Source organism: Coturnix japonica, chromosome 9 (assembly GCF_001577835.2).
Source record: "Coturnix japonica isolate 7356 chromosome 9, Coturnix japonica 2.1, whole genome shotgun sequence".
In the NCBI taxonomy this organism is placed as follows: domain Eukaryota; kingdom Metazoa; phylum Chordata; class Aves; order Galliformes; family Phasianidae; genus Coturnix; species Coturnix japonica.
In genome coordinates this window covers 20,046,420-20,293,164 of record NC_029524.1, presented here as the reverse complement: position 1 = coordinate 20,293,164, position 246,745 = coordinate 20,046,420, and the positions used below count along the sequence as shown (strand labels likewise).

General features: G+C 46.7%; 7 protein-coding genes and 1 long non-coding RNA gene across 31 annotated transcripts in view; 5 read left to right on the top strand and 3 right to left on the bottom strand.

Moving 5' to 3' along the window:
• The first annotated feature begins 3,727 nt into the window (after nucleotides 1-3,727).
• On the top strand, nucleotides 3,728-51,060 carry LEKR1 (leucine, glutamate and lysine rich 1). Of its 6 annotated transcripts, none has more exons than XM_032446595.1 (16): nucleotides 15,145-15,516; nucleotides 16,349-16,563; nucleotides 20,891-21,010; nucleotides 21,560-21,735; nucleotides 23,320-23,505; nucleotides 34,949-35,030; nucleotides 36,570-36,647; nucleotides 36,925-37,128; nucleotides 38,809-38,902; nucleotides 41,432-41,584; nucleotides 42,332-42,631; nucleotides 44,563-45,388; nucleotides 45,885-45,954; nucleotides 46,035-46,138; nucleotides 49,247-49,485; nucleotides 50,819-51,060. In XM_032446595.1, the coding sequence occupies exons 1-12, from the start codon at nucleotides 15,400-15,402 to the stop codon at nucleotides 44,899-44,901; spliced, it is 2,064 nt and encodes a 687-aa protein (XP_032302486.1). In that variant the 5' UTR covers nucleotides 15,145-15,399; the 3' UTR covers nucleotides 44,902-45,388; nucleotides 45,885-45,954; nucleotides 46,035-46,138; nucleotides 49,247-49,485; nucleotides 50,819-51,060. The 6 variants fall into 6 exon arrangements, with proteins under 6 accessions (XP_032302488.1, XP_032302487.1, XP_032302489.1 ...); XM_032446594.1 differs by adding an exon at nucleotides 47,871-47,955 and having other exon boundaries at nucleotides 44,563-45,954; XM_032446597.1 differs by lacking the exon at nucleotides 15,145-15,516 and adding an exon at nucleotides 3,728-5,035 and having other exon boundaries at nucleotides 44,563-45,954.
• A 1,801-nt stretch (nucleotides 51,061-52,861) lies between these two features.
• On the bottom strand, nucleotides 52,862-64,685 carry CCNL1 (cyclin L1). The gene is made up of 11 exons (XM_015872117.2): nucleotides 64,362-64,685; nucleotides 64,174-64,248; nucleotides 63,984-64,093; nucleotides 58,245-58,365; nucleotides 57,779-57,843; nucleotides 56,337-56,436; nucleotides 56,116-56,220; nucleotides 55,712-55,853; nucleotides 54,361-54,472; nucleotides 54,122-54,220; nucleotides 52,862-53,658 (listed from the first exon to the last, which is right to left on the bottom strand). Exons 1-11 carry the CDS (start codon nucleotides 64,659-64,661, stop codon nucleotides 53,310-53,312), a joined length of 1,578 nt encoding a protein of 525 aa, XP_015727603.1. The 5' UTR covers nucleotides 64,662-64,685; the 3' UTR covers nucleotides 52,862-53,309.
• A 9,920-nt stretch (nucleotides 64,686-74,605) lies between these two features.
• Nucleotides 74,606-123,872, bottom strand: VEPH1 (ventricular zone expressed PH domain containing 1). 11 transcript variants are annotated; one of them, XM_015872208.2, is made up of 15 exons: nucleotides 123,538-123,862; nucleotides 121,400-121,513; nucleotides 117,868-118,163; nucleotides 116,793-117,008; nucleotides 113,818-113,992; nucleotides 103,767-103,933; nucleotides 102,073-102,282; nucleotides 97,483-97,703; nucleotides 92,898-93,107; nucleotides 91,780-92,174; nucleotides 88,947-89,086; nucleotides 87,284-87,418; nucleotides 83,057-83,174; nucleotides 78,222-78,358; nucleotides 74,606-75,315 (listed from the first exon to the last, which is right to left on the bottom strand). In XM_015872208.2, exons 3-15 carry the CDS (start codon nucleotides 118,003-118,005, stop codon nucleotides 75,079-75,081), a joined length of 2,499 nt encoding a protein of 832 aa, XP_015727694.1. In that variant the 5' UTR covers nucleotides 118,006-118,163; nucleotides 121,400-121,513; nucleotides 123,538-123,862; the 3' UTR covers nucleotides 74,606-75,078. The 11 variants fall into 11 exon arrangements, 9 of the variants coding, with proteins under 9 accessions (XP_015727694.1, XP_015727693.1, XP_015727698.1 ...); XM_015872207.2 differs by having other exon boundaries at nucleotides 121,400-121,455; XM_015872212.2 differs by having other exon boundaries at nucleotides 118,149-118,163; nucleotides 121,400-121,455.
• Nucleotides 106,189-111,638, top strand: PTX3 (pentraxin 3). Its single transcript, XM_015872220.2, has 3 exons — nucleotides 106,189-106,616; nucleotides 106,967-107,506; nucleotides 110,310-111,638. The coding sequence occupies exons 1-3, from the start codon at nucleotides 106,469-106,471 to the stop codon at nucleotides 110,921-110,923; spliced, it is 1,302 nt and encodes a 433-aa protein (XP_015727706.1). The 5' UTR covers nucleotides 106,189-106,468; the 3' UTR covers nucleotides 110,924-111,638.
• Nucleotides 123,873-130,408: 6,536 nt separating the features above from the next.
• On the top strand, nucleotides 130,409-146,450 carry SLC66A1L (solute carrier family 66 member 1 like). 5 transcript variants are annotated; one of them, XM_015872241.2, is made up of 10 exons: nucleotides 130,409-130,520; nucleotides 132,060-132,187; nucleotides 133,006-133,092; nucleotides 133,216-133,354; nucleotides 134,578-134,707; nucleotides 135,463-135,550; nucleotides 136,265-136,389; nucleotides 137,249-137,344; nucleotides 138,259-138,444; nucleotides 142,928-143,126. In XM_015872241.2, the coding sequence occupies exons 3-10, from the start codon at nucleotides 133,014-133,016 to the stop codon at nucleotides 143,027-143,029; spliced, it is 945 nt and encodes a 314-aa protein (XP_015727727.1). In that variant the 5' UTR covers nucleotides 130,409-130,520; nucleotides 132,060-132,187; nucleotides 133,006-133,013; the 3' UTR covers nucleotides 143,030-143,126. The 5 variants fall into 5 exon arrangements, 4 of the variants coding, with proteins under 4 accessions (XP_015727727.1, XP_015727723.1, XP_015727726.1 ...); XM_015872237.2 differs by having other exon boundaries at nucleotides 133,006-133,354; XM_015872240.2 differs by lacking the exons at nucleotides 130,409-130,520; nucleotides 132,060-132,187 and having other exon boundaries at nucleotides 132,221-133,092.
• Nucleotides 146,451-185,391: 38,941 nt separating this feature from the next.
• LOC107318437 lies at nucleotides 185,392-194,942 on the top strand. The gene is made up of 3 exons (XR_001557354.1): nucleotides 185,392-185,515; nucleotides 188,621-188,715; nucleotides 191,216-194,942. It is a non-coding gene; the product is annotated as an uncharacterized LOC107318437 (long non-coding RNA).
• Nucleotides 194,943-211,142: 16,200 nt separating this feature from the next.
• SHOX2 (short stature homeobox 2) lies at nucleotides 211,143-215,742 on the bottom strand. Its single transcript, XM_015872070.2, has 5 exons — nucleotides 215,121-215,742; nucleotides 214,243-214,451; nucleotides 212,297-212,354; nucleotides 212,114-212,202; nucleotides 211,143-211,569 (listed from the first exon to the last, which is right to left on the bottom strand). The coding sequence occupies exons 1-5, from the start codon at nucleotides 215,377-215,379 to the stop codon at nucleotides 211,318-211,320; spliced, it is 867 nt and encodes a 288-aa protein (XP_015727556.1). The 5' UTR covers nucleotides 215,380-215,742; the 3' UTR covers nucleotides 211,143-211,317.
• Nucleotides 215,743-216,527: 785 nt separating this feature from the next.
• The window catches only part of RSRC1 (arginine and serine rich coiled-coil 1), a 98,183-nt gene continuing 67,965 nt past the window's right edge, over nucleotides 216,528-246,745 (top strand). For 2 of the 5 annotated variants that reach the window (XM_015872093.1, XM_015872092.2), the window contains exons 1-4: nucleotides 216,528-216,660; nucleotides 220,294-220,488; nucleotides 222,631-222,756; nucleotides 243,239-243,409. In XM_015872093.1, the coding sequence (XP_015727579.1) occupies nucleotides 216,557-216,660; nucleotides 220,294-220,488; nucleotides 222,631-222,756; nucleotides 243,239-243,409 (596 nt within the window). In that variant the 5' untranslated portion in view covers nucleotides 216,528-216,556. The remainder of the gene's footprint in view (nucleotides 216,661-220,293; nucleotides 220,489-222,630; nucleotides 222,757-243,238; nucleotides 243,410-246,745) is intronic. The other 3 variants (XM_015872094.2, XM_015872095.2, XM_015872096.2) reach the window with 3 other exon arrangements.

Sequence of the window (246,745 nt, the reverse complement as noted above, 5' to 3'; positions counted from 1 at the left end):
ATGAATTGGTGTGTCCATATATAACTGGACCTCTGGAAAAACCATCTGAGGTGCTCTGCCAGCAGCTGTGCACATATCCCACCGCATGGTCCCAACCTTCCATCACACACTGTGACTTCCTTAGTTACTGTTTCCAAGGGAAAAGCACCAGCAGTTGTCATAAACTTTGCTTTCCCAGCTGCCAAAGAGGGGATGGCAAGGGATCCATGTACAGGGGAGCCCCAAGAAGGTCTCTGTAGGGTCACAGAGCTGCTGGGGCTGCTCATCTCCAGAGAAAGACTGTGAGTCTCCATCCCATGACAAAATGAACTGGTATTTTTAAGGACAACCTTGAGATCCTGCAGCCTGACGTCACTTCTCTGCTCTATGGGTGCTGGGTTTTCCCACGTTACGATAGAATAACACTAGATGTGTTTCCTGTGTGGCCTCCCAGTGCCGGAGGATGCAGTTTGAACGCTCCCTTTCCTCCCCTGCAGCCCCATCTTCCAAAGCTTCTCTGCTCTTTTCTGTTCCTCCACAGAACATTTTCCATTCTTAAATTGATTATTTGCCATTTAAATGTTTCTGTATGAAGATTTGTGCTCCTCCAATGAGACACGTCGGTAAGAAGTTGAGCTTTAGAAGCCATGCTGTCTTGATGATGCATCTCTGAATGGCCATTATTTTCTCCTGGCTCTCACTCCAAGTAGCCACTTATCTCTGCCTGTGTCTCTGCTTCATACTGGAGCTCCTTTAGCACCTTGATACAGCCGCCTTTGGTGGAGCACACATCTGTCACAAGGCAAGGAAGCTGCCATCAGGGAGGCTGAAACCAAATGAAGGATGCAGGGCTCTGGGTCCCACTCCAGCTCTGCCACAGGGTGAGTGGCCTGACAGTCCCATCCATCCACCTCGTGCAGCCTGAGCAGGGAGAGGCTCTGTGCAAACAGTGTGCAATTAAATTCTCTGGGTCAAAGCGAATTCCACACCACTCACGTCCTGTTGCTGCCTGGCTGCTCTCTTCCTCCCAGCCAGGAAGGCATTATGTGGCGAGGATTACGTGAAGCAAATTTTAGCTTCTATTTTTAAGAGTCCTGAAAGGCGATACCTCGATGTTAGTCATTGCTGTCCTCAAAATAAACGGCACGGCAGCTCCGGGCACTTTGACATTCATGGGAAGCTGGAGCGGGCGCAGTGTAGATGTGCAGATGTGCTGCGGCAGCAGGGCCAGCGGGGCACGACCCCGGTGCTCGGGGACGAGCTCGGCAGCAGCTCCGTGCTCCTCGGGGAGGGCTCTGCAGACACCCCGCGGTGCTGCTGTCTCTGAGCGAGCTGGGAATGCGAGGCGGCCCCAGCCATGCGTGCTGGAAATGAGCACGGAGCGCCAGGCAGCAGCCGGCGAGCAGATGATGACAGACCTACATTTGTGTCGTGAGCCGATCCCTGCAGGCGGACGGAGCCACGGCGAATGCTCCCGCTGCACCGCCCCGCAGTGTGGCAGCGCCCAGGGATGTGCGTGTGAAGAAGCAGGTCACGGGCAGCAGCGGCAGAGCACGGAGGCACAAATGCAGCAGAGCGGTGGGGCTGTCCTCGCTTTGCCTCTCCGTGGCTCCGCCGGCGGTGATGTCTCCGGGGGCTCCCCGGTGTAACGCTGATTTCTGTGAGCTCCCATACAGGGTTCCTGCCTGGAGGGGCGGTTTGGCTGAAGGAGGAGGGCATCCCTTGGCAGCCAGCAGCCCCTGCCCTACCTCTGGGGGTCATGCTGGGGGTGAGGATTAGCTCTGCCTCAATTCATTGCTGCCTTCTAACACTGCAGACCATGTGGGCAGCAAGTGCCTTGAGCTGCCAGAGGAAGATTCAATTATTTCCCAGATACGGAGAAAGTCAGGAGTTTGGGGCAGATTATGTGTGTTCTTGCCCCCCTATGTCCTGGCCGTGATTTACCAGCAGACCATATTTCCATAAGCAGACTTGTATAGGAGACAAGTCTGGTTGATGCTACTTCTGTCCCAGCCCTGCACTTCCCTCCAGGGCACCTGCCTGCAGGATTTCCTCTGCCGTCAGGCTCTGACCTGGAGCTGCCTCTCACTCCAGGCCTTACTCACTTCCAGCCCCAGCCCTGCTTCCTGCTGTGGAGGCTGCACACTGCTGTGAAAGCCACAGGCGAGCCAGTGGTGAGCAAGCAGCCCCATCCCGCTGCCGTGTGCACACCACTGCCCCGACACGGCCTCACCTCCTTTTAGTGCCTGCAACACCCTGGTGAGGAGCAGCAATACGTGCTAGCAGATGAGTTGCACAAGACAGGAGCTGAGTCACTGTCCCAGAGTGTCTGATGAATAGGAATTGAATGCAGACCTCGCACGGCCAAGGACTGTACTCATGACTACCAGAAACCCTCTTCTTGTAATGGGAAAAGAAGTTGTTTCAGTAGAGCTGTCTCTCAATGCACAAGAACCCCCTGTGTTGCTGTCTTTTCTCCTAGCTCGCTCACTCCCATCCTGCCCGCTCGGGGGACATCTCACTGCTTCCACTCACTGCTAGCAGAGGGTCCCCATCTGTAAAGCAAACAAGAGCCAGGACTCGGCACTGACATGGAACCCTCCGCCCTCCGGCACCTTGATAACACAACAGGTCTTTCAGCAAACAGGTTTATAGAACAGGCCCGGTGCAGACAAACAGCCACTGCAGGGCCGTGGTGCAGCCGTGCTGGGGCTGCATTCTTTTGGGGCAGGGACTGGCTCTTATCACGTTTTCAGAGCACCAGGCGCTGTGGACCTTAATCCTGCTGGGGCCTCAAGGCGTGACAGCTGCATAAATATTTAATGTGCCTTTACTGGTGGGGTGGGGAATGTCACTCCTATCCCCGATGGGAAGTGCTGATCCTCTGTGCGTGTGACTGTGCTGTTACTGTACTTTAAGATACAACGCTGAGTATCTACCACAGTATCTGCTGAGGTACAGCAGAGTGTACTCAAACGTGTGTTGCACAAAGAGCGAACAGCAGCATGGGAGCACTTTGATTCTGCAGGCTTCAGTCCCAGTCGGGCACACAGAGCACTGCAGTGCTCCCCAGCCCCACATGTTCCATGCTGGGGAACCTTTGGAGCCCTGCTGCCATGGCTCACTCACAGCAGACAGTAGCACACACCTATGGCAAGCAGCTGGTGCCTTTGGCTAGAGAGGGCTTCCTGCACACCTTGCAAAACTAAATCACAGCCTTTTCTCCCATATTTGGAGAAAAATTCCATCAGTAAAAGGTCAGGAAGCTTATATTTGTATGTGTTTTTCTTCTCTGTAAGAATGAAAAACATTGTGAAAGGAGCTCTTAAGCTGGAGGATGTGAGATTTGCTCTTCTCTGCAGCTTTCCTGTGGCTAAGGACATGACTAATCCCCTGTGACAGCCCTGTGCTTGCAGCCTGCTGCTCTTACTGGTGCATCAGGGACTCTGGCACGTTCCACCACAGCAAATGGCTGTACCTTGCTATCTGCACCAATACCTCTGGCAAGTCATAGTGTCACAGCATGTCCATGTAGCTCAAAGCTGTGGCTACAGTTCACTGGTGCAAGGATACTGGTGAAATATTATGTAAACAGGAAGAAAATATGCCTGTTCCCTTAGTGACTCCATAGTGACAGGCAAATGCTGTCCAATTTCACAATTATCTCCCTCCTCTTGACGGTGTAGTTCTGTGGTTCTGCTTGCTCTCTCCTGCTGTCAGGTGAGTGAGACAAGCTGGCTGCAGCCCCGCACAGCACTCAGCCCACAACATGGGCAGCCCCTGCTCTCCTGACCCCCACTGCTCCCCACAGACAGCTGCTAGGCAGCTCAAACACATCCTGTGAGCACCGAGTGCTGGCAAACAGCTGGCCATTAGCTTGACGTGAGCCTTATCTGGGAGGGAAGTGGTGCAGAAATCCAAACAGAAGTCATCCCACGGGCTGGCACTCTCTTGGAGCTTGGCAGAAGGACACGCTGCTGGTGGAAGGCTGCATCCCAAACCCTCCTGGCACCAGATATGCTCTTAGCAGGGCTACAAACGCTCCTTTGTGCGTAGTCCTGATAACACACTTCAGGCTCCACTCGCGCTCCCAAGCATCTCAACAGTTTCTGGGCCTTTTACTGACCACTGTGCCAAATCCTTCAAGATGGGTGACAAAGAAACCTAAAGCAAATGTTTTGTCTAAAATTTCCAGTCTTAAACCACTTGAGATAATTGCAAGTAGTAAACAGATTATGTAAATCATGACCTGCTGACAGATAATTCACAGAAACAACAGCTAAAGGGATGGAACAAATCACAGTGCTGGGCAGGTCACCGTGCTCTTCTAAGTGCTGTAGGAGACCTGAAGCAACTATGCTGCAGCTTTCTGTGTTGGCTTCTGTTCCAGGTCACTCATAAACCGGTTTGCATGATGCTGGCGATGCCTGCCACGGCTCATTTGTGTACAGCAGCTCTCCTGAGCTGTCAGCTCAGCCAGCAGCACAGCAGCCGTGCAGTGCAGGTCACCTCCCATGGCCACAGGCTGTGAGTGCAGGGCTGGCTGTGCTCTCTTGGCCATCAGCTCCCCCAGCACCTTCCTACAGGTTACAGGAAAAAGAAACAAAAGATCGTTTGTAGTTCTGTAATGTTACCTGCAGTTGAGGCAACAGAATGGCAGGAGCCTGCTTTGGGTTCTTGATCTCATTTAAGGTCTATGAATGTAAGAGGCCAGGCTCTAAAACAGAGCAGGAAAATTCTTATTGTTTCATGTCTCACCCGAGGTTCACACAGAAAGGCCTAAGGATGTGGCTGGGTGTTATAGCAGTGCTGTAGCTATGGCATGCCCTCAGCATACACTTGGGGCTATCTCTTTGTGGGGCATAAATTTAAATTGTCGGGCCGTGCCATGGAAATGCAACATTTGCATTTTCCTATCAGGATGTGCCAGGACGTTACAGTGCAATCACACATCATGAGGTAATAAGGTGAAGAGGGAAGGAGCAGCCTAATCTGCTGCAAATGACTTGCTGTTATTTAGCATTTCGAAAGGGCACACACAGCACCGGGACACCAGGTAGGGACTGAGAGCAGCTCCCGCAGTTTCAGCAGCAGATTCCCTCTTGCAATTTCTGTTCTTGAAACCCTGCCTGTCCCCAGTAATCCTCCTTCCTATCAACGATCCCATTTGCTTAATCGCTGGGGGACTGCGGTGTTTTTGCATGCTGGATCTCAGAATGATGGACGTGGGCGGACCGGACTTGCCTCCCACATTCAAGTCAATGTCACCATTCTTTGGCATTCCCATTGCTCTGAACATCCAGGCTTCCCGTGGCTGCTTTTTCCCTTCTCTGTTTCACAGACACTCTGCAGTTTCCTCATCATGGCATGAGATACATCTCTTCCAGTAGCTCACAAAGGCTGCAAGTAACATCTGTCTCGTTTCATCCGTTCTCACATTCGTTCTGCGGGGAGGGCTGTGTGTGCAAGTGCAGTTTGCATTTTGGCAGGATTTTCTTTCTTTTTCTTTCTTTCTTTCTTACTTTTTTTTAAAGCCAACAGTATAAACGGTCTCCTCCCTGCAGACTGTGTGTTTAAATGAGGAGAAAGCAGATCGGGCTGCCTGCAGACAGGGGGAGGGGAAAGATTTATGGTGCTTCTGAGTTCCCGTGGGAGTTTCCTAGCGGGCCCCTGGGAATCTGCTGAGCCCCGCAGAGATGAACCTCGCCCAGATGCGAAGGTCCCGTTTCACGGGAGGAGCCGTCACAAGCGCCACCATCGTCGCTGTCGCAGAGCTCTGGGTGATCCTGCAGATACGCTGCCTTAACAAACACAACCTTGAACCCAGCAGCCATCTCCCCGGCTCCTGCTTGCTCATTTCCTCCCCTGAGCACGTCCCGTGGCTGGCCGTGCCTCGTGCCTTTCGTGCCTGTTCCCAACCTGCTGGCTGCTCAACAGCCTCCGTGCTCCCTTTTTCGTTCTCACTTCAGCCTTGTATCTGGGACGCTTTTCCTGGCATCCTTCCCAAGTTCTCTCGTTGCCAGCTCGGAGTCAGTACGAGCTTCTTGTCTTCCCTTTCAAATCCTTTTCTATCACGGCAAATAAACCAACTGTCCTCTGCACATACACCACCGATATTATCCCTGACAGATCTTCACTCCTGGCACTCAGCTGCTGCTTAATCATACACATTCCTCCTCTGATTCACCTCATGTGCTCTTGCAGCCAGCAGCTCGGCTTTGATTTGGCAGTGTCACAACGGGAGCGCTGGGATGCCCTCCCTCATTATCCGGTTCTCGCCCCGCGTGCCCCGTCATTAGCACGCTCCTATTTCACTCAGCTATTTGGGCTGGCAACGAGCCACCTCCTGCATCCCCTGCCTCTGCCTTTCCGCCCCGTTGCCGATGCCCCGCTCCTTTGTGCTCCCCCCGATCTGATCACTGTCACGCCGCTTTGCAGAGCTATTGCTCCTATTGCTTTGCGCAGGATGACCTGCCCGCCCTTGATCCCCAGGTAGCCCTCAGATCCCCCCCGCAAACATCCTTCCACTCTCCCAGGACGATCTCGTTCTTGTGACATTGGGAAGGTGAGGGGGCGGGGAGGGAGCAAAGCGACCGAACCTGGCCAACAGTACGACTCGAAAACAGGAACTAACACGATGTGCACGCAGCCCCACAAATAACCTCGCTGCCGTACGCAGCACAAACCCTGTCCTTCCCCTGACCCCTCCCCTGCACGTCTCCTGCCATCTCTCCTCGCTCCGTCCGCCCGCTGCTCTCACAGCCCCGTGCCTGCAGCCCCCCGGGGGGGGGGGGTTCCTAGTGCTTTCCACGCACGGAAGGGCAGCCTGGAACAGCAGGGCCAGTATAAAAAACACGCTATTTTCTTTTAACCTGGAATGATACTGCAGACCAGGGTTCAGCCCTGCGCTCCGTGGCTGCTCCCGTGTTGTGTGAGGGAGGGTGTTTGTGTTTATTAGCCCTTTCCCCCTGGCGTGGACTTTGCTCCTCCGGGTTGGGATTTGCAAGCGGCGGGAGGCTTTCCACGTGTGTTTGAGGAGGTACAAAGCCTGCAGGAAAACAATGGAAATAGCTGGCTTATGACCGCTGCGTGTCACGCACTCGTTTCTCGCCTGTCGGTTTGTCCTTGGAGCTGCTCACGCCGCCTGGCAGCCGCTCAGGAGCGGTCGCAGTGGTTGGGGCTGGCACGCACGTCGGCCGGCAGCTGCGCCGTGCAGGGAGCGGGGCCAGCTCCTGCCCCGTGGGTGCTGAGATCCCCCACGGCCCCGCTGCACACACGGCACCGCTTAAAGCAGGGAATAAAGCTCAGAGATGTTTCCCCTCAGGACCCCCAGATCTTGAGTGCAGCAAGGACAGCCCTGAGCTGAAAGCTCGGACCCTTCAGCCCCCATGTCAGTCCCCTCTGCAACCCCCTCACATCCATCCCTGCTGACCCACACCAGCCCCCATTCCAGCCTCCCCAACCCCACGACTGACCCCGTATCTCTGCCTGCCCCACACTCGTCCCCCTCCAATCCCTCCATGCCATGTCAATCTCAGCCCCCATATCGCCTCCCCCGCATCCCGTCGGTCCGTCCCTCGGATCCGCACGGCATCCCCCGGCCCGTTGCCGTGCATGGCGGTGCACTGAGCGCTGCGTGCCGCTCTCCCATCCTCCGCTGGGCGCTGATCTCATCGCTTCCCCGCGCGGTTCGGTCGGACATCGCGTGCGAGCCGGCTCCCCGCCCCCCCGGCAGCACGCAGGGCCGACAGCTGCTGCGAAGGCGCCGATCAAAGCGCTCCCGCCGCGATACCTCCAGCCTCATCGAGTGCTTTACGCCTTTACTTTCTTCCTCCCGACCTTCGCACATCTGTTCGCTCTGCGTGCGACCCCGCCATTAGCGCCTCACCCCGCGGGCACTGACGGGCAGGGCACACAAAGCGCCTTATCCCGAGCGGAGCGGGGACACGGGACGGGATTAACGGAGCCCAGCGAACGGCACGGAACGGGCAGCGGGCACGGGGGGGAACAGGACAGGGGGCGGCGGGGGGAGAGCGGGCGGGGGTCGGAAGCAGCGTGGAGGGGGTGCTGGGTCCGATTGGAGACGGGCCGAGCGGATGGTTCGGCTGCGGACATGGAGCCGGACCGGGAGCGGGGGAACACGGACAGACGGGGCGGGGGGCGAGGGAGAGCCGGCATCAGGGACTGGGGGGGGCGGTAACAGGGGGGTCAGGTTAATGACGTCACTGCGGGGTAGATGTAACTGGGGGCCTCAAATGACGTCACTGTAGGGGGCTCAGACAAATGACGTCACAGCCGTGCTGACGTCACCGAGCGCGTTCCCCGCCGCTGTCACGTGACGCACGCTCGGCACGCACGCGCCGTTGCCGTGGTGACGGAGGAAGCCGTTGCCGCCGGGCAATGGCCGCCCCCAGCGCCCGCACATCGCTGGGCCTCGGGCTGTGGCTCCGTGCGGCCCCGTGTGCCCTCACAGCCCCGTGTGCCCTCACAGCCCCGTGTGCCCTCACAGCCCTGCCCTCCTTCCATTGCCTCCTTCCATCTCCCTTCTCCCCGCCACCCCCCAGCCGGGGGGATTCCTAAGGGCGCCGGGCCTTCCCCGTGCACAGCGCTGACCGTGTGAGCTCCGCTCCCCGCCCCGCCCGGCCATGCAGCGGCACGGCCCCGTGCACGCCCTGCCCGACGAGATCCGGAAGGTACGAACGGGAACGACCAGCAAACCGTGCGGGGTTGGGGCTGCAGGGATGTTGTGCTGCTGTATTGACACCACACAACGTGGTCCTGGCTTGGGGCAGGATGGGGTGATGTATTACATGTGATTTGATAGCTGTGCTGTACAGGAACACAGTCACTGTGTTGCTGTTGCTGCCAGGTGAGGCTCCGGTTCTATCCCACGTCCTGTGCCATCAGTTTGGGATGGCCACGTGTTCCAGGGGATCACAAATGCAATTAGGAATGGAACGTTCCATCTGATCCCTTCTTTGTGTCTTATCACTATGTGTGAGGGTGTTCTTCTGTTTGGGAGACTGGATACTGCCAAAGTCTGAAAGTGTATCTAATAATCAACAATTCACCTGAGCATTTTCTATGCTTAGGCCAACAGAGCCTGGATAAATTCATCCTGGAATAGTCAAGAATGCTATTGAGACAGTTTGTGAACCATCAGTGATGATATCAGAGAACTCAGACATTGGGTAAGATATGCAAAGCAAGAGAAGGAGAGTGCTTAGGCAAGGGATGAACCTGGGGAACTTACAGAGCACCAACAGCTTTCTTGGCAGCAGGAACGATGGCAGATGCTTTTGTTTATTTAGAAATGACTTTGCAAGTGTCAGCAGGATGAGCTGGGTAGGAAAAATCAGTGCAAGCTTCTCCACCAAACAAATGTGCCAAGGGAAGGGGTGAGGCTGAGTGGAGGATTGCTCTGCATCCAGTGCTGCTCTGTGCTTTCCCATGACTTACGCTGTAGCTGGTGGCACTTCAGCCCCGTCTTTCTCTTGGATTGGTTCCTGATTTCCTTCTCCATCAGAGTGCTGTGTGTGTGCTGACATGAGGAGGAGGCAGATCTGAGAGCAGGCACAAACTGGGCAGGAAGAGGGTGACCTTATTTCATCCAGTGGGATTGTCAGTGTTGGCTACTTTTTGTTGAGCTTGGGTTTTAGCTTACAGTAAGGAACACACCGGTGCCAATCTAGGAGGGACTGTGAGGGATTGCTTTGTCTGCAGCATTAAGAATATCTTAGTAAGAACAGGACATAATTAGAACAAATGGGTCAGGTGCATTAGTACAAAATATACAGTATCTGATTAATCTTCCTTGACACTTTCCATACCTAACACTGAGGTGTCAGTTGTAGGTCGTAAGCAGAATAATGTTATCAAAGTTATGTTCTTATACAGAAAACAAATATTCAGGAAGGTGTTAATAGAGGGATTTGTGTGTGAAATCTGGCCTCAGTTATCTTCTCATCAGAGCTGCTGAGGTGTTGGTTCTGAACTGCAGACTTTAAGAAGAATAACACTACTGATGGGAACTTGAAAGAGCAAAAGTGGTAAAGAGCTTAAAAGCTCCATTCTTCTGGTTAAGGGGCAGTAAAACCAGATTTGCTTATTATAGAAGATGCTTGAGGGCACAGTAACGGTATTCAGATGTGTAGGAGGGCAGTGGCTGTTTTCCATCTCCAGATACAAATTAATCTTCTCTTCACTGTTCTAGACTTGCTTTGGTTGAGTGAGAGGAACTCCAGATTTGGGGTAGTGAGCACAGGAGCAGCTCACCCAGGGAAGGTGTGGAATTGTTCCTGTGGTGCTGAGGAGGGCAATTAAAGCCAGCTTTTGCTTTGGAGTGCAGCACGGGGAGCTCTTCTGTGGTGTACTGTTATCAAAAACACCTCTGTGCAGAAGGTACATTGATGCTTCTAAACAGGAACACGAGTATTCTCAAGTTCCTGTCCCATCCCACCCAGTCACCTCAACATGAGATACATGAGCTCTAAGGCAATGACAGGCCAAGATTTCGGGATCAGTTAAGAGCTGTGGTTTTACACATCCTTTGCTCCTGCTCGGTTTCATCACTCAGTTGGTTTGTGTTGTAGTTGCAGGATAGTTACAAGATAGGGGCTTGGTTACAAGTCACCCCCACAGTTTCCTGTATGGGTATTTTCTGCCTTTTACATACACATTCTTATTCCCTTCACATTCTCTGCTTCTTAGATCTTACTGCATCTCTTTTGGGATCTCTCTTTCAGTTTACTCCTAGCATAAGTAGGCTTTGTGCCAGCTGTAGATCACTGTGCCAAACAGAGCACATGCTCCCAACGTGTAGCTGAGTGGCCAGTGGAACATACGTACCCAGAGGGAGTAAGTGAAGTGTTGTAATTTCTGCTGCAGAATCTGGAATGCTCAAGGCTGGGTGCTGCTTTGGGTTGGCTTGTTCAGCTGTGTGCTCATGAGGTTGTAGTGCTCAGAGCAGATCAGAGTAAGGGATACAGAGCTGTCATTGTTCCTCTCTTCCATGCTGTGGATGCGTGGAGCTTTGTGAGCTGTGTGTCAATGGTTAGAGCAGCAATATGACTGCCTCCAACACAACGCCCTTCTGGAGGCTGTGGGGCTGAGGGGTAGGGATACAGCCTATCCTGCACACAGCCCAGCTGCCAGAGCCTGCCTGGGAGGAAGATCTGGTACAGTAAAGCCATGGATGTCATAGCAGAAGCTGAAATAAATGGACTGCAGGCTGGGCCCAGCAGGTGTTGTGCCATACACAATGCAAGATGAGTGCTAAATGGGGGGAAAAAACCCAGCAGGTAAGTGAGCATCAACATGTCCTTTCAATGTGAGTAGATGGGAAGATACAGTTTTTGTCAGTTTTTTCATCTCAGTGAAGTGGGAAGCAAAACTGCAGCCACCTACAGAAGAGGGTCAAGTGACGCCCTGAGTCATCAAAGTAGCAAACAAAGCTACATCTCATTTTATATTTTACTTGGCAAATAGGTGATCCTTACTTAATACGAATAACAAAATTAATTGGGCACGAGATATCCTTAAGTATTAGTAGTTCTCATCCTGGGAGCTTAAGAAAGTGAGCAAAACAGGAGCTTCGAAGCTACGTTGTGCATCAGTACAGGATGTTCCATGGTATTTGACTATCCACAAAACATCATGTGCATTGCTAGCAGCAAATGCTTACTGATTACACTGGCCACATGTGCTATAGATTGGGTGCATTATGGTGTCTTTATGAGCACATTATGCTATCCTTTCCTTACTTTTCCTGGCTTTGTTTGAATCTGGGGTTATTTTTCTTTCCATAGGTTCTTATGCAGTTCCAGCTGTGTTAATTAGCTGAAGAGTCAAATCTGTCCATTGAGACTGACTTTGTAGATGTGGTACACAGTGTAGTTATGTGTGTAATACTTGAAGCAGCGTTGATATCAACAGTTTGGAAGCAGCAGTGTTCCTGTTCACGCCCCCTGGATGAGCACAGTGACATGATGTGAATGTTCTCAGTGACTGTAATGTGCTTTGGAAAAGTCAGAAATTTTCTGCTTATTTTTGGTACGAGCCCATGTATTGCAATGTGAAGAGATTACAGAAGCCGTTGCCTCATGAGCAGTGTGGCCTACACGGCACGGTGGGCATGTGGTAGGTGTTAGCAGTGCTCGTGTGAGGCTCTGCTGTTACTTCTGGTGCTGTATGCTCTTTATGATTCATTAGTCTGCTTTAAACGCAAGCAGGAAACCATTAAAACTACCTGAAATATGAGTATTATTTCCTGTTGTGGCAAACTAATTATCTCGGGGCATATTTTGAATGAAATATTTGGGACTGGGGCATTCTGTTTTTACTGCAATTTTTAGTGGTATTCATATGGATTCAAGGCAAGTACTGTGGCTTTTATTTTGCATCTGCTGCTTTTATGGATGTTGAGTAAATAATTATGTATGTAGCATGGCTTAGCATTGAACCTGTGGTGGTTTAGCATTGCAACCCAGAACGCTTTCGGACCTGGTGCTGGTTGCAAACTGCTCACGGAAAACTGTGTTTTGTCTTTAAAGAAGTGAAACTTTTGCAGGGACTCTTAGAATCCTTCCATGAAACAATAAATGAAGTTCTGTTTTCTGGAGTTTTGTGTATTGTTCTGGTACAGAGGTAGCTTGGACAAATGCAGTGTTGTGTTGGTTTTGTTTCCTATTGGGCCAGTTCTTGGTTCAGCAGCCTCAGTTTGGGGGGGCAATTAGTGCAGCATTGTGTCATGGAGGGGCTCGGAGTGCTGCCATTCCCCAAAGCTCTGCCTCCCTGCACTGCAGGTAGGTATGTGTGGTATATCTGTGCTGCTGGCTCTGTGCTTTCGTGTCACTGGGTATTCCAAACCTCTTAAAGAATCTCCCTGGCTGAGGACATAAGGTCTCACTTTAGGAGTCATGGCTGTCTCTCAGTTTCCCATTACCGGCTGTTTCCAGCACCATATTCCATATTCCAGCACCATATTGGCCCATATTCTGGACACCTTAATGCCCAGGTGCTGCTGAGTCCCTGAGGAGACTACTTTTCCTTTAATGAGAACTTAGGTCTGTGTGATTGCTATCAGTGGAATTGGAAATACAAGCAGAAGAGAGCACGGTGCCCAACTCCACACCCCTGTAGCTCTTTGGTCAAGCAGAAATGATGTAAATTCCCATCCCTCTATTTCAGAAGCTTGAAAAGAAGCTTGTTATTCAGAGGGCTAAAAATGGGCCAGACCGCCAGTCTTTTTTTCCCCTTATAACTTATGCTGTCCGTATGCTCACAGCGTTGAGTCAGACAGATGTGACTACCCATCTCACTGCTCCTGGGAGCTGAGATCCATGTAACCATGGAGTAACAGGAGTTCTTCCAAAGCTGAACACAGCTCTGGGTCGGAACTGCTCCCACAGTTGCTGTAGTGGAACAGCTGCTGGAGTAGCGTGGCTCCGAGTGCTGCCTCGTGATGTGGTTTGTTCTGGACGTAGCTCTCGTCCTTTATAGCATCTGGCGTAACGTATGTCAGAGCTGTAGCTCAGAACCTTCCTCGTTCAGACACTTTGTCCTCAGCGAGTTTCTTTGTTTCTCTTTTTGTTGTCAGCACACAGTACTGTGATTTGCTAAATCAAATATCAGGGTTGTTTTTAGTATCCCTGTTATCTTTTGATGTCCTGTTTGCCCTGAGTATCCCTGTTCTGGGTGGCCAAACCCACAGTATTAAATTACCTTCAATCAGATTATTAACAAATGGAGTTCTTTTTCAGTTCGCTGCTTATCCTCACAGTCCCTTTTCTGGTCACAGCTCTCATCTTTTCATTTTCTGTTCTTTCCAAACTGGATTTTTTTTTTTTTCCCCTCTTATCTCAAATGCAAACAGGAAAAAGATAATGATAACAGTCCCTTGGTCAAATGTAAATAGGGAAATATGGAATCAGAAAGCACAGATCTCTTAGTGGTTACTCAGTGATAATCCCCTCCCGGAAGAGGCAGCTCTGTAAGCAAAAGAACTCACGAGTTTCCTGTGTGCTTGTGCACAGTGGCTGATGAGCCTTGGTGCCTTGGGTACCAGGGACAGTCTTGAGTGGGATCTTCTGTGTAGACCTGCATAAGGCATTATCCTGCATACATTGCCTGCCCAGGGCTGAGCCGTGCTCCAGAGCAATCCTTAGTAAAGGAACCTGTTGAGTCCTTGGTGCCCACCTGGCACCTGTAGAGCCCCAGTACTTGTGCCCTTGGTGCCGAGATTAGCGATAAATGACCAAACATCCCAGTTCACAAATGACTGAAGGATGACAACAAAGAATTACATGCACAAACAAAGCAATGTTATTTCTCTTGGAAATTGTGCAAACCCTAAATCCATTTTGTTTGTAAGTCACTTTGAAAGCATGCTAATGCTTTCTGACTTCAGCCTTTGGAGCAGTGGAGCTGTAAGATGGCTTTGTCATTATGTTGGAGGATGAGATCAGCACCTGCAGCACAGCAGTGTTCCTCTGTACTTCAGGAGATGCTTCAGGTGCCAGCGAGGAGAGCTCTGCTTTGATGGTGGCAGTGAAAACTAAGGAGAGCTCAGTGAGCCGGTGCTGTGGTGGTGCTTTTCAGCCCTGGTACCCAGTGAAATTTCTATAGCTGTTTGTTTGAAAGGCAGCGGTGCTGCAGGAGAGCACGATGTTCTTTGGGGGATAAGAGCCCCCTCTCTGTCCTCCTTATAACAGCTCATTTTGTCCTTTTTCAATAGAGTAATTTTAGTGCTTTGGAACCTAACGATGTTTATCCCAAGTAACAGTTTCATATTTCCAAGCACAGTTTGCAGCTGCCAGGAAAAACAATCTTGAGTTTTCAGTTCATTCAGAGCAACTGGAACGAGGGTGTTTTAAACAGTGGCAGAACGTAGGAACTGGAAGATAAAGTTTGGTCTGGCGATTCCAGGGCAGCCTGAAATACCATTTTCCTCATGCTGTATTGAAATCGTGGGGTGATGGATCTTCTCATAGTTAGTTTCTAAGAGCTGTTTTCCTGCCTCTAAGTGTTTCTTATTTCCATTTATCCCAATGTTCCAAAATGTCCTTATTTTAATTTTCTAGAGCATGAGGAATTATTGTATTTTACTTATTTAACTTAAGCTGTTTGCACTCTTTCATTTTTTTTATTATTATTTTTTTAATTTTTACTTTTTTTAGGCATTTTGTTAGAATTGTAACCGTTAATTGCACGATAGGTTGAAGGATGCTTTAAAAGCTCATTAGAAAAACAACTACAGCTCTGGCTGCTGTCAGTTTCCAACTGCCATACTTCAAAGCTCGCCCATAGCTTTCTGCTGCTTGGAATTTGTCCCTTTAGCAGGGCAATGAGTGTCCCCTGCTCCAGTTGTATTTCTGACCGTTTCCTCACAAATGCACATGAGCAGTGATCCAAGAACAGGGCATGTTCCAGGATGGCAGAATGAGAGTGACCCGGGCTGGAAGGAGCCTGAGGAGATCCCTTGGCACAACCTTTGGTCGCAAAGGGAGCCAGAAGGGAATGGGATCCTGCCCTGTGCTGGTGAGTGGTGCTTACGTGTCCCATGTGCAGTGTCAGGCTGCTGCGTGGCTCTGGCTGGCGTAGTCAGTCTGTATTCCTTTCTTGGGCAAGCTTGGTCCTGTGGCACTGTAAGCTGAGTGGTTTTGCTTTTTGTTTCCTGGAAATGAAAGTGATTGAAATACACAGGGATGACTGATGCTCTGAGTAACAGGAGTGTATCAGATTCTGATGGTCTGCCTGGACATTTTTGTGATGTGTCACTTACTGCAAAGCTCAGTGATTTTATCGCTTACAAAAGCCTGTTTCCTACTTAATAAATGGCGTTTTAATTAATGTCTTTATGTACTCTATCAATTATGAATATTTCACACCTAGCAAACTACTTATACTTTCCATCATTCTCAAGTGCCATTTGCTCTATATCACAATGACAGGGCTCTTACTTGGGTTATTTTTGTATAGATGACTGAATTACATCACTACTCACTTTTCCTTTTGCCTTCTCAGCTGGGTGTGAGTTGACAATAAACAGTAACATTTTCTGGCTCATGCAATCAGAGATTTCATTTAAAATGTAATTTTGTAAATCACAGAATACTTAATCTTATTTATAATTAATATATTAAACATAGCTCTGAAATATTTCAGTGTAGAGTTCTGGTGGGAGTTCCTACATAGTAAACTGCATAGTTGATTATCCTGTGAAGATTCCCATAAGCAGCAGTACAGGTATGGTTACAGCAATAATGCAGTCTGATCATACATGTTCCAAAGTTTTGTGGAGTCACTCTGGTTTTGTCACTGCATTCAACTTGTTTCTTGCATAGGCTCTAACAATTTCCTTTCTTCTTAGATGTCTCGGGATCAGACGGTGTGTAAATACTGCGGCGTCAGCTATTTGATACTTCATGAATTTAAGGTGATGGAAGAAAAAATAAAAGCAATGGAAAAGGAGATCAAGTTTTATGAGGGAAGTATAGAACGGGAAAAAGGACTTCAGGAAGAATTGCAGTCTCTCTACCAAGACCTTGAACGCTGCCGAGCTGATGGGGAATCTAAAACAGAAAGGTCAGAGCACATTGTCCGGTGTGATGTTTTTTCCTAATGTCTGTGTATTAGGTCATGTCATTCCAAAGAATAGAAAATACAAGTAAGTTTTATCTTTTTTTAGCAGGTGTAACAAATATACTGTAATATTGAAATCACATCTTGTGGCATTCTCTAGACATGAGTTTTGAATTCTATAGTAGTTTAAAAACAGTCAGTGTACTTAAAGGAAAAGAAAGGCTGGAAGGCAGTTTGGGGGTATTTCCTCCCCGCTGCACCATTCCAAGTGGAAATGATCAACTGTTGCATCTTATTGTTTTGTCATAAAAATATTTGTAATACCTCTGAAGAAATCCCACAGCCCTGCGAGTTTCACCGCTCTGAAGTTTGCACTTACTGTCTCATAGTAACACTAAAAATCAGCGTTTGTACCCTGGGAAGCTCACAGTTCACTGTCTGTGTGATGATACAGAAAAGCAAGTGATGGTGCAGAATAGCAAAGCAGTTCTGAATGTCTTGGGTGCTGCCCTGGCTGTGCTCTTCTGAAGTAGGAGCCGGCAAACACTTAGTGCTGTTTCACTGTTGCAAAGGTCCTCCCAGTTCAAAGGGGCCTTTTGTAGTCTCCAGAACTCCAGTGCTGCAAAATGTCTGTGTGTTCAAGTAGAACAGCAGACTGAATAGTATGTGCAGAGGAAGGAGAAACTTGTTGGTAATTCCTTGCTCATCTGAATCACACTGCCAGAAGCTCATGTATGGGTAAGTCCTTCTGATTCGAAGGGCTCCCATTCCTTGTGTGACTGACTCACAGCTGGCTGCAATGGATCTAGGCCTGAAAATACAGAGCATTTGGGGAATTAAGGTGCTCTCCCAGGAGACTGGGAACCCTGGGGGGAGAAACAGTTATGGATTGTCTGTACCACTTACTTTTTTGCTTTGTTTTATTAATCATTCAAATACTCTGACAGTTAAACATAGCTCTTAGTAGATTCTATTTAGGACAGCATTTGGTAACGTAGCAAATAAAACATTCATTTGAACACACAAGTTCACACAAGCTTGAATAAAACATATATTTTGTGGCTCACCCAGCTCGTACTGTATTTCAACACTTTTTCATTCGGGCTGAACCTGCCTCCCCCACCCTCAAATTGTCAGTGTTTCTTTGGTTTGACGGCATGTTGCTCCTTGTTCCTCCCAGGGCTCTGGGTGGCAATTGTAGCAGCAGCAGCACTCTGTGTGTTAGCAGGTAGGTGACAGCATGTTCCTGATGAGGACCGTTTGCCAGAGGAGGAGCTGCATTCTCCTTTAGCTGACTTTTTGTAGCAAAGCCGGAAGAGTTAATGAAATTTTTATCTCTGCATTTTTTCCCCCTAAGGCTTGACTTGATTTAAAACCTGCTGAAATGGAGTACTTTCAGTAGGCTTTCATTCAGATCATAAATCAACTTTTGTGGCTTGTTAAGTCAGCTGTCTAAATATTCCTTATCTTCTTTGTACCGTCCCAGGTCTCTGTTGTTACCTTGGGCCGTTGGCACAAACTAACTACTTGGTGTATTATCTTCTTCCTGGTTCTTGTTGACAAATTGTTCTTCCCAAACTGCAAGTTTTTATCAGAAACCAAATACAGCCTTTTTCATCTCTGGTAGACCAAGAGATTTAATCTTTCTTGTTAGATGCAGGCGGTTTCACTTTTATATTCCTTTCCGGTTACTGTATTGCTATTGTCTGTACCTGTGGTTAACCTTGAAAGCTGCCTGGGAACTTGTGGAACTTGGTCACCTGCCTTCTTGGGACTTGGTCAGAAGAAGGGGAACTGTCATGGGGTTACCACCCTAAGCTGCTGGAGGTTCAGGTGTGCTGGAATTGAGCCCCTCTGCATGGGAGCCCTGCGCTCCCCCTCGGGCTGAGGTTACTGACTTCACTGCATGTGGGTACCCTCTATGTATAGTCTGATCACTTTTCTAACTACCACTATAAAATATATAAACTAGGCTTAAAAAGATGATAGTGCTGAGCAACATGAATGTGAGAAGAAGCAAAAACATGTTATGATGGTTAGGCCTGAAGAAGTGTAGGTATCACAGAGTGAGACTTGTCTGAGATCCCTCATAACTGTATTCCTGAAAACCTTTTGTACAAACCAAGCTGAAGGAGTTAACTGTTGGTTGTTAGCATGCCTTAACATCAGTTCTTTTCTATGCAGTAATCAAATTGCTCATAACTGTAACCTCAATTTTCAATCTTTTGATTCAGGTACCTCTACTCCCTTAGAAGAAGTGATCCCGGAGTTATGTTGTGAGGGTGGAGATTCAATAGATTGTAATTAATGGAGCTGAAATTGGTAGCCAGATAGGTAGCACTGGGAAATAAAATACTGGGTTTCTTCAGAGGTGGATCTTGAGCTGCTTGTGATGAGGCAGCCATCCTTCTGTCGTTGTTTGCCAGGCTGCTCCACTGTTTTACCTTTGCTTGAATGCAGATAATCCAGACTGTCTTCACAATACACTTTATTTCTCTTGAGTTAATAGAGATAGCAATTAGTGCAAGATCACTATGTTCTCATACTTCTCTTTTAATTAAGTCATTGAATAATCTACTGAACTCTTTCCTTTGTGCTAAATATCACCAAAATAATGTGCTTATTTTGTCCTCCTTATGGGGATGAGGGTAAACAGAGTGCGAGTGTCTCGCCTTGTCTGCCTGTTCTCTGTGTGTGAATGATGAAACAATGTAGGTAATGTCATGTTGAACTCTGAGAGTGCAATTCCATGCTAACCTCATTAAATCAAATCTTTGGAATGGAAAGAGAAAGAAAATGTCTGTTCCTACTTGTAAGTTGCATTTTAAAACTGAGATACAAAGACATTTACAGGTAGGTAGGGGAAATGTTTCCTAGGAAAGTAATGCCAAAATTAAAAATATCTGTATATATGTTTTCCTTTCGGTGATCACAGTTGGGCCCCAACAGCTTGCTTCTTAAGCACCAGATGTTCAGTTATGGATTTGGCAGAGCTCTGCAGACCCAGGTTTCTCTAGCAGAACTGCTGTTTGTTACATTTGCATTTTCATGCAGATGCATTATAGATGATCCATCTGATAACATTAGCTAACGCACATGAATATTAAGGCTTAACTTCTTGCTACAAATCATTCTTGTTTTCTCTGTATTTCTAAAATTGAAGAAAATGTTAGTGTAATACCTCTGCCATCCTTTGGTTATGTGAAATACTTGTGGATTCAAGTGTTTATTTACTAGTGACAGTGAGTCACTCATAGACAAATAGATCATTTATTTACTTGACTTGCACGAGTTGGCTCAGCTGTCTGTTAGTTCTGTGCACTTCCATTCATTTCATTACAATTGTGGGAATAGCTCAGGAGCTGTTGAACAAACAATGTTTTCAATGTAGATAGTTACACTGCTATAGCTGTGCTTGAAAGATAAACAGATCAGAATCACTGCTATGTTGGGAATGGTCAAAAGGTGATTTTTTTTTTTTTTTAGAGGCCAAAAGAAAAGTGCAGTTGAGCTACCAGCCCCTGTGGACATTGTGGCAATAATGGGTTGTGGCCTGTGTGTGCAGCAGGGCTGTGGTGCAATGGAAAGCTCCCCAGTGCACCCCATGGGCCATCCTCCTCATGCAGGCAGGTGCTAGTAGAAAAGAAGTGTTGGGTTTCTTGTCCCATGTGTCATCATGGGGCCATTTTGTTTCAAAAGAGATGTACAGTACTTAAAGCAAGTCACATGAGGACACGGGGAGGTTGCTCTATGATTATCAAATAATGATTATGAAAAAGCCACATGCCAGTGTTAGCAAATGCTCTCAGCAGCCATCCACAGCAGGCATCTCTGCACATTTCCAGGGTGTTGCATGAGATGTGCCCAGTGGAACACGTGCTCTGCTGGCCCCAGATTGGAGCCGGGCTGTGCTCTGTGCTGGTCTGACTGGCAAGAGCTGAGGCTGAGAAAGCCCATAGGCAGGGAAAGCCCCATCTCTCTCAGCACGCTGCGCTATCTGATCAGCTGTCTGCTTTCAGTCCTACTTCTTTGAGGTGGGACGCAGTGCAGACCCTCTTCTCAGCTGGGTGCTGCAGCAGCACTGAGATAATGGGGTCTGGGCACTTCGTACCATACATCTCCTAATCTCATGTGCATGAGTGTAATTGAAGCATAGATGGAACAAATTTTGATTTGTATTTTTAATAGGGTCCTGATAACACTCTCCCTGCATTCTCTCCACTTTAAGGTTGATATATCAACCTGAAAGAGACAGATATCATTGCTGGAAAGACTTCAGTATATTTTTGTTTTAAAGTTGGGTAATAAATCACTTTATTTACATTTATAGAATAACAAGTCTAACAATGGAGTTAAAAAACAAACAAGATGAACTAAAAAACGTGAAAGAAGATTTGCGGTATTTCCAGGAAGAAAAGGAAGCTGCCCATAAGCAATCCCAGGTGCTCAGGTGAGAGCCTAGAAAGCTTTGCTTTTTGCAGTGCCTCTGGTATGTGGTCAGCTGAAAAGATTTTTGAGGTAGGAGGAATGCTGTGAATGAGAAGTGTTTGGAACCATCCCCTGGGTTTGCCTTATTCATGATATATGAGGTTCTGTAGTGTCAGCAGGGGTAACCTGAACATGTGGTTGCTGATATCCTTAGCAGCTTTTTCACAACTTAAAAAGCATTAATTATCACTTAGAAGGAAGTGGGCACATCTTTCAATACAGTGGGGATACAGTGTGCCTTACAGTTTTTTTGGTGAGAGTTCAGCATGAGCCTAGAGATGTAGTTCTTTAAGCGCTGGCTCTGATTTCTTAATAAAAGTAACTGTTTCATTTTTACATGTAAGTTTAAATTCAATGTTTAGAAGAATATTGATTTTATAGTAAACTTCTTCCAGTGTATTTCATACTGAATTGTAACCCAATATGCTATAAAGTATCATGTAACAGAAAAGTAGTTATCAGGCTTACAAGTAAGATATTTTCTCATAGCTGCTATTTTTCTGACTTGCAGAAGTACATTGGAACACCATTGCTCAACTCTGAGCAGGGCTGTCTGTCTGTTTCCTTTCATCAGAAGAGAACTAGAAAGTATTAAAGAAGTTGTGTCCAGTAACCTAGAGAGCTGGGCTGCCCTGAAAGAAGACATTTTTCAACAAATAAGAACTGTTAGCAAAGAAGCTTTGACAGGTAAATTATGATGTTGTGTGCTGACAGGCAGTGAGTTTGAAATCTCAGAGTTATGCTTGAATAACACTTCTGCTCTGCCTCAGCTGGGAGAGGAGTTTTGCTGGGAAAACAATGCAGTAGTGTAATGGCAAATGGCACCATCCAAAGGATCCAAAGAAGCTGTGTGTTGGCTCTTGCAACTTTAATGTCTTTGGTCATACTTTGCATGTTCGTACTCGAATCCTCACGGGTTATTTTAGTGTGTATCAGTTGATAAACCAGTATTTGGTCTGGTGTATAATTGTATCAGGTTTATAAAGTTGCAAAGCTGACATCACCCAGCTGATCAGGAGGGTCCTGTCTGCAGAGCCAGCACAAAGAAATCGCTCTGTGGCATCCCTTGTTGTAGCAACAATCAAGGGAAATGTCAGTGTCTTGCACTTTGATTCATGACTTCATCTCCTAATTAGACTGAGCACAGAAAGTATTGTGCGTTCCTAAGAATTCCTCTCTTCCTGTGTTCTCTGTGTTCTTTCTAGCTAATCAGGAGAGTATGTACATGCCTTTCTGCAGACATATTCAGGTTCAAGGAGTTTCATAACATTGCTAAGCTTCTTTTCTAAAGTATTTGCTTTGTTTGCTGGAACTGTATATGTGGAAGCTGTCTATTGGAGCAGAAGTACAGCCTTTCAGGTTCTTTTAATTATTTGTGCTACTATGGGTGCTAGTTATTGTCAGCTGCTTTCAACACATCCCACTAAGAGCAGCGCCACACTCTGAATATTATACACATCCTTAGATCTGGCTTTCTGAAGTAAGGTAGTCACACACCTTTATTTCAGCCTCTGAGCGATGTTCAGAAGCCTTTGTCCTCTGTTTTATGAGTTAACATGTTGTGACATGTGAACATATGATGGCTTTATTTTGTCTTACTGTAATTTGCAATAAGATTTTCAGAGCCTGTTTTCTCTAAGAAACTTCAAGGGGAGAAATGTTACATGAATTGCTACTCCTTATGCCCAGACCAGTTGCCTTAGTTTGAAAAAGAAATTATAAAACCCACTGTGTATGTATGCCTTTAAATCTTGGTTACTTAATGGCAAGTAAACACGGGTATAGAAACTTAAAACTTTTTGCCATTTACACTGTTTAGTCTAACAATAAATTGATGTGAGTGTGGAGTAGGGCTACAGACTACTTGAGTCCTGAAGCTGTAAATCATGTGTGGAGCAAGGGAAGGTGATGATATTGCCCTCTATCAGGACATAAACATGCTTGTGAAGGTATTTGTCAAGATACAGTTAGGAAGACAATACAGGGACAAGCTGCTTACCCTTTCCAAATGTCAGTGAAGCCTCCAGAAGGGGCAGTCTCCAAATAAAGATTCTGCTCCCTCAGCTTCCTTAAACGAGAGCAAGGAAGGGTGGACCCTGTGGCTGCACCTTCTGGTTGCTCACGTGCATTGCTTGCACCTGTAATGCAGCTTCTCACCTGCTACTCAGTCACTGGTTCAGGACCTGACCTAGCAATCATCATACATCAGGTGAGATGCTTTTTAATGAAGAAGGTATATTTGACAACAGCTTATGTGATTTTTCTCCTCAGAAATACCCAAACTGAATCAAAAGTTAGCAAAATCCCAGAGGGAAAATGAGTGCCTTCAGGAAAAGGTAAAACATCTGACTCTGGTGGCTGATACAGTTGAGCTGAAAAATCAACAGCTTCAAACTTCTCTTCAGCAAGTGAGTGAGCTACAAAGCAGATGCCATGAGCTACAGAAGGAAACATTAGGTAAGAGAATTTTGAGATTCTAAGCAAATAAAATGAAATGTGAAGTTCTGACCATTGCTGTGACTGCACTCAGCAGCTGAATTCAGGCTCTAATAAAGCATTGTTAGTATCTCTCGAATCTGGATTCTTTAGAAAGCAGCACTGTATTTGTGGTGCTGACTCAGAGGTGTTTTAGGGTATTTGGAACGTATAGAGGTTGTGCTGTTCCGGGCATGGCTTTGAGCCATCAAACTGGCGCTGTGATTACCATGCCCCCTTATGCACAGGATGTTATTTCAGATCTAAAGCAGTGGGTCTCAGTGCTAGTCATGATGAAGGAATTTCACTGATCCTTCAGTAGCAGTGATAATATCAAATGTAAGACTGAGGAGTGGAAGACTGCAGTGACTGTGGAAGACTCATCCAATGAATTATCGACCCAGACCACCAAGGGCATGTTTTATTTCTGTCACAGTGTAACAGTGCTGTTAGGAAAGCTCCAGCAGAGGTGGATTTGAATGCCAGATATGAGCAGATAATTTTACAGCCTTCACCTTATTGCCTTTTTGTGGTACAGGCTCTCGCTGTACTGGAGATTGCTCAAGCAGGCAGAATCAGTCAGAAGACAGTCAAGGTGACTGGCTCAAAACCAGCACCAGAGTTGCAGATCCTGCAATTATTTATTGCAGTTAATCAAGCTTTCTCTGCTAGGAGGGTAGTGTTTATAGAAGGAAAGTTTGTTTGATCTTTTTCTTGTGCCATTCAAAGAAAGCGTCCTGAAGTTCTATAATTTAGCAACCTGGATGTTCCACTGGAAATGCTGATAAATTGCAGTTATTTGCAAGCTATTTGAAGGTAGTTGTCCCAGGCTCTCTGAACAGATCCCATGCAGCAGTGCTTAGGTACCTGGCTGTGACTTGGTTGCACAGTGTTGAGTTTTGATTGTATTCTTACTCCTTTTGCCCCAATACCTGACTTTCTTCTGTTATATCACCAGAAAAATAACTTTTGTTCCTTCTCAGGTGCACTCTGCCATTCCCTTTGTGTTGAAATGCCTTTTTTCACACATAGTAAGAAACTTGTGGGTGGCACAAGTTAAATTTCCATCGCTGCTGTGCAGCCTGTTGCGGTTCCTTCCTTAAGCAAGCACTGACAGCAGTTGTGCTTGTAGTGTTGAGGACTGAAGATGTTTCCTATTGTGGGGAGTCACATTCAGTAAATCTCAGCTGGTGTTGCTCTTTGGGTGAAGTGGCTGTGTGTGTGCATGTGAGAGTTTCAGTGATCTCAGTGGTAGTTCACATGCATTCTTGGGAGCTGGAATGTTGGCACTCGCTGCTGCTAAAGTCTAAAGTCCAGTAGTTTGGTGTCCTGTCCTCCCTGCTGAAAGATGGCACAGTTCAAAGGACAGTGCAGGAGCTCCAGTAACAATTACAGGACAGTCTGTCTTCCTTACATGTCTCATCCTGATCTAGAACATCCTCAGACCTAATAAGACAGTCTGTTAAGCCTTGAAATACGTGGCTTAATATCCTTACAATAAGATGTTTGTATCACCACATTTATACTGATATGAGAACGACCCAGTGATACAACTGGAGTGCCCTTTTCAGTTTTGTAAAGCTGTTTCCTTCAGAGATTCCTGTAAGTAATTAGCTTCATAGCTTGCTTAGGTAACATTGCAAAGATACATTTTCTGCCTTACTTTCCCTCATTTTTAAACTCTGTGCAGAACTGCTTTGTTTTATGTTAGAGGATGTGGTGCTTGCATGGTGCTACAGCCTGGATTCTCAAAACCCAGATATGGTCCCTTAAGTTTCTACTCTGCATTGGAACATCACTCCAAGCAGAGATAATTACTTTCTAGCTTTTTATGCATAGCATTGTGCACTGACTGTAGTATATAACAGTGCCACATCCTGAGCAGGTTCAGACTAGTTCGTGCATAGCATAGCAACTTTTGTGCTGAAAAAAAAAGAGGATCTTTGAGCTTACAGAGAAGCTTCTGATCTAGAAGCCCAGCTCTGCTCTTTGGATCTTCCCCATGTGTTACTGTACAAGTCTACCAAGATTGCTCAGCATTTCCAATTAAAAGAGCGTAGTTTTCAATGGCTTTGAACATTGCCAGTCTTTGTTAATCAATGATTTTTTTTTCCAATTAAAACAGATGTAGCTTTCACAAGAGTAAGACGGGTGGGAAAGTTATTGGATTTCATGTTTTATTGTGCAAACTTTGAAAAACCCATGAACTTTCTGTTCTCTGAGAAAGGACTTTGGGACCGAGAGCTTTAACAGTGTTCTTGACATAGAGGACCAAGTTAAACTGATGTCCAAGCCTCTGGAAACATTAAATACCCATTTGTTACTGTGGTGGCTGAGCTCTGTTTGATGTTCTGGCTGCAGAGCACTGGGTTGAGGAGTGCTTTCCCATGCACTGTTTGTTCAAGTGCCCCTGTGGCTGTCTGTAAATAAGCTCACACTGAGCAGAGAGATGTGAGCCTTGAGTAGCTGGAGTTTTTTTCATCCTGTGTGTGGGGGGGACGGACAGAAAAGCAGTATGCCATGGGTAATATAGGGCTCATGGAGGACGTGGGAGCTGTGTACTGAAAGATAACTCTGAGTAAGACAGCTGTGCTGCGTGGTAGCTGGGAGGAGGGTGCTCACAGCTATGTGTGTTGAGAAAGCCAACACATGGGTGGCTGTGGGCAGCGTCCTCCTCTGTACTGCAGGCACAGTGCTGCCCTTGGGCATCATGCTGGGCAAGGAGGGGATGGCTGCCAAACGCTGTTTCCCTTCTTCCTCTGGCCTGGCTCCAGCTGATCCTTGTGGTTGGCAGTGTTCTGTTGCACTGTGTATCCTTAGCTGAGCAACAGCTCTCATGTCCTTCTCAGAGGCTTCAGAGTTCAGTCTGTATTCCTCTTTTGCCCATGAGTCCAGGAGGGCAGTTGTGCTGCTCATGGAATTTGGCATTAATATTGGCAGCTCCAGATCTCTGAGTTTGACAAGAAACAAACTGGGACTGATGGAACTGAATTACTGTTTGTCGCTTTGGTGTAACATAACTGAAAGTGAAGACATGACCTTTGAAAGAAAAAAGCCTGAAACACTGGAGTATTCTGGAAAGATTTTATCCATGTTTATTAAAGCTTTTCCCCTGTTAGCATTGACAGGAGACGGAACCGTGAGCTGACATCTGTGGTTCTGCCATTTAAAAAAATCCAACTGCTGTTTTGGTGTTGTTTGTTTGTTGATGTGCATTCCAAAGGAATATTTTGGAAGCTGTGTTTCTGTTTATCTGGTGATGGGCAGCATCGTGCTGCTCAGAGCTGCTGCCTCTCCCAGGAAGGGCACCGTCCTGCAGCCTCTCCTGCTCACTCTGTTTTTAAAGATGTTTCCAAACATGAAGGGTTTAAAAAAAAAAAAAGACAGCAGACGTAATGGGTTCACTCCAAAGTTATCTCAGAGGTTGGTGTGACTGGATCCTCCAGCATCTCGGCAGCATAATGCTGAGCACAAGGGTCACTGTGACCGCTGCTCAGAATGCTGCGCTGTTCCGCTCGCTGCTTGTTGTCTCCCTGTGTCAGGTTTTGTTTTCAAACTGCGTATAGTGCAAGTTTGAAGTAGCAGACGTTTTGTGGTGAAAACATAAATAATGTTGGAGTATGGAGTTCAGAGAGCAGCAGGACTCTGAAGAATCCTATTGCAGTGCTAAAATCTCAGCAATGGAAATCAGTGCATTATGTGAGGCATTCTTTTTTACTACTAACAAAAATGTATCAATTGCTTCATAATAAATCCACTATCAGTAGGAAATAAAATGTGGATATCCAGAAGTTTCCAAGGCAAGGAGCCTCCTTGCTCACACATTTTTTTTCTGTCCTTCCTGAATTGAGCACAAATCCACCCGCAGGCAGAGATCTGTCCCTATGGAACACACTATAAGGTAGGGATGATAAAGCTGGATAACTCACAATGGTGAAATTCAATTTGCTTTTTTGAAACAGAGAACATGATTTTGATTATGAAACACCCATCAAACATAACATCTCTCACAAATCAACATAAATCAATAGGAATAAGCAGCACATTTTTATTGCCACACTTGATCTTAGTGAGAGTTAATTCTGGTTTGTAGGTGTGTGCTGCGTGAAGTCAGTGTGTCAGAAATCAGTCAGATCTACAATGTCTGAGTCTCCTGGTTTTCTTTTTTTCTCCTCTTTCTTCCTTTTCTCCGCAGATGATTGATGCTGATATTCTGGATTTGGCTCAGTACTGAAGTAGTTCAGTGCTCCAAACAAACAAAAAGAGCCACACAGAAAGCCAACCCACCAGGACACGTTGTTTGCATGTTTCAAAAGGATTCTCATTTCTACAAACAACACTTAGAAAATTCTTGGCTCGTCTATTTTTGATAAATCTTAAAATATTGCCTATTTCAGATGGTGCAAGAACTGAAACCAGCCCCGAGTTTCTCCCATTGTTTCGTGGTTCTTGTGACCCTTATGAAAATGACCTGAGTGAGTTACGTTTTGCTGGAGGAGTGATTTGATTTCTGATTTCACACCGCTTTTCAGAGTCACGGTGCTTCGGTGGTTAGTGAGAGACAACAGGTCTTGAAAAATGCTGAGCTCTGAGCAAAGCCTGGTGAGCGACTGTCTAATCAAATACACTTAAAAACACCCCAAAACCCAGTAATGTGTTGTGATAGCGTTGTGGATGGAAGCACTGTAGGAACTGCAATAGCACATGCTCCTCAAAGATAGGCACTAATATCCCTGCTTTCACTTTTATTACCAGCCAAATCCTTTTCTTGCCTTGATCACCATTACAGAATAATTCTTCACTGAGTCGTGGCAGTCTTTCTCTGGCTCCCCTCATAGATGCAGATTTACCTCTGTATGGATTTAAATTGCCGGCTGTGCACGTGTAATCTGTCTCCCAAGGCTTTTGAAGCTCCTGCTTCGTGGTCTATTTAAGTTACTAAATATAAGCTTAGCAGTGGTCTGCTGACATAATAAGACTAATGAGCGCTGATATAAAAGTGCAGGCAGCTGTAGGAGTAGCCGGGAAGCTGAAGCGCGGAACGTTAGCACACTTCATAGAAAGAAGGAGCAGTATTTTCATGTGCATGAAGTGTCTCTAATGGCACTTTTAAGACCGCTTTGAAAATCCAAACAGAGAATGGTTTCCTGTAGTTTTAGGGAGGCTGCAGTTCAAGTATCCACTATTCATGCTGCAAGTACTGTTGAAATATTTTGCTATTAATTCCAGCTGCGATGCTAAGAATTTGAAGGGTGTGAGCTGGGGAATGCAGATTGGTGTTTGAAGAGACTGACAAATGGGTTAGCCCAAGCAATGGCTCATTAGTGCTTTTCAGCAGTCTCTTGAAATGGAAGAGGAAATACGTGAAAGTGATGGAGGGAACAGCATCCTTGTTCTCTTCAGTTATGCGCTGGGGCAGCGCTGTGCTGGAGTGTGATTTCCTTACAGGAGGAGGGTCCCTCTTCACTTCTGCTTTTGGAAAAGCAGGAATCTTTGCTAAAGGAAATAATCATATTTTATCTGCTCAGACTAAGCTCTGAGACAAAAAAAATTCTATCTCCCAGGAAGTTATGGGAGAACAACGTTTGCTTACCTCCAGGTTTCCTGGCCAATAGGTGAGTGATGGTATTTTGACTCAGTTTTAGCACACAGGAGAAGAAGGTCTGCAGGAAAAATTCTGTCTTGCATCCCAATAACTTTGGCTTTGAAAAGGCAGGAATATATGCAGAAAGCTCAGGCTTAAGGGCTGTATGTCTCTCTGACTCCACAAGTCATCAGTTAATTTGGACAGCAGGGAGCAGGAGTTGTTGAGATAGCATTGCTTCTGGAAGCAAGCACATGTTAAGGTATTGTAAAAGTTCCTTCTCCTTCTTTCTCTATTCTTGTTTTATGTGCCATTGTGAAAGAACTAACGTGCTAGTTCAGAGCAGAGGTGCAGAAGGCCCAGACCTGGCAGTGAACAGCAACATGTGCTTAGGGGAGATAAGAGCTTGGCACATCCTCCCTGTTCCTGGCAGCTCTCTGTGCTTTAGAGCCATCCTGGTGGTACTGCTCAAGTCTCCAGAAGGGACATCAATGCATGTGGCTGGGGCCTGGCCCTGGGATGCTTCCAGGCAGGTCTGTGCTTATGTCTCAAATAGAAAGGAGTACTTCCTTGTGTATGTAAAAATAGTTTATCCTGGAGAATGCAGTACATGACATATTCTAAATAAAAGCAAATAGTTCTGTTCTGTGCAGGAAAGGACTTTGGGTGTTTAGCTGACTTCTTTGGTCTCCTTGAAAAATATCAAGAGATGCAAATTAGTCTGACAAGTATTATCATAGAATCATAAAGGTTGGAAAAGACCTCTAAGATCATCAAGTTCAACCATGCACCCATCACAACCATCTCCCTCAGTACCACATCTCCATGGTTCTGGAAGAAGCTCCATCACTGCCAGGGCAGCTGTTTGTAAGTGCCTGAGGGGAAATACAATGATGGTGGTGGGTCAGTGCTGTTCTGGGAGGGGGAAAGTGGTAAGACAAGGACTGCTGGCCATAGCTGGGAGCTTTGGGCTGGTCATCAAGAGGAGCTTTTCCAGCAGAACATGATACAGCACGGGCAGAGGCTGCCCTGAGGGTGGGGGAGCTCTGCAGGAGCCAGCAGAACAACCCAGGTGAGCTCATCTGCTTGGTGGTAGTGCTGCTGAGCTGGGCAGCTGCCAGGGGCCCCTACAGCTGATCTGGGAGGCTGTGCATGGCTGAGTCACTGTGAGAGCCTCCTGAAGTTTGATGAGATCAAAACCACTTCAATCTGAGATTGTTGTGCAAGTAGCTGCCTCTACCTGCCCCTGTGCTGGGACGTGTGTGGGTATTTCTGGTCAGTGCTCTTTCAGGGCAGCATGTGGGGCCTACGCAGCCCTCCCACTTCTGAGGGTGCTTGGAGGGGGCTGCCCCAGCAGGGCTTGCTCATCAGTGACCAGGTAGTGAGTCAGAGCGTGTTGTCCTCGAAGCAGAACACCTCCCAGTTTTTTCCCCAGTGCATGCTTAAATGAAGGGAAAATGAAACTGCTTTCTCCCTGCATTGATTTCAGTTGTGCTAAAAGCCAGTAAATGCGTTTGTTTGATATCTCTAACCAGGTAGTGGGAAGTGGCCCACATTTCTGAAATTGGGAGCAAAGAAACTTTGTTGGCATGCTTGTATTTTCAGCAAGGCACAGTCATTTCAGACCCGAGACTCGGTGATACGGGGTAGATTCATACCGTGACCACAGCTAAGCTGAGCAGTTTCTGTGCACAGCTGAGCTGGTCCTGCTAAGGCAGAAGGGTCTCCAGCAATGACTGGGGTCCACACGGCTTCAGTGGCAGTATGAGTTTGAGCTGTGCTGGTGAAATTCTCCAGAAACTGTTACTTACTGGCAGGTAGTCTTCATTTTGTGTATGTGGACAAAGCACTGAGCTTTTGTTTAGCTGAGACCAAAGTTTTCAGGGGGTTTCTGTGGTTTTTTTTTGGTTTTTTTTTTGCTGTTGTTTTTTGGTGGGATTTGCAGGAAGAGTAGAAAATCACATAACTTCACCATGCGTGCTTCTGAACTGATATCACTGCGGATCTGTTACAAATTATCTGGAAAATTGATGGCTTTAGAGTGGCTGCTTACCCAATGTGAGCGCAGTTCACAGCGGGGTGGGGTGGGTTTGTTTTGTTGTTGTTGTTTTGTTTTTTTTTCCACTGAAAACTTTGCCCGTTGTTGCTATTTACAAAGCAGAAACTGGAACCTTCCCTGAGCACCGTGACATTGGCAGGGCATCTGGAAGGACCACAGACTGGGTGGCTGAGTTCCTGAAAGCCATTTCCTGGTATGCTTGCTGCTCTCAGCACTGTGCACTGCATGTATGGGAATTCACACGGCTAGGAGGAAATGATGACCAGCTGTGGTTCTTCAGAATGCCTTTTCTTTGTGCATCCTCTGTGCTGTGCCTCCTGGAGAGTGTGATAGTGCTGAAACACAAAGGTGTGGGGGTGGTACCTCTTAGCCATGGTTTGGCACTCCTTGAAGGCAGGACAGCCTTAACTGTTCTTAAAATGAATGGATTAAGGACACTAAGGACAATCGAACTATCCTCTAAGGTTTTACCTCCTATCCAGTAAAAGCCATCTTTTCTTGTTTGCTGCCTGAAACAAGCTGCCCAGTGTCTGGAATGTGGTGAGAGTATACCTAGGAATTATAGCTACAAACTACTACTGGAGCTATGAAAAATTACTCTAGGAAGAATGTTAATGTCCATGGTAAGTTATAATAAAGATTGGTATAATATAATAAATAAAACTGAATGGGAGCAATAAGAGCAGTATAGAGATGTATTTGGACTGGAGAGTGTTTGGATGAGGAGCTTTGACATGCGGTTTAGTGGCTTGTGGTAGCAATGGTGATGGGAGGACGGTTGGATTGGATGATCTCATATGTCCTTTCCTACCTTGTGATTCTATGATTCTATGCTTTTAAAAATGTGATGGTACTTAAAACTTTAAAACAAGTTTCAGTTACAAAGCATTTTTACTGCTGTTCTCACTGGTTCCCCCAGTTCAGCTGTGGCCCTCAAACCTGGTAGAGTCTGTGCTATGGAGGCGCTGTGGCTGTAGGTCCAGTCCCTCAGACTTTGTGCTGTGCAGCTCCTGTTGACTTTGGTGGGAGCTTTCTCTTGAGAAGTCTTGCAGAATCCAGCTGTATAATTGAATCCATCTACTCCCTCGTGTAAAGCTGCCATCCAATGCTCAGTCATTACAAAAAACTTCTCAAAACAAACTGAGTACAAGAAGAAACAGCTGAAAGACCACCCGAAGTACTAGAACCAAATGAAGCATTAGCCCTTTTCCTCAACTTGCATCCACCCTCTCACATCTAGAAAGAAAGGGCAAAATAGACCTAGTTGTTTATAATTGCCAGACATCTTCTATAATTACAGACTTAGAAGAAAATATTATTAAACTCAGATCTATGAAAAGCTGGTTGTAGCAGCCAGTCCCGTGCAAAGGGCTCTCCTCGCCTTGTTGACCCACTGCCATTCGATCTTTACTTAATCTGCTTTAACAAAGCAGTCACAGTGCAGCAGAGCTTGTTGTTGTGGGTTTTAGATTGCTCCCACATGTTCTGTCTCACATCTGCTTAGTGTTTGAAGCCAATCTTTCCCCTTTTTCTGTAGGCATTCAGAGCCGTTTATTTCATAAGCTAATGTCGAGATGAATGACAGGAAATTAAAGTTGAATTATGTCGCTTTGGAAAAGTGTACAGAACAATACATGACAGAAGAATGCTTCATTGAAGACACAAAAGTAAATGAAAGTAACTGCAGTTGGTCTGATCTATCCTTGGTGTTCTTGGCCATGACTTCCCGTTCCCAGAGAAGGGGAAGGTGCCAGCTCTGAGCAGAAACACCTCGGCCTGGCCTGGTGAGTGCTGTGCAGCTTCCTGATGCAGATAGCAGAGCTCAGACAACTGTGGGTTTGTCATGGAGACCTTTGAAACCGACCTAGAGGAAGTTTTGACAGGAACACTCAAACACACACAGATCTTAAATAGTTGTAAGTTGTCAGTGATTTGTCTCCTTTGGTGCTGCTTGGCAGCAAGCTTGGATGCTCCACAGCTCTTTATTGGGGAACAGAGGGAAAACGTGGCTGACCTTCTGGGCAGACAGCTGGGACAGCAGGAGAGCGTAGAGAGGTTATAAACTGTTGGTTCCAAGTGCTTCTGCCGAGCAGTTATGCCATACTTGCTGTTTGTTGTGGTCCTGTTCCCTTCCCATCATGTCAGCTGTGCTTGAGCAAAGCACCAGCAGCTTGTGTCAGAGGATGAATTCCTTTCTAATGCCTGGAAAGCCACTGGTTGTTTTAACTCATAGTACAAGAAAGCACACAACCGCAATGTATTAGGAAGGTGGTGGAGTGCAGATGAAAAGTGTTGAAGCAAGTCTCAGCTGAATGATTTGCAGCAGTTTCATCTGCTGTAAAACAGGATTGCTGCCTCTGAGCACAGTGGCCAAGTAAGTGATGTTTGAGGGATGCCTTCAGAAAGGTGCCTGACTGTCCTCTTCACCTCGAGCCACCCCCTGCTGGGCTGTAGCTGTGCTTTATGGTGTGAACGTGCTCTGTGTGTGCTGCTGCTGGGAGCAGAGCTTTGGTAGCATGCGTACAGTGTTCTGAGAACTTTTGGCTTCCCCTCAGCCAACTGTGTGCCTGTACAAGTAGAGCTGCACAAGTTCCTGCTCCTCTCTGTGCTGTGCCTGTACAGAACCTGCTCTGCTCTACAGAAATGGGGCAGAGAATGGGCTGCAGAGGTGATGAGTGCTGTTTGGAGCACAGTGCAAACAGAGTTCAGCTTAACTTTTGCCAGCCCTTGGCTTGATTTATTGGTGAGGCTTAATTTAACTGTTGCCAGACCTTTTCACTTTCCACTTCTTTTTCAATACTGTTGGGGGAAGCAGACCTCACCACAAAGGTGAAACCATCTTCATATATCATGAGGAGGGTCAGTCTCCATGGGTTTCTGAGACTTCCTTATAGTCTGAGTGCCAAGATAGTGTGGTCTCAAGTAGGAATGTACCAAACTGCTCCTTTGGATTCTGTAAGCTTCTGAAAGCCTAACGTGAATGGTAGGTACAATCCAGTTGATGAATAGTGAGGGTTTAATATGAATTAATTCCTGCTTATTTAGTTTATGAAATGAGAAAAAGAAGTTCTGAGGTGCATGGGGTTTGACAGAAGTGTGAAGGTTGGTAATAGCTTATAGAAGGGCCATGTACTAGAGCAGCATTGCTGAGTGTGGGAAACCTCCCATGCCCATTGGATGCATCGAGATCCTTTGCTCTGCTGACAGTTTTATGAGGAATGCCAAAGAAGTGGGATGGCAGTGATTCACCTGGAAATGCTCCATCAACACCCTGCCCTGCTCCCAGCCCTCTCAAATACATCACTTGAATAACGGATGCCAGAAAATATTAGAAAGCCAACAGAGTAAGGTATTTCTAGGAAGCCCTGACTTTGAGAGAAGTTTTACCTTCTGTGTGACTGTGCAATAAGTTTGTGAATACCTATGGTGTGAATAACATCCATGTGAAAAGACAGTAAGTATTCACTCCATTCAAACATAAGGAACTTATTTCACATGAGTCAAGTAGGCATTGCAACAGAATATTCATACAGGAGGGACCTTGAGCTGGTTTTTTGTAATTATGGTATTTTTAATAGCAGCACTGTGGACTTTAGGCAAAAATATCAGTATATTTAGATTATTTTTTTAAATATTTTGTTGGGAAATCAAGTGTCACAAATGACAAAGCTGCTTTGTGAGGGGGGTGGCTGGAGGTGCTGAGCCCCTGCATGGCAGCTGGGAGCTGTGGGATGCAGTGTGCATTGCAGGGAGTGCCATAAACCTCGTGTTTTTGGTTTCAGATTTAACTAATCAAGTAGAGACCGCTGAACACAAGCTGCAGAAGGTAACAGCTGAGATGGATCACTACAGGAAGCTGCTAATGTAAGGTTTCTGTTTGCTTGTTTTGCCACTGTGCATAGCACTGTTTTCAAAGAGAACTGTACCACTGTCAGGTACAACACTGTCAGGGTGGTTTGTGAAGGTTTTGACCAGCAGAAGATGCGTGTTTTATTAATCATCCTGTATTGCTAACCAACTGAGTGAATGTGTCTGCCTGTGGAAGCAGGGCTTGCCTTCCCCATGGTGCAGCAAAGACGGGGGTTACAGCTCAATGTGACTCTTCATTTAATACTAAGCGTGGGATAAATTGTGTGAAACCCACACAACTTCTGGACTGTAAATGTGAATTTACCGCTAGTATTCCCCATGCACTGGTATGTTAATACGGTTTGTAATTTTACTGTGTTGCATGGTTAAAATACAAATCCTAATTAATATAGAATGAAGAAAATGCCATCAAAACCTTGCCAGGGCCCTGAAGAGGGTCCTCGCTGCAGAACTGGTGGTCTCAGAGCATGGCAAGCAACAGTGCCTGCAGCAGTGCCCACATTCTGCTGCTGCCCCAGGCGATGGGAGGGCATCGTAAGGCTGAGGAAATAAGGAAAAAAGAGGCAACTCTTGTTAATGCTGTTGTGGCACAGAGCATTCTGCTCCCATCACACTGCCCCGAGCAGCAGCTTGGGAGCCCAGGGTCCCCTCCAACACAGCTGGTCTGTGCTTTGGCTGCACGTGAGGCTTGGTGGGAGCTGTCAGCACTTTTAAAGGCTGTGGGATTGGGGCTGAGTGCTTTCCTGCATTGCAGGTCCACAGTGCAATTCAGAAATAAAATCACTCTGTGTAGTACAGCAGTGAAAATAAATGTTAGTTTCAAATATGAAGCTGGAGGGCAATGCAAAAGTGCAACCAACCTCGAGACCAAATATTGTCTGTTGTTTTCTATGTTTTCCTGAAATTCTAAGGAGGATGTATCTTTCATGATACATACTTTCTGTTTTCAGTTCCTATATTCAGAGGGACTGATCAAAACATGGTTGCAAATATTTGGAATGCTTAGCAACAAAGTATTTTAATGGTAATACAAGTACTGAGCATGAAAAAAAGACTTCATGAACAGAGTTAAATAAACAGCGCAGCATTTCTCAATGTAATATTAAAATTTCAATGTAATATGGGTGCAATGTAATAAAATAACATATTCTGTATTTGTTTAAGTTTAAATAGGAGGCTTAACCATGATTGTTAATCGGTGAAGCGATGACAAAATTACAGGAAACATTCACATTTTCCAGACCTCTATCATATTAAATTGTTGTTCCTTTGTATTCATAGCCCACTTAAAACATTGGTTGGTGTTGCAAGATCACACTTTCTTGTTTGCAGCAATTAAATTTGTGTGATCCTGGGTTAGGCTGAGTTTACACTGCGAGTAGCAAGAAATAATGGAGTGTTTTATTTATCTGTCTTTTAACTAAAACAGAAAGTGCAGGTCAGGTATTGGGTTAATAAATGGTGTTTGGGTTATGGTGTGGGTAAAGGCTGTCAAACCTTTGGATAAATACAGTTCTTTTTTAATTTTCTTAGGGTGAAGTCAGCAGAACTTGACGTGTGTCAAAGTGAACTGAAAAAAATGAAAAATGAGAATGGAATTTCTGAGTCAAGGTAAATGCTGAGGTTATATTTTATTGTATAAATGCATTTATGAGCAAGGAGAGCGCAAGTTTTATTTATGGCTTTAATGCAGCTGTTATACGTTCTTTTTTTTCTTTCTGTTTTCATTTTCTTTTTTTGTGTAAAAGTCACTAGATTTAACTTCATGAAGAACATATACTTTTTTTTTTGTCTGGTATTTCCTTTTCCAGGTACAATTTACTTCCATCTTTTAGTTTCTGTTTGTGAATGAGGATAACTGTGGTGTTGCTTTTCATTTCTTCTGTAGACTTGCGAAAGAGCTCAAGGAAAAGGAAGAATCTCTACTGATTTGCCAGCAAGTTTGCAAACGTTTGCAGGAAGAGGTGGCTGAGAAGGAGAGGAGAGAAGGAGATCTGAGAAGAAGAGCCAGTCAGTCAGAAAGTGAACTGGAAACACTTAAAGCTCTTCTCACACAGACAGAGGAAGAAGTGGTGATGTTGAAGCAAGAAAGGTAACCAGAGCTGAGTCACTACAGATAATTGCTGTGTATGTTCAGCCCAAGTTTTCTTCTTGGAAATCTGTAAATATAGAGTGTTCCTTCTCTGCCAGATCCTCAGCTCTCTGACTGGTACTGGAGCTTGGCTCTGGCAGTGGGCAGACTGGGAGAGAGGCGCCATGCCCAGCTGTGGCCTGCCCTTGCCCTCAGTCATTGCCTGCACCTACAGGCAGAACTCTGACAGCCTTGACAGCACTGAGCCCCTGTCCTGGGACTCTGGAATTCATTGGATGGACTTTTAAAATCATAGCAGTATAGACAAAAAGCTGAATAGAACAAAATGTGCCTTCAAGGAGGGGGAAAAAAAGGGGAAGAAAAACCCAACACACCAAACCTCTGCTATGCAACCCAGGGCAACCCAGCTCAAGCTTAATCAAAACACCTATTTATTGCTGCTGTTATAGCTGCTATTTGTTATATGAGGCTTGTAGAGAAAAAGCCCTGAAGAGTTTAAATTCCTGTAACTTACGTTATTAGCAACTTGCAAACAGTAACAATGCTATAAATATTACAATACGCCAGGTTTTTGGATGTGATCTAGTATTCAGTGAAATGTGTGGACAACACCCCACCAGTCTAATCTTATTCCAAAGGTTCTCAGCTATCAACACAGCTAACCTTTTCCCTATAATTATTTTTCAGATGTGGAAAATGAAGCACTGAGCTACTGAGGCTCATTGTTTCCTGGAATGGTATCTGAGTGCCTTTCTTTTAGACTTCTCAACTTATCAACCTAAATCCACAGTATTTTTATTTGCTTTGAGTATAATCTACGTATGCAGTTTATCCCTAACGTTCACAGGCTTGTCTTTGCTGTTTGAAAGCGTCCTGCTAATACATTTTTAGTTACTGATATATTAACTTATCTTTCATTGGCAAAATAAAGTGCTGCCTCCTGCTTAAAATGTGGCAGTATATTATTTGTTTTGACGTGGGAAAATATATTTGGAGTAGTGGCTTTCAGAGAAGATAAGGATTTTCTTAGATAGTGATGGTACACCAGGAGGCATTAAGCTATTTTTATACCTAAGAGTTTGAATATGCTCTGTATGTGGGTCGTGCATGAAAAGATATTACAAGTTAATTTAAGAATATTTTCCTTCTGCTTGAACCTCAGCTACGTGACTTGTTCCAGTTGGTACATTGCTGATAATGTAAGTTAGAAGAATTTGAACTCCCTAGGGCTTTTGCTCTACAAGCCTCACATGACAAACAGTAACTACAACAATAGCAACCACTTGGTGGTTTTAATTCTGAGGCTATTACAGCTTTAAAAATTAATTGTAGTAATACTGTGAGATGGTTAACTACAGCAGTTTGTTTGGAGTATCATAGAATTATTCGGTGTTCTTAATTTGACTTGAAAATATAAAGAATAGTTGAGGTTTGCATGTATGTATACAGAAGAATGATTAACTGCAGTATTTTCTTCAACATATAACATTCATTAAATGTGTGACAGCAGTATGCAAATGCTAAGTAGTGATTATTGCTGTGCCTTTGGGCTTACTGCACAGAATACTAAACAAAGAGGAAAAGAGGAGCCCTTGCCACAAAGGACTTAATTGCAAGAAAATGGCATGCCACCAATCTGGGCAGAGCACATATTTACATACAAGTTTTTGTGGTTTCTAGGGAGTTAATGCTGATTTCTCATCAGAACAGAACAGAACAGCTGCAGGAAACATTAAGGCAGAAGATGCGGAATGAAGATAACTGGAGGGAGAAGGTAATGCTGGATGTGTAGCTGGCACAATTTCAGTTTCTTTTTTTCAGTCCTAGTCATCTGTCATGAACCTGCACAGTCAGCCGGATACCTCCCTCCTTAAATGCAAACATGTCAATAGGTTCTTTCTGCACAATGAGTGATCTGTCTACATGGGCTGGAACTGAATGTAAGAAATATTTAGTGTAAGCATTTGTGGTCTTTGGGGATGGTCAGGTTTGGTCCAGACTTTCCAACTGTTGGGTATTTGTGAAGAGCCCATGTCAGATGGCAGATGCTGAGATCCCAGGTGCAAACTCCCAGGGATGAACGTGGACAGCCCACCCCAGCTGTGTGCCACAGCCACATGGAGACCTTGATCTGCAGGAGAGCATGTTGCTGCGGATTTCTGTCCAGACCAATCTGCTTAGAAATATACATATGGAAGGTGCTTCACGGTTTTACTAAACCGAGCATGTGCACTGTTGATGTAGTAGAGAGAATTCAGAACTTTCCTGCTTGCTGGCAAGTTGAACCAAAACTGAAGGTGGCTATTTGTAAAACAGATCTATGTGTTAGGACGAGAGGTGGTAGCCTCAAGTCACATTGGGGAGGCTCAGGTTTGGCGTTAGGATATGAGATGTTTAAGAAACATGGACATGCTGCCCTTGTAGACATGGGCTAGTCGGCATGATGGGAATGGCTTGATTGGAATTGATGGTCTTGGAGGTCAATTCCAACTGTGATGATTCTATGAAATAACAAGCTGATGAGAAAGATGTCCTTTACTTTGCTTACCTTCCCTTCAAATCAGAGCGACAGATCAGGAGTGCAAGGTCTAAATGACTCTTGATATGTGTCCTCTTTCTGGAAGTGTTTCACAAGCCTAACCTTGTCTTCAGTGGGTATTACTGTGTTCTGCATGCCTGAATTGTCCTCTAATGTGTGTGCTTGGGTTAGAGGTCTTCTGTCAAAAAATATTCTCCACTGATTTAAAAAATACCTACGTGTGGTCACAGTGTGTGATGGCAGATGGTTTCCCAGCTGTGTGCAGAGCTCCGTGCTAACCTGGCTGCAGTGTCATGGTGTCACAGTGGGATGGATCAGCTGCTCACCACAGGCAGCTGTGAGTGTGTTGGCTTTGGGGTAACCTGCCACCTTTCCAAAAAAGCAATAGAAGAAATTGGAAAAGATTGCAAAGGAAAAATGCAGTGTTGAACAACTTCCAACATTTCTGCTTTAAGCCTTATTTAATTGGTGGCTAAAATTAATGTCTTTTTTGTGTGTGTGTGTGCGTGCAGAATGTAATACGTGTCTGAAAGCTTTATTTAGTCTCAAGAAAATTTTTGGACTACCAGCAATTAAGATCTGTTACATCTCTTTAAAAAGCGCTTACCTTCTCTGTGGCAGGATATAATTTTAGAATGAGGTCACGCTGTCTGCATAATCACAACGTATTGTTCAACTTGACATTAGTACAAGATAAAGGCTGCTGCTGGTGGGAGAGAGCAATTACATCTTTGGTATCACAGCCATTAAGATGCATTGAATGCCAAGTGCTCTAAAGATGTTTTCGTCAGTCAGAAGTCAGAGATGTGGCAGATATCGTTCCGTGGGTCAGGGTGCCATTGCACAAAGTTTAGGGTGTTCCGCTTTTGTATTTTAAATGTAGAAGAACTTTGAATTGTAATGGATAAAAAAATATCTTTTATGAAAAACAGGCAAATTGATGTAAACATGTGAGAGATTTTTATAAGTGATGAATGAGGAGCCCATAAGTAGCTTTAAAGCAATTAGTAGTCGTTATGCTTTCTCTGCAGATCAGCTGCCATTTGTTTCCCTGTTGTGGTTATCAGCTGTGCTGGATTCAAGCATTAAGTATGAAAAGCGTTTGTGTACGTTTCCAAATGAGTCCATTTTTTATACTGCATGTATTTTTCTACTGTTAGTAATTAAGTAGCCTCCGACATATGGCCTGCTTTGGTAGCAATATGTGCTATTATATATATCACAAGTAAATTTTTCTGCGGTTAGAATCCAAACTCCCATACCTGGTGATGTAGAAGATACATCTGTATGTATTGTAACAACAGCAGTCTGAGGGTCTCACAAATGCAGATTTGTAAGCCAAGTCTCGGTGGGGGATTTGAGTCTGTGCTCAGGGCCCAGAATTGTGTGTATTTTGATGTTAAAAATAATGACAATATCTTTTATCTTTTTATCTTTTTTATCTTTTCCCCAAGAAGGGTTAAGGGAATTTGTTACACTTTTGATCGTAATTGGTGTAGGAAATAAGGTGATTATCATTAAGCTCATTCTGAGCTTTTAATAATTTTAAGTAATTAGGACAGCTCTGTGCTTGTCTAACATGCCTTTTGTATTCCTTCCACGCACTACAATTAAGTCCATTAGAATTCAGCTTGCAGAAATATAATGTTGGCATTCAGTCTTTGGATGTGGGGACGTTCCTCGGGTGGGCTCCTTCCCCACCTTCTGGTGCTCCCAGTGGGTTCTCTGGGAGGGGCTGCATGGCAACAGGCACTTGTTCTCTAGGTGGAGATTGATCTGGCCAAAGGTGAAGCGCGGCACAAAGAAGCAATTCTCAAAGTCAAAGAAGAAGCCAGAGTAGAACTAGACACTGAAAGACAAAAGCAGCAAGAATTAATCACAAAATATCAGAGAGATCATGAAGAGCTCCAGAAGAAGGTGTGTAACACTCGAGGGAAATGGTGTGCGGCAGTAGATGATGTCAACCTTTGGAAAACAGTATGTGAAGGAAAGAAATCTCCATGTGCAGTCCTGCATCTTGAAGATGCAGTAATTGTTCCCAATCTCAGTCTATAGCATACAGCTGAAATTTTGGAAAACTGAGCAGGTTAATATGTAACAAATGTAGTTGTGCAAGTTCTTGCTTTCCTCCGCTTTTGTCTCTCTATCGTTTATCTACATCCCCAGACTGCAATTGCTAATTATTATTAAACTAATGGGGTCAGATTTGAAAGCCTTTGGGCTGCTTGAGACCACGGCGGGTTGTCACAGAGCCATCTGCATTGCTTCATCCCTTCCCATCAACCCATCACCGCTGTGTTAAGGTCCGGTTAGCAGCTCCCCTCCTCTACATGGCTTGTTGCATCCCATAATTTGCCATTCCCATTACCCAGCTCTAGAGTTTTTGAAGTTTTACTTAGAAATTGAAAATGGTGCCTATAGCCTCAGCTTTTGGGTTTCAAAAGATTTGATGTGGAGAAGTCAAAGAAATGTGGTGAGATGGGATCGCTAAGTTTATTACATCATACTGTTTTTAATGAGCTGGAAATAACAATTTATAACAGTTTTTGTCTCTGAAGACTTCTGTGCTTGGATTTGTGATTTTTCCTGAGGCTATTTGTTTGATACTTCATTCTGTCTAAGGATAAACACTGAATTTATACTAATCCAATATTTGTCATGCAGATACCTGAATTAATATCCAGTGCCACCGACAGCTTACGGATGGAGGCAGAAATTCTTGAGAAGAAGCTACAAGATGTTCAAACCAAACTTGCAAAGAAAGATGAAGAGAAAGAAAAAGAAATTCAGAGCCTTAAAAGGCTGATTACTGAACTTGAATTTCAGCTGAAGGTGGAACAGAACAATAACAAATCATTACTGGATAATATGAGGAAAGAAATTAAACACAAGTCAGATGAACTGGAAGAATTAGCCCAGGAGAGGACGCGGCTGATGCACAGTTTGAGTCAAGTGCAAGAGGAGGTAGGAATGTGGCCAAGGAGCCTTCCATGCTCTTCTTGCTTTGAGACACATGATTGCTAGAATCATTCAATGAGTGCTCAGACCTTGGTCCATACTCTTCTAAGAAAGGAAAAATCTTTAACTTTAGAATCATGGAGTCACAGAATGGCCTGGGCTGCAAAGGCCCACAGTGCTCATCCAGCTCCAACCCCCTGCTGTGTGCAGGGTCACCAACCAGCAGCCCAGGCTGCCCAGAGCCACATCCAGCCTGGCCTTGAATGCCTGCAGGGATGGGGCATCCACAGCCTCCTTGGGCAACCTGTTCTAGTGCATCACCACCCTCTGGGGGAAAAACTTCCTCCTAAGATCCAACCTGAACCTCCTCTGTGTTGGTTTAAAACCATTCCCCCTTGTCCTATCACTATCCACCCTTGTAAGCAGCTGCTCCCCCTCATGTTTATATGCTCCCTTCAAGTATTGGAAAGCCACAATGAGGTCCAGTATTTCCAAAAGCAAGAAAAATCTTCATGCATAGGAATGAGTGTGGACTCAGCCCCGTACTGTGTGGTGTGTGGGGCAGGGATTGCTCTTCTGTGGTGGGAGCGTGTTGCCTGCATCATACTGTGCTTGTGGGCCTTTGTCCCACCTGTCACCAGTAAACCCACTGTCTGTAGCACAGGAATGTATAAAAATGAATCACTATATGAAGAGAAATGTGACTGCTAGATATTCTTACCACAAACATTTGCTGAATGCTTGGAATATAATAGGAAGGGTGGGGAGAGGGCCATACTGCTGCATGAGAAACATGAAAACAGTGAAGTCAGGGGCTGCAGATAAGATTAGACTGGAATGTCCAAAGTAATTAGTGGCAGGCAAAGAAATGGATAAACTTTGAAAATGCAACTTCAAAATGAGTGAAGTCCTGGTTTGGTAGCGCTGTGTTGGTGGCATGACAGCGGTGTTGGCAGCTGCTCCGTCCTGTAGCTGGGGGATGGCTCACAGAGTGAGCACTCTGAGTGTTGATCCAAATCTTCCTTCTGTGCCCTTAATGATGTGGTGCATTTCAGGTACTTGTTTGTTCTCTCCTGAGGGTGGTTCCTGGTCAGACTCTGTGCACAGCTCAGGCTTTCAGCACTAGAGGCTTATTCTAAATGTTTGTGCAGGTGCTGAGGCCAGGAATATTCTCTGTGTTGCTCATTGTGCTCCATGTCACAGACTGTCCTGGCTGCTCACCTTCCATTGCCCTGTTCCTTTCAGTCAGCAGCAACTTCTTCCTTAGCAGAGCAAAATGAGGAAAGTGGCCGCTTTCTGTTTGCATCAGTGCTGTCACTGTTCTGACTTGTATGAACTGACTTAGTCACGTTGCTCTTTGATGTTCATTGACTTTTGATTTCAACTGGAAACCAGAAAAGTCATTGTCACAAGGAAGTTCTATGTAATATACCAACCTGGGGGCTTGTGTAACACTTACCTGTTCAAGGAGCGCTGCTGGTCGCTTATCATTTTGGTGCTGGTAATCACAGTGAAAAGTTTGTGAAAAATACTAGGTGGATAATGGTTTATCTCAGTCATCTGGGAAGGCACCAAAAAGGCAGTTCACCATGCTGAAATACTGGCAGCATCTTATTGCAGTGAAGTGGCAGAGCAGTGCTTGGACTCTGCACCTTGCTGCTTCCTGCCTTCCCTGTGCTGGAGGGTGGGCAGGAGACCAGGCGCAGCTCCTCTGACTTACCTCATATTTTCCACTGTCTCCTGAGAGGAGGATGTGTGTGTAAATGCCAGTGTGTGTCATCAGAGCAACTCCCGGGGAAAACAAAGTGCAAGGGAGCACTGCAGGCTTTCCGTGCATCAATGCCCTCCAGGCGCCCTGCCTTCAACCAGTGGAATTTATCAGGCGTGTGTTTTCACTGATGGCGTTTTGTAGAGCGAGGGTTTGTTTCTGTTTGCAGAACACTCTTCTCCAGGAAACGGTGCGCAGAGAGTGCGAGGAACGCTACGAGCTGACCGCGGCTTTGACTCAAGCCAGGGAACAAGTACTGCAACTCAGAAAGCTCAGTGGAAACTTGCCGTTATCGCCGCGTTCCCCGGCTCAGGGCAGCGTAACCTCCCTGCGAGCTGATTACGGACACGGCAGCCGCCCCGGCCGAGGGAGGGCCGTCCATCCCTCCGGGCACGTCGGTGTCCCCCGAGCTGTGCAGGCACCCGCTGTCAGACCCTGCAGTGTCACTTTGCCGGCTCTCAGAGGCCGGGACACCACGGGCAGGAGGCGGCAGCGGAGCCAGCTCTGACACGTGGGGAAGCTCTGCAGTGTGTCAGCCACGGAACTGCTGGCCCTGGGCATCGGGTGGTGCCTGATGAACTTGATGCGTTTCTGCAGCTGAGAATTAAGTTACATTCTGATATATTTTTGATGCAATAATGTTTATTTGTCCGTTGCATATGAATGTAATTAAGTGCTATCCAAGATGGGAAAAGTGAGAATGAAAAAATAACTGCCTCCCTAAAAGGTGCACGTATTCAAGAAGTGTAATTAAAACAATTGCCAACTTCAAATGCTGCTCTCTCTAAAGCACCTCGCTGGAATCTCCCCATTCTGTGTGCTGTCCCTTGTAATATCATTGTGTGCTTCTGGTGTCAAAATGAATTTGCTTGGATAGAACCAGGTCTGTGCTATTATTTCATGGAGCAAAGTGCCCCCAGTGCCTGGACAGCCACCCCAGAGACTGCAGCCATCTTCCCCACAGTGCCAGCATGGACCCGAGCTACTCAGTGGGGGTAAGTTGGAAGGGAGCACCCTGGGGGTTGTCAGAGCACATGAACAGGACAACTGAGGTTGTCTGCCCCTGGTTGGGTTTTAGGACTGGGCTCTCTCTACATGTGGAAACATGGAGCTGCTGCTTTGCAGGATGCTTGTTAGCACAAATATGTTTGTATCTGCACCATGAAGCTTGGCTATAGTATTTCTGAGTGATGAGATAGCCCTGTGTGTGAAGTGACTACAGAAGTCCATGTCTTTAGTACTGGATTAAGTTAGAAATGCTTTGCTGAATGCAGTGGCACAGCAGGGAATGCAGGTCACATAATAAAATCAGTGGGAGAAGTGAGCACAGTAGATTGAGCATCTTGGGCTGGATTTTAAGGTGCACTTTGCCTTACTCAGCTTCTGTTCCCACTGAACCTTTACTGACCATTTCCATTACTGAACCTTAACTGATCTCGGTGGTAGCAGAGTGCATCCAAAAGCTCAGAAATCCCCTATTCTCAAATTCAGAAAGCAGCAAGAATTCAGAGGCAGCAAACAATCCTACACAGAGCGGAGATACTGGGAAGCAAAGTCACAGGTAAGTGGCTTTGGTCACTTATTTATGTTTTGTTTTTTTCCTTAAAGACAAGAATGATTCATTTTACTGTTGTTGTTTAGGAGAATTCCTGACTTCTTTGAGCCTGAAAGCTGTTACTCAGTTACCCACCTGCGGCCTTCCTGTGCTGAGGTAGCAGACCTTCATTGAGGCAGCTCTTAAAATGGTGAGTTCCGGAGCACCATTGTGTTGATTTTAAGTAGAACTCTTAGGTGAACCTCAGTTTTATTTTACAGACTTAGAGAACATTTAAATTGTGCAGCCCATTCATTATTGCTTTACTTGCTCAGACCACTATGGAACAGACGTGAGGGTGAACCTTGTGACAGTTGGTGTAATCGAGAGTTTAATGCTGGATTTTTTGTATTGAAGAAGCAGGGGGCATTTACCTGCCTCCTGCAGGGGTGCACGCAGTGATGCCTCTGTACTTAAAGCAGAGAGCAGAGCTGGGCTAGCAGCCACCCTGGCTCTGTTCCTGTGCACAGAATGCCCAGCTCTGCATGGTGCTGGCCCATCTTGCCTGGCTCCTGGCTGCTGGTTGTGTCCTGCAGCAGCTCTCTAAGGAAGGGCTGTATGTTCATAAATTATGGGAAAGGAGCAGCATGAGAAATAAAGAGAGCAGTCACAGGAATAATGTTTGTAGCATGAGGGAGAGCGTAAATCATGGACCCCTGCTGAGTCAGGGGCTGAGATTTCCCTCATTTCCGTAGCTCGCAGAAACCCAGAGCTCGTGCTGCTGAGCAATAAACAAAGTGTATTAATATTAGGAAGCCTTGGTCACCAGCTTTTACCAACAAATAATTTCACAAAGTCAAGGAAATTTTACAAAGCATTTCTTGTAATGGGGCGAAGCACAGCAGCAGAGTGCCAAGGAGAGGGCAGGCAGCCGATCCCATCCCCACCTTTCAGGAAATGCAGCTTCCTGGAGGCGGCGCATTTTGGAGAAGCTGTGTCATTTATGAATGGGTTTTTCTTATACTGGACCTTGCCCTCTAGGACTCACGGCACAGGGGAATACTGGAAACCACAGAGTTGGAACAAATCAGCCTCTGTGGCTCCTGAGCTGCCTGCAGGAAGCAGCCATCCCTTCACTCCTCAAGGCTGCAGGAAAGTGGCCTGTGGCTGTGAGTTGGCCTCATGCAAAGGCTGCTCCATCGCTCTTGGCAGAGCTGGTGTTGTTGCCTGGTTTAGAGTGGAGTTCTGAATCTTTCCATAAAGCACTGACTGTGTTAGCAGCTGCCATGTTGTATAGCAGGATAAATGTCCAGGGTGTGCAGCAGGGTTGGGAGCAGAGCTCAGAGCAGGCGGTCTTTCGTTTAAAGAAGTGGTTGTGCTGTGAGAGATTCTTCTCTTTAAGTTCTTGTTTTGGCTCCTGGTGTTTTATAGCTCCCTATAAAGCCTGCAGCGTGCTGCAGAAAGCACTGCCCACCCTTAATGCAAAAGAAAGTGTGAGAATGAGATCAGGGAAATTTCCTGCCTCCAAAAAAAGCTGCATGTCTTCATTTCCATTTGATTAAACATTTATTTACAGAATGAAAAGTTGGTGTTGGGTCATGTCTTTAATTGCTGTTGTTATTTGAGTTTATTCCCCTAATGAAAGGGCGAACTCTGTATGCAGCTGTAGTGGCGTGAAGCAATGGAACCAAACACGCTTAGCACTTATGTGGCTTTTTTCATCCTCAAAGCATAGTACAGAATTAATTTGGATAGGATAATAAAAAGGATGTTGTAAAAGATTAATGCTGAAGAGGTTTTAACACCGGAAATACAATTTGTGTGATGGAAAATACGGGCATCTGGCATTGCACTGTGAACTGCTCCCAGATAATGAAAAGAAACCGCTTCCAAGCAAGTGTGGCCAGATCCAGCAGGGTGTTTCTGCTCCTCTCTATCTCCAGAGACACCTCCTATCTCCTGACAGGAGCCAGCCACAAACCTTCCTGCAGTTTTCCATCTGGAACCTTGAATTGCTGCTGAGTTAAGGTCAGTGCCAGGATGTGGCTGTGCTGCTCCCCACTAAGCCAAGGGATGATGGCTGGGGAGCCCACAGAAGTAACACTTATTTCTGTGACACGTGGCTGGATCTCACTGTAGCCGTGCAGCTAAACCCAGCCCAGTTCTGTCAGTGCTTCACTGGCAAAAGCAAACGTGTGTTTAGAAGTTAACTCACAATACACAGATCACAGCAGCTGGTTGTGATTTACTTTACTCTAACTTAGGCAGACAGTCCTTCACAATGTGCTTCACGTGGAAGAGTTAGGAAAGCACTAAGGACTTAAAAAAGAAAATCTGCTTTCAGGCAGTACTAAGATACAATTTGCACTGCAGACACTGCTTATTGCTCTAGGAAGTCCCTGGTGTGAGCTCCAGAGCTTTTGTCCAGAGACAGAAGAGGAGCTTGGGGTGAGCAATGCGTGCTGCAATGGGGTGAGCAATGTGTGCTGTGCTGGGTTTGCTGGGAAATGATGCTGTTGTCAGGCTCTGTAAGCAGTGGTTGTGTTGTATGCATTGCCTTTGTTCTTTGCCTTCATACTGAAGGTCCTCACCATACCTCCCTCTATGTGTCAGGCTTTGTGCTGTTGCCTTGTCACACCGTGTGCTTTGCTCCTTGCACTACAGGCCGCAGTAAGCGACAGGTTGAAATCCAGCCCTGCTCTATGTGCAGGGCAGCTTTCAAACAGGGCAAATGCTGAGCAGCAGAAGCTGTTCATCTGATCCCTGTGCAGCACTTGGTCTGCTTGTGAAATAGGGATCGTGAACAAACAGGCGTATTGATCAGATGTCTGCTCTGTGCTCTCTGCCGTGCACCCAACAGAATCTGGAACTGAACGATGTGTTGGTGCAGGAGCTGTTCTGGGCACGGTGCCTGTCCCACGGCAGGAGGAAATGACTCAGGTGTGAGCATCCACTCCGAGCTGCAGCGCAGCCCCAGCTGAGCTGTCACCTCTTGTGTCACAGCATTGCTGGCACCTCTTCCCTCCTGTGCTGCACTTATGTGTTGATCAGGTTGTGGAGCACTGCCGGCTGCTTTGGAAGCCATGTTTGTTTCGGTATCTCCCCAGAATCCATTAATTTCTGAATGTCAGGAACTTCAGTGATGACATGGATTCATTTTAGCCTGTAAAACCCGTTGTTGCTGGTTCCTCAATCCCATAAATTTACAGGAACTGCTTCCTTTAGACAAACCTGTTATTTCCAAATGTTCTGTGTTTCAGGTTTCCTGTTTGCACAGACTGGATGCTCATTTCTTAGGGCTGGGTTTTTTCCTTTTCAGTTCTGACAAGGATACGGACCGGCAGCAGTGATGGTTTGGAATCCCAGCAGAAGCACAGCTGCGCGCAGCAGACCCGGGACATTTCACTTTCCATTCCTTGCTGCCTGCAGCCCTGCAGGGTGCGGTAGCTGTGTGCTGCTCTGAGCCTTCCAAGGAGCTCATCAATGGGAGCATCAGGAGCCATTAGGGTGCATGCAAAGAAACCATCTGCCATCTGAGGCCAGCAGCGCGTGTGAAAGGTCTGTAATGATGCAAACAACCTCTGGGCAAAGTACAAAAGGAGATAATGAAGCATATAGTGACAAGGTGGGGCAGGTGTGCTCTTCTAAGGGGATTCTTTGGGATGATTGTGGAAGCATCTTGCTCTCAGCACAACTACAACCATGGCCAACTTGAGGGCTGGCTCCTTTTGTAGCCACTATGGGAACAGAACCTGATGGAAAATGGGAATCAGTGCGATACAGCTCCGGGCTTTGCACCCAGCAGGATGCGTCACTGCTGAGTCACCAGTTGCCCCTTAGCAGCATTCATGTGTGCAGCCCAGCCCTGCTTGCTGCTGACATGGAGCCAGAGGGAGCTGGAGCTGGAGCTGGAGCTGGAGCTGGAGCTGGAGCTGGAGCTGTCTGTGCTTTAGAATCACAGAATCATTCTGGTTGGAAAAGACCAGAGATCCCCAACCCCGGCCCACCCCACCACGCAGGGTGCCCACGTCCCTCAGTGCCACATTGCCGTGGTTCTGGAGCATGGCACAGTCCTGATGGGGTGGGGTGTCTCAGTCTCGGTGGGTGTCAAGCACTTGTGATTAGCAGCAGCCACTGCTCCTGCAGTGAATGAGCGCTACAGCAATAAGCAGCAGCACTGAGGAACAGTGCAGGGTGGTCCCCTCTGGAGACGTGGGGTGGTGACATTTAACAGGGGAAAGTTTCAGCACAGCACAAAGGAAAATGTCCTGACGCTGTGCTGGGGATGAGGGGAGCCCCTCGGCCTGAGTCATGGGGGTGGGCAGGAAAGAGCCGTGGAACATGAGCAGCCAGGAGCAGCTGCTGGCAGCAGCCTGGGGCCTGTGTGGGATTTTCCAGCTCCCAGTTTGTGTGAAGTGGAAAGAGATGAGTTGTGCTTAACACTGCTTTCCTATAACGAGTGGTACCTGGAGGAGGACTGGGGGCTGCCTCTGCCTCTGCTCACAGTAATGCCAGGCTGAGCTGCTGAGCTGCTGAGCGCTGCCTGTTGTGAGTCGTTGGCTCTGATGGGAATCCATTTAGCATCCATTTCTGCAGCTGTTTCCTGTGTGCGGAGCTGTGTGAGCTGTCAGTGTTCCAGGTTACCAGGACGGGGTGGTCACTTTAATCCTCGTGAGGTTCTGAACAAAGAACCACACGTGTGATTTGGGGGAAAATACCCAAAAAAAGGATCATCTCCAACCCCTGAGAAGTGCACAGAGAGGTCGGAGGGGGAGGATTTATGGCTGCTGTGGTGTAACCAAGTAGCAGCATTGCCTCACTGCGGTTATGGATTGCCGGCTGCCAACTCCATGATGTGTGCTGATGTCTTAGTTGGGTTTTGTTGTTGCAGATCCCTTCTATGTTTAGCAGCAGCACCTCCTCGCAGGGTTACGAGGCAGCTGCTGGAGCTCAGAGGAGGCTGTAATTCATACGCTGGAGCCACACGGGGACGGCTGGGCTTTAATTCCTGTGCTGTAAAGGAAAAGAAGCAAAAGTTGCATCCAAAGGGCCCACAGAAAGTTGGAGGGTGAGGAGATCCGTCATGGAAGGAAGCACTGCTGCACCCGGGGATGGACACAGCGCACACAGCAGGTACACAGCTGCCATGTGGGACCATGTGCCTGGTGCTTACAGTGAGATGCTTCTTCAACCACCATCTTTGCTTTGTTTAGTTGCCGTGGAATTACTTGCAACCCTTCCCTTGCTACATCACATGAGCAGCTGCTGCTGTTTCATCCTGTCATACCATGTGTATGTCACTCATTGCTTTACCCCATCGTCCTCTTCTCAGCCTGGTTACTGTGCTGGGGATCCAGGCCGAGCTCTGCCTCCTGCACAGAGCCCACCTGTGTCCTGCTGCTGGGCAGGGAAAGGGTCCCACACCTGGGTTTGGGTGCCATGTTTGGATTTGTTATTGGCATCCCCCTTCATCTGCCTTTCCTGGTGCCTTTCCTGGTACCTCAGCTGTGTGTGGTTTCAGAGATACAGCCACTGTTGGGAGCTGCTCTGAAGCCCCTCATGCAGGACAGCTCTATTGCCAGCACTGCTGTGCTCAGGGCAGTGCTGTGAGGGGAACCCACGTGAGTGTGTGCAGAACAACAGCCACCCCGAGCTGTGTCGTGTCAGTTCGTGTAACCTGACAGATCTCAAATAAGAACCACATGTTAGAGATAATATCTTTGTTGCTTGCAGTTTCCTTAATGGCAAACTACTGTGCTCTAATCCCAGTGTCCAGTGCAGTGATGAACTCCCCACAGATGGGAACTGGAAATAGAATGGGGGATTTTCCTTTGGGTAATGACGGCCTTCCCAGCACTTGGGAGCCACAGTGCAGGAGGGGCAGCTGGGGGCTGGGAGCAGCCACAGGGGGCTCCTGCAGCCCCGGCACAGGGTGAATCCTGCGGGGCTTCAAGTGACCCCCGGGTTGTGCAGCGCTGTGCCTTGTACCTTGTGCCTTGTACCTTGTGCCTTGTGCCTTGCAGCAGTGCCTGTGGTGCTGCGTGCTGTGTGTGCACGGGCTGCTCACGTCTGCTTTGCAACACTTCCACCTACAGAATGAAGCCCAGCACGGCAGCGGAGCAGCTGGTGGCACTGGGAGCAGCTCAGCCTCAACGAGAGGTTTCGTTTCCTGGGACAAACTCGGTGCGTTTTCGCAGTTATTTTCCTCCCATTGGACCATCATCGTGTTCTCATGCGGTGCTGCTGGTTCGCAGCCAGGCAGGAGCTGGGGGAGCTGCTTCCTTCACAGCAGTGTTTTTTCCTCAGCAGGGCGCAGCCAACAGAGCGATAATGCAACGTGAGTCGGGTATGGGCTGGGAGAGCAGCGTGACCCATGGGAACGTCCTGTGGAAAGCAATAAAGAATTCGGAGGGACGGACAGAGACGGGCAGAGCGCAGGTTCAGGCTGAGCAGCTCCACGCGCTCAGTGCTGCTCACAGCAGCGTCTGCACTGCCCAGTTCTTACTGCAGCTCCCCATGCTCAGCTGGACGCTGGCAGCTCACGTGTGAGCTCCTCCCACTGGCCCCATGCAGCACCCCCATCTGCTGGGCCCCAACCTGGTCTCTTGCTCTGCACTGAGCTGACTGCACAGCTTTATCCTCCTGTGGCACTTTGCTGTTGGAACAGTTCCTTGCCCGGAGCACCGTGTGCTTCCTGCTCCCCCCGGCTGCCATCTGCCACCCGGCATTAAACCAACGTGGGGCTGCTGCCGCCCATCTGCTCACCGTGCAGCAGCTCCTGCACCCGGGGCTGCAATGGCTGCAAGTACCACGGAGACACAGGGAGGGCGCAGAAGTGGTAGCGCCTCCCTACAAGACACAGACTTGTCCCTGTGCTGTTACCCAGCGCCCCATTGCATCTAGCAGTGAAGGAAGTTACTTTAGTAGCTCCTCGTTTGACAGCTGACGGGCAGTAGAAAAAGCCTTATATTTTATTTCTTGTAAAAATCTTTTAACACATGCAGACTAAAACCAGTGTAAGAAAGTATCCACCATCGTTTAAACAAATAACTATACTTAAATATAAGTGTCTGCAATTGACTTGTATAAAAATAAGGTACATTTCGCCTTTGTACAGAACTCCATTCTCCAGTTCTCGGATCAATAAACAACACACAACTCTAACACACGAGTCAACCTGATCGCTGTTCTGTCTGATACTGCTAAGGTATTATGTGCAAAAGTTGGTAACAGTTCTTTCCCAAAAGAAAAACTCCCTCTGTGTCTTAGAAAAATCAGATCTGGACTTTAAATTAATCACATCCTCCTCGATTCCCTCGCTTTCACTGAGTCCATTCGCTGTGTTATATACAGGCTCCAGCAGAGCCCAGCCCGGTCCCAGCTCAGCGCCGGTGTCTGCTGTGCCCCGAGCGGCTGCTGCTGTGATGTTTCCCTTTGTGGGATCTCTCGAAGGAGCGGGACCGCTCGCGCCTGTCCCTGTGGTGCCCCCTGTCGTGCCGGTGTTTCTTGGCAGCGTCAGAATGATCCCTGGATTTGCTTTGAGAACGTGACCGGGATTTTTTCCTCTTGTGGCCGTGTCTGTTCGCACTCTTCAGCTCCTCCCGGCTGTGTTTGGCCTTCAGGTGCGGGGAGCCGTGGTTGTGGTGCCTGCGGGGGCTGCCGCTGTGACTGCGGGATCTGCTCCTGGACCGCGAGCTGTACGTCCCGGACAGACTGCGCCTGTTGTTGTAGCTGACAGAGAAGCAACAGAGTGTTAACAGCTCCTGTTCACACACACACACCATCATGTTTTCCTGTTTAGAAGCTTCCAGGTTACTGGGAGGAATCAGTGACCGCTGGCAATGGTGGCATTATCAGCACACCACAGGGTGACACCTTTTGCAATTGTACCTTGTCACAAACCCTGCCCTCAGCATCAGGTTAGAGGGAAAAAAGGCCGTAACCAAAGCTGCAGCACTGGGGGAACACCTTATTGACACCAAAGTTGCGGTTTCCACCCCAAATGCCAGCATGAAGGCTAACAGCAGATCACACCACCAGATCTGCCACCAGCCAACACTGCCCCATCCACTGCCTGCACAGCTCCCCTCCCACCCCACAAAATACAGGACACAATGACAGAAGGTCAAACCCCCCATCAAAAAAGAACCACGACAAAACAAAACCCAACAACCACAAACAAACCAGCACTTACTGCCGCCGGGGGGTGTGAGATCGAGACCGGGACTTTGTCCTCGACCTGGACCGACTCGCACTGCGGCTGCTCCGACTTCTCTTGCTTTCTTTCCTCATGCTGGAAGGGGGAAGAAAGCAGCAGGGTTAGCAGGGTTAGCAGGGTTATCCCTCTGAGGTGTTCATGGCTTCTGTTACACAGCTTAGAGCTGGTTCAGATGAAGAGAGCAAAGTCTCTTTGAACAGGAGTTTCCCACCTACCCGTTGTAAGGGCTCTTTGAAGCCTGCTGCCGTTCTTCCGGCTCTTTTTTAATGGTTTTGGTGTTCAGAGGTACTGGACTCTTCTCTTCAGTTTTCACTTCTCGTGGAGAAGCTGCAGATTTAAATTCAAGATTAGAAGTTTTCCTTGGACTTTGGCACAAGCACATCGTATCTCAATTCATGTGCACTGTTTGTACAAAGGGCAAACAGAACTGCAGAGCTGCTGTTGATCATCCCTGCTGGTGTTTAAGGGCAGACGTGGCACTGAGGGACACCACGCAGTGGGTTACGCAGGTGGGAGGCGGATGGTTGGACTGTGAGATCTTAGAGGCCTTTTCCAGCCTTCATCATCACACAGTTCTGTGTCCTCCCTCAGCACAGCACGGGGCTGGATGTGCCCATGGGCAGACATGGACACTCATGTCCAGCTGTTAGCACAAAACAAGACTGCACAGCAAAGGTACGGATCTGAGCTTTAGGCGCTCTGTACAAATGTAACAAATACAAGAACAAAACCTGAGTTCACTCAATAAGGGCTCATTTCCTGACAGAATACAGGAAGGCAAAGCTCTGCCAGCAGCTGTCCCTGAGCTGTCAGGATGCTGCTGCCCTGCTGCAGGCCCTGCCTTCCCTCAAGTGCTTCTGAGCCAAACTGTGCCTTCCCAAACACAAGGAAGCCCTTTTGGTTCCCAGGGAGAAATTCACACTTGCCAACTCGATGCCGTTTGGTTTTCAAGAGAAACAAGTAATTGTGCTTTCTCAGAACACGCTCTCAAGCTCCTAATAGTGCTGTGGGAGGAGGGCATTGAGAGCTGAGACCAGACAGCACTGTCTGCTCTTTGCACACTGAGCTCAGGCAGCTTCACCCACTGACTGGAGATCCACCCTGCAGGTTTTCACTCACTACAGCACTATGGCTGTGACTTCCCCTTCTGCTTCCTGACCACGGCCTGCCCTAAAGGCCCTGCAGAAAGGCAGAGTGCAGAAACACCTGCTACAAAAGGAGCCCTGAGCCCCTCAGGACCCCACAACATCAAATCCAGAGCGTCTCTGTAACACAGCAATGCAACATACCCAGCCTGGACACTGCTGCAACCTGCAGGGAACACACCATTAGTGCGTCCCCATCCCCCCTGCGGAAGTGCAGATGACAGGGAGAGCAGAGCAGCTTTACTTCCCCTGATTTGCTATTTCACTTCTCAGTGACTGTGGACAAATTTATTTTGTTTCTTAGCTCTGTGATAAAGTCTGCGTTGCCCTGCAGCTCAACCAGCAAACTACATTTAAACCCATCAGTTTGACAGTACTCCAATAGCGTCATGCAAGTTCCTGTACAAGAGAAGCAGCTTACATGGTTTGGATGCAGGAGAAAAGCCACCCAGTGTGGAAAGTGCTGGAGTTCCATCCGGATTTAAGCCTTTTGCCTTCAGTTTGGCTTCCTGCAGTGCCATTTTCCTTTTTTCCACTTCTTTATCCAGTAACTCGTAATTGGGCTATTAAAGTAACAAGAGGCACAAAGCTGTTTTTTCCATCCCACTCCTCCAAAACACGGATCTTGTAACCGCCTGCCCAGCAACGCGACTCACTGCTGAGCTCCTGCCATCCCATCTCAGCCCCCCCAGAGAGCAGCAGCGGCACAGCACAGCCCTTACAGCTGCACCTACATGGAGATGTGCCCCAGCATCCCCACACAGCTGAGACAGCTGATGTGACAACAAAACCCGCCCCAGAGCAAACACATCCTGAGGGTGGTACCTTCTTTCTGGTGTAGAGCTTCAGAGTGGTGAGGCAGATCTCCTGGATCTCCTCCTCCGTAGTGCCAAAGAGCAGGAACCAGTGCGGGCGGGTGGGTAAGGGAATCTGAAAACAACAAACCTTAATTGGAGATCATGGATCACAGCACAGACACTCTCACTATCTTCTTGACACTGAGCTTCTAGCAATAGAAGTCCATAGAAAGGCAGAACAGCACTCACCTGCAGAGCTCTAGCAGCAAGATAAATGCAAGCACATGCTATAGTCTCTGGCTGAAAGCGAACAAACACGTTTGTTCGCAGGCTGTCATTCATGTAATTCCTAAAAGACAGAATTCAGGCAGGGTTGGATCTCAGGTCTGCATCTTTAGGACAACAATACTGGAGACTCAATTGACTTTATTATTTTTTCTGTTATTCTATTAAATACTTTTGCGCTCTTTAGTTACTACGTAGTTCTTTGGGAAGAACTACAGTTCTTACTTCTATGAAAGAAGTCTGCACCATTCCCATTGCTCTGAAAAGCCAATGCAAGTAGCGCTGTGTAACAGCTTCCTGTCAGTTACACTGCACCGTGAAGTGTCCACTGAGCAGCAAACCAGCAAGTACTTCTCATCCTGCAGCTGTTTGCTTCAAACACCAAAGTTCTCACGTTTCCAAATCAATCTGCTCAAGACTCAAACATGAAAATACAGCATGTTTTGAACCTACCATTTTCCAGAGGCTAGATGCAACCGATACGGTTCACAGAACATTGCGTTTAAAGCTTTATGTGTGCTTTGATTAACATCAATTTCATCCCAAAGGAAAAGCATCCAATTCGCTCGCTGTGTTTAAAACCTTCATGTTAAAAAAGAGCTACAAGTCAGCACCAGATCTCCTACTTCTCTAGGCTACCTCTGTTCCAGCATGGAGCACTGCCACGCACTACATGCCAAGAGATACGTTTAAACAGCAGAGATCTCCATGACTTTTAAAGTTTCTGAGCTATGGGAGAGAAACGAACAGCAGTCAGCAAGTATTGGCTGTACAGAACAGTGCCCATACGGATACTAAGTGAACATGCTTCATGCACTAATTTATTATGGAAAACAAAAAACCAACCCTTGAGTCTAGCCAAGTGTTACAGCTACTCAGTTTATGTTGGCAGACGATCTCCCCAATGTGTCCATGGGCCCTTTAAATAAACTGCAGTATACAGTAGCTAGGCAACAAATACATTTAGAAACATTTTGAACAGGTACTTCTCAAAGCAAATATACAAATCCTTTTGACACCCAGACAGAACTAGAAGATGTTGCCCGATGGATATGGACCACTTCAGTGAATCTCGGATGAGAGCTTGCACTGGGTTGGCTGGAGAGAAGGGCAGCCAAACAGGCCATCCCCAGGTCATGGGCTGAGGTGCGAGGGCAGAGCTCTATGACTTACCATCAGGGACTACCCTTTAATTAAAGAGTAGAAAAAAGAACAAAGTTAAATTGAGTTCTCCATTACAGAGTGGAATCAAGCCATGAAAATAGTAAGCAGAAACAAGCACTATCGTGTTTTGGAAGTAAATAGTTATATAATGACTTACATCTCATTGCTTTGCATATGGATCATCAGGCTTATTATTTCTGCTACTATTTTCCTGGCTAGAAAGAGAACAGAAAGTAACTTACCAGGCTGTCTGTACCAGGGTTTGATTACGTTCACACTCTAAGACTTGTAAATACATCACAATGATCTGAGGGCAAAGAAAGAGAAAAAAAGACTCAGTTTTAACAAATGAAGCAACAGTAAATAAATAAATACTGACAGCCAAACAGCAAGACATGGTGGGCTCCTCCTTTTCTAGCTACGCACTCTATGCCCACAGCATCAGCAGCCTCGTTCAGGCACTGCTCTGCTCCTGGTCTGTGGCTTTCAAAACCAACCACCTGCAGCGTTGCCCAGGGAGGTCACTGCTACCACAGGTCAGTACAGCTACTTGCATGAGCACTCATGCAAAAGCACAACTGACAACAGCTACGGAATAAGCAGATGAAGTCTGATTGTTTTTACATCTGCGCCTGTTGTCTCATAGCCCACGGTGACACCTTCAGGGCAGGACACTCTTTACAAGTTACATTATCACTGATTACTCACCTTATGTGGATGCTTGACATGAACACAAAATCCCAACTCCTTCAGTACCCTCCTTTCTGCTTTGATTACTTGATTTTTGGTGTTTATGTAGTTCTGATCAAGCATCAGGGGGCTTGGAGTCCTATAGTTTGCAAGAAATAAAATCAAAACTGTTTTGCATATCCAAAAAATAGCAACAACTCTGTTTTCCCTTCCAACCAACTAATGGCAACAGAAAACGATTTTCAACTCCTGCAAGCAAGTTTAAGCATTAATCTTGTGCTGTCCAAGTTTAGATAGACTAGTTTAGTTCCTGCGTTTGACTGCCTATGGATTACATGGATTACAAAGATCCTTCCCTACTGTGCACACAAAACACAGCCCCAGCTGCTGGAATAGAGTCACCTTTTCAGCAAAGAACTCAGAGAACCTTTGTTTTGCACAATGGAGGTGGGGAGAAAGAGCACGATGCTGTTACCTCTGCCAGAACAGAAGCCAGAACAGCTTTCAGAAGGGTTTTACTGATGTTAATGTAGCAAGCGTGTGCTTTGGAAGCTGCAGTTTCATGTGCCCCAGAAGATAACGTTACTGAGATCTTGACAGAAAGAGCCCTACTGTGATGTACAACAAGTCTAATACAGCAAAGCATTTAGACTTTAAAACTGTGGTTCTGCACACTGCAGACATCCATCAGTGACTGTACAGCAAGGCAAAATTCCAAAGTCTGGTACCATCAATTCAACCCCCGACTCCTTCCAAATCCAAAACCTCAACTCTTCAAAGCTTTTTGGCTTTTTTGTTCCAACTGCAACAACCCACTGTGTGGTTCAGGCACAAGCATCGTGCCCGTTGGTCTCCCTTCATCTGTGCTGGGGCTCCAGCTGTCATCACTCCCCACACTGCACCCACTGCCTCAAAGGAAGATCCTTCCCCACTCATCCCATGTGCCTCCTGGTGCACAAGCATCGTGTTGCAGCTGCTCACACTCCAGTAATCCACAGCTGCTTACCCCACAGCTCTAGTTCACTCCAAGTACCAGTGACACACTTACGCTACCCTGAATAGGAAACAGCACAGCAAAGATTCAAAATATTTCACGTTTCATTACTGAATTGTCTTTCCTGAGTCAGTGCAAGTTCCACGGGTTCATCACGCGGCTTTTTCCCCAGTGAGAGTGGAAACAACACTCAGAACCTCCCTATGGTCCCATCCCATAAAGGAAGGGTCAGTGGAATTACAAGGGTAACCACAGGGCTGCCCAGCTGCAGCAAACCTGGCTGTGAGGTGGGTGCACTTTCTGCAGCCGCCTGGAAGGATGACTGCAGCCTTTGGTCAAAGGATACAAGCAGCCATGCACTGCACTAACACAAACACCGTGCTGGATCTCCATGCACCTGAAGCATGAGCTCCCCCAGCCCTTGCCAAGGGGCCCAGGAACGGCTCCCAGCAGCTCTGTGGTACCAGGGTCAGCAGCTCAAGCAGAAGCACTGCTGCTGTCAGCATCCTCCACCCCGTGTAAAGGCACTGTGCTCATTAACTCTCACTCAGGGAGTTCCTGAGGTTTGTCATATTTCACATGTAACGCCAAAAATGCCATTTTTCACAAGGTAACTGGAGAAGAAGGACTTAAGTTTAAGGTGACCAGTCCCATGGAGCAGTCAGGACATCATCAGCAAACACGGCAAGTGCAGTTTGAATATAATGCTCTGGAGTGGGAGGGCTGCTTGAAAGAACCAGCTACGGGTTCAAGCAGCTGAAGCCAATTCACTTCCAACTGCTGAGTTTTATAACAGCATTACTTGATATAGTTTTATCTAAGAGATCACTGACGTAACAGGATCTGAATGGCTGCACTGAGAGCAGAAACAAGTCTAGGTTCCTTGGCAGAATGTTTCAGAGCAGTCAATTCTAGAGGAAACACCTTGAGCAGCTGATACACAGCTCTGATATGCAGCTACCTGGGGTCATGTCACACCCTGCAGTGGGATCACTGCCTTCCAAATGAGCCTGCTCTCTCTAAAAGCCATTTCTAGAAGTCATAAAACAAAAGCAGTAAGCTAACAGTGCAAGAGGAAAGGCTGCCAGCCTTCCTGCATGTGAAGCTTTGCTGTCATTCTGCAGGGCTAAAGCATTGCTGCAGACTCTGTATGTGTTTGACAGCTGAGTGATAGGAACTCAACATCACCGTACAGCTGGAATTGTGCTTTACTCTGTGTGCCCTCAGTTACCTGCTCTGTCACCTATGAGACAAGTTCCAGAGATCTACAGACCTCAGGAGGCCATAAAGTATCAGTTTATCCAGGAAGTATTTCCAGAAGTGGACAAACAGCCTTTTATCTCCTTCAGAACAGTGATCTGCATATGACTGTGCTGCATCTCACTGCAGGCAGCACTTACGTTCCCCACTGGGTAAGATTTACCAGCTTAGCACTTTTGCCAGCAGCTCCACAGTGTGGGGATGTCATTATTTAGGAGCTGGGGACTTCAGAGATTTCCCTGTGCAAAACTTTTTATCATTCCAACTGAAAGGCAAGGAGAGGAACTGGATGCTGCATCTGCTGCTCTTACTACTCAGAACTGGTAAGTAATCAGTTCTGGGCCCACACACCATGTCAGGGAAATGATTTAAAAGCTTCTATAGAAAACTAAGCTTCAAACCCCACACAGCAAAGCAGTATTACGATTTCCTACTTCCAGTCCCTTGTTACAAACCAGAAGCAGCACTGCAGGACGACTTCATACTTATGAGCAGCACACAGTGCCCGTCCTGGTAAATCACTCCAACAGCCACAAAACTTAATCTGGATTTAGAGACTCTGAAGATAAGCACGCTGTAATGCATTCCCAACAGAATAAATTAAACATGCTTGTTTAAAATCCCTCTGGCAAACAGGATCTGCGTGCTTGACAGAGCTACAGCTTCATCAGATGCAGCACTAATGTTTGATACCTGTGCAACACACAGTAAGTAGGAGGAAAAGGACCACGTGTGTGCTTTGTGTTTGAAATGCAACACGTCCTTCTATCAGTGCAGTGTGACATCAGCATCTCATTTCAAAGAGCAGCACATCTCTCTTATGGCAGCCAATTCCAGAAGAAAGAGAGTTGTACGTTTGTCCCCAGCATTGTAAATACAGGCACTGCAGGTTCATGGAACAGTTAAGAACAGCACTGAATTAACGCAGCCACCTGAGCACAAGTGTGGGACTGTGGGACGGCTGCAATGGAAGCGAGGAACAGCCAACCAACATCTCACAGCAACACTTGTGAGGTTACAAATGACAGCAGTCACATTCGGTTGAAGCCTCATAAAGACTTTCTGCAGCTTTCAGGCACATTTAAGATATATAAAAACCAACTTCAAACTACATTGTGCATATTAAACATGAGTTATGCTTGTCTGAGAACAGAGATATTTCAGCACAAAAGCAGTATGTTCATAATACGACTTTTCTTCATGCACACAAACATTTCACATGCAATACTACATGACATATGCTTGTGAGAGATCCCAAAGACAGCGTGCTTGTCCTCAACACTTCTAGCTTACAGAGCACTTAGAGCTTTTTCTTATTTCCCAGCATTAGAAATACGACCTCGCAGTAACTCAGTTGACTACATGACTTACAAAAGGAAATCCCAATGCCATTCCCATTCCCACAAACACACACATAAGGACCACTTGCACATCATTTACATACATAGCTTTACGAATTTAAAGACTTCTGCTTCCCCCTGTGATGGAGGCATGTTTGACTACAACTCAAACTGCACTTACACAGATCCACAAGGTGGACCTAAGAACCCAAAACTGTTTAAGAAAGCAAGTCTATCAAATGTCATGTGTGGGTTAAGAGCTTCAATTAATGGAAAAACTCAACTACAGGCAGAAAGAAAGTACAGCAGCCTGACCATTCATCTCAGCTCTGGGTTGGGTGTGAGAAACTAACTACAGTCTAAGTGTTAGCTTCAGATAAAAGAGGATTAAGCTAGTATTCTAAAAACCTGGACAGCAAAGAAAAAAGCTTATAACAAGGTACAGGAGTTCTTCCAAATGGTTCACCATCGGCCAACCTGTTAGTCCCCCGATTCCAGTGACCTATTCTCAGAGCACTGGCTTCTCCTTGGGGATTTTCGATACTTCACTCACTGTTGCCATGACGAAAGCTTCATCTTTATGTACCACTCCACATCACCCAGGCTTTGGTAAATGTAGCTGGTCGCTGTATAGTCGGTTGCAAGGGAAAAAAGAGTTGAAGTTAATAACGTGTACAGATCATGTACTTGTCAACTTGTACAAAGTACAGAAAAACGTTTACATCCTGTTTAAAAAGAAAAAGCAAGCCTGGATGTCAGACTTGGGCATTTTAAGATTGGTTGCATGCAGATTCACTCAGAATCTCAGACCAACAAAACCCATTTTTGCAGACAATAACGGGGCAGAAGTGCGTGACTTCATGACATGATGCATTTAAGTCACCATGTAACATGTGTAAGTGACATTCTGCTTTGGAACAGGCTGGCTGGAAAGACTTCAGTTCACAGGTTAAGTTCATCCTTTGGTCCTTTGTATCATCCTCTGATCCTTTGTATAGCACAAAACCTTTGTATTCTCCTTACTAAAATGTAAAAGGCACTGCAATACAACTAACCAGGCTTGTGCATCCAGATCAAGGCCAAAACATTAGGAATCACTCCATCAGCTTCAACAATCCAAAAGCCAGACTCCCTCGTCATAAAGGAGAACAACACACAATCCACATTCTGCATAACTTCACAAACTCCCTCTGGGCCATCAGGGACAACAACGCAGATGGAAATGGGGGAGAAAAACCCCACCACAAAACTAAGGGCCATGGGAACTTTAACAGTGAATCACTCTTTTATCTGAAGCTAACTCCAAAGACACGAGCACAGGGCAGTGAGAGAAGTTTTAGATGCCACAGAATCACAACCAGGATAAATGTCCCAAGGAACTGCTGGCTTCTCCCTAAGGGATTTCTACTCCCTCCAGAAGGTAACACAGGGCTCAGTGTGAACTCCTGCATTAACCTGGTGATACAAAGCCATATGTGAGAGTGTGAATTTAAAAACCTGGCTGAGAACTATCCCTACCTTTCGAGCTACAGATTGCCTTAAGTAATCACACTCTAGAAATAAAGGCACTTCACCACAGCTGAAGTCTCCCACCTCAGTCTCTAACTCTGCTACACGACACATTTAAGGAAACTGTGTGTTTAATGGGATCTCTTCTTCCCTTTCCCCCTTCCTTTTCCCTCTTTAACACATGATCTGCTTTCCACATGAAAACAGACATGAATTCCCACACAAAAAAGCAGAATTAGGCACTCACAACTGAAAACAGCTCCGCAGCCACAGATCCGCACATGGATCAGGTGAGCTTACACTCCATCAAGCACACGGTACCATAAAAGGCCACAAGCCTCACTTTTTGCCATTAGAGATACCTCCAGCTTCCAAGGCTCAACTGCACTTCCTCCTTGTAGAGGTGCTGTCATTACAGCTGTACACTCTGTAAACCAGGCCACGCTCTTAGATCCCTTCCAAAAATCACCATTTCTACAAAATACCATCGCTATCACTCCAAGCTCAGCCTCCCCTTCTGCAAACAGCCACCCGGCTGCCAGCACAACCAGGGGGAAGGCACCAGGAGATGTGAGGTGTGTGTGCTGAGCGGCTCGTGGTGTTAATGCTGCCACGGACAGTGTGAGGGCGCGGCGGGGCGGCAGCCGGCCTTACCTCTTGGCTCTGAGCTGCCTCAGGTGGTGGAACACGTTGATCACGTCCCGGATCCGCCGCGGCGCCTCTTCGATCTTAGACGCGAGGTTGATGCAGGCCATGGCCACGATCTGCGGGGAAGGCCCGGCTCCGTCAGACCCGTCGCAAAGCCCGATACAACGCGCCCAGCGCCGCCCCCGGCCCCGCTCACCTCGAAGCTGTGTTTGACGAAGGACTTGGAGTAGAAGAAGCGGTGGAACAGCACCTGCCCCGTCGCCATCGCCACCTGTGAGGGCACAGAGGAGGAGGCGGCCCGTCAGCGCGCGCGCCCGCCGCCATTTTGTGCCGGGCTCCGCCGCCGCCCCCCGGCACAATGGCGGCCCCCGGCCCCGCTCCCACCTGCGGCAGCCGCAGCAGGATCCCGGCCGCCTGGATCAGCTCGCAGCCCAGGATGCGCAGGTCGGTCTCGCACTGCAGGTCCAGGCCGTCCTGCATGGAAGGGGTGGGCGAGAGGCGCTCCTCGGGGATCAGCGAGTGGTCGATGGTCAGGGACACCTCCGAGTACAGCCGGTCTCCGATCAGGATCCCCGGGGCGGCGGGGGGCGGCGGGGGAGGCGGCGGGACGGCGGACGGTGCGACGGGAACCGGGACGGCGGTGACGGGAGGGGGAGGCGGGTGCGCGGCGGCGGAAGCCATCATGGCGGCCGGACCGAGCCGCGGCCACGCTCCGACTGGCGCCGCACGGCGCTGTGACGCAGCACTGAGCGGCAGCGCCAGGACACAAGGGAAAAAAGAGTCCGGCCGCCCCGCCCTGAGCGGGACAAGGCACGGAGCAGAGCTCAGAGCTCAGAGCACACAGCACGGCCGGGACCGGCGGCACCGGGACTGTGCGGGACCGGACCGAGCGGAGCTGCGAGGGAGCGGCCGCTCCGACCCCGTGAGGCCGCGGTGTGTGTGCGCTCAGTCAGCCCCGATTAAATCCTGCTAATAGCGGGGAGGAACCGCTCCGGGACGGCACAGCGCGGCCTGCGTCCTGCACAACGCGGGTTCGCCCGTTATGTCCAACGGCCGTTCCAGCTGCACCGACCCCGCAGGCACAGCGCTGCTCTCGGCCCTTTGGGGCAGCACCACGCGGCTCTGTCGCAATCCCGGTGCCGGGATGTCCCTCCTGTCGCGTCGCTTCCCGGAATGGCCGAATCACCACGTATCACTGCGCGTATCACTATGTCGTATCACTGAGCCGTATCACTCCGTACCGAATCACTGCGCCGCGCGGCCGGAACTACCTCCACGAGGACGGACCGCCAGCCCCGCCCCGCCGGGCAGCTCTGCAATCCGATTGGCTCTCTCGGCTTGATTGACAGCGCCCGGTGTCGTCAGCCGGTCGCCATGTTGTTTGTGGGGCCGTGTCCCCGTGTGGCCCCGCAGGTCGGCCCGGCACCGCGTCACCGGGATATGGGGGCACGAGGAGGGCGATGCGGGGCACAAAGCGGGGCTCAAAGCGGGGCTGGGGGCTTCGGCGGCTCCTTGTCCCGTGGGCAGGGCCCGGTCAGCGGGCGGTGGGGCCGGGTTCACAGGGCCGGGCCTGCAGCGCTGTCCATAACAGCAGCTGTGAGCCGCCCCGCAGCTCAGCCGAGAGGTGGGAAAGGAGTAATGAAATGAATGAGGGTGTCAATGGGCTGAGGTGCACGAGGCCTGGTGGCAGCACGAGGCGTGCAGCAGCTGGGTGAGGCGCTGGGCGCTGTGTCACGGCCAGGGCGAGGCTTTACAAACAAGGCTCGGAGTCCACAGTTCACAGGGCTTGTTTGTCAGCCTTCCCTTGGGTTTGTATTGGGGGTTTGGCAGCCAGTCTGTAACTATCACTGGCATAGCGCCTTTTCAGAAGCGTTTTCTTGCTTTTCCCTTTTTGCCCAGTGCTGGGCGGTGCTGCAGCCTGTGGCTCAGCAGGGCTTTGCTCAGCTGGCAGGGTTCTGTACCCACCCTATTTCCTGGCCCTTTCACAACTTCCTTCCCCTGAGCCGCACACTGTGCAGGCACTGAGATTTTAGACACAATTTTACATAGAGTTAAGAGGCCCCTCCGCCAACCTGGAGGCTTGGAGGTCTTTTAGAAACCTCCAACAGCCAAAACCTCCAACAGCCCTCTCTGGTGCATTGCACAGCCACTAAACACGCGATGCTTGTGCTAAGCATCTCTGCTATGGCAAAAGCAAATAACAGGTCACTAAAGCACTGCACAATAAAGAAATACTAAAGAGTTGGGTAAAGAAGCCCCATGTTCGTGTTGGTTCTCATTGGGGCGTATATTTTTCAGTTCAGTAAAGTTGAGCAATGCGTTGTTTCATGGTAACCAGTTCTTTACCTTCCATCTTCATTTTGTTGTTCTCAGTGCATTCCTCGTCTCTTGCAGGTGAAGCCACAGCTGGTGTCGAGCTGAAAGTCATTAAAGATAGAAATCAGTGAGCCTTTCCTACCATCTGAGCGTGGGCTGGTGGACAGTAGCTTGGTGCATTCTCAAATTGGACATCATTCTTCATGTCCTTTGGATTCCAACCTGTGTTCCAGCACATTCAAAACTCACGCTTGTTTCTCTCATTGAGTCGCATCAAGACAAAGCAAGTGGAATTTATCAGACCTTTCCATCACCAGACAGCGCCGTGCAGGCAGCAGACATTCAGATGCAGGTCAGAGAGCACGTTTCATCTGCATGCACGGTGTGTGACCGAAGCGAACTGCTTTGAGAACTGGCATTGAAATACCAACCCTGGCAGTTAATGCACCAGCCTTTGAACCGCAGCAGGCAGCTTCAGAGGAAGGGCAGGGCTGGCGGCAGCGCCATCGCTGCTGTTTGCTCATACAGCTCTCAGTGCTCTCTGGACTCACCGTCCTCCCAGCAAAGACACAGGAGCCAAGTTGGCTCTGAGAAACAGTTTCTGTTGCACCCGGCTCTGACTCAGCCCCCTCCAAGGGCCAGCAGTGCCACCTACCAGCTCTTGCAGTGGGGAAATGAGCAGTGAGGCTGGGTGTTATCCACACCGAGTGATCATGGCGTGCTCTTAAGAAGCAAATGCTCTGCACGTGTGCTGGCACACACATCTGCCTCAGCTCCATCCTGGGAGCATTACAGTCACTGACAGCGTTTCCATCTGGAAGAAAGAAAACTGGGATAACATCACAGAATCACAGAATGACCCGGGTTGGAAGGGACCTCAAGGATCATGTAGTTCCAACCCCCTGCCTGGCAGGGCCACCAAACATACACATTTACTAGATCAGGTTGCCCAGGGCCCCGTCCAACCTGGCCTTGAACACCTCCAAGGACGGGGCATCCACAACCTCCCTGGGCAGCCTGTTCCAGGGCCTAACCACTCTCCTAGTGAAGAACTTCCCCCTAACATCCAACCTAAATTTTCCCTCTTTCAACTTAAAACCATTTCCCCGTGTCCTGCTAATGTCGAAAGGAAGAAAGTGACATAGAGCCTGGGAGAGGTGCCCTGAGCTCACAGCATGGCCCTGTGCTTTGGTGGCAGGCTCTTGCACCCGGTGCCATTTGTTCTTTACACCACGCACCTCTCCAGAGCCGATGCTCCATGTGTGGATGTGCTTCTCACAGCTTCTCACCACTGAGCAATCTGCAGCTGCAGGCATGAGAGCTAAAAGGCAAAGGGTCAGAGCTCCAACCTGGAACAAATCACAGCGAGCCTCTAGCATGGAGTGTGAGCAGGAATGAGCGACAGGGGAGATGGAAAAGAACAGGCTGTGTCCTGCCAGGCAGACCTCAGCGAGACAGATTTTGCTCTCGTTCAGCCAGGAGATTTGTCACTGCAAGGACAGGCCTGAATTATTTTTGGTGGATGCATCATGAGTCTGCAGCTTTAAAGGACAGTGAAAGAAAGATCAGCTTGTCGGGTGAGGGCTTATCCTGTCCTCTCACAGCATATGCAGCTCTGAGAAGCCGCCTGCAGGCTGAGCCCAGCGGAGCATTTCTCAATAAAACACATTGGAGTTTGAACAAGATTGTCTTGGTTTTTATCAGCTCATCTTTGCAGCGGGGGCAGTGCGGCACCTAGCGGGGTAGCGCCGCACTGCTGAGCACGGCCAGCCGGGGAAAGGGAACCGAGAGCTAATACATGGGCAGGGTGTTTTGTTTTACTGATAAGCAACAGATACCACCTCTGATTGATCACGAGGTGCTTGCAAATCAAAGGAGCTGCCAACAACAAGCTGCGTGTCCCTGCGGCGCTGAGAACACCGACACAAATGCAAGCAGGGTGCTCAGTGGGGTAAGGGATATAGCATACCAACAGTCATGACTATTTCCACTATTGATGAGCTAGAAACAAGGGAAGGTCTTCAAGTCCCATTAGCAGGTTGTTTGAGAGTTACACTCCTATTCCAGAATGGACACGGATGAGGGTTTCTGCTGTTACAGTTCCCTCATACCATACAGTAAGGCAGTACAGTATATATCATAAATACAGTAAGGCAGAGTCAGGATTATACTCCATATAATTCACTTTACCAGCACAGAGGAACAATCCTCTTATTTCTGGAACAGACTACGGGCTGAACTACAAGATCCCTAAAGATACTCAAAACCTCATTTAGGTTCTGGGAAGACCCACAGTGCCACTGGTTAATATTCCCTAAATGGGTTAAAAAAAATAAAGCAAACCAACTGACCAACAATACAGATTTTGGCAACTGCTCACTTACCATTCACTTAGTACTACCTGGGTATGAAATTCAAGCAAGGAACCCCCTCCAGAGCTATCATTCCTCAGCCCACAGTGCTAGCTAGTACACACACAGCAGTGCAGGACCCGGGGCCAGGAGTGTCTCATGCTCTTTCCCAAAGTTCAGGCCAAGAACACTAAAGAACATCTTGCTGAAGATGAGCTTTATGATGGACCCTTTTACCCAGCAGGAGGCAGCACTTTGTTACAAAAAACACAACCAAAACCCCACAACCAAAATCAGGAGCGTTTTGCTGCTCACACAGCCTGTCTCAGCAGCTGTGCAAAGCCCGTCTGCTTTTAGCTTCAAATATAAGCCTGTTATCATCAGGGCTGGGAAAAAAGGCTTTTCGACTTCATTCTGAAACAGAACAGAGCTCATGCTGGCTCTATGCTGCCTCAAAAAGCACCAGATTCTTTGCTGCAGTGTTAAGGTGTAATCAATAGAAGCAATCAGCAGAGCCAGTTAACTTCTTCTAAGGGTCTTTGTGTACACTATTATATATATATTTAAAAGTAAGGGATACTTCATGCAGCTGCTGGTCAGGGCACCCCAAGCACAACCCCCCATTTCAGTACAGCCTCAGTGCCCCCAGCAGCCCACCTCCACCATGGTGTGTTTTCAAAGAGCCCAGGAGCCACACAGGCCATGCAGCTCCCTCTAGGTGACCCCCCCATCTTTCAGCCCACAGACCCTTCCCAGCCTGGGTTTGACAGCCTGCTGTTGAGGGCAGCTTTACCTGTTGGACATTTCCAGCTTTTAAGCCCACACAGAGGTTCATTTTCCAGAATATCACATAAGGAGAATCAACAACCACAAACAGAACCACCTCCCCCAACCTATTGCCTGTGCTCCAGCTGCAGGTTTGATAGCTCAGCCAGCTGCAGCTCATTAACCAGATCCCTCCATTGGCTCAAGCACTCACTCCTTGTACCTACCCTGAGTCAGGCTGCTCCTGGAGAGCTGAGAAAGGCTACTTTGCTCTGTCATTAACTGGAAATGTCAGGAAAGTTGTGGCAAAGTCCATCTGATCTCTCTGCAATGCTGCTTGTTTTTTTTTTTTCCCTAACCAAGTCACGATTTGGGATGTAGCTATGATTAATGGGGAGTGCATTGCATTAGTTCATGTGTCAGGCCAAATGAATGGTGTCCCCAGTGGGCCATCCCTGGCCTGACACATCTCGAGCAGCCCGTTAACATTCAGCAGGCTGCTGAATCCCTCTGGTGAACAAGGGGCATTCCTGGCACTTTGGGACTTCCCATCAAGATGTGTTTGTTAATCCAAATGGGCAGAGCCAAAACAGCAGGCACACAGCTGGGTCTATCCTAAAATGAATGGCTCCTGTGGGAAATGCATGCACCCACAGCGCTGGCACTCTGTGCAGCAGGCCCTTGCTGCACTGTCTGCACTGGTGTGTGGGAATAACATGAAGATCTATGGCAGCTCTTCCTTCCTGCCTTGCCCTCTCCCTGCTGTATTTCACAGAATCACAGATCTAAAGTTCACATTTGTGCCTGTTGCACCTTGTCCCATTGCTGGGCAGAGCTGAAAAGAGCCTGACCCCACACACTTGGCCCCTGCTCTTTGTATACTTACAGGTATTGATATGATCCATTTCTCATCCTTCTCTTCCCCAGGTAGAACAGCACCAGTGCTCTCAGCGTTTCCCCATCAGGAGGTGCTCCAGGCACCTCTGCAACCCTCCAATGGACTCTCTGCAGCAGCTCCCTGCCTGCCTTGAATCAGGGAGCTCAGAACTGGGCTCAGTGTCCCATATATGACCACATCAGAGGAGAGCAAAGGGGAGAAGTCAGTGCCCTCACAGCCATCCTGCCTGCTGCTGATGCCTTCTGAATGTTCACACCTGTCCTTGAGAGCCTCCCCATTAACTGAATGGGGTGCGGATGTCTGTCTCCACCAGCAGCTCTGCTGTCACCAGCCCACTGTTCCCAAAACAAATCAGTGACCTCTGCCTGCACATCAGTGCATCCAGGTGCTCGCCTCTCTGCTGCCTCCATTAATCACAGTGCAGTCTCCTAGGTGGGAAGGCAGGGGCTAAACTTTTAAAAGAACAAATGAAAAGAGGAGTGTAATAAAGAAAGCAACAAATACAGGTCATGTTGTGTAGATAGTAGAGCTGCAGATGTAAAGGGAGGGAGCTGTGAGAGCTTAAGAAGCCCTTTGTCTCCTTTGGGATGAGAGAAAATACTTATTTGGTTCCTTTTTTCTCAGGCTTGTGCTCCGTATGGCTATTACAGCAGGTGGTATGGGGCTCCGTGCTGCTCATTCTGTCTGAAGGAGCCAGAAGAATGGATGAAAGAAAGTCCTGGGAGCCTTTTGATGAACCCAGAGGTCACTTCCAACCCAGTTCATCCCGGGAGTCTCTCATTGCATGAATTCATTGCATTGCAATGCTTAGCCACAACTTTCAGGTTAAAGGGTTGGGCAACATCCTGCTGTTAAACACAGCATCCTCCCCATCCCAACAGCTTTATGGGCTTTAGAGCTCGATACCAACACTGATATCTGACACGTGGCTTTTATTTCCCCTTTCATCACAGTACGTACAACAAGCTGTGGATAAAAGCATCGTGTTCCCCACCATCCTTCCTGTTCCATTGCAATGCCTGTGTTGGAGGTGACTGAAGGTGTGGGGAGCTAACAGGGAACAGAAGGGGAGCCCAAACTGAGCTCAGCTTGCTGAAGAAGGCGGCTACTTTTCACTTGTGCTCTCCTTAGTGATTAAATGGGCCGGGATACAACCAGATGTGATGCACTCAACACAGCTGAAACCATTTGCAAAAATAGCTCTGAGTGCTCAGCTTCCATTCAGTTCACTGCTTTTTGTTTGGCCAAAAAGAAAAGCTCTCTGGAGGGCTGCAAGGTGTTTACCAACCCTCTGATGAATTCCGGCTGGAGTAACTTCACACAAGACAAATGATCCTCCCTGGCCAACATTTACTGTCGCCTTTTTCCTGCCTGTAAACTTCAGTTGCTCTGCTGGGAAGCAGAAGAGGCCAATGGCCCATGAGACAAAGTGAGCAGTTTCAAGTCGATTATCCACAAAGGTTACGAGGCGGCTGCAGCTGCTCTGCAGAGATCCCTCAGTGATTCCTCCCACACACCTGTGCTTGGTCACCCAGGTGCCTTTGGCTGATGCAATGAGGTGAAGCCACGGTCCTGAGGACCCTCCTGGTTCTCCCACACAGAGGGCAGGAAGGTGCTCCCCAGTGTTGTGTCATTGCCTCATGGAGTGTCCTGAGCTCCAGCCTCAGCATGAACCCAGCAGTGCTCCTGCGTGGTGCTCAGTGAGCTCTGCTGAAGGCACAGCACTCAGCTCTGCTGCTTGGGAGCAATCCCGGTGGGAGGATGGTGGGGTGCCTGATTGCAGGTGGTGTCCCATGTCCTACACAGCCCTGGTCCGTGGTCCCAGTCCCATCCGAAGAGCAACCAGGCTGATTGCTGGAGGGCTGCTGGAGAACAGGATGCTCACACAGCTTCACTTCTCAATTAACATCCCGTCTTCCCAAAGCAGGTCTTCTGAGCTCTGCCCAGGTTCAGCAACCTACATCCTATCCCTAACCCTGACCCCAACCCGAGTGCTCCAGCCCAGGACTCAGTGTGGCTGGGGCAGTGTCAGACCTCAGGCACAGCCACGGACAGCTGGAAAAACATCTTCTGCTGTTGCCTGAGCACCACCTGCACCAAAGCGAAGGATCGTCACACTCACGCTCTTCAAAGGGAAAACAACAGCACTCATCATGAGTGTTTTCACTTGGGCTGGAGTCCCAACGCACAACCAACGTCAGGACTTTGGTTATGGATCCGCGCGGCGCCTTGTGACACATGGCCTCCTACTGCCATGTGCTCTTGGACAGTCACCCCATCAGATACACGTGTGTACCCACTGACAAGTGTTACCTGCTTATTCAAAGTTATCCTGTCACAGCAAAGCACAAAACAAAGAGCCCTCTCACAGACACTCACAGTTTTTCCACACGCGACTGCCAGGAACCAGCAAATGGGTTTTTTTGCTCATGACCTGGAGATGTTTTGGTGCTCCTGTTACTGAGCTGTGCGTGGGGACGTTGCTGTGAGCTCCAGGCTGAACCCTGGAGGGCTCCCAGATGGGTGTTTTGTTTTTCACTCTCTTGGAAGGGAGCTGGATGTGCTCCTTTCTGGTAACAAAAGGCATTGTTTGATTTGTGATGCCTCCGACCCCCCCATTCCAATTTCCTCATGCTTTGCCCACAGAACACATGGGATGTGTGCCTCCATGTGATTCCCCTACTGGGGAAGAGGCAGAAGAAGTGGAGGGCAAAGGTAGAGGGGAGAGAGCAGGAGGCAAGAGCTGGCCCGGAACCAACAGCTATCGCTTAATGAAATGGCACTTCTGTCCTGAAACACCGTGATCTCAGATGTACTGGAAGCCAGCATTACCTTTGGAGTGCCTTGTGTCCACAGAAGGTGGAGAGGGCACTGAGAATCACAGAACCATTATGACTGGAAAAGACCTGTGAGGTGCTCAGACTTTGTCCTCAAAGTACTGGTTGTCAGCACTGGGATGGGCTGGCTGAGCTGGCAGCAGCGGGCAGGTGTGGGGGTCCCTGCGGGGTCAGAAAAGCTGGAAGATCTGAGGGTGAGTGAAAGGTCCAGCCTGTCCCACTTGTACCCACAGCACTGTGTGCAGTGCCCACACACTCACCCCCCATTTAATTCTGCTCCTTTCGGACATGCTGGAGGACTTGTTTGAGGAGACAGGGGCGAATCGTGGGGTAAACTTCCCCTGGAAATGCTCCCAGGGCTGCGCTCAGCTCTTTATCCCTATCCCCACCCCTGGGCCCATTCCCCATCCCTATCCCCACCCCTGGGCCCATTCCCCATCCCTATCCCTGCCTCTGTCCCCATTTCTGTCTTCCTATCCCCATCCCTGTCCCCACCCCAGGATGGCTCCTACTGGGGACATCGCTCAGCCAGGAAGCGAGGAGTGCCCCAAGCTCCGAGCACAGCACTACTCCAATTTAGAAACTCCAATGCACGTCATTTTAAAAAAAGAAACAGGAAGAACTATTTATATATTTGCTCAAGAAAAACATTTACCACAGTGCAATTTGCATTTCTGGTTTTTCATATTTATTTTTAAATCTCCCAGCTCCCATCATAGCTGGGTTGATGATTTCTGTGTTTCTCCACTTAGGAGGCTGACTAGGATAAGCTGCCAGCCGAATTTCTCTTTCATTTTATTCCAGGTTTTAATTTAAGACAGGAGAAGTGTGGCGAAGCTTCTTATTCTGTGTAATCATTTGCTGGCACAAAGCAGGGCGCTAATGACCCTAATGGGTCCCATTGCTCCAATGAGTCTCAGGGCAGAGCGTGGGTAGGTGGCCGTGGTGATGAGCCACAGCCTGGCCAGTGACAGCCGCAGCCCAACAGGTGACTGTGGTTCTTCTACGTGACCCAGTCACAGCCCGGCCTGTGTCTGTGTTCTGCACTTGGACATGGAGATCTGTTGGCAGTGCAATAGGTTCTGATCATTGAGATACCGTTCTCAAGGCTTTAGTCAAACTGGAAAATGTCACATTTTCTATCTATCCCGTCTTGGCCTCCAGGTTCGTTTTTTCATCCACAGATTTCCCACTCATTTTTCCCCACCTTTCCTCTTTTGCTGTCAGTTTCTTTTTTTTCTGTGCCATTTCCTCCACTCTGGAATCATTTGAGAGTAACAAACCCCAAAATAAACAACAAAACAACCCACCCCATCAGCTCTGATCTGGAAACGAGCCATTTTTGGAGCCATTTTGAAAGCTCACAGTGAAGGCAAGTAATTAAGAAAAAAAGAAAGGAAAACAATTGTTCAAATAAATTAGGTTTGGTTACAGATGGGGGCAAAGCAGGAGAAGGAAGCAAGAAACCAAAACACTTCAATATTTAAGTTTATTTTTCTGCACTGTGAAGTCTTTAAAATCGCCCCATCTCTGACCTGAAGGAGCAGCAGCTGTGATTTTTATTCGTAGGGGCAGGAAAAAGGTGAGGGGCGCTGGGGTTAAATAAGGAGCAGGATGATTGTTTTGCAGATGGAGGAGTGCAGGAGCTCCAGCAGTGCCAAGGCCATGGATGCCCAAGCTGTAGGACTGGACCCAGGCTGCTTTGCAGCCACATCTCCCAGCTTGGAGGCAATCAGGCTGAAGGAAAAGCTGTGCTTTGCACATGGACATGGCAGCCACGTCTCTACCTGCACACAGATGGCGGCACGTGGCTCCTTTGGCAGCATTACAGCCAATGTGTGGCCACCCCACAGCCTCTCATGTCCCAGCAGCTGCCCACCACCACGGGCAGCCCACAGAGGGTGCAGAGCAGTGGGGTGCTCAGCACTGCAGCCCTACAGGTACGTGGTGGTCTCTCTGCTCTCCCTCTCCTTAGCCTGTGCAACGGCGACATTGATGCACTGCAGCCACTCCTCTGTGCTCTTCTCATCCTTGGCCTTGAAGACGTAGCTCTTGCTGTCGGTGAAGATCTCGAAGGCCCGGGGCAGGCTGCGGTCCCGGCGCTTCTTGGCCACCACTTTGACGCTCTGCACCTTGCTGAGCTCAATGGGGCAGTCGTCGGGGTCGTCTTTCTGAAACACAGGGTGGGGAAGGCAAACAGAACCAAGTTGACACACTGGGGCTCCCACCAAAAGGGGAGCAGCCACTCCTTGTGCTGGTTTGGAAAACAGAAGAGAGATTTCCTGCAGTGGAAGCCACGGCAGTTTTCAATGGGGAATGAAGAGCACAGCACAGCTCGGTCGTGCTGTGGTTTGAAAACATACAGCAGAACATCTGTGAAACCTCAGCATCACTGTAAGAGTGGGGATGGGATGCAGGGAGCAGCAGAGATGGCTGCAAAGTCACAGAAGTTTCCTGTGGGAGATGTGTGAGCTCACCAAACAGACACGAGCTGCGGTCTCCAGATGAGACATGTGAGCCCCAATCCCCCAACGCTGTATGTTTCTCCTGTTGAGATTCTGAGACTTTTTAGCAAGAGGAGTAAGGCAGGTTTTCCAAAAGCTTTCTGCTCCAACCACGCGGATCCCCCATGCATAGACACAACACCAACACCACTTCAGGTTCTGTGGTTGCCCAAGGAGGCTGTGGATGCCCCATCCCTGCAGGCATTCAAGGCCAGGCTGGATGTGGCTCTGGGCAGCCTGGGCTGCTGGTTGGTGACCCTGCACACAGCAGGGGGTTGGAGCTGGATGAGCACTGTGGGCCTTTGCAGCCCAGGCCATTCTACGATTCTAAGACAGCAGTAAGCAGCTCTGCACTGAAACTGAACCCACGTTAAACAGAGAATTTCATTGCAGCAAATGCAAAACAACAACAAGCTCAGGGGGAAAACTTTGCACCTTGTGAGCCAGACCTGCCAACAAGCATTGAGAAAAACCACAATGCTCCCATGGTGGGATGTTGTGCACACACTGCTAAAAGCTGCTCAAGGCAGCTGAATGTACCCAAGGCACATTTCTGTGAATACTGTTTACCACAATTTTCCAGGACTGTGGGATGTGGCTCATTTTGAACCTCTTCTGTTTTGGTTTTCTCCTGCCCCCCTTCACCCGCTGGCAATCCCATTGCTTACTCAGAGCAAAGAGCATCTGCGTGGGTACTTCTGCAGAGGGAAGGTTTGTGGTGGGAAAGAGGCACTCACATCCAGCTGGCTGCCCAGCTGTGCCTCCTCTGGGCTGCTTTAGGCTTCCAGGCCAGCAGTGTGACGGTCCCAGCACCCATCCCTGTGCAGCAGTGCCAGATCTGCTGCTCTGTTGGAGCAGAGCTGTCCTGCCCAGCCCTGTGATGAGCACCAGATGGGGCAGAACCCCTCTCCTTTCTAAATGCAGAGCTATTTACCAGCCCTCATTGCTGCAGTGCTGTCGGTGCCTCCTGCTGCTCACCACCCCAATACTGCATCCCGCTGTCTGTTCCCAGTCCAATGCTGGGCAGACTTTGTGGCACTGGGAGCAAACTTGTGCCTTCCCAACAGATGCAGACACGGAGCAAGACAGGGCACAATGCACAACCGGGCCACCCCCCTCTGCTGGTGTGTGCAGCATTCAACCCCAGGCCTGCATGCAGCGCAGGGCATGGGGGGCCCCCGGACTGCAGCCCAGGCAATGGTTAACATCTCATTTCTCTAATTTAAGCAAAAAAATGTAGTGGTAACAGGATATAAACAGGCAGCTGGAGGACTGATTGCCCAGGCACAACCACTGCAGTCCCTGGGGGCTGGACGCCAGCCTGCTCCTCCAGGAGCCAGATACTTGTGTGCAGCTCCAGAGGAAACAAGGAAGCTTGGAGTCTGACAGCTATGAAAGGGAAGTTAACCTATATGAGTTCTGCCATTTAGCAAACTCTGCTGTCTGACAATATCCTCATGCTAACCAGGAAAGCACTGAAAGCACAGTGCCAGGGGCGACTGCTCCACGCCAATAGCATCCCAGGGGAATCAAGGTGTTCAGTGTGACTTTTGCCTACCTTATTTGCACAGCTAATTAAATCCATTCCGTTAAACACATTTCCTTCAGCTAATCACCACGCTAAAGAAATGACAACTTCTCTGGCGCTGCAAAAAGTGAACCTCAGCCAGTCCTGAGCAGAAGCCGAGGCATGGTATGGATTGAAATGTCTTCAAAATCTCAATTCATCAGAAGGCACCAGAAAGTAAAGAAAAGGCTGTTCTGTTTGCAAGGCCCAGTGCCCTCCTGCCGCAGTCCTCGGAGGAAGGGGCTCAGGAAGCCATTTCAGAGGCTTAAAGAGCTTTGCTGGGTTTCTGTAATGAAAAAGATTATTTACCAGAAATATTAAGGCTTGGCTGCAGCTGGAGGATGCTGCTATTTTTGGATTACCAAAGAGAGTGCTGTTGCAACAAAAATAAAAGGTCTGCTCTGCGCCATGTTTGATAATCCTCGTTGTGAACAGCTGAGGATAGTTAGTTTCTACTAATGGGCAAGTAAGAGCTAATGAGGACTGGATTTAATTACCTGCTCATCCATGACCAGCAATGAACTTGTCTCTGAGTCACACTGGTGTCAATTCCAAATGATTTCACAGAAATTTCAGTAGAGTTGCCCTGAATTTAGATGAGGGCAGAAGTGAAAGACAACACTCAGTTCCTATGGGAGAGGAGTACTTTGGCATCACCTTGCCTTAAACAAACCTGTACTTCCTGCACAAACAACGCCGGTTATGGGAACACTCTGCAAGGGGGAAAATATATTTATCTAAGCAGAGTTTATTGAAATGGTGTTCATGCAGAGTAATAATTGCTAGGCAGGATGGACAGCCAGGTTTACGTTACCATTCCATTGGTGATGGAAGCACCCTGGAGTCAGCTGGGATAGAACTGGGATAGATGCTGGGAGCAAAGGCTCAGCTGGAGGTGGCTGGGTGGAGCATGAGGTCCATGGCAAAAGCCACGTGGTGGAACCCCCGGGAATGGTGATGCAGGGGAGATAAACACAGGAGGTGAGCTGATGTGCTCCGTACTCACAGATTTTCCTTTCCGAAAGAGCAGCTGGTTGCCAGCGAGGGTGAAGTAGCGAGTTTTCCACCTCTTGATGAACTTCCAGCGGACCTGCTTCTCCTTCAGCTTGCCTTCCATCAGCGGCTGCCCGTCCTGGTTCACCTCTGGGGGGGAGATCACAGAGCAGAGGTTCTCTCTGCCTCTTTCAGGCAGGGCAGGCTCTGTTGCAGTGCTGAATATCCACAGTTTGGCAGTCAGCTCTGCCTGCGTTCCTCCTGACCCCGGCGCCCAGCCTTAGTCATGCATTGCCTGGGAGGCCTGGCAGGCTGCAGTTCTTCCTTCTGTCCCTTGTTCATCACATACTTATCCTCAGCATTACGCCTCCCAATTGTTCCTCAGCCCTGAAAGAATTTATTACTCTGTGCAACTGGAAGCCAGCACTTATGTTGTCTATATGGCTTCACGCCACGCTGCAGAGTTCAGCACAGAGCTCTGCTCCTGCTCTGCAGTGCTGTGGGCAGGTTACCTCGCTCCCCACTCACTGCTGTGTGCCCACCAGCATGGCTCACCTGTACTTCCTGCTGCACACCCACATCTTCCATAGAATCATGAAATCACAGGTTGGAAAAGACCTTTAAGATCATTGAGTCCAACCACAACCCAACCATACTACCCTAACTCTAACAACCCTCTGCAAAATCATGTCCCTGAGCAACACATCCAGATGGTTTTTAAACACACCCAGGGATGGTGACTCAATCACCTCCCCGGGCAGACCATTCCAGTGCTTAACAACCCTTTCTGTAAAGAAGCTTTTCCTGATATCCAACCTAAACCTCCCGTGGACCTTTTGCAGAAAAATTCATTTACTTATAATCAAACAACACCACAACCTTTCTGCTTCCCTGAGGGGCAACAGTAAAAACAGCACCTGTGCAATGCATGGGTGAATGCCATCTGTATGGAGCATGTGTTAAATGAAAGATGGGGTAGCTCTGCCCAGGTCAGTGAGGAGGAAGAGAGGGAGAGACACAACAGCTTCTGCCCACCACCAACTGCACTGCGGTGCTCCTACAGCTGGAGCAGAAGGCGGTGACAGATGCAGCAGGTTTAGATCAGGAATGTGGTTTTTTTCCCCAGCACTGTTTACATTGGCAGTAACACACGCTTTGGGGGTCTTCAGTGTGTACTGCTTCAATTTCCTCATGAAAGACCTTAAATATTTCTGTCTGTGGAAGGAGATACACTGAATGAAAATGGGGGTGGCCAAGATTCAGCCAGAACAGGGAACCGTGCCCATGATTTCTGTGATAAAGAGGGGTCTTTCTGCACTCCTCACAGTCCCGTACCTCCATCTTTCCCATCATTTGCCACTCATGTGGGCAGCCTCTTGATGGAGGGCATCTTTTTTCTAAATGACCACTTTAAATGACTCACTACATGCATAGTAACTTTCAGACCTTGATGTCAGACATATAAAGATCTGGATGGAGCTATAGAAAGATTTGATATGGAAAGACAGTTGCTCAATGGTTAGGCCTTGTGAAGCAGTACTGATTCCAGGGCAGTAGGAACACGTTTTAAGCCAAACTAAGAAGCTTTAAGGCACAAAATGTTTGGGCACTGAGATGGCTGGTGGTCAGGAAAGCAACATGGGAAATGAAGTTAACATGCAATTTTGGCCTAAACTGGATTTTCATGGCCAAAGTCTTTCACAAACAGGATTTACTAAAGAAATGCTGGTCTGTCTTTAAGCACTCGGGGCTGGAACCAATGATAACAGAGCACTTCTCGCCTACATCCACTAAGAGGTCCATGGGGAATTCTGATGTCAGCTTCCAAAGTCGTCATAATGAAGCAGATGCCAGTATGTCTGAGGGTCTGATTAGAAGAGAAAGATTTATGAAAGATAAGAACTAAGCTCTTTTCCAATATTTTTTTTTTCTAAGTCATTTTGCTTGTTTTGATTGTAGTTAACTTCATGGTGAGGCAGAATAATTCAGCAGGGAGGGAGCTGAAGGGGCTGGTCATCCCACCTCCTGCTTACAGCCAAACTGGGTGACCATCCAGCCTATGGGTCTGAAAGCACCGTGTGGTGGTTTATTGACATTCTGTGAGATCTTTCACTCAAAGAAAGGAGCTGAAGGTCCCAAAATGCTGTATCTATTATGTATTTTTCATTATGGTTTTTTTTTCTTCACCAAAGAACAACCAAAAGGCTAAAAATACTAAAAATAGTACCCTAAAACTAAAAACAATGCCTTTTTTTTTCTACTACAATATCCATTGCTTCTTAAACCATCTCAGTGGAGTGAGACTAATCAATTCAACTCCAAATAATACCCATGGATGTAAGCGTCCACCATGATGTAAGCTGGAATTATTTCCCATTGCTTGTACCTTGCTTTCTTTGCGGAATCACGGTGTGCCAGGCTCCGAGTTGTTTGGGCACTGAATACAAGTAACAAGAACAAAACAACCCTTCCAAGATGAACTCAAGAAGAAAGCAAAGCATTAAATCTTCTTGATGATACGAAGCCATCCACAAAAATTCAGTCCCACCGTGAATGATCTCAATGATAATAAGCCCCTCTTAACTTGAGAGAATGGAATGCGTGGGTGGCAGGCAGAAGATAAACGCAATTAACCTAAGGGAATATGGATCAGCTCTCCTTCATTAATCATCGCATTTGGTTTTGTTGAAAACCTGGAAAGGACACGTTACTGAACGCCACTTTTTATGACTTTCAAGCAAGCGGGGATATTTCGGTTCACCAGATAATCACCACTGCTTGCAAAAGATAAATGTATCCCAAAGTTAACGCGGTGCGGGCTCCTCTGAGCGAATTGCTTTTTTAAGGAGGAATTTATCAAAAGCCCTCCGTTTTACCCGAATCATTGCCCATGGGCACCATGTCTCCTCTGCAGCCCATGGGGATTACTGCGATTTCTTTGTAAGCTTCCAGAACAAGGCATGCACTGCAATTCCCTCGCAGGCTATCAAGTGGTTTTACTGAATTTTTGGTGTGTAAAGGCTTGTGAGCCAACTGTCAGCGCAGGAGGTTATGTTGAAATGCAGCTCTTAAAAGCCAGCTTTTCCCAATGAGAGGCACGCAGTGCTGACTAACGCTTCTAATGCCTTACATCCACACTTGGGTGGTTATTGTTTAAAAAAAATAATAATAAATAAAAATAGAAAATGGTGCAGTCTGGTTTTCCCAGCTCTGGGACAGCAGCAGAGCCAGCGTGCGTACGTGGATGTGGGCAGATGAGTCGGGCTTGCAGGAATGCTCCCTCCCTCCTGGGCTCAGGGGTAGCAGGAACAACTCAGGATGATTTAGCAGCACTTCTGGAAGAGTGGTTGCCGAAGTAGTGCTTTCAAGTGAGAAGAATGCATGTGAAATGGTCAGACTTTCTCTGTGCTGATTGCTGCACTGGGTTCACCCACTGCATTGCTGAAGCACAACTGCATCTGCAAACAGCAACACGGAGCACAGAGAGATCCAGGCTTCAGGGCATAATCCTTCCCTAAGTCCCCAGGATAAATGGCATCTTGCAACACGGTATCCAAAAAATGTCACAAAAACCCAACATTAGCAGAAAACAAAAGGAAATAATGGAAAAAGAATTTGCCTCTGAATTCCTTCTTGAAGGACTTGGTTTCTAAACAGCATTGCTGAGAGGCAGGAATGACTTTCTTGTCTTTCAAAAGTAGCTGGGATTTCAAAAGCGTCTGTCCCACCGTGGAACAGGATAAAAGATGTGTTGCAGCCTTTACATTTCTCTCTCACTCCAGGAGACGTTGGAGCCCTTTTTTCTGTCACGTCTCATAAACCCCCAATGACCCCTGAGTGTCTCCCACTCTGGCACCGCTCTTCCCATAGCTCCACGTCCCCATTTCAGGAACGTTTACCTGCAGGTTTTCATCCACTAAGCACTATCTTCCTCCCTCTCCTGCACCGAGCTGTTCATTCACTTGGACTTCTCAGTGCATTAAGAACTGAGGAGCGAGCTCTAATAAGCACTGAGGTTTTAAACAAGATGGACTCATTTTCCTTGTGACTTGACAAACATCTCATTCCGATGCAATGGACAAAGCACAGCAAGGCAGCTGGACCAAGGTGTAGTTTCAGCTCAGAGCACGACTTCTGTGGTAGACAGATCCCATATGAGAGCTACAGAAGGAGGAAGATTGGGGAATGCCCCATGGAATGAGGGCAGCTGCCCAAGCAGGTAGCTGAGGAAGCAAGCTATTCTAAGCTTGGCCAAATTAGTTGTAATTCTTGTCCAGAACTGTGCATGCAGTCAAGTTGTGGCAAAACTCCTGCAAGGAAAAGGCCATCCTGCACCAGATTTTTTTACACAGGACGAAGTTCATTTCCTCTCACCTTGTTTTCTAATGCAGTTGAAGTATCACGGCTGTCCCTAAGCACTGCCTCGCTCTTAAGATGTGCACTACAGACACAGTGATGCTGAAGGAAGTGTAGCAGTCACCCTGGACACGCTCCCTGGGATGCCCTGACAGAGGAAATGGGTTGGGTGCAATATCAGTGCTGATGTTGCCCTGGTGATGGCACTTGGGATGCAGCCAAGCAGAGCTGTAGCTGTGTGCTACAGAACAGGCACAGAGCCCTGCCCTTCCCCAAGCACCAGCAATCATGCAGAATTGTGGGTTTACATTCCAAATCTCACCAGGAAGGCTGAGATGAGTTTCGTGGAGAGTCCCAATAACAGATAACATCTCTGCTATGCTGGTCAGTTAACTTTCCTTTTGCACAACCACCACCACCAGCAGCGCTCCTGCACAGTGAAAACCACATTTCTCTGCACCCCTGGCTGCAGCCTGCCCGCAGAGCACTCACCTGTTGCCTTCTCAGGGTTGTTGCACATGAAGCACTGCCAGGCTCCCGCTTCCTCGCTGTAGCCAAACAAATCAAAGAACCTCACTTCTTCCAGGTGCATCTGCACGTGGTCCAGATCCTGGGCCAATAAGGAGAGAAACCAAACCAAACCAAACCCCCTTACACTTTGGGACCCCACATCACAGCAGGAGCTGACAAGTGCCCCCTCTCACTTGTCTCATGCTGGCAAATGGCCTGCCCAGGTGATGCTGAGCAGGGCATCTCCCTCTGCCATTGGCAGCACCCACTGTAACAGCTCTCTGGAAGCACACCATGGGGCTGAGTGCTTTCCACCTTCCTTCCACCAGAGCCCACAGCTGAGCCCCTCCTTCCCTCCAGCTCTCAGCATTCTCCAGGACCCCCGGGGCAGTGGTCCCACAGGCTGGAGACCTCCTCCTGTCTGACAGCAGGTCAGATTTGTTCTGTGGGTTCCCAGTGCAGCAAGGGGGAGAGGCTGCTCTTTATCTGTTCTCTTTTTTTGTTATTGTTTATAAGGAGAGATGTTCTGAAAACACCCCCCAGAAAGAAGCACTGATAATAATGTTTTAAAATGTCATTGTGAATGTTTCCAGAAATGAAGCAACAACAGGATGGATTTATCCTGCACAAAACACATCCAGGTACACGCGATGCTGTCCTTCCATTGAGAGCAGCCAGGAAATGAGGGCTGGGCCACAAAGCCAATGTGATGCCTGAGTTGATGAAAGGCCTGCAGAAAGCTCAGCTGCAGCTCCCAACAACAACCACACTGCTCCCTGTGCAGAAGGAGCAGTCAGGAAGGCTCAGAAAACACTCCTGTTTGTTCCCTCAGGACCATCACTGGTCTGCAGCACAGCCCAAGGAAAACAGGAATTCATGCAGTAGATGGGAACAAAACCCTGTGCTGCCAGGGGTATGGGCTCACCCCACTGAGCAAAGAAGTGCTGTGCCATTCTCACCTTTTCTATCTTCTGGGGCAGGAAGGGCTGCTTGCCCTGCCCCACGGCACTGCACAACACAGCACTGTATGGTTGCATTGCTCTGTCTGCATTGCTGAGGTGCTTACTGCCCCCTGAAAAGGAACTGCATGCAGTCCAGGAGTGTGTCTGGCTACTGTGCTGTGCAATGGGAGAGGTGCATGGCCTCCCCCAGCCTTCCTCCCACACACCTGGGGGCTTTGAGGTGGACAAAGCACACGGGGCACTGCTCCCAGTGAGTTTGTGCAGAACACTGTGAGGATGGAGCTGAACAAGCCCAGGATCCTGCGGGAAACCTTCCAGTGTCTGCAATGAGCCATGTGAAAGGCAAATGTCGGGGAAATAGTGAGACAGCTGTTGCCCTTTTCCACTCTGTATTCCTTTTATGCTGAAACAAGGAGCTGATTTTGGGAGACGAAGCAGGGGGAAAATGCCTCATTGGAGAGGAAAGATGCATCTCATCCTGCCTTCCATCACCTGGGAGACATCAGTGACCACACTGTGAGAGCACAGCACCTCATTCTGCTGCACAGAGGGAGGCAGCAGACAAAAAGCAGGGAAGGACAGAGCCAGCAGCGGCTTAAAAATGTGAACTGTTCTCCTGCAAAGCTGCTCAGCAAGAGGCACTGAGAGGGAACCTCATGGCTGCTCTGATACACCATGAGGCAACACAACGCGTTCTGCACAGCTGCAACCAGAACAGCCTTCATAGTCTTCTATAGAGAGCAGTGAGGCAATGGAATGGAGATCTGTAGGGATGCACATCTGGAAGCACTTTACTCCCGGCACGTTTTGAGCTGTGTTGAATCAATATTTTTTGTGGCACAATCCCATTGTCGATTTGGATTTGAGACAGCGCTGCCCAGCAATGCGGGCATTCTCACTGTAAGGCATCTGCTGCAATTCCTTGCACACACAGGCCGGCCCAGTTCCGAATTCTGACAGCGAGGTGAAGCTGGAAATACTGCTCAGAGTTTACATTGGGATAAATCACTGATGCAGTAGCTTTTCCTCCTGGTTTGCAACACTCTTTTGAATATGCATCAAGGAAATGTCTGCATTGATTTATAGTGGAGTGGAGGTCACAGTATTGGCTTTACTGGGCGCCTGCTGGCTGCCGGCCTGCAGAGTTCCCCTGCATGCTCCCACATCAGCAGCAGCATCCCCAGTTCTGGCACGGACATTCAGACAGCGCTGTAACACGGGGTGCAAGAATTGGGTAGAGAACACGGTGTTCATTCTGCAGCGGATTCCAAACGTCATCAAGAGATTTCAAAACATCTTAAGGGAAAACATCCAGAAATCTGCTCTCTGTGCTACTGGAAGAGGAGTAAGATGAACAGCAGCAATCGTTTTGTCCATCAAACTTCACTCAGTTGCTCAACAGAAACGTCATGGGACCCAAATTCAGATTCTATGTCACATGCAAAACAAAAATGGAGGATGTAGGTGCAGCATCACGCTGCAGGGAGCACTGCTGCAGCCATTCCCCTCTCAGATGCATCCCATCTGCCCAACAGTTCTCCATATCAGGAGCGCTTCCCATAGCCCACATCTGCCGGAGCTCCCTCTGCCCATCCACACCTCATTCATTTCGTGAGTGAAGATCATTACCTCCTTTTCCAGCCCCACGACTTCAGGAACTGGGAGATATTCTTCCTGTTGGGTAGTGCCGGGAGTTCCCCTAACAGGCTGAACGCCTCTCTGACAGCAGCAGGATTGTGCAACTGTCGCGCTGGGGACTGATCACATCTCGAGGCATTTTTCATAATGGGAGCACACAGTGCACTACACCTAACCTAATGAAAGCACGCTCATTTCCAAGCCCTGTATGCACCCCAAACCCTTCCGTGCTCCACCAGCTCTGACCTGACAGATGTCATGGACCCGAGTTAAATGGCACTGTGCAGCAGAGACTTCCATAATGCCTCTGGATGCCTCCAGACGGGATTTCCAAGCAGATAACAGACCAGGTGGGGACTCTGCTGGGCCTATGTCCAAGTGGCCCATAAGCTGTGACCCGCTGCTCTCACACTGCGGCAGCAGCTCCCTGCTCTGTGCAGTGCAAGCTTGGGGGATCAGGTGTTTCAAATGAAAGTCCTGTTTTTTAAACCGCCCAAAACTTTTGTAAATTAATCTCATTCATGTTTATGCCTCCAGTGTCCTGAGAAACAGTGCTTTAAAACCATGTTTGACAGTGCATTTCATCCGATTTCACTGGATGGAGATGTTTAGGATGAATAGATACTTGTTTCACAATCCTATAGTGTCCTTTTCCAGGAAGCACGGTTAATAGCTTTGAAATGGCATTCCCTGAAATCCTGGAGACAGTAAACAGCTTTGAAAGAGTAATCTTTTAAACTGGTGGGGGTAACCAATGGTGCATGTGCAAATGATCGTCTTCATAGAAGCCAAGTCTGTGTTCAAGGAGGCAGATTTCCCAGCGGCTGCCAAATGTCCCATAATGGCAGCTAATTTGAATCCAGAGTTTTAAACTGTGAGCAAGAAAAAATCCATATGCAGCATCACTGGTTCTCATCGCTTTGGGAACAATCCACACAAAGTGCTTAGGAGGGGCTGCAGAACAAGCCTGGAGACCCTTCAAAGCATGGAACAAAACAACACTGCAGACCCTCGCAGAGGCTGAAAACAGTGTCTGTGGGGTGTTTCCCTGCCCCATGAGCTGAGTGTTGCCTGTACAACAGCAGCCAGAAATATGCCCTAGGAATCATCATATGCTCAGCCAGCAGGAGGTGATGTGAGCAAAAGCCTGGTACAGAAGCCCACCGGGCAGCCTCAATATACAGCTCCTGGCCAACACTGCTATGGCTTGTGGGCAAGTGCTGCACCGAAAGAAGAGTTCACATGTTGATCAGTTTTTGAGTAACCCAGTAGATGGAAGCAATTGTCACTGGCACCCAGATTGGGTCTCAGCCCTAATTTCGAAGGACTTAGAATCATAAGATCATCTGGCCCAACCATCTACCATCCGTCTATCAGCAGTGTTTCCCACTAAACCACGTTCCTCGGTACGACATCTATACATCCCTTGAACACTCCCAGGGATGGTGACTCCACCACCTCCCCGGGCTTCCTAATCTGCAGAACTTCTGATGGATGGAAGGGAAAAAAGGAAAGGAAAAGGGCTTATTTTTCACAATTGGAGCACAGCAAACACTCGTTAGAGCTATTTTAAAAGCTTTTTTTCCTCTCGGATGTGAAGCATACTTACCTTTTGGTGTGGGAACGTAGACTGGATCATGGCAGTTTCAAAACTGTGTGTCCCTTTGAGCTGCGTCTTCTCCCACAGGGCCTTGAGGACTTGCACTGGACTACTCTGCATTGACAGAGGTTCTGCAAACAGGCCCTGAAAAAGAATGTTGGAAACTGCATTTTGAGCATTTTTGGCTCAGCCATTAACCAAGAGCTTCTTGTTCTTTTTCATACAATGGCAGCCATGCAGGGAAAAGGCAACCAGTTCATTTCTCTTTGAGGAGTTATGATGGACCTACATGCACACAACTGGATGAATGCCCACAGGTTTCACCTGCCTCTGGGGCTCTGCACTGAGCAGACAGGGGGACAAAAGCTGTCAGGTTGGGTGCTGTCACCCCCAAGGCCACCTGCACCAATGGACTGGGATGCGACCTAATGCTGCCTTGGAATACTCTGATGTTGCAGTGCTGTTCGCTTCTTCACCACACAAACTGCATACAAAGCCAACATTAAAAGAGTGGCTAAGAGGGCTTAGCATTATTTCTCTAGTATATCTACGATGTGATCTTGTAAACAGAAAATGCATTTGCATGCTGGAGCCAAGTTAAGAGTGCCCAAGCAAATCCAATGTTCCATGCTTCTAGTGCAGGATTGCACAACACGTGCAGCCCAGCTGGATTGCTCTGCCCGAGTCAGAGCTGAGAAACAAAGCGCCTGGGGCTGCCGCTGGGCACGAGGAGCCTGCAGCCTGTTAGCTGGGGCTTATAGCAACTGAGGAGATGTCAGGGGAGTGATGGGCACAATGTGACACCACACACCAGTGGGGGAAGCCAACCCCAAGTCCTACAGCAGTACATGTTGATTTTAATGACCAAATCCAAGAGCACCTCCTATGTCAGATACCCCTGTTCTCATTTTCTTCCTCTTGTTAGTTATCACTCTACTGTCTGACAGTCAGCTCTGCACTGAAATGCACTGCCCTTCCCTCTGACTGAGAGCTGCCCAGCTGAGAAAGCAGCAGTACATGAGTTTCACCACTTCCATCTGAGGGGTTTGAAACACGATATGGCTACCCATTAAAATTTCTGAATTTCAATAAAAAGCAGAGCCTTGAAATTGAGGGGCTGCCTTGGAGACCTGAGAGAAAAACTATTTCTTGCTTCTACTGTTGCAGAGTCCAGCAGAACAAACTGTGTCTGGCAATCAATGAACAGAGACACGGTGACCAGCATGGAAATCTGCAGATCAGCCACACTTCTGTATTATTTTTTCCATCCATTTCTGTGCTCATTTCTAGGAACAAACAGAGGGAGGAATGACCTGACCTGCCAGCTTCACAGCATCACTCACCGTATGAGCTCCACGTTCCAGATAAACCCTTTGTATTTCCAAGGGTGCAGTAGGGTGGGGTGAATGGCAATGGTCAACTCTATGTAGGTTAAACAACATGGATCCAGTTGGCTTACAATAAGTTCATCTTGAATAGTCTAATAATTAATAGAAATCCTTTCAAACTCCAAACCACTTCAGTCTGCTATGATTTACCCTCAGAGGTGAGCAATCACCCGAGTCATGAAAGCTCACCCAGCGGGTTAGGAGCACATTCCGGCAGATTAACCCTTAAAACATTGCTCCAAGCACAACGCCAGAGATGTGCCCCACCATTGCCCTGCACACACCTGCTGGAAGAGGAACATGATGTGGATCCACAGTGGAGCCTGCGGGCTGAGCAGTGTGAAGCTGGATTTGCTGTAGAGGCAGTAGTGGCCCTTCAGGGGACAGCTGAAGAACAGCTTTGCTACACAGCTTCTCATGGTATCTAAAAGTAAATAGAAAGAATATGAAAGTCAGCTGCATACCAGAGCTGTAGCTGCCCCTAAGTGGGCACTGCCATGCGTGGGGATGGCTCTGGTGCACACAGTTAAAGAACATGAGCATGAGTGTGTCAGCTGAGCTGCTGTTGTTGCTCCCTCCAGCTTTCTAGGTACAGGTAGGTAACCACTGCCTCTGGGAACAATCCATGCACTATTCGAGTTACAGTGGTAATCTTGTGCTATTAAGTGAAGTCTGTTAATAGGAGAGGAACTATATTTATCAGCTTCCCATCCGGAATCAAACCCAGCCATAGACACAGAACTGTCTAAGCGTTCATAGCAGTTCTGTGGGATAACATCCCCACTGCTATATCTCTGGCACAGCAGAGCAGAGCCCTGGCAGCACCCAATGTCCCATGGCCCCACCAGGGCCACAGCTGCTCCCAATCAGTGCAGAAGCACCGGGCTGCAGCGGAGGCGCACGCTGCAGGGGAGCTGTGAGCTTTTCCATCACCTCCATCGTCTGGTACCAATTACCCCTCGGCACAACAGAATGCTTAACAACAACCAGATTCAGGACCAGTGGGCTGCAACCTGCTTCCCTGCTGCCTCCTCCTTTATCAGTTCTCTGTCTCTAACCCACAGAACATGTGTGCCTGTGGTTCCTCCTGCAGAGCAACATGGAGCCTGGAGCAGAACACTATACTGAGGGGCTAAGATGCTGTTCATTGAATTCAGCTTCAGTGACAAGAACTGGATAAAGCATTGGGTCTCCCTGGTCTCTGCTCTTCTGAGGCAGAGAGATGCCTGGCTGAAAGGCTCTCAGCCAGGAATTTACCTAATCACCTGTGAAAGCAGGTGCCCTTTCAGTATAATTAATGCACTGTAGCAATCAGTTCTGCCATGAAATTACATGCAGCTAATTACGCGTCAAGAGGCACCTATTTTGTATAGGTTGAGTTTGCTTCCTGACAACTTCATTACATCTTCTCCCATACACATATTAGACAGTGAGCCACCACTCCCAGTTTATCTTGTCACCTGTGATTTACAGAGCCCTGCCAGCTGGCTCTTTCTGGACTGTGCAGTCCCAGGTCAGTTCAGCCTCCTACATTTTAGGGGCTCTGGTGATCCTCACACCCCTCCTACCAGTCTGCTCCATCATTCAGGATTCAGACTGTAATTGATGTAGACAATCACTCAACGATGTCATCATGACATATCTGGTTTTCTTCATCATTCTTCTTTGCTCCATTTGCTTTCCAGCCCGCAGAGAACATTCAGTTACAACATATCTGGAAAACCTTCAATACCTCCCAACTCTTGGAAGTGAGTGCCCTTGGTACTAGTGTCCCATACCTGGCAGGGGCTCCAAACACTAATTCTGTGCCTTTCCAAAAGCACACGAGCATCTCCTGCCCAAGGCAGCATGTCCCAGACAATGCTCTGGGGGATGGCATCCAGGCTGAGCACTGAGGAACTCACCATGGTGGCAGACAGGTTGGACACCTCCTGCACTAGAAGCACAAGCACAGCTCTGAATCCTGCTGAAGTGAACAGCATTTGGCCTGTCATTAATTATCACTGCTCTGAACTGCCTATGTTGTCTATTTTCTCTCTGTGATACACTACATTTCCAATTCAACAAGTTCCTACATGGCCAACATTAGCCAAGTGCATACTTAGAAACATGTTAATATTTTCTAAACATTTTACTTAGAAAGTGAAGCAGATACATTTGAATGAGCCTCTATTGCGTGCGGAGATCATACAAGCCCATTATCTGCCAGGTTTTTGATGGAGTGGTTTGTGTAATATCTGAAATATGAACAAAGCTGTCCCCTGTGTGAGGAGCCAGACATTTCTTTGAGCATATTTAGAATGAGTCACATAAATCTCCCATTCTGCACATGTGCCCCTACTCAAGGAATTTCCCCAAGAATGCTAGATGTGGATTTCCAGGAAATTACAAGAGTTGGAATGGATTTTGAAATAGTCACATGCTTGGAACATATCATAATAGGTACTTCAGAAAGGAAATGGAGCCATGTATTTAAAAATATTGATTAACACAAGGTTGCAGCCTTCATCGCTTCCAGACACATTTCTCCCTCATATATTTTCCTTGTGACTCTGTGAAGCAAAAACTTCATCCATAACAAGAACAGCTTCAAGTAGCAGACCTGACATTTTTGCCCATCTTTAGAAATTCCTGCAGAAATGTGAGCTTTTATAATAAATAGTTGGGTCTCTTTTATGAGCGGAGACTTGTTAACTTACTGACCATAGAAAAAAAGTAAGCAAACAGCGGGTATGATGTTTGATGGAAGTTAAAATGTCACCTTCTGATTTGATGTAAGGGACTTGAAGTTAATTCAAGTTAATTAATTAATTAATGTGCTTGTTCAGTTGTGTGCTACTCATAGACTCATTGAATGGTTTGGGTTGAAAGGGATCTTTTAGATCACCCACTTCCAACCCCTGCTATAGGCAGGGATGCCTCCCAGTAGACCAGGTTGCTCACAGCCCCATCCAGCCTGGCCTTGAATGCTTCCAGGGAGGGGTCACCCACAACCTCTCTGGGCAACCTGTTCCACTGCAGCCCTGCTCCTGTTTTATTTGCTACCCACTTGCCCAGATCCTGTGATGACACTGTTGTGTTAAAGCTGCTGTAACCAGAAAGGCTCAGGCCTCTTACCTTCAATAACACAATGGTCAGGGACAGGAATCCTCCTCCCCATCTCCATGACATATGCTTTCACTTTACCCAGGTTTTCCTTCAAGTGCAGGTAGAGCTTGTCATGGCACTCTGCAGGACCCTTCCCCACCTCCATGCTTCCTTCCTGGGCCTCTCCTCCAGCAGGTGCTGAAGAACCTTCCAGTTCTGTGCAGTCGATACTCTGGTGTGAAACCAAGGAATTTCCCAGTTGCATTTCTTCAGCATCAACACTAAAAGGCAACTTGTCATTTTCTTGGCTGATGTAGATCTCAGTGAAGGAGATCTCAGCAGTTACGTCCCCATTCTCCTCATCTTGCCCACTGTCTGCATTCACTCCCTTCATGCGGACTGCATGCAAAGCCAGGCTCTTGGACCTGCAATGCAAGTAGGGAAAAGTGCTTTGGAATGGGGGTACAGCAGAGCACAGTGTGGTGAGCAGTGAGAAAGGACTCATTTGGACATGTGCTCTTCTGAGTTAGCCCTGTGCAGCCAGCTCTGAGAGCAGAGCACAAGGCCAGCTTAGCCAAGGAAAATACCTTCCACAAATACGTATTTCAAAAGCAAATGCAAGACAGTTTTAATAGGCAAATGAAACCAAGTCCTAACAACATCTGCATGCCATAGAAGGAGCCAATTAACCTATCTGTGAGAAACTTATAACCCCAGCACTGCAGCATATGCTTTATTGATCACGTCATAAAGATGCCATCCAACTGCAATTTAACTGAGCCAAACCTGAACCACGACTCAGCGTTACCCGCATCCACACACCAAGCACAGAACTAAGGTCTCCATTAGAACAAAGAGGCTGGAAGGGAAGTGCCTGAAAGCAGGCACAGGGCTGATGCCTGCCCATATCTTCCTCCCCACAGTCATCTGTGAACATTTTCCATCCTCCCTGCTATTTCAGAGTGCAGAACAGATTCAATAAATAACTTGGAATCTTTTTGACAGCCTTTAAATTCATGGATATGAAGTTGGTTCAGATTCCTTACAATGCCCACAGGTATCACAGATCCATTTCTCAATATTTGGATAACGTTTCATTACAAAACTGATATTCCTGAAAACCACTCATGCATTTAATAGAACCATACCTGTTAAATCTCATATCCTTCCTTTCCTCTTTAGAAACCTGGCCTAAGCTGTATCTTCTCACTGAGCCAGGGGTACTGGTGTCAATATTTATTTTTCCTTCAAAAGCCTGAATTTTCACTTGAAGTTTTTCATCCTCTTCATTGCCATTCACAACAGATTTTAGATTGCCCAGTGGTACAGGGGATTCCGTGTCCATATCGTTTTCAGTCCTGGGGAAGCAGAAAGCAGAGGTTAAACTCCAGTACACTTTGCTCATCATGATGCTGACTCTGTGTTTCCAGCACTGACCCACATTACATGCCTGGGGAAATAACTTTGTTTCAGCAGAGGTTTGCCTTGGGGTTGATTAAGCATTTTCAGAAACATCTTCCAGACCAACATCTCTGTCAGATGGATCAGAAATACTGAGCATCTCTGACAACGTTGGATTAGAAACTGCATGCGCTGTATCTGTACAAGCAGAAAACCTCTTTTCCTGATAGTCCCACTGGGAAAAGTTTTTCAGCTGAACTTAAACTATTCTTCCAAGCTTGCTAAACACTGACTTCTGACATTATTTTCCTAAACCAAAAGCAGAGTTAATTGCAAGGTTTATAGGAGGCTGTGGTTTTAACAATTTGACGAAAGCACATGCAGTTGGTACTAACTTAATGTACTCTGAGTAAGAAAAACATGTTTTGGAACTCAGCACATGGAAAGAAATGGAATCAGAAGTTCTCAGTATCTCTACCCGGAGCACTGAAATAAGCTGGTGTTGCTTCTGGTCCCCCAGGCTTCCTTCTCCACCTTAGGAGCAAACATCCCTATGGCTCAATCCATGAAACACGGATATAGAAAAGCCACAAATGAGGATTTTAACACAGCATCTTCAAAGCAATTGCATCTCAATAAGTCATGCGCACAGCTGGGAAGCCCCTTAACAAGTCCCAAACACTGCAAATCAGCAGTTGTGGAAAGAAAGCACATTTGAAGACAACTGCAAGTACTGCATCACAGAACGCACTATTTGTTTTGATAAAGGCAGCTCGGGGTATCTCTCAGGGGACTCAGCAAGATTTGTCCTGTTTGGTTTTTAATTCAGGCAAAAACACATTAACACTGCAGAGCATTTGTGAAAGAAGTATTCTAATAAGGAATTGAGGTATGACCTCTGTTAAGAAATCCTTCTGTAGACACGGGACAGGATTGGGAGTTGGATTTGATGACCTTTTAAGGTCCCTTCCAACTCAACCAGTCCTACGACTCTCAGATTTAATTCATTTGAAATCTGCCCCCCCCCAGCAGCTCTCTCAACGTTGCTCTCGCTGTTGTTGCTGAGCCCTAAGGAAAGCTTCTTGCACACACATGTGTGCATATACAGCCCCGAGTGGGGATGGATGAGCTGATGGCTTTGTGAACAATGGAGCCAAGCCAGCAGGCCTTGATGGTGGCTGGAAGTAAGAGTGGACTTCCATACCAGCACCTCTCTTCTACTGACAGGACAAGAGGGAATGGTTTTAAACTGATAAAGGGGAGGTTCAGGTTGGATCTTAGGAGGAAGTTTTTCCCCCAGAGGGTGGTGATGCACTGGAACAGGCTGCCCAAGGAGGCTGTGGATGCCCCATCCCTGCAGGCATCCAAGGCCAGGCTGGATGTGGCTCTGGGCAGCCTGGGCTGCTGGTTGGTGACCCTGCACACAGCAGGGGGGTGGAAACTAGATGATCCATTGTGATCCTATGATTCATAAATGATTCTGTGGTTGTTTTCCAGCATTCTCCAGTGGAGCCCTGATGGCTTTGCAAAGGAAACACAAGAGAACACATCCGCTAAAGAGAGACACCAACAAAGCAATAGGTTAATAAATACAGAGCTCAGCACCAGACCTTGCACCCCACCTCGGCTCTGACCTGGCTGATACCAAGATCTCCAGCAAACACTTGCTCTCTTGCAGATACTGGCTCTGCACCCAGGAAGCCAAAAGCTCCTCAGGGGAAGTGTGCAGCACAGCCCCTGCCCTGTGCCCAACGGGATGCTGGCAGCCCTTCCTGCTGGCCTCCCCTTGCAGCAACAGTAAAATAAACTATTGTTTGAAATCTTGGCAAAAGGCATTCGGTACATTGCTGAGGTTCCTGGAGTGGGATCAGCTTACACCAAAGCTCAGACTGGTTTCAAGAGGAAAAGGATGCACAGACTTACTGTGGGTCACAAGGACCTTGCTTGCAAAACCCTCAACGCTGCTGTGCTCCTCATTGTTTCACTGCTGTCAGGCTCTCTGTAGACAACTTTATAAAGCCATCTAACTCAGCAAGCAGAGTAATATATTAATTTAAAGAGCATTTATCCAGACTGCCACCAATATCAGCATCACCCATCCTGCGCTTAAAGTGGGCAGAAGAGTGCCCACAAATAGAAATTACTGAAAATATACCGGGATGGGATGGATTCCAGATGCGGCTCTGCTGGGAAGCAGTGTGGATGAATGGAGCGCAGGTCCTTATAATACATGTATGGACAGCTCTGAAGGCATGGTTGGATGGCATGCGACTGGCAAGGAGAGGCTGCAGCTCAGAGCCTGCCTCCACTCATGGGGAGCAACCTATCAGGAGCTTCCAAATATTGCCCGAAACCAATTACTCTGCAGAAAATGAAAGGCAAATGAAGGGTAAATGAAAGCCATGTGCTGGAGGTATTCTCTCCTCAAGGAAGGAAAGGTACCTCCAGCTGCTATTAACCTGAGCAGCTCTGCTGCCATCTCTTACCCCCCAGTCCCTACCCAGAATGATGGCTTGAAAACACTAATTTTTCTTCCTGCCTTTTCCTGCCTACTTTTAATTGACTGTGCTGCACTTGTTGGTTGGATCTGCCCATTAAGACTCTGTATGTGTTCTTCAAAAGCCCCTCTGAGATTGAACAACTTGCAGTAGAGCATCACATGGTTTTAATTACACTTTCCACTAAATGCATGTAAAATTCCCAGTGTCAAACAACTCCAAGCGAGCCATCATTCCAAAGAAATCAGTTTCTTCTTATATAAACACATGACTCTGGAAGGAATGGTTGCAATCCAGCCACACATTTTAAAACCTCTATATTCCTTCCACAGCACAACTGCTCTGGATTGCTGCTCCTTGAAGCACTGCAGCAGTAATGGCAGCATCCCTGCAGCCAGCACAGACTGCCATGTCAGCCTCTGGGTCGTTCTCACTGAACATTAGCACAAATCAGAAGCAGAGCTGTGTAAATCAGTGGAGATCCCTCATTTTAGCCTTAGTTTGCTGCTCAGTACTTGCTCCTGTCTGTGTTAGCTGATGCTATGCTCGATATAGGCCTGAAATTGTGTTTTAATTTCCTTCCACTGCAGACACAGCTCTGCCCTCCCCTCTCCCCACCCCCAGTTCCACACACAGTGCAGCATTTTGCATCAGTATCCAAACACACACACATACACACACTAGGCAGCTTCTACTCTTCAGCAAATCAAGCCCTTAACAAAGGGGTGTATTATGGGGAAAGGGGTCAATAACATTTTAACAAAAACCTTTTCCTGTGCTTTGGATAAACAATAGGTGCAAAAGATAAGAAGGCATAGGAAAACCACGGCATTTTAGTAAATAATGTATTTTTTCTGCTATAAACTAAGCGGCCAGTGCTGGGCAGCAGGCATAATCCTTGTGCCTTGCATGTTTCTCCCAGCCCTGCAAAACGAGTGGCTCCAGCAGGGCTCCTCTCCCCTCTCATTTCTAACTCTCCAGGATACCAATTAGTTGTTTCTCAGATGACCTCCATGTTTTGGCTCCGGCCCTACGTCTGTCTCCAAGGCTGTCCTTCATGGTTATGAGTTTTCTGACATCTGTTATGTTTTATATCACAGCATTACTATCCCCTTTGTGCCCTCTTGACCCACGTCAGTATACACAATGCCAACGATAAGTCTCTCCCTAATTAAAAGTGACTGCTACCAGATATCTAAGTAACACCTACATCCTTATGTGACAAACGCAGCATCGCTCCCTGTGCTTTAATCTTAGCACAGAGATGTGGAGAAGCTGATTGCTACAACAGTTGGGTACAAGTTCAGGATATTTACTCAGAGCTCCTTAGCAAACCCATGTCACAGAACTGTGCCAGCCATTGTTCTTCTCAGCCTCAGTGGTTATCTTCCAGAGTAAACCCAATGATAGTTACACAGCCTGACTTCACTGGTTTATTTTTAATGGAAGCTTTGCAGATTGCCCGTGTCTGCTGATCTGGGACAGAGCTTGCTTTCCGTGCTTTTGGAAGTGCTCAGACTTGAACAGCTTCTTTGTTCCCCATTGCCAAAGACACAGCTGCTGCTGTGTGATGTGCAGGGCACCTGGCATTGCAGGAACCTGGGGATCATCCTTACAGCCTTGAGTTGCTTCTACAAGCAAAGGTACCGTCCATTAGGTGTAAGGGTGAGCTTGCACACAGACCTGACCATATAACCAATGCAATCTAACAGCGGAATGAGCATAAACTACAACAAACCACAAGGAATACTGAGATCAATTTGGAAATAGCAACATAGCAGCTCCCAGGAGCTCCCAGTGCCTCACACAGCCCTGTCACACCCACCCGCTCTACCTGGCTGATGCTGTGCTGCTGCTCTCCAGCTGTCTCACCAGGAGCTTGGCTATGGCAGTGAAGCTGTTGCTCATACGGTAGATGTCTCTGCTCTGGGTGCCCAAGATGCCAGAGAACATGTCGGTGAGACTCTTAATTTCCAGCAAAAGGATGTGGTGAAAAGAGTGCTCCATGTTGGCCAGCTGGTTCACCAAATACATCAGGCACTTCCTGGCTTGCTCCTGACAACATAAGGAGACAAAAAGAAACAACTCTAAACAAACGAATTCAATGTTTGCTCAAGCAAAGTGGGTTGTGTGCACATTAGGCACACATGGGCATGTGTGCATCCCGCTGATGAAAGCACTCTCATTAGGGAATGGTGGTACGCCATGAGGCCAAAGGCAGGCACACACTGTGCTTGTGTGCACCCAGCTCAGTGGGGAGCAGACCCTGCAGACTATGGTGCACAGCTTGTGGCTGGTTCCATCTTTGTGTCTTTGTAGTGGCCCCATTGCATGAATGGGCTTGTGTCCTGGTTGCTGCCTTGCCCTCTGCAGCAGCAGTCACTCTAGGGCGACCAGGCAGTTACAGCCAGCACCACACGTGCCCCCAGCTGTTATGAGCGTATAGCCAGGAGCCAATACCTCTTTTTCCAGTCCACAAACATGTCTTCTGATCATGACTTCCCTTCTGGGTTCACCGGGTCTTGCTGCAAGTAGCATTTCCCCCAGCACCAGCCTTCAGCATCACTCCCAGCCCCAGCATGGCTCATTGATTCAGTGTTCTGGGGACAACCGCAGCACAGCCAGGTGTGGGGCTGATGGCAAGGGGTCTGAGCACCTTGTACATCACAGTGGTTCTCCTTGCACTGCATTGCAATGTTTAGATGAGACCAGCGCTGTAGCAAAGAGGAGTTTAACACAAGATCCCATTATAAGATCTCACTGGTGGTGAGCTGCTGCCTGGCAGCCCTATCAGTCATGCCACACATTGCAGTCTGATATGCCCTCTGTAGCCAAAGCTCTGCTGAGCAGTTTACCCACAAGACCACATCCCCTGACAATTAGGATGAAAGTGGCTGCTTCAGATCCTAATCTAAAAAAGCACAGATATTTTCTAACAAGGATACCTTATCTCTACTTGGCAAGCGAACATGAATCCAATTCCAACTATTTCTGTGTGCACATGTGCAAATTCTCATACTAAAACACAAACCCTGGAGGTAAAGAAATGCATAGAGGTTTCTGTGTTTTATTATAATTGTCCTAAGCAGTTTGGGTTCCACAGTCCTGAGAACACCTGAGTGGAAGAAGCAGCAGAGGGAGAAGCCAGTAGCTTAGCAGTTCACGTTGGATCCTCTGGTGGAACAGCAGGGCATGGGGCAAACCCCTTCCAACCCAGCAGATCCTTACAGGAACTGAGAAGCTTTGCTGTTAGAACCTGTGCCAAAATGCAAGCAAAGGCACTTTAGGAATATAAAGGGTTCTCATCTTCTTACCAAGCAGTAGCAGCTAAGGAAGGGAAGCAGTACATCACGTGCAGCCTCCCTACACTGCAGGGCAAGAGCACTATTGCCTCGGATTTCAGAAGAAACTCCAAATTCTTCTGGGATCATGTAACAGGGGAGAAAACACCACTGAAGGTTGGGTTCCAAGAGCAGCAGGACCATAAAAGCACACGGGACACCTTGGCAGGGCATCACCTGAGAGCTGTGAGTAAGACACGTTGTGAGAAGAAGTCAACTTGCTCCAAACCAAAGGTGAATGGCTGCCCTAAGTCGTGGCACAGAGGAACAGTGCAGCAGTCAGAAGAGCTACTGCCCTTCAGCCCCATGCAGAACCAATGCAGGTACTGCGGGCTGGGCTGGGAGCTGCGGCGGAGCCTTTTTCTCAATGGCGCGAAGGAGGCTGGATGTTAGATAAATATTCCCTAGCTTATTTGGAAGACATTCCTCCCTCCTAGAGATAAACACGGGCTCAATTAACATTTAAAACACATTTCTGTTTCGTAAACAAACTGTGCAGCAGACGTAACTGGAAGAGAAGTTCTGAGCGTTGCCGTGTCGCTTTGATCCAGCTGGAGCTCCTCCAGCCTGCTGCAACGCTGCTGCTCGCCTGGAGCGAGCTGAAAGAACAATAAACCCCGCCAGTCATGTCATGTGTAACTGTTAAACAAAACAGAGTCACGGCAAAACAGCTCGACATGAAAGCCGTTATTATCTCCGCCGCAATTTTTTATCCAAAGGGAAAAAAAAAGCAAAGCAGAAAGCCTCTTTGGACATACAGAACCCATTGTTGTTGGAGCTGTGGGTGTTTTCTGTTTTCGTGTGTTTTATCACAGATATCTCTCACGTTTTCTGGCTCTCCATCTGCTGGGAGGTGAGGATCCAAACCATTTGGTGAGGTGTGGCCGAGCACTCTGCTGTACCTGAGATCCGGGCTGGGGATCCTACCGAAGAGATGACAGGGATGGCAGAAGGAGCTTCAGTTTCCAGTTGATTCAAAACATGCACTTATGGGAAGAAAGAAGCTGAAATACTCAGCTGCGCCCTGAGGTGGGGTTTTACTTTGCACAAATGTATGGCCAAAGAACAGGGTCTGATTTCAGCTTCACCCACCGGACCCTCTGCTCATGTTTGAGGCCTATACTCTAAAGGGCCAACCCTCAGTCCTCGCCACTTCTTTCCGCCAAGTGAAACTTCCAGTGAAATCAAATATTAACAAATAAAATTCCAGCCCTAGCCTTCCCATTTCATTTCTCACTCACTTTGCTTGGCTGGGAAGGGAATGCAGGTGGGGGCTCATGTCTGTAGCCCCGGCACTGGGAAGGAGGAAGAGAGCATCAGGGGTGTTCCAAAAGGTACTTCCATGCTGCCTGGCGTAGGGAACAGCCCTCTGGGACTGCTCTGTTGCTCTCACGCCCTGCTGGACCCAACCTACATAAGCTATCTGGCAGCAGTGATGCCTGGAACCCAGCAGTTCCACTTAAGTCAGAGTAGAACTTCAATACTTCCTTGTGGTGCACTCATTTTTATCAGCTGAACCTTTAAGGCCGGTCCAGCTTTTGTGATGCCAGATGTGTTTCTGCTTATCTAATTGCAGGCTGAGTGCCTGTGCTGCAGTGAGCAATGCCCAGTGTATCAGTGAATTCAGTCCCAAAAGCTTTTTACCCTTCCTTTAAGGCACCCAGTCTGCACAGCAGTGCCCAGAGACAGTTATCCCATGCATGTTTGGCCACGGGAAGCTACGTGCAACTGTGCCAAGCAAGGGATTAAAATAGGAGAGAAGTACTGAATGCAGAAAGAAACATGGCCTTCTGCAGCCCTTTGTGCCTTCAAAACCTTGAAGAGAGTGACTGAGCCCAATCTCTATACACAGGACTGTGTTCTCCAGACTCTATGAAGACAAACTCCCATTGATTTGGTGCAAGGATTACAAAGTCCAGGCGTATGATGGGATTCAGCTCTGCAGAAATTAATTATCCAGATCACTGCGTGGGAGACATCAGTGTCACACTTCACAAATGGTCCAGTTTACTACTTACTACTTGTTTTCTGCCTGTGTAGCCAAGTTTTATCACAGCTATAAAAATCTGACTTATTTAACAAAAACCGTGATTTCAGAGCATTAGTTTTGCCTTCATAGAACTGATTGGAAGCAGAAGGAAAACATCTATTACTAGCAGTGAAAGGGAGTAAGCATGTAACTGGGATTGGAAACCCAAATCCCATTATGAATCAGGGTATGCCAGATATAAGCCAGGCCAACATAGTGCCCTTGCAACACCCAATTATTTGGACTTTGGGCCCAGGCTGCACAGCAGTGCTGACCATTATCCAAGGCTGTTTGCAGCACATGGCTCTGGTGAACACCACTTCCATGTCCACACTTCACACTTAGGATGGAAGCAAGAAGTTCACTGCAAATTCATACCTCTGTCCTAAAGGTCATGAAACAACTTTTAGGGGTTTGCCACTGTACATCATTGTACAGCACAGGGTTCCCATGAGGTCAAACCCCAAACAGAGTTAAAGTGAAGATGTTCCTATGATGAGGTTGAGCCCAGCACCGCTGCTGGGCGCTTCCATTATACAGACATTTGTCAGAAGTATTCAATTAACTCTGGCTACAAATCCAAAATAGCTGGATTACATGATATTAGGAAGTTCATATTTCATCACATGCTTACAACGTTCCTGAAGGCTATATGCATTTAAAATTCAATATTGTACCAAGGGGCTGCAAAATATTTCTTTCCCTTTCCTTTGCCTTTCATTTCTCTTACTGTAGGTACTGCAATCTGAGCTAAGCTGCTGAGATAACGGCAGTCATGTGCATTTATCAAATAGGAGCTTTAGCCACCCTATAAAAGACAGCAGAAATAGAACGTATTTACACAGAGGACAGACACAGTGTCAGTTAGGAGAGCTACTTGCTCTCCTAGCAATGATGATATTACACTCCAGACACACGGCCATCTTGCAAACCATGGAGGCATTTCTGGTGTGATGCTCTGGTTACTCCAGAATACTTAGTATGAAGTTTAACAAAAGAAGCGAACAAACAAGAAAACACACGTGCTGAACCAACCTTTAGTTTTCCAGCTTACCTCATCAACACGTCCAACAGCCCCAAAGATCTTTGCCGTTTGCCCAATCAAATGTGGGAAACTCTCACCAATTTCTTTTAGCTCTGGAAGAAACGCAGCCAAGGCTGCTGGGTCATAGCCAGACACTTCTGTCAGTACGTTTAGGACAATGTCACTATGGTTGGGGTCTCTTACAAGCCCCAGTAAACACGGAATACACTCTTTCAGCACCTATTTAAGAAAAAAAAAGAAGAAAGCATTGAATATATTTGTGAATGGTGAATACATACAACCAAAAGAGGTACTGTACGTTGGAGGGATGGAAACAGGCTGTCAGACTTTGATTCAGTGGAATAGCTTTTCACCCTCGCTGACCTCTGCACGCAGCTATTTGCTGAGGTCAACAGAAGTTCAGCTCAACATATGGAAGAAGGGTGAGCTGTAGCCTTGAAATATTACAGTTATGCATATGTAAGTAAGAAAATCCTCCATTGTTTAAAAAAAAGGAAAAAAAACAACAACACAAACCCCAACCCCTCAGCCCCCTCACCAAACATTTCCCTGCTTTAGGCCTTGTTCTATACTTAAAGGATTAAAACAGCATAGGTCTTAGCTATCCCTATCCATACAGTAAATTAAAGTGCTGGTAAAAAAAATGCTTTGTGTCCTCCAGGAACTAAACAACATGACAAGGTTAATAGTGAGCTAAAAATAAAGGCTGAACAGAAAACGCTGCGGGCGAGCTGGCATTCCTTGTAACAACACAATTTTCAAGAGGCTGAAGGTCTAGACCTTAAAACATCTCACAAGCAGCACGGAGCACGTTCAACTGCCTACTGAAGGATTCTCTCACACCTACATGACTAGATGTCTACATGTGTACAAACACACCTCTGAGTCAGGGAAACTGATGGATGTGTGTAAATGTGTTTCAAAACAGACTGATGAGACCTTCCAGCAACTTCCCAGGGCACAAAAATGGGTTCCACGCATTCCCTTGTGCATCTCTCGGCTCAGACACCAACGTCCCAGCAGGGCAGCAGCTCCTATGCCCCCAGCCAGGACACACAGTGACCTCAGACACACCGGCTCCAGCAAAGCCCCACTATGGCCACATGGGGCTCTTTGGTCTCCTGCTTCCAAAGGCAGCTCTATTTCATCTGTGACAGAGCATTATGATAAAGTTTCCTCAGCTATCTGGAGGAAGGTATTAACCGCTGCCGATTCTTCTTTTAGAAAGGTTTTATAGATTTATCTTTGTCTTATTCAAATGAGCTGGGTGCTGTCAACGTTGCGCCATTTTGAGAGCCTGATATGTGTTGCCTTAATTAATCTCCAGCTCGCTCTTAATCAGTTCCTAACTTGTTCTAGCTTTTCTTGATCTGTTCACACAGTTCTACTAGAAACGTAGCGAAGGTAATTACAACTCAAATGACAGAGGTAGAGCCAGAAAAGTAGAACACAGTCCTGGTTTATAACAGCAACAACTGCCGGACCACAAAGTTTATGTTCTCTTTATGACTGGAATTTGGAATGGAATTAAAGAATGGAATTAAGGAAACTCTATGGCAAACCACAGGAAAGCACCGTTGTGCACAGTGTGGGACTCCAACTGAGATAGCCACCAGCAGTCAGACCTCACCGGGTCACCTGAAAGACATAAACCCCCCAAAAGGAGGTGCAACACCGAGCAGCTCATTCACACACAGCCTTACCCTGAGCTCTTTCCTCCGTGCCATGAGCTGGAGCAGCCTCAGGAGGTGATGCTGCTCGGCTGGCTGCAGGTGGCCCATCAGTGCCAGCAGCTCAGGCAGGTGGTGCGCCATCGGCTGTGGCTGCTTCTCATATAGGGCAGGAAGGACACGCAGCAGCAGTGAGTTCCCTGCCAACAAAGCAGAGGAGAGCATGGTGCATTACTGCACAACAGTGCTGCATGGCTGGGGAGCAGCCTGGACCATCTGCATCCATCTGGAGACAGCAGCTTTTAAAGGTCATCAGCACAAACCAAGGAGGTTGTGGAATTCACTAGAGGAATCACAGAATGGCCTGGGTTGAAAAGGACCGCAATGTTCATCCAGTTCCAACCCCCTGCTGTGTGCAGGGTCACCAACCAGCAGCCCAGGCTGCCCAGAGCCACATCCAGCCTGGCCTTGAATGCCTGCAGGGATGGGGCATCCACAGCCTCCTTGGGCAACCTGTTCCAGTGCGTCACCACCCTCTGAGTTTCTGAGGAAATTGTGGATCGGGCCAACAAGCCGTGCACATGGCCCAGATAGAGCAAATCACAGCAGGTATAACAACGTATGCGTATCAAGTTATTTCCTATTCATTGTAATTCTCATCCCCAAAGCAATACCAGGAGAGGGCTGCTTACAAGCTCTCAGATTTGGATCATAGTCCATTGAGTCCTACACTCAACACTTGTGATTTAAATGGATTTAAAAAGCAAAAAACCAAAAAAGGCTAGAAAGCACATAAAAGCTGTATTTCTCCTTCACTGAGATTCAGACTTTCAAATTAAATAAGCAGCATATGGAAAGAATAATTGGTTATTAAGAGAGCTAAATGTGCACGACAGTAAATTTGAACATAAATAGTTAAGGATGCCATTTCCAGGAATAGAAAGGAGCCAGAAAAAGTCAACTGCAGACAGACTCAGATATGCAGAGCCCTCTCTCACACATTTTCTTAAGATGTCTGACCATAATTCAGTTTGAAGCCCCGGCTCATACCAAAATATATAACTTCACATTGCTGTACATGCCTGCCTCAATATATTTAAGTCTCACTTGAATAACATATGGAAAACATCTGCCCATTGCAATGTAGTATGGCTTCTTTTTGTGCATGCTTGTGAGTCCTTAAGGTCTCCTTGAATTTGGTTTCCAACAGGAACTAGCACTCTGGCCTGCTGCTTTTTCTCCCACTTAAACCCAAGCTCTGCAATTTTGCAAGAGAAGCAGCTCAGTTCCCAGGTGGGACCTATGTTTCAGACCTGACCGCACCACACTCGTGCCAGATATATGAAGAGCAACCCAAGCCTTGCAACACCACCTCTGAGCCAAGTAACTGAAATGCAATTCATTGCAGGCTCCAAAAGGATCCGGAGGTAGAGCCCTTCAGGAGTGCTCAGCCCTGGGACCACCTCTGCACTGCTCAGCAGCTCTCTGCATCTGACCCCCAAAGCATTTGTTCTGCTCCTAGAGCTGCTGGCTTCTCCCAGACCCCTGCATACAACTACTACAGCACTTAAGGGCAAGCTCCAGCCCTACCTCTGTCCCCAGGGCCATGGGGAATTCCTGCCCTGTTCCAGGAATGGAGCACAAAGCCAGCTGCAAATGAAGGAGATTTATTGATGGTTACCCCAGGCAGGTCAGTGAGCAGCTCAGTTCTGGCTGCTCTACCCACACCTTTGTGCCTGTCCCTCCCCGGTGCTACAGGTGAGACTGCACAATAGTTAAGGGGCACGAGAACTACTGCCTAACCATGGGATCAGTGCTTCTGTGTCACAGAGGTTCTTTTGAAGGTGCCTCTTTAATTTGTATATTCATCAAGGATTTTATTTTTTTCTTTTAATTAACCAGGAAAAGTAACCCAAACTAACCAAAAGTAACCCAAACTAACCAAAAGTAACCAGCAAAGCACCAATTCACCTGAAGTTCAAATCAACGTTTTCTGGATTCTCATCTGAGTCTGAAATTGGACAACCTGACTGTTAATAGACACAATTCCAATCCTGCAGCTGCTAACCTGTAGGCTTCAGAAGGAAGAAACTAGACAGAATACATTACCTGCAAGGACACAAAGCTGCTATTGCTAATTTGGGCTAGAAAAGTAAAAACCAAACAAGCTGTCTTTATTTTACAAGTTCTCCTTTCGAGCTCAAACTACTAGCAGAGGAGAAGATTCCAAATTAAAATCCCCCCAAAGCCACAGTATGTGGGTTACACCAGACACACGCATCCAAACCAGCTCCAGGTAGACACGTTTTCCTGCCAGCCCCCTCCGGAGCCGCAGCACATACCAGCAGCCAATGGAGTTTGCACAAAGAACACAGAACAGCCCAAGTGATGCGGCTCAGGCAGCAATCCCTGTCCCTGCTCCCAGCCCAGCATGTTGTGTATTTCTGGAACTCTGCTCCAGGGGAAGCAGCAGCGTGCGGAGCAGCTCTCCCCGACCCCCCCTCCTGCAGACCTGGGGGCTGACATTGAGCAAGCTGCACGCCCCCTGCTCCTCACTGCCAAAACCAACAACCAGAAGTGCTCCTATTACAGCGCTGGCACTCGCAGCGCTCATTCATTCAAGCTGAGACACTCGGAGCATTTATTAGGGGCTGCCCCGTGGCTCCTCGCAGTCCCCGCTGCAGTCCCACTCCAGCCCAGCCCCAGCCCGGCTATTTGCAGGAAGCAGCTGCAGAATGCTGCCTGGAGGAGTGCTTTCTCTGCTCATGCTGTTCTGTGTTTTCAGGGCTTCTGCTTCCGTGCTGGATGAAGATGACGACTACGATCTCATGTATGTGAATCTGGACAACGAAATTGAAGGTCCGGTCCTGGGCACTGAGGAATGTGAGTAGATACAGTCTACATTTCTGTTAAGCGCAGCACTGCGTTCTTTGTTGCTCAGCTCTTGTAACAGCCACAAGCATTATTTTAAGAGGAACCATGTGCTTGTAGCAGTAGGTTATTGCAGACGGCAATGCTCCGGTACTGGGATGGCGCTCCACAGTTTGCTGTGCACTACTTTTCTGTTTCCCTGCAGCAGACACCACTTGGTTTTAGGATTGCTGCACTGAGCACTGCTTTGCCTTCTGCTTTGAGACAGACACAAACGCAGGGGCAGGCTGAAGCCTTGCACAGAGGCAGGTTTTGGGAAACACACCTTCTGTTTAAACTTAAATCCGTGCCTTGCCTTCCAGCTGCCTCGTGTGACTGCCAGCGGGAGCACACGGAGTGGGACAAGCTCTTCATCATGCTGGAGAACTCACAGATGAAGGAGAACATGATGCTGCAGGCGCTGGAGGATGGGCTGAAGGAGGACGTGCAGGCAATCAGAGCAGAGTTGAGCCAACTCTCCGCTGGCCTCGCTGGCACCTTCAGCTCCGCGGTGCAGCAGCTCACCTCCCACGCCTTGGCCCAGCTGGAGCAGGCACTGCAGAGGAACAGAGACCAACCTGAGGATGCTGAGAGGCTCTGTGAGTTCAAGCAGGACAAGGTTCTGGAGCAGGTCCTGCAGCTGAGCCACAACGTGTCCACCAGGCTGGGCCAGCTGGAGAGCTCCTGGCTGAGATGGGCAGAGGGGGAGGCCCAAGAAACAGCTTTCCAGTTCCAGCAGGACAAGCTTGGCCCCAGCAGAGAGGACAACCTTCTCTTGAACACCTTATGGAAAGAGCTGCAGCAGACCAGAGCCGAACTGAAGGCATCTCAGAAGTGGGCTGCCCAGCACCTACTGCCAGCAGGTGAGTGCAGCGTGGGGCGTTTCCCAGAGGGTTCTTTGGGGGCACAAGCAAATGTCCTGTGAATGCTTTCCTCCTCGTAAGTCCCCAAAGCAGCCTTGTGGGCAGCCCTGAGGCTCTGAGCAGGCTGTAGATACAGGGAAGCAACTCAGCAGGCATTCTCGAGAAAGCAGTTCTGAGCTTCCCAAACATGGGATCAAAGAAAGATTTAATCAAAACCCTCACACAGGGCAAAGCAGCCACCCAGCCACCAACCCACCTCCAGCAGCTCTCCTAGATCCAAACAGCTGCCAAAGAGCAGCAAACATATTTCATGCAAAAAAAAAACTAGCCTTCCCTTCTACCTCCCCAGGTGGTGCACCCCCCACTCACTGAGCTCTCCTGTCCCCCTGCAGCATATTCCTGCTCCTTCCTCAGCCTCCTCCCCAGCTGAGAGGGCACTGCAGCAGGGCACAGACCAGCTGCCGACAGCCTGATACCCCTCCATTTACTTTTTTTCCTTCTGGATTATCAGTGTGCAAGTGAGGTGCCCATAGAACAATGAACTCACTGCTCAGATTTCCTTGGGGTCCTTGTGCTCTGTAACAAGACTCCCCACAGCAGCAATAGAGCAGGGTAATGCAGAGCAGAGCCCCAGCTGCAGAAAGCATGGGCACATACTGTTGTGTGCCCAGCAGAACTGTGCAGCTCTGCCAGCCTGGTGACTATGGCTGCGTATTTTCTCAGTGCGCCCACATCTTAAATAACTACACTGTACCACAAATAAAACTGCCCGTAGATTGAAAAACTAAGAAAATCCCCACAAACCTACACTCATATGGTCTTGCACGTGTGCCAACAGGAAGGAGGCATGCAGCCCCACCAGCACCGTCAGCGACCACTTAGCAATGCCATCAGCTCTCACACAGCTGAGCAAGAACTCAAAGCTGTATTTTAATGGGGAACATGAATTCAGTGTTATGCTTTCCCCCCTTTATTTGCTGCAGCATTTTAGTAAACTTGCATGTCCTGGGAGCAGACCTTCCAGCACATCCCTTACCCCCATCCCAAGCACATGGATCTTGCCTTCCAAAAGGCATGAGCTCATTCCTTATCTCCCCGCATAGCACAGCCAGCCTTGCACCATTTACTGTGCCCTGTAGGAGAGTCAAATCTTGATCAGCATTAGAGACCTCAGCCTCAGCACTGGAAACTCAGAGTATTTCCTCCAGTTGCAACATGATTTTATAGAGAGCATTCTTACTTTTTAATTCAAAATATACCTTTTAAGTAATTCCAGTGTATCTCTCTGCCTGGAATTTCTTTTTCAAGGGAATTTTTTGCAACTGACTTTAATCTTGAACTGCTGCCAGACGTGTCTTGAGGGATTTCCTAATCACACTTTTTGTTCTTCAGTGAGGCTGGATTTAATTTTGTTTAGCCCCTGATAACAAAGCCAGAAAGCCTGCTAACTAAAAGCTGCTTGGTGAAAGCATTCCTTCACAGCATCTTAAGGAGCATCCCCAGCAGCTGCCTCTCAGGTCTCCCAGAAAAAGAGAATCCCTAAACTATATGGGTTGGAAGGGACCTCTGCAGCCCCCAGAGCAGGTCTCCTGCAGGAGGTTATGCAGGAAAGCATCCAGGTGGGTTCTGAACCCTCCTCTGCAGATCCCACCACTTCCCTGGGCAGCCTGTCCAGGGTCCTGTCACCCTCATGGGGAAGGAGTTCTTTCTCATGTTCAGGTGGGACTTCCCACATTCCAAAATCTGCCCAGGGTTTGAAGGAAGTGGTCTGAAATAACACAGCAGCACAGCCCTGGAGGACACAGAGAGGCCTTCATTCACTAAAGCGGAAGTTTCCACACATTTAGACATTCCACATGCTTTAGCTGAGGAGGAAATGAGATGGCTGAATTGTGGGAGGGGGCTGCTTTTTCCCTATGTAACTTACAACATCCACTTGTATGTAAGGACCAGGGAACAGCACGTAGGACACCAAGGATATCTTGCACTCAGTAATCATCAGATACTTTTCTAAGCTTTGTGAACTCCTGAGAGCAGCTTCAATTATCTAGTTTCTATTACAACATATGCTTAATTGACAATGGGAGAGGAACTGCCTTACAAACATCCATATTGTCAGTGCTTAACCAGCAGTTCCTGATGGCCCTACAGACAGGGTCACAAAAGAGAGTCCTAAAAGAACCAAAGCTCAGCACACTTCTGCCAGCACTCCCTGCTCCTGCACAGCACTGCTCCAGGCTTGGCTCCAGGTGGGCTCCTGCCACAGCACACTGCATTTCACAGAATGGATGCACTCAGCCCTGCTGCTCAGAAGCTGTTGGTGGCATCCAGCCCTGCAGGATGCTCTGCAGCTGCTTCTGACACAGAGATTCAGCAGCTCCATGCTGCTGTCCCAGGAACACCACAGTATCTCAGACTTCCAGAGAGACAGAGCAGCAAATGCATCCCTCACAGACTGCAGGGCTCCCCAGTGCAGAGGGAATGCACCAGGACAGGCAGGCAGCAAACCCTAAGAATGGTGTGTACAAGGCAGGAACGCGCTTTTGTGGAGAAGGAAAAGCTGAGCCTTGCTCAAGCAGCACAACTTGCCCCTAGGCTCACTGCCATAAGAACAGCACAGCAAATTCATCCATCAGATCTGACAGCTTCTTCAAAGCATCCTGCAGGTGGGTTCCTCCATCGCATGGGATGAGCTGAGCTCACAGCCCTCTGAAAAGTCCAAAGTGAGTGTGAGCCAAGAGTCCTACCTGTGCATGTACCAATGACTTGTACTTAATGTCATCTTCCTAATTAACTCTTTCAGGCTACGAAACAGCAATCCTGTTCCCAATGCGCTCCAGAAAGATCTTTGGGAGCATTCATCCAACAGCTGCGATGACCCTCACCTCATTCACTGTTTGTGTCTGGGTCAAAGCAACAGAGGTTTTGGACAAAACCATAGTCTTCTCCTATGGAACAAAACTCAACCCCTATGAGATTCAGCTGTACCTCAGCCATCAGTCTGCAGTGCTCGCTGTAGGTAATGCCCAGCACAAGGTGACTGCCAGGGACGTGGTGGTAACCGGGAGGTGGATCCATCTGTGTGGCAGCTGGAGCTCAGATAACGGGACCGCATCGCTGTGGGTGGATGGAGCGCTCACGGCCACTGCTGTGGGCATTGCTGACACTCACATTGTTCCTGATGGAGGAATTCTGCAGATCGGCCAAGAGAAGAACGGCTGCTGCATTGGAGGAGGGTTTGATGAAGCTTTGGCCTTCTCAGGAAAGTTAACAGGGTTGAACCTGTGGGACAGAGTGCTCAGCACTGAGGAGATAGCAGCGCAGGGCGGAGAGGATGCATGCAGCTCCCGGGGCAACATTGTGGGCTGGGGAGTCACGGAGATTCTGCCATATGGAGGAGCTCAGTATATGTCTTAAGCCCCAGTAAGGCAGTTTCTGAAGCAGAGCACATTTTGTTAAGAGCAGAACACCAGTGTACGTACAAGGAACAGAGCTGAAGAAGCCTGTATCTATCCAGCTCCCAAGGCAGATTAGCACCACAAATTTATGCAGTGAGATGCTGTGGGGGTGGGATTTGATCTCCGCCTGCTGTTCTGGCAAAACACTGAAAATACCACATCCAGACTTGACATTGGATAAGCCATTCCTGAGGTCAGATGACCACCATCTCTCTAACTTATGCTGAAAGCTGAGTGCAACTGTGGGCACTGCAGTGCTGCTCTGAGCTCCTGCCCAGCCCTGCCAATGCCAAGCAGGGGCTGCACACCTCCCAGCCTTCCCTGGCCATTGCTACTCAGCCTCTGGCATGAGCCGCACAGGGGAAGCCCATCAGCCAAGAAGCGTGTTGTTTATTAAGTGTTGTTAGTAATCTGTAGGCTACAAATAGAACTAGCTTCTTGTTTAAAGCATTTGTAGTGCCACCGACTGACCCGACATATAGGAGTAATATTCACCATCATAATCTGATGTTACGTTTCGAGAAAGTGCGGTTGTATTATATTGTAAATTGACTTTGTGATAATTTTATTGAGATTATTTTTGTAAAGTTGTTTTGTAAATATACTTTACTAAATGAAGGCCTTCCGTGGTTTTCATCGACCAAAGCTCTAAATAAATAGGAAACTGAATTTTTTTCCATGTTTTTAAGTGCTCCATTTGAATTGCCAATAGAAAAGAAACACATATCAAGTCTGATAGAGCTGGAGAGCCCCTTGGAGGGCTGTAGGCCAACACCAGCCAGCAGCAGCTCCTAACACTGCACTCTGAGCAGCTTCTTGACACTTGTTGCCTCACTCATTGCTGAATACAGCGCTGCTAGTAAACCCTTCCTTCCACAGTGCATCAGTAGTAAAAAATAAAAGTGATGATGATGCCATTTCCACTTTACTATGCCATTCGGGGGGTTGTGCTCTGTGGCTAAAGCTACATGTTCTGCTTCAGCATTCCAGCCATGCTGTACGTTTAAGGCAAAATAAATGCTCAGAGAGCTGCAATTTCCACCACAATAGAAGTGTATCTGAACACTCAGCAATGAGCACAACAGAAAGTCCTTACAAAATAAGGCCTGCAAATAACCTATATTATGGGATAGTGAAAGGTTACTTCTGTTCATCTGCTGACTTCAGAGGAAAACTCAAATTCCCAGCATTGTGCAAGCACAGAAAGCCTCTCAAACCCTCCTTCCATACGCTGCCCTCCATTAAGTGAAAACAAATGTCCCTGGGATGTAGCAGAACCAGCAAAATCCTTACAGATTACCAGCAGTGGTTCCTGGCTGCTTTTCTTGTCATTCCTCATACCTGGGATGCTTTGGTTTTTGGGAAGCCTTTTGCTATCTCCGCACTGCTCTGGCCCATTACCAAACACAACCCAGTCATTCCCACTGACTCAGCTGGAACGCTTTACAACCACTATTGCTTTACAGCCACTGCAAACCAGCACAGATTCCCCCATCAGCCAGCAACCCTTCACCCCACGCCAGCAGCAACCCCCATCAGCACCCATCCCCTCCTCCCCCAGCTGAGCTGTGTCTGTAACAGACCATTTGCCTGACTGGAAAACACAAAAGTATCTGGGAGAGCATTTTGCCAGCATTACCACAGCACAGTGCCCTCCTGCAACCTGCAGCTCCCCTCTCTGATGTCCACAGCAACATCTGCTGGTGGAATATCATACATGCAGGAAGACCAACAGTCAGCTGTGGATGTTTGCTACTCCTCTCCATTTATGACTATACCGTAAAACTCATCACACTCCATGTTTCTATTCATCCCCAGTGCTAACAGACAACATAAGCATCTAAATACTAATGCCACAGATCCTAAAAGAATCATTACTACAAACCCACAAAGCCACAGGGACATCCTGCTCTGGGGCCAGTCAGTTTGTGCTCTCCCACAGCTCATACTTATTGATCACATTTGGCCTTAAACCAATTAGACTAATTTGTAGCATCTTAAGCACCAAATTTCTTTCCAGCTCAGGGTTTCCCTCCAAATAATAATAATAATAAAATAACTACTCCCTTTTTTGTATGTATAATAATGTTCAAGATTAATTTTGCACAGAATTACCCAGCAATGTTTGTGTAATAATTAGGCAGCTGTTGGCACTTCTTGCTATTACCTGTGCTTGGAAAAACAAACCGATTTTGCTACTGCAGCAGCACCGTATTGCAACCATGAAATTGACAACATTGGCCAATTTGGAACTCCTTTTTTAGAGCTCTGAATATTTATGGTTCCTTTTTAAAGCACAGAAGTCAAATGCAAAGAGTTTAGCAGCAGAACCACCTGAAGCTACTAATGCAGGTGAGACTGCATCAGCACCACAAGGCTTTTATATCTGACATCTGACATAGGGTGGGATCCATTTCATCTTCATTCCTATTTTCAAGTATTGCCATTGACACTAATAGAAAGGATAGGAGCCCAGTAACTGCAGCCTCCTATCACAGCTCGTTACTTGCACTCCATTAGCACAGTGCACTAACAGCTATAGATAGATTTCCTGCCCTGGGGGTCACCCAATCTACAACGAATCTTCCATGGTTCAAAGGGTTCATTAAGTTCACGTGTTCTCAAGAAATCTTCCTTGATATATTCTGTTAATTTAGATTGTGTCTGATATACTTAATCACATGTTTATGAATGTTTGCATGTTCCATACACGCATGTCACAGGGTGGGCTCGGTGATCTACTATTAAATGTGGAGGTTGGTGGCCCTGCCTATGGTGGGGGTTGGGGTTGGGTTGGAGCTTCATGATCCTTGAGGTCCCTTCCAACCCTATAGGTTGGATCAATGCTCATACCTTGAAGGACACTTTTGACAATGGCATCTGTGTGATCAGCCAGCAGCTCTGCTTCAGCAATGGCAGCCAGGGAGAGGTAACTTGACATGTTCCTGCACAGCTCCTTATTGCCCCGCTGAAGGAACTTCACTGCCACGGGGACAGCCAAGGCCATCACCGAAGGACGGCTGTAATTCTGCAAAAACATGAAGAAGCTCTGAAAAACAAGTGGCTGAAATAAGACATCTCCTGCTGATAGGAATTGGAAAATAAAGATCAGAACATCGGGGAGGGGGGACAGAAAAAGCAAAACAAGGGGTCAAGAAAGCTTATGCTTTGGTGACAGCACTGACAGCAGGCTTCAAAGAAACAGCAAGGAAGGAAATCTAAAACCACTGCAGCAGGAGATGATTGTACACACATTTCTGTATTTTGCAAGGGCAGAAAACATGATATTTAGTACACTACTCACACATCAGCAACATTCTGACCAATGCATTTTTGTGTTTAGTGCCATCAGAGAAGACAGCAGAAGCCACATCCGCTATCTGAGCAGTACAGGTTGCTTTCACCCCAACGTACAGTAAACCCCTTGGAGCAGTTCTTCCTGCTGGGACCCCACTCATGCTGCTCACTGTGCCAGCAGAGCCCAGCCAGGCAGCCAGCCCTGCAGAGTACTGAGAGCTCAGCTTCCTTCCTTCTACCCTTTGTCCTCCCCTACCCTGTCCCCTTTCCCAGCTCTCCAACCCCGGCTGGGGCAAACTGACCATATCCAACTTCTCTGAACACCAGGGTCAACAAAAATTGTTCTATGTGTTGCACTGAAGGAAGCTGTCTGCTGGCCTCGCAGTGGTGTGGTGGAAGTCGACCTCTCCTCCCATGTAATTATTGATAGGACAAAAGCATCAAGCTGTGCCAGGGGAGGGTCAGGTTGGATATTAGGAGATGTCTCTTCTCCCAAATATTGGTCAGGAGCAGTGGGGACACTGTGTCTGGAGGTGTTCAAGAAATGTTTAGATGTTGTACTGAGGGATATAGTCTGGTGGGGAAATATTAGCAGTAGGTGTGCTGTTACACTGGATGCTCTTGGAGGTCTTTTCCAGCCTGAATGATTTTATGAGAACGGTGTCAGGCTTCGGTAGTCCCAGGGCTACCTGCACATGTACCTGGGTTGTGAGATCATAGTGTGGAAGGATTTTTTGCAGCACACATCTACTGCCCAATAATCTCCTGTACATAACCACCCTTGAAGCAAGCAGGACATATTTGTTTACGTGCATTTGAGGACCTACATCCTTTCTGAAACCTCCTTAATCAGTGCTTTTCTCTCATCTTCCCTCACTTTTGAACATCTCTTTGAAACCAGAATACAGTGATTTTGAAAAGAATCCTGCACTGTGATTATATTTAATTAGCATTTGAAATCACAGGCAACCACTGGGCCCCAGATGTTCCAGAAAGTAACAAAATAGTGAACAACAGGGGTAGTCCAGACTGAACACATGCTCATTCTGGAACAGCACCGGAAAAAAGACATTTAAACCCAAAAAGAAAGCAACTCTGTTGTGCATACAGCCAACTCTACTTCTGTGAATGGGATCTGCCTTGGCCATTAGCCGCAGCAGAGCAGGACCAACCCTAATTAAGGCTACAGCTTGCTGCTCAACAAGAGCAGGAAAGCCAGTTTAAGAGGTTACAAGGACTACAGGGGCTACTTTCCAGCCCCTGTGTAAGGATGGGCTGAAGCAACTCCTGGCACTGAGGCAGCTTCATGTGGCAACTGCTGTATGACCAAAACCTGTGTTTCGATGAGAAAAGCCCTCAAAACGAACAGATCTGTAGGCAGCAGCGTGTTTAAATCAACATAATGCCTTGTTACGTTTTGGATGAGAGATAGCGAGTAGGAGCCAAATTCTGCCTCCAAGTTACACACTAGGACTGCGTGCAGAAAGAATGAGAAGATAAGGCTTGGCCCTCTGATGAGTGCTTAAACAGATCTAAAAATTCTGAAGAATGGGACTACTTTTTTTTCCTATAATAAAGATAAAATACTTAGATAAGAAAAGGCTTTAATTTCGACAGAAGAAAGGTTTCATTTGTTCCACTGTAAATACCAGGGCTCAACAGCACACTTAGGAAATTGTGAGGGTGACAATGAAAAACAGATTTTAATAATATGATATAGTGCTGTTTGCAAACCTAGGGGACCTCCCTGCTGCTAATGTCAACAGAAACACGCTGTGAGATTCAACCCAGCTGTCAGATATTCATTACAACTTCAACCAACCCTCACGTACCGCATTAAAAACTCAGCCCAAGCCTGCCTTTGTGTTTTCTTTTTGTGCAAAGGAACTTGCTGATAGCAGCTCTGTTTCAGAGAGCAGTAAATGCTTTTATGACTTTCTCATCTCATTTGAGCAAACTCCTTTCTCAAAGCAATCTGCAACAGAGCAGCCCCTAAAACATTTGGATAAGGGCACACAGCTGCTGACAGAGCAGACTGGAAGTGAGGACAAGCCATTGCATGCTTCAGTATGGCTTTAAAGGTACTGTGAAGACAAGATATGTCTCCAGTCTGGAAAGTTTAAGCTGTGCTGTAGCTGGTGTCCAAACCCAGCTACTTGATGCTGTTTTCTTCCTAAAACCCACAGCAGTGCACTCTAAAGCAACTGTGTCTCCAAATGATGGTCCTGTGGCTCCCCCTGTAACTCTTACACGTAATGCAAATAGTAAGAATTAATGGAGCATTCAGGTAGTGAGGTCTGGCACTAGGTAGGTGCAACATTTCTAAAGAAAAGGAAGCTGCAGCTGTTTAGATTCACTGCAATGGGCATCACATAATAACATACACCAACACGTGGGGTCGAATTCTTGGTTTTAAAGATGTGCAGCCACTCACACACCCTCAGATAACGCAAAGTGCTGCTGCTCTTTAGGAGATACAGCTGAATAGCTGACCATTGCATGACACTCCCTTGCTTTCAGCTCCCTCTCACCTGCAAGATGCAGCTCATGATATCAGATGCAATTTTTGCATGTGGCGTGTCCTCGTCTTTGCCAGAAGGCTTCAGATTGTGCTCCAGACACGACTCCCAGAGAGCCACCAGGGCCTTCCCATGCTTCTCTATGGATTCCGTCTCCCTGATGGCAGTGGTGATGCGAGTGATGCAGATTTCCACAACAGCCTGGTCGTTGTCATTAGTTTGGTAGTCCTGGTTGAAATAAAGAGACATGTGCCAAGCACATCTGGGAGCAGATCCCACAGCACTCACCAGAAGGCATAAAGGTTTGGGGTCTGCCCATTGTTTGCTCACTTCCACCTTTACAATGGATGCAGTATGATCATGTTTCTTGCTGAATATCTGAGCACTCAGATACTTTCCCTCCCTCCCACAGGCTGGCACAAACCCCAGACAGAAGTGCATCTGTGGGGTTTGAGGCTCTGTCCCAGGTCTCCCATAAAATATAATCAAGGAGCGGATGGGCTGATCATTAAACTAGATACGACTTGTTCTGTAACCAGACACGAGTTAAAGGCAAAAAACAAGGATGAGGAGGTGGCACAGGGACAAGATACAAGGGGTTGGGCTCTGGCAATGGCAGTGGACTGCTGCCCTTCAGGAGCTCACCAACCACTGTGTAACCACACAGTTCTCCACAATGGAGCCTGTGGAGCAGTGGGGTAAGCACCGGAATGGGCTCCCCAGGGAACTGATTGAGTCACCATCCCTGAATGCGTTTAAAAAACATTTGGATGTAGTGCATAGAGACATGATTTAGCAGAGGGTTGTTAGAGTTAGGGTAGTATGGCTGGGTTGTGGTTGGACTTGATGATCTTTAAGGGCTTTTCCAACCTGAGCTGTTCTGTTCTATTCTAGGCAGTGCCCTGGCAGCTGCCTCCAAGCCTGAAGCCAGTCCCAGACAAAGAAAAGGAAGCAGGATGTTTATCTTACATTTTGCTTGGCATTCTTGAGTTTAAAATCATAAATTGTGCACGTCCCTGTCTTTAACACTTTGTTAATACAATAAATTCATTTAATCTCATGCATTACAGGAAGGCGTTTCACTTACAGCAGATGAACTAATTATCCTTATTTGTTCAAGAGCTTCAGAGAGGCTTCCTTCGATTTCAGCATCATCCAAGGAGAAAAGATCCCCTGCACGTGAAAGGTCCCTTTGTGCCAAAACCAGCCCAAAGAGATGGTGCATGGTGGCCCTTGCTGCCACGCAGCCAGGACTCTGCGTGTACCATGTGCTCAAAGGAGTTAGATGAGGGCAGAATGGAAACAACCCCGTCCATCAGCCATCCATTCAGGACAAAGTATAAATCTGTGGCATATTTCAAGACTTACTTCCTCAGCCAACATCTAAAAGGGAGGGAAAAACAAGAAGGAAGAAGTAAATGAACTCACTACCATCCAGTTCAGAGAAGCTTTTAAATGGTACATATAATCAGCGTGCAGAAATCCCTGACCTAGGGACGTCCTTAAGCACCTACCATGAACTGCACGCTGAAGGACTTTTGCACTCAAACACTGACTAGCTAAACACTCTTATTAAATAAAAAAGTTTGTTCTTTCAATGTGTATCACCAGGAAAAAGAAAAAGGACTGGACTAACTGAAAAGGAGTGCCAACCTCCTTTCTATGGTCAGCATTAGAGTGGAGCTGGAGCAGGTGTGCTGGGCTGCTTGGTTTTCTGGGTTCACGAGTCCTGACTCAAGAAATATGCTATTTGTAAGATCAAGATAATGACTTGGGTTCAGAAAAAACAGTCACTTCTGATGTCAGAATGATCCCTTCAGCCTTTCCAGCTCACGTAAAACAAATACTTGGCTGAGCTGAAGCTATGGACATTTCCTTGGCTGGGGAATGCAACAGAAGCCACGCCAAGCAGGGCCAGGCTCAGCAGGCTCACAAAGGACAACAGTCCTGCACTCGTGTCCCAGAACTGTGGTGATTAAAGCTTCCACAGAGGGGACATTTGACTTAATTAGAGGAGAGATCTGTTGATTTTCCTGCCATTTCAGAAGTGTTGTTTGCTATTTGAGGGCTGCCTGGTCCTTTCCCATGCGGACGGGACCCTCTGCTCATCCATTTCCAAAGCAAGAGTCTTCATGACAAACCTCAGCCTCCTGTCCCAAGGAAGGGACAGAGTTCCTTGGGCCCAGAACACCTTGTCTGGACATTGCAAAGGCAGGTACAAATGTCTGCATGCAGAGAATATTTGCCTTTGAGCCTTCCAAGAGACTGCATGACCCCCTGCTGGTGGGAGCAGGACAAGGGTGGTCCCTCAGCTCCAGTCTGCAGTGCATTTCTCCTATCCTTTCCCACCAACACCATGCAATTTTTAAATAAAATAACCTTTTTCCACCAAATTCCTGAATGTTCACTACAGACAAAAGCAACAACACACTTCCCCAGCACAACAAACAGTCTGCGTTTAAGCTTAAGAGAAAAAACCCATCAGTATGACCTCCTTTTTCACTCAGGTCTGCATAAAATGAACCTGCTAGAGGTGTCAGCTCTGGGCACACTCATTCATCACAAGGTGCTGCCAAACTTGAGAGCATGCACTGGAACACAAACATTATGCCCTAAATGCAACAATTCCCTCTTTCTTCACTTATTCACTAAAAAATATTTCCAAATATTATATTTGAGAATAGCAAGAGATGCTCCAAGCATGCTTCCAGACTGGAAGTTGGGCCCATCATACTCAGCAGTTCTCAGCTTTAAGAGCAGAACATCAAAAAGCTACAGACGTTTTTTGTTTTTAATTATTAGTATTATTTTTTTTTTACCTGCTCACAACTCCATAACGGCATCCTCAGTGATGGCTACGGGTGCAAAGTTTGCATTCTTTGAAACAAAGCCTATTTGCTTTGCTCTCCTGCGACTGCGGGCAACATCCAAGGGCACGGGTGGCAAGCAGAGAATCCGGTGGCAGGCAGTGAACCCTAAGCTGTTAATTGCAGTGCCAGGAGTAAAGCATCTCAGGAATGCAGACTAAAGCAGCCTAAAAGTTACCAGCGGCCCCGTCAGGTGACTACAGGCACCATAACGCAGAGAGGCCTTATCTTTGAATGAAACTCTCTGTTTCTGGGACAAAATACAAAGCCTTTTCCATTTGAGGGCACTTGTTTTTAATAGAGAAAACAGAACGCTCTGTGTTAAGTGGAAAGCTATCCTTGCTTGGGAAGAAGGTAAAAAAAGCCCTTGGTAAGCTTGCACTGTTTGTTCACTTGTTCTTTTCCTTTGCTGTAGAGGAGATTGTCTTTCCAAAGGAAAAATGCTGTCATTCTGTAACACTTCCCATGAATATAAAAGAGGGTCTGAAGTTTACTTTGGCTTCTAATGCTGCGTTTAGAAGTAGGACAACAAAATCTGCTCACAGAATCATTAAAATTCAGGAATGGAGACCCATTGAATCTTCTCTTTTAGCTGTGGCACCGAAACACAGCCGCCCCTCCTTGGCCTTCTGCATCTGAGACCTTACCCTGCTGCTGCTGTTATATGCACACAACATATCTTGTAAAGCATGTTGTTGTCCTGCTTGGGTTCTAAGAAAGGGGCTGGTTGAACAGTTAAACTCAGAGCATGGTTTGTGAGGTGCCTCATCAGCTTGACTTCCCATCACCTATCATCACCTTCTTGTTGAGGCAGGACACATATCTCTGCCTGTCAGGGCAGCATCTGAGATGGACCCATGCACTCCATCAAGAGGAAACAGGTTGAAGGTGCTGCCGAAGTTCCCAGCTCTCACACAGATCCCCACCAGCTCAGAGTCTACAGGGTGAGCAGCAGGTTTCTGCACCTTCTTGTGGTCAGAACATGGGAATGAAGTGGTGACTTCAGCTCTCACCACAACCTCCAGGTCATCATTATGCAAAAAGTGAGACTCAGCTCATAACACAGAGTGTTGCCATTGGTTCAGGGTGCGTTCCCACATCAGAAGCAAAACTTTGAAGGAGAATTTTCTGCACCTAGATTCCCTTTTCATGACAAACTGAGAGTTCCTGGGGACCTTGAAGCTGCTCCCCACCAAGGTGAGCCTGGTAACTTGCTGGAGGCACAGCATTCTTACCAAAGCTCCTTATCAGAAGCAATCAGAACAAAAGCTGGCCTGACAGGTTCAGAGCTCCAAGCAATTGAATTGGTCTGTTTGCAAAATAATTCACAAATAACAGAAGATTAACAATAAAAATTCCACATGAAATGGCAGTTGGACTTAAGGGCATCTGAGAGGCAATAGAACTCTAAGCAAAAAAAACCTGAGCCTTGCTGTTTTATCAGAAACTTGGGTTCTGCAGAAAGACATTAAAAGGACAGCATACAATAAAATGGTGCCATCCCACTTAAAATAAAAGGGCAAGAATTGTGCTGTGATATTCTTGATTCACTGTACACTAAGCAACAGACACATGAGAGGAAGGTGCTCTCAGGGTTCTCCCTGAAGGAAGGGATATCTATCACATCTGTCATGGCTGGGAGGCCAGCAGCATTGCTGGTGCATAGCAACCCCAGGCACATCTCAACTCAATGCTTCACCTATTCTACACATTAAAAATAAATAAATACATCAGTAGAATTGATGTCCTTACCTCACAGATGTCCTGCCATGCTCTACACGCTGGATGGTACGAAGTGCTTGGGAAGCCTTGGATGGAAGATGCAAAAGCAAACCAGTATCAGTAAGTCAGAGCCTTTTCAGCACTCTGTGAGCAGACAATAAAACATATTCTGCATGATACCACCAGGAGCAAGGCTGCACATCTCACCGGGTTTAGTATTTAGGACGTGGTCTTATGTAAAAATAAATAAATAAGAAGCAAAACATAACTTAGGGGCAAAATAGTGCAAGGTATTTTGGATGACTCCTCTTCTCTCCGCACTACACCAATAATTCAGTTTAGTTTTGTGTTGGAAAGGCACTGAACTTCCTAAAACGGAGCACTCGTCCTAAATTTTAATTAAAGTTCTCATATTTTTCAGTGAAAGAGAAGGATTAAAGACGATTTTGAAAGAGCATCATTTTCACACAGGGTGAACTGAGCACCACAGTTCCCATGGGGTTGGCTGCATACATTTAAACTCTTCCCACAAGACCATCATGGTTTGCTGGAAGCCCCTCTGCTTTTTGCTGCCATGACAGGTTTCATGTCACCCAGAAATCCAGTGGAGGTTGAGCTGCACCAGATGATGAAACAAGGAATCACAAAGTCTACTAATCACGCTATGCTTAATTTCTTTTTCCTGCCTTGCTGCAGGCTGGGGAACTGTGGATCACCCCAGACATTCGGCATTAATGCAACAGTAAAACAAGGGGAGGCAGCGTGCTTTGAGATGCATCTCTTCTAACAGAGCAGCTGCTGGGCAGCAGCCCGTCCTCCTGCTGAAGTTCAGCACTCCTATGCACACAAATATTCCCTCCTGTGATCAACAGACTGAACAGGGAGGATTTATTTATCAGCCAGGTGCTGCTTTCAGCAAGCCAGACCTCACAGATCTTGGATGCAACTTTGGTTGCAAAACCCATGCTGAATAAAACTGATGTGGAGTGGAAAGAATGTACCTATAAGCTCATTAACTAACACTTGTGCAAACACTTTGTAAGGTGCCTGCATGCTCATTAACATGAACTTTCTAACTTGATAAAAACACCTGCAATTCTTTCAGAACTTACACACCATGGATACAATTTCCTTCAGTTCTTACTATGTATATACATATATATATAAACAAAAACAAAGGTTTATATTTGACCACAGCTTCAGAACACACCAATGCTATAAGTAGCACCCCATGAAGCTCATTTTTTTTTAAGTCAGTAGGACAGATTTCTAAGAACTTAATCTCTGAGGAGCTTAGTTAGAATATGATGCTAAAATAAATGGCACTGCTAATATCTGAATTGCTTCATGTAACAAATACTAATGCACACAGTGCCACAACAGTGCTGCTAGAAGGTCACATTCCCAAGCATTTCTCAGTAAGATTTCAGGCATGTGATAAACATTCAGTGCTGTAGCAAGGAAAAGGACTTGTTATAAAGTTGTACACAATGTATAAACATGTGCTTCTGTCTGAAGAGCACGAGGGAGCAAGAAGGATGGAGTACCTGGGGGAGACAGCAGCTCAGGGCTCTCACAATCCCCTTCTGGAAGTGAAAGCAGGAGTGGAGCAAGGAAGGGATTCACAGTCCCTGTCCCTTAAGCTTTCCTGCAATGGCAGTCACTGAACAACCACCACCTGCCCTGATGTTCCTCCAGGTACAGGGCAATCCACTCTGGTTTTTCTTCAGTGCATGTATCAACACAGCCAACACATTTCTCCATCTGCATCCCTGAATCTCCCCAATGTGAGGCAACAACAGAGGCAGAATGTCTTCCGAGGATGAGGAGGGAAGCTAAACACATTCACAGCCCAAACTGAACCACGATCACTGTAGGACTAACACATGTACCACACTACACCCCCATACGCAGGTGCTGCTTTTTCTTCTCTCATGGAACCTGTAAGCTCATTTACAACACGTTTTGCACAGACATTGCTGCAATACAGTTATGCATTCATAGAAATCCCAGTAACAGCCACCCTATTAAACACCACATTTCATAAACTCCCAGACATCTCTTCCATTATTTAATGTTTGGATGTGCTGCTCAACTTCTTTCCACTCAGCAATTTATTCATTATTGAAAACGTTTCATGAATGCATATTTAAGTTAGTTATTCATACCTCTCAGAAGAGAAACCTCGGAAAAACATTAATAATTGAAGGCAAATTGTCGGTCTTTAGAGAAATTCTGATAAAATCCATTAGGGCTGTCAGTTCCCCTTCCATCCCCCGGTCTCTGGTATGTGAGGCTGCTGGCGCGGGCGCAGCCTTGTCAAACCAACCGTACAGTCTATTCAGTTACCCTGGAGTTGTCATGTGGAATCAAGCAAACAAATATCTTCTCTCCTTTTTCCCCAACTCCAGAACTCAAAAACAGATCAGAATGAATTCTTCACAAAGTTCAACCGCGGCAGCAGCTTGAGCAGAAATGCTCGGAGCTTTGATATGGAATTTGAATTAGTTAAAAGGATTTATCAACAGCCAGTGGTTACATTCAGTTAATTAATAACCTGCTTAAGAGCAACGAGGAAATTGCAGAAGTTAATGCAAGTTATGGGGCCTCTTGTCAGGAGCCAGTGGGAAGGTTGGCCTTGTTTGGTGTCTTTGGAAGGACAGCAGCTGAAGAACAGTCAGGAATAAGCAGGGCTCCTGGCAGGAAACGCATCCCTTCACGTGGCATCGGGTGCATCACACCAACCTGCAGCACTTCAGGCAAAGCCACCCATGTGAGAGCAGTGCTCAGGACCTACCCAAGCTCCTCTACAGCTTGCTATCTGCACTGGAGGAATCACGTCTAAATCACTCCAGCAGCATTTTGCGTGCAAGCAAAAGTGCTTTCCTTCCACCTTCACCATATCTGTGAACTCTTCCCCTTAAGCTTCACTTGATATATTAATTTCAAAATTGTGACACCATCAGCAGTAACTAAAGCCTACCCTACACACAGGGCAGAACCAACTTGGGGTGATGCCTTCCCCTGACAGAACAGGAGCAAACCCACACTGAGCTGTCCCAGCACTGACATTTTTCTTGTAATGGCCAAAGCACTAAGAAATGAGCCAACTCAGAGCAGCAAAGGGTGAAGTCAGGCACTCAGCCACCTACTGGCTGAAAAATGACTGCCTGCCCAGACTGGATGAGGAGGCACTCTCTTATCATTCTTCTTTGGGCTTTTGTCCCTTTACAGCACAGTGAGAAGTTAGAAATCATAAATTAAAGAATTATGTTCCATAGAAGATGCATGCAGCCATAAAGGTCCTCAATTTTAACAGTAAATGCACTCAGAATAATTTTTTACCCCCTCCAGATCATTCCAGCATTATCTCCACAACCAAATCAAAAATTAATGGTGGGTGAACACATGCCTTTAACAATGCGAAGAGATATAATGTAGCACATTTTGCTCCTCCTATCTCTAGGCATAGAAGAGAGAGAATGATTTTAGACTGAGACAGGGGAGGTTTAGGTTGGATCTTAGGAGGAAGTTTTTCACCCAGAGGGTGGTGATGCACATCGGAACCAGGTTGCCCAAGGAGGCTGTGGATTGCCCCATCCCTGCAGGCATTCAAGGCCATGCTGGATGTGGCTCTGGGCAGCCTGGGCTGCTGGTTGGTGACCCTGCACAGAAGCAGGGGGTTGGAAACTGGATGCAAATGTGGGCGTTTTCAACCCATGCCATGATTCTATGATTCTCATAGCAATCAAAGTAGCACATCCCCCAGTGAACAATCTCTTCAACTGTTATTCAGAAGGAAAGCAGAAACACAAGCTGTTTTTGTGCTGCTTTTGTGCTTACTCAAACTGCAGTCACAGCTGATCACAGTCACAAGAAGGTTTATGTGAAAAGGATGAGCGCTGATTGCCTTCTCAGACCACCCATTGTCAGTGTTGAGAGGTGCACGGCAGAGAGGGGTCCTGCAAAGAATATATCTCCCTCCACAGTGAGTGTTCTCTACTCCCAGAATCATCTGCAGCAGAGACAAAACCAGTGAAGACAGCAGGCCAGGGAATACAAGGCAAAGGAAAGATCGAGTGTGAGAGACCCAAACGAGCTTTGAAAAGAAGACTGATGGTGTTACTGTGGGGAAAGACAGAGTGATGTGGCACTTCCTCAGCTACAGGCTTCAATTCCTTCCAATCTGTCTGGTCACTGCAGGGCTTTGCCACACTAGCCTCACCCAGCCTTACAACCCTGGCATATTCATACCTTAATTCTTTTGCTTTTCCACCAATGGGCTCATTGCTATACACCATTAACACCACCGAGATGAGGGAACTTTTGCTGATGCAAGATGGCACAGGATGGAATCTACCAGGACCACTGCGGTCCTCTTGAAAGCTCCTTGACTTCCCTCTCACTGTTTATGAAACAAATATAACCCACTACACAGAGAGCGCAAATTACCACCAAGCCAAAATAAGCTTGGAAAGGCAAATGAAATAAGAGACAGCAAAGAGCATTTGAGAAATCCATGACTCCGAAGCGTATAACTCTCATATTAGACAACATACTGCAATAAAGCATAAAGTTTTCATGTCCATTTCACCATCTGGAAAAGGAGAATTGAGTTTATGAAAAGAGTTCTTCCCATCCTAAAAAAAGCTTGCACTGAGCCTTCATAATAGCTGTGATTAATTTGTGTCCTTCTTGAACAAAGCCCTGACAATAATGTATTTGGTTAGACTTCTTTAAATAAACTTCTTGTTAGGAAAGAAAGATGCTATTGTTCTCCCCCTGACTAATTGGTGAAGAGAAACAGAATATTCCGTATTCATTGCATTTAGCCCCAATGAGTCATGCTATCTTCTGCTCAGACAAAGCAGTTTAATTTCAATAACGACAATGCTGACAGCTACAATACTGTTCTTGCAGAAGTTTGCTTGTAAATAATTAACAATTGTTGTATAATGACAGTGGGTTTTTTGATAGCTCTATTAATTTCACAGTCAAGCTGGAGTCTCTTTAATTTAGAGTATTCATAAAAATCCACACGCACCAGCAAACCAGTGACATAAAAAGCCCGTGGAAAAAACAGGTTTATGTGCCCACAGATGTCCTCTGAGGTAGAAACATTTCTCCCCAGGAGCAAGAGCCTTTAGAAAGCGCACTGACCTTCACTGAGCAACTCTTACTTAAAGGTTTTATATCTTTGTTCCTCAGCAGGTATTTCCTCAAGTTTCCTTCTCCCTGTTTGCTGTCCCAGATAAAGGAGTGAATAACGATGCAGGCATTTATGAAGTAATCTTTGGTGTGAGCTGGGCTGGCTTATGAGAAGTATTTCTGGGCCATGCATTGAATGGCTGCAGCCCAGTAATCAGAGCACAAAATGATGCAATTATACTAAAGTGGAACGTTCAGGCTTGCAAACTCTCTTGCCAAATAGGAAAAGGTAGGCATCAACCTCATATTTCTATCAAATTCCATCCGTACACGCATGTACTCACCCTCCCACACTCACATTCTGTTTGTCAGTCAGTGTATTTCCATTACCTGCCTGCATCATTCTCCATTTGAACCGCATCTTCTGCTTCAGGCGTCTATTTACACTCCCACCATTTCCCTATATATGTGGCTTTCTTAACTGAGCTGCACAGTTTATGAACTGTGTTAACTGAGCCACATAACTCCGCTGCTGAGTTTTATATACTGCGCCAGGCAGCACACGGAGCACTGGAGCTGTGCCACTGCAGTTACAAACCCTGCAACCTGAGGAGTCCTTTCACATTTCTGCTCGGTTTTTTACTTCTACATTCCTGTATCTTTTCCCTACCTGAAAGGATGGAAATCTACAGTTGGGTTAAGCAAAGGGCTTCCTAAATGTAGCCAAGCAAATGAATTAAACTTTCGGTGATGGCCCAAGCAACCCTTGTGCTGTGTCCCTGGGAGATTAAGATGGGAAAGCTAACCTAAGGAGAGCAAAAAGCAGCTGCCCCCACAGAGAAGAAACTCTGCCTGTCTGTAAGGGACTGTGTCAATAGGCATTCACACTTTGTTTCTGGTTGAGAGCCAGAAGACTTTAAAAGAGCCCTAAAAGCAGGCAGGAAAGGTATTAGTGATAAGAAGGCAGGAGGACGTGCTGTCCTCAGCTGCCCTGAGTTAAGAGCTCATGATTGGGGCATGTCTGCTGCAGAGATACAGCACCTGGAACCAAGGATGGATCTGCACCTGCACAGCATCCTCGCAGCCCTCATTCACTCTATAGGCTACTAGCCTCCCTCTGAGGCTGGTAGCTCATCTGTACCATAGATGCACATTTAAAGTTAATACAGGCATTTAATGCTAAACTTCAAGAAACACAGCACGCCTTGGTGCAGTGAGCTCCTGCCTTTCCTGCCAGCAGCTCCTCCTCTTGGCAATGGGCAGATGCCACAGTAAGAGTCAGAATTTAAACTCTACTGAAACATCTGCTCAGGATGTTACACTTCAAAAGCTTACCTCTGCTAATTCTATACCTCACAGATGAGCACGGTGCTTTGAAAAACAGAAACATATGGAACAGTGCTTCCACCAGGAGCTGTAATGGCAGTAATGGCATCAGAGCTAAGCAGTCACAGTTGTTTTGTAGCTTAAGGAAACCAGTCAACAGTAACCTCATGGGAGAGGTTATTTAAATTAATTAATAGCACCACTAGTGTGCCTATGTGAATTAATTGCTTTCATGAACATAATTTTGTTAGCTAGATTTGCAGAAGAAAGTCTCTGCATGGAGTGAGCAAGGAACCATGTCAGTGTAGGATTGGAAGGGCCTCAAGAGGTGAGGTAACCCACCTCACTGTGTTGAGCAAGAGCCATCAGGTCGAGGCACACCCAACATTTTCTGCTCCGTTCTTGCTTCCCTGAGAGAAATGCTTCAACACCTCGTAATTAGGAACTGCCTGGTAGCCAAGCACTCCCTCCAGTTCCATTACAGATGACAATAGATTGCTGCTTTTTTGCCCAGCCTGATCTGCTTCATAATTTGTGCTCTCTCAAATGTTTCTGGTGGAGCAGACACCCCCTGCAGCTGCTCAGCAGCCTCAGCTCTTCTTGCCCCCCTTCCCGAAGCTCTGGGTTCTCTCTTTTCTTGCACAGTTACACTGAAAGTTCATTTCTCACGTCTGATCAACAGATTTGTGAAACCTTCCTGAATGCCTTCAAATGATCAATCTCATTAGAATTATCTCACATTAAAAACTACAAGATCTACTTCAAATTTACAGTCTTGGGGCACCTTCACTCACACCAGGCTGTACCCTGAGAAAAGGGTTAATGTCACACACATATACAGAACTGAGGTCTTTATTTTAATGGCAAGGCAACAAAGCAATCCACTTAGTGACAAGTTCTTGGGCTAATGTATTATTCATTTTGTTATGTGGCAGTAGAACAAAATTGTATCCATAAATATATAATGCTGTACATATCTCTTCAGAGTAGCTTACATTTATGGGATAATTGCCTGTCTATCAGCACACAGTCTTCTCTTTATTCCCTTTTTCACTGCTCAGGTCCCTCGAGACCTAGTACCTTAAGGACCCAGCACAAACCGTTCCCAGGTGTGTGCTCCTCTCACAGTTGTTATTTTACCCTCTCCATGCACCTGTGTGGTCTCTGCTCTTGCTTCCCTTGCATTCCCAGGCTCACACCCAGGTTTTGGGGTACACACTGTGTGGGTTCCTTGCATGGAGAAGGCTTTTCCCCAGGCGGCACCAGGCCTGAGCCCCACTCTTCCATGTGCCCTCTCTCAGAGCCAGCTGTGGGCTGAGGAGCACGAAGGAGGGCTGTGGTCAGTGAGCATGGAGGGGTTGGGTTGGACTTGGTGACCTTAGAGGTCTTTTCCAGCCTTAGTGATTCATCCCACCCTGTCACAACCAATGGGCATCTCAGACAAACTGTTTTGAGGCATGCAACAAAATCCATCTCTTCCCCAAGCCCGTGTCCTACTGCAGACATGCACAAAGCTGCACGCCTTCAGCACCCAGCAGCAGATGAGATGCATGGGCACAAATGGGACTTCCCCGGTGCCAGGCAAGCACTGCTCAGCTGCCAAGGCCAACACAGAGCCACGACTTGAGCAGCAATTAAACCAGCACAATGCAGACACCGAGCTTTGCTTTAATCATCCTCTCAGCCCTGTGTTAATTAGCTAGACAGCAGTAACTACAGGAACAATGAGCCGACGTGAGAATAAAAGTAAATTTGTATTAAAAATTCAGTAAATTATACAACATTCCTTCCTATCAAAATACTTTAAAATATTCATGCTTGAAAGTACATATCCCACAAAGACCTCAGGATTGTTCATTAGGTTGCTTCCTTTCTTGGATCCTTAATTGCTGTTACCAATGAAGTGAATGGGCAGCGCTGGCAGCACCAGCAGGTCCTGGGGGCACTGCAATGATATTCTTGTTGAATATCATTGAATAACACAGCCGTACAAGTTCTGTGGTTGATGCGGATATCAGCCAAATAAAGTTGTTCTTCCCTTGACAGAGCCTTTTTTGGGGTGCCATATCTATTAGGACTATAAACGCTATTGTTATTTATTTCATCTCACTTTTACACCTACACTTTGGGCTTTCAGCAGCATGGTCTGAGAGCTGGAAATCTGTGTCAGAAGTCCAACTGGATGTGCAGTCTGGGCACCAAAAGCCCTGATTTAGGAATTCAATGGGATACACAGGCCCTTCCAGCTGTTCTCTGCTCCCATTGCTGGTGGACTGGATGACCCCCAGGAGTCCATGTACCCCTACAATACCGTGAGTATTGCCACGCCGTGTGCGCTGCTGCCAGACCAGCAGCGGGAGCTTCTGTGTCCCCAATGCAGGTTCTCCCCACCTTTTAGACACCCAGGAGCTCTGGCACAGAGTCACCCCAGGGCGGCACTCGGGGGTCGCGGAGATCTTTCCCATCTTTATCGACCACGGGTCGCTCCAGCTGAGCGGCTCCGGATCATTCCCGCAGAGGGCGCTCCGCTCCCACCGCTGCGGCGCTGAGGGCGGGGCGGGCGGGCGGCGCCGTCGGGGCGTGGGGTGTCGGCGGCTGCCGGGTGCGGTGCGGGAGCGTCCGTCCATCTTTCCCGCAGGGTTCGGGCCGGCGGAGCAGCAGCAGCTCCTCGGGGCAGGTCGGTGTGTGCCGTGATCGCGTGCTCGTTGCCCGTGGTCGGGCAGCCCCTCCGCTCAGCGCCGCTCCTCTCGCGGTCGGGATGCCCCGGACGGAGCTGCGCGGGGTGGCTGCCGTCTGATGGGCTCCTCTTTGGGACGGCACTTCTTCATATCTGCTTCTCGTTGTCTTGTCTTCCATGGGCGGGAGCCGTTCTCGGGATGCGCGCTGGGTGCGGTCCGGCCGCCCTCAGCCATCGGGAGGCGGCGGTGGCGGTGGGAGAGCAGCGGGCATGTTCGTACTGGGAGCGCTCCCAGGAGCTCAGAAATACCCCTTGGTTTCCATGCTGGCTCTTCTTCTTTTCCCCCAGGAGTATTCAAACTGCCAGGCCAGGCCGGACGGGGCTGTGAGCAGTGTGAAGCAGGGGAGGTGTCCCTGCCTATAGCAGGGGGTTGGAACTGCACGATCCTAATGGTCACTTCCAACCCGATCCGCTCTATGAGTAGCACACAACTGAACGAGCATCCCTCCAGGTTCCTCGCTATCCCCGAGTCTGCAGCTCTGCTCACAGTGTGACGTCCCGAGGGTGGTGATGCACTGGAACAGGTTGCCCAGTGAGGCTGTGGATGCCCCATCCCTGCAGGCATTCAAGGCCAGGCTGGATGTGGCTCTGGGCAGCCTGGGCTGCTGGTTGGTGACCCTGCACACAGCAGGGGGTTGGAACTGGATGAACATTGTGGGCCTTTGCAGCCCAGGCTACTCTATGATTCTGTGACATGATCCTGCAGCAGTTGGCAGTGCCATGGCCCCAGTGTCTCTGTGCTGTGGGACTGTGCTTAATGAGGGAGATTTCACTTCTCAGCCATTACATGTTAGGGTGAAGTTGCAGACAGGGGATCATTAAGGCCCAGAATGATTATAGAAACTCACCTTTTTGTATTGTTTTCCTTTCTCATCGGTTCAAAGGAGACCAGCGTCATACCAGTCAAATTCTGTTTGCAGGGCAAAGCATTTCATGTGACAGAAGTGAAGCAAGAGGTAGCTGGTCTTGTTTAAATGTTGAGGAAGGAATGAATAGGAGAAGGATCCATCCATATTGGTGCAGCTCAAACACTGTGCTACTTCTGCACTATGAGCACGTGTCAGTGCCAGACGATGGGTATCTCCTGGTCTGGCACACACAGTGCAGATGTAAACTAACTGAAGCTGCTAAAAATACTGACTGGGGATGAAGTTGAGGTGCAGTGGTGTCTGAAACCTAATAAAATGTATGGTTTGTGTCTCAGTGCTTACAGGTGGTTGATGGTTTGTGGCAGAGGTGCTGCCCAGCAGCGTGTATGCTCTGATGCGTCTTAGTGGATGCTGACACCCTGTTCAGCTGCAGAATGCCACAATGGGAAGCTTACCTGCAGTGCTGCTCACAGATAGTTCTTAACTTGAAAAGCTATTTGCAAAGATGACTACAAAGCCCAGTGACTTCACCAGCGTGAGCAGAATGTATCTAACGGATGAATTCTCAGCGTGTGAAAACGTGTTTGTTTTTATTGTCTGTGTGGTTTAGGTCCCATGATGACAGCTCCCTTGAGAGGCAGCCAGCTTCTGCAGGAAACTTGTTCCAGCACTGAGTGCTGCAGATACCTGAAGTCTGAGCAGAGGAGAAAAAAAGCCAATTTATCACTGGTTTGCCAGGTGAGTCCTTTTGTTTTGTTGTTGCTTTGGGTTTTTTGGGGGTGGGTTTGGGCTGGGGTTACCCTGTGTTTACTTAGTGAATATGCACATGCTTGCCCAGTTTCCTCTGAAGTATTAAATAATGTCAGCTGTCTGACAGTGTATTGGATCCCTAATTAGTCTGATGGGCTGCCTCGATCCAGGCAGGCGTAAGAGCTTGTCTGCAATCTAAGCATTAAGCAATTTCCTTTTTGTAACGTTAGCTGGAAATGAATTACCTGGAAATCAACACCACGTTTGTGTTTTGTGAGTGTGAATCACAGAATGGCCTGGGTTGCAAAGGCCCACAGTGCTCATCCAGTTCCAACCCCCTGCTATGTACAGGGTCACCAACCAGCAGCCCAGGCTGCCCAGAGCCACATCCAGCCTGGCCTTGAATGCCTGCAGGGATGGGGCATCCACAGCCTCCTTGGGTAAAGAGTGAGTGGAGTGTGCATTAAAGAAGGCATCATTACTTTGCTGGATTAATGCGAAATGTGAAAAGTAGAATTTTGGTTTTAAATACAAATCAGTTGTTTGGTTTATTTTACCCCGTAGCAGTTTTCTGGCCCCTGAGTGTAACCGTGTGCCTTATGTGGGCTCAGACTAAATTGGTGTAGTGGTATAAATCCAGAGCGTCACAAATAGTTGTTGAGCATTAATGAATGTGATGGACCACAAAGTACTTTTTTTCTTTCTTGGAAGCCTGACATCTGTTCTGTAAGCAATAAACAAGAGCAAGCATCTTATGGTGAACATCGTATTCACGCTGGCTGTATTTATTTCGTTACGTTTGGCAGGTTTGTTTATGAGATTGGAAATAACTAACTGTGATCTTGAGCGTCCGTCTGCATGCAGAGGGTTTTCACAGCAGATATTCAGCTTTGGTAAACGGATTTGCGGATTTGCATGGGGTAAAAATGGAGGCAGAAATAAACTTCTGAAACTGAGCCTCAGCCCAGAAATGATGGCTTCCCAGCTGTATCCATATGCTTTCAATATCTCTGCAGCAGAGAATAGGAGCCTGTGTATAAATGGAACACCATGGATTTGGCATCTTCTAGAAGAATGTGTCGAGAATGCGTGGGAGTACTGCAGCGTTGTCATAGGGCTGATTTCCATTGTCTGTTTTCTGTTTGCTGCACTACCGTAAGTTTAAAGTCCTTGGCAGTCCTCAGATTGAAACATGAGTAATCTTGCCTGAAGCCTTTTTCACAAGCTGCCTTTTTTTTTTTTTTTTTTTAAGTTTATCTTGGATATGTTTCTCTATCTGCATAATACAGATCCAATATGCCAGGGAAGCATGTTGTTCATGTTTAGAACAATATTTGGTGGTTGACAAATGAGCTTGATGTACTGTTCTGTTGTACTGACTTGACACTAATCTCTGCCACTTAGAGAAAATGAGAATAAATCACCTCTTCTCCCTTATCTTCCCCACCCCGAGATGTGTGCACACAGCATGCTTGCTGCTGAAACTGGCTCGCTGTGCATGTAAACCACATGCTGTGTCACCAGGACTGTTGAGCTGGGTCCTGCCAGTGGAATTCGGACTGAGACAAAGTCAGGAACAACACATGAGTGACTGCTTCCTCAGTGTGAAATCAGTTGCTGTTGGGAGGTCTGGCACTGGGTTTGGATTTCCAATGTGTAGGTAGGAGATGGCAGAAGCAAAGTAGAAAGGCTGCTCACAGGTGAAAGTGACCAAAACAAAATGGGATCCACTCCAAAGTCTGTCCCCGTAGCAGGAGTATAATTTACTGAGCTAATAAAGAGGGATGGGAATCAAAATCAAAACGCTCTCAGTAAGCTGTTGAGCTTCTGAAATATGAGCTGGAAAGAGGCTTTACATTCAGAGTGTCACGTTAGCCAGTATGTAGTTCATCAAGACTGAAATTTGGGATTGCTTCATAGTTCCCATTGTGAATTTGAAGAACTCTTCTTCAGTTTGGAGACTTAGTGTAGTTGTCAGCTCACGGAAGCCCTGTTTGTTCTTAGCCCTTCTGTTAAAGGTTTTTCCTGTTCCAGGATTTCAAAAGCTGGTATTTACAGCAGGTAAGAATGAAGTGATGAAGGCAAAGTTTTGGTGTCCAGACTGATATTTTACTGCAGAAGACACACACACAGCACACACAGAAGTCCATACAAGCAGTAATGAAGTTGTGATTTCAGCCTTTTGTTGTGTTGGAGTAAGACATGGGCAGCAGTAGCTATACTGAGCTCTCCTTCCAAGTGTTAGCAGGTATTGCTCTGATGGGTCTCTTGTAGTTATGTTGTTATTCTTTATTGACTCAGATTTTGAATGTTGTATGTTCCAACTTGTCAGACATTTTTTAGCTAACACTGTTTCCCAACTCTGGAATTTGTGCCAGTCAAATTCACGTTGCCTGTCGGGATGGGAAGGTGGACCAGGCTCTGTCTTTGGGCTTCCTGCTGTGCTGGATAGCTGGAGATCTCACAAACCTTATAGGCTGCTATTTAACAAATCAACTGCCAATTCAGGTAATCTGTCAATATTTCTACTTTTTGATGTATCCTCTTCAGAATGTCTCTTTAAACTTTAGGATACTGTAGTAATTAACAGTGCAATAGATACCAGGGCAGGAAATAATTTTACGTTGTGTTCACTGATCTACTGTCCATAAAAAAAGGTCAGAATTTCTTGGATGTTTACTTTGATGCCGTGATGTGTTGCAGGAACCGTTTCACTTTTGCAGTTAGCATTCTGAGAGACTTACTGGGATGAAGTGGGGAGCTCTCAGTTAATTTGTGCCTTTGAAGTGAGTTTGCAGAGCAAATAGGGCTGGATGGAAGCTGTGCTGTTCAGCATCTGATAGATGAATTTACCATGCTGCAACTACTCTTAAAATTCCATTTTGTGCATTTGGTTTTATGAGAAGCATTTAATAACAAAAACACCGCATCAAAGAAGCTGTTGAACCTATACAAACCCAACACCACAGTGTGTTCGATGAAGGGAAGGCTACTGTGGAGGAAGCAGTAGTTGTCAGTGATAGGTTATTTGTGTCTGAAGCTTTCTTATCTGCTGCTCTTATTTTCAACTCTCATGCTTTCTTACTTTTCCCATTGCATCCATCTGCTGCTGTGTCCAACTTGTTCCTCTGAATGCTTTTTTCCCTTCTTTTGGCAGCACCTTGGTATTTGTTGTGCACATCGTTATCAAGAAGCACAACTTAGTTCTGATTGTATTTTGTACTTCTTGTGTACCAAACAAACAAACGTATCTTCTCTTTCAGACTGTCACTGCCATCTCCTACGTTAACATGGATATCGTTTTGATTTCACAATTTGTCTACTACAAGCTCAAGAATCAGAAGATGAAAGGTGAGGTTTTTTAACAGTTAAAACGTTCTCTGTAACACAGCTTCTTCACCTTGATGTTTTCTATAGTGTGTAAATAAAGCCTGTCTAAAAACAGACTATGCAGATTCCACCTGGAGTTGTTAGGCCCGTTTCTTCCAATCTTCTCAGTGAAAATTCTATTCTTCTGCCTTTCTCCCCTCCTCTTACCTACATAATACCTGTCAATATATTCCATGTTGTACAGTCAGTTTATATAGGCAAGAAATGAAGCTGGAACCTGGTTCCGTATTATGACTTGCTCCATCTACTTACAGCTATCTAAATACACATACAGGTTGAAATGAAGTGCTATTTTTTGTGTGGTTCAGTTAGTTTCGTCCATGTTGATTAAAACATGACTTCATTTGCTCACATAATCAAATACCTTGACATCTTCCTGTGTTCTGTTTCAGTGCATGCAGTTTTAATGACATTTAAGAGGAATGAAGTTGCTTGAGTTGCTTTCTAATCCCCGGCAGTAGTTGTAATATTCAGTCTACCAAACAGACGATTGAAATGGAAGGCAGAAAGCTCTGTGCACATTGTATGCAATCAAAAGCAGTCAGAGACAGAGCCCAGTGAGGTGGGATCCTTAGACTGAAATGAGACCTTTAGATTTACATCTGTATTGTGGATGAAAAGTGACCTTAACAGCAGGCGTTATTTTCCAGCTCATTTGTCTGTTTATCATTCTAGGCAGCAGAAGGCTGAAGAATTTCTGTATAACCTGGATCTTGATGTGCATAACCCTGTGCATTGTTTTACCCTGCCAGCTGTTAATCAGAAAGCAAGACCAGAGTTCAGCAATGGGAAAGAGCAATGTAAGTGCTTACCTGCTTCCATTCCAAGAAACGAAACTCCCAAACTCATGTGTGTTGAAAATGTTGTGTGTGCTCTGAGCTTTCGGGAGATTTGGATGTTTTTAACAGTGCTCCAGAAACCACAACGTGTGGCACTGTGGATTTCTAAGTACGTACCATACATTCCAAAGTAAATAAGCTGCAAAGTAGCTTCTTTTAGCAGCTCCCTGTATTTTGGGCTCATTATTGTCCCTTGGGTTATTAGGATGTGCTGCTTTGTGAAGTGACACATCCACGTGTTGTCTTTCTGCCAGTGTTGGGTACTGCAGACATCCATGTAGAGACCGTGTAGTGAAAAGTGCAATCAATAAAAAGTGGGAGATTACAATTGTACCTGCTGCTGCTGCTGTCACTTCACCAGCAAAGTTCACAAGCTATTCTAGCAATTTGATGGCCTTCGTATTAATGCCAGTAGAATAATTGTAATCCAGCAACATTGCCCAGCAGGGAAGCAGCTTATTTTCAAAATACAGCCAGAGTGAGAAAACTAACAATTTAGTGGCCCTAGCTACAGTGTTTAGTTTTGGCTTGAATTATTGTGCCCAGGCTTTTTTAGCAGAAGAGCTGGATTGATATGAGTGTTACATCCTGAAGCCCGGTGCCGATTTTGATCTCAGTCTCAGCCATGACGCAGCACTGTGCATTGTTGTGAGATGAAGATTAAACAATTTCTCACCCTTTTTGGTCATTTGAAGAGCAGCCTTGAGCTGCTTTGAAAGTTCTGGCCAAAAAAAAACCCACCAGCCTGCGGGCTCTCAGTTGAAGTCTCTGAAATGCTTGAAAACGTTCTTGCCAAAATACATGTCCCTTTATTTTTCAGAACTCTCTCAATATGACTGAAATGTCAGGCTTTGTTTGTGGCTATATATCTTGTGTGTTTTACTTGGGAAGTAGATTTCCTCAGCTGTATAAAAATGTAAGTCTGTTTCTGGCTGGATATACTTGTATATTTTACTGAATGCTCTCTGTTCCTTGAGATTTGGCATCAAAATGTGAAAGCCTCCTTGGCTTCTGTGACCATCTAAAACATTAAAGAAGGGTTTTCTTCTCCCTTTCAAAAGAGGGTGGTGAGAATTTTAGGAAAATGATGGTCTGTAATCAGTAGAAGGGTATTGATTGGGCAGGAAAGAGGCAGGTTTACGGTTGGATTTATGAGATCCATAAGCAGAAACATGCTTTGTGTGATGGCTTTCGTGAGCAACTGATATCTCCCTTATTTCTTTCTCCAAATGATTCTACTTTAGGTAACCAACTGCAGGATCAAAAATTAAAGTCACAGGGAAAGTAGTTTAAAGCTTAAAGCTTTCACCCTTCTTTTTTTTTCCCCATTGAAGATATCATTACTGACTTTTTTTAATATGCCAATTTTCTTCTATAAAAGAAAAAATCCTGCATGTTTTACATCATCAAATTCATATGGATTTTTTAGTTGGTTGTGAAAAGGTTTAGTTCATTTCCAAGCTTATTCCTCTTCCCCCTTTCTTTACCTTTTCCATTCCAGCTGGAATACAGCAACGTTTTCAAAGGGCTTTACTGTGCACACTGATAGAGCAACAGATTTCCTAAGAATGAAATATCCTTTGGAAGCAGATTATCCTTGCTGCTTTGCACCTACATAAGAACTATGTTAAGCAGAGCTGCTTCTAAGAGCTGTAACGATTTCAGTTGCTTTCAGTGGTGTGTGCTGAAAATACTAAGCTGGGAGGGTTCATGAAAAGATGGAGAAGAGTGTTTGAAAAATCCTTCAGTGTGTGATAGTAGAAAGTGCCAGAAATGTTTACTGCGATGCATCTCAAAACATGCTTTCTGTATAAGCTTTTTTGTCTCTAGTTTCAGAGAAAGTCAACAGAAGGCAGCTCTTACCTGCTGTTTGCGTTGGCCATGCTGGGAAACTGCACGTATGGCCTCAGCCTTGTCCTTAAGATGCCTGCTGCTGAATCTGTCCGGGCCCTTTACATTTTACACCATCTTCCGTGGCTCCTCGGGAGCTTTGGAGTTTTGTTCCTGGATGTTTTTGTATCCTTTTCCTGGTAGAGCTCAAGTTTGTTGGGTTGTTCATACTTACAGATGATATTAAGTTCATACAAAGCATATTGCAGTGGCTAGGTTCTGTCTTTTAGCATCTTTGCACTTATCTCTATTTACTCCAAGTGTGAAATGAGATAAAATGAAGAGTAATTTCAAGAGTGTGTCATGCTAAAGGACATTGTGTTAATCTATTCCATATTCCAAGGAGGTTCTTCAGCAGATTTACCTGGAGCAGTTCAAGAAGTTAGGATTGCCAGGCACTGAGGTGGTCTTTCTTATTAAAGTAATTTCATAAGCCACTCCAATTAGCCTAATGACAGGACAGCTGACCCTTTGGGTGGACTCTGAAGTCACACTGTCATTCAGAACAGCCATCTGTGCTTTCTGCATCTGCAGCCAGGGTGGTTTAAGTGGGCAGGTTAGTAAAGCATTTTCACTGTGGGAACACGGTGCTTGTGTGACTGAATGGTGGTTAGCAGCCCGTTCTGAGATAATTTTTTTTAGAGACAATACAGGCTGTGGGGGTTCAGGGCTGCTTGTTAGCCCAGGTGGCTGCTCTGAGTGCTCAGGCCTTTTGTTCCATACAAGAAGTAGTTACTTTTTCTCCCTCCCTACCCCCAGATGGAAGCATAAAACTGCCAGTATTTAATTACAAAGAAAAAAAAAAAGTAGAATTTGATCTGGACAACCCTTACAGTACATTATGTGCATATTTGGAGATGCCTTTCTGTGATGTACTCTGAAAAGAAACTTTTATGTGGGCCACAAACCTCCCCCATCTCTGAGCCCAGCCCCGGAACTGCAGTACCAGTGTGCACATGACATTCATTTCTCAGTTCTGTCTTGATTGGAGGCTGAATCCAATCTTGCTAATAGTCTTCCAGTTCAGATTGTATTGAAAGCAGATGCTTCCAAATCAGGTTGAGGAGCTTATAGAAATCTGGTCATGTACAGAGTTAGTTCAAAATGTATGAAGTATTTGTAATCAAGGGAAAACAAGAGCAGACCTCCAGCTTTGAGAACCCCCCGAGGTATGGAAGTAAATGCTTTTTAAAAAGAGAGCTTCATTACTGTCTGTTGCCAAACAAGAAAATGAGAGTTCCAACAAAATGCTGTGTCGTGTTAGACCAGAAACCAAAGAGCAGGGATGCTTGGCTTTTGGGAAGCAGAGGGATTAAGTGAAAAGGTTGTAATTTCTACAAGAGAGGTGTTTCATAATTGACCATTTGTGTAGCAGTCTCCGTTTTGAGAAGTAGTTCCTGACACTGTCCAATTCTAGTGGGGTTTATTCCTTACCATGTGCAGAGTTTCATTAGGTGGAGAACAAGGCCTCATTTCTCAAGGTCCAAGGAAGGATTAAGGGTTCACTTACTCTGTGTCTGCTGCACTGTTCTTTCTTCTGCTTCCATCTGACGGGGCCAGCGTTGACTATTTTTAGGAACAAATGGGCTGCTGATGGCAGCAGGAGCAGTGTTAGTTAGCACAGGATTACACTGGGCTCCTTTCAGCTTGCTTAACAGGATAACGTGGTCATCCTGTTTCCTCGGCGTCCCAAGTTAGGCTTGTTGGGTTGCACAATAAGCCAGTTATTTTCAGTAAATAATGGAAGTGTCCAATTGTTTGTAAAGTATGAATTGTCCTCTTTTTTTTTTTTTTCTTTTTCCCTTTTATAACGAGTTTCATAACATGAAGCTTTTGAATTATAAATCGGACGTGATTTTCTGTTCCAGTAATTGTCTCCTTCCAACTGCTGCTTTGCAGTGGAAGTTGGTTGGAGTTTCTCAAGGGGCCACGTGCCCAAGGTGTAAATGTGTGCTTATTAATGGGTGCCATCTATAAGAGACACTGGGTGCAGAGGTGCCTGTCTTAGGGTCTGTGCTGGGCCTTATCAGAGCTTTTTAGGTGCGTGAGTGCTTAATGGTCCATATGTACACAAGGACTGAGTTCCGCATATCCAAAACTAATGAGTTTTGCACCAGTTCTGCCCTTGGTGCTGTCTGCTGATGAAAGCAGCAGGCTGAACTTAGTGCAGGTTTTTGGAAAGCTGGGTCCTTTTCTGTAACTATCCTCTTTCACCCTTACATCCTTCTCCCTTTTACCCTCCGCCAGAACCAAACAACTCAGCTTTGTATTCAGATTCAGTTGAAGCCCTTTACCACGTTTTTCTTTGCGTTTGTTTGTTTGTTTGACTGCATCCAATTGTCAGAGAACCATGTTCAAATCCTCCATACCTGCTTCTTTTCATTAAGTGTGGCCAGGCTGATACTAAATAGCCCAACTATATTCAGCCAGAGCCAGGCTGCTGTACACAGACTGTTATCTTGCACCTTTAGTGGACTGTAGGGCAGCCACTTGGAATCCATTATATACTTTTACAAAACATCACGCTTTGTAATTCAATTACACAGTGCAAAGAATGCAAGTCTGACCTCAGGAAGGCTTTCCCAGCCAAACACACTTCTCTGCACTCCTGTGTTTTGTCTCGATGCTGCTGGGTTATTTGAGTTATCGTTCAGTTGTCTTTAGGTTCTATGAAGCAGATTTGGCACCTTGGCACAGTGGCCATTGTAACCATCACTCTGAGGAGTCCGTTTGGTTGTCTCCTCCACGTGGTGCTGTCTGCATGCTTAGCCTCATGTCTGCATGCTTAGCTAGTCTCCCCCAGGAAGTCAAAGACTTGAGCAGTAACCATCTTTCCATGTTAAGCTGCAGCATTTAGTTTAAGGATATGCGCAGATGAGCGCATATGCTAAAAAAAGAAAAGCCTTACTCTGGAAATACTCTTTTGTGAATTCCACATGGTTTGTTTGTAACTTATCCTCCTTAGAAGCTCTGTTGCCAGCTTAGTGGCTAACAGTGATAGTGTTTCAGCCCAGACTTGTCCCAGCCTACCATCTGTTTGCAGCAATTTGATCCCCGGTTCACCACGTCCTTTCTTACCAGTGTAGCTATTAAGACTTATGAAGATGCTGTTTTGTGAGTATGACAAGGCCTACTTGAAAAAAGGAAGAAAGAAGAGAAAAAGAAAGAAGCAGGAAGTTTAAGCAGTAGCTATATGTGTTATAAAGCTAATTTGCTAAGCTTTAAGAAGATGATTCCCCAAATAATACTACAGAAAGACTTAAGAAGAGTGCTGATCTGCTGTCTATGAAAGAAATCCTGTCTAATCTTTAGCTGGGGGGCCTCAGAGGTGGGATGCAGGGAAGCTTTGGGAAAAGTAGGGCAATTACTGGGGCTTTGCCTGCAATGTAGGCAACTTCCCCTCATTCCAGGCCTCCCTGAAGACAATTTCCCTTTAAAAAAAACCCACCGTCGCTTATGGAAAGACATAGCTGGGTAGGTTTGTGTTCTGTCTTTATCTCACAAATGGTATCTCTATTCGAAAACACAGTGTTTTGTGTCAACTTTGGTGCTTAACTATCCGGCAGAAAAAGTGAGACCTCTCTTGTCTTTTCCAGGTGCACATACCTTTTTATCTAAATGTTGGGCTGCTGAAAGCCAGGAGTGTTGTTTCAGAGCTGGAGCTATCAAGAGAAAGGCCAAGTACATGCTCGTTCATTCTTTGTAGTTTAGCAGTGTTTCCAGTGGTTCGTTTTACAATAGAAATAAACACGTCTAATTGCACAATTCTGTGTTGAAAACAGCATTAAATATTGAGTCCTAATGTTGTCAGGCTGTCAGTGCCTGCAAACCCCAAGTGAGGTGGAATTCTGTGGGATACGAGAATCATAGAATCATCATGGAATCTTAGAATGACCTGGGTTGCAAAGGCCCACAGTGCTCATCCAGTTCCAACCCCCTGCTATGTGCAAGGTCACCAACCAGCAGCCCAGGCTGCCCAGAGCCACATCCAGCCTGGCCTTGAATGCCTGCAGGGATGGGGCATCCACAGCCTCCTTGGGCATGATGAGCATCTTGTTTGCTGATCAGGCCCTGCTGATCTGCTGCTAAGAAGGGCTTACCAGCTTTCTCTCTCAGGATCCAGAAGTGGGGTCCCCTTCCTACTTGCTGCAGAAGCACAGGGCGGTGGGGAACACTACTCCTCTTCCACTTCTAATTAGTCTCATACTTAGGACCTATGCAAGCGAGGGATACTGAAGGATGTCTTCACTTGTATTTGAGCCATGGAACCAGGGGGATCTGGAATTTTGATTTTTCTTAGATATCGTACCTTTTTTAGTATTACAGATAAGATGACTTTTTACCACTGAGCACTGAAAATGAGTATTAAGAAAGATATGTAAAAGCTCATATGCTAATGTATAGCCTTCCACAGTTAGGATTAAATAGATGGGTGATACCCCACAATATGTGAATAAGTTCTAAGCTTTCCTCTGCAGACTGTGGTATGTGGAGTCTGTGCCAGCACTAAATGGAGGGCTGCTCTTCTGCACAGCTTATTTCATCTCTGATTGGAAGCAAGTGCTGCCTCTGTATCCTGGTTGATTACTTCCTTACCCCAAAATAACAGGTGACGGTGCAGTTCCTTCTGTATGGTCAGCACAAGGAGAGACCACATGCTGTGGTGGCACTGGAAGTGGAGCCATTGCTGGTGGGTGAGGAGGATGCATAGTGCTGAGCTCAGCCCTTCTCACACCTGGGGACTTCAACAGGTCAGACTGCAGGAGCAGTCTTTATTCCAAGAGAATAAATTCAAGTTAATGTTTCAATGAATGTGTATGTGATGATTCACACATCAGAAAATAAGTTTATGACCAAAAAGACTTTTCTGAAAGCCAGTCTGAGTTGGCACACTGTTAGACTCATCGTGAAACTCATTCCCTTTGAAGAACAAGATGGAGCCTGGCTGTGACGGATGGGGGTAACATCAGCCCTGCTGTTGGGTATGGAAATTTGTAACTTCTGTTCCAGGAGTGAACATAGACTCACATAATAGCCTGGACTGAAAAAGCCCATGGTGCCCATCCCATTCCAACCCCCTGCTGTGTGCAGGGTCGCCAACCAGCAGCCCAGGCTGCCCAGAGCCACATCCAGCCTGGCCTTGAATGCCTGCAGGGATGGGGCATCCACAGCCTCCTTGGGCAACCTGTTCCAGTGTGTCACCACCCTCTGGGTGAAAATTTCCTCCTAAGATCCAACCTGAACCTCCCATCTCAGTTTAAAACTATCCCCCCTTCTCATGTCACTATCCATGATGCATCTGAGTGGCTGCATTCTGGGACTTCAGAAGCAGCCTTGTGAATGCCATGTCCTGCTGCAATGCTTTGCTGCTCTGCACAGCGTGGCCTTGCTGAGGCTGTGTGAGATCCAGCCCCGTGACATTGCTTACTTTATTGCTGTGTGTGCTGTGAGGGAATGTCTTTCTGCTGCTTTCTTAAGCGAGCAGAGGGTATTAGAAGTTAACCTTTTCAGTACATAAATTAAAATGCAATTTGTCTCACTTGCAGATTTATATGCTGTGCGCATGAGATTATCAAACTCCTGCCTGGCTGCTGATTGAAACCATGACTTGTTACTTTCTAATGCAGTTAGAATTTGGTCTTAGATTATTTCTTCAAAGATTATTTCCCCTTCTGTTGCTCCATGTAATCCTATTTTGGGTTGCCTTCTTATCCCTATTTCATACTGCTGTTTATTAAAACAGCCAAATACGGGATGTATGAAGTTAATAAGATTTAAGATTTTCGATGGAAAACGATTTAACTTCGTAAATGCACAGCAGGAGTTGTTTATTTATGATAGTTCGTATGTATAATATCTCATATATAGGTTAAGCGAGTATTTGGGGGGAAAAAATATTTCCCATCAACAAATCTGCTGTTGGGTGTTTCTGGGAGGGTGGGGGATGTGAACTAAGTCTCGTGCAGCAGTAAGTTAAACGTGTAATAACCACTCATGTCATCACCCAGCAGGTACATCCCACTGTCACTGCTGCTCCCTGGAGCCTCTGAAGATGTCAAGCTTCTTTGTCGTTACTTTGCTCAGCCCTTTTATCCAGACCCAGCCTCCCCATGTCAGAAGGGGAGGTGAGAGCTGTGCCAGCACTAAGCAGAGACCAAAAGGCAGCTCCTCACTGCCTCTGTTAGGCAGGGAAGTACTGCACTTCCACCACAGATATTTGTTGAAAAGCAAAGTGTCTTAATCTTGCTTTGTACTACTAATTCTTCCCCCCACGCCGCGTGTAATCCAGGATTAATGGCATTGTTGCCTAATTTTATTTTTGTAGCTATCATGGGAATCTCATTAACTAAAGGAAACATCTAACGTGTCTTGAGGGCTTCGTTTTTGAACAGAGCCATCCAATAACTTACCTAATGGAGCTCTGTGGTCAACAGGAGGTTCTTCAAGTGCAGAGTTTCTTGTGGCCATTACAGGCTGGGCTTCACTTGTTTAAGTAAAAGGAAATGTACTTAATATGCCCCTCTGTCCTGTGAAGGGGGGAGTCTGCATCTTTTCTAAATTCACATTTGTATTCTGGCTGACAGATAAATGTATTATTAGTCTTAGGGAAACGAATTTGGTTCACCTAATGGAAAGCATGTAGGTGCAGTTGGATGCTCCATGGTCACGTTACCTCCTTACTAACCGGACTCTGAGCTCTGCAGCACACCAAGGAAGCAACAAAAAATGGTCCCTTGGGGTTTCTAGTGCAATGCCTCAGCAGCATCAATGTTTTCCCTGGTTTCTGAATGGCAGAGAGATGGGAAATTGATGTTTTGAGCACGGAAGAACCCAGTTCTGTGGTTAAGGAGTTTGGGGCTCCAGGTTCTGGCTGCCCATGGGCAGCATGGTGTATCCATCCTCTGCTGCTATACTTTTTAGAGAAACTTTAATGGTGGTGGGGACAGCTCATGAATATTAATTGCTGTAGCACCTCAGTGTCCATCTGTGCCATTGCTTGCTAAATGCAGCTGGAAATACATGGTGTGCAGGCAGGGCATTGATTCATATCATGACGAGGGGGGCTGCCACAACGTGCTCCAAACAGCTTTAAATGATAGCTGCAGAGGAATTAAGACCAGTTTAATCCAACTAAATAATGCTCCTAATGATGAACCATTAAAATCTAGTTGACTTTCAGATTCTAGCAATTGTATCAGACAAGGTGATTATACTAAACATCAGTAATGATAATCATTACAATAGATTAAAGTATTGACTGAGCCGTAGGAAGCGCTGCCTGGCGCCGGCACAGGAGCTCCTCTGCCTTCACAGCATCATCCTCCCATCCCAGCTGCATTATGTGATTCTGTTGGGCTTGCTGATGGACCTCAGATCTGCTGCTCCTGCCTGGAGCCCAAGCAGCTCTTTGCCCAGAGCACATCTTACAGGTTAAAAGCACATCCAGATGCATCCATGGTGGATGCTTGATGTAATGCTGTAATGCCAGAGCCTTAGGTCAAAGCATTCCCCTTGTCCAGGGGAGATAAACAGACAAGAAGGGGTAACAGAGGCTTGCTTGAGGACAAATTGCTCAGCCTTCCAACAGGTTTCTTTGGGGCAAATGGCCACGGCCACACTGCACTGCTGCTGGGACCAGGCTGCCCTGCCCTGCAGCAATGCTGCACTCGGAGCTCTGCTCCACATTGATTCCTGCCCTGGCTCAAGCTATTGTATAAGCCTGTAAATATAGTGAGAAGATGGGCATTTTATGATGTCTGACTTTCCTACCATATTTTTTCGTTAAGTAAGCTGTAATGGAAATATTGGGCTTTCATTTCTGGCTTGCTTCTTTTCCAACAATTGTCAGTAAATCAAAGTTGCAGAGAGCCATCTCCTCCTCTGCAATGTCAGGCTAACAGCAGCCTGGTGGTCACTTACTTTTGGAAATGATATCGCCCTATTTCAAGGCACTCAGCAGACTTTAGTGCTGATGTATTGACCCTCGCAGCTTTCAGACGAAGGAAATATTCGAGGACAGCATTTCCAGCAGAGAAATGCCCATCTTTCAAAATGAGGACTGCAAGTTGTAGTTAAGCCAATTGGCTGAGATACAAATGTGCCAAGCTTAGAAATAAAGCAAATATTTCTTCCCCTGTTTTTCCAGCGTCTCTGTTTGCTTCTCCCCATGGCTTCCTGGATCACTGAGCCCACAGCTTCTCACCTCCTGACCCTTTTGCTGCCCACTCCGGACAGTGGGTCAGGTGTGCTTTACATCCCAGGGCTGTCCATGGGTGTTGTCACAGGTGATACCGAGTCATAAAGGTTGGAAAAGACCACTCAGATCCCCAAATCCCATCCCAGCACATCCTATAGTGCCCAGTGATCCACGTTGCTAATTGATTTAATTATTTTTTTTTTCTTTCACCATTTCTGCTGGCCCCGGGCGACCATATTGAGCTGGCAGTATCTGAGCGTATCTAGGAGCATCCATTTGGAGATGAATACTGGGGTACAGCCTGCCCCCTCAGCACACTCCTTGGGCTGTGAGCATGCAAACACTCAAGGAAGGAACCTTTCACAACTTTTCCTGCAGTTCCCTGCCCACGTTTTGCAGCAGGACAGCTCCGGGTTGTTGCAGCCCCGCGGCCGGGAGGTGCCGTGCCCGCATCCAGCTCAGCATCACGCAGCGCCGCGGGGCCGGAGGGGGCTGCGGTGCTCGTGGGGGCTGCGGCCGGCAGCGGGCTGTCTCGGGATGCCGCCGAGCCCCGTTCCCAGCCCTCGAGCCCGCCCGCCAGGTGGGGCCGTTGCCGTTCCGGCGATGCTCGGGGAGGGATGCGGAGCGAAGGGACCCGGAGGTGCGGGTCGGACGCGTGGGGATGTCGGGTTGCAATCGGGTCCCGGGCAACGGGGTGCTGCGATGCACTGAGCAGGAAACTGTTCCAGCTCCGACCTCAGGGCTCTTCCAGCCTGTGCTGCAGCTGATACAAAGAGCAGTTCCTTATCCACCCCGCTTCCCTGCTGGGCCCGCTGTGTGCCGCGGCCGGATGCCTTCTTCCCCACGAAGGTCCTTTGGTGGCTTGTGCTCGGGTTCTTCGTCCGCTGGGAACGGAGCTCCGGGCTTCAGGACCGCCTCTGCGCCGGCGAATGGTAACGCTGTGATTTATTACTGTACGCTATGTAATTCATTTTTACATTGAAAATAATATTCTGTTCTCTAATCAGATTGCATTTGTTATTTGTTATGTTCTCTCCCTGCACAGGTGCGGATGCTTCGCTCGCCTGGTGGATCATTTCCCTCGTGCATCTCCTGGTGGGACTGCAGGAGCTGGCAGGTGGGCAGTGAGATGCAAAGCAGTGTGCAAGGGGATGGCAGTGTGCAAAGCACCTTCTTTTGCCCATTTGTGCCTCTGAAATTGCAGGAATTTTTGCAAAGCACAGCCTGGGAGCAGCACTGCTGGCTGGCACAGGACAAGAGCCATGATGTGTCCTGGTAGCACCGTGTCTGCAAGATGTAAGGTGCTTGGATGCTGTGCTGCTGTTGCTACAAAACACCCTGGGAAGGGCTGCTGGTGGCCTTATTCCTGCCTGTTTCTTGTGTGTGTAACATTCCTGTGCCGGTTTCCTAGTGCTGCTGTGGGAGCATCGCAGCAGGCAGAGCATGGAGTGCTGGCTACTCCAGTTCCTGCTGTGCTGCACAGGTTCAGCACAGCACCGACCTCTAACAGGACCATTTTCATCTGCCTGCATCCCTGCCCAGAAGCTCCAGAGCTGTTTCTGTGCAGCAGGGCTGCTTGCAGCGAGCCGACGTTGTGTTCTGACAGTGCCCACTGCCCAAACTGCAGCTTTGCAAAAGGGTTTGTAGTGCTAGTCGTGCTGCATTCAGCACTTATCACTGGTGTACATCTGCTACATATTGCACACCATGTCGGGGTCAGCTGAGAGCTGGGATGAGTTAGAGGGGCTTAGGAGGGGGTCTGCATTGCACCAGGGCCACTGGTGCCAGCTCCAATTGCTGCACACACACAGCATTTAGCTTACAACAGATTACAGTATGCATTCCAGATGTATGATGTGAAGCTTTATAGCATATCTTTACTTCTAATCTTCTCCATGCCAATGCATATCATTGCAATCTTCCTACCTACATCAGACAAATTACTTCAGTTGTTGCTTGGAAGCCCAGTGCAGCCAACAGATGAAGCGCGATCCTCACAGCCACAGCCACAGCGTGGAGATGCCCCCAGCACAGCTCAGAGGATGGGTTTTATTTAAAACCTTTTCTATTACATATTTCATTTTATAGTTAAAGCTGAGTATATGGGGAGGGCATATTAAATGCTGATCTTCTTGCTCAACTATTTGCTAATGTAATTTTTTGGTATTGCATCATGGGGAAGCTCTGAATTCTTTTATTTTCATGTATAAGAGCTGTCACAAGCAAGTTTTCAGCGTGATGAGACACTTAAAGAAGAGGGGTTTTGTTGTTGTTGTTGTTGTTTTGTTATTGATGTCTCCTGAAAAGGATATCCTTAAGATATAAGGACAGCTATAGCTGCTGGTACTCTGAATTGCTATGAAGGCTCACACTGCAAAGAGAGCCTTGACAATGATGGATAACCTCCACAACTTCTCAATAGCGGATTTTGTTTATCCTGCCTCTTCTTTGTGTTTCTGCCTAGTTTTTCACTTGGGGCTATGCTCAGCCTTTAAATATCAGCTCTGCAGCTCTCACATCACCTCCCTCCCTAACAGAGAGGAGGTGTAGGTTGAATATTAGGAGGAAGTTTTTCCCCCAGAGGGTGGTGACGCACTGGAACAGGTTGCCCAAGGAGGCTGTGGATGCCCCATCCCTGCAGGCATTCAAGGCCAGGCTGGATGTGGCTCTGGGCAGCCTGGGCTGCTGGTTGGTGACCCTGCACACAGCAGGGGGTTGGAACTGGATGAGCACTGTGGGCCTTTTCAACCCAGGCCATACTATAATACTGTGATTCTATGATTCCTTCCTCCCACTGCTGTAAACAGGCAGTGGTCACAGCCCCACACTGACAGTGGGTTTGGGTGAAAGTGGTGATTCCTGAGTGACTTTGTGTGTGTCACAGAGCGAGGGATGCTGAGAGCAGAACCTTTGCTCTTGGCCATGTGCAGACCAGGAGCAGAGCCTGGGATGCCACAGGGCTTCCCACCATCTCTTTGACTTTTTCTCTTCCTTCTCTTGGAGTTCTTTGGTTTTGGTTGAAAGGTTTTAATAAAATCACAGCTCTAATATGGGAAGACTTTTCCTGACAGCTTAGCAGCACTTGTATAAACTCCCTGATTTCTGGTTCAGTAGCTTCCATTAAGGCTATTTGCTAAAAGCTGGGAAGTAAATGGGTGTGTGTGCTCAGGGCAAGGATGAAAGGGAGTGATGGTGTTGCTTTGGAAATCTTGGGCAGGAAACAAGCAGGTGCTTTGGCTGTATTGCCTGGACAATAAAATATTTATAGGCATGGGATGTGGCTCGTGAAACTTTGCAAAACCTTCCTTGCTCAGAATGAACCTATCAGGGAGAACTTTAAAAAGGCAAGGAGAAAAGGATGTGGAAGGAGGAGTGATGGGTACCGCAGTGAAGGTGCTGGGGCAGAAATGTTGTCCTTGGAGTTGTCCTTGGGGTTAGCAAAGCCAAATCTGAGCCAAACCCCATAGCGAGCCGTAGGCACAGAGCTCTGGGGTTTGCAGGGACCCACACGGGCTGGGTTCTGCAGTGCAAGCCCACCTCTAATTAATAGCAGCGTTTGCTTAAAGAGATCAATGTCTGTCCTTGACCTCAATGCGCAATTTGAGCTATTACTGTATCACTAGATATGAAATGAACTATAATACATCTGAGAGGCAAACCGCTTATATCGAACCCGGTAATACAGATGAGAATCTTTTATTATATCAAATGAAAGCCGTGTGGTTATATTTAAATACTCCGACTGCTGAAGGCTGCAGGGAGAGACTTTTCCGCAGCTAATTCACCAAGGAGCAGCTGGAGGCTAACCCGTGTCCCCAGTGCGCATTAGCTCTCCCAAGAAGAGAGATTGTTTGGGGGGAGAAGCTCTGCTAGCCGTGATTAAAATAGTCTTTCTAATGCATGCTGAAAATAGTCCTTGCAATAACTGTGCAGGGCTATAAATTTGAAGGGATAAAACAAGGGTGAGTTTCGAGGCGCGGTGACTGCAGGATTTCTGCCTGCTGGGCGTATGGCTGGGAAGGGATGGGGGATGTGGGGCAGGGAGTGGGGGGCAGCCCTGGGGCTGAGATGGTGGTCAGGTGGGATATAACCTGTGTTGGGCAATAGGAGCCGGGGGCATGTCCTCAGCAGCGTGCTCCTAATTAGCCACAAGTTTGAAAGTCCGCTCTGTCGCATGGGTAAACAAGCTCTTGGAGTAATAGAAGGGATGTCAATGATGCTTTTATGTTCAAAAAAAGCCTGTATTGTACTGTAGGTCAATGAGAAGCTGTGAGAGGTGAGGGCCGTTCAATACTCATGGCCTAAGGTCTGCAGAAATTTCCATAATATAAAAATGGATTCTGCAGGGACAGGAATGCTAAAACACGGCGTTTCGGCTCCGGGCGGTCGCTGCGCTGTTGCTCCATGCACCATAAACATCTCCAAACACACGACTTTCCTATAATACTTTGTTTGACACCACCAAAGCAATAATGAGATGAGGAAGGCAGTGGTGCTGGGCAGGCTGAGGGTGCTCTCCTGCTGGTTCCAGGTGTGCACAGGGCCGCAGGTGTCATTGCCACCATTGCTTTAGGTCAATTCATAAGTTCATTACGGAGCTGGGGGGTATACAGGGAGCAGGAGCACATTTGCCTCCAACCCAAACCTTATCTGCAGCACTTCTTCCCGCTCTGGGGGCTACACAGAAAAAAGGTTTTTCGTTTACAGTCCCAAAGGAAATGTTGTTAGTGAATGCTGATCGTTCCTCTTCAGTCTAAATTAATTAAACAACACAGTATCTATTGTACAAAATGAATGGGGATCGTTTTACGTGGCGTACTGCATGCAGTGATTACAATGCACGGTCTTTCTAAAGAAAGATGGGCAAACAATGTCCTTTGCTGGAACACCGAGACTTTCCCATGCTCTGTAATACATCTCCCTGATAGGCAGTAATGGCAGTGTAGCAAGTGTACACCTACAAGGCAGTAGGAACATGGCTGTCCTCCTCCCAGACACGCAATCCCATACACCTGTACCAACCCGACATGTAATTAACCATGTGCCCAAGCTGCCACCAGCACCACATAGGTGGAGGATGGAGGTAGGTGGCACTTGCCCTGCTCTGTGGGCTGTCACTGTAGGGGCATGGCTGCTCTGGGGTCATGAGCCAAGATATTTTGTTGATAGCATTCCATGCCAAAAATCTCAGCCCATTTGTCTCGCATGCTATGGCTGTTTGTTGCAGAAACAGCAAATCCCAACCACACCAAGCTTGGGCTCCCGACACGCAATAGAAGCCCAGCCCAGCCCAGCTCTTTGCAGTTGCCCTGAAGGAAAGTGGAAATATGAAAGAATTATGGAAAAGGGGAATTCAAGCAGAGTACAAAGGGGGAAAAAAAGAGCCAAATTTTGGGAGAGATGAGCAGTTCAGCACACAGAACTCCAGCTCCTGTGTTCTCTGTATTCAAATATTCTGATGCATTGTATGTCTCCAGCTGTGGAGAATGCTTCTGAGAAGCAGCTCTAATATAAATTGTGTGGTAAAGTGGAGGGATCAACGGAGATATTCAGACAGCACAAAGCAGCCTTCATAAAGCAACTGTATACAGCACTTCGGCTATTAATGCAGCATTCCCCAGCAGCATTTCTCATGCTTTGGAACAATAGGAACGCTGGATTTGCAGCCCTCCAGTTCAGACAAGAAAATAACGTATGCAAAGATCTTCAAAATAGTCATGTTTATTAGCCTTGGTGACACATCACATGGAAACCCACGCAGGGATGATTGCCCCCATCCCCTCATGCATTCCTCCTCCTCCTGAGGCCTCTGCCCTGCACCTATCCCTCTGCCCTGCACAGCTTCTGCCCATAGGTGCATGCGTTCACATCATAAGTTTATATATATATGTAAAAAGTCATCTCCATGAAGCACTAGAAAGGGATTCTTGGTGGTTTTGGGTCTTTTTTTGTTTTTTTTTTTACTAATGTGGTTTTATGGCTTTGCCACTGTGGTGGAAGCAATGGCACAGAGCTCATAGGGTTGGGATCTGGCCTTGAAATCATATACAGGGCTATCATAAATAATTTGAACTATAGAATTGTAGGAGGGTTTGAGTTGGAAGGGACACCTAAGGGCCACCTGTTCCCATTTGCTGCAATGCACAGGCACACTCACAGCTCCATTGGGTGCTCAAAGCCCATTCCCTGACCATGGGTGTCTGTGCAGGGATGGGACAGCACCACCTCTCTGGGCTACCTGTGCCAACAGACCCTGCTGCAGAGCCTGTCCCCTTCCTTCTAACAGCCCCCTTCAGGTACTGGAAGGCAGCTCTCAGCTCTCCTTGGCACCTCCTCTGCTCCAGGCTGCACAGCCCCCACATCCCCAGACGCAGAAGCACTGTTTTGGTACAGACAGCAGTCCCTGGGGTGACCACTCAGCATCTCAGGGTACCTGGGTGCCACAAGCCGTGCCCCACTAATTCACCACAACAGAGCTGTGCAGGAGGTGACCTCCCATCAGTGTGCATATGGGAATGCATTGCATGGGAGCGGCCACTGTCTCCAGCCATGTGCAGGTGACCCCACCTGAGGGACAACACAGCAGGAATCGGTGCTCAAAGATTTATACTGAGATGGAAACTTTGCTTACAGCCCTCGGTGCCTATTTACTGGAAAATATCCCCTTGGAAAGTTTATCGGACATGATCTGCAAGCCAAACAACTTTTCAAAGGGTGCCACAAGGAAGGTAGAAAAGAGCAAGTCTCCCTTGTGCTGCTGGGTGTACATGGAGCCCCGCTTTGTGCTGCTGTGAGGGTGGGTGGAGAGGGTCCGGAGATGGGTGAGGGGATGGGGGGGTTGGGAGGGCTGTGTTGGGCCCCGGCAGAGACGAGCCCCGCAGGCTGGGGAGAGGGGAGGCACATGAAAGCGGGTCTGGATTTGCCTTGCAATGACAGCTGCATATTAATCTACAGAACTTCTGCGAAATCAAAAAGACGTATTTCAGCAAAATGCACCCCTAGAGCCCCAGCCGTAAAGCAAGGGAATAAACTTGAAAAGGGATTGATTTCATCTTAAAGGGAATCTTCCTTTGAAATGCTACCAACTGCGGTTGTCTTATTTGGTTTTCAATACTATAACAAAATTGTGCCATATTGTGTCAAATAAGGAGATAATATAACAGCTTTAAACAAATTTTGTAATTATGGGATCAATCGGGAGCGAATTAAACCCACGTGCACCGGCCGTGCCGTGTCGCTGAATGCCACTCAGCAAAGCAACTTCGCACGTCCCATGGAGGTACCCGTGAGATTTCAGCTCCCATTGATGACTTCCAATAGTCTGAGGTGCTGCTGGCTGCTTTAAAGCTATTTGTTGCCCATTCTTTCCTGCTTTTTGTGTAAATGTTTTCAGGATTCAGGCAAGCTCTATGGCCCCACAGAGCAATGGAAGTGTGCAATAAGGGGAGTGGTGCTTTTGCACATAGAATCAGGGAATCATTGTAGTTGGAAAAGACCTCTGAGATCCCCAGCCCATCCCAGCCCACCTCACCATGCTCACTGCCCACATCCCTCAGTACCACATCCCCATGGTCCTGGAGCATCTCCCAGGATGGAAACCCAGCACTCCCTGGACATCTCTGCCACTGCTCTGTTGGAGAAGAAATATTTCCTAATATCCAACCTGAACCATCCCTCATGCTGCACGAGGCCACCACCTCTCACCATATTGCTGTCACCAGGGAGATGACCCCCAATACGGGGAGTCCTGAAGGATTTGCTGCACCAACTTCCAGCAAATTTGCATCCATTGTGGGATTTTTATACAATACAAATGGAAAGGAATGCAACTCAGCAGTGGCCCAGGAGAGGTGTGCTGGGGCACTGGGAGCACTGGGGGAACATCCCAGTGCAGGATGCTGCGCTCTGGGCAGGGATGAGCAGCCCACCAAGCACAGTGTGTTCCCCTGGTTGTCCCCAGGTGTGTGCAGGGACTGTTGTCCTGGAGGCTGTGAGCAGCTCAGCCCCACTCCAGGACAATCACACTGCATTGCTCCAGAGCCCAGCACAGCCCCGCAGCACCCATCCTGCTGCTTCGCACAGCGAACAGCATTGCAGCATGTCGTATAAATACAATGTTTGTTCTTCGTAATGGATTTCAGCAAGATATGGTAAATATTAACTCCCAGGTGGGGGCAAATGCATAATTCATCGCCTATCACACTCCAACTGCTCTGTCTCTCTCATGATTAACATGTAAGGCATTCATTATATTTTTCAGCCGGTGCACAGACGAGCACAGAAAGTTATGCAGATGAATACCAAACACCTGAGCTCTGTAAAATCATCCCACCCCAGCACAAGATCTGCTCCACAGCCAGCTACCATGACACAGGGTCAGCACCCACAGTACCTGCACCCAGCATCCAAGTGCCTGAGCCACCCCACCCATCTCACTGCCTTCTCACCAAATCCCCCTTAAACCTTACTTGGCCAAAGAAGACACATCAGTTCCTTATGGTATCTGTGGTGAGTGTCTCAGGGTGAACCACCCTATTTCCAGCACCTGAGACTTACTGCAGTCCTACAGTCTTCATTTGTCCCAGGTCCAAAATAAGGCAGTCAGACTTCCCACCTCCTTTCTCCATCTGGAAGACTTGCAGTGCTCTCCTCTCCTTTGGGTGCTCCTAGCCAAGAACCAAATGCACCACCAATGGGTTTTAACCCACGATCTCTGCAATGCAGCGCTGGGGAACCTCTGCTGTTTCTAAGACACTTTCTCACAATCAGAACACTCCCAGGGAAACTGCACACATTTCTGGTTCTCATCTTTGCCCACATGAACCCATCACCAAAATGTTAATGTGTTTAATGAGTCCTAAAGGATGTGGCCTTGAGTTGATGCTGTGCCCGGAGCAGGTCCTGACCACTTATTTCTGGGGATAGGGCATTCCAGGAGCTCTCCCATCTCTTCCCCATGGGCAGACTCCCAGAAGTCAGACGCACCTCTTGTTCCCAAACAGCTCCATTTCCCATTCTATTTGTCTTCCAAAACCCCAGATATGAGTAAGTGTGGGCTTAATAAAGAGTCAAGGGTTGAAAATTGATCTGTAAACGTGTAATTTAACCTGATTAACCTTAGCAAAGTAAATAGGATTTCACTTGTACTCATGTGATATTCTGAGTGAGAAGACAAATGTGAGCCCTAACAAACGTACTGTCTGTTAAAGAGACATCAACCCAAGAATGCTGGCCTTGGGTGTTGTCTGTGGGTATCCCACACTGAATTTGGCCTGAAGCCTTGGGATGAGGCTGGGCTGTGCCTCTCTGTGCCCCACTTTTGTCTCCCATGCATGTTCTTTGCCTCTGCATGCGTGTGGTGGCAGCGCAGCAAAAAGCCAGCCCAGGAAATGAAAGAAGTGACATTCAGCAATGCAATTTAAGACCTAGGTAAGTCAGATGTTAAACACCTAAGGGGTGTAATCTCCTTTTAATGTGAGCACAATTCCCATTAACATTAATGGGGGGTTGTGTGACGGCTTCAAAAGGAGAATATGCACCTAAAAGTGCAAATTAGCACTTACAAACTCTATTGATAAATTATTAAAGCATGTCATTAAAGCATAACCACACCCCCATATCATTAGAGCGAGTCCAAACCAGCCAGGCAGCATGCGCAGTGCCCGCTCATTATAACAACAGCTAAAATGCCATTTAGGCACCAAACAGAATCTAGTGTAAATATTGGTTCATCAGCCCTCGTTTCCTGCAGAATTTGAAGTTTTGAGAGCTTGAACTTCTCTTCTTTAAATGCAAATGAGAGCCAGGGATTGCTTTTAATGGAGGTCAACACTTAGAAAGTGTTGTTTAAGAAGTAAATTAAAAACAAAAGCTCCAAGCCTTAGGGACCAGGCTGCCAGCAGAGCTCTCAGCTGCTGCTTGATGGCACCATGGCCACCACCAGCCCCTCACTCTTCCCTGTGGGGGTGGGGCTGCAGCTGCTGCAGCTGCTGCAGTTCTTCTCTCTATGACTGATGCCCTGGTACCATCCTAGGGAGCCAGAGCACAGCACAACCTCATGGATGTTACATCCAGTGGGACCTCTATGGACACCTATTGACACCTATTGGCATCTACTGACATCTACTGACACCTATTGATATCTATTGGCAACTATTGACATCTATTGACATTTATTGACTTCTGTTGACACCCACTGAACTCTACTGGCATCTATTGATCTCCACTGGCATCCATTGACCTCCACTGGCAACTACTGACCTTTATTGGCCATATATTGACATCTATTGGGATCTATTGACATCTACTGATGGTATTCCCCTTTCTACCACCAACTTGCACCTCCTCCAGCATGAGGAAGCAAAGCAATGCCAACAAAAGAGCCAAACTCCCCCCAGCCCCTGGCTGCTCCTAGAATGCCCATATCTATCTGATCTATCTTAGAAAGTGCTGTCCGCCCATTACCTACAGCTGTTAAATTATTAACTGTCTTCGACAGCTCATCCACATTAATTCCTTCCCTTTCAGGACACTGTATCTCTCAGAGATTACCCTTTTACTCTCCCTTTTGTTAGTTTAACCAGACTGGGGTGTCTCCAGCTTTCTCCATAATTCATGCCCATAACAGAGCCTCTTTTTGGCTGCCCCTGCAGCACCTTTACAACCTCAGCCATGTCTCCCCCTCACAGGGGAAGCAGAACTGCCGGCACCAGCCTAAATCTCTCTTTCTGAGTTAGGTTTTATAGGCTTACAAGAACCCTGTAAAGCAGGGAGGGCTATTCACGTACCAAGGATATACTGTAGAGTGTCATAACCACTGTCCTCAAGCAGTGAACCCTTATCTTGAGGCCATTAACAAACTTGTTTTTGGAAGTAAATCATTTGTATGAGTGTAGCAGCACAAGGGACAGAAGTGTTCACCTCATCAGTGATCCTGAGTTTTAAGTGATGCCAGTTCTTTATGTTCATTCGAATTTTGTTGCAGGTGAAGTGACTGCAACAAGTCCCAGTTCTCGGAGCCAAATTCATGTGCAAATTCAGCTGCTGAGGTAAAACAACAGCAACAAAAACATATTTTACTGCAATGAAAAAGTTGTAAAATTGTAAAAACTGTGCCTGAAATGTAAATAAAAAACAAGGAGCTCCTGGTTTTCAGCCTAGGATAGCTGAAAATGAGTCTGGTGGTGTGGGGCAGCTGGTTTTTTGGCACTGGAGCTGTGTGGCTTTGCACGCATAAAGGCAAGGGGGAGCAGTAGAAGCAGAACAAGATGGCAGTTGGAGTGACACCTCCAATGATGGCCTGTAATGAATTTTTCAAAGTTTTCCAACAAAGAGCCATAAAGGTCAGCTCCCTTCCACTGAATTCAGCTAATACTTTATTAATACCAATTGAAATCGCATGCGTATTGCAAAAGAGACAAATCCATGTCTATGCAGTCACTGATTAAATCCATGTTGCCTGAACTCTCCTCCTTCTCCAACCCAGTGTTACTCAGTCTCACACTTTCCAGAAGCCTCCAGAAGCGCATGTGTTTGTGATGGCAGCTTGCACAGAGCAGAAGAAGAGGATGACTGCTGTCATCTCCCCTCAGTACCTTCCAGATGGGTGCCCCCATCCCTGCCTTGCAATGAATCTTAGAATCACAGAATGGCCTGGGTTGCAAAGGCCCACAGTGCTCATCCAGTCCCAACCCCCTGCTGTGTGCAGGGTCACCAACCAGCAGCCAAGGCTGCCCAGAGCCACATCCAGCCTGGCCTTGAATGCCTGCAGGGATGGGGCATCCACAGCCTCCTTGGGCTCCCCATGTTGCAGTGTAATAGAAGATTTGCTGCATATCCACCCAAAGATGGGGACAGACAAGGTACGAGTTGGCCATGGCACTGCTGGCAGCTGTTTGCAGGTTGGGTTCTGCCCTGGTGGTATTTCCCATATTGTCATTACACAATTCCTAATTATTCCTCACACTTTGTCCGGAGCAGTTCTTGCTTTTTAAAAATAATTGTCCTGAGAAAGCATGTTTTATCCCTCTAATAAGAAACCATTAATTAGGAGATGCTGACCCAATGAGCTATGATAGTTTGGTGGCTGACGAACACTGCTTTTAATCAGACCTTTTACAATGTGGTGGATGTTAACTTCTGGCTGTTAATTATTCACACCTTCAAGTGCTAAGACGGTTAGAATGTTTCATGAACGCTCTCTTTTCATTTAATGGTGACATTGGATTTTATGAGCCAGGAATCGCACTTATTAATTTACAGTCATTTTGCACTTCCATGCCAGTCGTTTAGCATTACCTCTCTGTTTGAAAATAATAAATGACCTCTGACTCCCTATTGTCTGTCATAATTAGCATACTGTCTTTTAAAGAGGAAAGCGTGTTTTCTCTTCATTAACAGTAATAATACCTAGGCAGACAATCAGTAAGTCCATGATCTAGAAGCTGCTGTGGACGCCAAATTACCCTCTCTACCAAGACAAAATCAATTAACACCACTGGGGATGTCATTATTGTCACATTATGTCACCGGATATACTCCAGGGTAAATAAATGATTTGTGGAATTTTTAATGCTGCCGCTCAGAACCTGGAGCCAGGGATGGGAGCGCGGCACCCGGCCGTGGGCAGCATCCCATGGGCAGTGCAGGGTTGGGGGGCAGAGGGATGGGGTGGTGGGAGAGGATGGCTCTGCCACTGGTGTTGGCCTCTCCCTCACCAGCATGATCCTTCTCTGATTGCTGTGGCCGCAGAGCCCTCCAGCCATGCAAACCCCACGCCGTGATGATTTTACAAGTATCCTCAACTTTGGTATTTTGGCCCACATCGGGGCTATTTAATTAAGTCTGCTCTGTCCGACACGATCTGATGTCATTGTACAAGGAGATGTTCTTTGTTAGCAGCGCTCTTAGTTTCAGGCTCCTCTGTGTATTTGAAACCATGGTAACAGAAGAGTAAGCTAAAGCCAATGAGATAATGAGATATTCTCATTGTAATTGTGCTTCATGAGGGCACATGCTCCCATGGGTGGGATCCGGCTGTCTTACAACTGCTCACAGAATTTAAGGGACAGGCATACATTAGCACGGGGCCGCCTCCACCGCCGCCGCGCGGCACTGCTGGCACAGCCTCTGCCGTTGTTTGCGGCACATCGTGGTGGATATCAGCATTATAAAACACTCAGGACTCCATGGAAGTTGGAGCTGTGGCTGTGGGCAGTGTGTGGTGCACAGTGATGGAGAGGCAAGGGAAGGCAGTGGGACCTCTGCAGCCAGGGGGGCACTGAGGGACCCAAGTGAAATGTGGCACAGGATCTCCAACACTCGCACCTGCAATAGCATCCAAAAGTGCACGGGGTGTTCTAATGTGAGGACCTTCTAAAGGCAGCAGTGGAGAGAGGTGTTTGCCCTGATGCACTGCAAAGAAAGAGGGAACAAAACTTAGAACTGTTTCTCCCAGATCATATCTTATTTGACTGCTTTCCATTTTCTGGGCACCATATTGCCCAGAGTCACTCTGTGTGCTTTAATCATGATCTGTTAACCAGGTTATCGCATGCTGCCGATCTGCTCTGTGCTGCACTGATCTCTGTCCTTTATAATTCCTGGCACACGTCCCTCTGTCTTTTCTTGTGGGCAGCTCAGCACCTCAGGCACAGGGGACAAAGGGGACACAGGGTGGGGGACTGCTGAGCACCCAGGTCACCAAGGTGCTGTCCCATGGCACCCATTTGTGGTTTGGTTGAGAGAGATTATTGCTATTGCAACATCGATAAAAAATCACATGATTAAGAGTGCAAGGTGGATTTCTTCTCCTATCTTCTGACAGGGCCACTTCTGCCCTTTTTGGGTGCAGTGATATTGCAGTGTTGCAGACAGACAGACAGACAGATTGCATAGATAGGCAGACAGATAGATGTAGATGTAGATGCAGGTGCAGATATACATGTAGATGCAGATGAAGATGTAGATGTAGGCATAGATGTAGATGTAAATATAGATGTGCACATGCTAGCAGTCATTATGTGCACACAGATGCTGTATCTCATCAGCAGAGGGGAGCTGAGCCGACTTTGGAGCAGGTCCAGCATGCCCAGCACTGCTCTGCTGTGTTGCTTTTATTTGGTCAGCTCATTGAGTCTCCACTGCCTGAACACCTCCCTGCTCTCCCACCTTCCGCTGGCAAAGGCAAAGCTGCTTCTCTCCATGCAAAACTGATTCACTGAGCATTTCACTGGCACTGGCACATGTGTGACACCACAATACAAGTGGGCTCATTGGCTCAGACATGATATCATGTTGCATTTTCAAGCTTTCCTGATAGGAATCTTTTTTCCCCTTCACCATTTCTCAAGACCTAAAATCCCCACAGGAACTGGGATACCGACTGAAGGAGACTTTATCCAAATAAAAGAGCAGGAATAATTCAGAATTAACCAAGAACGAAACTGTGGCCATGAAATCTCAGCCCTCGAAAGCAACAGCAGAGAGAACAGGCAGGATGAAAACGTGCAATTTCTTTGAACTAAGTGGGGAAAATAGAAAATCCCCAAAGTGGGGGATGCGATCTAGCACATCATGCAGTGCTTCCCCCTGTGCTGGCAGAGCAGCAGTGGGCAGACCAAGCTGGGGATGCAGCAGGAACCATGGGATGGGGGGGCAAGGTTCGATGGACATGGTGGGCTTGATTTTCAGCCTGCGTTACCCTTAATCCACAATAGATTTCTGTGTATGAGGCAGACTTTAAAAAGTGAAAAAATAAATTTGCTCACTTCGTGGGCTTGAGCAGGAGGGGAAAAGGCAGAGTCACTGCAACACAGCTCTGAGCCTTAAGCATCCTTCCTCTGTTTCAGTGCTGGGACTGGGGCTGGGAGCAGCCTGCACCCACACTGGGTACACAGGAGAGCAATGAATAGATGTCTAAGTACATACACATGCAAATTTTTACCTATACCTATGAATAGACATACATACACATACCCCACACCCTCTGCTGTGGTGATGGCCACGGGCACCAGGCTGGCTCTCCATTGGATTTGGTGCTTATTCTGCCTGTCCTTGTTTTCCAGGGTCATCAGCAAAGCAAATGGGCAATAAGAAAGCTGGGGTGTCCAGCACACCCACACAGGGATGCTCCCCACACTTTAATTAATGTGAGACCTCTGCACACCTACAAAGGCATCTCATCTCCTGACTGACGTTGCTGGAAGCCGGGCTCATCCCAGCGGCTTATTTACATCGGCATCTAAAAATATTTGTCCTTTCCTTGCCAGCCTGACACACGCCTTGGATCTCCATGCCTCAACAACAAAGGCTCCCTGCATGAGACAAGATGCAGCGTCGTTAATATGGACGGCTCATCGTCGCACCGTGCATTGCAAATTGTGGGACATGCTTCTTCAGTGGCTGAGCCGTGTTTTAATGTTACTGTCACATCAAATATTTGTTGCTTTGAGTCCGTAAGTGACAGAGTCATAAAGTGCGGTGATAGCCAGCATCCTAAGTGTTTTTGATGCCTTATGAGGATCCAGATATTGAAAATAAACCACACGCATCTAGCACTAATTGTGTGCAAGCTACAGGAACAGGTTTATTTTTAAAACGTGGAAATGAGATCCACAGCTGCAATAACAAGTTGGGGAGAGAACCAGCGAGAGGAGGAAGAATGGAGTTGGCAATGTGAGCTGAGCTTCTGCCTGACCCCAGTTTGCACCATTTGTGGCTTTATAAGTGGGTGAGGGAGAGGAGTTTGATCTCCCCTACTCAAATCATAGAACAGAATCACAATGACTAGAAAAGCCCTCTGATGTCCCCAAGCCCAACCCACCAACAGCCCTGTGCCCAATGCTGCATTTTCAGATGTTTACAGATGCTACAAGAAGGATTAGTTTAGAAATTGTTCAGAAGAATCCCGACCAGAAAAGAACCAAATGCTTATGAAGTCCTTTCTCCCTCACTAACAGGCCCGTGTGCAGAACAGAACGGCAAGGTCCATCTCACTGAATTTACTGCAGAAAAAGCTATTTGACAGCCTTGTACAGGAAATCGGAGCTGTGTTGAGTCTTTTTTTAATTTAAGCGATATACACAAATCAAGTGTGCGTATTAAATCAATGTAGAGTGATTTTTACAAGGAAGTGTAATTTAAAAACAGACATAAAAGATTTCTAAAGTAATGGTACACATCTCCTTTGGACAAATGTTATTTCAGGGATTTATGATAATTCCTCTTCTGAAAGAAAAACGAAGCTAATTGAAACAAACTTTGTACTTTATATTAATGCCATTCGAATACAGTATGTGCTGCCAGTTATAAAGTGACATTGAAAGCTGATGCTGTTCTCAACAACACCACGGTTTCTCAGTTTTATGTACTTTTTAATTTCCTCTGTGGAAAATCTGTTCTTCATAAAAGGGCTGCTAAAGAAAATGTGGAAAAAGTTGATTCATTCCATATTTACATTCTTGCCAGTACCTGGAAATGAACCAATGACCAACGTGAGCCAAAAAAGAAGTTAGAAAAGTCATTTAGAAAACTCATCTTCCTACAGGCGCAGCTTCAGAAGCACCCTAGGAAAGCTTTGCTTTGATGGCAAACACCTTTAGTCCCAATAGGGTCTGGACTTTCAGCCCACTGACGTGCGTCACCAACTCCTTGGACCCTCCTGCACAGGGTCAGGGATTGCCCCAGACCTGACCTGAGCCTGGACCCAAACCTGGATCCCGAAGTGAACAGGAAAGCAAACAATAATGCAGACAGTCCCAAGACAAACTTGAATCCAAACCCAAAACTAGCTCCAGACCTTACCTGGAAATGAATCCATTCTCAACTTGAATGTGAATCTGAACCCAGCCCCAGACCTGAATCCTGTCCATCCCAAACACAAATCCAAATCCATCCCAACCCAAACCCAAACCCAAACCCTAACCCAAACCAAACCAAACCCAAACCAAGCGTTAACACAAACCCAAGCCTGAGCCCAAACCCAGCCCAAACCCAAACCCAAATGCAGCCCAAATCCAATCTCAACCCAAACCCAAACCTGAGCCCAAACCCAAATCCTAACCCAGATCAACACAGAACCAAACCAAAACCCAAGGGCAATGCAAGCCCAAATCCAAATCCACTGCAAACCCAAACCAAGATCAAACACAAGCCAAATCCCAAAACCAAACCTGAACCCAACTCAACCCCAAACCCAGCATGCTCTGACCCAGAGGACCCTGAGGCGTAGGGATTCGGGCAGTGCTGAGCCCAAGGCAGCCCTGTGACCACCATAGGGTGCCCATGGGTGCTGCATATGCCTCAGAAAAGCATAGTGTCTGCACTGATGCCACCATAGCTGTGAGCTTTGGAGCTGGGGAGGGCAAACAGTGGTTGCAGTTGGTTCCCCAGCTTCAGCATCCTCCTGCTCCTTCCAACTCCCATTTAGAGAACACAGCGGTGAATAATTAATGACAGCAGGAAGAAGGGTTGTTTGGGTTTAGAGCTGAATTTGATGTTGTTGACATTCAACCCTCTGAGCTCCAGCTTTAGGTGACTCTTTCAGCCCCACCTCTATCCTATCCCCATGGCCAGCCCTGGGGGTTCCTTGCTGGTGTCCAGCTGATGCCATGACATAACAGCTTTCCCTTTCCTCCCAGTCTCCACAAATCAGATGTGATGTGCTGAAAAAGCAAAGTTATCTCCAGAGGTTATTTGTGGGAAATAATAGCATCTGCATCTCCTGCTTCATTGCTCAGCTTTGCACAACAGTAGCTGCGATTAATTGGACATAATTGGAGCCTGGCAGATCACTGAGGGTCTTTCTGTGCTGCTTCCCACTTGGAGATAGCACAGAAAGAGTGTGAAAAAAGGTGAAGTCATCCCTCTGCTCAGAGCTCACACTGCTGTGCTGCCCTGGGGCTCATCGGGTCCGGAGGCACTGAGACTAGACGGGAGGCTCATAAAATTCTGGTACAGCAGGAAAAGTTGGAAGTGGAATTTGCAGCACTAACATTATTTTTTTTATTATTATTCTTTCAGTTTTTGGTTTTTTTTTTTTTCTCTTTTCTGTCCAGTTGGCTTTTGCACACACATTGTGAGCTCCATTGCACAAAGCAGTGATGGACATCATGAGTTGCACCACTCGTCGGTACCAGGCTCAACACTAGGATACATGCAGGATGAATCCTCCATGCTTGAGGCACGCACAGAGCTGAGAGAAACCTCCTACATTTGGAACCGGGACAGAAGATGCTTGGTTTTCCCAAAGAGGGGAGAAATTCAGCCTGCCATCATGCCCTTGGAGGCTGGGGGCTGGTGGGAAGCACAGACTGCTCAGGAAAGCAAGGAAAATTAAAATTCTTTGATGTGCAGCAGGCACATCAGTTTTCCTCTGCAAACTCTTTTGGTAAATAAAGCCTCCTCTGCTCTTCATCGGGAACTGTGAACGTGGAATTTGGTTTGCAGCCTCCAATTAAGTTAGGATTGATTTTCTTTTCTTCTGCAGCCAGACTGAAGAAATATCTCTGCTTAAAATTGCTTTAACCTCATTTAAAAGTATGCACACTTACACTGAATTTAGTGGATCGGCTGTTTATCTTGCTGCTTCAAATTAACTAAAAAATCAATGGTAAGAGGGAACCTCCATGAGCATCTGAGGAATATTGTAGGAAGTGTGGTGTGGAGGGATGCACCTGCAGCTTCCAAATATGTCAAGATAACACGTGAAACTCTGAAATAGGCATCTTTAAACTAGTTGGGCCAAAGTATATTGCTCTGGGATAAATTACATAGCGAGGTGTAGACCTCAAAATTCTGTTGTACTGAGAATATCGATAAAGGGGAATTCTTGCACATCAGGTGGGTGTCGTGTGGTTGTCCAAGCACAGGCAAAGCAGGGACTATGGATGGGGAGGGAGTGGAGGAAGAGCCCCTGGTAAATGGGAGCCAAACACTATGGTGCTAATTGCTCTGTAACACATAGAATCATAGAATTGTTGAATTGTAGAATCATAGAATGGCCTGTGTTGAAAAGGCCCACAGTGCTCATTCAGTTCCAACCCCCTGCTATGTGCAGGGTCACCAACCAGCAGCCCAGGCTGCCCAGAGCCACATCCAGCCTGGCCTTGAATGCCTGCAGGGATGGGGCATCCACAGCCTCCTTGGGCAACCTGTTCCAGTGCGTCACCACCCTCTGGGTGAAAAACTCCTCCTAATATCTAAGCTAAACCTCCCCTCATTCCCCCTTGTGCTATCACTGACCAAACATCACCCTTCCACAGGGCTCAGCTAAACCTGGTGTATTGATCACAGCCACTAATGAAACCCAGTGCTCATCCAATACCTCTGACACCTACACAAACCTCAGTGCTCCATCTGCACAAATCCGGCAGACTGTGAGATGATGCCCATTGGTCTCCTGCAGCTCAAGGAGCTGCTCTCTGGTCTCAGATCTGGCTCCCAACAACACAGCTCTCATCGCGCCAATGATTATACAGCTTTTTGGAGCTATTCCTGCCTGCTCTTATCAAAGTTTTCAGGAGACAGGAACCAGGTAATATGTAGGCTAATGCGCTCCTTCGGTATTAGGGCTGACAGATGGAACGCTGTAATATGTTTGTGAAATTTAATGAAAGGAGAAAAGAAAATTCTCAGATAAGCAGTGTCAACCGCGGGCTGCCAACTGTGTGCTCCCCATCTCAGCCCGTTGAGGGTGTGGGCCATACATGGGATTTATGTGCTGGCTTTTGTTTTCATTTTGATTTATTTGTTACTGGGCTGCAAACAGAGGTACTGCAAAATGCCTGCTCTGTGCCGTTTGGATATATCACTTCTCTCATTTATTGTATTTTTTTGCTGAACCAGGATTACACACGCTGATATAAAAAATTGACAGGAAATCAATGTGGCTTAGTGTAAAACATCCCGACTGTAAAGATTTTTCTGATATATCAAATATTCACGCGGCGCACTGTGTGCCTGCCGTACCTTGAGGCTGTTCCCTTGACACGATGACTGTACTAATTGTCCAAACATTTGACTTAATTTGCAGCAGAAGCCAGAAAGGAGTGTTCAGTTTCTACTTTGGGGATTTCAATCTGACTTTGAGGGAGGAAAATCCTGCTCAGGCAGTGGCTGTGTGATGCAGTCCCCTGCATACATGGCCCCATTCTTGCAGCTCTGCCCCCCAACTTTGCCCCATGCTCGTGTTTGCGGGGCTGCTGCAGGGCAGTGCTTTCATTCAGAAAAATAGAAGAACGGATTCTTGGAATCACTGAATCATTATGTTGGCAAAGATTTCTGCAGCCATCAGCTCCAACTGCCAGCCCATCCTCACCATGCCCACTCAGACAGAGTATTTTTAACGTTGGAGGAGACCTCCAAGATCACCAGCACGCCCACAGCACTAAGTGCCCACTTTCGGAACTAATTACCCCTCCCTCGGCTCATTGTTCGTGGGGCAGCAATGGCATTGCTCCTCCCAGGGCCTGCAGAGCGCAGCTCTTCGCACCTCCTCCTCCCCCATGGCTCCCAGGCTGAGCAATGTCTGGGAGCACAGGGACCGCTCCAAAGGGAAATAACAGAGCAGCTTTAAATGTAGCAAAGAAACAAAGCAAAAAAGAAAAGTCAGAGCTTAATCTCTGTGCTATCCAGTGAGGTGGCAAGCAAGAGAGTTCATGCGGTGATAGCAAGGGCAAAAAAAAAAAACTTAAAGCAATCAAAGGACATATTTCTCCACGAATCCAGCTTTTAAGTCCAGCAGAGTGCAGAAGCTGTGCCAGTAATTTCTCATACACTAACACCACAAGGCACAGTCACTCAAAGCCCCTTTGAAAATGCTCAGTTCATTTGGCAAATGCCAGAGCAGAAGATCTGCATCCAGTAAAACCCTCTTGTCCTCCCCTAACGCTGTTTGCTTCCATGGCAAAGGGAAATCTGCTGCCATTTTCCAGGAAAAGAGTACACAACAGCTGTGTTGCCAGAGCTCAGCAACCCCCTGCTTTCAAAGGCTGTCTTTATGGGAAATACTTTGTGTACTTTTGGAATAGTATTGGTCCCTAACGAAATGGTCATATGCACGAATGGCTGCATGGTGTCATCCTGGCCAGCAATTAATCGCATCTGCAGCACAGTCAGGTATTCTGACCTTTGGGAAGATGTAGAGTGCTTTTTGATACAGAGCTGAATTCAGGGTTTGTGGATGGAGATACATCATAGAGTTAACTGTTGTTGGAAGACCAGTGCTGTATGTGTTGCAATGGCCAAGGGCTGGATCCTGTGTGGGATGGAGCACAGGGCAGGGCTTCACACAGTGCTGGGAGCTGACAGATCACATGTATGGGTGTGACTTGGGTCTTCCTGGCATGGGCTGAGAGCCCCCAGGTGAATCAGGACATTACTGGATCTTGCTCTGCACAACCACTGGCGCCCTTCTGCCATGGGAGCACACCATGGGGCTGGGCTGGTGGAGACAAATTGAGAACACTGTGATAACACAGCAGAGTTCTGCTCAGCTCGGTTGGCTGGGTGGGATGCAATGCCCGAGAGCAGCGTTGGTTCCACACACCAACGCCTCGCCCATCAGTTTTGATAGAAATTAAGAGACCAATTCCAATATTTCAAACATCACTCAGCCTGCTGGCAGCCGCGCTGCGCTAATCGCCGCCGCTAAACCTGCCTTTGGTCACTAATGCATTTAAACATTGCTAATGACACGGAGGTATGACAAGATAAGAACAGCCTCGTAACGAATGACTCCATGAAAGCAAAGTGGCAAAAGTAATTATAGCATCGCATGGGCGGGCGGCCCCACACGGCTGCAGACATCGGGTTTCACGTGCCGCTAAAAGAGCAGTGAGATAACCCTGCAGTGGGAGCCCAGCTTGTGCCTGTAATGCACTGACATCGGCGCCGGTAACACAGAACGATGTGCAGAAGAGAAATAACTTCAATTTGCCTCAATTAATTAGACAAATTAATTAAACCACTCTTTGGTATTCTGAGTCTATTCAAGGGCTGGATACTGCAGAGATTTTGTTAAATGGTTCAGAGAAGGCTTATTAACCCTGCAATGAATGCAATCAAAGCCCATAAAGCACCAACTTCAAGTGCATTTGTGAAGACGAAAGCTTTTCAAATCAGATAGGAGAGCTACAAAAAGTGCTGGGTATTATCATAATCTGGCTAATGTTCAATTTGACACTCTTGTGTCAAGACATTAGAACAGAATGCGTAATGGACTGATAAACATGTGCTTAAGGAATGACAATCCTTATAATCAGTTAATTTCTATTTATCTTATGATACACTTTCCACAAAAACTCATATTAGAAAATAAATACGATTACAGGATAATTCTGTGAGCTCTAAAAACATGAAGCACGCATCTTCCTCTGAACGCCCAAGTTGTCCTCTACTATGCAGCACTTTATTATCAGCATCATCCATGCCGTGACACCACACTGCATTCAGTGGGCCTGATGCCATTAGCTCCTCCTGCAGCACTTCCCCATTCCAGCCATCCCTCATGTATGGGCCCTGATACTGGGGAGATCTGGCAGTGATGGGATGGGGATGAGACACGGATCCATAGTGTAGGAGATGGTATGTGCACCAGGTGTGGGCACACAATGGGGATGTGATGCCCAGGGCACCAGGGTGGTGGAGTCACCATCTCTGGAGGTGTTCAAAACCATGGAGATGTGGCACTGAGGGTCACAGTGAGTGGGCATAGCAGGAGTGGGCTGGGGTTGGGCTTGGGGATCTCAGAGGTCTTTTCCAGCCTTAACAATTCAGTGATTTTATGAGGGTGAGGCAGGGACAGGAATATATGGTATACATGGAGAGATATAATATGATTTGTATGTAGAAGTATAATTCAATTTCTTAATTTAAGTAACTGAAATATTTAAATGTTTGTTATGAGCTCAGCCTCTCTCCATGACTCATGTTTCAAAGTAAACTCAGAGACTGGTCTCCTTGCATCCCAAGAACTGGTATGATAACACTAACACTGCCACAGGCCTCAGTGCTTTCTTAGGACTTTAAGCAGTGCCTATGTGAGCAGGGGAGGACTGTACGAGTTGGTCAGTGTGTCTGTGCTGGCACTGCGGAGCCACTTGGACACGCTCCTGGGAGGGATTTAAGCGAAAATCCCAATCCAAGAGGCTGAAATAGGGCAGTGTTGGAGGCTGCAGGATATGACCCATCATAGAAACAATAGCCAGCCCGGAAGAAATGGGTTTATTATCTGGTCTAAAGGGATTTTACTGACTCACTGAAAAAATGCCATATTTAATATTGAAATATAACTTTTAAAAACAGAGATGCTGACTCTATAAAAATGTGCTCTCGAGCTGAGACCTTGACTCCAAAGTGTAATCCAGAGGGTTTTTTTATAGCCGTGCTATAAATCATCAAAATTAAATGTTTGCATTAGCAGTGCCGAGAGAAGCCCACATAGAGCAGTGGGGCTGTGCCATGGAGCACGAAGAGAACAGTGCTGGGCATTGCACCACTTTTCTCTTAATGAGGGCATCACCAGACCCCCTCACCAGCCTTGCTGGGGGCTTTGCAGCCCAGCCCTGGCAGGGGCCAAAATAACCTGGCCAGCCCTTCTCCTCAGGTGGCAGCAGTGGGGTCAGCATACCCCATCTATGAGCACACCCCACCAACACGCAGTGAGCAGGGGGGACCTCAGTGCAAAAGGCTCCTGCACTCAAGTATTCTTACAGTTACCTCTAGAGGTGTAGGGTGGTATTAGTGAAGGGCCTTCAGAGAGATCTTTGGCAGAGGTCTGAACATTTTACCTGATGTGTGGGTATGTCATTTTAACAGGATACTGTAGTTAAAACCCCATTATAGGTTGAGATCTGGCACGCTCACACGAAGGTCCAGTGCTGGTGAAGGGCACAGACCCCAGAGTTGCTCAGCAGGGACCCCATCCCACCTCCCCCAGGTGAGCACAGTCACCACCAACTGCTGCCAGGCTCTAACAGAGATTGGTGTCCACAAGCAGCACCTGTAGCTGGGGCCATCTTGGGGTTAAATAAGCCTTTTTCTGCAGATAATGTGTAGCTACATGGTTTAGCTTTCTGTGGCTCCTCTTGAGGTATCATGTTTGTAGGGGAAGTTATTCTTTCTGTGGTCCTTGGCTAGGTTATGTCCTCCTCACTGTGCTGCTACCTGCAGGATAGCATCATGCAGAGTAGTAAATCACTGTGCAGCCTCCAACTGTAAGTAGTTTTGGAGCTAGATCCTGAGCTTAGATCTACCTCTGGCTCTGTATTTTATCTCAAATGTAATCTTTAATTTGTCTGTTTGATATTATACTACAGTTAAGAGGTATCCAGAAAGAGGAAAAGCTTTTCAAATGGATGTGGGAGTTTTTTTCTGCCAGGTCTTCCCTGTGGGAGGCATCAATCTGAAGCTGCAGTGGCTTTGAGCACTGAGCATCCTCCACCTGTGGGCACAGCGTATGCAGAAGTGTTCCTGCTGCACTGTCTGAGGTGGAGACTCACCGAACCCAGCAGTGCCATGGGGACATGACCACAGTTCTGCCCCTGTGCTTGGGATGTGGGAGCAGGACTGCCAAGACCTTGGAATTGACAACTTGAAGGCTTCTGGGGCTCACCCTTCTCTTAGGGAGCTGCCAAGGAGAGGGCTTTGTGCGGAGCTGTGCCGGAGTGACATTCATGCCTCTGTGCTGGCGTTGTCTTCCTGCAATAATCCCCACTCTGTGTTCCGCTGGGCTCTCCCTGATGTTTCTTTGTTACCAAGAGATGCGGAATAGCAGAGCAGCAGCGCAGGCACCAGCCCTGAATTCGGGTGTTGAGAAACCCCTCCTCACAGGCGAGCATCCCTAAACTGCAGTAGCAGTTGTACCTAACTGCTTTCGTTGATACATAACAAAGTTCAGTTTACCACTATTTATCACATAACTTTAAGTGGAATTGAGTTCATAAAGCCAAAGAGGGAAAAAACCAATGCAGAACCTTTCATGCCATTCACAAAGCATTTCTATTAGTAGCAGTGTATACAGCTTAATTTGTTTTTTGTTCAATTATCACTGCTTCCCACGGCTCCTTCATCCTCAGGGGCTGCTCCTGCTCTTTCATGTATGTCAAAGAGCTGAAAAGGCACAATGGCAGATAATATTATGAAGCACTGGTTGCTGCCATTTGGGGCGTGCAGGAAGAAGCTGACCTCTGGTTGCTGGTGTTGGATCTGAGCTGAAGTTCTTTCCTTAAGACAGAGCAAATCCCAAAGCCAGAGCTGTGCACTCGGGGAACTATTTTGGGTACCTCCAACAGGAACAGCACATGTGAGCATTGCCTGATGCAGCACTGAGAGCAGATCCCAGAGGCGTGCTTCCCAACGTGCTGTTGCTGGATGTGTGTGTTATCAACGCCTTGTGTGCAGAGGACGAAAATAATCATTTGTGAATGGAGCCCTAATTACATTATGGCTAATCCATTTTCCTCTCTGAAGCTGGTAGTCAACAGTTTATTCTCTCACCTCAGAGATGAAACCAAATGTCAATTTTCGAGATAACATTGACGTGAACTTATGTATCAGGCAAGCAGACAAATACCATTATAATCATTTATAATCCTCTAAAGCTGTGACTGAGAAGTGGCATTTGGACTGGATTTAAACTTGGCGTTGTCCGTGCAGAAGATTAACCACTACATAAGACTTTGATTCCTGAGTATTGCCCATTAGAGAGTTTTTACATAGGAAACTGCAGCATTACATATAGTTTTAAAGCGGTTAACAGAGTCTGACACAAACAATAACAGTCCAACTCTGGTTAATTCTTTCACATCTCATTGGCAGCTGGGAAAACCGTGCTGGCATCCAACAAGCAGCCAGCAGGACTTGGAGGATTACTCCTGCTCCATGGGAGTTACGTGTCCCATGTAGACAGCCATCAGCATGCATGGCTGCGATGCTCCAGGAACTGGATCTGCTAACATGCTTTGTACAGACTGCCCCAATAGATGGGGCTGGCTAAGACCAAGCTATGTGCGTCCAAGTGCTGTCCATGGCCTGCCCTTCTAGGGATGGGACTTGCAGGGTGAAGCAGTGGGATGCAGCAGGGTCCCTTTGCACTTTAATGCCCCAGACCCAACCAAGAGGCTCCATAGGGGATTTGGGATGGCTGTGGGTGGGTCTGTGGGAGTCACCCATGAAGCTACATACAGGTGGGACCTGGTGGTTCTATGATCTTGCTGGTGATGTGAGCTAGGTTCCAAGATGCCTTCTGAGATCTGATGGGTTCAGTCTGCTTGCTTGTGTAGTTCTCAGCGTTGTGTCCACAGGGTCTGAGAGCCTGCTCCTTGCTGTGGGGAGGGATGTGCATTGATGGGTCCCATGGGTGTGGGATCAGCTCCAATGGGGATGCTTGTGTCCATGAGCTGTGAAGCCATGGATGCACTAAAATGAGTATCTGCGGGACCTTTTGGAAGCAGATTCCAGCCCCTGCAAGCAGCCTGAGATCATCTGGGTTCAATTTAGTGATAAATGGACTCCAGACATTTTTGGTTATTTGTAAAAGCCCACAACGCTTCTTATCAAAATATTTCCCACTTGTGTTTTCCAGTCTTTCCCCAGCTACCTCCTCCTTCCCTCCTGTGTGTTGCAGTGCCCCAGCCATTAGCAGTACTATCATTTTTTCTCCACGTGGGAATTAGGAGGGAGAGTTTTTCCCCTATGAGGGCAGCCCCAGTCCTGCTGGGGCTCCCAACCCATCTGTGGTTGAGCAAGTGTTTCCCCCCGGGCATTATCCCTGGAAATTAAAGAACACAAACACACCGGGCTCATTTGTTTTGTGCGTTTAATTTCTTCGTAGGTTTGTATAAGCACTTATCTTCTCTTTAGAAGATAATCAAAGACAAATGTGTGTATGGGACACAAGCTTAACAAATGGGGCTGCCTTCTGAAAATGTGAATGCCCATGTAATAGATACGGACGTGAGAGAAGCACGGCTCCATACAGCATCCCTGGTGCCTGCAGGGAGCAGAGACTTCAGGAAGGTCACTGAAACCATGAATTCAGCTAAAATCAACGTTTCTCCACCATCAGTATTCATACAGGCCAGACAAAACATTTCATTTTGTAACTGCTCGTAAATCAGATGGAGAAGAAGAGGAAAAAATTGAAGAGGGAAAGAGGATATAAAGGAAGGGATAGCTGGGGGATGAGTGGAAGACGAGAGGAGGCTCCGCTTGTTTGGGCTCACATCTGCTCCGTCTGAAGTGGAACCACCTGTTAGTTTATTAAATTGCACAATTAATTTACGTGGAGGGAAGGGGAGACTGCAGCTCATCAGCAATCTCCTGTTTCACCTCCAACCTGGAGCCCAGCACACCCCAGGGCCCTTGTTCCTACTGGAGCATTCCCAGCACTTCCTTCAATGCGCTTGGTGCCCCATGGTGTGCTGGTGGAAGGTGCATTCCCAGTGCTGAGCCCTGTCCTGGGGTGGGACCTCTGCCCCTAAAATATCCCCAGATGGTCCCCTAAAGGCTCCACGGTGACTAGCACCATGTTGGCAGGGACAAGTCTTCTCCATTGTCTCTGGCAGCACCACTGTGGTGCACGTCCGTGTCCAAACATTTTGAGTCTTTCATTATCAAAGACAATAAACACTCCAAATAATGTATTTCAGATGTCTATTAAGGAAGGTGTCCTAGCAGCTCCATCCTGTGAGCCCCTAATGCAGACTGGTCCACAGCGATGCACTCCTTCCCAGCTAGCAGGACCACGCTCCAATTATGTGAAATGCTCTCCAGATTTGGTTCCCATTATTGTCTTCCTTTGGCATGACTGACTGGAGCACTCGAATTGGAAAGGTCCCAGAATCTTCAGCCTCCTAAAATATTTTCAATAATGTTGAGAGCAATTTTCCTCTGAGCATGTAAGGATTTCAGCGGAGGAGCCAACTTTCCCAGAGGAATGATCCAATTACGGGGACTGGATGCTCCTGTCAATCTCTCCCTCAGGGACGTGGAAAATCAAAATTATGATTTATTTTTTTAATGTGACAGTGAGCGTAAAGGCAGAAATCTAAACCATACCGTTATCTCCCCAGGCACTCCCGCTCCTCTGGCTGATACTGTTAGCTAAAAATACCGACTCATTTCAGGCAGAACCTCCTTAAATTCTGCCTTAATGACAGCGCCGGCAGGGCCCAGCCTTCGGTACGGAGCTGAATTATGGCTTTTTAATGGTGACCTTTGCATGTAAAAATTGAGTCAGAACGACTTCTGCTTGTGCTAATGCAATGAGAGAAATGTGGTTCCAAGCGAGGGGTTTGCAGTCAATGACAAAGGAAGGGAAAGGAAGCAGCAGTCCCCCAAAAACCAAAAATAGCTTCCTGGGGTCAGAGCAGAGGAGCCTTTGTTCCGGCTGCTGCAGGGATGCAGGAGATGTCCCTGCTGCCAGCCCTGGTGCCCCTGGGTGGGATGGGGCCCTGAAGGGGCTCGCTGTGCTCTGCTGCCCTCCAGCCTTCTTCATCCTCCTCTCGACTGCACTGTCTCCACTCCCTCCAGCTTTTGCACAGCACTGTGCTGCCCACCACAGACCCTGTTCCTCTCATCACGTTGTTTCCAGCACTCTGGAGTCTGATCGGGTTCTTTGCTCCTCAAAGTGCACTTACAGTGTTTGCCTTTGTTTATCTTTGCCTTCTTGGAATACGTGTGTTAATGGCTTGGGCTGATAACAGGGACCTATGGGGTGCAGGGATGCAGGGTGCTGGGATGTGGGGTTGGAGGGATGGAGGGATACAGGGTCTCAGGGTAACAGGGGTGCGAGGATTCAGGGTGGAAGGGCGTAGAGCTGTGGGGATGCAGGGACACTGAGTGACAAAATAAAGAACTGTAGGGATGTAAGGATTCAAGGTGCAAGGGTGCAGAGATGAAGGAGGCAGGCGTGCAGGGGTGCTGTGTTGTAGGGACGCGGGGGTGCAGGGCTGTGCCCCAGGTACCCAGTGCATTGTGAGCTGCCTTTGTCCAGGGGCAGTGGGGGGCCTTTGTCCCCTGGGCTGCCTGGCTGCTGCTGTGGGGCTGTGGTGCTGAGATCAAGGCGTGGGCAGGGGGCTCTGCTCAGCCACGCGCCTCCATCCCCCTTAGAAGTTGTTGTTGCTATGGGGCCCATTGTTGCCAGCTTTCCCCCGGCTCTTTACATCCCGCACCTTGCTTTTTCACAGTGCGAACAATAATGCAAACTCCTTTGGCTCCCATTGCTTCCTTTTCACATGTTTTGCTCATTTTGCTGTCTATTATGAGTGATAAACCCAAAGAATTGCACTGTTCTTCAGAAGATTTTTCACAACCTGATCGTACTGGTTTACACTGCACAAAAAGCTCAGGGAGATCTGCATATCTATGGGTCGTTATTAATTACCTGGCATGACATCTCTAACTCTGCAAAGATTCATCTCACACTAATGAAGCTGTCAGGGAATGATCCCGTGCTGCTGAAAACTGTAGTTCCAGTGCAGCAAAGTGTCTGTGCACTCCTTCAGCCCATAGGGTTAATGCAGCCAGGGCAGAGGAGCAGAATCCCAGCTCATTGCAGGGGTGAGACCAGATGGCCTCTAAAGGTCCCTCCAACTCAAACCATTCCATGATTCTATGATCCTCACACCACCCCCTCCCATCCATCTTCAGGCCCTCGGCAGGAAGCCAGCTGGAGGACAAAACCTTTGGCTCTTTCTGTAAGTGCCTTGGGATCATACCTGCAATGGGAGCAAACTGAGATGGGGGGTTTTGGGGTTCAGCTCCTGCAGTGGTCTCTCCTCCAGACACACAGGCAGAGATGCTCCCCAGTCTCTGTGCCCGTGCCCCACACTGGCATCACACAGTGACCCCCAGTAGCCAGAAACGGTACCTTGCAATTGCTTACATGGAAGCTATCTTATTTCTCAAGTGAATTATTGAAGTCAGTTCTAAAACTTCTAATGAGGCAGAGCGCACGGACTGGTGAATTGGCGTGCCAGATCACCCGGCTCTCAATGACAAATGTTTTAATTAAAATAATTGTAATTAAATGGATGTCAAGAAAATGTTTCCGTTTGGAACACACTTCACATACCGCCATCACATCCCATCAAAGGCTGGGCACCCAGGCCCCAGGGCACAGCCATTCAGTGTGGGGTAGGCTTGGGAGCCCAGCACTGCCTTACAGCCCCAGGGCAGGGAAAACCAGAGGCAGCAGCTCCAGGACATCCTCAAACTCCACTATGTGACCTGGCAGAAATATAAAAGAATCTGAGGCTGATGATGGCCTGCTCTGCCCAGATCTCTTGTTTCACTTGTTTTGTGCTGGGTCCTTGTGCTGCTGTAGCAGAAAGTGAAGTGGTAGGGGTCCCTGTGACCCCACAAACACATCTGCATCACCTTGTCCCCGTCCCTGTCCCTTACTGCAGGACAAGATTCTGCCTCTCTGCAATCGGGGCCAACCGTTGTAATTGGATCTTAATTACACAGCTCTCCAAGAGGTTATTTTTATTTCTTTGTTTGTTAATGCAATTATTTAGCTGCCCTATTTTAGCCTTGACCTTGCAGGAAGAGGGTATTTTCCAGTCAGCATAATGCTTTATCTTTGAAAGCTACAATCAATAAGGATAATTAATGATGCCTGCTGCAATGATAGCCTCAGCAATCATTATACCACATTAATCCCTGCAGTCAGACTGGGGTCAAGGCCATCTAAATCATTCACCTAGGGGTGGGGAAATTCAAATAATTTACCAATTTAAATCCAAGAAAACAACTCCGGCTTTATTTTCCCAAGCTGCTCCCGCTGTTGCATCTTGAGGACCACACGGCTCGTGTTCCTGGGAGGTGCCTCAAAACGTGGACACGCCAGGTCCCTGCTGACACTGGGAATACTGGGGTCTGCTGGGGGCTGGTGAGAAGAGCGGGGGTGCTCATACCGGTGTCAGAGTGTGTGGGAACGAGGAACCATAGGCTGGTTTAGGCTGGAAGGTGGTGACCTTAAGTCCACCCAGTTCCACTTCCCACAGCCCCCAGCCCAGCCCCAAGCACCCCATCAATGGGGCACCCCCAGCAGCACCAAGGCCTCACCATCCTCATGGTGAGGAATTCCTTCCCAGTATCCAAAGTCAGCCCGACCCATTTCTTCATCACTCGGTGCCAAAGGGGTGTGGGATGTTGTTAATGGGCATCTCCCAGTTAGGACAAGGGGTTGCACTTTTAGTTAAGTTTGAGTTCCCACCCGAGTCCTTCTCTGTGTCTGCACCAGAGTAACTAACATGAACCATGCAGTGTAATTTATGTATGCACACGCACCATAAATTATGGCCTAAGTATATAATTCTACAGATATAATTAATTACATTAAACATCTACGTCTTAAACCTACAATTAGATAACCCTCAGAGACGATCCCGTTAGCGTTTTTAATAAATACTTGTGTTTGAAGCTGTGTAACAGAGCACCTGATAACTGATATAGCAGTGTTAACATCTGTTCCATTATTTCCAGAGGACGTTAGTTTCACGTAATGCTGCTCACATAAAATATGCATTTGTTCTTGACTGTCAAGTGCCTCTATTATTTTATTAAAAACTCAAAAAAGAATATAATCAGACTTCATAATTTATGTGTGACATTTTCATTACAGAAAACTTTATGCAAAATTGAATTCTAAAATTTAATTTCCTGTGATGTTTAAATTACTTACTATCTGGCTCCTCTCCAAACATTGTGATCACTCCAGGCCCCATATGAATTCTATTAAGGATATGTTTAGCTGCTGCCAAAGCATACGGGGTATTTTTCTATGTAATTCCAAGAATATGCTCCTTAAATTTATTTTGTGCCAGTTTAAATAGTTTCCCTTGCACGGGAAAGCAAGGCAAGACATTTTTAACCACTGCTGTTGTGTTTTTTTGGTTGTTTTCCCCTCATTTTGGCACAGTGGGGTCTCTTCCTGGCTGGAGCCGCTTGGAAGTGGTGTGGGGCAGAATGGGGATGTGGGGGTGAATCAGAGAATCACAGAGTCGTTCAGGTCGGAAAAGACTCTTGAGATCCCCAACCCAACCCCACCCCACAGTGCCACTGCCCACATCCCTCAGTGCCACATCTCCACAGTTCTGGAGCACCTCCAGGGATAGTGACCCCCCCCCCCCAAACTCCCTGGGCAGCCCTATCCAAAGGCAGCCAAGGCTCCATCAGAGCTCAGGAGCAATGCATGTGGATGGATCACTGCTGTTAGATTTTGTCATTTTCTGTGCAGGTGGTATCAGTAGAACTTGCCTTGCTTCAGCAAAGTAGCTTCATCTCATGAATCTTCAGAGGAATTCACAGCAATCCTTAAGGCATGGCTTTGGAAATAATTTAGTTTGCTTTTGCCATGTTTCACGCACCAAGCGTGACAGTGATGTAGGAGCTTCCAAACTGAAGGCACTCATCTGCTGCTCATCTCCTTTGCCTAGTGCCAGTGATGAGCAGGTACCGCTAATGGGCAGGTCCAGGTCATAGTCAGGTACTGGTGATGGGCAGGTCCCAGTAATGGGCACGTACCAGTGATGAGTAGGTTACAGACATGGGCAGATCCCAGTGCTGACTGGGATGTGCATGTGTCCCATGGCCTCCCCTGCAGCTGAGCACAGTGCTGCACATCCCAATACACTGCAGCTTCTCCCAACATATCCCAGCATATCCACATAAATCTCAGTGCATTTCTGCAAATCCCTTGATATCCCAGTACATCCCAGTACATCCCAGTACATCCCAGTATATCCCAGTACATCCCAGCTCATTGCCAGTACATTGCAGCGCATCCTGGCATATCTCAGCTCATCCCAACATGTCCCAGGATGTCCCAGCTGATTCCAGCACACCCTGGCACATCCCAGTACATCCCAGCCTGTACCAGCACTTCCCAGCCTTCTGAAGATGCTGATTTATCTGTGTTCAGCCAAACTGAAATGTCCAGGAGGAGGAAATCAGCCCTCCCTGTCCTGCAGCATGGACCTGGCAGGAGTACCCTCTTCCTGAACACCAAGATTCACAAATTAGACGATGACAAAACCAGATAATTAATCACCAGTATCTCAATTTGTTTATTATCGAACACTTTATTAACCTATACACTTTGCTGCCTGTACATCTTTAATGGGCTTACAGTAGAATTATTCATTTGTTGCTGTGTGTGAAATAGCACCTTCATAACTCACCTGTGGCACTTCAAGATATCAATTAGAGCACCCAGGGTTCTGCTCCTGAGAACAAAACACTGATTGTGGAGCTGAAACTGCCTCATTCTGGGCAGCACCACCCATCGGCCCCACTTGCCTTTTTGGGGAGTGGAAACTCTGCCGAGAATGAATGCGTCTTGATTCACTATGGGCCCCTGGGAGCCAATCTGGGGTCCAAATTGGATTGGAAGGGTTTGTCTGTAATGGATGGAGCGAGGAGTCAGCATGAGGAAAGGGAATTCCTGTGCCATTCCTGCCTGGCCATGGGATGTGCTCTAAGAGTCCACTCCTTCCCAAGCCCTCTTCATGCAGCTCCAGGCAGGATGGGTGTTTAGAGCCCAGAGGTGAACAAATGGGGAAGAGGGGAAACAGGCACTAGCACAGTGCAAATAGCATGATGAATGTGATAGTAGGAAACATGTCCATTGGCAATTCCATTGTGAGCACTATCCCAATGCACACCTCACTGGGGCTCCTCACAGGTACCACAGGACCCCTGGCTGGGGGTGCCCACCCTGTGCTCCCCAGGGTACAGCAGCTGCCAGGACCTGGCACAGCAACCACCAGGAAAAGCCATTACTGCCATTAGGCTGCCAATAACATCAGCGGGTGGACAGCCCTAATTGAGAGCGTGCTGAGCAATGACCCCACTCCAACGGCCCTATTCCCCAGCGCACAGCTCCTATCCAAGCCCCAGCCATAGGGCTGCTCTTTCAGTAATAAATCCTGACCTATCAATATGTAATAGGCCTCGATCACTGGTGGCTGACGGAGAGCTGGCTGCCTTCTATCCGCCTGTAATTAGCAGCAGGCAGATCAGGCTGTATGACGATGAGCAATATCCCACACTGCATGGGAGTGATAGTGGGTGGAATGTGCATTGCCATTGGCTGGGCATCTCCATCATGGGCATGGTGAGAAACAGTTGGCCATAGTGGAGTGGGAAAGGGCAATACTGCCGGGACTACACCACGGGGCTCTGACAGCGTCAATGGCAAGGCTGTGGGATGCAGGAAAGGAGCTGCTGCCTGCAGAGCCTCCATGCCCTCAAATGAGGCCACAAAGCCATAAAGTTAATGAGGAAGCTGTGTACTTTTTTACAGGATAACTCTTTACAAAGCCAGCTCGGGAGCCAGGCTTTCAGGGTAATACGGTGAGCCCTATAAAATGGATGTTTAATGTAGCTGGGGGCCAAGAAAAACGCTGTATAATTGCAGCAAGCAGCTCGCTAAGTAAAATGATAGCTCTTAAGGATGAAATACGGCGCAGGTCTTCGGAGCGGCACCAGGCTCCAGCCTCATATTGCTTCAATAACAGTTTTTGCATTGCACTTACAAATGCATCTCAGAGGAGATTTGTTACGAACATCTCAGAGCTTGGCAATAGGATGCTGAGGTGATCTGCTCGCATTATTTGTTGTGAATAAATTCCCTGGTATGCTATGCGCTTCTGCTCCCATCCTGCTCCCTCCCATGCCTTGTGACCAAAGTTACAAGCATCACCATTTCTATAAAGGAAAAATCAGCTTTAAGCACAAAAACCGCTGCAATATTTTAGCAAGTAGGAGCTGTGATATATCTCACATGCATATCCCACTGGGAACCACCGCAATGGGATTGTGCAGCAATGCAGGGATTGCAGCCATGGTGCACCCACTCCACCACGAGGGGCTGCACATCCAGACATAATGTCTCAGGTGTTCACAACAGTGTAGCGCATTACTGAGGGTCAGCGATGATAAAAAGAAAAGTTGGTCTCCGTAACATCGCTCTTCTTCCTATTCTGCAGCACCACTTGACTCCAGAGAGGCATGAGAACCTGGAAGCTACCCTTAAAAGTTCATGAAGTCAAGAAAATGTGTGGCACATGGCATCATGCTGGGTTCTGGTGGGGTCTTGTTGGGGTCCTGGTGGAAACCTGGTGGGGTCCTGGTGGGGTCCTTGTGAGGTCCTGGTGGGTTCTGGTGTGGCCATGAGGCTGCAGGAGCCCCAGCACCGTGCTCCTCCCCACAACGATGCATTTTGTGCATGCTCTCTGTCCAACAGCTATTAAGGAATGAGTGCTTCCTTGCACACGTGTCATTCTCATTAAATATTTCCAGGTCATCCCGACAAGCCTGTTGGTTTAAGCCGAGCAGGGCTGATCAGTGACTCTGCAGCCCCATGTATTCAAAGCTGCCTTCTCTGAAGGGTCTGCTGAACGAGCTGCATTAATTGTTCAGGACCTACAGCACATGCTCCAGTGAAAATAAATTACTTTATTTCTATTACACCAGTGGTGGCTGTGTAACTTAATTTCATTAGCTCGAACCTGTTGAGAGTGTTCAGATTTCCATAGCAGGACGCACTTGAAATGAAAAGATGCTTTCGGTTCTCAATTAACAGAATCGTTCCCTTTCAACTGAAATGAATGTTATTGAAACCAATTAGCATAGACTGGAAAATCTCTCATTAATGAGGGGAGTGTGGGTGAGTAAACAGCAATGAAAAGATGAAATTAGAGAAGAGCCTCTTCTTGTTGGCCTGAATAATTACATGCTTAGTTGCCTAATTGTCTGGTGAAAAGCCTTGCCGTGATAGTAACAGATTGCCATGTTCATTAGGCTGCAAAAGGCCACCTGCTGCTGAGGCTCATTTTCCTGCAGTCTATATACACGTGTCGCTCCCCAGGGACTGATATTTGGACACAACACTAACTGTGAAAAGCAAATGAGCTTGCCAATATGCTGCAATATTGTGTCCTTTATGCCAAGATACAGAAGCTTAATATGTCAAATATAATGAATAAAACCAACAGCGATAACGAAGTTTATGAGGAAAGTGACCTTATAACACGTCCCGGTGTCGGAGTCTGGGGCGCAGACACGGATCTCTCCATACAGATGTTCCTCTCTGGCCCGGACTGCTCCAAATTACACAGCACAAAAGATAAATTACAACTGTTACGGCCTGTGCGATTTCTGAGACAATGGCATAATGAAAGCCTACAATGTCACTGTGGAGATTGGAACCAAATGTTAAATGCTGCACGCTAAGAAGTGCTCGTGAAAAACAGCATTGTTCGTATTTGCTCCGCTGTGGCAATAAACATCAAAAGGAGGGAGGCCTCTTTGCGCCAGCCCTTCCTCAGATCACTTCGTGCCTCGTAATTGCTATTTTTATGGGTCTTCTAAAATGGGTTTATTGCATGGGGCTGCTCACATGGGGATGTCTCCCAGTGCAGTGCCAAAGGACGTGGCAGGATCAGAGCGATACCCAGTACAGCCAGCTTGTGAGGAGCTGCTCTTTCCAAGCCCAAACCTTCCTGCTTTCTGCATGGCATGCTCAGGTGCTGCAAGATAAAAAGGGAAAGATAGGGATGATTTCTCTCTGGTTTTGGAAGCGTTGACCCTGATTCAAAAAGCTTTGGGTGTTAAGGATGGTGTGCTGGCAGACCATCCAGCTGAGCACGAGCCTGAGTTCCTCTGGGACAGATCTGGGGTTTGTAATGGAAATCTCTCACCAGAAGGTGGAGGAAAGCCTGGCTTCGGGATGGCAGTGGTGCTGGGAACCAATGCAGTGCCCAGCAGACTCTATGCAGCTCTTTGCTGCTGTTGGGGTGAGGTACAGAAGGAGTGGATGCAGCAAAGGAGAAAGATACAATAAAATTAGGAAGGGAGAGGGGGAAGCTGTGGATACGAAGCACTGAGTTTCTGTAGTCCCCACACTCTAAATACTGCAAGCACAGGAGTCCAAGCATACGCGTTTCCTCTCTCAAGCAGCATTCCCAGCTGCTTCTAAGGGAAGAGGTACCAAGTATGTATGTGTGTGTGTGTGCAACAATATCTCCACTTCAGTGCAAGCAAGCCCAAGCTTTGCCCAATACTGACAAACAAAATGATGCTTTTGTGTCATTCTGAATTTTTTAGAACTTATCTACAATACTACCTAGGCTGCTTTCCAACCGATTAAATACAATTGACTACATTAAATGCCAAGATCAGTTTTACAATACATGAAGGTAATTTATTGAGTGATTTCTTGCTTTCGTGATGGTCCCACCTGATTAATGGTGTTCTTATGGCTGAGGAATTGCAAATACAAACCCCACCAGGTGTTCTGCTTGGTATTAAGGAAACCCAATGCAACTTGGACAACAGGAAGGTGTAACTATTCGTAATGCCTGGGAAAATCCTATGTGGTGAAGGGAAAACCACTTACAGGGAGGAAGTGTGACCTCATGGTGATGGAAATTAGGACTGTCCTATAATTTTTCAGGAAAAAAATGCATTTGTGAAGCACTTCCCATGCAAATTGCATGGGACTGCAGATTTTTAACCTCACATTTAGGAAAAAATGGGTCAGAAGGCATCTTGTATCTCCACTCCCAGCACTATGCTGTGGTTTGAAGCACCAAACATCCAAGCAAAGAAGAAGGTTTTGGACACACTGTTGTCCTTGCAGGTCTACAGAGATGCACAGCCACCACATCGCTTGCTTCTGGTTCTTGGTGGCTGCATTTGCACGCGTTGCACCATCAAATAAAGCCATATGCCAGCAAGGCAAGTCACACTGCAAGAAGATTGATATTCCTCTATAATTTACCCAGTGTCAATCACCACAAGCAGTGGGTGACATTATGGCATTTATTCTATATCTTTCTCATGTGGCATCGTTGGAGGCTCCGTCCTTATATGTGAGATCTTTTGTGAGCAAAATAAATAAAAAAATAAATGTTGGTGGTGACAAATAAGCAGCAAACAATTAAGAATGACTCAAACTCAATTAAGATGTTCAAAGAAAGAGAAAATCTTTCCAGCTCAGCTGTAGTGTGTTCAGAAATAGTGTCTATCACAAAGGAACCACCTGCAACGCAGCAAAGGATGCTAATTTGATTGCCCCGATTCCTTTTAATGCAAAGAGTGAATTGTTTTTAGACTGCTGATGATTAATGTGGTTATTGATTAGTTGATCGATAAGGCCGCGGTGTCTAATTATTGATAATCCTTCTCTAAATGAAAGATCGAGTGTAAGGAGTGCTCGTTACGGAGCTCAAAATATAAAGTGATTCAGTGCGAAGCCCGGTAATTGAAAGTCAAACTAATCCCATGAATTAAATCACGGCCATCCATAACATTTACCTGATAAATCCTTCTGAAAGCTTCATGGAGCTGCCAGCTGTGAGAGGGTCTCAACAGGCACTGCCTGTCCTCAGCCTTCTGCTGCTGCCACGTCCATGCAGGGGACATGGGTTGTCCCCTTCCTCTCCCAGGGGCTTCCCCCACCTCATTTCTTTGGGTCATGAAGGCAGACAAGGGCCAGTTGCACTTTCAAAACTGGGAGAAACAATATTATGTTTCTAAACTTGTCAATGGCACACGGCTGCCTTTGTGTGATGGCTGAGATGTGCACCGTGTGCAACTGAAGTGATCATCCAACATAAGGGAAACTTCACTGAAGGAACTGCAAAGATGCTCGGAGGAAGCTGGAATAAAGCCTAGCAGATGAGATCCTGTATTCTGATCATTTAACTTGTTAGATAATTAGAAGCCCAGGCCGACTGATCACCTGCACTCAGGTGGTTAACTCATCCCAGCAGCATGCCCCACGGCTGCAGCTGCTGGTGCTTTAATTGGGGTAACTTTCAGGAGATGCTCCTCACCTGCTGATCCTGTATATATTCCCAGGCTTGCTCTGTGGCTCTTGCTTCTTCTTGGTGAAGGTATTTTCATCTGGGAGTTCCTGCCCTGGATTAGCTTCATTCTGCACATGGGAATAGCATGGAGAGGAGTTGGGGACTGCAGGCTCTACAGGTATTTAGCTTCAATACATTGCTAAGTTATATAGCTGAGTTCATGTGCTTCACTTATTGCCCATGAGAGCTGTTTTTCCAGCTACTTAATTTATAACACAAGAGCTAAAAGTTTCTCTGCTTCCCAAGCAGAAGGAAGGGGTCATAAACCTAGCATGTTTACATTTCTTCCTGTTGTTTTATCATTAAAGTTGGTGAGGTTTTCACACCTGTTACATAAGGACATATCTATTGCAATACTGCAATAAAATTGCAATAAAACTTCAGCATGGGATGCTCTGTTTCCCCACCAGGCTCAGGAATGAGGCATTTGCTGCTCGTGTTGGTGCTGTGTGAGCTCCCGGTTGCACCCCATAGCCCCGGTTTGGTCTCTCTTTGGGTTTTTCCCTTTCAGTAGGAAGGGATTAGAAGACAACAAAGCAAAGAGTTTCTGTTTTAAATGCTATCAATAGTTTGTGTGTTGGAAAGCACTTTGAAAAGCGTGTGCCTTAGGAATGTGTGCTAAATGAAATGTAATGGTACTGAAATTATAGTAGTGATTTGGTGCTAAAAACTGCCCTGTATTGAGTAACAGCATAAATCATATGTAAAAGATTCTTCACACCAAGCAACGGTGCTTTACAAACATAAAATTCATAACTTCTTATTGAAAAGATTCAGACAGTTGGGTGTTATTTATGCCTTTAATTTTCCTGCACCACTAAATAACTCCTTGCACCCCACAAGCGGTGGTGGAGTTTTTGGGTCCCTGAGGATGCAGTGTGCCCCAAAGAGGATAACCCAACACTGTGCCTTCAGCAGGAGCTGGTAAACCTACGGGGCAGGAGGCTGCATGCATCAGGTGCTGCAGGATGGGGGTCCTCACACACAGCTGTTGTGTAAGCAACAGAACAGCAATTAGTGCATGGAGGTGTTAATGACCGGGTGATTGACACCGTGCTGATGGGCAGCTCAGCAGCACAAGCATCTCTCCTGCTCCTGAGCTCTATGTTGCTCCGGCTTTAGATGGAGCCAAAGCACTTGCAGGGCTGTCTCAAAGCCAGCACCTGGCACAGGATGGATTTTTTCCCAATAGAACTGTGCCCGTTTGCAGGGCTATGATCAGTTCTGCAGTGGGCATGGTAGGAGTTGGACTTGGTTGTCTTAGTGGTCTTTTCCACCTTTAACAGTTCTATGGCTATTCCATGCCCTCCAACCCAGAACTCAACCAAACTCTGCTGATCCATCCCTGTGTCCCACTATGATGTGCTCTAATTGCATCAGGAGCTCCGCAATTGGATTGGCAGCATGGAGCCACACACCAGCCCGACCATGGGCTGCCACCATTTGATCAGTGCATGGGTCCCCGTCCCTCGTGCTGGTATTGTCAGCTGTGACAGGCTGATTTAATCTGCGGGACGCTGAATGCCTCTGACCACTGTGCCGAGTCATTAACCTTGACTCGAGTAATTGAATTCAAGGTTGATTGCCTGTGACCTGCCTCGCCGAGGTCCTCAAAATGTACATATTCATTACGAGCTGCAGCGCTAAATGGATTGCACAGTGAAAGCTGTAGCAATCAGCCTGCTTGGTATGCAGAGGGCGAGGAGGGCACTAATTGCATGTTAGAGCTGAGGATTAGATTATGAAAAGAGTGAGAAAATGAAGATAGATCCCTCTGACACTGTCAGATTAAGGGCAGCGACGTCAAGGAATATGACATTGAAATTTACAGTGCTGCTATGGGAAGGCAGATTTGTAAGGGGGTGTTGGAATTTTTTTGTTTTTATTTTTTTTAATTCCAGTGTATTTAATCTGTTATGGACTATTCAGTACCAAAAGCTGATAAATGTAGCTTTTAAAACTCCAAACCTGGCACAATAAGAGAAGGCTGTGTCTGTGGGGTGGGCTACAGGCAAAGGGTTGTGGGGATGGGGTGAGCCCTCCCCAGCATAGGGCCATGCTCTGACTTCTTGCCCAGCACCTTGTCCTGTGTGTGCCCAGAGGTGTCCTGGTGGGTGCTGCTGGGACAGCTGGCAGCCCTGTTGGGTCATTCTATCATGAGTGTGACTGAACGTGATTTCTGAATGAGATGGAATTTAAGTGCAAAAGCGCTGTGCCCCCAGGGAGCTCAGATTCTCAATGTGCTTTTAATAACTGTTTGTAAAACATTTAGGAAAATCTATGGCAACACGTTCAGGGGGAAGAAATCAAATCATTCTTGCCTTAAGATATTATTCTGGTATCTAAACTTTATGAATCATCCTGTGTGGCCCAACTTCCAGACGTTAATATTGTGAAGCAGAATGGAAGTACACAGGGCCTGAATTTAATCCTTGTAACGTTTTTCAATAAAGATGCTAATGGTAGACATTGGCTTACAATCCATCAAGAACTTCATGCTTGTTTATATGTCCAGTCCTATGCAATCTGTACAGCTAACCCAGCTTGGTTCAGATGGATGCTCTTGTTAGGACAAGATGCAATGCGTATTCCCCACACCTTTATGAGCAAGGAGCAGGGGGGGCCATTTTGTGCTGGAAAACTTTATGAACTGGTCACGTTTGGTGCTGGACAATGGTGATAGGGCACAGAGGATGGCACTGTCCCCTCGTATGGACTCCTGTGGTGCTGGGGAGTGGTGGCACTGCTCCATGATTTCTGAAAGTATTATGAAAAATTCAGATATAAGAGCAGCAGTTTACCTTTGGGGTTACACCACTGCCATGAGACAGTCCTGATCCATTTGTCTCCCAGAACAGCTTTGATTTGTTCCGGTTTCTGAATGAGCAGTGCACTGCAGGGGGATGTGTCCATGGAGTGGCCGCACTGGAGCATCCTGGAAAGGCCTTGGTATGTTCAATGAAGGAAATTTACTGAGAGAAAACAGTTGCTGGCATTTTGTGCATCCTAAAAGTAACCCAAGGCAAACAGTCTCATGCATAACTGCTGAAATTTCATTTACTTACCAGCCATGCTAATGAGGTGCTGCAGAGGGACTTCTAATTAGATCCTCTTTATTCCTGTCACTGAAATTAATTTATTTGCTTCAGCTCCTAGAACTAGTTTGATATCTCCCTGGTTATAAAAGCTGAGGCTCTCTATGGTGTTGGTATCTTCCTCACAGGTGACTGTAGGATGGAGCCTGGAGGCAGCTCTTGTCCAAAGGCCTTTACCTGTATGGCTGGAGAAACACCGATAGCTATGAGCAGATCTGGCACTGTGAGTATGCAACTTTTCATGGGTTTTGTGTGTTTTATGTGAAGCTTCCCAGAACTGGAGCCTGAGGCAGCCAGGACATGTTGTGTTCTTTGTGCAGGCAGGGATTGTAGAATCATTTAGGCTGGAGAAAGACCTCTGAGTTCCCCAACCCACCCCACCATGCCCACTGACCATGTCCCTCAGTGCCATGTCTTTGCAGTTCAACACCTCTGTTGGGGGGTCATCCCACCACTTCCCTATCTCTGTACTCAGAAATCCCACCCAGGCCCAGCAAGCTGCAGACACATGAAATCTTTGGCAGAGTGGGACTCAGACTGTGGCTTTCCTGCATTGCCCTGGCACTGTGGATTCATGTAGACCCTGGGCTCAGTGTCCTCTTAGGCCCCACTGGGACACCTTATGGACCAGGGTCTGAGTAAGCAATCAAGCAGCAATATTGCTCCACTTCCCCAGTTCCTGCCTCATGCATATTCAAAGAGGGATGAGGCTATATACATAATTCATTATCCATTACAATTGCATTATACTATTTATGCTATTACTTCGGTAGCTGTTTAAATTAAGGGTTACAAATAGCTCATTTGTTTTCTGCTGGTCTGGAGAGGGGGTTTCAGTGCATCAAAGGGCTGCTGCAGCAGAATGGAGGGGATGGTTCATTCCAAGGTGAGGGGCTGCTCAGGAGGAGTCCGCAGCGAGGGATACACATGGTTTTCTTATGGTCCTTGAAGTCTGCAAGCTTCATGTCCTGCACAGGAATGAGAACTTGGTTGAGGTTTTGTGAGTTCCCCATGGCTCTTCTGCTGGGGTTTTGCTGGGCATTCACATCCCTATGTCTACCAAACCTGGCTGCAATGGGCCACCAACTCAACTCTAATGGGTCACCAGCATGGTTGTGATGGGTTGCCAACCCAACTGTCATAGCTTTCAAAGGGGTTGGAAGACCTGAGTTACACCCTTTGACATCAGATGCAGAAGACTTGCTCAGGAATTCACCATGCTGAGCGCACTGCAGTCATGGCAGTGATGTGTGCTGAAACTTGTTTCTTCAGCCCATCATGAATTTCAGGAGAAGTGGGGAAATCCTCAGCTGGTACATAGCTGTCAACTGGCTACTAAACCCCTGCTCTTGATACAGGTATTAGGGCTCTTGGTGCCCTTCCAAACATTATTTTATTAATGTGACCTGAGCATGGACAGTTGCCAGTGGCCCTGGGAGCTGTATTCCCTCCTATCTCTGCTGAGTTCAGCCTGCCCACGGTGGCTTCAGACCACTGATATGAGAATTGCTGAACCCACACAGGCCTGAGCAGATGTCAAAGCTGCCAGCAGATGACTCTCATTTATGAACACTCAGGTTTATCTTGGAGCTTCATTAGCAGTTCTGTAAATGCTCTTCTTGCCTAGAAATCCCTGCAGGAAGCGGTGATTTACCTTTTGACCGGAGTTCCCCAGTTTCTGCACTCACTGCCGGGCTACACTGCTCCAGCCTGAATCTTGGTGCCCTCACTGTGGGGTGAAGACACAGAGTGCTGCCTGCCCAGCCCCTAGCATCCTCTCCCAGACAGCCCATCATCTGCTAATGGGACTTAAAACAGTTGCTGCCTCATCGGCAGAAGCATAATGATCGCTGGGCAGTGGAGAGACCCATTATCCATCATCCATACTTCTCTTCTGTCGGATGATAATGATTTCTTAGTTCAACAGTAGTGCAGAGGGACCTCACTGCTTTGTGCATGATTGTAGTTTAATATCCTGATCAAGACACGTACAGATTGCAGGCAGGCTGCTGGGGTGCAGCACAAGGCTCAGTGTATTGCTGCTGCCTGCGTGCTGGAGCTGTGTGGGGTGCAAGGAGGAGAAGCACCTGGGGCTCTCTGCAGCCCCCAACCCCAGTGCTGAGATGAGGATTCACTTTGAGAAGAATCCAAATAAACAGGAGGAAAGGAGAAAGAAAATCTCCTGTGAATGTTTTTGCTTCCTATTTTATTTTTCTCTGCCTGTGACTGACTGAATATTGCTGTGTTGGTCTGTGTAGGCAGCCTGGCCTAGTTTTGGATACTTCAGGGTTTCAGTGTGTTAAATGATGCACAGTACTGGACAAGCTTTGCTTTGTATTTAAATAATTAGAAATATTGGTGGAATCATCTATCTTATGAAATATTGTCAGTAACTGAGAAAGTGGATCCCACTGAATTTATGCTGTGTCTGGAGCTGCTAGGAAGGGCATATGCTTGTACTTTCCTTCATCTTATATTGATAGGATGAGAAGCAATGGCCTGAAGATGCAACAGGGAAGGTGTGGGTTGGATATTGAGGACAGTTTGTTCAAAAGAGCAGTGATGCACAGGTAGCTCAGGGAGTGGGGGTCACCATCCCTGGAGGAGTTACAGAACTGTGGATATGTGGTCAGTGGACCCAGTGGGGTGGGCTAGGGTTGAGCTTGGGGACCCTAAAGGGTCTTTTCCAGCCTTAGTGGTTCTATGATTCTGTGTTTCATCAGGCATTCATGTCCCAAACCTGCTTCCAATGTGGGCAGCCCATGCCAGACCAACAGGAGATGGACTCATCCTGAGCATATCCCCAGCTCTAGGAGCTGCTTCCCCTGCATGGAGAGCATCCTTGTGGGCTGCTGGGTCAGCCCAGTGCAGTGCCACCTACAGCAGCTTCACGTCCACTGAGCCATGCTCGAAGAAATGCAAGAGCAGAGCTGCTGCTGACAATGAAATGGGAGAGACAAGTATTTATTCTGTTCGGACCTCCTCGAGAAGCAGACGCACGTTGGCAGAATGCTAAGCAGAGCGGCAGTTCGGGGAGACAAATGTCCAGGCAGCTTTTCTGTAATATCCATTTGAAAGAAGCTTAGTGCCACGAGGCTTTCATCTCAATATTCCTGAGGCCGGATTTGAAAGTGCTTAAGGTTAAATATTACTCACTCTTGGAAAGAACATCTCCATCTGTCTCACAAAAAAAGAAAGCTTTCAATCTTGGAGGTACTCAGGGAAACTTACCCATAAACACAGTCATTAGAGATTTCCGAGGGAAAAAAAAGATCCTATAGGCTCTGCCTGAGAAGTAATTAGCCTTTCAAATTCAGCAATGTTTAATCCCACAAAGCCTTATATACAAAATATAATCCTGTTTTTCTTCAGAGCTGAGCCAGTGAGGGAGCATGACCCCCGCTGGACCAGGCTGTGCACAGCTGGGTCCCATTGGCCACATCTGGGTGTCTCAAGGTGCAGGGTGAGAAAGAGGCATCCAACAAGCTCAGTTCACCCCAAGGATGCTCTGGGTCCTGAGGTGATGACCCTGTGAAGCTGCAGCTGGCAGGAGGCACTGCTGCACGGCCCTGGCTTGCTGAGGGATTCTCTGGCTGCTAAATGCCCAAATCACTTTGGAGAACTGGATTTAAGCAGCCAGTTTTGAACGCTCGTGGTAACAGAGAAACCTGAAATAACATTGTGTGATTTGGGGTGAAGTGCCCTGAGGCCTGCTGATAATAATTGTAGCACTCTTTAAAAAGAAAAATGATTTTATTTTTTTTTTCTGGGCAGTCAAAGCAGCTGACAACATCCCAGGGGACCCCCTGCCGCTTTCCAGAGGAGAAATTGCAGCTTTTCAGAGGCTGAGAAATGACACCGCTCTGCAACTCACGCTGCTCCTGCAGATCTCAGCTCCAGCACAGCAACACAGTGCTGAGGCCACGGGCTCAGGGCTGCTACGTTGTGCCACCAGGCAGGGGACGTGCAAGCAATGCAACATCTGTCAGCAGAAACATCAGCATCCATTCCTAACCATGCCGTGATCTGGCAGAAGCTGGTGCAAAGCTCTGCTTTAGAAAGTGTTCCTTGTTCATCCTTGTGGTAAGACATGAGGTAGGTCCTGCCAGTTTGGTGACACGCGGCTTGTGTCCTCTCCCAGATGTGATGCCTCAACCATCCCATGGGTGCCCTGAGAGCTGCAAGGCTGGGAGATGAGGTCTGAAGTATCTCAGTGCAATCGCTGACCATTTTAATGGGATGAAACCAATCTCAAAAAGAAGACAGATTTAAGTGAGATCTTGTGTTCTTCACATCAGCTTCCCTGCTGAGCTCAGCCTCTCAGTGTGGTGTGGGATATCTTCTGTATAATCTGGCTTTTAATGCATTGATCGTAGCTATTTGATTACAGTAGGAAGAAAAGGCCCAGCAAGAAGTGCTAATAATATCACAAAACTTAAAGCAAATGGAAGAAGTTCAGAAAAACAAAAATACCCTAAAAATAAAGGGCACAAAAGCAATGTCTGCTCTTAGACAACTATTATTATTAGGGTTTTGATGCTCATCTGGACCTGGCTGTTAAGCAGTGCCCTCCTGTATGGGCTCTGTATCTTGGGCAAAGGGCAAATGCAACGAGGAAGGCCAGGTATCTCATAGCAGCATACAAAAGTGAGCAAATCAATACCAATAAACTACCTCAGATAGTGATTAATTAATAGGAATTAATTTTAAAAAGAAGAGGCTATTGACGTGAATTGACAGAGGTGCTAACCTCAGAGCAATTGAGGGAAAATGTCTTTAAAACAGAGTGATTAAGTTGTAGAAAGTAATAAAAGGGCTGCGCTGCCCCCAGGATGAGCTCAGCCAGCCTGGGAGCAAAGTCGGGAGAGCTTCTAATTAGATGCTGGAGCTTGATGAGGTAACTGGCTGGGTTGGCACTGCCAGCCTGGAGTTCTGTTGTGTCACTTCTGAGTGCGTCCTGGGTGTGAGGACGGTGGAATTCCTGCAGGGTGTTGACAGCTGTGGAATCAGAGATGGAAGCAAGGATAAGAGTGAGAAAGAGGTGGTGTTTCACCTCTCTGGACATCTTCAGCACTGCAGTGATGTTACTCGCTGTTATTAGAGGCTGCATGGAATAGAACCACATGGGACCAAGCACAGCCCGTGGCCGTGGTGGAGATGAGTCAGCCAGCCTTGCTGACTTCTCAAATTGCATTAATTCACACTCCCACGAATGCTTCTGAAAATGAAGGGGAGGCACCCGGTGGCCCTTTGTGGTGGGGCGGGGAGGTGTGACAGCACAGAGGGCCAAAACTACCTGTTGGAGATCTTCATCGCTCATCTCCTGCCTTCTTTGATGCTTTGAAGCACTGGAAGACCATTTGGAGAAAGGTGACCCTAATCAAGTTGAAGGTATTTCCAAATCTTCATTAAGCCCATCTTACGTGATGACACTCCACCCAGCAGGTGCCCAGCAGTGGGTCGGGCTGCCTGGTCCCAAGCAAGAGGCCATCCCTCTCCCCACAGCCTTCCTCTGCCTTCACTTTGGAGCAAAGCTGCTGACCAGAAGCTGGAGGGTGTATTGTCTGAGATGTAGGCTGTATCTGATTGCTCAGTGGTTATGGGAAACTAATGTTGTGTGCCACGTGCAGAGCAGTTCCAAGCTGGTTTCTGCAGGTCTGCTGGGCACGCAGCCACCAGAGCAGCCCCAGCCTTTATTTTCGGTTTTGCTATCTTTGCAAATGGAGCTGTTTACTAACAATGTTCCCTAACAGACAATTAAAAGCTGATTTACATGAGGCTTCAAAAAAAAGAAAGGCATTCCAGAAGTTAAGCATTTTCAGCTCGTTTTGAAATAGCTGAGTTAAATGAGAGTAACAGGGAGCTGAGCCCTGCTTTGCAAAACAAATCGCAGTGATTGGATTCATCTGTGCAACAATGGGAGCTCTTGCTAAATGGTAACTTGGAGGCTTCGGAGAGAACCCTGGCTGGGATCTCGCCCCCAAAGCTTGCTCTGACCAGTGCTGGGGCTGCTGCCCTTCAGCAGGACACGGCCCAAGCCCCAAGCAGGCAGTGGCCGCCCCAGCCTGCAGGCTGTATCATCCCAGCACCATGCTGGGTTGGTGGAGATGTGGGATTCATCCTACAGTGCCATCGAGTTGCTCCCTCTGAGCTGAAAGGCTGAAGACAGCTTTGTCTGCAGTGGCTCACAGAGCAACTTATTACTGAGACTGAGGACCTAAAATGACCTTATAGAAAGGAAAGAAAAAAAATTGTTGTGGGAATTAAGGAAAGAAGAATCCAGCGGGTCTATTGTTAATGGCTGGCATCATTATAAAGTTCACAATTGGTGACTTATTTGAAGACTGCTTTTCTCTGAATTCTTTATGCTGTGCAAATCCATCTTGAAGGGAATGACGCTCTCTCAGACTCCTATCAACATTTACGTTTGCAGGAGCCTCTAAGCTTTTATTTGAGCAATTAAGACAATTGCAGAAAGCAATCCCAAATGCTGATAGGAGTTCTCACATACAAACCAGCACTCCCTGGTGGGGCTGGCATCCTGGCTTTAGGGCCACGTTGGTAAGTGGGAGCCAAGGAAGTGCCTTCCTCTGGGCGCAGCACAAACCAAACCAGTTCTTGGCTGTTCTAGCAGAGAGTGAGGACAGCAGAGCACACAGCTCTGAAAATTGAATGAGGTTTTTATATTTCTGCTCGTATTATTAATCTACAATATGGTCTTTTAACACTGTTCACCAACATCATCATGGTTTAAGCACAATTTAACCTGGCATTCCTCCTGACAGCTTGAGAACGTCGTATTTGTGCTTGGCTCCCATCTCAGGCTCTTTTCTTGCTCTTGTTTCAGCATGCTGATGGGTGTGGACATCCTGCATCTCGCTTGTACCAACCAGAAGCTTTTTATTCTTGCCTGCAAGCACTGGTGAAGTAACAGCAAGCACCATGCATGGTCCAGCACAGGAAGCCCTGTGAGCACAGTCACCTCCAAGGCAATAAAAGCATCACTGCAATAAAATGAAAAACAACAAAGCAATAGAGCATGGGGCTACTCCAAATGCCAGTTCATCTCTCTTTCAAATACCAGTCCCGTTCAGTTTTAAATGTCAGGATCGAATTCTCCTCTAATTCCCATCAAAATAGACAGTGAGGCCCTCCCTTCTCCACGGCTCCCTGCCTCATGATAGCACCTGGAGGTGCTTGGTCCTGCTCTGCTTGTAGTACCAAGCTTCTTTCAGCCCAAGGGAAGCCCTGGCTCAACCAGCTGCAATTAAACCAACACTGGCAAAGTGCAAGGGATGTGTAATGGCCAACATGCTGCCAGCAGGCACATCACCCTGTGCACCCCAATGGCCATGGCTCTTCACATCAGCTCTGCTGGCTCCTCTAAACTTTGAGGAACATATGTTGATTGCAAGCTACATCAAGATTTGCAGCAAAGAGAGTTTTATAATAATATTTTACTAGCTCTAGCATGCATGTTATTGTACGGTTAAGAACAAAATAGGAAACACATGTGTAGATATTATGTGCTGCAGAAGTTAAATTCCATTGGTGACCACAGAAATATTTATGTTTATGGTCTGTAATGAAAAACTGAATTATAATTATGGATTTACGGAAGTTTGAGTACAATACTGTCACAGCATTTACAAAGAAATGCTAATTCTCAACACTAAAGCCCCCAGTTAGTGCACATCTTGACAGTGCAGAGACATCTCACTTCATAAAGCTTATACAATGTGTCCAGTATCCTTTTCTTTTTTTTATGATCTAACTCATGCAAAAAATTTAATAAAGTTGTATTTGCTTTTCCAAAGGGATGTAAGTGCACACATGTGGAAGGATATGTGGGGAATGCCTCAGAAAAGGGGGGAATTCTTCATCATAGAGAAGAGCAAGATGGGAAGATGTCTACCAAGATGCCAAGTTTATATCTGTGGGTTGAAGGCTTCAAGAGAGATGTCAGCACAGCCTTTTGACTTCTTGAGAGAGGATGTCTTCTGCTGTAGAACGTGGTGGCAGAGGACACAGCAGATGACTTTGGAGGGTGGCCCCTCTGTTCAGGAGGCCAAGGAAGGAGAATGACACAAATGAGTGATACAACTCATGGATGGCTCCAATGCCTTAGCTTAGCTGTCTCAGTGCTGTCAGAATGGAAGATTTGCTGCAATGCTCTAATAATACAGAGAGCTTATTTTTCAGTTGGTTTTTTTTTTCCTAAGGATAAGGCAACAAAACTGAGGCTAGCTGGAGTAAACTAATGCTTGAGCTCTACTAATGAGCAAGCAAATGCTTTTGTATGACTGTCTCCAATGGTGGGTGATGACTCTTTATTGATTGGGTTGAGCAAGATTGCTCTCTAATTACGTGAGTCACCCATGCTCTAAAAATTGAAGAGAAAACTGGCACCGGGAGCTGCCCAGGAGGCTGTGACACAAGCTTTTCAGGCCTGGAGGTCAGGATTTCCCTTTAAATCAATCAGCAGAACTGGGGTTATGGGATTGGTTGAGTGCTTTCCATTGCGTGGTGTTTTGCCATGGTCCCGCTGGCACAGTGCTCAGCCTGGTGCAATGGCACCCAGCACCGTGGATGCCCTGGCAGCTCTGGGCTCAAATTCTCGTTTCCAAGTTTCTGATGCCTTTTTGAGTGGAGGAAGGTGTTTCCTACTGGCATCAGGGAAGAGCGTTTTAATAATGGGAGCCTTAAAATTGTATATAGGTACGGTAGAATAAACTGTCAGTGAAGATAACAGATTTGTACACGTCCCTAAAACGTTTGTGCAGACTTTGGAATTTAAGCTTATGGCATTATAGTATTTACACAATAATTCAATCTAATTGTGTAGACAAGCTGTAAAACTGCTATATCTCTGATGGTTTACTGTGCGGGGAAAAAAAAAGAGATGCTGTTAAACCTTCCTCGCTGACATCTAATGTTTCAGATTTTTTAAAATATGGTATAAAGACTGAGATTTATTTCCTAAGATGTTTCATTAACGGTTGTGGCAGGCAGCTGGCCTGAGGTTTGACACACAATAAAATCCATGTCAAGAATATTAAAGATAGTGCAAAAGATAACTATGAATTTACATTCAAACAGGCTTTTGACAAAGCCATTGCAACAGGCTCCTAATCAGGTCTTGAGACCTAGCCTGCCCTCTCTTTAAACCCGTGATCTTGAAAAGGAGCTTTAAATTGGAAATTATTACACATTAAAACCTCAACACGGGCCAGATCGAAGCGGATCGATATCTTGCCGAGCACAATAAATCAGCCTTCTGCTCTGCGGTTACTGTTTGCTGAACATATTTAAATTTTCTTGTAACAAATTAATTCCAACATTTTCTCTTGATTGAATTAGGGCAAGTGTTGGAGCTGTCACAAGTATTTCACTGCTTCAGGGAGACAAATTGCTCGTCTGGACATGGGTAACAAGCCAAAGTGTTGAGTCCCTGATAATCTTTCCACTAATTCTCCATTACAGCAAAATGAAGCCATAAATCACCGTGACAGATGATCGATGTAAACATTGTTTCCGCCATGATTGCCAGCGCTCCCCGTGGGCTCACTGTCCGCTCGCCATTCGCTGGGATTGCAGCCGTGCCGCCGGGAGCCGCGCTCACGCACCGAAGTCGCTCCTGTCCAAGAAGTAACCATCTCATTTCGGGGCTCAGCCCAAGCGCCCGATGGCGAATATTAATCAAAACGCCCTGTTTAGGTACCGGGGAGGTCATCTTCTGGATCTAAGAAATGTTTCTCAGGCAATTGCTCTTTTTAAAAAGTAAAAAATAAAATAAAAAGACATTTTATGCTCCTGTTTTATAAAATATATTTGTGGAAATGTAGCCATGTCAGCCCGCTGGCCTGTCGCTTTCTCTTAACTAACTAGCGGCAACTTGGATGAAATTACTTGACCCTTTATCGAGTTCTGCTAATGCCTTCTAAAAAAGAAATTAAAGCACCTTGCAGCGTGCCCTATGGCAGCTCTCGGCACGCATTTAATTCTGGGGGAGATGTATTAAGTGCTTCTGTGCACAACTAATTCACAGGCGGACCCTCTGCATAACGCAGCAGCCCCAGCCTGCTGCAGGAACCGTGGGTGGAAGGAGGGAGCAGGGATACGTGGAGTAGCCGACCACTTCCAGCCATCTGCACCAAGCTTGTTGCGGTGTCTCTGGGGACATCTGTGAAGCATCTCTTTTTATCTATAAGCAAAAATGAAAAATAAAAAAAAAATATATATATAGGTAGACAACGATTCCTTCATTTAAAATATGCCACATCAGAAGGCAAAAAACACCCAACAACCACCCAAAAAATAAATGCGATAAGAAACAACTTGCAGAATAAGGTTTGTAATCACTTTTAGTGCTTCTCCCAGAACACATGTGCTCCCACAGCCTAAATTCTCCGCCCAGTATCCCAGCAATGGGAGGTCCCAAAGCCACGGACCTAATGACACACTGCCACACATCCCAGGAGCTCATCATGTGTCGGATGCATTCATCAACATCAGGCTCAACAGTTGGGATGGGAGAGGGGTTGGTGTGGTGCTGGGAGCCTGAGGTGAGGGCAACTGGGATCCTATGGGGCACGCTCATCACAGGACAGCATCACAAATGCCTCTGTGCAGCACCTCCTTGCATGAGATTCTGCCTGTGCTGCAAGTTCTGCTTTGGAAACATTTATTATAATTGAAATACGCTTAATTGAGACACACTCAATTAAGACTAATTGAAATTCCACCGCCATTACAAAAGCAGTAAATTAAAAAGGAGGGGAAAAGATCAGGGTGGACGCTTTCTTGATGCCATTAGACTTAACCTCTCTTGTTGTTACAAACTGCAGATCTGTTAACAAAGTATCTGGTGCTCCTGCATAGTTATGCATTCTCACATCCCGTTCCTAAGAAGGAGAGTCTATTGTTTTCAGAAAACAGCCCTAAAAATGCCAGTCCCTGCCATTAAGGTATTCTCGCTTACGCACCGCCCGCAAATCTGATTTATATTGGTTCCAACAGTTAAGAAATCCCTGAAATAACTTCATTTATTATTTTATTGTCTGATTAATGGTTCGGAGCAGCTGATTTGCAGCTGAAGTTTCACAGAATGCAAAATTAAAATAATAGTCCTTTGTAAAAATGGTCTGTCTTTGCTCAATTATGTGCTTAAAACTGAAACAAACACCAAAACTTCAATAAATACATTTTCTTCCAAGAAATGACACGCTGTGGGTTTTCTGTTATTGTTGAGTTTGATGTTTTTGCCTCTAAGGAGGTCAGCAATATGGAAACATAAAGGCCAATTTAATTTGTGCATCTGTGGCTGCCAAGTATTTTAATTCCGACAGCTGTGACTGAAGAGTTAATATTTTACTTGTCAAAATCCAAAAGAAGGCCAGTGAATCACTCTAATTCTCATTAAGAGGCTTCCCCCCAGTAGCACCCTAATTCAAAATAATGAAAGTAGAGACTGAGTGCGATTCTAATACCAGTTGAGACCTATCTTTTAATATTTCTCTAGTGATGGATTAGGGATCGGGGAAATTCATCTCAGATCATAGAGCCTAATTTAATAAGGGATCATTCCAAGAGTATTGCATTTTATAATAATGTCATTTAATGTGTCGTCTTCCATTTTTACTGTCCCATATGTATGCTTACACGACGGTGCCACAGGGATAAACTTTTAAAGAACCAGCATCATTTTTTGTTCTGAGTTCTTCTTAACAAGGAAGTTTATCAGTGAGGTGCTCCATTAGCAACCCATTATAATTGCAGAGCGGTGAAATAAACCACTGAAAGCCAAGAGGGTGGTAAAATAAATGGCACTTTGGCACAGTTTGAAACCCTGGAGCAAAGGGAAGAAACATTTAAAAGTGAGTTCAGATCAGATTTTAGCACCCAACACAATAGTGTTGTAACATGAAGAATGTGGTAACCGGGTTGTTTAAGACACGTGATAATAAAATCATTTTCTCCTGCAACAATATCTACATGCAGTGTTTTCCACTTGCTCGTTTGCTGTAGTTTTGCAGCTCTTTCTTTTTCTTGATGACTTTTCAGTGTTTTTTTGGTTTGTTTTTTTTCTTTTGTCACAAAAGTGCAAGAATTTGCTCTTCTGTGCTGGCAGCGGATTACCAATAGCCTGCAGAACTGAGTCAGACTTTATCATCATGTATGAACATTTGGGCTGCAATCAGATGGTTGTGTTGCTTGTAGCTCCTGACTTTGCACTGAAGGTGGAATTCGTGGTGATCATACAGCAACGCCTGAGCTGCTCAAGGTCACAAAATCCTTTCCAGGTGAAAGTCAATACGGCGTTATCGGCCACCGGTTGCGGAGCTGCAGCCTGAGCTTTGCTTAATCACAATTCTATCGCACAAGGCCTTTAGGAAAAATGATGTTATAATGAGAATTTCTGTTCCAAATGCATTCACACCACTATGCCTTTATTCGCAGGTAACAACTCAGCGGCTTCACTGGGAGCTTTGGCAGAATTGGATCGAATGCAGACAGCTTAAATAGGAAACAGTTGAGTAATAACCCGCTGTAAACAATAATCTAATTACAAGGGCTTTTCCAGCACAGAAATGTGTCATTTGAAGGGGACAACAATTAATGCAGAATGAGGATTTTCATGTTTTCCCTTCTCTCCTATGTATTTTCAACGTTTTTCTTTCTGTAGAGCCTTGTATCTCATGGTATTTCTGGCACTTCTTCTCACACAGCTCAGTTTATTATTCTTGTCTCATCCAAAGCATCCCTTTTTGATATTTCTTTTGATTTCCTTCTTTGCATGTTAAGCTCCCACTTATGTGTTAGCTGGTTTTATTCTCTTCCATTTCCCCTTCCTTCCATTATTGCCTTCTCCTCAAATCAGTTACTTCGTTCTTCTTCACTTTGCTATTAGAGTCTCGCTGTTGGTTGGCTGCACCTTGGGAAAGTTTCGCCTGGATTTTATAGTCCTATTTTATTTTCTCACCACGTTATCTTTTCATGTGTTAGTGTGTTGTTTGTTAAACTTGTTTCTTTTGATTAAATATCAAAAGTTATCCTCGGGTAGGAATGTTACATATGTACTTGTCTGGCATCTGGAGCCACTTTAGGGACTCATTAAGTTTGCTAAGAGAAAATTATATTTATAACGGTTTAAAATCTGTTCTAAATCAGAAGAAGAAAAAAAAAAAGTGTCTGGTTGTACCTAAAATAATTAGGAGTGACTGGTATATATTAAAAAAAAAATAGAAACAACAACAACAAAAATTAAACAAGTTGGGAGGACCATTTTTTTAAAGAATATGTTCTGTGTGAGTAACCCTTTCCCATTTCCACCACTTGTTTTTCCTACATCACCTTCATTGCAATGAGGCAAAGAAATAAAAAGTGAGTCCCAAATATTGGCATTTAATAAAGGCTGTCCGGGTTGGTGTGTGCTTTTAATATTTTCCTGCTTCTAATGTATATTTGGTCATTGTTCCTTTTCGTGGAGGCTGGGGATGATGGAAGATGGAGTAATGGAGGCCGGCGGAGGCAGACCCATCCACTGATGCTTCCAGTTTAGCACTGCTGCAAGAGTTCAGCTGGCACAAATTAATCTGCATCCATGAGTTACCACAGTCTGAGTCACACTGGCTCGGTTGCCAGCTGCACACTCAACAAAATAGGGTATAAACAGTGCTGCATCACTGGGAAAAAACAGCACAGGTTAGAAAATGGCTCAGTCAGGCAGATATAAGAAGAGTATCTTCAGAATGTTAAGGGTCTGCCAAAGGATATGAGCAATGGGATGCACTCAACTTGGTCGCTGATCGCTTTTTGTTTGTTCCTTCAGTTCCTGCCCTTCACACCCACATGTCTGCCTGTCAATGCCCATCACCCCACCATATCCCCCACAGTGTTATATTTGGAAGATCTGCTCCAGGGCTCAAGTGTGAACTCATAGTCCATCACATAGCCTGGATATCTCCAAGAAGGCTGCTTGAGAAGGAGGTTTCCATGATGCTATCTATGTAGGCTTCCCTTCTTACCCTATCTGACCTTGACCATTGGGCCAATCCCACCCCACACTTGGGCGATTCCCACCCCATCTCTGTGGATGGGCACAATCCCATGGCCACACCAGGGCATCTGCCTCCCTTTCACCAGACATTGGAGCAGCTGACAGTTCTCCTTTTGTTTCTTTGTTATTACTATAAATTAATCCGAATTCAGTTTTAATCTAGAAATCCACAGTCAGTTCAATGTACGAACCTGATAGCCCACGCTTAGGATAGTAGAATTGTTCACTTAAGATATTTTTCTTTGGCCACTGGGGCAGGTACAGAACAGTTTCAGAAGAAACAGGCTGCCACAGCAAATATTCTTTATTACAACACAGAACTGATTTTCAACAAATAAAATATGCTGCTGTGGTCAGTATTCCCACAGATCTCCATGTTTGCTAGAGAGCTTTTGCAGACAGCAGACACAGGAGAAGACAAACAACCTCCAAAGTGCATGTTTTAAAGATCAACCTAATATTACAGGGAAAAAAAAACTGTCAATAATTTGCTCTGTTCTTGTTGGATCATAAAAATAACATCAACTGAAATCAGCCACATAATGGCTCTCTGTATGAAGATGTTGTTTTTTTTATCTGACAGCCCAATTTGTTTGAGTCCAAACAAGAAATCCTATTACAAACGTTTATAAAAGTGATCATAGAAATGTAACCAGAGTACTCAGCCATTTCTCTCCCTGATATCAAAGTAGTATTTCAAACTAGAGATACTTTATTAAATACTGCTAACTTTACATCAAATCTACCAAGTTCCCAGCCAGTGGGGCCTACAGAACATGAGATAATCTGAATTCAGTTTGGATACGAGGTCAGATTATAAAATTACAGAATCATTAAGGTTGGAAAAGACCTCTTGGATCACAAAGCCCAACTCAACCCACCCTCACTGCACCCACTGGCCACGTGCCTCAGTGCCATATCTCCATGGTTCTGGAACACCTCCAGGGACAGTGACTCCATCACTCCCCCAAACCAAACCTCCCCTGGCACAGTCTGAGGTCATTTCCTCTTGTCTAAGGCCATTACCTCTCAGCCTTTGTACATCCAACTGCAGTGCTGCTGTCGTTGAGAGTTTTATTGCTCCCAAACCTGGTGGTTTCCTCTAAGGCACTGCTCCCTCAGCTCCCAGCACCAAGGGAGCCTCCAGCAGCCCCAGAGACATTTGGGTTTACCCACTGATATGGACCATAGAAACAGTGGCCATTAATGGATGTTGGATTAATGGATATAAGAAAATTGAATTTCCTGGTTATCATTGTGACGCTGCTCTTCCTGCAGGAGTACAGATGTGCATGAGATATTTCAAGGGCCCAACTGTTGGTATCCCCTTCCACTCTCCATCTTCATTACCCCTTGGCTACGTGTCATTTCTGCACAAAGCACACACAGGCTCCCAAGTATGGGATTGCTTTACAGAATTAATTCTTTTCACCGTTGCATGAAAGTTGTAATTCAGAGGTCGGTGGCACTTTGCTGCAAAGAGTTGTTTTCCATTTATTTCTGCGTCTCATTTCACAGAGATCCAACACTTGCTGCACTTGTGGCCACTTGACTATAGGCAACCTACCAAGCTTGTTGCTTCCCTGCAGGAGCCACAGCTGCCTTCAGAAGCTACGCACACGTTTAATTCCAGCCTCTTCTAAAGCCTGCCCACACCTGATGCCTCCCTGCGTGTCCAGGGGCAAACTGCAGCACCGAGTCATAGAGCAGCAATGGGCATTTGGTCTTCAACCGTTCCCCAGGACTTCAGCGACAAGAGCAGCGCTCAGACACCAGACAAGAGCCCTAGGCTATAATTTCCTCAGATCTTTTAAGCTAAACAAGGTTGTGCTTGCTCAATAGCCATACAGAAGGAATCAAGGAAAAATGTGATTTGTGAGGAATGCATTTCTTCTGGGACAGACCTGAAATTTTCCATTTCCAGCTTGCAGCACTCTTGGCCTGTGCCCTTCCTCCCAGCCTCCTCGGAGCAGATTTGGGGCTGCGGAGCGCTGCTTCAAGGCTGCATCTGCACCCCTTCATTTGCACAATAAATTGCCCTTGTGGCTGCAGAACTCCATAGATGGACCTCAGCACGGGCACAGTGATAGCCAAGCAATTTGGGGGATAATACGTGTAGATTTTCATCTTTTCTTATCCTTATTGGAACTCCTGAAATCCATGGTGAGTAGAAGCTGGCTCTCCCAAACCAAATGGGCCCACGTGCAGCACAGCGAGAGGAGCCCAACACAGGCTGAAGCTTCACAAGATTCTTTAAAGTTTCTTCAAGCTTTGGTAAATTCCCTTCCTTAGAGGAATTGTGACTCTTTTTTATACCTGTTAGAAGATAAAAGCAACAGGTTTTTTAAGCAGGGTGGCACTTAAGGTTACCAATGGCAAAACTGAAACTCCTTTTTCTGCCCCTGTTATTATCTCTGCATTCCTGAACCCCTCACATTCATCCATGTATCTGCAAGTTATTCCTCCCAGCTCTCTGAAATCAGGTGGGTCCAAATGGACCATTTCCTCATTGGCAGCACTGAGGTACATCGAGCCACCACATTCCCCTATGCTGATGATGACCAACTGAGAGCATGAGCACGAAGGAAGCTGTTAAACCCAAACGCAGCTCCTGGCCAATGTAAGTTTTCATTTCTCTGAAAGCTACATGGGATGCTCATAAAACTGATGCAAAAGCTGGAAAATTTTTACATGCATTCACACTCAAAACTGCCATAAAGACAAATGACTCGGGGGAATGAATCACCCATAACTCAGCCCAACCTTGGGCGTACCTTGCCTAATAAGAATTGTTTTGAAGCATATACGTTCTGTTTCTAGCAGAAGGCTCCATTCATCTTTCTGAGGAGCTGATGCTCCGCGCATTCTGCCCTCCCATTGTTTAACAGAGGAGTCTCCATGCAGATGTTCTGAAAGAGCACTCACAGCCATTTCCCCAGCCTGGGAAAACAGGTCCTTGATTGCAAGTAAATGAGTCCATTAGAAATTAATCTAAATGAATCACATCTGAATATAGAATAATGTACGGATTGTAAATGTTTAACTTTCATTTAGAAATATTACTGTGGTTCAATTACTTTTGAGATTCATACAGAATGCTTTGCCTAGGTAGGGAAGCACTGTAAACTATTTCTGTAATTAAGCTGATTATTTCTGTCTGCGTCTTCATCTGCTCCATTTTACGGGCTGTTTGTCAGCTGTGTGAAGCGGGGCTGCAGCCACTGAGGGTCAGAGCTGTGTGGGATGCAGAGTGCAGAACCCATAGTGCCCAGTGTGAGCCAGCATGAGAACAACCCAAATCCCACCTGCATGGGAGGAAAATCACCCCCAAATGGCCAAGAGCCATACGTATTGGTCAGTATTCCCTTCCACTGTAAGGATGAATGCTACAGCAATGGCATTAATTTACAGCTGTCGAGGTGATTGAGATAATCCAAAACAGAAATCGGAGGTGTATCAGAGCCAGTTAACTCATTTCCCATGGTTTCCTCCTTCCCATAGGCTGTGTGCTGTGCTCCTCACCCTGGCACATCTCCTGCTGCAGCCATCAGAGCCAGCGCAGCACAGCCTGCACAGGAACGGCCGCAGCCTTTCCATGTGGTTTCCATTGTCCCACATTTAACCTCCAAAGGGTATTTTGGGGAATACTTTATTTACATTCTGCATGTTTACCTTCTTCTTAAAGATTACCACATGTCAAAACACTTCCAAATCTAAATACTTCACGGAAGAGAACCTGCCTGATGAATAACGGATCCACATGAAGCAGAGGAACAGTCGTGTTCTGAGCATCTGCAGCTCTTTGGCAACAGGCTGCAGGCAGAATCTGAATTTCCAGCAGAAAGTCCCATCTCAGTGGCCACTAGTCAGGCTTCCACTGGCTAAATATTCACTGCAGGCACAACACAGAGGTCCCTGAGTGCTGTTGCTGTCACCAACCCCTGCATTGTGCTGCAGGATGGTGCATGGTCCAGCTCAGCTCACTGCAGACCCAGGTGTGTTCCCACAGGGTGCTGGTTTCACAAATGGCTCCTTCTAATATGGGTGAATGTACGCTGCTTCTGGTGTTATCACTATTGCTGAGTGGCCAGACCTTCTCCTCGTGGAGGAATAGCACATGCAGCAGGGCTGTGCTGCTCATAGGGCAGCAGTGGCTCCTGTGTGCATGTGCTGAACTGTGTGTCTCCTGCTGCAGCTTGTGGCCGCAGCACACAGCTGCCTTCTTGCTGCCCACTGCAGAAGGTGCAGCATCGGGGGTGCTTCCGAAGGGCAGAGCAGCAGGAGGGGAGGGCAGGCACTGCTGCAGCCCATGGTCACTGATGGAGCAGGTGGAGCTGAGCCGGATTCCAGCATCCTCTTGGGGACTGCACGTGAAGGTGCAGAGACCAACCTGTAGCACAGCTTGAGCTGTGGTGCCACTGGAGCGTCTTGCTGCATTAATCAAACTGTCATCTTTTTTTGTTAATTAGGTTCATAACAGAAGAGGTTCGTAACAGTCTGCACTGTCCTGGCACTGTACTAGCAGCCACAGATCTGTGTCCTCGGTGCTTTCAGGACAGCTGCAGCTGCTGCTAAGGTCCAGTGCTTTGTGCTTTGCAGGTGGGTGCATTTTGTACCTCCAAATTTCAACATGGGGGAGGGTTACACATGCAGAGAAGACCATTAGTGTCTACAGTGGGGATATTTAATGAACTGCATGTCTGATATGCAAAGACCATAAAACCTGTGTGAAGGAGGAAGATGTTTCCTCAAACGTGTCTTTCATAGGTGCAGCACTTGAAAGTTGGACACAGAGAAGGGCTACCTGGATAGGTTTGCGAATATGAGGCTGGTCTCATTTGGACCCATGTTTTTCTACCTTTTGTGATTAACACAGTACAGGCGGCCTTGTTTATTTCCAGAGGCAGATCATAGAAATCATAGAATGGCCTGGGTTGAAAAAGACCACAGTGCTTATCCAGCTCCAACCCCCTGCTATGTGCAGTGTCACCAACCAGCAGCCCAGGCTGCCCAGAGCCACATCCAGCCTGGCCTTGAATGCCTGCAGGGATGGGGCATCCACAGCCTCCTTGGGCAACCTGTTCCACTTTTCTAGGATCAGTGAGCAGTGTGGGGCAGAGCAACAAAAAGGACAGCAGCACTTCTCACTGCAAGTGCAGCAGCAGGCAGAGTGTGCAGCACATCAGCAGCTGCCAGAGCACAGCAGCAGCTCTTCCTCCCTCATTTTTCCAGCTTCCCTCCCCTTCGAGAAAAGTTACATTTAAAACACACTTGCTGGAAAAGCATCAGCCTCCTACAGGCCCAGATAAGGGCTGTGTGTCAATGCAGCTCTGTATGTGCAGAGCGTGGGTGCACGGAGCAGACCCCGTTTGCTGTGTGCCTGCAGCTGGGAGCAGCCTCCCTCTGGCTGTGGGCTGGCTGCGCTCACTGCTGTGCTCTGACAAAGGGAAACACACTGTGCAGCGCTGAGAAAAGACACTCGGCACCGGGGGGCTCTGCTCGTTTCTCCTTCAGAAATCGACCTGCTATCCAATGAGCAGCGACAGACAAAGCAGGGAAATGCATCTTAAAAGTGAAAACCTTAAACAACGCGCAGCCGGAGCAGTAGGATCCGTGCTGTAGGCGTCGGTCAGGATTCTTCATTCACACCAACTTAATTGCCTATGGAACATCTGGAGGGAGGACTTGGCCACGCAGTGGGGCTGTGAGCAGTGACAGCCCACATTTCTGAGAGCACTTGTTGGGTCCTCCATCAAACCCAGGGTGGCCGCAGCTTGAATGCTGGAAAAGCTGAGAATGAGAGCAGCTTTTCCAGTTCCTTTCAGAACTTTGTAGCACAACAGACACGCGATGACGATCTCTTGTAGTTTTTAATATACAGGGACACTCGAGGTGCACTTTCACCTGCTGTTACTTTGCAGCAAAGACAATGCTCAGCAACAGCAAGAAATGACAAGGATAGGACAGATGAGATGGGGGCAGCCGGAGCTAGACTGGGATCGGTGCATATGGGGAGTCTGCACACAGAGCACAGTGCTGCAGTGGAGCACTCAGCTGCAGCTGGGCTGTAGGGTAGCACTGAGCTGATCACACACCAGATTCAGCATCTCCATCCCATACTCTGTGTTTAGTTTTATGAACTTTAAAAACAAAAAGTTAAATATACATATATATTTATATATATAATATATATATTGTTCCCTTCCTCTTTGCTTTCTTTCTCCTTCTGAGCATATCAGAGGCTGTGGGGTCTGAGTCCCACCTGCCTGCCATCACCCCACAGCATCACCTGCTGCACACAGACTGCTGCTCCATGGAGCAGGACTGACCCGCTGGTGCTGCAAGGACAGGGCAGGTGTTTGTGTCACCTGCAGGAGCTCATCCCTGAGCTCTTCTCCTGCTGGAGCATCCCCACCTCAATCAGCTGCTGAAGTAGTAACTACACAAAGCATTTCTTGCATGTGTATGGCTGAGTCATGAAGGATCGGTAAGTATATTGCAAGGAACTTGCATTTTTGTACATGTATATATATGAGTTCAGACTCTAACAACTAAAATAGAAACAGGAGAGCCCTGGCTAACTTCTGCAGGCCACAGACCTGTGGGGTATCCCAAGGAACCAGGAATGTCTGTGCTCCCATCCAAATACATCCCGTTCAGAGTACTTTGTTTCAATCACAGCTGCACTGGAAAGCACACCTTTGCACCACACTGCCTGGACATCTCCCTCTGTTACAACGAAGGATATTTTTCATGGCTTGTTACACTCATCCTGCAGACAGACGTGCCAATATTGGGAGCAGGCTGAAAGGGTTTGAAACCCAGCAATGCCTGGGGTGGGTTCAGGTGACGGCGGTGGGTTTGCGGGGAGCACCTTCGGCTGCCATACGAGTTCCTCACAACATATTAATTAACTTCTTTATTCAAGGATCAATCGACACCACCGTTACTTCTATTGACTCGATCATTAGCAGCACCTTCGTTTCATTTGAAGCGAACCGGTTTAGCCGGCATCGAATCCATCACTCCCGGCCTTTTATCAGCGCACAACGCCGGAGCGATCCGTGCTGCTGAGCCCGCACAGTCCTTCCCCTCTGCCGCCCTTCAGCTCCGTCCCGTCCCGCAGGCGCTGCGCGGCCGCACGGACCGAGGAGAGGAGAAGGGAGCGGCGTGGGGCGGCTGCTCCTCGCATCGCTCCTTAGCGGTCTCCTTTCCGTCCCTCCGGGCTCCGTCCCGCTCCTCGGGGCCGTCCTACACCGCGTTCCCCTCCGCCCTTCCCGGCCCATGGGAGCCGTGCGGGAGCGGAGAGCCCGGAGCAGCGAATCGTCCCCATTCCCTGCGTGGGACGCACGGCGAAGTCGTTGCGCTTTCCTCGATTTTATTACCTGACGGAACTGGGCAGAACTCGGGAAGGCGCATTGCGGCAGCGCTTCCAGCGGGCTGCTCTCCTCGGCTATGGGGTACAGAGGTCCGTACGGACCGCATTCGTTACGTGGCGCTGAGCAGAACCGGCGGCGTCGAAAACGGATTAACAGAGGTGAAACCAACCTGAGTGAAACGAAATATATTGTACCGACAACAAATGCGATGAGATAACAGCGTCTTTTTTTTTTTTCTTTCATTTTTTTTCCTCTTTTTTTTTTTTTTTTTAAATAACTTAAAATCCACTAGAAAAAATATGGTCAATATAAATAACTTTGTTTTCATGGAGAACAAATCGCTACATGCCCGTCCGTGCGCAGAGCTTTCCCGGCCGTGCCACAGCTCCACCAGAACAGAAATCGGCACACGACGGGACCACATACACCTTTATGGAGAAATGCACGTGGCTGACACCAGCGCTCCGCTCGCAGCTCATAGCCCAGATCAACTCCGTTCGCGTCTATCATCGTATCTCACATGTACGGGTAGCTCTGGCCGTGCGGAGGAGGCGGGTGGGGTGCGATGCTCTTTATTTTTTTCTTCTTTTTTACTTTTTTTCTCCCCCCCCCTCCCCTCCCTCCCTCCCATGTTTTACCCCAGGGACAGCAGAGCCGCAGCTCCCCGTGCCCCCCGCTCTGCCCCCGGGGCACAGAGCCGGTGCCCCCCGCGCCGCCGGTTGTGCTGTGCTCTATCGATGGGGTGAGGTGCGTGGATCAAGGAGTCAGCAATGAAATACAAACGCATGCACCCGGAATGCTGCTGCAGGACGGATCCCGGGCAGTTTCCCTTTAGAAATCCGCAGAGAAATCTCTGTCTCTGTCTCTGTCTCTGTCTCTTTTATTATTTTTATTATTATTATTATTTTCTCTTTCTTCTTCGCCGTTGTCTGTCTGTCTTTCTCTCTTTCTTTCCTTCCTTCTTTCTTCCTTTCTTTCTTTCTTTCTTTTTTTTGCCGCTGTTCCCGACGTGCTCGCTCAGCCCGAGGATCTGATGCATCGTGAAAGGAGGCCCGCCTCTCTTAGCAAATTTCACGTATTAAAGTGAACTCCGCAGGAAAAAAAAGGGGGGAAAAAAAAAAAGGAAAAAGAAAAAGAAAAAGAAAAAAAAAGGAAAATAAAGAAAGAAAAAAAAAAAAGAAAAAAAAAAGAAAAGCAAAAAAAAAAAAACACCAAACAAAAACAAAACCAAAACCAAAACCAAAAACAGGTCAGCTTCAAACCCTGTGAACTTCCCAGCTGCGCTCCTGCTCCGCCCGGCTCTCACATCAGTCCGTCTCTGCCGGCAGCGCCGTTCTCCCCCCGCGGCTCTCCGTCCCTCCGCCCGGAGCCGCGCAGCGCTGCGCGGTCACAGCCCCAGGGCGGCCGCGTGCTTCTTGGCCTTGAGCCGCAGGTCGGCGATGCTCGAGTTCTTGCTGGTGGTCTTAGCGGCGGCGGCGGCGGCCACCACGGCGGCGGCAGAGGCGGACTCAGCCAGGGAAGCGATGGGGAGCCCGAAGGGCGGAGCGGGGAACATCATGTAGGGCGCGTGGGCCAGGTGCGGGTGGAGGTGGTGGTGAGCGTGGGCCACGGCGCTGTCCAGCTGCAGCTGTGCCTGAACCTGAGCCACACGGCCGCGAGTGGCACCGCCGACCCGGCCCCAAGAGCCCCGTAGCCCACCCACCGTGCCCTACACCACCCCATGACCTGCACCTCCCGTACCCCATACACCGTCTGCTGCACCCCTCGTGTCCTACTGCACGCTGTGCCTGTCCCTCTCATGCACCACCCGGATCCCACCATCCCACATCACAAGTGTTGGTCCTGCACCCACTCGTCCCACATCTCTTATACCCCACACACCGTGTTCTGCAGCCCTAGTGCCCCCTCACCTCCTATACTCCACACCCCATATCCTGCACCCCTGTGGCCCACACCACTCACATCCTACACTCTATCTCAAGCAAGCCCGGGTCCCACAGCCTGTATATCCCTCATCGCATGCCCCATAGTATCCCAACATATACTGCCCGTGTCAGATACCCGCCGACCCCACACTTTCCATAGCCCACATCACGCATCCTGCACCCCCTGCGCCCTACATCCCATATCCAATAATCCACAGCCCTCGGTGACCATACCCTGCACCCCACGAGCACACTTGCCTGCTGGAAGGGCATCCTCAGCGCTCCCACGTTGACGTAAGGGGCCACCCGGCAGGCTTCGAACTGGCTGGCGGCCCCTATGAGCACTCCTGCGGGCAGTGGTGGGTCAGCTCAGCCCCGCCGGACCCCCACGCGTGTCGCAGCCGCTCCCCCCATTTCCCCCCGGGACACGCACGGCCGTACCTTTGTGCAGTTGGTTTTCTTGCTTTCGGCATTTGGCTCTTCTGTTTTGGAACCAAACCTGAGGGCACAGATGGGGAAGGGGGGGGGACACGACAGGGTCACGAGGAGGGACATGGCCAATAAAATGAAATAAAACAAAACCCACCGAGGGTAAAAAGCGGCGGACAAAGAGAGTGGCAGTGAGGGGGGTGGGGGGTGAGGGACGAGGCGATGAGAGTGCGAGAAATTCGGAAAATGGCCCAAAAGAATCGGCACTCGCTGTAGCCGAACCACTTTTCCCAGCCCTGAATTCCCGTTCCCAGCCCGGTTCCCACAGCACCGATGTCTCTTACCCCCCCACCCCCACCGACACCAACAGCTCTGAGCTCAGCTCTCTGTAATGGGTTTGGTTGTTTGCGCAGTAGGAGCCGAGGAGAACGCGCTCGTTAATAGCCCGTGTTATTAATTAGCTTTATCGTCAAGGAAAAAAAAAAGAAAAAGAAAAAGAAAACCAAAACCCAAACGAACAGCGAAGTGTTTAATGCTGCACTTTTGGGGAGTAATTACTGCCATCAAAGCTTTGCTACAAAGAAGTTGGAATTTCTCTGTTCCTCTGCGCAGCGGAGTGTGGCACGCAGGCGGAATAATTGTCTCATTATCATGATAATCTGATTTGCTGCCACGGAAAAGGCTGCGCGCTGGACACGAACGGACTTTTTAATATTGGAAATGGAACGGTCGAAATAAATAAAGACGGAACGAAGTTCTGCTCGGCCGGGGGAGGCGGGGAGGAGGGCGACAGCTCCGGAGCCGAGGGTTCCGTGCTGCCTGTCGGCTGCAGCATCCGCCCCATGAGCCGCTCCCCACGCCCACAACAAACAGACAAATTGTAATTAAAATAACAACAACAACAGCAAAAATAAACGTGTTGTTGGGTCTCTCTTCAAGAGGCAAATACACACGCGACACCCCCCCCCCCTCCCTGCCTTTACATCTTCTCCGGCCAAGCCAAATGTGCCCAGCAGCCACACGTTCGCCCTCAGTCTCCCGTGGAAAAGAGGCACAGTCCGTGATTTGCAAAGCAGCGCAGAGAGGGGGAAATATCCGCGCGTGCCTTTACGGGGGTTTGGGGCTGAGCTCCGCGAGCAGCGCTGCCGGCCTCTGCCCCGAGCTGAACTACTTCGCTCGCTTTGATTTCGTTTGGGTTCGTTCGGCTGCGGCGACGGGAAAAATAACACGAGCGGGGAGATGGGGAAGAGCGGCCGGGAGGGCTCCGCAAACGGCGCCGATTGTTTGCTGTTCTTCGGTGCGACGCGAGCGCTCCGTCCCTGCTCTGACCCCGCTGAGCGACGCGGGGATCCCCCGGGCTCGGTGCAGATGGTGCCTGAAAGCACGGGGCTGGACGGGGGATCTGCTACAGCGCGGCCCTCCCGCAGCTGCAGATGCTGGGGGCCTAAAGCTGCTCCATGTGTTCGACCAAATCACGACCATCGTTTTCTCTTCTGTTCTTATTAGAACGGGAATACTCCGCAGCAGCGACATTTGTTTGAATTTGGGAAGCTCTGTCCCTGGCGCTGCCGGTCCCGGCGGAATGGATCCATCCCGGGGATGGATTTTGGGGAACTCGGGGAGGGCGGCCCGGGGTTACGCGCAGGTTCAGCCGAAGGAAGCTGCGGCTTCTCGGCTCTGACACAGCCCGCTCGGATCCCACACTTTCGTACCGAACAAAGCCGGCCCGCGTTCCCCGTTTTCTCTTCGCTTCACTCCAGATTTAAGAGCCACCACCGCGAACATCCGCACCGCGCCGATCCCCGTTGGGTCACGCTCTCTCCGCGGCGACGAACCGACCCGCGGCACCCCCGGGAGAGGACGGCAGAGCGGGACCGAGGGGCAGAGGCTGCGAGGGGAGCCCCGCGGATGGCACCGAGCGGTCACCCCCCCCCCGACCCACGGCCGCCCGGCGCTACCTGCACTCGGGCTTCGGACAGCCCCAGCCGCTGGCTCAGCTCCTCCCGCATGAAGGCATCCGGGTAGTGAGTCTCATCGAAAAGCCTTTCCAGCTCGTTCAGCTGCTCCAGGGTGAAATTCGTCCTGCTTCTCCGCTGCTTGATTTTCGTCTGCCCTTCGTCTTCCATGCCTTTCGCATCCTCTTTGCGCTCTTTCAGCTCCGGGGACACTGGGCACGACACAAGCAGTCAGGCGGCCGCCGGGAGCCGGGCGGGGAGCCGGGCCGGGAGCGGGGCTGAGCCGCGAGGCCTCGGAAGGCCCTTCCCCGCCACCGCCGTGCCGTGCCCCGCCGCTCGGCTCCGGGCCCGCCGCTCTCCGACACCCGCAGCCCGGCCCCGCGCCCTCCTCCCTCGGAAGAGCAGCATCAGGTCGCGGCCCGCGGTCCCGCGTGGGTTTCGTTGCCGTGGGTTCGCCCCGCGAGCAGAAATCGCTCCGCGGAGCCGCCGCAGCGGATGCCGCCCGCACCCCGCGGCCGAACAAAAGGGCGGCGGCGACCCGCGAGGCCCCGCATCCCGCCCGGCTCCGACCCCGCAGCTCCGCCGGGGATCCGCGGGGGTCCCTCCTGGCGGCGGTACCCGCAGGGCAGCGCCGGGCCCCGGAGCTTTCGTTCGCGGCTCGGCTCTGGCGGGATGCTGGAGGAGCGGCTCGGGCCGCGAGCGAGTTGGAGGCTTCTTGCGATATTTTAATGTAAACTTCGAGGCCGGCCGCATATTTCCCGTAATTGGGAAAACATGGCAGGGTGCTCGCTCTGCCCACCGGAGCCTCGCGAGGAGCGCGGCGGCCCCGACGGGGAAGGGACGGGGAGGGAGGAGGAAGGGGCTCCCGGTGCCGCCGTTACCGTCGCTCAGCTTCGGGGTGGCCGCGTCGGCGGTTCTCTCGGCGGCGGCGTCGGGTTCCCGCGGCGGGGAGCGTCCGCCGCCCGCCCGCCCCGCTGGGCTGCCCGTCTCGTCCCGGCCCGGTTCCGCCGCGGCCCCGCCGGGCTCCCGGGCTCCGCGCAGGGGTCCGCTCTCCAGCACCTCGCGGTAGGTGATGAGCTCCTTCTTCTCCTTCGCTTTGGGATCAAACGATTTGGAGACGAACGCCGTCAGCTCCTCCATGGCCGCGGCTCAGGGCCGCCGCGCTGCCCCGGCTTCGCCGTGCCGCCCCCCCGGGCGGGCATCCACGGGGCGGGGTGCGGCCGGGCCGAGCCGAGCCGTGCTGCGCCCTCCGAGCCGCTCCGCTCCGAACCGGGCCGCTCCGCCCGACGTGCGGGGCCGGGCTCTCCGCGCCAGCTCCGGGCTCTGATAGCGTCGCGCCGCTGGAAGTGGCACTATTTATACTTTGCAACGCCTGCCCCTTGTTCCCGGCGAATTACCTCCCCTCGGAGCTCTGAATGGACCCCTTCCTTCTCCGCCGCCCGCCCGCCCGCCGCGGGGCACTGCGGCCACAGCGCTCCGCCGCCCGCCCGCCCCGCGCCGAGCCCTAATTAATTTAATTAAGCGTCCGCTCCACGCGAGGTCCCGGGCGGGCGATGCGCGGAGCCGGGGCTGCAGGGGAGGGGCCGGGGGGGTGCGCAGCCTCCGCACCCGCGCTCCGCCCGCATCGCATCGCGCCGTGCGGGGCGGGGGCACGGAAAGTTCCTCCGTGGGCTCCCGTGGGCTCGGGGATGGTGTAACCAAGGGGTAAGCGGGCGGTGGAGGGTGGAGGCGTCGGATTAGGGCGAGTGACGCCGTTTGAGGCTCGCGTTGTCGGGGCTTTGTTGGCTAAATCCCGTGAAAGCGGCACTTTTTGTTGCCACCTTGGGTAGGATGCCAATAAATTATTCAGAATTGTTGAACTCGCGCCCGAGGATCGATTCCTTCTTTGACCTCGGCGGGGTTGCCTTTACATACAGGAGCAACGAATACCCGTCGGGGGGTCCTTCTCCCCACGGCGACACGCGTGACCGTTCCCCTACACCCTGAGAGGCAACGCAAGCGTTTCCCATTGCTGGGATGGGACTGAAGCGGTGTGTTTTCCCCACTTTGCTCGTGCTCTGCTAACAAAATTCGTTACGTGACTTGAATCCCGCGTGGAAATTGGCACGTGGGCGAGTTTTGCTCCTTTGTGAGACCACAACTGCGGTGCCTGGGTGCCCCAGAGCCCCACGCACGGCAGCATGGCACCGTATGGCCGTGCGTGGGGCTCTGGGGCACACAAGGCACCAGCCAATGCTTCGTGATCCCCACGCGTGTCCCACACTCCACGCTCCGCATCCATTCTCTCGTCTCTCTACATCTCTGCCTGCCGTCATCGATGCTCTCGGCTCTCGCTCTCCGTTGCCTACTCGCCTCCCTCCGGGAAGCCTCCGCTCTCAAAGCCGCGGCCCTGAGGCCTCAATTCGGTTGTTGGAGGGTGAGGTAAAGCTAAGGGGGATGTGTGGGCTCGATTTAGGGGGGTTTCTGGTCGGTTGAAGGGCCTCGGGGTACGGGAAGGGGGTGGGGTAGGCCTCAGGCCTGCTGTTGCAATGGCAGGGCCTGGGGGTGAGGTTGGGCCTGTGGAGCCTGTCGTTCACCTATAGAGCTTTTTTTAGTGTGAAAATGTCGATGTTTGAAGCTGAATTAGCAGTTTATGGTTTGGTTATTGTATCTGTGCCTTCAATTGTAGTTGATCTAACAGTGAGTCGTTCTACTGATAAGGTTAGGGCAGAGTGGCATAGAAATAGGAGCCTCACTGATCAGGTCAGGAGACTTTTTCTTCTTAGAAGCCTGGGATGTAACCTGGCTTGTCAGTCTCACCATCTATCTGCTGTCAGTGCTTGGTAATGTACCTCTTCCTCCTTGTATTGCTTCGTGCTTGAGATAAAAGCCTGCTGCTGACTCGTGTGCCTTGCCAGACACCTAGAGCTGCATCTCAGTGTCTGCACATAAATAGCAGTTAGTGATGTATCTCCTGTTTCAAATATATATGGCTTAACACCTTCTGAGTCCTGCAAGGGGAGGCTCCTCAAAAATGAGACTAGGCCCCACAGCCATTAGGGGAACTCTTACACCTTTCTTTTAACTGTGGTGAATCTGCAGACTTTGTGTGGGAACATATGGGTAGAAAAAGCTTATAGAATCATAGAATTACCCAGGTTGGAAAAGACCTTGAAGATCATCAAGTCCAACTGCAGCCTAACCAGTACCCTAACTCTAACAACCCTCTGCTAAATCATATCCTTGAGCACTGCATCCGAACAGCTTTTAAACACATCCAGGGATGGTGATTCAACCACCTCCCTGGGGAGCCTATTCCAGTACTTAACTTATGAGCTTCAATATACAGTTTTTCTGTGATCTCCAGGTACTGTCAGGTAGTCCTGTTTGTAGAGCTGGTGTGTGGATCATTGACCCAGCAGAACAGCTCTTGTATCTGCCAGGCTTAGGGGATCAGTTTGTGCTAGCAGTCCTTTTCTGATGGGTCTGTGCAGGAGTATGGATGGAGGAGGCAGCAGGCAGGGAGGATATGGTCTGGTGTAGGTCTTAAAAATCAACTGCTTTCAAGTGCAGGCATCTTCTCAGGGAAATGTGTGATGTGCTGAAGGAGTGCTCCAAAATCCCTGGTGGCAGATGAACCTGTATGACAGGCACTGTGTACTTCCAAAGTATCCCTGTAGCTGGCAGGTACAGCTTCTTGGTTGCTCACATTGTTCTGAATCAGGTCTGCTTCTGAAGACTTCTTTTCCAGTGGGATCTGCAGGGGACATGCAGAGCATCAGTCACCCATCTGCCTTCATTCTACAGCTCAGCCGCTGTGAGCCCAGAGCTTCCTGGAGCTCCTGAGGCCCCAGCGTGGAACACTTCTGCTCTGCTCATGTATTGCAATAGGGCTTGTCCTGAAGGGCTGTGGCACACAGCTTTTCTGTGGTCCTGAAGACATAAAATTGAGATTTACACAATATCTTTCACTAGCTTGGTATGCTGCTTAATCCAGTTATGTGCCCAAATGGGGGGGAAGCTGTGGTTAAAAAAGGAAGTTAAACAACAGACAAAATATATGTTGAAGTGTAATGTTCTGACTCGTAATGATATCCACATCAAGTGGTGAATATCTTGGCAGGAATGTCTTCTGTACTCTGTGTTTTTCTCAGATCTCTTCCATTAATCTTGCTGTCATGAGCTGTGGTCTGTGAGCTCTTAGTTTAAAACCTGTGCATTGTAGTTTCATCTTTCTGAGCAGTTCTGCTTATTTAGAGTTTGAGATTCAGCTTCATCTTCATTTGAAGTTTGTTCTATCGGTATATATTTGAAGAGCTTTATTTTACTATGTAATAACTGTTGGTGCCTTGGGTTTCTGCAAGTCTTTGAGCTGAGGGGGGTGGAATGGAGGTCTTAAGTGCTGAAGACTGCAGCTATGGAGCACTGAATTAAATATGCAGAGGGATTTAGTGTCGTGGCTCTCGGGCATGGTGAAGGGCTGTTCGATCCGCAGAACCTTGGCTTCATGGGAGCGAGCTTCACGAAGCTGATTGGGTTGTGGCAGGAAGGAAAGTGGTGAGCTTCAAATAAGAGCCAGGTATGTAGGGGCCGTCCTATATTGAGCGTTCTCAAGCTGTTGGATGTGTTTACGGTGCTTTGGAGGTCATTAGCTGGAAAGCTTCTTTGGGAAACTCTTGCAGCTCACTGGCCCTGTAGAGCCTATGAAAACTTAGGTTGAAGAGGCTTTTGCCAGTGGGGATAAACAGGCTTTTTTGCTCACTCAGTTTTTGACCTAACATATTATTTGCATATAAGGATTTGGTGTGTTTAAACAGGAATGTACTTAATAGTTTTATGGGAAATCACAGCTTGAACCACTGATTAATCAGCTGAGGCAAGTGTTGGGTCAGCTGTGGAAGCACAGGTGAGAGTGATCTAGCTGTGCTCCTGGAAGGGGTGGACTTCGACTCCACCCCCTCTAAGACCTCATTTAAGGGCTGACCACCACTGAGGCAGCATCTCTTGGAGATTGCTCCCCAGTGGAGGCTGCTTCAGCTATCTGGTCCAGGCATTGACACTGGTGAGTTTTCTTTACTCGTAACCTTTGACTATTTATCACCATCCTCTGTTAGCACCTTTACAATAGTGAATTTATCTTTTGTTCCGTTTTCAGTGGAGATTAGGGCCTGCTTCTGAAGTGGTGGAAGGTGTGAGGAAGCACAAAAGCTTGTATGCAGAAAAGGAATAAGTTCAACTTGTTTATGGAGCTGTAATATTTCAGTGTTGGTTGAAGACAGTTGATAATTGTGCCAAAACATCCCCATGATCTGGCTGTTGATACAAATGTTAAGGAGTTTGGAGCTGCTGTTGGTAGCTTGAGAGCCTTGAAACAAGTGCTTGTTCTTGGGAGGAGGGCCTGTTGCTGGCTGCCATTAATTAATTATTTTGAAGTTAACTTGTTTTCTCAGTGCTGGTTTTTAATCATGATAGGTAGAACAAAAACTTACATTACCTTAGTTGTGCATTCTGAAAACACATGAGGTGAGCTACATCAGTAACAGAAATGGACCATGTTTTATTGATTGAGCAAGTATGCATTTTCGTCTGTAACTGTACCTTAAGATGATGTGCAGTCAGCAGTACAGCGTCTTCAATATGCTTAATGGGGAGTATGTAAGAATTATCTCCTTGGAAATTACTTCCCAGATTTCTTAGAAATTAATTTCTAGGCCAAAAATGTAAAGATAAGACAGGATGAAATATGTTCTGATATAAAAATGGATTTTATTGGTGCATTTAGATGTTTAAATGATTGTAAAATATCTTTTGTGGAAGTTTAGAACAAATATTTAATGCCACAGTGAACTTGTACTGTCAGCAAATAAATTTCAAATTACTTCAATTTGTTGACATCTTATAATTAAATCTTGATTTAAGTTTTGCGTAGAAACTAAACTGTTTATATAAACGGTAGCTTTAAAAATGGTGTCACAGTATGCGTATTTATATAAATGCATTTCTTGTGTGTGTATGTAGATATAAATACAGACACAGGGTGTTCTTACAGTTCAGATTTGTTTTGTCTTCACTTAGTTTAAAAATGGGCCGTCGCTCCTCGGACACAGAAGAGGAGAACAGAAGCAGAAGGAAGAAGAAGCACCGCAGGCGTTCGTCCTCAAGCAGCTCCTCAGACAGCAGGACGTACAGCCGGAAAAAGTCTGGGAGGAAATCAAGGTCAAGGTCACGCTCTCGAGATGTCCAGTCACGTTCACATTCATATGAGAAAAGGTGCATGTGTAGTAGCTGTCTGACTGCCGCCGTTGTGTGCAGATTGGGCTCTTCCACTTCCCATGTTATGGGACAAAGCCAGAAGTGCTTGAATCCTGTATGTTGTCAGTTCTAGTTTGGAATTTTATTGCAGTTTGTTCGGAATCTTGAGAGATCTGGCAACAATTTCACTTCTATTTAAAAAGCAAGCCATCAAAATGAGCAACACCAAGGGTTAAATTTCACCATCACACTTCCTAGTTCTTTGTGTGTCCAGCATACACTAGTCAGACAGGTAATGAGAACACAGATGGTGTGGCTCTATCTACCAAATTTGTACTGGCCTAAAACTGTATTTCCTTCATTGCAGAGTCCCCTTTCTGTGCCTCATCTTTTTAGATATCTTGGTTGTTTCTGACTCAAGGTGACTTAGGAATCAAACTGAGCAGATTGTTATTAATGGATGTGGCTGGAAGATGCTCATCACATACAGCTGCACTAGAAATGTGTGAGAAACTGCTCCTGACCAGCCTTTCTGTAGCTGGCAAAGAGTGTTTCAGCATGGGGCAGGCAGGCTTCTGGAGGGGTTCTGGTTGGTTCCTTTCCATCCCCCTGTTTTTCTGTTCCTGCTTAGCATCTACATACAGCCCTTAGGGGACACAGTGAGATGACATGGGCTTTGATGCCAACAATATGCTGATGACATGCAGCTTTATGAATCTCTTTAGTCCAGTGCAGGCATGGCTATCTCACAGATAAAAACAGAGCTTGAAGGGAGATTAGAGTCTGGACGAAGACCAGTTGACTTAAATTGAATCCAGAAAAGACCAAAGTGTCTGCTTTTAGTATCTGGCTAGCACCTCTGCTTTGCCCTTAGTTTAGGATATTTGCTCCTGGCAGTTAAATGACTGTTATGCTCTGGGGTTCTGCTGGATTTATCCCTGACCCAGAAGTATAAAAACCAGGAGTCTCCAAGGTTGTTTTGCTTCATCTTCATTTAGCAGGAGCATTGCCTTCCTTTTTCACATGGAAACCTGCTCTTTATGAGTTAGCCTCAAAAATCTTTTTAGCCCAATCTACTGCAGCACTCCTTGTATGTAATGCAACACCTTATTACAAGAGTAGGGTGTTATGCTTTAAGATTACGTATTTCTGGGTTTCAGGATGTTTAAGTAGTTTCTCATAAGGGCTGCAATTGTTAGTTAGGGTTGAGACTTAAAGCATCCCTCCCCCCCATATTTGGGATTGGTTGGTTTAATGTAGGTATTTGGTACGTATTCTTTCATCTTTCTCCTGTGTGTATAGGAACTTATTATGTGAATAAATGAAATGGGGGTGGGGGTTGGAGGTGGGGTGGGGTGGGGAGAGAAGATACTATTCTGGCCCCTGGCTCAAGAGAAAACTCCCAAGCTCATGTTGAATAAATTAATACTGATTATTTGATTAATGATAGTACTAAAAAAAAAGGTGGTGTGTGGATTAAAAAAATAGTTTTTCTATATCTGAGCAAAGACTGTGTGTTATGAAAGTTGAGAACTCAATTGTTTGTACATAGAGGGAAAATATTTTTAAGTGTACATAATGTATTTTAAATTTTTATGCATGTTTGCTTTTTATATATGCACTGGATTGTGCTGGATGGCTGGAGATAGTTGTATAGATCTGCAATGCAGGAGCTAATGTTTTGAATTTCATTTCTAGCGCTGGAATTCTTCCCACTGCAAAGCAGTCCTATACAGTGTATTTCTGAGTAAATGCTGGGAATGTAGGTCTAAATGTTTCTTTAACTTCAGATTTGGCGAAGAGTCAGTGAGTTCCAATACGCTGGTCATGAGACTGCAGTTCATTGAGAGCTGAGCTGTGTTCCTGGCTTCGCCCTTCAAGTGTTGTATGATTTGGGGCATATCAGTTAACTTCTGTTTTGCCTTCTGCCCTTGGGACATATATTTTTGAATGCAAGCTCTTTAAGACAGGTTTTGCTCAAGTATGTGTGAGTTACTTATTAGTGTGCTATAGTGGTATATGCCAAGGCTTTTACGATATGCTGTAATGCAAGAAATAGTTTTGCATGCATGTAATTTTGAGCAAACTGTTTATTCCTTTTCCCGTTGCTGCTTTTTGTTTTAGAAGTGCTGCTGTACTGATAAGATGGCTTTGTTTCAGGCGCAGGCACAGATCGAGCAGTAGTTCTTCATACGGCTCTAGAAGAAAACGCAGTCGCAGCCGATCAAGGGGCAGAGGAAAATCCTACAGGTCTCAACGATCGAGGTCAAAAAGTAGAACGAGGAGGTAAGGTGCTTTTCTAGGAAAGAAATTATTATTATTTCTACTGTAAAACATTTATTTAAAATCACTGTGTACTTACTGAGTTTGTAAGCGTATTAGGAGTGGTCTAATTGACATGTTGCTTGAAAATCTTCTTAAATTGAAACCTCTGTGCTATGCTCTTCATGCACTTACCATAACTTTGTTTTAAGCTGACAGCACAGTTGGATTTGATGATAAATTTCATGTACTGCATTTGGCCAAGTGCAAAAAAAAAAAAAAAGTCACCTCAGTTTAGTTGAACTGTAATAATCTGAACTCAAGGTACAAAAGGTGTCTTTTTGATTAGTGATTTCCATACCATGCATAATATTGGTTCAGTGATGATGACACTAAGCTTTTATTTTCTCATCTTGTGGAATGGGTGTTTCCAGTTATGCACCTCTCACTTAACATTGATAGAGATCTGTGGTGCTGCAGTTCTTGATGGATTAGATTGTGACAAGTCAATATTTTCAGCAACAGGTGTAATTTAAATTGTAATCAAATTGTGTTCTAAAAAACTGCTTCATGCTTTTATGGTTAGCAAGGACTCTATTTTTTGGTGTGTGTTTGTCAATTAAAAAGTTTAAATAAAGTTGATCAATGGGTGTAAGAACTGCTGTTATTTTCTGCTGTATTTAAGGTCATTATTGAGTGTAGCAGGCAGATGAAAGCTTTTCTTTTTTTATTCTCTGTTTATTGACCTGCAGGTAGGTAATTAAAAGTCTAAAATTTACTAAAAGCTTAGTAAGACTTGTTATATTCACGCGCCAAATCAGTGGAGCCGTTCCTCCTAAACGTTATTGAAAAATTGTTGCTGAAGGATGTGAGCATTTCACTTTTCCTATTTGTATTCTCTCATGACTTATTCACAGCTGTTCATTATAATAGTTGCCTGGACACTTATTGCTATAGTGCCTTTGTAGTGGCAATTTGGTTATTTAAACGACCTGATCTCTCTTGGAGTATAGTTACCATCTGAGCTGTTGGATGGATAAGCTGCTGAGCTCTGTCTAGAAGTGCTCCTGTGAAAATCCACTGTTTTTATAGCATCAGTTTAATAATAGTGAGATGTAAAAAGAATAAAGTGACAACAAAAGTGCTTTTGAGTAGGTCAGGTGCTCAGTATTAGAAAATAGGATAGCCTGCTTTTAGAGGTCTGTTGTATTCTAATAAATGTAAATTACATTATTGGTTAGATGTAGCCTGATATACCAATGGTCATGTTTGCCAAAGGACTTACTGATGTTAATTGCCATTGCAACGTATGGAAATTATCTACCTAAAAATCTTTTAAAACCTAATGGTGATTTATTTTATTTTGGGCTGGGAAATACTGCATACAGATATTTGGTGTACAAAATATAGTATATATTCAAACCTGTCCTACTGATGGTGTAGCTGCATGTCACTTTGTATTACTATTCACAGATACATATTTAGGAAAGTTATTCTTAAATAACATCTCAAATTATATTAAAAGAAAGAATCTTGGTGTCCTTTGTTGTAGTTTGCTCAGGATGAGGCTGCTCATTTTTACCTTTAGCGGTATTTACTGAAGAAGCAAACACTTGAGTGAACTTGCTAATGAAATGATTAGAAGTAAGTCATCCAGTTCTTGTTTGCATAGTAAGAGCATGTTACCTGCGTGGTGGGGAATGAAACCTACGGACCCACCAGCAAGGCAGCAGTGGGAGATGCTGCAAAATAAAGCAAAGCTTTTCTCTCTGCTGCTCTTATTGTATGGTTACTGTTGTGCTTCCCAAGTACCACCTTCAGGACTTGAGCAGCTGTGTTTTCCATTGTCACTTGGGATTGTCGCTCGAAAACTCCTTTCTTTTTGGAAGTTGAGATTCTTTACATTGTGTCTTGAAATCACTGGGTTTATTTTTGGTGTAAGTCATGCAGACATCACAATCTCTGTCTCCTAATTTCTCCTTCTCATTCTCCATCAAAGAAAGATAGTTTGTTTTTCAAGATGGCGAACGTGTTTGTAAAAGTAGATGTACCTGTAGTGTAATTTTAGTAGCTTTTCTAACATAGGTATTTAATTTGAATGAGATATTCAAATATTGAAGTATCAGGCTTTCCTTTGATAAGTGAAGTTACAAAAGATGTGATGATCTCAACGTATTTTTAAAATGTGCCACTTAACAAAATCAAGCTCAAAATATCAGCCCAGACTTGAGAAGATGAGAAAACTTGTGTGTGTTGTAACTGTTTTAGATGCGTTTAGAGTCAAAAAAGTGGGTCTTCCTAGTAATGCTATAAATTTGAAGCTGTCCTACAGCAAGATAGTACAATGCAAATATGACTTAATAAGATCACAAACTGAATTTCAGCAAAACAACCAAGATTTACATTAAATTAGGAATTTTAAAACCGATTTAGTTTGTTTTACTGAGCATTTGCTTAATAACATTTTGCCTTCTTGCAATCTTTTTAAAGACAATAATTCGTCTGTGAAATGCAGGCACATCCTCAGTAGAAAAATTGAAAGCTACAGCTCACTTTCTGAAACCACACATAGAGTGATATAAAGAAATATTTCAGCTCTGCGAAATTTAATAAATCATCCCATTTCCTAATTTGATCATATTAGATGCTGATGTGGAAGAAGCATTTCAAATACCATCTCCTCATTAATATACATCAGTCTGGGGAATAGAATGGAATACTTATGCAGAGATGTCACAGTTACTGTTTCTTAGTTTACTAAGTGGAACAGGTTGATGTGATACTGGGTGCTATTTGTCAATGTCTTGCTAAAATGGTTTGGGTCGAGTTATGGAGTCCGGAAAGACAGCGGCTGATAAATCAAAAGTGGATTGAGTGGACAGGAGGCAGTGATTGATACTGTGACAGGATATGAAGAAAGGAATCTTGATACAAGCATGCATGATATTGAATATGAGAAGGAAAATGGCCCTGGAGTATGGATATTATTCAAGGAAATGAGAATAATAATATCATCTTGAAATTATTGCTGGGTGAAGATTAGGATAGTTCTTATTAGAATATTATGCTTCTCCAGAATGGAAAAACTTGGCTTTCCTGTGACTTGTGTCTGGATAGAGGCTTGTTAATATTTTCGGTTTTCACTGCAGTTGTTGTACAAGTTAATTGTAAATGAAAATACATCAGAGCTTGGGGTTTCAGTCTTTTAATTTGTGTAGCTTTAAATAGGTTTAACCAAAGGATGTTAACCTTTTTTTCCTTTACTTCACACAGTTCTGTGGTCGCAGAGCACTTTGCTATAATTGTCCTTAAATACGCAAGCTTGTTTTTATTGTCTGCCAAATGTTTTTGGCTTTTCTTGTTTTTACACTGAAGAATCCTGTCCTGAAATGCATAACAAAGTTCAGTGCGAGAGATGCAATAACAGCTAGTACATCTATAGGTATCTATGGGGTAATATAGTGTGAAGTGTAATCTTGTTTGTGGAATTGCTGTCTCTGGATGGTCAGCAAAGGAGGTTCTTGATTGGTGGCTTTTTGTGTTGCTGGGGGTGGGGACATAGTTACATATTATTTCCTGAGCTCTATTCCAATTTAGTTTGGAAATGTGTGCATGTTATTGCAATCTATGGCATGGTGATTTACTCATCATGGGTAGCTTGGAATATGGTTGGAGTTTAGTAGCAAAAGGGAAATTTTTGTCTCAAGTTTTCATTATCCTAGCAAAGGAAGCAAGAATTATCTTGCATCCAGCTCTTGTAGTTTATCAGAGTTCTTCATTTTGGGTGCTTTTAAGTTCTGCTATTTGGAAAATAGGGTCCTCTGTGTATGCAGAGGAGAGCTAACTGAAAAAGGTGGGTAAATAATGACAGTAAAATCAAAAAGCTGGCTTCAAAGGGTCAACAAGTAATAACAACAAAAATACTTTTGCACACCCCCACAGTACTAATTAAATATCTGGACAGGTTCACAGCTTTAATGCGCTCTGCAAATGGTTTGTTTCGCATTACCTGGTTAACAACACACAGGGCTGATGGAATTACATGATTCCTCCCGTACACACATTTTCTAGGTATACTTTCAATACTGCTGCTTTAAACAGAAGTGCAGTGCTAGATGCTGCTTACTGTGAAGCTAGAGATGCTTGCCACTGGGTTTGATCTGTGCTCTGAAGGTCATAGCTTCATTCAAACACTTATCCCTGGTTGGGGCGTACTGTCAATCCTTGCTTTTTATTGGCTGTTTACTCTGTCTGTTTTACAGTGTGCCACTGTATTGTAATGGGCTTAAGCTCTTTCCAAGTCCAGGTTTTTAGTACTGGCTGGAGTCGGTTGCCTTTTGTGTGAGCTTTCTTTTTCCTCTGAGAGTTGTTTTTCTTAAATATTGAGGTCTCTTCCAGCCCCTGCAATTGCGTGATTTCTAATAAAATCTGAACAAAGAAGGATTTTAGCAAAGAGACAATACTGCACAGTGAAATGTTGTGCATGTAACTTCTGAAAAATGCAAACAGCACCACTGGGTGCTTTGGTATTTGCCTTACTAGAGATGGTGGATAGGAAGGCACCTTTCCTTCTTTTGTTAGTCTATTATTTTCCATGCATCATGCTTTTAGTGTGCTTGCACGAATGTGTCCTGGCCTGTGAGTGCTTACAGCTGATAGCAAGTGTTGGATCAAGACAGAATCTATCCCAATCTGCCTTCAAAACTTGCTTTTAGCAGTAGGGGAATACTCAAACGGGTTATGCTGTAGAGTTTCTGGGGTAGTTTCCATTATGAACAACTTGGGGAAGAGTTTTCTAGTAACTGCATCAGCCTAAAAAGATAATAAAGGCTCTTAGGATTGAGGGAGATTAAAAGGATCTAGTTTAGAGGTAGATATTAATGCCAGTGGCAACGTGTGGTAGATGAGACAATGACAGGTAAGGAAGAAAAGGAATGGATCAAGTAGTGGTCAAAGGTTATAATGTATATGAGATGAATTGCAGCTGTGTGAACCTAGAACCTTATTTATTTATTTGTGATCAAGAACATTGAGAAGCAGGACTAAACTGAAATGTGATGCAAGAACGTGGGTTGAAGATGAGGTTGGTGTCACCCAAAGGGTAGATGCTGGTAGCTGTTCTGGGAGCCAAGAAGGGCCTAGGGGAGAAAGCGAGGGTTTTCTGAACTCACCATCCTATGGGCATCAGCTGCTGTGAAATTTTGGCTGCTGGGAAAGACATGGAAGGAACTTGGAAGCAAAGTCTTTGAGTAACAGCACAGCAGTGACTTTGAGAGCAGAGGGAAGGGAGAGTGCACCAACATGACTCTGAGTATCTGCTGTTAAACATTCTGGGAATGAGGGCAAGGCAGCTGTGAAAAACAAGGCTGGGCACAAATTGTCAGGCAGCGTTGAAAAGCTGTCTTAATCTATTGAAAGGCTTTTTCAACATTACTGTCTTTGGAAATGGATCCAAGAATTTCCTACAAAGAAGCAGATGAAAGTCCTGCATGAAATTGAGCAATGCTATCAGAATGTTTCTCCTGAAATGCTTTGTTGCCTGCTAGTGACTACTGGAGTTGCTATTCTTTTACAGGTTTGATCTGTTGCCTATAATATTTTCCTTCTCTCCTTGCTGTGCTGATTGGCACTGTCACATGCAACTAACTGCACAAACCCACGTCTGCAATCGTGGGAGGAACCAGTGCCAACATTGTGTGCATCTCTTCTCTTAGTGGAGGGGCAGGGGAGGTTAGGAGTCTTTGTTCTGTTAAAATGTATATTTAATTTAAAAAGAAATAAATGGCAGTATTTCTTGTATTGAACTTCAAACAAAAGCTTCAGGAAGGGCAGAACTAGTGGAATTTGGATTGGTTTTGTTCACGTGATCTTGAGGTTTTTCTACAGATGCTAATAGCAGATACTTGTTTTTCCAGTGATAAATCAGCACCTGAAGCTTTCACTTAGGGTCTTACTCTGTTATAGTTCTATTGCCAGTTGGCTCTAAAATATGTTTGTAGCCATAATAAGTTACTTTAAAAAAAAAAAAAGCAATTATTCTACACAGATGTAGTGGAATAAGTGAGGGGGTGAAGCACTGGCATTCAAGATATCCTAGAGCAATAACCCATCAATGCACACATTACCAAGGTCTAATTGACCACTTTGGGAAATTAAACTTCATAAGGCAATGCCAGGGGCCCTGAAGTTATCAATAGGGGCAGATAGCTGCTAGTGACAGCTGCTTTGATGCCTTTCATTGGTGTGTGTATATATATAAATAAAAAGCCTTAAACGTATAAATTCATGTCTGCTGTTCATTTGGAGCTAACTATTGAGCCTAATTGCCTGCAAACTTCTGTTTTCTAAAGCAGTCCTGGTGTTATGTATGTAGAATGTGTTCTTAATGTAGCTTTTTATTTTTATAAAGCCTTTAATTCCTCCTTTTGGGAAAGGATCTATTTGTGGGTTGCCTCCCCCCCTTTTAATGTGGGGGGCAGTGGTTGTGCTTCAGTTTTCTGCTTGGGAGGATGTACTTAAAGAAGTATGAGAATAATTTGATTCTCTTTAGTGGAGATCTGACTCCTTTATTTTATTCTACATTCTGAACTGTAGCATATTTCTACTTTTATAATCCTCTTTTCCTCCATTGCCACAACTCTGGCCATGAATCTATTCATTTTGCCACAGAGATCGTGTTTCTAGAGGCTGCTATGCAAATCAACACAGAGCAGATGTCTTAAAGATGCATCGGTAATACAAGACCATCCCTGTCTGCAGGAGTAAATTGCTGCTGTTTCCAGCGTTGGTTTCCAGAATTGGATTATCAGCACGTGAAACACAACATTTGTAGAATTTAATAGGAGCATTTTGCTGTGGATTCCTGCCTCTCTAATAATGTATGGCAGGAACGGTACTTAGGCTATAAGGACGCAGGTGAAATGCAGATATTGCTGCCTTTTTTTGTATGGAGCTGTCGGTATGTTCCTCTTGCTGGGTTTTGTTGCAGTTACTCTATAGCAGCAGTGTGCAAGTACCTGTCAGTCCTATCTACTCCAAAAATCCAAGCTGCACTTTGTTGAATGTACCTGTCAACCATGCATTGATGGACATGCCAGAGCTAGGACTGTGTACATCCCTCGCTTAGCATCCATGTTCATCACAGTTTTAATGATGGATTACTGTTTTCCCCCATAGACTCCTTACTTTGTTTACTTTATGCATTAATAGATGGGTTGCTATAGTCCTTCTCAGTTATTTTTGTGTATTATTCTTCTGTTATTTTATTCAAGTTCCATGAAGAGCAGCTGTAACAAGATTGTTGTTCTTAGAACCAGCCACCTTGGAGCAGGGGTCAGCAACTATTGAAGTATGCTGTGCTGCTTGATGTTGTGCTTTTTTAAACTGGCAGTTAACTATGTTGCTAGAAATGTATCAAACCCTGGGAGAAATTAATTACTAATGAGATACAATGTTGTTTAATCGTAAGGTATTGCTTGCTTTTTCTGGAAGCTGGCTGGGAGCTCCTTGAGAGCCAGGAGCTGGGAACAAGCCTTGCTGGGGAGCTGCTCGCAGGGTGTTCCAGTTCTCTGCTTTTGTCTGGGATCTGGGCTGGAGGGATTGCTCAGCATGTAGCGGAGTAGGAAAGTAGCTGCCGTGTGCTTCAGGTACCTTTGTATCAATGAATTTTACCCTGTGTAAATCAGCTGTCCTTCAAGATCCAGATAAGCAGCTGGCTGTTTTTGTTGGTGCTCTGAGCAAAGTGCAGTTTAGAGGTGACTTTGGTGCCAGGTTAAGCTGATGTAAGCTGGGTACTCTTGACGCTTTGCTGACTGCCCCTTCATTGTTTGGTATGCTGTTGCCTTCACCCCTGCTTGTGCATGGAGGCCAGTCAGCATGCAGAGCAAACGGCTTCTGCCCTGCCTGTCTGGGGAATGGGAGAGCAGGGCAAGAGCTGTCCTCGTGGAGAGCACAGGTTGGAGGAAGAAGCTCCAACCTGGGATGTTCATTTTGGGGTCTGATGAAAATATCTTAAAGTGAAATAGCTCTCTAACAGGGAAAGCTTCTGGTTTCTAAGGCACTGAAATGCAAGAGCACGAATATATATAGATGCTTATGCTTCATCTGGCTCTAATATAGGTTTATTGGTTTACTTCAGCTCCATCAGAGTCAGTGGCAAAGTTGCACTTGACTTCAGTGATTCCTGGTTTTCAATTCAGGTGTAATGTAGGAAGAAAAAGAAAAAAGTGTATTGCTGATTTCATGCATGTGTAGAGCCTTTGTCTTTTTACCATCAAAGCAGAGCTGAAGCAATTGCCTCAGCAAAGTAGTTTATTTATATTAAATATGTGGCCGCATAAGGAAAAATGTGAAAACCACGGAGTAACTGGAGAAGGACGCACTGAAGTACTGTGTCCATCTTTAAGGATTTAAGCTTTTAAAATCTAGGAGAAGAAAGAAAATAATCTGTCTATATCTTAATGCTGCTATAATTCTAAATATTTTGGATGTACTTCTTGTAGAATTTTCTTTTGACCTTAAGTTTTCTGCTTATGCACATAGCTCAGAATACTGTGCAGGGTGTGCTTTCACTATTAGATTTCCTTATCCATAAATATTGCTTTAAAAAGATTCTTCAGCAGCTGCAGTTTTTACAGGGTTATATCAGCTCCTGATTAAGGCAGACTGAAAAACTCTCCTTAACTTTCAGGAATTACGTTCAGCTTGAATGAATTATTTTAATTCTTTTATAATTTTGTACGGCTGATTCATATTATAGGAATGGAGGCAAGGGCCGTTGGAGGTTTTTCAGTAATTCATATGTTGCTAGGTACCTATTTAGCTTCTACAGTTTTTGCTTCTCTTCTGTGGACACAAGCAGAGATATGCTGAATTGTAATAGAATTTAAATTAATCTGTGGCATAGCAGTGAGAATCTGTTACCAGCCTATATCAAAAAGGTATGCTGAAAGTTTTGCTGTTAGAGCTCTGAGCTTCTTGATTGGAGAATGGGTGTGGGGGGAAAAAATCCCTTTCCTATTTTTCTAGTATATAGTCTTATTGAAGTTCTTCCAAATTAGATTTTAAATGCCAATTAGGAGGTTGAATATACTAAAATAAAAGCAAATACAACCAAAATGGCCTCACCTTATGGCTAGTTAGGCTTTTTCTCTCAAAAGCGAAACCTTTGCTCTGAGCATGGCTTTGAGAAAGATATTCAGCTTAATGAACACATTAATTAGAACCATAACTATTTATAAGATAATTAGAAACGAAGCACGGTAAACTGGGCTTTTCCTGCAATTAATGGAGGATTAATTACTGGAGGTAATGAAGTGGATTTTTAAATGCATTAAGGTGAAGTACAGAGATGTGCAAGGCTTTGTGATAGTTGCATAATTATTCCAGGCTGTTTGAGCATAGCTCATATGAGATCGCTAATAAGCATCATTGCATCATTATGTATGCACTTAAAAAGACTTACCACCAAAATGACTGCCTAATTATTTCTAATTGGCAGGAGTCTGTGTAGTCATTGAGCTGTTTGTAGCCATTTTAAGGTTCATTTAACTATCCTTGGGGCCATGTGATAGATGGAAAAAAGCTTCAGCTACACGCTGGCCTTGGCTGGCGCCGTTAATCAATTTTGGTGGGCTTCAGTTTGAAATGCATTTGCTCATGCGGAGGTCAAAACCCGAAGTAGTCCAAGCAAAGTTTGGCTTTTTGATGCCACTTGACTGTATTCATTAGCAATTAGTAAAATAATTGTGTCTGTCACTATATTTGGATTTCCATATGACTTGGTATTCTTTCATCACTGTCCCTTCTTATAGCATATTAGCTTCACTGGAAACCAAATATTCTTCCAAGAGACCCTTTTAGCAACTTCAGTGCAGTGGCATATGTTCCGATATACTACCTTTCTTCATTCATTTGTTAGCTTAAACAGTGCAGTACATTTCAACACAATCATCTAATTTGCTCCCGATTGATTGCTGAGTGAAAGTTTCTACCCAAGGACAACATTTTAGGGCTTTTAAGGGTATCTCTGAGGAATTAGTCATTAAGCATTAGCAGAGGAAGCAAGAAGTAGTCAAATCGAATTCTGACGTTGGCCAGAGTTTTGCAGTTAGGGGCATCTATTTCCAGGATGTTGACAGCTCTGTGGATTCAAGGACATCTTCTGCCAGAAGAAACCTGCGCAATAATTGTGCTCATTTGAAAACTCATTACTGCATAAACGTTAGTGCACTGCTTCTGTCAATAATTGCCTTGGAAATGTATGTATCGTTTGGAAATGACCTTTTTGATACACTACAATTAGTATACAGTTATTTTATCTGACTCTGTCAGATTTAACGTGACATCCCATTAGGTAAGTGTCTGTGAAAGTTCTCAATGAGCGCGTTGTCCTGTTAAATGTAATCGTAACCATCTGTGGGGTGTTGTCAATGTACATAAGCCATTCGTGCAGCTTAAGAAAACACTGGTGAGCAAATTGTAGGCTAATAAAATAAAGGTCAGCTTTACCACTTTTGTTGCAGAAAATGTGGTTCTAGTAATTTAATGTTAAAACATAATTTAAAAAAGAAATTGTTCAGGCTGAACAGTAAGATTGATTGAAAACAGTTCTTCATTGGAACAAAAGGCAAACAATTGTCATTTACTCGTGAGTGTTAGTTTGGATGACAGACATTAAAGTGAGGGAATGATGGTAGCGTATCTGGAGTGTACACCAGTCTTTATGGAAAGCTGCTGAATTATTGAACGTTACGTTAATTGTTTTACTGTCAGATTTCTGGGGGGGTGTAATTTGGTGGAGACCACTTCTGTAAACAAATACCCGAGGCAGAAAAAATTAATACAGTGCAAATAGTGTTTCCTATTGAGACTCCTTAGGAATTGTATTTTATTAAGTCCTATCAAACAAAAATGTGTGGTAATGGAAATGCTGCTCCCAGATAATCAGAACTATTACTAAGAAATAAACGTAAGCATGGGGCAGCAGATTTAATCTGCCTTCAAACTTTTCTTTGATACAGTATAGCAGTGCAGTGGGAATCATGAGAGTATAATGGCTATGATTTTAATATAAAACTGTTCACAATTAAGACTTTAAAGCACCATTTATGTAATTACCAAATTACATCATCTGGTCTGTGTTCAGTCTGGGGTTCTGAGTGGACTCCATCGCCAAGTTAGTTTCATCAGGTCTCTTCCTGTGCTGAGGTTCTCCACCTGAAGACCTTTCTGCAGTTCTGTTGGGGTCTGCTTGGGAAGATCAGCACTGAGTGCATGGGGCTGTGCTGGAGTTGGGCCGTCAGCACCCTGCAGTGTGGAATGGGGACATGCCTGGGCCACTGCTCCCATTCCGCTGGGCTCTCCTCTGTTTTCATGGGGTTGTCATTTCAGGGATCCTCTCAAATTGGTGTGGGTTCATGGCAGGTGTGGTCTGAACCATTGGTTCTGCATTTGGAAGAAAAGATGTTCATTGAGTTGTAATTAGTAGTTCTTGAGTTCCTATCTTGTCTTTTGACAAAGCAGCAAATTTTGTTAGCCAAGAGTCATTCTTCCTTTGTGAACTACTTAATGCCATGTAACGTAACAGTTGAAGTAAAGGTGCTTTATCCTATAAAAAATGAGACACGCTTGAGATCTGTGCAGTAATGGCAGCTGAGGACTGCAAACCAGGTGGTGAGAGGACTTTCAGTCAAGCTCTTGGCTTCTGTTGGTATATCTTAGAATGCACATCACAGAAGAATATTATAATTATAATATTATATAGCTACATTACAAAGATGAAATCACCTAAATAATACAATGAAGGCTTCCCTTATTTCAGAAGGTGTCTTAGAGTAAGCTAATAGAAGACCTACCAGTCTTGCAATCATTAAACCAGAGCTTGGCAACCAGTGCTGATAGCAAGTAGCTTGTGATTGGTATCATCACTTGCACGGAAGAGTCGTTAATACATTTTGGGATGTAATAATCAAGTAGTTTCATTACTTATGATGACTTTATGAATTTTAATAAGCTATTCAGATTTTGTTTTTTCACCCTTTGATGCATTGTTCTGTTTCACAATCTGTTGCGTGACAGTTGAAGCTTCTATGAGGAAAACACTTTTTCTTTGGAATAATATGTGGCATTTTTGAGGTTTTCTTTCCTTTCTTGGACTTTTTAATTAGTCATTAAAGCCGGGGCATGGGGAAGACACAACAGGGTTATCGGTGATGACCTCCACTAACTGGCTGCCAGTCTGCTGCTCAGCTGTGTGTTCTTCATCAGCCTCCAGCAAATATGCCGAGCTCTGCAAGGAGGAGAATGCTAAGCAATGACAGAAGTGTGCTCTCCTGCATCCACGTTGTGTTTGTAAAATATGAAGTGCTGATGCAGGATGCATTTAACATGCATTTAAATTAGGAAATAATATTTGCATATGTAGAATGTGGATTGAAAAAGTACTCATGACACACACAGAGCTGTTTATGTAGTGTTTGTAAGACATTTTGCCCATGTGGGATGATGTGTTCTTGCTTTTTCTCCTACTTCAGGAGTTTCTAAAGCCTTTTTATGAATTAATTTCTGGAGAACTGATCCTTTAGTAAAATTATGGCCATTCTCATTAAGTATATTAAGATTTTTTGTTTTTAATTTAGCAGGAGAAAAAAATGAAGTTTAAAAATCTAATGTGTTTAACATATATTTAGTTGGTTAAAAAAAAGGGTAGGTGGAACACTGCCGATTTTTTAAGATTATTGTATATATATATGTGTGTGTGTGTATATATATATGTATATATATAGCTGTTTTTTGTTGTTTTTGTTTTTTTACAGCTCACAGAATTTAACCTTTAGAGCCTGGTTGTCAGTGAGGTAAAGAGAGACCTTTGCACTGCCTGAGCTGTGTGCAGCACAGTGGCTCAGCCTGTTGGCGGTCAGGGGCTGTGGGCACACAGCCTTCCTGGTTGTGGTTGTTCACAGTTGGCGTCCTGTTGTGTCGGGTGATTTCAGGCATCTGTTGAGGTGATTTCATCCAGCTGTCTCATATCTGTGTGGCTATTAGGGTATGTATTTATTACATGAATATCTTTAAGCTCAAGCCACAATTGAGGCCTCGATCTCAGATGTTTTACAGTCACAAGAAATGAAATAGTGGTCTTGTCAGAGGCAGAAGAGTTGAACTTACCTGTAACTAATTTGGGCTTCCCAGGGGCACCAGGGAAGTGAAAAAGTCATCCTTCCTTACATTCCTTCACTCTTTAACATAATATCAGAGGCATTGGCCAATTTATAACAAATAATTACCTGGATGGGGATTCCATCTGGAAAATGAATTTGAACTATTTTCATCGCTTTGTGATCCAACCAGATCTTGGTGTCATGGCAGAGGCACTCACTAACGCCTGCGTGATGGAGGAACAAAGAATTCGGTGCACTTCAGGGGAGTCCTGGGAGGAACTGGGCCCTCCTTCCTTAAAATGTATTCCAGCTGTATCGAGAGTAGTGCAAGTGCATCTGTGTGCATTGAATTAATTACAAAGTGTGATGGATTTACTTGCTAATGGAATGTTGTCTTACTTATCCATATAGAATTCAACTTTCCCCATACATGTCTTTTAAAGAATGTTAAAACAAAAAGAGCATCCATTTCTTCAGATTGCCCAATCCTGCAGGAAAGGAACTTTATCTGCAGCCTCGGCATTGGCAGTTCTGGAATGGGTGAGAAGAGCAGGGAGTGCTCCTTGCTCCTATCTCTGTGTGGCAGACTGACAGCTGTGTTCATTTGGCAGCACCCGGAGGGTGAGCAGCCCTTCTGCACTTGCACAGACTGAAGATGACCTGGGTGTTCTCAATCAATTTGTGATGCTTTTATTTTTGGCTAGCTGATTAGCAGAATACTTCTTATCAAACTCAGTTTAGCTTTTCTATGGAAGCTTGTATATAAACTATATACAACTGGCTATTTTTGTAGGTGAGTGTTTTTATGCACTTGAGGCATGGAACTTCTGGACTACTTTAAGTGGGGAGGGGTGGGCACTGAGTAGGGAAGCTTATTTTAAATGATTTTATTAAATAGTTAAAGTAGTGTATTACCTCCCAATTCTTAATTACTTTATTACCAAAAGGTTGTTAGAAATAAATGTTAAGTTTTCCTGTTGAGTCATGAGATAGTGATGTGAATATAGGGTTAAAAAAACAAGTCCTGTTTTGAGGCGTCCTCCATGTAGGAGAAACTCACTTTGTGGGGGGAAAAAAAGGTTATGTACTTCAACTGAGTCTCCTAATTAGAGGTGGAATCTCAGCAAAGAGCTGGTTTTGAGCCTTCTGAGAGATAAGCAAGGGGAATGAGTGAGGAACATGTTTTTGCTGATGGGAGATGAGGATGCTCAGCTCCTCAGAACAGTTGTATTGCAGGTGCTTACAGAGCTGTGTGGGGAGGGAATCCCTTCCTGTATGGCTAATGGAGTGGAACGGTTTGCAGCTCCAGTAGATCCGTGGGAGCTGTTCACACAGCTGTTCTCCCTCCCCAGATCCCCAGCAGCACACTTCAATACATGTCCCTTGGCCACGGCTGCTCTCATAGCCCTGCCTCTGCATAAGAAACCTGGTGAAAAACAGCATAAGTCATTTTGTGTAGGATGCAGAAATATTACGTAGCCAACAGTGCTGCCGTTGGTTTATGTGCTTCCACATGTTCAAAGTGTGTCTGGCCTACTTGAACAGACAGCACCTGTGTCCGTGGGGAAGTGCTGCTCACCGAGCTGCTTGTGCAGGGAGCGAGCTCCAGTGGCATGCAGGCTGGTGTCACTGGCATTGTTGGGGTTCTGTAATGTCACCTCAATAAGAGCTACTGCTTGTGTAGCCGATGTTTAATCTGTGCTTTATATTTCTGGTTTTCCAGGTGGCACTCAGTGAAGTTTGCTTTCTGCTTGTAGCTTTCCATTGGAGGCTCTTGCTGGTGCGCTCTGAATGCTGGAAGGGCTGTGCTTGGCTTTCCCCTCTTTTCCCTTAGGCAAGGAATTCTGTCCAAAGCACACAAGAAGCAAGCCTGAGCCGTTGACTGCTGACAGAAAAGCTCAGTCGGCTCCAGAAGGACACATAGAGTTCACTTGTTTCCCACTTGGTTGCAGATGCCCTGTAGGTTTCCCAACACCTCTGTGGTGCAGTGGGCACACTCCAACCTCAAGGTGCACAGTCGGTGTTGGTGCTGCGGGTGGCCAGCTGTTGTGGCAGGGAGCACATTTTGTTCTCCTTTGGGGCCGAGGGCAGGAGCCCAGGAGGTGCATTCAGAAGGACAGGACTGGTAACAAAGGGGTGGCTTGAGAATAACCAAATCCAGCAGCAGTGTCTTTTCTGCCTGCTCTGCTGTCCCGCTGCATTTATGTGCTTCTCATGCCAAGATTTCAGTAACTGCTTTGTTTGTTTGTTTTTAATTACAGTTTACTGGAAGCTTGAGTGTAATTTCCTCAAATGTTTAATTATGTAATTAACATGATTTATGGGTGGAGAACTGTTTATTACCGAAGTAAGTTGATGCCTGTATCTGGTGAATCTATTTTCCCCATTCTGCGAACTGTATTCTTCAATCTCTGTTGCTGCTTATATTTCATCTTGCCTGTCTCCAGCGCAGTGGATGATATTGTTACTATCTTTAATACCTCTATTTTCTCTTACCGATAGCCTAAACAGCTGGCTTGAAGCAATGTCTCTTTCCTCTTAGCGCCAGTCTCGTGTCAGACTTAAAAGCTGACCCTCTGCTTATGCGTGTTTTCATCTTTCATTCACTTTAGCGATACATAAGCCATATTATCCTATATGTTATCATTACCGTATTGTCTATATATAACTTCCTTAAATGCTTTTTTAAATTGCAAGCAAAATAAGACTGGGACTCTGTAGTGGTATCCATATCCAAATTAAAAATAAAATGTTATTAACTTCCACACTTCAAGCAACTGCAACTGATGATTGAACTTGTTGTACGTTCCCCAAGAACCTGTGCTGTGTGTTTGTGACAGAGCTAAACAGGAAGACTTCTCTTGATCTGCGTTGTATGAGATCATGTCATTCTACTGCCATGAGCCATTTGCGCTGACTCTTTATTACCAATGGGACAATGCAGGCCTGATGCAATGCAGTCGTTCCATTGTTCTTTCCCAGACTTGTGATATATTGCTAAAGTCTTAAAAAGGCGTGAATTTGTTGGGCTTTGTTTGTGGTTATTGAGCTACTGATAAGCCCACAAGAGTGTTCCAGCTGAGAGAGATGGAAGAGTCCCAGCAAAGCACTTGGTATCTCAGAAACTTTGGAGCTGTGATGGTTATTTGCCAGGAGAATTGTTTTTGTTCCCCCCCCTCCCCAAACAAAAAAGCCTTATTTGCAGTGCAGGAATGCTCATTTTGTTCTTAATTTCAGCTTTCCCATATTTGCATTCTAATTCCTCTATTGAAGAAGTCTGCTTCGGTGGCTGCTTTCAGATCGTAGTGTTTTGCAAAGATTAGATTGTAGCTATAAGATACAGCTCAATGCTTTAGTGCAATATAATTGGGGAAATACTAAACGACACTGACCTCATTTCCTTTAGAACAATGAAAATTAATAGTTTCACGTTTTATTAGGCTGATATTCCAGATGTAGTGTACATTTAATTAAGTGTAGTTTCCTTTTGGTTATGGTATGTGTATCTGCTTTTTGTCGCAAATTCTTTCTAGTTTTACAGTTTTCCACATGTTTTCTTTCACCATTTATGATTTTTTCAAAGCGGAGCTATAAGGATTTAAATCACTTTAGCATGCAGCAAAACAGTTCCCATTCAAACAATAAACGCCATTTTGAAAAGCCTTTAGATCTTCTGTCACTTCATAAATATAAATGTATAAAAACATTATGCAGTTGTAGTGCCCACCTGCTAATTAAATGCAGATTTCCTCAAACTTGTTTTAAAATCTGCTTATTTGTTTCAACTCAGTCTCTGTTCGGAATACATATGGCCCTTGTGAAACTAATTATGCTCACGGAGCAGCTGTTAAATTTAGTGCAACTAATTTTATCCAATATTTTACATTTTAATTGATTACCTGTGAAGAAATTAGCAAATTAACACTTATTGTGCAGTAACAGAACGGGCTTTTATGGATACTTTCCATTTTTTACAAGTGGACTAAGTGTTGATGGAATAAAGACGTTTGGTGGGGTTTGAGATAGGGAAGTTATTGGCGAGCCTTGATTATCTGGTGTGAGAATTTCAGGATAGCGAGTGATGCCAAGCATCTGTGTGTTCTGCAAGTTAGACATGAAAAGCAGATTGGAAAGTAATGGCTTTTCACAGAATTTTGGTAACATATGGGCTTATCTGGATCTAAGAGCCCTTTGAAGATCTTTGAACTTGCCTAAATGACTTAACCTTTGGCATGGCGGGTGGGTGTTCTGGGTGCTGGGGGAGGGGCTGTGCTGCCAGCCTACTTCCCACCTTTTGGTTTTATTTCAGTCTTCCCATAGTTGTATAATTTGAACGCTTTCCAACTTTAATAATTGGGATTATTAAAAAGAAAAAGAAGGCAATAGCAATAAGAATAGAGGTTTTCATTTTCCTCTTGATCTGCAGACTTTCTGCTTGTGTACAGAGGACATCTTGGTGCAGTGCAGGTGACGTGCAGCTCTGTGCTGTGAACTTACAGCTTGCTTTCCCTTTCTGAACGTGCTGCAGGATATTGCAGTATTAGTTCATAGCAGTGCGCAGGTGAATTCATTCATGCTGCAAATGGAAAAGTGCTGCAACTTGTTAGGCAACCTCAACATGTTCAAATTTTCACTTTATGAAGTTGTTTTCTGCTGCTAAGAGCTTATTGAGTGTTTGAGACTTATTACAGGGCCTAGGAGTTTGCGCGAAGCTTTCTTAGAACAAATGTGATAGGATTTGGGGCTCTTAATGCAAGGCAGAAAGATGGCTGTGCTGTGCAAAGCGTGCTGTGCAGTGGGATGCTGCTGTGCTGGGGCTGATCACAGCCCCTCTGGTGGGTGCAGTGCTGGGTACCCATCTGTGTGCAGCAGTGTGATGCATCACTTTGCTCACTGCTCTCTTGATCTGAATTCTGTAATGGAGTTCCCTTGATTGCCCTGCCCTGTGCTGATAAATACAGTGTCCATCTCAGCTCCTGGAGGGCAACGCATAGGAGAGGCTCTGCAGGTGTCATCTGGTGCAGCAGCAGCATATGCAGGATCAGCTTGGTAATGTTTCCCTTTAGATATGTACTACAATGGGGCACCACAGTCAGGTTTAAGCTGACTTAAGATGTGTCCTGCAGGGATGGCCTTTATAGAGCAGAACTCAACGTTTTTTTAGGACCTTCATGGTGGCATCCCAATGATAGTCTGACACCTCCCTCCCTGCGGGGCTGGGACAGGGAACACCAAGTGGATCAGCTGTCTTTTATAACTATGGTACTCAAAGCATAAAGAATGACTATTAATTGCTCTAGGTTAATGAATTTGATGGACTCAGAAGACTGTAAATGAAACAACAGGGACAAATTCTGCAAAGAAAATGTTTATCTGTTTGTCAGCACTGCTGAAAGCGTTCAGTGCAAATCTACCTGTACAAATTCAGCGTGGCAAATCTATTTCTAAGAGCTGTTTTTCTGCCTGTGAATTGTTATCTGCTGCTTGTTTTACTTAAATGAGCAAACAGAATTCTGAGATTGGAGCATCTGGTTAATCTAAACTGAATTTGCTGTTATGTGGAACGGTGAGGTGTAGGTGTGAAAACAAGTTCAGATGTGAGCTGAGGAAGTGAGCCTTTTCTGCAGGAGGTATCTTTGGTTCCTCAGTTATTTATTGAAGGACTGCACTGTTAAATAAGGAGAGCTGTTTTGCCAAATAATGTTGACGTGTGTCACTGTAGGGCTTTTTGTACTCTGTGTACCCACACGTGCTGATTCTGACTCTGCATCTCGCCTGCAGAATTCTTGGAAGCTGTGGGTACCATCCAAGTGATCTCATCTATGGGGCTGTGGAAACAAAACCAGAGTAGATCTAATATTTGGAACATTCTTTTAGGTCAAAACGCCCTCTGTCCGGGACCTGAAAAGTGGATGGATGCTTTTTAATTTGTGATGACATAATAAAAATCCATCTCGAGATGGAAAATATACCACTTACTTAAGTGGTAATTTGATCTATTGTATGAGTGCTAATACTGCGACCAATAATAGAAGATATAGTGTTGCAAGAGATGCCATCTGCTGAATGAAACCTGAAACGGAGGTTCTGACCCCTGGTGCTAGTCTGAAAGGCACAATGGCAAGAGTAGGTACGTTAACCCCAGCGTGCTGGACACATTCCAGACTCAATAACAGCATTCTTCCTCAATTTGATTTATAGCTTCATCTGGAGGCAGTATTTTCTTTTGCTTATTCTATTGTTGAGTTTTATTAAACAGTTGTTGCTTCTAAAATGGAGTGATCTCTTGTATGTGATTTTGCTTTTAAAGGCCTTTGGAGTCCGGAAGGTGCTAAATAATTCTCATCCAGGTTTATGAAATGCCCTTCTCACTCCCTCAGCCATCTTGCTACTTAATGAAACTTTTCAATGAGGTGCCATCAGAAACTTTATGGTGTTGGGTGTTGTACTGGGAACTAGTGGGAACTTGTGTTGCTGTTCTCCTAAACATGCACTGTGTTCAGCTGCTCGCGTACCGTCAGCAGAGATCTATTGATTGATGGTAAATTATAAATTAAAAAATTGGGAATTGTGAAAGGTTCTCTTGGTTACACATAAAGACAGTTAGATCTTAATAGCACCTGATCTTTTTCTCATTGAAGTGTATCAATAACAGTGCAGAGGAATGGGTAAGGTAATTGAGCACAGGGGATCCTGGAGCCACTTGAGAACTTGCAGTCAAGAGCAGAGGACTGTGTGTGTACAAACCCCTGTACCTGTATGCATTTCCTTGCTGTACTGGACCTGTAGGGTTGGCCTGTGCTTAGATGTTCTTCAGAATGTGTTTTGGACTTAGATTTGCTATTGAGAAGTGCATACGTCTCAGTGCTGAAGGCTGAAGTTAGGGCACTGTAATTGTCACTCCTGTTTTTGCTTTTGTTGGAACACTGGTACGAGTAATGAAGGATTTAATGTGTAAGTACAAGCACTTAATAGCATCTGCAACTTCTGTGATTATTTGCTAAGATAAATTGATTATTGTATAAAAAATAAATAAAAATTCACTGTTTTTCATCCTTTCATTCTCCAACAGCCCTGAAGACTGTTGTTAATACTAAATTAATCTGTTCATTCATGAATACTGTCTATTGTGATTTAATTCATTTTACGTTCTTCCTTTAGAGTAGAAACAGTGCTTTCTTATCCGCTTTTGTATCTGAGAAATTGGCAGGATTTTCCTTCAAGATCTAAATCATTAAATGGTTTGGATGTGTGTTCCAAATAGTTGGGCAAGGTAACAAATCTGACATGCAGAGAGTGTCCAAAATGTGCAGTTGCTAAATTGTGATGTTATGGATTTTGTGTAGATCGCGCTCAAGACCTCGACAACGTTCTTACAGTCGGAGTAGTGAAGGATCCAGTCACAGGAGGACTCATAGTGGGTCTCGTGAAAGAGAGCGGCGTAAAGGCAGAGAGAAAGAAAAAGGCAAAGAGAAAGGGAAAGGCAAAGAGAAGGAGATCTGTGGCACGAAGCTGGGGTAAGTGAAATGACAAATAATGCAGCACTGATTAAAAAAATAGGGAGTACTTTGCACTGTCTTCCTTAGTTTATTTTGTAAAATATATGCTGTTATACCAAAATATCAGTAATTATCAATAATCTTTGAAATGTGTGATTCTCAGTATTTTAGAATTCTGGAATGTGTCATTGCTTTAAACAAAGTAAGAATTTAATTCACAATTCACAATTTTCCCCTGTTTTGCAAATATGCTTTTAATAGCTTTTATTCGATAGAGGAATGTAACTCCTGTTGTGATGCATTCTAATCACAAGGAAAAAGATGATGAGTACTGGATTATTTCCTCTGTAAAAATGCTTTTCACTGCGTGCTGGGTTCCCCCCGACACTTGTGTGCTGACAGAAATTTCTGCTGGGCTTCATTTGTAGCTCCGAGTGTAGTTTCAGTGTATATCCTTGCTATGGTTGAGTGATGGACTGCCTTTCAAAACATGCTGTCAACATAATTTTCACTTGAAATGACTTAGATTGTTAATCTTGTTTTCTCAGGTTTCAGAGAAGGCAGTTTATGTAATTACCTCTGTGTTATACATCTCCATCTCCTACAACTTCTAGTGGAATGTTAATCTTTTCTCTGTTTATGTGATTGGCTTTAAGATGGAAGGCTGGTATATTGAACCTCCTTCTTGAATCCCTCTTTGGTGCTTTCCCACTTGCACTAAAAGGGAATTTCTACAACAGCGTCTGCTGCCCGCATTCATGGAGACAGCTTGCAGTTACCTGCTTGGTTTTACATTGGGACAATGCTGGTTATTTAGTCCCTCACATATCATTCCTGCTTGTGCTGGGTTATGTTACTGTTTATGGAAGTATTCATAGTTATTTGCACTTTTTTCCTCCTAATTTGTAGTACATACACTGCTGGGAACTTCAAAGATGGTGTCTTCCGTACATTTCAAGGGTTACTTTCCTAATTCTACTGCCCCACGTGGGTGTATTCACTCAGAGGCTGTGATGCCTTGGCACTGCTGCCCCTGCTTTATTGCTGCAGTGCTGGGGACTGGGGCCATGGGGGCTGTCCCTGCCCATGGCAGGGGTGGGGCTGTGGGGATTTAAGGTCCCTTCCAACCCAGACCCCTCTGTAATTTTGTCATCCATCAGTTACTGTTGCAGGTATTGTCAGCAGTCAGTAGGGTTCAGTGTAAATGTAATGGAGCCTCTGAGATATTTACAGCGTGTCTGAAACTTGTTACTTGTTTACCTGAAGTCCGAATGCTTTTGGTACTTCTGGAGGACTAGAGGAGAAGCCTGGATGTTGCATCCAAAATTGCTTTTTAATGAAGCAGGTACTGGGGCTCTGAACAGAGAAGGAATCCATACTGAGCACAAATACATTTGGTGTGTGAGGGGTTTCTGGACTTTATGTGCAAGCACATCTTAAATCATGCTGCAGTATATTGCAGAGCTTTATTAGCATACTGCCCGACTCGGTCCTTTTATTGCAAGGATCAATATCAGGTAGCAGTAGGAAGAACTCAGAAGTGCCTCAATTTTGTTGGAAGCAAACAATTTACCTTTGTATTTTGATAACTTAAAAATTAGCTTATGCTACATTTGAAAACAAAATACCTCGTTTGGGACATGTCCAAGGTAGTCAGGACACAGAGTACGAGCTGATAATAGAAATGTATGACATCAGTCTATCTTCCTCTGAGCTCAGGGACAGACCAGTGGGCTTCGTATGAGGATTCTTACTCGGAGCATTATCAAGCTACAAGATGAAATGTACCCAGGATGATATTGATGTGATCTATACTTTATAAACTTTTGGGGGGCAGGGTGAGAGGAAGGGGTGTGTGTAATTCAATTTAATCAAATAGTGATCAAAGTGTATCTATCCGGACAATATGGATCAGAAGAGCTTTCTTCCTCGAGTTAATTGCCATTCTCAACATTTAGATGGTATCAGCATTGCGTTTAAAGGTTTTGCAAAGCAACATATTTAGAAACGCAGAGAATGCAGAGCTCTGTGAGTCAATTGCTATTTGCAGTTACTGCAAAAATATTGCAGTTCTGTTTTTGTAGGAGACTTTCTCAAGCTTCCCAAGCTCAGAGATTTCTTCCTCTTTCTCATTTCTTTGTTTATTTTCTTTGTGTCTGAGAAGCATTGGAAGGAGATGACTTCCTTGGCCAGGGATGCTGTCCTGCCTTGTAGGAAGGAGGGTGACGGTGCAGACTCAATGAACCTTTTGTGAATCTGTCAGTTTCTTGCATGTTTTCTTCATTTTCATACAGCAGTAATGAGATGCAATTGTGCATTTATTTCCTCTCGGTGCAACTTCTGAAGAAAACACCAGGCACAGTTTTTTGTTGTCTGACAGCTTTAAAGCCATTTGCAGTTGGCTCTGGTCAGCTAAAGGTAGTGAGCTGGCTTTCCTCTGTGGGTTTTTTTTTTTGTTTTGTTTTGAAGGCATGTGTTATAATTTAAGGTTTTGTCTTGCAGTGGTGTCAGATGTCCCCTTGTGGGTATGGCTAGAATTAGGACTCTTAATATAGCTCTCCTTTGGGGCCATCTTACCAGGTCCTGCGACTGCTGCTGCTCCCTGCAGCACCACACCTGGCTGCCTGGCCTGGGAGCTCCCTGCTTACCCTGCTGATACAGTGCTGGGGCAGACAAGCAAATGCTACAAAGTTCTGCTCTGTAACACTGTTCTGTTGGGCTACTCTAGAAACTCCAGCAGCTGGGGACTCTTTTTAGAAGGGAAAAAGTAGTCCAGATTTGGAATATATTCCTGCAGGTATTCCATGTAAAGAAATCAGATACGCTTTCCAATTTAAATTCATGTGTGTTTAGAATGTATAGACTGGGAAAAATAGCTGCTTTAAATACCATGAAGGTCTTTTACTTCTGAATGTTTCCAAAGGTACTTGCTGTGATTGAAGAAACCAGGCTTCAGGAAGTATCATAGGATGGTCTGGGTTGAAAAGGACCATAGTGACTATCTTGTTCCAACCCCCTGCTGTGTGCAGGGTCACCAACCAGCAGCCCAGGCTGCCCAGAGCCACATCCAGCCTGGCCTTGAATGCCTGCAGGGATGGGGCATCCACAGCCTCCTTGGGCAACCTGTTCCAGTGCATCACCACCCTCTAGTTAATAAACTTCCTCCTAAGATCCAACCTAAACCTGTCCTCTGTCAGTTGAAAACCATTCCCCCTTGTCCTATCACTGTCCACCCTCTTAAACAGCCGTTCCCCCTCCAGTAGCCCCTGTACTTTCACATCCCGTGGATGCTGGGATGTCTGTGTGTGTCTGTCCCTGTCTGCTTTCTTACCTCATACATGAGATGAAATCACA

Excerpts from the sequence above, each read along its gene's own strand:
- LEKR1 (XM_032446595.1), top strand. The coding sequence starts at position 15,400 with ATGTTCCAGGATGGCAGAATGAGAGTGACCCGGGCTGGAAGGAGCCTG. Across the intron at positions 16,564-20,890 it reads GGGGAATCTAAAACAGAAAG|AATAACAAGTCTAACAATGG; the intron begins GTCAGAGCACAT and ends TTACATTTATAG. Across the intron at positions 21,011-21,559 it reads AAGCAATCCCAGGTGCTCAG|AAGTACATTGGAACACCATT; the intron begins GTGAGAGCCTAG and ends TCTGACTTGCAG.
- CCNL1 (XM_015872117.2), bottom strand. The coding sequence starts at position 64,661 with ATGATGGCTTCCGCCGCCGCGCACCCGCCTCCCCCTCCCGTCACCGCC. Across the intron at positions 64,249-64,361 it reads TCCTGCTGCGGCTGCCGCAG|GTGGCGATGGCGACGGGGCA; the intron begins GTGGGAGCGGGG and ends GTGCCCTCACAG. Across the intron at positions 54,473-55,711 it reads TTCTCCTGCATCCAAACCAT|CTTCTCCACGAGAAGTGAAA; the intron begins GTAAGCTGCTTC and ends TTAAATCTGCAG.
- PTX3 (XM_015872220.2), top strand. The coding sequence starts at position 106,469 with ATGCTGCCTGGAGGAGTGCTTTCTCTGCTCATGCTGTTCTGTGTTTTC. Across the intron at positions 106,617-106,966 it reads GGTCCTGGGCACTGAGGAAT|CTGCCTCGTGTGACTGCCAG; the intron begins GTGAGTAGATAC and ends CTTGCCTTCCAG. Across the intron at positions 107,507-110,309 it reads CCAGCACCTACTGCCAGCAG|GCTACGAAACAGCAATCCTG; the intron begins GTGAGTGCAGCG and ends TAACTCTTTCAG.
- VEPH1 (XM_015872208.2), bottom strand. The coding sequence starts at position 118,005 with ATGCACCATCTCTTTGGGCTGGTTTTGGCACAAAGGGACCTTTCACGT. Across the intron at positions 113,993-116,792 it reads TCATGAGCTGCATCTTGCAG|AATTACAGCCGTCCTTCGGT; the intron begins GTGAGAGGGAGC and ends ATGTTTTTGCAG. Across the intron at positions 97,704-102,072 it reads CTGTTGGACGTGTTGATGAG|GAGCAAGCCAGGAAGTGCCT; the intron begins GTAAGCTGGAAA and ends TTATGTTGTCAG.
- SLC66A1L (XM_015872237.2), top strand. The coding sequence starts at position 133,014 with ATGAGATTGGAAATAACTAACTGTGATCTTGAGCGTCCGTCTGCATGC. Across the intron at positions 133,355-134,577 it reads TTTCTGTTTGCTGCACTACC|TCAAATTCACGTTGCCTGTC; the intron begins GTAAGTTTAAAG and ends AATTTGTGCCAG. Across the intron at positions 134,708-135,462 it reads CAAATCAACTGCCAATTCAG|ACTGTCACTGCCATCTCCTA; the intron begins GTAATCTGTCAA and ends CTTCTCTTTCAG.
- SHOX2 (XM_015872070.2), bottom strand. The coding sequence starts at position 215,379 with ATGGAGGAGCTGACGGCGTTCGTCTCCAAATCGTTTGATCCCAAAGCG. Across the intron at positions 212,203-212,296 it reads AGAAAACCAACTGCACAAAG|GAGTGCTCATAGGGGCCGCC; the intron begins GTACGGCCGTGC and ends CACTGCCCGCAG. Across the intron at positions 211,570-212,113 it reads TGAGGATGCCCTTCCAGCAG|GTTCAGGCACAGCTGCAGCT; the intron begins GCAAGTGTGCTC and ends CGTGTGGCTCAG.